The following is a 282,290-nucleotide window of genomic DNA, read 5'->3' as shown; positions in this document are numbered from 1 at the left end:
CACAAATCTGTAACATGGATCAAACCCTAGCTACCGCTTGCCTAGCCAATGCCCCGTGAGAATCCTGGGGGGAAAACCCCTATTCTGGCCAAAGCTGCAGAGTGAAGGGTGGGGAGAGAGTCTGAAGAACCATCTAAACTGCCTCTTGTCCCCAGGTCTTTGCATCTTAGTACATTGGTAGTTCTGACGCGACGCAGCTGTCTCAGGTCTTTCCACTGAGTTCTCTGGCCTTTGGATCAGGCCCCTTGTCTGTCCACAAACATAATCTGTGGTGTAATGAGTCTCCGCAGCCGAGCGTCGCCTCTCATCAGAGCCTAATAAAACATCATCATCAAAGGATGTTTTTATTGCCTCGTTAATGTTCCCCTACTTAACGCACGGGAGGCAGCACTGCCATTTTGACTGTGTTCAGTCTGCCAATTCGCCCTGTGGAACAAAGGGAAATTGGAATTAAGAGGAGAGGGCGGAATGGCTGTCTGGGTTATTCGCCACTGGGATGCTAAGGAGGGGAGTCAGTCTGAGCACATGCTGACTCAGCCCCCCAAAACAGCCTCCATTGGTTCCCCTCTTGTCTTTCATGCTGCAGCCTCAGATGCTTTCAAATGAGGATCATACCAGGCTGTGACGCTTTGGGGTTCAACCAGACCAGGAAGGCGTTGCCTTTCAGCTCTGGGTGTCCGAAATACTATTCTGCTGGATTCCACTGCCCAGTTACTGTTTGCAGGAAGACCCCAGCACCTTCTGGTCCTGAATTTTCCCCAAACCATCTGCCCTGTGGTGTCCAGCCTTCTCGCTGGAAACTGTCAGAGGGTATTCAGTTTGCTGCTCCCTTAAAGAGACGGTACCCACCCAGCACTTCTTAACTTAACTGGGGTTAACAAACACTCTATTTTAATCAAAGCACCGAACTGGTTTATAGTAAAAGTAAAACAAAGTGATTAAATGACAAGGGATAAGTTTAAGTGATAAGTGGAATAAAGATAGAAAGGGTGATACGCCAACAAAGCTAACGTTATGCTTCTACGACTAAAACCTGATTCAATAAACTCTGGAGTCTCTTGTTCAAAGACGTGTTTCTCACCGAGTCTCTTTTCCAGCATGGCTGATCAGGCTCTCTGGCCAAGACCCTTCACTGATCTCAAAGTGCTTGGTTCCTTTGTCTCTTCAGGTAAAGGAGCCAGAATGCCTTTTTCTCTCTCCTTATATCTTCCCAAAGTTCATTGACCCTCCTTCAAGAGGTGGGAAGCTTCCTGGGGTGCGGTCTCCGTCCCCTGCTGTCATCTTTCCCAGTTGCTCTCCTGAGGGCTTTGTTTACCTGGCACGTAAATGTGCTTTTCTTTGTCTTTGGTCACATCTGGCTTAATTTACATCGGAGCCACGTTCAAGCAGGCTGAACCACCTTCCATTGTCTGGAACAAGCGTGTCTTAGGCACTGCATACCAAATATATTTCAAGAAGATATTTCCAGCACCTATCTATAAATTCACACTGGGTGTTCTTACAGTCATATGGGCTTAATCCAGGCACTCTCAGAGCTGTGTAAAGCAGGACACAGTAACACCACTGAAATCAACAATATGCCCCCTCATTTGAGGGTTTAAGTTATAGGGAGTTAAGTGGTGCATAGGCCTGGTGCTAGCTCTCTGCCCAGGAATGAATTTCACCCTCTAAGGAGTATCAGAGGGGTAACTGTGTTAGTCTGGATCTGTAAAAGCAGCAAAGAGTCCTGTGGCACCTTATAGACTAACAGATGTATTGGAGCATGAGCTTTCATGGGTGAATACCCACTTCGTCAGATGCATGTCTCTAAGAGGTGAGCACATATTTACTGCACAAGTACAAGCTGGCTATACTATCAACAAGCTAACGTACATAAGGTGTGTATTATCAATTGATCTTATTACACACAGAAACAATGTTAAAAGAACATTATTAAGGTTGCAGAATCAAGCACTTAGAAAATGCCAGATTTCAGGTTGTCTTTGTATTTTAGTCTGGCCATTATGGTATAGTCTTTACTTACACGATGACATAGTATTTTTTTTAATTTTCAATGCTATTTTTTCCATTGGAAATGCCTTAATTCTGGCATTTCCTAACTTTTGAATGTATATTTTTGTGGGTGTAACACATACACACACATTTTGCTGAGGTTTTATCATTATCAATATTACAACTCCATCTAAAAAGCCTTTTTTTGCTTTAGTTAAAAACAAAACTCTTGGGCTAAAGAATACTTTGCCAAGAAGCTCTAAACAAACCCACTTCTAGTTCTTTTCTCCCCATCTTTTTTGTTTGTATCTAATGAGTCATTAGATTAGCACCTTTTGAAATTACAAGGAGAAGACAAAAAGCCCTATTACCAGAAAAAAATCCTCCTGCAGCTGATTTCTGGCAGCAAGTGACATAAAGTTTTGCTGTGTTCAGAAAGTCGGAGCTTTAGCTTTTCAATGTAACTGTTTTTAAAAAAACATTTAGTGTAGCTTCAAAATCTCCTCTCACACATTCAGTTAGCTTTGTAGTTGGTGGGTTAGTATGTGCAAGTAACTAAGATGAAAAGGGTCAGCCACGTGTTTCAATATCTGAGACACACCTGTGCCCCCTCATATGTCACGCACCCATCCCACGGTGCACACGCACTCATCCCATGTCACCCTCCCAACTGATACACACACGCTCCCACAATCTTGCACTCACACACCTAATCGACGTGTGCATACATGTTGATAGTTCACACACCCCATCCACACACATACTCCTTTACCACACTGCACTCACATTGCATGTATCCCAAGCGTGTACACACACACACATTCACACACAGCCTCACATCTCCAAACCAACATGCAAAACTAGGTACAGAGTCTGCTGCAAAATGTCAGTGATAGCCGCTAATTATGCCAAGCTGGGTGCAATCATGAATGGTGAATGAACTAGTCTGATGAGAACGGGGTAGAATCTGGGAGGGACCAGTAGGTGTCAGGTGAAAGGGAAAAGGCTCATCAGATTCCACTCCACTCCAACAGCAGCAAAACCACTCTCTGTCTCTCCCTCTCTCTGTGGCTCTGGTTCCAAAACACGCTGAGGTTATTTTTATCGTCTGCCTCTTTCTCTGGTGCTGTGCAGCTTCTGAGACGACACCGCAGAGCAATCCCCAGCAAGAAATGCTGCATCCTTTCACTTTCCTTGTAAGTACATGGGTTTTTTTTTCCAAGTCGGATTTGCTTTGAATGTTTCAGCAGGGTTTAGTCTGATGCTCAGCATGGGATCTTTCCAACAAAGCAGGAGGGAAAGAGATAGAGGATATGTGTTTCAGAATACTTAGCACTTTGCATCTTCAAAGCACTACTTATTAACTAACTAATCCCCATAATGGCCCCAGGAGGCGACTTCCATTCCCAAGCAGCTGACACCACTGCACTGTGGCCAATTCTTGCAATAGTTGCTGTTTTTCTTGAAGCCGCAGCTCCTGGAGCCATGTGATTATGACAGACTCTCAGCTTTTATTTTTTAAAATAAATTACTTTCTGACTCTTGTGGGTAGAGAGGAAAGCTTGAAAACATGAGACCTTGTCCAGTCGCAGATCCTGATCCTTGCAGAGCCGCTGCAGTAAGGGGAACTTCACGGTGGCATTGATGCTCTTTCTTCCTCACTGAGATCTGCCCGATCTCTACCCCCAGGGAAGGGAACAATCCAGCCTTATAGTAGCAATGGGGTTTAAAGGAGTGTGACTATCTCATTAAGAAGCCACCGTTTCTGCTTGCTAATGTGCCTCCACCTGCCTCCACCTCCCTGAGCAGTTGTATCTGGATTGAGTGCCCATGTGACTATGTCAAGGGTGTGACTTGTTACTAAAGTTGTTATCCCAGGGCAACCCTGATGTGGATGCAGTTACATTGGAATAAAGATGCCTGCTAGCAGGATAGCTTATCCTCATTCCCTCACAAGAATCTATACTGGTATAGGCACATTGAAACTGGTATAACTGAACCCATGCTGCGGGGAGGGTTGTATTGCTTTAATTGCATTGGAATAGACTGGAGAATACACCATTGGGAACAGCCTGATCTACCTGGAGGACAATTGGTTTTTCCCATCTCTGCCTGCTAGGATGCTCTGACGTGAAGCTGGCCTGGGCACATGCTTCTGCTTGCAGAACAGGTAGCTTATAAAGTGCTTTGAAACAGGGAGGCATAGCGAGGAGGCCAAAAAGGTGTGAAGGGAAGTCTGGGGAGGTGAGGAAGAGTCAGGGTGGCCCATTGAATTGGAGGCAGGTTGACCTTGAGGCTGTGGCACTGCACTGGGAATTTGAAGATTGCAGGGGTCAGTTCCTGACTCTCTCTGGGTGGAATTGGAGAGTAATAATGATTGTAGGTCTACGCCATCTGCTTCCCCTAAGCCCCTGCTTCCCCTAACTCCTGTGCACAACAAACATAGTGAATGTCAGGATTCATTTATTTATTTATTCATTTGCCTCCATCTATTAAATTCTGTGTTCGACAAATTTGTGTACCTCCTGACTTTGATGGGTTGAAAACCCAAACCCAGATCTGTTCCCAGCACCATGAAAGGGCTCATAAACTGAGTCTAAAACTTACTTCCTCAGGACACATTGACGATAATACAGTGATAAGTAACAGTCATAATGGACTTGTCAAGAATATATTATGTCAAACCAACCTCGTAGCTTTCTTCGACAGGGTAATGAGCCTTGTGGATAGAGGGGAAGTGGGAGATGTAGTATATCTTGACTTTAGTGGGCTTTTGATACTGTCTCACATGACCTTCTCATAAACAAATTAGGGAAATATAGCCTAAATTGTACCTAGCCTGTTGAGTTAAATTTGTTACCTAAAGCAACCTTCCACGTGGTAGGGGAGCCGCCGTTCAGAGATACAGACACCGCTGGCCTCTTAGTCTTAGTGATGGGTAACAAAATGCCCTTCTGCATCTCCTTGTATTACCCAAAGTTCATTGTCTTTGTCTCAAGAGTCAGGCTGACCCTCTGGGGCTCAGACTTTGGGGTGTCCTCTCGTGGGCTGATGGCATGTTGTTTCCTCATCCTCCTGGTAACTGGTGTTTACCTCAGATGCAAACGAACTGCCCATTGTCTCTGGCTTACCCTGCTTAATTTACATTCAGGACACAGGCAAATCATCATTCCTTTGTCTAGGATAAACTTGTTTACCAACTCTGCCTCCAAAACATATTTTAGGAACATATTTCCAGTATACATACAGAACTCTTTATGCACCATCTGTATGTACATCATGCAATGATATAGATGACTGGTATGTCACCAGCTTTCATTTGCTACTTCACACTCAACACTCTTTACAGACAAATATGATGACAGCAATGTGTTAGGTGTAGTGAGTGTTTCAGACTTGGTATGAGGTACTATACAGTGGGCCCTCTGCCAATTGATAGTGCAGGGCTGTGAGGGTCACAACGTCTCTGTCCTCCTTTTATCTACCTATCTAGGTTCTTATTTTTCATCCTTCACCATGGAATCCAAGCCCCACCCAAAAGTGCAGAGTGTGCGCATAAAGAGAGATTGCTCTCTCTCGGGGAATATTCGCCAAATGTTGAGCTCACTGATGTCAAAGGCAAAAGTCACATGGACGTTAGTGGCACAAGATTTGAAATCTTATGCAAAGTTTTGCAAAAAAAAAACCCCAAGCAAATAAAAAATCCTTCTCTCTGGAAAATTCCAGCTCTTTTGCTTTTTGTAACAAGAGGAAAGCCACTTTTGTCCTGAGCCTTGGAACGTTTTCAAAGCTCACATCAATTCAGACCCCCTGGTCTTCGTTGCTGTTTTGTTTTGCTCTCCTTTAACAAGTCACTCTTCACAAACCGAATGGTTCCAGACGCATTGTCCATGTGAAATGGCTTTTGTAAATTGTTCTTCCAGTTACACAGTTGGAGTGTCAATTCATTATTTAAATAGCCAGAACATTGAATATCCCCCAGGTATAGCTTTGTACACATTTTAGCTGAAATAAGACTATTCAAGAATAATAGAGCTAATAAACATTGCATCAAAGCCAAAAATTACCCTTCAATTGTTTTATGAGTTATTTATATTAGCAGGAATGTTCCTGTACTGGTGAATGACAGTTCTGGCCTTTCAACTCTTTGCCATCAGTTTCATTAGTATCTCATTACATTACACATAAGTACAGTGTAAGTCTTACCAGGTGTTGTCAGCTGATCTGGCAAAGGTTTGTTTTAAAGATCAAATTGATGGAAAAATTGAACACTGGAGTTAATCAGTGTGTCAGCTGTCAGCCTGCCACTCAAATCTGCTTTCCATTCCAGCTGTTTTTTTTCTGAGGCTGAACTGCTCCTAAACGAAGAGTGGCAGGTGCTCAGGGAAACTGAACTTACAATGACACTGAATGTTATCTGCCAAGGATGGGTAGAGACTGCTAACCTGGAACTTTATAATAGCACGAGATACAGCTCTGAAGGGTAGTGTGATTTTCTGCAGCAAGGCACACGATCGTCTGAGCTGGGAAGAAGATTATGACCTACACACACACACACACACACACACACACACACGTGTGCTTCAGGCACAAGGCACCACAAATGGAAAGATGCACTTTTGAAGACCATGTTCTGCAGAGACTTTTAATAAAGTGGAAAATTGGATGGAAAGACTTTCACCTGGACTGTTGATAGACTCTGAAAAGTGCAGAATGCAAAGGATTATCCATGGGCTACAAAGAGTCACATCTGCTGATGAAAAACATGAGCCTTTGAGGAGTTGGCATTTCAGCATGTAACGTTCAGTCTCAGAAGGGGTGTGTTTGCTCAATGACTGACGCTTTCACTGCAGGAAGAGCCTGTAACGCTGCTGCATGTCCAGTCCTGAACGTTCATTGATCCTGCTCTGCCATCTAATGGAACCGTTCCACTCGTTCGCAGTGGGCCTTAGGCTGGCAGAGCCATGGAATGTGCATGGGGTAAGTGGAGGCAGGGACCTTGCTACAGGTTCTTTCTGGGGAGCCTCCTCGTGGCTTTACATGCAGCTCTGTAAAAGGGTTCGCTGATCACCGCTGGCGTGCCTCCTGGTGACTCGTGTGCGGATAAGCTCACCGCTGCTTGGACGCCCCTTCCTGCGGTCGCTCACCCTCTTGTATCATCTCACCCTCCGGGACTTAAGGTAGATGCTTTCTTTGTGACTCGGTCCTCTGGACAGGTCCGATTAGCTCTCCCCTTCCAGTGTCTCTGGACAAGCTGTCCCTCTGCCATTCCCGGCTCTATGTCCAAGGCTGTACCACACCACAGCGGCTGCTGGGGGAACCCAGGCCTGCCCACCACTCCAGTTTCCAGCCCAGGGGCCCCATGCTCAGATGCTCTGCAACTGTGGTCTACTTATTCCCAGTCCTGGTTGCTACTTCCCTGGGCTCTGGCCTAGTTCCTCCTCCTAACCTCTGGCACCTTTGAGTTTACCACCCGTCCGAGCTTCCTCTGCTCCCCGTGGCTACTTCCCCCTTTGGCGTCTTACCAGCCCCAACACACCTACACCCTGTCAGGGGGTGACTGCAGACTGTTTTCCCTCACAGCCCCCTTCTGTTCTCAGAGGCTTAGCTTGATAGAAGCTCTACCATTTCCTGCCCAGGGGAACTTCACCCTTCATTAAGCCTTACGGAGCCCTCCGGGTGTAGCCTATGCAGTTAATTGGCCCATATCCCTACCGTAACCCCCGTCAGGACTGTTGGTGTGGGTTGAACACCCCATCACAAGCTCCCAAAGGGGGAAATATGAGCGAACAGATTGCAAGACCTTTACTGGGCTGAGGCTTAGTGCAGAATGGGCAAAAGACATTCCACTTGTGACTGTTCTCACAGTACCCCGAAAAGGACTCTCTGACCTCCCCAGAAAAGGATCTGCATCACCTCCAACCCTGTTATGCATTTGCTCATGACCTTGGGTCACTGCAGAAATGCAAACCAGCCATATGCTGGGGATGGAGTGCACCCTAACAACACCTACGTAGCCCAGCCTGAAAAGAAAACAGCCAGAGCTTTGCCCTGAACCTGCAAAACGGGATGCACCAGGATCCTGGCTCTTCCTAGAGAGCCCCATGGTGTTCATCTCCCCACCTTCTGCTCCCAGTCTGCAGATCGCCTGGCAGAGATTCCGAAACGAAGAAGAGAAACTGCTAGCTCAGAAGTTCAGTGTCTCCCTGGGAAAGACTAATATTGGACTCAGAGAATTTCCACCAACTCTCATTAGATTCAAGCTACATGCTGGATTTCCCTGCAGTCTCATGCCACACACCCACCTCAGAGAGTGGAGAGTGATTTATGGCGTCCTCAGTAATGCAGTTAGCGGTTCCGTTCCGCCAGTCTCACTAATACCAGTTTTATGTGGAGATATTGGTTGTGATGTTCAAAGTCAATGAGGGGACTCAGCCTCACAGCTCTCACAGTCAGTTCCTTCTGCAGGTAGCTAAATGGTAGCAGAACAGGGCAGCATAACTTCAGTCCTTCCTAGCACTGCCAGTCTGAGATTTCACCCCACTCCTGTGGGGTGGGGAAGTATCATTATTCCCTCTCAACCAATGGGGAAACCCAGGCACATATCCTGGTTCCCAGTTCGCTGCTCTAAGCTCTGGAGAAGCCTTCATCCTGGACATCATTGAAAATTCAATCGCCATGTGAAGTCTCAGCTGACTATGACGGATGATCGCACATATATGGGCTATATTAGTATCTTTCCATCGAATGAACCAACCGCCATAAAACTGTTCCCTTCTCTTTATCCCTTAAGCCAGGGACTGCTGGTTGAACATATGTACTGTATATGCCATCCACATTCAGGGAAATTGAGAGGTGATAAACACACACACATATATACATACAAACATTTTTATTTATTACCCTCAGTCATTCATCTCTTCCCTGAAATACTCTGAATCTGGTAGATAATTCAATATAACTTGTAGCTACGGGCTCTGGCCTTGTTTGGACTAGGGGTATGTGCCATGTATATGTTCCATTAATTTTAACGGGAAGATGCATAACTGAGTCCCCTGTTCTGCTTGGAAAATCTCAACCACTGGGTTTTATTACTATTTATTAGTTGTCTTACGGTAGCATCTAGGAGTCCTGGACCAAGACCCCATTGTATTAGGTGCTGTATAAACACAGAACAAAAAGAGAGCCCAATCTAAACATACTATATTAGCACACAGGGACCTCGGTTAAGGATCAGAGCCCTTTGTGCTAGACACTGTACAATCAAATAGTAAAAACGACCATCCCTACCTCAGGGAGTTCCGTGAGTTTTTCTTAACTGAGTCCCCATTCCAGTAATTATTAAAAGAAATTCAATCTCTTAGTATTAAAAGTTCTGATATGATATATACAACCATAATTCTGCTGCTATAATCCATAGTTGTGAAAAAAATACCAAGGAGAAAGGCTAATAGATTATTTACATCTTGCATTCCCTTTCCACATCAGAGAATTATGTGATGAAAGCCACAGAATAATGTATGCATAAGGTACAAAGCAAACCCATGGCACTCTGCTCCTCCTGCTAACTTCAGTCATTTGCATGGTGTTCAAGGTAATGCAGGCTTTTCTCCTTCCAGCCAGCCTGACGTAATCATGACTAATTGGATCTCAAATGATTTCAAATAGCAGAAATCAGATTTTGATTAAACTCAGCAAACTTGTTTCATTAAATATGGTTCATTTGAAATGCATGCCTTTAAGGAAATAGGGATTAACTATTACTTATGCCTGCTGCTTGAGGACTCACCTTGTAGCAGATCTGTTTTCTGGCCTCAGCTGTAGAGGAAGTTTGTTTCCAATACTGAGTTGCTACAGCCCTGGCCGCAAGTTGGACCAAGTGGGTTGTAATAAGAGTGAAGTTCACTCCAGCGCACTGAGCCTATTCACTACTTAGGTCCTGCTTTGGAGCCTTATGTGGAACTTATCTGAGCCCTCTGCAAAGTGGTTTATTTCAACCAGTGAGATAGTTTAGCTAGTTTCCCAAGGGGACCCAGCCCTTGGGATTTTTAAAAGTTGAATGGACAGAGAAGTAGAAGCTGTGCGCTGGGAACAATCGTTGATTGGCAAACTCATGGGCTAGATCGGTTCATCTATTGTCCTTGTCTGCACGGACAATACCAAATGGCCTGGCATATTTTTAGGAACATCACAGTCAAGGGAGCTACCCATTGCTCCTTTAACTCCCTGTGCAGGAGAGCCGGAATCTCCCTCCCTGTTCTTGCCTATTCCAGTTCCTTTGAACAGCTTGAGTCACGCAGGAGATGGAGCCCTGCTCGGTTTTCTGGGCAGTTTTTCCTGAAGAGCAGCTAGGCAGGGAAGAGTGTCTTGCTGGGAGCCGGGGGAGTTAATGAAGCTGCAGGCTGTGATCACTTTCAGGAAGTGTCTATATCTACCTGTGCTTCCACAGAGAATGTCCCCATGGAAATGACGTCCTGTAGTAGCTGTGATTACTGTACTTACACCTGCCACAGAACTGCCTGTCGTTGGCTCCCTAGCACATGCACCTAAAGGCCATGCCTGTCTCTTTCTCTCTGGAAATCCTGCCCACAAGGCAGGGGCAGGAGGATGTATCAGGGAGAGACTTTCTTCTTTCTAATGGGATTGTTGTTCCCCTGTCATGGTGATCGGGCTGACAGCACCACTGCTGCTTCTCCGGGTCTCCTGGAGAGCCCCCGCAGTTGCTAGGCCTCAGGCCTTTACCTCTCCTGGGGGAGAGTTCAATAATCTGCCCACTCTCAGCCCAGGGCCTGGATTCCAGCCTCCTAATACCAATCATGGCTACTTCAGCAGGTCCAGCTGGGTTTGGGCCACAGCTCCCTGGGAATGGTGACTAGTGGTTAGCGCCCAGGGCCCACACAGCCCTCTCAAACAGTGCTGTTTAACAGTAACGGCAGGAACAGCGTTCAGAGGCAGGGCTTTAAAAAAGCACAAGAAGAGGTCTATCCCACTGGGATCCTTCCTAGCCCATTAGCTGCTCCTGAGCTATATGTGTAAGCCCTGCTTAGAGACAGCCTGCCTGCCTGCAGACAACTCACTTGCTATCTTTTATTCATGAGACGATAAGTTTGATTGATAAGGTAATGGGGCTGATGTAATATACTTAGACGGCTGCACTGTGCAGTGTTGTTGTAGCTGTGCTGGTCCCAGGGGATTACAAAGACAAGGTGGGGGTAATATCTTTCATTGGGTCAACTTCTCTTGGTGAGAGAGGCAAGCTTTTGAGCCTACACAGAGCTCGTCTTCAGACTTTTGTAAGGGGCTTGACTTGCGCAACGTTTTGATCAGAAAACTAGCACAATGTACAGTTTCCCTGGCACATATTAAATGGACTAAAAGCTGACGAACTGATGGATCTCTAATGTAATTGTAAATGGGAAAGCATCCTTGAGCAGGTGTGTTAAGAGTGAGGTCCTGCAGGGATCGGTCCTTGGTCCTACGCTATTTCATGGTTTTTTTTAATGACCTTGAGGAGAACATAAAATCATCCCTGATAAAGTTTTCAGATGATACAAAAGTTGGGGGAGAGGTAAGTACTGTAAAGGACAGGTCAGAGTGAGCCCAGGAAACTGGTGCAAGCGAACAATATGCATTTTAATACAGCTAACTGTACGCGTCTACATCTAGGAACAAAGACTGCAGGCCATACTTACGTGTTGTGGGACTCTAGCCTGGGAAACAGAGACTCTGGAAAAGATTTTGTTGTAGTGGTGGATAAACAGGTGAACATGAGCTCCCAGGGCAAGGTGTGGCCAAAAGAGCTAATGTCATCACTGGATGCATAAAGAAAGGAATCTCAAGTAAGAGCAGAGAGGTTATTTTATCTCTGTATTTGGCACTGGTGCAACCGCTGCTGGAATCCCGTGTCCAGTTCTGGTGCCTGCAATTCAAGAAGGATGTTAATAAATTGGAGAGGGTTCACAGAAGAGCCACAATTAGAAAACATGAATTCTAGCGAGAGACTCAAGGAGCTCGATCTATTTGGTTGAACAAAAAGAAGGTTATACACTTGATCCCAGTCTATAAGTATCTACGCAGGGAACAAATATTTAATAATAGGCTCTTCAATCTATCAGAGAAAGGAGGAACACGATCTAATGGCTGGAAATTGAAGTTAGACAAATTCAGACTGGAAATAGGGTATAAATGTAATTAACCACTGGAACAGTTTACCAAGGGCTGTGGTGGATTCTCCATCACTGAGTATGTTTAAATCAAGATGGGATGTTTTTCTAAAAGCTCAACTCTAGGGATTATTGTGGGGAAGTTCTGTGGCCTGTGTTTTAGAGGAGGTCAGACTAGCTACTACCTCTCTTTCAGTCTGTGTGTCTTTCAGTCTTAGGCCTTGCTGACCCCTTCCCTCCTGCCTTTCTGCCGGGCCACCTTTTAACCATCCAGGGTCTCTTGATCTGTAGGGTCTCGGCCTTGCAAAACAGCTCCTGTTACCTTTGTGGAAGTAACATCTCCTCTTACTAGTCCCACTGTCCTCTTAGCTGCTTTGAAGGTGTGTTCCCGAGGTTGTCTTATCTCTTAGTCCTTGATTCCTTTCCTGCTGGGCCAGGCTCTGGTCTGACTTACCCCTTTGAATTCAAGTAGGCATCAGTACAAAATTGAGCAGGGAAACAGAATCTCACACAGTATAAGAATGTTACAGATATCCCCCAGGTTGTCATCCCCTCTCGAAAACAACCACCACCAAATTAATGAGGATGCCCTTATGGGCGCAGCCCATCATGGTGGCTGGAGCATGTGTGTTGCCTTTCAAGAATGACAGAGTTACACAAAAAGTTTGAAATTCAAGACATTGAGTTTGCAATCACCAGACAAGGCACCACTGGAGGTGTTGGACTGAGCTTAAAACAAAAGGATGTTCTTGTGGTTAAAGGGCTAGATTAGTGCTCAAGAGATCGAGCCTCAATTCTTGGCTCTGCCACTAACTTCTTATGTGACCTTTGGCAAGTCACTTAGGGTGTGTCGACGCTGCACTCTAAGCCAGACTTAGATTTGAGCCCAACCCCCCTTTCCATCTACCCACAAATCAGTCTGACTCAGGTCAGCAAAGCACTCAGGACCTGGATCCTAGGACCCTGCTGAGGGTGGAGGGGTGGGACAGAGCCCAAGTCCTGCTGTGAGTCCGGTCCAAGCCCTTCCATTTTGCAGTGTGGACACAGCTCAAGCCTCAGACCTGAGTCAGGTCAGCGCAGTGCAGTACGGACACAATAGCATGGCTGTGAGACCTGGGTCCAGCAATTGTAAACCCAGCTTTGTAATGCAGTGTGGACACTGAGGTGTGGACTTGGAGTCCACACGCCTGGGTCCCATAGACATGGGTTTACAGTGCAGTGCAGACCCCCAAGGATCAAATTTTCCACGTGCCTATGTGAAGTGTTGCTAATTTTTTCTCTGCCTTTTTCTGCCTACTCCCCTTTTGCACAAAGCAGAAATGGAAATAACATCAGAATCTCATCACAAAGGAGGCATTTAATGACAAGCCATTAAAGACTTAATTATACTTAAAATCTAATTACAAACGTGTAGCCCAACTTTGGTCTATTTGCAAGGCTCTGTTATCCAGGGCCGGTGCAACCATTTAGGTGACCTAGGCAGTCGCCTAGGATGCTAGGATTTGGGGGGCAGCATTTTCTTCGTCAGCAACCGCGACGGCCGGATCTTCGGTTGCCCCGGTCGCCACTGGCATTTAGGCGGAGGGAGCTGGGGCAGGGGAGCGCAGGGAGGGCCACCTGCAGCAAGTAAGGGGGTGGGGGTGGCATGCAGGGGAACTCCCCACCCCAGCTCACCCCTGCCCCACCTCCTCCCCGAGCACGCCATGGCTGCTTCACTTCTCCCACCTCCCAGGCTTGCAGCGCCAATCAGCTTAGGTGCCGCAAGCCTGGGAGACGGGAGAAGTGAAGCAGCGACAGCGTGCTCGGGGTGGTGGGGAGGGTGGGGTGCTGCCGCGGGGGGAGGCGCCTCAGGGTGGGGGCTTGGGGATGGGGGAGGGTGCAAGGTGGAAGTTTCATCTAGGGTACAAAACATCCTTGCACCGGCCCTGCTGTTATCCCACTCTTCCTCATGAAATGAATGACTCTGTTTGGAAATATGCCAATTTAGCATTGCTGGAATTGGGAAGGAAATAACAGTCCACTCTTCTAATACTGCAAACTGTGCTATTTATGCTGGAGCGGCAATGGACAGTGGCACAGCAGTAACCCTTCCGGGGACAAGCGAGCGGTGTGTGTTATTGTGCATACCCTAGCTTGGCAGTGTGCATAATGGGAATAGATGTTTATGGCGGCTCATGGTGATAGAGAGTCAAGATGGAGACTGAAGATGGATGGGGGATTTTTTGCCGAAGGCTCTTACAATCCTCAGGAGTGCTGGAGTTACCAAAGAAATCATGGGGGGGGGGTGGAGGTGAATGTTTCTCATTGTTAGTCTAGAGCAATGTTGCTAACAGTTCTGTCCCTACTGTGATGTCTTCCAACGCAACAGGGGTCATTTCAGTGTGGACACAGAGGGTACTGGTGATAATGAACAGTAGAGCTTTTTGCTACATAGTGGTTTGAATGTGGATCAGATTTTAAGGCTGATACCATCTGGCAGCTGCTCAGGACTTGGGGTGGGTGGGTCAGTGAATATGGCTGCATGAGAATATCCTTTTTTCCTGTGATCTCAAACCATTTCTCACAGGCTGATCACCCCTTTTTATAGACAGGGAAACTGAGGCACCCAGTAGGGAAGCAACTTGCTCAAGGTCACACAGTGGCTGAGCACCCAGGAGTCCTGAGCCCTCTTCACTGCACCACATTGTCTCCTCTGAAATTACACCTTAGCAAGCAGCCCCCCTTTTTTTTGGCAGCTCCTAGCAGGGAGAGGTCAGGGATTGAACCAGACCATGGAGACTGAACTCTGTCTTCACTTCCAGAGATGCCCCCCTGCACTCTGGGACAGAAGGACTGTGCAGCATGCACAAGAAACGTGCACTGTCTCTGCAGTCGAGGCTCTGGGGCTGATGATCTGGTACCCTTCATTTGTATCAAGAGACAGTGAAAGGAACATCAAGTTGCAAAGAGGAAAAAGCCAGGGACATGAAGAGCCTCCTCCATCTAAACAAGTTTGTCTATGCAGGGCCTGCAGTTAGCAGGGAATCACGTGGAATGGCTCTTGCCCTGCGTCACAGCTAAAAGCTGAACCGTGCATGGTTTTGGGACTCTGCAGGTGCTAGAGAAGAAGGCAGTGTCCCAGCCAGCCATGTGACTCCCCACCAGGTCAAAACTTTCATTTTGGCTGAGAAGTTGGATTAGCAGTGCGGGGCCTGCAAAAATTGCTGCTTTTCTGTTTCTGGAGGGAAACACAGAAAATGCTCTTTAATATGAATGAGGTGGCTTCGGAATGAGCAGGGCTGTCAGGCAGGATCGGGATCTGTGTTTTATGGTGTATCCCTATAACAGGCTGAACCAACCTGGATCTGGATAACCTGGACTTTGGGGAAGTCAAGACCTGGATCCAGATTGAAGCTGTTGGGTCAGACCCACCTCCGCATCAGTCCTTTCCCTTTCTAAATAAATACCCACCTGCCTCCACACACTACACCTGGTGTGGGTGAATTTGTGAGCGAACGATTCACATCACATACTTCAGCCAAGTCTCTCTTGTCTCCTTCACAATCCATTTATTATCTGAATAGCCTGAAAGTTTCCAACTGGCAGAGTTCAGTTGTTCTTCCTTCAATAGAATCAAGTGAATTCTTATCCCTGGAGGCTGTTTCTCTGCCCCTGTTACCTGCTTGTGTTGCGGGATGAACACTTTATTTCTACATCTTTAACAATAGCAAGAGGAGAAGGAAGGGGATGACCCTGTCTGCCCAAGTTAAGTCTTTGGTACAGCATCTTCTAGTGCCAGCAATAATAGCAAAGGCCGATGGTGCAGTGACACTGGACTTCACTCGGCTGGATCACGGAGCAGGAAACATGGGCTCAGGGCCTTAAAACTGTCACTAAATGAGGCTGGTTTGACGCTGCTTCAATTTTCATTCTTAAACACTGCAAAAAATAAGTCCCTGATTCCTAAAAGTTTACCAACCCTAGGCTGTGTCTATTCCTCCGGGTAGGCCTGTTGAGAGAACTTTGGGGCCTGGGTACATCATGTTCATGGGTGCCCCACCTCCTCCCATTGCACCTCATTTCACCCCCGTTACAGATGTTTGCTGGGGGGAAACCTGAGCTCAGGACTGTGGTACAATTGTCACCCCCCCTTGCCCCTTCTCTTGTCAACCCTGCCTTCAGAATTATGAACTACTTGTATTATTATTATTTGATTGTTATCAGTTGATTTACGGTGGCTCCTGGAGGCTCCTCCTGCCAAGGTCAGGACTCCACTGTGCTAGGCACCATGCACACACATAGTTTGACCCAGTCCCTGCGTCAAAGAGCTTCCGATCAACACACACAAAACAGACAAAGGGAGGTTTATCATCACCCACATTGTAGAGGTAAGGAACTGAGGCATGAAAAGACGAAGTGACTTGGCCAAGGTGACTCAGGATGTCTGTGGCAGAGCAGGGAACTGAATCCAGCTCTGCTGTCCCAGACCAGTGCCTGAACTACAAGAGCATCTGTCCTCGTCTTTCTATGACTGTAAGCGCTTTGCCTATCTCTGTTTGCAATGCCTTGCCCAGTGGGGCCCTGATCAGCACTTCCAGGCATCACTGTAATGCAAACAGTAACAGCTGTGAAGGGGAACCTGGTATTCCCATTTGCTACATTCAGATGCAAACTAGATATAACTCAGTTTAATGTCTGAGCCTGAACTGCTATCAGATTGGTAGACGCAAGGGACTCGAGTCATGTTTTACTCCTTGGTTATTAGGTAAATGCTGATTTTAAATGGTTAGTTTATGTTGCACTGATGAGAGAGAACAGCTCTAATGATCTTGTTCTGACTCAGCAAGGTCTCTGCCAGACATGGCAGCATTTTCCTGTTTCTGGGCCCAGTCCTGTGCACGCTGCATACGTGGCACTGAGATGGCCAGGTTAGTGGGAGTTCTTAGTATATCAGGTTCTCATTCTTTTTATGAACCAGAATCAAAAAAGAAAAGAAGAGCCAAAAATTATATGAGGGCTGGAGAAAAATTACAGTGAGAGTCACAGAGTGCTTCATCTGTTTAGCTTATAAAAAAGGTCAGGAGGTGAGTTGATTATAATGCTTAAGTAACTTGATAGTGAAAAATACCAGGTACTGATGGGGGTCTTTGATATAAAACTGAAAGGCCTACCATGAACTAATGGCTGGAAGTTCAAGCCTGACAAATTTCAATGTTTAGCAGAGAAGGTGCCTACTCTGAATGTATAAATGGTTATCTCGGTGATCCAAACGCCCCACAAATCTTTTGAGGTTTTCTGTCACCGGGGATTGCAATTTAGAGCAATTTCACAAACACTTAAATCTCCATATCTGTAATGCATCTTCATGGGAGATTTCCAGGCTGGAGAAATATGTCAGGTTAAAGGCACAAATCCTTTTACCTTTCAGTTGATTTTCTCTTTAAATCATTTTTTTTCATCAAGCGATGATACTTCTCCAAATTCTTTGGGCCCTGTTCTGTAGCCAAGGCTCAGACCAATCTCTGGCTGAAGCCATCAGAGTTTTGCTTGAGACAGGGCAGAGGAACTGGGTTCTTTACTCCATCCCAGCTCATGGTCTGCTCCTATTGGAGCCCTACAATGCTGAGTGTACGCCCCACCTTGAGCACTTTATATGTGTGATGTGTACCGCTCCCTGGGCCTGATCTGGAAAAAAAAAACACCCAACATTTCGACAGAAAACTTTCAACCAGCCCTATCAGCCATCTCAGTGCCAGTCCCAAAGTGACCCAGGAGAGGCCTCATTAAAGGAAGTACAGAATAGAATCTGATATGGTTTCCCCTCTGAAAATTAATGCTTCCAATATGTATTTAAAAGCAGGGAATGGTGGGTAAATCAGTCAGAAGCAAGTCCCAGGCTCCAGGGGACACCAATGCAAAAGATGTTTCACTAACAAGCAAAGGAAAACATGTGCAGCAAATAACTCTGGAACCTGAGAAAAAGCACTCAACAAGCACTTTTTGTTATGTGTAAATGCCCTTGTTTGCTTCAAGTCTGCCCCCGTGAGGGACCTGCCCTTTGAAAAGCAATTCCTTAGGAAAACAGCAGGGCCCCTTGTTTCATGGGTGCAAATTGGGATGAAAGCATCTAATTTAATAGTTCTATACTGTAGCAATTCCTTGCTGATGCCCTGAAATCCCTTTTCTTTTCTCACCCAGTTGGCATTGACTGTTCTGCAAATCTATTAATGCTGGAGCAGAAGAAAGGCTCCTCTCTCCGAGGGATGTTGTGTTTATGAAATTCACTGGGTATATTAAGAAACCATCAAGACAGAAAGGTAACTTTCCAGTACTGGAGCGCCCCCAGAATACGGTGAGGTCTCTGCTTCAGCGCAAGGTGCTTGGTAATGAGCCGATGTGAGCGGCAAGAAGGGAAAATAAACATGAGAGGAGGGGAAAAAGCCACTTTGTAAATTTTACTAAAAACATAAATATTCCAGGGTGAGATTTTCACTAGCCCTAACACAGTCCTGTGCACTGGAGAAAGGGGAAAGAACCCCCAATGCATGGATGCATTCAGGCTGCTTCCGTCACCTCTCGGGTGAACATCAGGGGCTGTATGTCAGGGACGGATGGGTAGGAGGGGGAACCCTGGCACCGATGCATGAGGGGCACTGGGGAGGAGCATTGTAGCAAACTACTCCTTGCACAGCTGAGCCAGGGAGTTCTGGAGGAACTGTGCCTCGGAGGGGTTTCTGCGCCTGTATGTCATCCCTCACTGACAGCTGGGCCTGAAGATACAGCCTAGCCCCAAACTCACAAACTGACTGCAAGTGGGAAGGGCTTGTTTTCAAGGAAACATGCCAAGGGGTTGTTCCTACAGTGAACACAGCTCCCATGGGGAGGGGGGAACCCCTGCCTTTGATTTGGCTGGATTGCTTGGGGCTCTTGAATTTGGTCAACTCGGTCTTCTCCAAGAACCCTTTGCCTGGGCTCACACTTGGCCATTGCTGATGGGTCATGCTGGTTACTTCCCTGAACTTGGAGCCGCTAAGACTGGTATCAGAGTTGGTGACAAAGTGTCCGGCACAACTATGGTGCTGCTGACTTATTGAATTCCCCCAACCCCCTGAGTCCAGCACGGCACTAGAAGGCATGGGGGCTCTGGGCATTACAATGTTTCTGTATTTATCTCCCCAAGGAAGGGCCCAGTATTACTGACCATCGCATGGTCCCACCCACTCACTGAACTTCTTCCCACTAGGTTAGAAGGATACATATGGGCTGGTATAAATCGGTGAAGTCAGGGGTGTTACGCCAATTTAAACCAACTGTGGGTCTGGCCCAGAATATGTGGGATGGGGAGTGAACCATCTCTTCTATCAGTCCTAAGCTCCCTGCTGTTTGCAGATGAACCAGCTTTGAGCAGGTATCCCCCAGATATATTATGAGTTGCCAGGTAAGCATCCTCCTTGTCCTTGTTCAGCTTGATACGTATCATCACGACCAGATCCCAGAATGGCTAACTTCTTCAGGACTGTGAATAACATATCCAGCCCTGACTTAGTGGAAGTCAGGTGATACCCTAGCACGGAGGGCCAGGCTGGCACCAGAACTAATGCTGCTAAGAATTGTATTGTGGTGGGAAGAAGGAGTCTATTATAATTGTGGCTCTGATGGGCTTTTTTAATTTTCCAACTAACTGAACCCAATCAAATAGAGCTGTCTTTCGAGAGCCACTCTGCCTATAAAAAGCTTGAAGAGCCATTGAGAGACTATTTGACCTCTCTCATTTTTCAAGCAATGGATCGTTTCCTGCTCAGAGAGCCTCTGCAAGCTGTTTCTGCACCGTGGGCACATATCAGAAGCAATTTATTGGGAGCGAGTCATTACTCTGTAAATTAGGCTTCCCTAATCCCTTTAAACGTGACCTTGTGAAATGGAAGGATTATCCGTCTGTGCAGCCAGCATTTCAAGGACTTGCTTAATGACTGCAAACAAACACTGGAGGATGTGCAAACAGCTCCTCCCTGCTGGAAGCTGAGTGCAGAGCCGGAAGACAGTCTTTCTTAAGCGGGTCTGGGTGGAGCGTTTAGCGCATGTCCTGTAGGAATGGCCTTAGCCAGAGCTGGGGTTGTGGGCCTCTGACTGCTCCTCCTGGAGACCATTGGGGAGCTCCAGAGAGTGCAAAACATGGTGGGAGGGGTCTGTGGGAGCTCACTGCACCTGTGCTCTGTGAACGTCAATGGGTTTCCCAGGTTCAATTCCAGGTGATGGTTTGAATCTATAAGGCCTTACATGGTCTGGGACCTGGCTGCCTTAGGGGCCATCTGTCTTTTTGCCCATCACAACAGGTAAGATGACCTGAAGTGCCCCCAGGTGGCACCTTTTGGGGACCAAGCTCCAAGGCGCATCACTGAATGCGGAGCTCACTCCTTCCAGCAGTCCAACTCCAGCCGGACATACCGAGCCCAAACCAGCGATGGACTTTGGTCGGTGAAAGTGCTCCTCCTTCACAAGCTAGTACAGGGCACTCATTGTGTGGGGCACTTTTCCCTCCTCCCTCTCCCCCCTTCAGCAGTAAGCTTCTAGGAGTTACTCCTTCTTAGCGTGTTCTGAGTTGGAAAAACAAGCGCTGAAATGATTCTGGGTGCATTTGATCCTCATCCTAACTTGGCTCATTTTAGAAGATAACCCCAGTGGGCTCACCCAGCTCAGCCTGGCACACGGCAGTCCTGCTGGCTTCTTTCTGCTCTGCCCAGCTGTAAAGACTCTGGCTTTGGATGGGAGTGGTGGATGATCTTAGTAGTGCATGAAGCACAATGGATGACAGCCCATTCTTCCTGTTAACTCCCTAAGTTCCATTTTCACCGCCCCTATCCATGTCCACACTTGCCTTCTGAATAGTGTCTGCTTAGCTCACTGGCTACTCCAGGAAGAAAGACCCACCCAGTGTGTCTTGTATCTCCCTGGGATTTCCAGTTTCTAATGCATGGCCCACGGTGTGGGAGTAGAGTGAAAGTTCCCTAAAGTTGAGTTTTCTTTTAAGTACAACTTTGCTTGATAATTGCCTTTCATAGGTATGTAATTACAGCATGTACATTTATTTACATAAGTAGGGGCTATAATTACATTCTAATTAAACTGTGTAATTAGGTAATTAGGATATGTAAATATGTGGATTAAAATAAAAAAACAGTGTACAAAACTCCTTCGGGAAGCAAATGGCTTCCCCAGGCAGCAAAGGGTGTTGTCCGAGTTCTTGGCGTTGGCCTGTGTTTTCATGGCCCTTTGCTGGAAGGAAAGAGCCCATCCGGAGTGTATGGCAGAGATGCTGATGCTACAGAATTCAGAGTGCAGTCTGAACTGCACAGGGAAGAAACACTCCCGAGAACCAAGTCAGCTCAGCAGCCTCTGAGCTCAGTTGTTCTGCCAAGATACAACGGGCAAGCGTATCCGATGATTCCTGGAAACACCCTGTGCCTTTCTGAGTGAGAAGCTGCAAACCTGGACAATGAGAGCCTGATGGGGAAGGTTGCAAAGTTAGCTGTGTAGAAGAGGTGCAAGTTCTCGATGAGTGCAGGAGGGAATTTTATCAGGGGTTGAGTAGGATCTAACAAGAACCCAAAGCCCCAGCTGTTTTCCCAGGTGGGTGTCTTGCTGGCAGAACGTTGATTCCAAATAGATTTTGTGCCCTGGAGACCTGAGGACCTGCTAAGGATTTGCCTGTAGCAAAGTGCACATACCAAAAGGCTCTGCAAATGTAATGGTTCTTGTTGTTTGATCTACCAGCTGTGCACCAATCCTCCTCTCTCCTCCACCCATCAGATTGTGGCTCCAGCGCTGTAATCTGAGAGCTGATTATCAGAGCTGAGAGCCATCTCCGGGATTCCAAGAGCAGGAGTCTGGCCTGAGGGCAAGAGCCCTCTTGCTGTTGATGCTGCTTGGAAGCATGTTGATTTTTCCACTCCTGGCACAGCTGCTAAAGCCCTGAAGGAATAACAGCACTGGGGTGGATTCCTAAACAACATGCTTCTTCCTTCTGGCGGTGATGGTCCTCTCTGGGTGCTACCCACTTGGCTGTACGTTTGTGAAGCCACGTCTGACAGGCCTGTCACGACATTTCCTCATCTCTAGGTGAACCATTCCAAGGGCACACCAAGCCCTTGCCCATACCAAAGTTTGGCCCAAAGTTGCCAACTATTTAGAAAATGCCCATGTCACTTTTTATCAGAGCTGTATTGGAATCCTTTGTTTGCCAGAAGCCCGATTTTCCCAGCCAATGAAAAATGGCAAGTGGAAGTTGATTTTGAGAGATTTTTTTTTTGAGTGATAGATATGGTGAGAAATGTAGAAAAACGTCAGAAAATGGGTCTGGCTGTAAAATCTGTGACATGAAACCAACTTTAAAAATGGATTGTACCAGCCCTTGTAATAGCCGAGGGAGGGGATGAGAGAGCAGAGGAGGAGGCAAATCCTGAGCTGGTGCAAACTGGCGTAGCTCCATGGAAGTGCTATTGGGACACCACAACATTTATTTGGGGGGCAGGAAATGTACCAGTCGAAAAGAAAGAAAGCAAAGAAACTCCGGAGCGTTGAGCTGTGCTAACGAAGGAAATGAATCTCCCTACCGTGATGTAGCACTTGGGCTGTAAATAGGTTAGAGCCCTGGAGAATTCCCAAGGGGAATCTACTCGATGGAATAACGTGAAAGAGATGGCTTCCACTTTCTTCCATATTCCCCTTTGCCACTGAAAAGGAGATGGGTAGATGTGGCTGCTTTATCTCTACACACCCAGGCTGAGCGGCAAGGCGGAAGAAATACACTTTCTAGATAACAAGAAGTAAGAAATCCAAGCAGCCAAGGCAGGGTCAGGGAGGCTGCATCTGAAGATTGATTTTCTACCAAAAATAAATAGACTCAACTAAAGTTTCATGTCTGCTTGTGGCCCTGAGGGCGCTCAGAAATCCTGCAGCGGCGACAGTGCTGGGACTTGCCAGTGCCCAGTGGAAGATAGAGGAAAAAAGAGCATAAAATCATATTCACCTCTCAGGACGGCAGTATCTCCAGTGATGTTTGACCTAGAGTCAGGCTCGGGGGTCCCTCTGCCCCAAGCTTGGCAGCGCGCCGCCCTCGAGCGCTGCGCGTCCCCGTCCGTCGCGCGTCCCTCTCGGTTGAGCTCCTGCCCCATGCCTGCATGGCTGCATGCAGTCGACGACGAGCCGGGGCGGCTGCGCCTGCCAGGCGCCGGCCGGAGCTCCGCAGCCGCAATGCCCCGAAAGAGAGGCCGCGGCGCGCCTGCTTAGCGCTGGTGTCTAGAGCCGCCCCTGCCTAGAGTGCAATGTATCCTGTTTAACAGAGACTGGTTAAATACATTTCCTTAAAAAAAAAAAGAATCCCTAAATGCTGCAGGAACAAAACACTTTTCTCTGAGCTAAGAGTAGGTATGGTTCAGGTTTGAAGCGACAGGTGGAATTTCTGATCACCCCCAAACACCCAGCCTAGTCCCATTCATCTTTAGAGTTTGTCTTCACGTGGCCTCGCTTACTCCCACGAGCCAAGCTGCCCCAGTGAAACCTCGGCTGTATTCAGGGTTGGCAATAGGGCAGCAGAATTTGAACTGGAGCAGAAACCGAGGCGAATTGCACTTCTGCAAATCATGTCCAGGCTACAGTTTTCCTCTGGGGCAGTTACAGACCTAGCTTCCACACCAGACAGAGTTAACTGGGCCTGATCCAATGCCCATTAAAAACACTGTGAGTCTTTGTATTGACTTCAGCCGGTTTTGGATCAAGCACACTCTGAATAGTATAAACCACAGGGTAGTTTTCTAATGCATTTGTATAGTTCATTGCTAGACTATACATGCTAGAGAAGGTGTCCATCCGCATGGAAGAGCCAAGGATTTGAGTTCACTTCCATGTAGCCTGGGAAAATCTCCTATCCCCATGGATAAAGTATAATTTCAAGCCATGCCATGTTTATTATATATATATAAATATAGGAAGTTTTAACCAGTTACAAATCCTTGCCATGTAAATATCAGAAACAAACAACCATTACAACAGTTTGCTCTTATTTAGAGAGACATTATACAGGAATATAGCCGTGAGATCTTTCTACCTAACAGGGTGTTGCCATTTTAGAGTGTGAGCATCTTTCCACCACCTATACTGAAGCCAGGTCAGTTTTGGGAAGGTACCAGTTTCCAGGGCACTATTCCAAAGTGGGTAGCAAAATAAAATGTCCAGCTGCTGTATTCCTGCCTAGAGGAGGCTGCATTTCAGGAGTAGGCGAAAAGATGCATTGGATGAATGCTTGGAAAACCTTTGGAAGCCTTAGAGGAAAAAACTGAGTGCAAGAGTGTTTGTTTGTGTTTTCTAACTGCATGTCTACATGTAAGTTGTGGAGACATGCTGTGAAATGCAGTCCTGCCTGTGGGCATCCTGTGTCTCTATCTGCAATGGACACAGTGCTCACATCTTCCCTAGTTCCACCAGGTTTTCTCACTCTTTCCTTGTCCTTGTGATTTAACACATCCACATTCAGGTCCCAATTCAGCAAAGCCCTTACACACGTGCGTAGACCCACTGGGACAGTGGGACTACCCACATGGTTAACATTCAGCATGTTCTTAAATGCTTTGCTGGACTGAGAGAGTCTTTCCTTTGAATTCATTGGACTTGGGCTCAAGCACTTTGGAATTATTTTGCCACACAGCAGGAGAGGTATGAACTTGGAAACTTTATATATGTTTGGGGATTACAATATTCATTATATATGCAGTTCATTTGGTGGGTAATTAAATGCAATAATGGGCTTTAATTTCCATCTGTAATGACTTCCTGGGAGCTGCAGAGACTGAGATAGATGATGTAATTTTATAGGAAAGATTTTTCCCACCCCTGTCCTCCACGGCTTTTAAGCAAGTTGCAGGGGAAATGAATAAAAATGAAGTCAGTTTCAATATTTCTGCACCATGAGTCACATCTTCAAGTTCTCACCCAAGGCTGAAAGGAGAGGGGTAAGGACATCAAAGAGAAAACAAGAGGAGATGCAGTTAAAGTCAATTTGGGTCAGAAAGAAATGCTCTCTCTGACAGAGATGGATCAAGTCCCTTTAGACGTGCAATTGCACAAACATTTGTCATGTGCAGTAGCACACACATGAAGTTCTTCTAAATAACATGCTGTGAAGGGGAGCTCCCTGCTCTGCCTCTACCATAAACATCCGCAAGGTAGGACTTAAGTGGTGCATGGGCTGTGCACTGGCCTCTGAAGACAGGTCAATTTCACTCAATGAGTCCTTCTTCTTCTCAGTCAAATCCTTCCTTAAAGCCCCCCTTCTTTCACAGGACCTTCTGCAGCGATCCACTCGCTGACAGCACTTCCACGCCTGAGCCCGGGGTGTGGCATTTGTTTGAGTGAGACGGCAAGAGGGCCTGTGAATCCCATCAACATCTAGGACTATCAACCGCTAAGCCTTTTGGAGCCGGGCCCTCGCCTTTGTATGTGTTCTCTGAATAGAACAAGGAACTGTCTCTAAGATCCTGATTGAAAGCCCACTGAATTAACTGGAAAGGTCCCTGGCGAGCATTGGAATGAGCCCCAAAGTGCTAAGAACACCGGTGGGACCCTGTAATCAAATGATACGGCTGCCAAATGCTTCCCCCGCTGCAGAGCAGGAGCTGCGCACAGGTTCTTCAGTAAGGAGAGCGAAACAGCAAACGGCAGCGCTCAGAGACGTTTCACTTAGAGGTGAGAGGTGGGTGGAATCTGTTCTGGAGGGAGTTGTGTATTCCAGGCAGATAGAAGTTGGTCTTTGTCGACTTGGCCAGCCTGCCACAAATCAGCATTTATATTCAGCGGATGCCATCTTCATTAAGCATGTTTATGTCTCCAATTAGACCTGCTGTAGAGGTGAGTGATTTCTGAAGAAAATTAGGAACGGCGTCTGTTTAATAATGGAAACAATTTAGCAAATAATAAAAAAAAAAACACCCCAGGATGATGCTTCCCCAACTAAGCCCCTAGGAAATAAAACAGTGCCAGGGAGGAGAGGAGCAGGGCCAGAGGTTCTGAAAAGCATCTGCTGGAGCTGCAGGCTCTGATAGAGCTCATTTAAATCCTCCCACCCCTGCCTTTCCAATGCTTAGCCAGGGGTTCCCGCTAGAGAGAGCATAGTTGCTCATGGAGCGGAGGGGTTGAGAGCCAGGAGGACAGGGAGGGGGTTTGTTGATTGGTTTTTGCTGCTGTTTAGGTTGCAGAGAAAGAGAGCGAGAGCTCCCTGCCCTGGGTGGGCAAGCCGGCTGCAATGAGAGCTTCTGGGGCTTTACTCTTTCCCTGTTCGCGTGTGAGTTTGTCTGTCTGTTTGTTCACTACTCAGCTCTTTCTGGCCTTGCCCTCTCAGTGCGGTTTGCTGGTTTCCATCGATATGTGTGCTCCACAGGTGGGGACTCTATGGTCTGATAAGAAATGGCACGAGCTTGTAATGCACTGAAGCTAGATCCGCTGTGGCCTGCTGAATGAAATGGCCATGACCCTGCTAAATTTGCCTCCACGGGAGCGTCTATTGCCAGCTCTCGGCTCCCATCTGTGACATCACAACCTGCTGCTGAGAAGTGATGATGGCATAATATTCAGGGGATTATCACTTCAGGGGTAGGAAATGAGCAGGAGCAGATGAGACGTGTAAGGAGCAAAGCTCCATTTGTGAGGAGGATGGTCCTGCTAGTGATAAAAGGCAGAGGTAAGAGAGAGACACAAATCCAAAGGTTTCCTATGGCCTCAGCAGCCCCCCAGGAGTTTCCCATCAGGACTCATTGCTGCCTTTAGCGGAATAAGAGATCATGTCACTAGCGGCTGCTTTGATGATGTTAATCGGTACGGAAGCTGAAGCCAACAGCCACGCTCAGTGATGTGCCTTATGCTTGGCATGTGTCTTTGGGCTAATCGCTGTCCATGCAGAAAGTGCACCCATTAAAGGCCTCCAAAGACAGCAACAGACAGGAGGGCTGGGGGTGCTTGGCTGGGCCATTGCTTTAATGCAAGAGCTGTTAGCATGCAAAAACTGCCATCCACTGCATCCATCCGCCAAGTGTGCATTCCTCTGCTTCCCAGGCAGGAGAGGATTCCCACGCGGCTGAGCATGGGAAAAGGCTCACGTGTGGGGCTCCTTTCGAATACTCCGACAGCCCCTCTAATACAGGCTGATGGTTTCAAGAGCAGCAAAACAAACACGTCTCTCTGCAAGCTACCCTGGGGCAAAAACAGCTCAGAAAGGAACAAGAAAGTCCTCCCAGGAGCTCAGAGCACCACAATGGCCTTGCTCCGTCAGGAGTGGCGACGCAAAGCCCTGCAGCACCGGGTGCGGAGAATCAGCGTCTCATTTTCATGTCCATCAATGGAGACTCTTAAGGGTCAGGCCCCAGGGGACCTGAGTGCAGATTCCTAGTACAACCACTTTTTGCTCCCTGGCAGCACAGGAGAGGTGGTGCTGGTCCTGGAAGGGAGGGGTGGGGGTTAGCAGGCAGAAATCACTGCAAAATGGGACTTAAGGGGTGAAAAATAACATCAGTCACTGCGTTCTCAAAGCACTGCAAATCCTTCCCAGACCCCAAAAATCATTATCAGGCCTGCTTCACAGAAGGGGAAACTGAGGCAGAGAGCAGAAGGGACTTTCCCAGGGACTGTGCTCACCCAGAATTAGAACTCTGGAGTCTGGACTCCTAGCCCCTTCTGAGGAGCGTGCAGGGCACCTCGCTCCATGTGAGCATCCCAGCCCAACCCTCAGTGCCTCGTACGTGACCCAGAATCCTATGTCCCCAGGGGGGAGAAAGGCTCGTGCTTGGACATGGACAGCTGCTGTGTGTGTGTGTGTGTGTGTGATAGTGTTGTTGCAGGCTGTTGGTTCTAGAATCCAGGCTGTGCCACTGGGGGATTCAATGCACTCAGACCAGGGGAGGCAGTTGTTTTATTTACAGTAACATCCAGAGGAAATACTAGCTCGTATTTTTGAGAATTAAATGGAGGGATGCCCAATGAACTCGATTTCTCAGCCCCCAAGCTCTAATGGACACCCCCCCCCCGCCTTCTACCAGGTCAGGTGTGAGGAAAGACTGAGGATGGGGTGGAAGGAGACTTACTCTTTGGTGCCTGCTCTCCAGCCCCATCAGTCCAGCGCCTTCCACCAGCACTAAAACTCAGGTTAAAGGAGGGAGGGACAAAGCAGAGGAAATCCTTTCCCAGTCAGAGCACTGCAAAGAGGGCCACCTTGATGTCTTGCCTCTGCAGTCATGAAATAGTAACACTTCGCAGCTATATGGACCTTTCCATCCATAGGCTCCACAAAGGCTGGACAGGCAGTAGAATGCCCATTTTATAGACTGGAATGCTGAGGCACAGATGGACTCACCCAAAGTCCCACAGTGAGTCAGCAGCAGAGATGAGGGTAGACTCCATCTCTCCTGACTGCTGGCCCTCAGCCCCGGCCACTGGACCATGCTGCAACTGAGACTTTATACCAATGTATACAGGGTAAAGTGTCTGTCTGCTTGCATTGCTCCTCTGCCACCGTCTCCTCCCAGCCTTCCCCACCACACCTGCCGTGCTCATTGTCCCTCATCTCTCACACACACAGCTTCATCCCCCAGCATACGGAATTACTCCTTCGGTGTCAGTTTATAGGGCACAGCCCTAAGTCCCCATTTCATGTCCGTTTTCAGAAGCAAACCAGCCGCCACATCAGCTATGTGTAAAAAATGCACTTGCAAGGGAATTCCCTTGGGCAAAGCAGTAAAGTTCAGGGAAGATTTGCTCCTTGAGTTCTCCAAAGGTCACCAACCCTCAACAGGTAATATGCTCCAGAGACCCACCCCCTGCTCAGACAAACCCATAGCAGCTGTAAGATCTGGTCAGTAAACAGTGCGCTGACCCCATCTGGCTCCAAGAGTTTAAGGATATGTTGCAGCTTCCTACCCTGGAGCTTTTCAATAAATGATCAGCTGCTGGGATGTCTGACTGGCAGCAGCATGGCTCTTGACTGCAGCTAGAACTGGAAAGCTGTGAAATGGCCGGGTTTTGCTGCCAGCTGTGAACACAAGGCTGATCTAAAGAATCAGATGGTGACATGAGCTGGACTCAGGGAAGAGGTTCCTGTTCTGTTCCAGTAGAGTGACCTAGACTCATGTTCAGCCTGAGCAGAGGCCGTTAGGAATAACGTGACGATAGGGCAGATAACCTCATCGATGGATGGATGGATGGATAGGTAATAACAGGAATTGGGAAGAATACCTCACTGGACTTTTGCCAGTTTACACCAGCAGATTTGGCCTTTTAGGTCTTAGCTATTAAAGTACCCAGCCCACTTGGTTGACCTTGGCACCCAACTGATAGAGCGTGCTGATGCATGTAGCACTCAACAGCAACCACGTCATGACTGAGAAAGTCCTCTGGGTCCTAGATATGTAGAGCATTGGGTTCCTGGGTTTCCCCCCAGTCTAACACTGCCGCCAACAGGCAGTATTTTATTATTCGGGGTTGTGGGTTGGGCCATGTTATCAGTAATAATACCAAGCTCTTCGAGCACTTTTCATCAGTAGATGTCACAACGCTCCCCAATCTTTTATCCTCTTAGTACCCCTTGAAGTGATTGAAACACTTTTTGAGCAATAGAAGAAGCAAGAGGTCCGGCTCAAGTGCACCTGTTTTTGTGTTTCTCTGGGTCACAGTGCCCTGGGATGTCATTTCTCTCTCTCGTTTATGCGCACACAGAATCGGACAATCCGACATACCCTGGCACATGTCACTCATGCACTCACAGACTCCATATGTTGTTTAGTTTTCTGCGTGGTTTAAGGCTTGAATTTGACCCTGGCCATGCCTCGAAGAGCATTTAATAGAGGCATCAGCAGTAAAGGCAACTACCCTCCCATCTGTCTGAAACACAGCAGATTTCTCTTCCAGGAGATATTGATTGCAGTTATGTCAGCTGTGAAACCTGGACCAGGGAGAGTTGTCTAAGGCACTATCTGATCTTCCCTCACATGTGTGTCTATAAAGGCATCTGAACTGTCACACTAAACAGATCCACATTCTTCCCCTCCACACACGTTCCTACACTTCCATTTCTCTTCACTCATTTTGCTAACACCAGGAAGCAGGGCTGCTGGAACAATTTTTATAGTGGAGGTGCTGAGAGCCATTGAACTAAGCAGTAAACTCTGTATATAATGGAAACCACTTCAAATCAGGGGGTGCTACAGCACCCCCTGTCCCTCTAGTTCCAGCCCCTTTGCCTGGAAGTTGCTTTATCTTCAGTAAAGGAGACCAATAAAACTCACATTTAGATAGCTATCCCTTGGTCAGGTGTGATCTATATATACACAGAGATTCCTTGGTCATGTGTGATCTATATAGCTCACATGCCAACCCAGAGGGCATTTTCTTTAATTTATACCATCCCAACAAGGTCATATCCCAGGATCATTTAATGTGGCACACTTCCCAGGACTCTATTTCTCAAGCTATGTGTTGTTGCTTCCCCTCCGGCCTCATTTTCAAGGACCTACAGTAGCTAGAATTTAACATAAGTTCCCGTGAGTCTGCTTTCGGTTAATAGTACAAGTCTTGAACGTCAATAAGTCAGCTGGGCTTTGTTAGACTGAAGAAGCTAATTTAAAGGGGTGTGTCCAGCCCTAGCGAATGTAGCGCTCCTGGCTGCTTGTGCTCCTTAAAGATCTCATCGTGTCCTCTTTGAAGGAGTTTAGGTGTTTTTAACCTAAGTGCCCTGGCCAGATTCCAACCATCTTCTGCCTTCCTGAAACTCCCCACTGCAGATTCAGCAGAAGGAACTAAAATCACACGGAGAGTGATTCTGCTCCCCAGTCATCTGCTCCCCACAACAGGCACATTCTTGTCTTCCATTAAGAGTTCAGATTTCATGGAACTGGAAGAAACATCCATCTCTGACGCCAAGTGGACTGGACCAAACGGGGTCATTTTGTATGGCTTCAGACTTTCCCAACGTCCTGAATTTCCCAAACACCTGAGGATTTATTTTTTGAGGGGTGTGGCACCCACCAGAATGGTTCCCTTCTAAATGAAAGGTATCTCCCATTTTAAAGTGGGGTGAAGGATGGGGAGGGGTTGGCTTGATTAATTTCTCCTGTCTTTGGTTTACCTAATAACAGTACAAAAAATAGAGCTGTTTCTTAGAATAGTAACTTCGGACAAGGTACCGAGGACAGATCCTGATTGCTGAAGGCATCACTCTTTTACACCAGTTAAGAATATGGTCCTACAGTAAATAAAAAGAAGACATGTCATCTCTGGTGAATGTCAGGAACAAAACACACACTGACTATCAACTGGAATGCTTCAGATCGCCACATGGATTCTCAGCCATGCACGCTGACAGGAAAAGAACATGGTCATCTCACCCTCCTCCCCCAGTGATGTGTGTTACCTGAGGATCAAAGCCAGTGCAGGATGTAGAGCAGTTTGAAGGCTCAGCATCTTTGTACCCGACTACGACATGGTCTGATTGCAAGGGCCAGTGACTCTGGTTTAGCATGGAGGCAAAGGAGCCCGAGATTCCCTGGTGCAACTTCAGAAAAATAAAAGAAGCGAAGAGAGCAAAAGAATAAGAAAACAAACCATCTTTCTGGTCAGGGCTCATCCCAAAGGCTAAAACACGCTTGTCATCATTAAGTTCTAAAATGCCACATTCTCAATTCAAGCTCTAACTGCCAGTGACACGAAGCAATGAGCTGTAGCAATTAAAATCCAGTTAATTGGCAAAAGAGCTTTATCTTAATGACTCCAAAGAGTATAATCTGTCACATGAGGAAAGGATCTTAGCCAGTCCCAGTCTGGAAATGTCAAACACAATTGAGGTAACTCTCAGTGTCAATCGCATCCCAGGGATCCCGTGACAGACCAAGTCTGCACGTGGCTTATCCCTACCTTGGCTCTGAATGTCCTGCAAGTGCACAAGAAAAGGCCGTGGGCAGATTCCTGCTTCTGCTGGGGTTTTGTGCTGAATTCCAGTAATTCCACGTCCTCTCCTGGCCCCTGATCCAGGAAGCACAGAGGAGCAGAATATGAGAAAATTAAAAAAAAGGTAATGAAATTGTCTGAGCATTAATCAGTGCACGTTTTGTTCCAGCTTTTCAAAGAGCTCAGCTCCCGTTTAGGCCCCTAAATGTAGCTCTCATGGTTCCCAAGAGGAGCTGAGGGTGGCAGACGCTTTTGAAAATCTGGCCCTTTGAGTCTGGGGTGAAGGTTTGCCTGGGGTGTTAACTGTGCTGCCCCTTTCTTATGGAACCTTCTTAATGCTTGCTGTGTGGTAGCGCCAGCTTCTGGCTACTATGGTTTGCAAAGACAGGGGCACTCAGGCTTCTCTAACTTTCTGTTCGTTCTCCAGAACAGGGGGGGAGAAGCGCAGACGATCTCTTTGGCACGGGCAGAATTGCCTCTGCAGTCTCTTTCATTTTGTTCTATGAGGTGCCAGCTGCTCTTGAAATAAAGGATTGCAGCAGGTTATGAAGATTGCTTTTCTCCTCAATCTCCGTAGAGAGAAACGTGTTTCCCTGAAATTGTCTCCACTCACCTTCATGAAGCAAATTGCCTCAGGAAAGACTCTAGAATGAGGGCGGGGCAGAGTCCTGTGCTGCTTGAACCTCTGTACTGCAGATTGAAACAGGGAGCGTGCGACTCAGGAACCTAAGGCAGAGGGCATGGAGGGTGCATGGAGTTTTACAGGGATCCCCTTGGGTTGGATAGATGCACAATAGTTCATTAAAGGGTGTCATATGAGGTGTCTACTGAGAGCTAGTAGCCCACTGGTCATTATAATCATTGCAAAATGTGTGTACGGGTAATATTTCAGGAGTTATAGCTCTATAGTGAAAATTATGTTCTTACTGTAGAGGGGTTAAGCCAGGTCACCAGGAGGTGACAAAATGTTCTTTTCAGACAGGCGGTAGCAGGTGCTTCTCTCCACATCTGGTGATGTGTGTCTTGCGATGGGTGCCTATTTGCATGCCAAGCCAGACACCAAGCATCAGACTGTGAACTCAACTCAACAAGAGAGAAAACCTACAGGAAAAAACCATCCGTGGGGCGGTGTCCTGCTTCTGGCTAAATTTAAAGGATTAGTCTGCTATATCAGGTAATGCCAGGAAACACGCAGCACCCTACATCTTCGAGACAAGCATGTTTTGTCTCGTGAAAAAGGGCTCAGAGCCTGCCTGCTGGAAAGCACTGGTGAGCAATATTTTATTAAACAGGAGAGTATTTAATTAATTAAGTCCAGGGTCTAGAATGCAGGTTATGATTTTGTTTTATATGTATCCATTTGCTTCCAATACTCCTCCTTGCTAGCACTCAAATCGCTAGACTTTGTTAAATGAACTTTTACTTGTTGTCACTATAACCTTATGTGATGGGGCAGCCCCGCCCTGCACTAGCCTCAGCAGCATCAGACCAGTAGCTGACAGCAGAAGTCCTGCCCCGGCCGTACTGGGCATGCTCCAAGTGCTCTGAGAGTATAAAAGGAGGGAACTCAGCTCAGTCTGGGCTGGCAGCCGCAGGGGAAGGATCTAACTGGGAAGCTCCTGCAGAGGACCAGCCGCCACCCTGGAAGTTGCCGGGAACTGAAGCTTCTCCGGGCCGGCACGAAGCCCTATTATGGGAGGAGCCCAAGGAGGCAACAGACTCGGAGACCCGCGGAGAACCCAGGTACTCGTGGGAGACCCCAACTCTCAATCCGGTAGGAAGCAACCCGGGTGGGGGGGAGGTGTGTGTGTGTGACGGACTGGTACTTGGCCCCCGGTAAGCCTCAGTGTGTTTCGGTAGGACCCCCCGCTGAGCCAGTGGCAAGATCCTACGCCGCGGTTAGGACCGTGGGCCAGGGCCCGGTGGAGTGGGAGAGACACTGGCCCTTAGGCCTCACTGCCCTGCAACCAGGGGTAGGTTAAAATAAACAAAAGGAAGTATTTCTTCACACAACGCACAACCTGTGGAACTCCTTGCCAGAGGATGTTGTGAAGGCCAAGATGCTAACAGGGTTCAAAAAAGAACTACGTAAGTTCATGGAGGATAGATCCATCAATTGCTATTTGCCAGGATGGGCAGGGATGGTGTCCCAAGCCTCTGTTTGCCAGAAGCTGGGAATGGGTGACAGGGAATGGATCACTTGATGATGACCTGTTCTGTTCACTCCCATTGGCCACTGTCAGAAGACAGGATACTGGGCTAAATGGACCATTGATCTGACCCAGTATGGCAGTTCGTTTTCTTGTGTTTTATTATATTTATTTTTATTTAAGTTTTTTTCCCACTTGCTGAGGGGGAGAAGTCCCATGCTTGACCTCAGTAGGATTATTGCATGTAAATCAAGAGTAATATGCCCCCAAGCATATGGCGTCTTGGCACATCCAGGTGACTGGGGTCTTTTAACGGGGTGGAGCTGCATTTCTGAAACACGAAATAAGTTGGCCACCATCTTTTGAACCTCCAGCCCTGGGTGATTAATAGTGTTAATGCTTATGGCCTTGCTGAGGGTTTACAATGGAAACAGAGTCACTGTAGCACACTGCAGTTTTAACAGCACCACTTGAGTCACTTAAATCTAGACTGGGAAACATTCTAGGTAGCAATTCTCCATGCTACTTGGGACCTAATGTATATTTCCCATCTGTAATATTTCAGAACAAATGGTGCTGAATTCCTCTGTGTAAACTTCAATCATAAAGCACTTCCCAGTAATGGCTGTTTGTAATATGCAGCTGCCAGCAGATTCAGTAAGTACAGTGCAAATTCCTTGACTAAAGGCACCTCTCCCTCTGTGATTACGGGTTCACATCGGGCCGAGTTCTGCTCCCACTGACAGCGTGGAGACAGGGCAGAGTTTCACGCCTTCAAAGGATCGCACCTCCCGTGGTGAAAACGGCTTCTGATTGGCGAAGATGTTTGATGAAGTGTCTTCTGCTCTGCACCTGATGTCTGGAACGGTTAGTGATGAGTAGGGCAGGGCAGGGGTGGAAACTGACAAAGCAGTGGGTCAGAGCATCCTCGGGGTGATTCAGAGAATGGAACCTCCCTGTCCCCAGGATTGCTTGTCTGAGAAGAGATGTATGTGCTTTTCAAGTGAGCCTTATGTGGAGATGGGGCTTTCAGCTTTCTGATCCACAGGATACCATTGGAATACTTCCTAAGGGATCTTTGATGCACCTTTTGTCTTTGCTTTCATGTCTGTTCATTCAGGAGATGCATTCAAGGGACTTCTGCGGTTGCCTCAAATGGAGGAAATAGTCTCTTCAAATAAAGACTTCCCCCAATCTCAGAAGGCAGGAGGATCCTGCCGGCTCAACACTAGGAAATTATTTCCAACTGACATTAGAAGTACGTCAGAACTCATTTGGAACTAGGGAGGAAACACAGCCTGTGGTATAAATAGCCAGGAAACTCTCACATTCCTTGCACTGCCCCTTTGCATTTCTCAGTGTAACATACTTACGCAGTGTCTGACTGGGCCACTTGGAGGATAGCAGCCTACTACTGATGCCAGGAAATGGAGTTACTCCTTTCGTTTAAGCATTAGAGATCTGTGCTTTGGTGCTGAAAGCGTCAGATTTAAACTCTGCTGTTTGCCTCTGTGGAAGGAACTAATCTCTAATTAGACCAAATTAACCAGAATGTGTTTTCCTTTACATTTCAGCCCTGAGAACTGAAGGAAACTTTGCTTCTTCCAGTCAAGTTGCATAAAAGTTGGTTGCTCCTTTTTGTCCAAGGGATCAGTCCTAGGGAAGTGAATGTAAACCAAAGCCAACAAAACAGAGTGACCAATAATACACCTCCCACCTCCCATTTGGTGCATTTCAACAACAACAACAACAACACAGCAGCATTTCTGAAGCTGAAAGTCCATGGGAATAAGGTGAGAGGAGAGGCAGGGGTGGAAGCAGAGAAGTTACGGCCTTGGGGGAAAGTGCAATGTTACTGTTGTGAAAGTGTGGAGACGTTTAAAATGTTACTCAATCCCCCCTCCCCGACCTGGGCCTCTCTTGTAACATCTCTGGGCAGATGCTGGTACACGTTCCCAGCGACGGATGCCATGCAGCGAGACCCATCCACCACCAAAGGGCCTCATGGAACGTTCACAAGCCCAGCAGGGGGAGAGTCGGGGACCTTTGCCATAAATTCCCTTCTCAAATGTGAGCCTCCACGGGCACGTCCACACTGCAGCTGGGGGCGAGTCCCATGCTAGGGGGCTCGAGCTAGCATGCTGAAAAGAGCAGTGTGGACAGTGCGGCTCGGGCATCAGCCCGGGCTTTCAAGCTCATCTGACTCCCGAGGTCTGAGCTCCGGTGGCTAGCGCAAGTCCCTGCTGGAGCCACAATATCCACACGGCTATTTTTAGCCCCACTAGCATGCCTCTGCCTACCCAGGATGGGAGCTCGCCTCCAGCTGCAGTGTAGACACACCCCAAGAGATGCCAGGAGTGAACAGGGAGTGGGAAAGGGCTGGGATTGGACAAACTATCCTGGAGTCTGGTGCAGTTTTGCTGGAAGTTTTCTCACTCTTCTCCTCCTCCAACATTTTTCCCTGGAGAGAGGATTTCAGACTCTGGGGGTGCATCCTTAGCTGCTCAACGGGCCCGACCCAAAACCTATTGGAGGCAATGCAAAGATTCCTGTCAGTTTCAACGGGCCTCAGATCTGGCCCCAAATTCATTCCCGGCAGCATTCATCTAACTCCGAGAGGGTTTCTGCTGCACAGGCAGAGCCTTTGCCCTCCGTGCAGAGAGCAGTGGCTCCTGGTTGAGGGCACCGGCTTATTCAGTGTGTGAATAACAGGGCACTTGAATTCTCAACCCCCAGCCCAGCACAGCTTCAGTTTTAGCTCAGATAAGAAAAAGGTTCCTTCTTTAGCTTCCACGGGATTTTTCCCCCATTAAATCAGAAAAACCAAAGCAGGTAAAATACACATATGTATCTAGTCCCAGCAGCAGCTCTCAGCACCAGGTGAAGAAGTCAGATAAGGGAAGTGTCTGATGTGCTTTTGTAAGTGCTCCTCTGGGTTTTTGCATAGTCCCTAAGTCAGCTAATAGGAGTGATAGCCACTCACCGGGTGCAGTATCGTCCCAGCAGCAGAGTGGGAATCTCTGAAAAGAAAGATGCCAGGGAAGAACGAGGATGCTTGTCTGCTTGCCCTCGTTCCGTACTGCCTGAGGAGACACGTGAGTTGGGCACTGCTCCTGGGAAATCCAGCGCTAATTCCCAGCTCTGGTCCCTATCCCTGTGGACTGGTAAAACCTACAGAAGGCGGCATGCTCAGTCCCTGGGGCAAAGGAGTTCTGTGCCAGGGTCTGTCTCCACTGCAGAGTTAACCCAGGTTTTTATGCAGGTTTTAACCTGAGCTTCCTACCATCCACACAGAAGAATCTCTGGCCTGGGTCTGGAGGTGCCTGAAGCCCAGGCTAGCTGACCTGGCTGGGGAGATGGGTTAGATCCCGACCCCCGCTTTAACTCGAGCTAGAACGTACCCACTTTCCAGTGAAAGCACAGGTAAAATCTCTCAGATGCTGATAGTCCTCCATTACCTTCCCATGATTTCCCCCGAAGAACAAACACCTTCTCCTGCAATTGAGAGGGAAAGAATCCTAGAGCATCTCAGCACAAAGAACCAGGGGATATGCCCACAGACGCATGGGCAAGTGCAGAAACAGTGAGGACACACACACGCGGGTATGGCTAACCCAGGTGCTCAGACCCGGGTGCCAATTACCTGGGTCAACTGTGCAGTGTAGACAGACCCTAAGCAGCAACCATCCCGGCTGTTGGTTCCACATTAACAGGCTTTGAATTCCTGCCCAGGTTTCAAACATCAAGACAGTGACGGCCATGGAGAGCCTCAAGGGAATGGGTGAAAGCTCTGAATCACCAGCAAGGATCTGGAGATCTCCACACATTCTCAGCACACAGGACTGGTAAGTGATATAGTGTGCACACAGCACGCCTCCCGCACTCACCCTAGGGAACTGGTCTGGTGGCAAAAGTTGCAAGATGCTCAGCTGTTCCATCAGCTTGGCATTTCACTCTCCTGGATCCTATGCTTAAAGAATCAATCTTATTTTTCACCCCTCCTCTCGCACGCCGGGTACCAGGCAGCAGAACCCTGACTGAACATCACCGATTCTTCAAATTCAACAGCCAAACAGATAGTATCCACACAGCATTGTCATTGCTGGCAGAAGCACTGTGTGCTGGGCTCTCAGGGCACAATCCTAATACCGGTGGGGCTCACTAGTGTTTGGATTTTGGATTTCTTCACCAAAAAAATCCTTGGATGAGCTGTGCTGAGTTCTGCGCGTCCAGGTTTGAGTGCCCCTGGGCCGGTTTAGAGGGTTTTGGGGGAATCCATTCATAACATGGTGGCTTTGCTCTGAGATTTCCTTGGGCTCATTCATGCAAATGCTACTCAAATCAAAGCTGAAAGAAACCAAGCTTTGAGCAGAGAACCCTGTGAACTGTAACTGCTGAATTTCCCCCCGTGCGAACATCGACCACGTGCTCTCCCAGCTGACTGTCCCTTCTGTTTTCTCCCTCCTACTAAGCTAATTGCCTTGGGAATTCTGGATCAGGAGACTGAATGCTATTCTATCCCAGAGAGAATGAATCCTGCATTGTTTGATGCTGACTCCTTTGCTTTTTGTTTAGATCTTCTGTTTTCTGGGCTCCTCCTGGCCCACTGGAGCATCTGAGCTCTTAGCATGTGTGTCTCCCTGAGCAGGGATCTCTGGGCTTACGTGGGTTTTGCATTACTACATTTGTCTGGGCTCACTACCGTCATGTGCAGGAATCCAAACATTGGATCTGCCTCAGAGCCTGAAGCAGCAGCTAAGATTTTGCTTTTCAAAAGGCAAACTCACTTTGAGGATGAATAGCAACTGGCATCTTGGCTTGGATGAGATCTGAGGCTTTGAATCGGACAAGCATTGCGGAGGGTTTGTAAGATTAATTAAACTGAAATCCTGCACAGTTCCCTCCTGGGGCTGTCCAGCTGTGACAGGCTGAATGAAAGCACTCAGGACACTACAAGGGGGATTTAAAATGTCTTGTAAACATATGCAGCAAAATTCTTCATCACAAGAGGGAGAGACTTGAAAACCAGCCTGATGAATCCCCAAGCCGTGAGGCTGACTTTCTAAGGGCTTGTTCTTGTGGGGCAGCATGTGTGCAGCTCACCTCACTGGGTGAAACCCCAAAAGAAGAACTTGGCTGCTGCATCAAAAAGAACTCCAGGAGCGTACAGCAGCACACGGACTGACCCTGGCTCCACACCAACATTTAAACAGGGAGGCGACATCAGTCAAGTTTCAGAGTAGCAGCCGTGTTAGTCTGTATCCTCAAAAAAAAAAAAAAAAAAACAGGAGTACTTGTGGCACCTTAAAGACTAACAAATTTATTTTAGCATGAGCTTTCGTGAGCTGCAGCTCACTTCTTCGGATGCATAGAATGGAACACACAGACAGGGGATATTTATACATACAGAGAACATGAAAAGGTGGAAGTATGCATACCAACAGGCAGAGTCTAATCAATTGAGATGAGCTATCATTAGCAGGAGGAAAAAAACTTTTTGAAGTGATAATTAAGATGGCCCATAGAAGGTGTGAGGAGAACTTAACATAGGGAAATAGATTCAATTGGTGTAATGACCCAACCATTCCCAGTCTTTGTTTAGGCCACAGTTAATAGTATCTAGTTTGCATATTAATTCAAGTTCAGCAGTTTCTCTTTGGAGTCTGTTTTTGAAGTTTTTTTGTTGCAAAATTGCCACCTTCAAGTCTGTCACTGAGTGGTTAGAGAGGTTGAAGTGTTCTCCCACTGGTTTTTGAATGTTATGATTCCTGATGTCAGATTTGTGTCCATTTATTCTTTTGCGTAGAGACTGTCCGGTTTGGCCAATGTACATGGCAGAGGGGCATTGCTGGCACATGATGGCATATATCACGTTGGTAGATGTGCAGGTGTATGAGCCCCTGATGGCGTGTCTGATGTGATTAGGTCCTATGATGGTGTCACTTGAATGGATATGTGGACAGAGCTGGCATCGGGCTTTGTTGCAAGGATAGGTTCCTGGGTTAGTGTTTATGTTGTATGGTGTGCGGTTGCTGGTGACACAGTGCAGTGGACGGCACCCAGGTAAATGTCCTGGCATAGTGCAGAGCAGTGTGGGAGAACAGTTGGAGGACTTCCAAGCTAGTGCAAAGTATAGATGCTCCCACACTAACATTGGTCTGCAGTAATGCAATCCTCAGTTAATTTAATCCACTTTCAAAGTGTATTAGAAACTACATATTAACAGGCCGTTTAATATGCTTAAAGAGTTTCATCCTGTGGATGCAGGTCATTTTAATTCACACTCCACCACAATACAAATGTTCAATAATAATAACAATAAGGGCTGACCAACTGGCATCCTTTCATCTGCGAGAGACAGTGGGAATTGCAGCCTATGATGTAGATGGTTTGCAATGTCTCATGTGACTGAATAGTCCAATCTGAAATTTGTGTGATCTTTGGCAGTTATTGTAAATGTCTGTATCTTGGTTGGGAGCAGCTTGCTTCCAACGGGCTCTTTTCTCTTTAAGCTATAGGAGCCAGCTTCTGTCATGGACTTTGATGCCCTGATGGAGACGATGGTGCCACTTGTTACGATCACTTGCCAAGATTTCTGGTTGGGCCATCTGGGTAGGTTTGAAGACAGGTGCATGCCCAAGGACAGGCTATATGGGGAGGTAACAGAGGGAACAAGAATAACAGGACATCCCAAGCTTTGCTATAAAAACACATGCAAGCAAGATATGAAGGAATGTGGAATTGATCCTGACCGATGGGAAATCTTGGAAGGGTTGATCAAATACCCAGGAAACATACTCTGCAAAAACTACGGGAGCACAACACAATGTGGAGCTGAAAACAAGGTCGATGTCCAGTCACTGAAGTTCTGTGCAGAGATTAGATTTTGGCATCTCTACTGCCTGGCTTGAAGGAGTGACACATTAGGGTAGGAGTTCTTCAGAATTATCCACTGCCCACTCCCTCCCTTAAAGGAAGAGACATTTTGCCTGGGAGATTCCCCCATGTCCAAACCACAGGTCCCAGCCATTTCAATCCCAGCCCCAGCTACCGTTTGGTGAAGTGGGTCCTCTGGCTCAGCAGCCTGCTTGCTTGCCCTGGAACCCCTTCTCCTTTGCAGCAATGCATTGCCAATCTCCAGCCTTTACATTGTCCACCACTAGCTCACACACTGAGGAGGTGACATGCCCACATCAGGCTGTAAGATTTGCAGGGCAGGGAATGCATCCAACCATCTGTTCTGCAAGGCTCATTGTGGGGGCCGACTGTACATAGCAAATACCATGAATCGCCTTCTCCCCTGCTAAATGGAGGGTTCAAGACCATGAGGATTTGCTGGATCAGGGGAAGAGCAGATTTTGGAGCAGACGCTGGTTCAAATGTGGTCCAGTTTGGAAATGCCCAGAAGCTTGTGTGAAATGAGCTGGGAGACCAGCGTATCACAGGCAGGAGCACACATGCCAAAGAGCATGGTCACGTCTGCCAGTAAATAACCCCTTTGTGATTAGACTTAGCAGACCCGGTTGATTAATAGGCAGAAGTATTTGTTCCTGTTTTATTTGCAAATATGGTGCAAAATTAACTAAGTACCTTATTTGACAAACCATGGGCCAGACCCCTAGAGGGTGTAAATGGACATAAATTGATTGGCTTTGATGAAGCTGTGCAGCTTTACATATTCCACCTGCCCTGCTTGTGACTTTCAAAAGCGAGAGATTGTTTTGTTCCCAAGAGAATAAGTTAGAAATATGATTGTATTGTACAGAATCCAGGAAGCAGTTTCCTAAATGAAAATGACTAAGAAAACATTGTATCCTTCATAACTGCAGCTGTCGTTCAGTATTGATGTAATACGCGAAGGAATATTTCAGCATCGGGATTGATGTTTGCAGTCTCCTGCTGTTTGTTTCTGTCCTGCATTTGTATTTTGTAATAGCTACATAAAAAAATGGAGTGGAGCTGGTCAAAAATAGGTAAATGCCATGACAGTCCCCTCCTCCCCCTTCTTTTTTTATCAGAATTATTAATCTACAAAACGGTTGACCAGCTCTGTCTGTGTCACTAACATTTTATTGAAGGTAAACAGCATTGTAGACTGTACCCTTTATTTTCCTACATAAGTACAAAGAGAGAACTCAGCAGCTACAAAAGATAATGGAACAGAACAGGATCGAGGCAGTTTAGGCTCTGAGTAGGCTTTGCAGAATTCATTTCTTTTACATTTATAATTGTGATGGATAAGCTCAATGTTTATTTTGAAGCCTTTGTTCTCTGTTTTTCTCAATTAAATTTTTCACAATTGTGGGAAATTTGGAGCGGGAGGTCGGACAATAGGGGCTCAAACAATAGTTATTTCATGACAGTAAATGCTGACATTCAAAAAGTTAAAGCTTTGTCGTTGTTAAAACATAAATTGTCACCATCCTGGGTCAAAATGTACAAAGTAACTATCCTTAAATCAAACCGTAATAAGTTCTCAATCAGCATTTTTCTTACTTTGCCTAACTGTAAATTCTGATTATTATCGATGGAAATAGTTTTTCATCGGGTTGTGTGTGTACAGTGAAATTGACATTTATTGACAAAAATCTAATCCTTGCGAGCCTAGTTATGGCTTACATTCATTATTCGTCCCATCTTCCTAAAATTATAGCAATGATCTGTGTTTGTTAGTTTTCCAGTAAATTGTTCCATCTCTCTTCATTCTTATATTCTGGGCAGCAGCATTTCTGTAGAGGTGTTTGTTTTTTGCACCAAAATGGAGCAACATGTTTATTGGCCGCAGTCACAAAACTTTAATCCTCAGCAAATCCAGGGATTTCCCTAGCCCCAGAGCCGTGGGAATTTGGGGCTATATGGCTGAATTAATTCTTGCCTCAATTTTCTACCCGCAGACCACTGGGGACTGTTCCGCTTGGGACAGCCCCAGAAAACAGTGATTCCCCAATCGTTTTCCGAGTAGACTGGAAAAGGAGATGGTGAATCCAGCAAAGAAGCGGCTGACTCAGCACCCACCAGCTGCAGTCCTGTACATCTGAGAGCCCCACTCACAGCTCCCTGGTCCTTCAGCACCATCTGCTGTCTGGGAATGGGAGTCAGAAAATGAGACACCTGTACTGTTGTTAATCCAGCACGGAGCCTGAGGCAGCCAAGGGTCTGCCTGGAGATGGGGTTGGCCATAAAGCAGAGGGGAAAGGACAATTTGAAGGGAAGGGACTCAGTGATGCTACAAGGGAAAACATCTGGCAGCAAAGTGAAGGAGAAACTCTGGCTGTGAGGGATGGCGGGGAGAAGTGGAATGAGCAGATAGGGGGAGGGAGACAGGAGATGAGAGAGGTGAGGCAGAGACGGCACGGATGTGCAGGAAGATCGGTGAGGCTGCATGGGGTGAATCCCGAGAGAGCCATTGAAATCAAGGGCTCATAGGTTTAGATGCATGTGGAAAGGGAGAGGAAACTCCCCAGTAATTTGCTCCCAGGCTGGGCAATATGGACACAGCAGGGACGTGCCACTGACATCCCCACAATGTTTGTGTAACTCACTGTTGTGGGTGTGTCACGGGTCCCCCTCTGCCCTATCCACAATGGACAGGAGTCTGCTGCAAGTGCAAGCTTGGGGACTCGGTCCTTTAGCACATTCTGGAGCACGGCCCAGCGAGGTGAAGCCCCACCACTAACTGAATGCCAGGCCCAACTCCTCAGCCAGCCTCCCACGCTCACAGCCCAGAGTGAAATAAAAGCACCTGCTCTGGTCCCCATCCCCCTCTTGGGCGAGCCTCTCTCCTCCTGCCATCCCCGTGGGCCTGCGCTGCTGTGGGTAGGTCTAGCTGAAGAGTGAGGGGGTGGGAGGGTGGAGACGTTTGGCTGTAGCACTGCACAGGTCTGGGGGTAGGTGGTATGTTGCCAATACGCTGTCCAGCGAGGCAATCAGTCCAGCAGAGCAAACTCATCTCTTGTGAGCAGGGCAAAGCTCCAGCTTTGGAAACCAGAAGCAAACATGGCTTTCAATCGGCAAACCCCAAAGCCGCTGACTGCCTGGTGTGGACAAACAAGTCGCCCAGCCCCATGGTGTTGCCTGTACCTGAGGAAGTCCTCGTTCAACTGCCATCTGTTACACTAAGGGCACCCTGAGGGCTGCCCGTTCTCACTGGCCTTGCACAAGGCAGGAGTGTGAATGCAACATTCCCCCAACAGCGTGTCACTCCCAGGAGCCCCAGAGGGCTCAGCCTGCTGTCTCAGGGGCTTTTGATCTACCCACTGCTCCATTCAGCACTATGACCAGCCAAGTGACCCAGTCCCAAATATCCTCACCCATGGCCAGCCCTCTCCTGGAACATTCAGAGGTGTCATAAGGGCCTTGAAAGAGACAAATGCCTAGTTGCTTTAACTGGAGTGAATAATCACTTCAAGAGCAGCACAACACTGGGCTCATTTAGAATACAAGTAACACAAGTGTATTTAACCAGAAGCAGAGAACTTTGAACTGAGTGCAGGTACCAGGGATAAAGTCAGAAATGGTCACAAAGAAATAAAAGTGAAAAACGCGCTAGTGACTAAGACTTCCCTTCAACCAAGACTGTGGTTTTGTTATGTTTCTTACATCTTTTTCTGGCAAGATGGGTGACCGCCCCGCTGGTCAGGATCTCCCCCAAAGTGCTCAGCTCCTTTGTCTGAAAGATGACTTGGGGTGCTTTACACCCCTCTTTTATAGTTCACTGAACTCTACAAATGGATCCTTTTCCAAGTCTAGTGCCCCAGCTGTGAGGACAAGTGCCCTGGAGTCAGATGGAGAAGACTCCTTGCTGGTGCCTTCTTAGTGGTAGGACCTGGCTTCCACTTTTTGCAAAGGGGATCCCTGCAGCTCTGCTGCTCAGATACTGGGTCCCTGGCTCCAGCACCTCTGTTTCTCACCAGCGTTCCTGGAACAGGGCCAAAAGAGCTTGGCGCCTGTTGGATACTGTTGGGAGCGACGCAACTGGCAAACGTTTACAGAGACACAGGACAAGATCCAGCTGGAATACAGCATTTAGGGCCATGAGGTTAGAGAGGTAACACAAACCCTACATGTGTGTGCATGCTGGCAGCACCACCTGCCCGCCTTACCCCAAATGCCCAGGATTGACCTTTCCCCCTGCCCTGCCCCGGTACAGCGGGATATTGTCTCAGTCTGTTTACACCTCAGGGCTTTGACTCCAGTCCAGCCTCCTGTTTTCAGGCCCCTCTTGGCTGGCAGTAGTTAATAGTTAATGGTCCGGTTGATGGTCTTCCATGGTCTCTCCAAGGTAACTCCCGTTCTTGCTAGACCAGTCAGGCCAACCCAGACACGTGACTCTCACCCAGTCACTGCCTCACTTATTCTCTGCCCCAGGAAAGAAAGCAAGCCCTTCACCCCCACTGGGTAGCAATCCCGAAGGGAGTCGGGCAGCTGAGGCATACGTACGTTTCATAAAAAATAATGCTGAGATTTCCTGCATTCTCCACAGAAAGTCTTAACCCTTCCCTGCTTCTTGCACCCAAAGGCCCCAGCCTAGGTCCAATGAGTCAGTCCATTGCCACAGTGGGAAGTAACTTATATCCTCGAATCTCCCACTTTCGGAGCTGGCGCTCATTGCTCCGCTTCCTTCCAGTGGCTGTGTCTGCAGAGAGGAGAAAGACTGGCTGATTCCTGGTGCTGACTCCTCCTGGCAGAGTGATCCATGCGTAGGGTAGAGGGGGAAGGGGAACATGCTATGGATAAAAGACTTTCATCCTCTGGGGATATTAACCAGGCACCTTTCACCAGCATGGAATTAACATGGGAAATCAAAACAGAAATGAAAGGGTGGCACCTGCCATTCTGACCTTTATTCTTTTCACTCTGCATCCAAAAGGCCAGGGGGACACGCGGGGAACTGAGGGTCGGGCTCACGTTCCTGGAGAATTACCCGGCCCTCTGTTTGCTTTAAGCCGGCTGTGTTACAGACAAGTGCACAGGTGTAACAGGAAGGCAGGTTTTAGGGCTGAGTGATGAGTGCTGAGTAACTGTCACCTGGCCGGCAAATAATGCACATAATGCCTGTGAAAGTTACCTTTAAATGTCAAAGCCCCCCAGCTCGCAAGGGCTTGCTGAGACGTGGGGAGGCTCAGGAGCAACCTGCTGCCAAACTGCAGCTCTTTGCTGGTTTCCTGGTCCTCAGCCCCCACAGCTCTGTCGACACCCCTCAATCCGCTGAAGTTTCTCAGCACCGCAGCCCAATAATACAGTTCAGTCCTGCAGCACCCACCTCTGCCAGTTCAGCTCAGTCCTGACCTGCATCAATGAAACATACCTTTGCCTCTTTTCTCTGCACTCTACTACCCTGGGCTTGTAAGTATGGGCCATTAATACACGGCTCAGGTGCAGAGAGTAGCCACCGGCCTCATGCACATGAGAGCTGCACTAATGGCCCAACAGTACATGCCTTTTTGTCTGCTCTGGCTTAATTATCTCAATGGGCTCTTCATTTTGTGCTGTAGCCCAAGGTGTGATTAGCAAGGTGGGTAAAATGCACCACTCTCCATGCTATAAAAATTCAATCCAGTCTGACTTGCAACCAGGAAGCTTCGGGGACAGGAGTGACTTGCAATGAGCCTCTCCATGCCCTCTCGGCAGGAATGACACAGGCAGCCAGTGAGCTATCTCAGCCACGGATCTGTGTGAGTGTATTGGGGGAACGGGGGTCCCAAGGATCTTACCACAGTACCCCAGTCCTGTCTGTGGACTCAGAGACCATGATGGTAGGAAGGAAGATGGTGCAAAGGGAGAGAAAACCCTCGGGTCGGCACAAAGGATCCTGCTGGCAATCAGAACCATTTCCACAGCAAATAGCCTCAGTCGTTTCCACCCCCTGAGCCAGGCAGGTTCAAGGAAACCCAGGGCCCCTCCGAGGCCCAGGAGGGGCTGGCTGACTTTGAGGGAAGAAAGAGACAATGGAAATGGCCTTGTAGCATATGACAGCTCTGCACCAGGGACAGGACAGCTATGCACCAGGGACACGCGATATCACGCTCCGTGGCTGCTGTGAAACCTGCCCGAGACACGGCTCCAGATGCAACGTGTTAACCTCGGCAGCACTCCTGGAGATTTAGCCAACGAACTGACTGGAGCAAAAACTGTGGGGAGTTGTTGCCATAGGAGTCAGGTAAGAGGATCCCATCTTCCTAAATGATGGATGAACTGAACCTTACGGGGCTCGGAGAGGCTGCAGCTGATCTTACTCTCTTGCAGTATTTATCACCTGGAATATTATGGCTGCACTGCAGAGAAGTCTTGTCCAAACAGAATCGAAATGAACCAGAGGGCTGAGATCTGAAACCTTTCAACAAAGGCTAATACCGCTCTGTCACTCTCCACCCTCAATCCAGCGGAGTGACAGAGTTTCCCGGTGGGGCGCCTGGGAGAGTGGCATGCTTTTTTGGGCACGGGCAGGAGGGCGGGGCGTTGCTAGGTGACTGCCCCCTCATCTATTACAGGCACCAATTAGCAGATTGTAGGGAGGTGGGCAAACCAGTCTGGCAGCCTCCTGACTTCTTTGGGAAAACAACAGCTCTATTCACTGTGACACCATAGCTGCTGGCTTTGTTTCCAACCCACCCATGCATGCGTGTGTGGTGTGAAACCCAGGCTATTTAACGGGAGGCCCGGGTGCTGCGCCTCTGTCAGAGAGCAGCCGCTGGCCCCATGGAGCAGTGATGGTGAATTAGCTGCATGCTCTCCCCCCGAGTGCTGCTGTCATGGTAAGGATCTTTCGCCTCCTGTACGACCACGCGCTGTCTGGTGGTGCACGGCCTGGAGCTAAGTGGTCTCAGAGCACCTGCAGTTTGATATGGGAGTGGTGAGCGCTGTGGGTTCCTTTCATGCACTAGACCAGAGGTTCTCAACCTCTTTCTTTCTGAGCCCCCACTCTCAACGTGCTATAAAAACTCCACGGGCCACCTGTGCCACCACAACTGTTTTTCTCCAGGTCCAGTAGATTAAAAGCCAGGGCTGGCGTTAGGGGGTCGCCAGCAGGGCAATTGCCTGGGCCCCCATGCCACAGGGAGCCCCACAAAGCTACGTTTCTCCAGCTTTGGCTTCAGCCCCATGCAGCAGGATTCAGACTTCAGTCCCGTGCGGTGCGGGTTGGGCTTTCTTCCTGGGGCCCCAGCGCCTCTTATGCCAGCTCTGGTTTATTTTGACAGACCCCCTGAATCCGGCTTGTGGCCCCCACAGGAGGCCTTGGACACCTGGTTGAGAACCTCTGCGCTAGAGGATCTAATACGCTCGAACATTTGCATCCCACCGTCCCAGCGAATGGGAGGGAGGAATTGTGGGTTGGAAACTAGTGAAGAGCCTGTGACTGAAGGAGGAAACGGAAAGCTAATAACTGAACGTTCAGCCCGCATCAGATTTGTGTGTGTGCGCGCGCACGGGCAGAAAGTGCCCCACTCGGATTGCTGAATAAAATACCTTGTTTTCTTTCTTAGCGCTTCTTACAGAGCTTTGAGGGGCCTGTCGCACCGCTCCTAGAGGGCAGCCTTGGGCTCTCCAGCACGGCAGTTGGTGGAGAACATTTCATGAAAACATTTTTTAAGCAAAATGAGCATTTTCATGGAAACACTTTGTTTTGATCAAAATCTGTTTTTGAAGAAAACCTAGTTTGTTTTCAGTGCTCAGGGCAGGGTAGTTGTTTTGTTTTCCCATTTTCCTCCCCAAGGGGTTAATGTAGTTTCATTTAAAAAACAAACAAACAAACAAACCTGAAAACATTGGATGAACATTTTTTAAACAAAATGAAAATGTTTTGTTGCTTTTGAATTTCCCCCGAGAGAGTCCCCCTGTGAATTGACCAGCTGTACCCAGCCCACACAGGGCTGCCAGGGGAGTGCTCTGTTCTCCCACCCTGCCCCCTAGGACCTAGGATCCCACCCCCCATATCTCAGGCTTCCACTGAGAAGAAAGGGAATGCCTGTTCCCAAACTGCTCTGGCTTTGTGCCTCTCCCCCGGGGCTGAGCTGGGACCGGATCCCGACTCTTGAGCCAGGGGTCCATCTTCTCAGTTCAGAGCCCCACAGTGGAACTCCCTCTCTGAGCTTGCCCACTAGGATCCCCTCTCTAAGGGGTATTGTGAGGTTTTCATTGACCACTGGACAGTTGGACACTGGTGCCTGCAGGATAGGGACGTTGCAGTTGGCTGGACGGAGGCAGAGAGTGCACTGGCTATTTATCTATCTAGCCAAGTGGATTTTCAGATCTGGGCCCAGCATGAGTGACTGGGCCATGAACCACCTCCACCAGTGCATTTGGACCATTCCCCTGATTCCTTCCCTGTGGCCCCAGATTTGTACAGATCTTTGTTTCTTTCCCTCTAGAGTCTTGGATCAGTTGCCCAGTTCCCCATTGACCTTCATAGCCCTCGGGATGCTGGCCAAGACAACGGAGCCAAGAGGAGAAGTGGGAAGGATACAGACCTCAGCAGGACAGGGTGAGCTATTCATGGGGGTGGGGCAGCTGGGGCAGCATGAGGCGTAAGGGGTTTCTCTGCTTCGCCTGGCACCCACAGGATCCAGATCAAGCCAGGACTGGCGACCCCACAACACCTGCTCACATCAAGGTAGCTGCATTGACCTTGCCTAGGAGATGAGCTGTCAGAGACTGGGGGTCCTCATGTGGGAATCCCACACTGAGGGGAATCGCTGGCAACTGTCCCTCGTGCTCACTCCAGAACAGGCGCTTTCTTTGCCATTTCTAATCCTAACCCTCACCTCCCTTTGGAAAGAAAAATACCCTCTCCCCACCTCCCCGAACCTGAAAAATCTGTCCACTCCTCCCCCACTCCAGCAACCCCGAGTGTCCAGGGCCTAGAGAGCCCTGCATGGAGGGTGCTGGAGTAGCTGTGCAGGTTGTTACCGTCGCCTGCCCCTGGAGAAGGTCACTGGGAATTGCCCCTTGTCGGAGGTGTCCAGCCAGCCAGTCTACTCTGCATTGCTAAATGCAGCCAAGTGGGACGGCTCTCCAGTGCGCCTGAAGCACCATGTCACCACATCTTGTGCTCATGTAAATGACTCAGAGCCTCCCTTGTGATCTGTAGATACTGCAGATGTTGCCTCTCCAGAGACACAGCCAGCTATTAGTAAAGTAGGTAGGTTGCCTGGTCCCGCTAGCCTGGCTTCTTTAATTGAAAGGAGCCTGCTGCTCCTGTGCCTTTGACTGTGTTTTCTGGCCAGATGGAAGATGTACAGGGGAAGGTTCCCTCCTTAGTTCTCATGTTTGCACCTTGGGCAGGGGCGGCTCCAGGCACCAGCACGCCAAGCGCGTGGCAAGCCATGGGGGGCGCTCTGCCGGTCGCCGCGAGGGCAGCAGGCAGGTTGTGTTCAGCGGAATGCCTGCGGAGGGTCCGCTGGTCCCGCGGCTTCGGTAGACCTCCTGCAGGCAAGCCGCTGAAGGCAGCCTGCCTGCCGTGTTTGGAGCGGAAAAATACCTAGAGCCGCCCCTGACTCTGGGGAGTCTTGTTAGGGACTGAGACCCAGTGCCCCCTCCTGGGCACTAACCTTGGTGCATGGCGGACTCCTGGGCTTATCCTCACAGGAAGAGAAGAGAGTTTGTGGTGAGCTAGGGAGTTTACAAGGGGCAAGATGGGGCCTGTTGTCAGTAGCTACCGGTGTGGTGCTCTGCTCTTGCTCGATGATGATAAGAGTTGGCTGTGTGTGTGTTCCCTCTGTATGCTGCCCCGGCTCTGTGCAGATAGCTGACACAGCAGACCCCGAGAGAACCCCCAAAGACCACAGACTCTACTAAGGTACAAAGGAACCCGAGCCAGGTTTATTGTCAAACAAAGCACAGTAATAGTTCCCTATAGACTCTACAGGACATACTACGAATATGTGCCCCCTGGCAATGGACACAGCTCAGTCTTTGGCGGACTTTCCACTGCCCCCTAGGCTGGACATAGATGCGCACTCCAGGACCTATTTTTATACAGTTACAGGACAGATTACTCATCCCTCCTGACATATTGAGGTACAGCCCCTTGACTCATTAGGGGCTGTCTCCCCTTTGATCATGTTGTTCCAGAGAAGTAGATCTTTCCATCATGCTGTCCTGTCTTTAAGATGCACCTGCCTGTTCCTTGTTATGTCTGTGGAGTGTCCTGATGTCTTCTCGGCACAAGTTCCTCTTCTTGCTACTTCTGTGAGCGGGGCCTGCCTCTGGCTCACAGCCCTGCTTTTGCTTAGCAATGCCTGGAAGTACTTTGGTTCAGGCTTCAGGCCTCAGACTAGGCCTCTGACACAAGAGTTTATGTTTCAGGGCCTCGTCTTACTACAGGGCCCAGACTGTGCCACAGAGGAGAAAACAATAAGACCCACAACTTGTTCAGTATCTAACCTCTCTCCCCTTCTCTCTGTTTTTTTAAAGATTCTTCCAACACGTCCCTGGAAAACCTCTGCCCCATCAAGAAATGCCTCCTGCTGCTTGGGGCAATTGGGCTGCTGGCAGGGGCGGCCGTCGGGATGTGGCTTCTAGGTCTGTATCTCCTGGGGGATTCCTCACCTCTCTCAAAACCGGCCTTAGACCAGTGGCTGAAATGGAGAGCAGGGCTTTGGGGTCATGCAAGTGATGGAGCGAATTGTCACCAGGGTCCCAGGACCACAGACACCAGGCGTGGGAAAGCCTAGCTGCAAAGCCCAGGAAGCGAGAGTACCGGAGGCAGCACAGAGCAGCAGGCACTGGAATGGGTTCTAGTCCTGGTCTGCCATGATGTGCTGCGTGACCCTGGGCAAGTTCCTTCCCCTCTCGGAGCCTGTTTCCCCTCTCACCCTGCGTCTGTCGTGTCTGTTTCAATGTAAGCTCTTCGGGGCAGGGACCATCTCTCGCTGTGCGTTTGTACAGCACCGTGCACAGTGGGGGTCTGATCCAAGTGCTACTGTAGTGCAAATAATAGATCAGCCTCATAATAACTGGAATCTCTCTGTTGACTTCAGCTAAGGGTATATCACCCCCTCGGGGCCAGTGCAGGGTCGTGTGTTCTGGGGCCTTGTCTAGACTGTTCAATCACATCTCAGTCCTCTGTGCTTCCTCCTGAAGTGAAATTCCTGACAGCGCCCCTGTCGGACCAGGATCCCAGCCCCCTGCAGGACATGGACTCGATCCCGACCTGCACAGACGCCGGGGAAGATGAGCCCGTCATCACCACGGCTCCCAGGAGAGGTTTGAGATCTTTACTCCCCAGGCCCCTTCTCGCCTCGCAGCCAGGATCCCTGTGGAGAGGATGTGTCACCTAGTGCCTTCAGCTGGACCTTTCACTCACAGTGATCTGTGGAAACCCCCTGGAATCCATCCTGACCTAAGAGCAAGGAGATTTCCTCTCCTCAAGGTCAAAGGCAAAGCAAAGAATGATGCTGTCTCTGTGCCTTTGCACAGAGACAGCATCTCTGTGCAAAGGCACAGACCAGAAAGTTCCCCCACGTTCTGTTTTTCTCCTTCAGTTTTGCAGTAAAAAGCCTCTTCCCTCCCTGGAGGATGTTTGCAGTCTCTGGGGCTGTGGCATCACAGTAGCAACTTGACAGCTGAGCCCAGTGGTTAAAGGGGAGCGAAGCAGGAGGCGGAGGAGCAGTGTGGGGGTGGGGTGGGGGGAAGTGCTGTTTACCCAAGCCAGGGAGAGGAGGGGGAGCTCTGTCTCTGTTCTGAGCAGAGGAGCAGGGAGCTGGACTGCTCCTTACTGACCCCCTGATTCTGACCCCCCCTAAAGTGGGGGCTGAGCAGATTGTGAGCTGTGGTTCAAATTCAGCAGCGACGCCAACGATGGTGTAAATGACTTTCCCACACCTCCTGCTGTCTGGGGCTCAGCGTTAGCCCTCCGCACCCATCTCCTGAGGTCGCCACAGATCACAGTGTGTCTGGGCCCCATGCGGCTGGGGGGGTTCCCCTCTTGCAAGCACAGGCGAGGTGACAACAACCTCTTACGCGCCGGGTGTTCAGCGCAGGGGCACCAGTGCTCCAAACATGTCTCACTTCCTGTTCTCCACTGGTTTCCCCTTTTCCGACCCTCACACCCACTGTGTTAATCCCACGGGAAGCTAGCCCTTGGGATGGGGCGTCTCACAAAGTCACCACTGTACAGCAATGGAGTTTGAATCAAGTCCCTGAGATACTAATTGCTTGTTGAATGCAGGAGACTGTGTGGTTCATTGGACAGGGTGTAGGACAGGCAGCAGGTTCCACGCTTGCCTCTACCACGATCGCTCTGTGACACCAAGCTGGGCCTGCCTCTGCAATGGGGATAGTGTTAATGGTGCTATTTAAAGTGCTTAGGGATCTGTGACTGGGAAGTGCTATGTGAGCAGTAAGTGTCTCGGATTCAGCCTCTAACTAATTTTGCAGCTTTTCTTTCACTCAAACACGCCCTGCTCAGCTTCTGCCTTTAAACCCAGTCCCCAAAGTTCTTTGTTTTTGTGACACTGGAGTGATTCTGAAGCAAAGGGGAAGCTTGCTAGAGCCCTCTGCACAGCACTACCCAGAATGCTTTGCCAGTACCCAGCAGTGCCACCCCCTGAGCCCAGGGACCACATGGAAAGGTCCAGGAGTGGTTTTCAATAGCCCCAAAGGTTTTCTGGGGCACTCTGCAGGGCCAGATTTGGGGGTGGGCTCATCCCTCCTTAGTCACTGGGACTTTACTGTGTTTAGCTTTGGCCTTTGCAAAGAGCTGGTCGCAAGGAAACTTGCAGGATGTTTTTAATAAAATGGTTTTAGTATCTTTCAGAATAAACACGGGAAACTTCTTGTTGGAAGTGCAGGTGGAAGGCAGGCCCGGCTGGCTCCTGGCATGTCACGAGCGGTGGAATCTCTCCCTGGGGACTCTGATCTGTAGGCAGCTGGGATACCTCCAGTAAGTGATGCTCCTCTCAGCATAGACCTAGTCGGCCAGTCTCAGGTACAGGTCTTTGATTTGCCATTTTGCTGAAGATATTGCAGAAGTAATGTGATCAGAGCACAGGACTGGGGGCCAGGGACCGTAGAGTTACTGATAGTTATTTGGGGCCTAGATTCAGCTGAGAATGGGGTCCCATTGTGCTAGTCCCATTTCTCACCCTTTTTCTATTTTGCCGTTGGAAAAGGGAGGAAACCCCCAAATCAAACCATTTGGGGGTTGGAATTTTCACTGCAAATTTAAATTTTTTCACCTGATATATTGTTTTAAATGAAAAAATGTCCTGTGGGGAAAAAAACAATCTGCATTTTTTGACTCACGCTAGATGTCCTGTAGCTTGTGTTTATTTCCTGAAACTTTCATAGCAGCTTCCCAAGCTCACAGAATCATGGACTGTGGGATTATCTTTCCATCGGCTTCCCTGGAAGTTGGGTTAAGCCCTTATATCATCCCTGTCTATGGAGTCACTCCCAGATATCATGTCACTGTTCTCCTCTCCACGGCTGTTCTGTGGCTGTGCATTTCCTCTGAACATCACCATAGAGATGAGGAGGATGGTTTTCTGGCATAAATGAGAAGCAGGACTCCTGGGTTCTAACTGTACCTCCTCTACTCCCTTGTGACCTCTATTCTCTGTGCCTCATTTCCCCCATCTTTCAAACAAGGATCATAATAGTCACCTGTTTCCCAGGTGAGGATGAACTGGTTCATGTTTGGAGCGTGTTTTGAGATCCTCACTTGGAAGGTGTCAGCGAAGGACACGGTATTGTTACTTTCTCCTGTTGTACTCACACGCCGTCGACATTGCAAGGCTAGCAAAGGGATGGTAGCATCTGAAAAGATACTTTAGTGATGCAAGCAAACCTATTTCCTGATTTTGGGGTTAGAGTGTAAAGTAAGGGCTGGGGGATGTTCATTTGCAGTATTATTATTTAGCCACTAGATGTCCCTGTGTGCTGTACAGTTCCAGACAGGGCATTGCCCCTGGTAAATGAGAGAGACAAAACTGGAACTCAAGTAGTGTGCGTGGAAGCCTGTTTTTGTGTGTCTGTAGTTGGTAGCCCTCCTGGTTAAGCTCTGTGATTCCATGAAACGTGGCAGGGTAAAGGTTTAGTCCTCCCAGTGGGTGATGGCTATTATATTTAACCCTTTCGTCTCTTGTGAGCAGTGGCCAGAATTAGCATGTATAAACTACAGTACAATGGTTCTATGCAGAAGAGAGGAAGGAAGTGACCATAAGAACGCTGTCATGTGGGTGAGCTCTCAGATCGCTCTCTGTGTTTAGGTGATGACATTTGCTGTTGCTTCTGCAGACTCGCCCATCACAAAGGAGTGAACCTGACAGATGTCAAGGTGAACGATACGCAAGGGTTTGTTCAGATTGTGCCCAACCAGAAGAGCAGCATTGAAGACGTGTGGCAGGTCAGGTGGGTGACAGAGCTGGGGAGAGCAGGACCGGCATTGGGGGGACTGAACAGAAGGTCCCTTCACTGTTATATTGTCTGAGAAAAAGTCCCCATGTTTCTGGAGGTGACTGCCAGGCTCTGCAGGGCTGGCATTGACTCTGATCAGCAAATACGGAGGGAGGGAGAATATCTGAGCTGGCAACTAAATGATGCCAAATGGGAACACACATAGCACAACGACTGCACGGGCAGGAGCCACAACTGCCAGGAGGGTCACGGTGTTCGGTGCTTTGGTCATTCCATAAAATAGGACCTAAGCCAGCTTGATGCTTACACAGTGGGGATGCCTTCACAGCACTCTGCACGTGTGGGCATATCCGAGCTAGCTTCGATCTAGCTAGTGCGAGTACCTATAGCAGCAAAGCTTTGGCGGCACGGACTTCAGCACAGCTTAGCCACCAGAATAATGACCCTGGGACCCAGACAGTCTGTGTTTCACGGCTAATGGTACCTGAGCTGGGCACTGGGGTATGTCTACACATGCTGTAGTCACATCTCTGATTGCAGAGCAGAGATCCCCTCAGTGCCAACAGGGTAGCTGACTTCCCGACCTTCAGGCAGGCCCGCTAGCCCTCTTAGAACAACTCTGCTTTGCTGCTGCAGCAACACAACCTGGGTCATTGCACACGTGAGCTTTCTGCCCTGCACCAGCTCGTGTTTGCAAAGTGCTGGGAAGGAGAAAAGCCTTTGGTGGGCGCGATGATAATTCCTATCAGAATCCACTTTCTGGGCATCCTGGGTGCATCTGGCCGGTCGCCATTCCTAGGGGAGCTGCCATAGAACCCCGTGATGGGCCATCTCTGTGTTTCCTGGCTGCAGAGTTCTGGGAGAGCTTTATTTCAAACCCTGATTTTATTCTTGTGCAGGAGCAGCTGTGCTTCAGGGCGAATTGTGGCTCTGAAGTGCTCCGGTAAGTGCTTTCCCCTGTCCTCATATTGCACTGGGGTCTCTTGCATTCTCGGTGCTATTACAGACCCTCTGTTCATTAGCACAAGCCCCAGGTCGGCTAGACACCGAGCGCCCTGCGCTCAGCATGGCCCTGGTGTTCGTTTGCAAAGCCTGTGTCGTTCTTCACCCATCCAGCAGCCCCAGTGTTGGGTGGTCTGCGAGCAGCAGCGTTACTCAGCGAGGCAGCACAGCCCTCTTGAGCGACCCTGCAGTAACAAGGCAGCACAAACCAGCTGGTCTGGGTGGGAGGAAGATTTAGCTTCCCAGCCGGCTGAGTGGCAAGAAAAAAAGGGTGGTTTCCAAGTCCCCGGAGCAGCCCCTTTGTCCGTGTGATTTCATAGCTGGGGTTTGCTTGCAGCGGCAGCAGTGACATGACTGTCAGCTCCCCAATCCCTCCTGTCCATATGGCACAGCTACTGTGTAATTAACAGCACATGCAATCAGTGCCCCCATCCCCCCGCAGTATCTACACCCTAATGGTCTCAGCAGCCCCTTCTTGTCAGGGAAGGCAGCTGTGGCCCAGAACTCCCCTGAGGCCAGCTGGCGGGGCAAGCGGCAAGCCCAGAGAAGGCCCAGGTGGAGAGGTGGGAGTCCTGCATCCCTCGCTGTTCTCTCTTGCTCCCTCTCCACTCTGGTTCAGTGGGGCTGGCTGGGGGAGGAGACTTGGTTTAGGTGACTGGGTGGGCAGACAGAGGTCCTGGAACTAGCTCGGAGTACACAAAAGGGGTTAGAGAGGGTTTCTCTCTCTTATTTCACATGGGGAACAGCACAGATGGCAAAAGAAAGGGAGAAAGCTGGGGCCACCCTGAATCCCTGATGTCCTGTGGGGGGTGAGCCAGGGACTTGGGCAGAGCAGGGGCTCACAGCCCGGAGGCAGGAGCACGCCTGGGGAATGACTCCTGTCAGCTGCTTCCCTCTCTGCTGCCTGCTTTCCCTTTCTTTCCTCCCATTTCCTGCCTCTTTGTTCTCCTGCTCGGCTCCCCCAGGCTTGGTGCTCAAAGACCTTCCCTCTCTCCCTTCGTCCCCAAGGCAAAGCTCCGCAGCTCCTGGAGGGGACAGGTTTCTCGGACACCCTTTGCTGCCCATCCCTCCCTCACTCTTAGGTGGTGTTTGACGGCACCGGGTTCACGTTACTCCCCTTTGCAGAGTGCGGCCTGCGCTCCAGGGCAGCCCGGATCGTGGGGGGAAGAGACGCCCCGTTGGGACGCTGGCCGTGGCAGGTCAGCCTGTACCTCAACTCCAGACACGTGTGTGGAGGCTCCGTGGTGGCGCACGACTGGATCGTCACGGCCGCTCACTGCGTGCACAAGTGAGTCTGGGAACGGCACAGCCGGAGGCCTAGTGCCGAGCCCGGCTGTTCCCCCAGCAGGGGAGGGACTGGGGAATTGGCCGCCCCAGAAATACTGCAGCCCTAGAGGAACAGGTGGGCCATGTCTCTGCTCAGTTACAGGCGGCCTCAGGTCTCCAGCTGGCTGGTCTTTGCCGGGATTATCGCCCACGTGTCAGTCCCACAGCAGGCCGGGGCAGCGGTGGAGAAAATCATCTACCACCCCCGCTATGACGACAGGAGTCACGACTATGACATCGCACTGATGAAACTCACAGCGCCCTTGAACTTCTCCGGTGAGACCCTTCTCTTCAGCCATCTCCCCCTTGGAGGGGGCGGGGGATCCCCCCAGAGCAGCCCCAGGGCTTTCATTCACAAGGGAGCCACCCACCAACGGTCCCATTCCCACGCCCGTGGCCTGTGTCAATCCCAGGGGCAGTGCCAGTAGGGGGGTTGGTCCAGCTGTGATGGGAGGGGGCAGCAGAGAGAAAACACTCCCCAGGCAAGCCCCAGGGTCTCTCTGATGGCACATGGGACAGAACGCTCGCAAGACCTTGTCTCCCACGGATGCAGTGAAGTAAGTGGGCAGATTTTGTAAAGAGCTGGGATCTGGCTGTAAAGGTCACAGTGGGAGCCGAGCTCTTTGGAGAACCCGGCCCCTGGAGCCAGAAGGAGCAGAGCTGCAAGGGTGTTTCGCTTGCACGTCTCAGGACTAGATGACCCCTGCTCGCTCCAGGCTGGCTGCTCCTGGGAGCCGCTCTCGATTTGTTTGTGCCGTGCGCTGGGAGGGGCGCCCCAAGCCGGCGGTGCTCTAACACGTGGCTCTCTCCCCAGATGCCGTCCGTGCAGTGTGTTTACCGCTGTACCATCAGGATTTCCCCCACGGCACCCACTGCTGGATCTCCGGCTGGGGCTACACCAGACCTGAACACGGTGAGCAGCTCCAGCAGGCACGGAGAGCTCTCTGGTAGCTCCCTTTTAAAACAAAGACAAGTAAAGGCTGCATCTCACTGAGGGGATGTTTGAGTCTAGAGGAGAGTATTGAATTCTGATCTGCAAACCTACTGCAGTCCTCAGTCCCAGCCCGCAGCCCCTGCTGCTATTGCAGCCTGCGGCTCCTTGCACACCCATAGCTCTGCTGATACCCCCAATCCCCACTGTTATTCCAATGACCACTTCCTCAGTCCCAACACCCAGAGCCCTGGAGATAGAGGGTCTCTGTAATGCTCCATGTCCCGCTGTGCCTTGAGTGCAGACCCCAGCATCTAGCCACCAGGGCTGCAGGTTAAACTGTCTCTTGTTTGCTTTCCTCACATCCAGTTCCTGTTGCTGAGATGCTGAAGGAAGCTACTGTTCCCTTAATCAGCACGAAGAAATGCAACAGCTCCTGCATGTACTCTGGTGAGCTCACCCCCAGGATGCTGTGTGCCGGCTACCTGGACGGGAAAGTAGATGCCTGCCAGGTGAGAGCAGGGAGAAAACAACCCTTGTTGTTAATAGGCCGAGAGGGATTGAGTCCTTCCCCCCACTGAGGAGCAGTGTGATGCTGCTCACCGTGGCCTGGATCCCACACGGTGTCTGCCACGTACATGAAAATGGGGAAGAGGGTGGGAAACGTGGCTCCCCATCTAAATGAAGAGGGGTCCCCCCTCTAGCCCCTTACCGGAGAGGGCATGGCAGGAGCATGCTCAGGCCCCGTGCAGCACAAGGCGTGTGAAGGTCTTAGGGGCAGAGCAGGGGCACGTTGGGGGTGTGCTGGTGCCCTGTGCAGAACTAGTGAGAGGCGGTGGGTGTCAGGGCGGGGGCACTTCATCGGATGCATAGAATGGAGCATATAGTGAGGAGATATATATACATACAGAGAACATGAAATAGTGGGAGTTGCCCTATCAACTCTAAGAGGCTAATTAATTAAGATGAGCTATTATCAGCAGGAGAAAAAAAGTGGGGCAACTCCCACCTTCTCATGTTCTCTGCATGTGTATATGTCTCCTCACTATATGTTCCACTCTATGCATCCAGTGAAGTGGGCTGTAGCCCACAAAGGCTTATGCTAACCCTAACCCTACACTTACAAATTTGCAGCGCTGCAGCAGGGTGTGAAAACACATCCTCTCCAGCGCTGCAAATTGCGGCGCTGCAAAGCGCCAGTGTAGTCAAAGCCCCAGCGCTGGGAGCGCGGCTCCCAGCGCTGTACATTATTCCCCACAGGGAGGTGGAGTACGGACAGCGCTGGGAGAGCTCTCTCCCAGCGCTGGCGCTTTGACTACACTTAGCGCTTCAAAGCGCTGCCGCGGCAGCGCTTTGAAGTGCAAGTGTAGCCAAAGCCTTAGTCTCTAAGGTGCCATAAATTCTTTTTACAGCATTTGGCCCAGATTCACAAAGGTATTTTGCTGATTAACTCCCATTTATTCAAATGCCTTTGAAGAGCTGGTGCTGTGGATTGAAAATGGCCAGTAAAGTGCTTTGAGATCCTCTGACTGAGGGAGAGGAAAATCATGAGCACTGAAGCGATGTAACAGAGCTGGGGTTTAGCAATCTGCATGCCAAGGGGACGTACCGGCAGCAGGCAGCTCAGCTCTGCCCCTTCCTGCATTTCAGCCTCTCGCAAGGCTGACAGGGCCCACAGGGCAGGATCAGCCCTATGGTGCATAACCCACCTGCTAGCTTCACGGAAGCCCTGCCCCACCGTGACACTCGCTCTGTCTTGCAGGGAGACAGCGGGGGGCCGCTGGTTTGCCAAGATGAACTCACCTGGCGCCTAGTGGGTATCGTGAGCTGGGGCACGGGGTGTGCTGAACCCAACTACCCTGGGGTTTACACCAAGGTGGCTGAATTCCTGGACTGGATTTATCAGATCATCGAGGTAATGGGAGCAAATGGACAAAGGCCTGGGTGGACCTCCAAGGAGAGGCTAAAGCAGAGCAGGGTGTTGGCTCATGAGCTCTGTCATCCTGGCTACCACCAACCTGCCCCTTTGGTCACCGCTGTCCAATGGGTACATTCCTTCCTGATCCCCGTGACAATCTCTATAGAGGGATGGGAACGAAGGTGGGTTTAAAATACCCCTGCCATTCTAGATCTAGTGCAGCTCCTGGGAGAAAGTCACCAGCTCTGTCCTCTGCAGCAAGAGCCTTCCAGAGGCAGGAAATCAGAAACGCAAGCCGGCTCCCTCTGCTTTGGACGGCGCAGAGCTGAGAGGCACAGAGGCAGGGCAATCAGCAGCACAACATGCACCTAAATACAGAGGGATGGAAAAATACTCCAAAAGGCCTAGAGGGCCCTGCTCCCTGTGGGAAAGGTAGGTGAGACAGCTGGGATCTTGTAGGCACAAACACTCACCCGTGCATCCATACACCACAACCGGAGCACACCGGTGCTCCTCCAACCAGCTTGGGGTCTTCAGATCTCAGCCTGCCTCCCTCCCCCAGAAAGAGCAAAGGCATGGGAAGGAGAGGAACAAGGAACAGAAGCTACAGGGGACATTAGATTTAAGGAGAGACTCTGAGCTTAAAAAAAAAGTCTAAAGCCCCCATTAAGTTTCCGTAGATCAGTTGTAACTGACAGCAGGGCCTTGTGAAAGTTATTCTCTCACTCACCAGCTCATTGTTGGAAGTGTCTTTACTGTATGGGAGCAGAGGGAACACAAGTCAATTTCTTTTTTCCATAGTCTGTTTCTAGTCAATATCACGCCTGTGCTGCAACACCCTGAAGTGTTTGACTGCAAAACAAGGCAGGGGGAGGTTTTTTATTTTTAAAAAGAAAATTGCCATGAAAACAGCTCATTTCTCTGATTTGAATGAAAATATTTCTATTGATCTCAGGTTACACAGCGCTTCAGAGATGACCATCGACCTCCATTTACATTCTTTACCCAACCCCCTGCCCCAACGTAACAGGATTTTAGTCTTGCTTCCAAATTAGCAACAGTATTCACCCTTGTGATTTGAGAGACTCTCCCATCCCAGAGCATGGAACCGATACAGCGTTTTGTCTGTTCTTTAAACAGAGCCACTAGGAGCAAAGCAAGGGTCAGGCTTAAGGAGCAGAGCCATCCCCAGGGTGGACGTGCCAAGCAAAGAAGAGTCCAGGACAAATGTATCCCCACTCTGAAGCTCCGTCCCAGTTAATATGTAGTTACAGTGGATCGGCATGAACTGGAAAGTCGCAGGGAGCCGTCCAATCTGCCTGTTGCCAAGGCCTGTAAGAAGGCATCTCCAGCAGCCCTGGTGTGTTCTTTGGTGTAGTGCGAGGGGCAGCCTCTCTGCTTTTGCCTGTTGCAGCTGATCCATATTAAACAACTAGTGTTTGAGCAAAGCCTAACCTAGTTCTGCTGTAGTGCAATGGTTTGGCCCCATGCTTGGGCTGTGTGTACAGGTCTGTTGCATCTTACGCGCATTTAACATGTGCGATTTCTGCTTTACATGGTCGGCAAAAATAAAAAAAAAGAGAAAAATAATTTTAATACTGCAGCAAAGAGTCCTGTGGCACCTTATAGACTAACAGACATATTGGAGCATGAGCTTTCGTGGGTGAATACCTATTTCGTCAGATGCATGCATTTAATACTGTACCTGTAGTGTGGGCGATTCCACCAGCCATTCAACTCAATGTAATTTTGACTATACGTGGTAGTCGCTTTATGCGCTAACCGCAGAACGGAACCCCCGCATAAGATGAGATTCGCCTGTAATGGGGGTTCACATCCCCCCATGTGTCTGTGTTAGAAAGGACTTTGGATGGATGTCAAAAGTAATTGTGCTGTGTGTCCCCTGAGCGATGGGGGGGCTTCATCTCTCTTGCCTGTGGAAGTTGTGTAGATAAATCTCTACATTAAGCATCTTTACATAACTTTCATATGACTTTGTATTATGCCTCTATTTTCATACAACTTTGTATCAGATCCTTATATAGAAAACTTGGTATTGAGCCTTGGTATAATGTAAAAAAACTGTCTTTTTGCTAGGAATAGAATAAGATCTCTCCCCCTCTCCCCCACCTTAAATCAAATGCTCTGTTGAATGAACAAGGTGTGAATGAGCCAGGCGTGGAAGGCAGCATCTCCAGACAGCCGCAACTGTTGGAGAGGGGATGGAAGCCAGACCCAAGAACAATAAAACTTGTCAAGTGGGCTCACTCGAAGAGCAGACATACTGATGGCCTTGGGGTTAGACGCATGCGCCTTCTTTTGGAAACGCCCTCTTTGAACAGCATTGGGACAACACCCCGAAGGGAGCAGCACAAAGGACCAATGGACACAGAGACAGGTTTTGCATCTGGTACAGATCTGCAGGAGAGGGAAGCTGCTATAAATGTGAGGTGTCCTGCAGAGGACTCTGGGTCATGTCTTCTCAACATGGGAGCAGCAATCTTGATGGGTAGAAGCCCGGCTCCACCCCCCATCTAACTCACCTAGACAGTGAAGTTAAGGGGAGCAACTAATTGGTAACAACAACAAGATGGAGTGTGCTTGTGTGTGAGTGTGCGTATGTGAGTGCATGCATGTAATAGTGCATGACTATATTTATCAGATGACTATAATCCAGTGCTGATTGATCCATGTATTACCAATAAATGTGGTGCTTTGCCTTATCACCCCTGAAAAGATCTTGTGTGGTACTTTAAGTGCAACCATTGTTCCACTTTAATTAAATGCTGTTTTGGTCAACCCCTTCTTCTGGTCTCCTCGGTAGCCCAGTGGGTAGGCTCTGGGCTTAGCCTGGGGGGAGACTGGGGTTCAAATCTGCCCTGGAGCCTGTGCCCTCCACTTTCAGGAAGAGGGATGGGCTTGCTCTTGCCTGTTGAAGCTCTTCCACTTTAGTTAAATGTGCTCTGGGCGAGTCTCCTAGCAACTCTCACTCTCTAGTCCAGTGGTTAGGATACTCGCCTGGGTTGTGGGAAATCCTGGTTCAAATCCCCCAGCTGCCTCTTCAGCAGGGATTTGGACAGGGATTTCCTGCCTCCTAGGCGACTGTCCTTTGCGGTGGGCCATCCTTGTCCAAACCCCCTCTCTTTCTCAAGAGGCCATTGTCTTCTTGGGACCGAGAGGGGATTTGGACAGGGATCGCTCACCAGTGACTCTCCCCCAGGAGGTGGCAGCCCCCAGTTCACACCCCTCAAAAGAGCAGGGGAGTGCCCTGGGGTCTGCCACAACCTGGGCGTGTATCCTGATCACAGTGGACAAGAGAAAGAGGGGGTTTTACTGCTCAGCAGCAAAAGCCCCTTTAATTAAAAGAGCAAGAGGCCCTGTGACAGGCCTCTTGCTCAGCTAGGAGGAGTCTCCTCTCACCCACCAGAGGCCCTCCTGTCCCACACAGCGGGGCATTGAACCAGGGTCACCCACAATCCAAGCGAGCACCCTAACCCCCATACCATAGAGGGACTTGAAAGCTTCCTTTGCTCCGGTTAATATATAGTTAAAGTGGGACGCTTGAGCGGTAAGAGATTGAGATGCCTCTCCCATCTCAGGGGAGGGATTTGAACCAGCACCTTGTCAGTTCTGGGATAAGTGCCCAAGCCACAGGACTACAGAAGGAATCACACAGAGCCATTGGCCCAATTCTCATGTCATATTTACTGAATGTGGCCTACCTTCAACGGAAAGGACTGAGGGAGACCCCGCAGCCCACTAGCCAGGCACTTAGGCCATTGGGTTGAGAGGTAGGTAATCACCCTTCAAATCCCGTCTCAGCCAGCATAAAGGGGATTAGAACTGGCACCTGCCACTTCCTAAACAAAGGCATCCAAACCACCAGACCACAGAAGGACTCACAGTACAACAGTGGCCCAGTGACTGTTTAACTACCTATTGACATTGCCCCCCCTTCAATAGGAAACACTGAGGGAGCCAGCCCATTGGACTACCTCCTAGCCCAGCACTTAGAGCATTGACCTGCCAGGTAAGAGACCAAGGTTTGAATCCCGTCTCGGGCAGCATAAAGGGGATTTGAACCCCAGCATCCTACAGGCCAGCCACAACCCCAAACCACTAGACCACACAAGCTTGCTTGCCAGTGTTGCGACCCAATGAATATGTAATGAAAATGGAACAATTACAGCAGAAAAATTAGATGCAGATGACACCACCAGGCCCCAATAAGAACCCCTCTTAGTCCAGCAGCTGCACGTTCACTTTGGAGACAGCTGTTCAGGTCCCTTCTCAGCAAGCTGAGACAGGAGTTGAACCCGCATCATCCACATGCTGGGTAAGGACCCAAGCCACTGGACTACCAAGGGATTCATGGGGGAGAGCTCTTTCCCAACTGCTCTTTAATGGAAGTGGCCCAGCCTCAGGCTGCCACAAAGAGCAACCCAGCTCCTACTATCCCTTCCTGGGGCTCACACTTGCGACAATGCAGAGCCCTACTGAAATCCCGCCTCATCGGGCAGGGAGAAGGAAATTGAACCAGCGTCTTCCCCTCCCCGGTACCAAAGGATTCTTGCCAGCCACGGCCAGGAACCCCGCAGGTGACTAAACCGTTTCTTTTGAGCTTGTTCGGTACCTGCAAATACCCCACAAAACAGCTGAGGAGAGAGGGGGAAGGAGGCTGAGGCCTGTCATGTAACTTTCAGCCTAGTGGTGTTAGGGTCCTCCCCTGTGATTGTGGGAGGGGGCCCTGGTCTCATTTCAGCGTGGACGAGCCATGCCGAAGCGAGGAGGTGCCAGAGCTCTATAAAAGGTGTGAAGTGACTAAGGACGTGTTTAGTTACCCCTGCACATAGCACACAAGGCGGGTGACCCGAGGACACGAATACCAAACATGAAACCAAACCAAAGGCCGCACGGCTTCCCACAACGCACGGTCGGCCCGTGGAGCTCGTCGCCAGTTGACGGGGTGAAGGCCAAACTGTAAGCGGAGGGTGGAAACGAATGAGTGAGTTTGTGGAGAATAGCTCCACCAAAGCTATTAGCCAAGAGCGTCAGGGACGCAGCCTGGTGCTCCGGGCGTCCTGAGACCACAGGGCTGCCAGAGGGTGGGCGTAGCTCACCGGCTCATTGCCCTCTTCTGGTCATTGCCGTTGAAGCATCCGCCCCCGCGGGAAGAGTGGCGACCAGGCCGGAAGGCTCACTGGCTCGGCCCCAGTCTGGCCGTTCTTACGGGCGTCATTTCCCCCTGGCCTGCCGGGAAGGGATTTGAAAAGGCCTCACCTACCGCCCCGGGGAGTGCCCCAATCATGGGTCCTGGGCTGCTCAACGGTGCCTGTTGAAGCTGTTCTACTTGATTTAAATAGCACCGGGGTGGGGTCAGGTGAAACGCGAGGCTCCCTCTCTAATCCAGCGGTTGGGCTTCTCCTGGGGGCTGTGAGAGCTGCTGGTTCAAATCACCCTTTCTGCTACCCCTCGAAAGGGGTGTGCGGGAAGAGAAACCTGCTGCGGCAGCCCAGGTCTGTGTCCCGGTTGTACAGCTAGAGCGATGGAGGCGGTGCCCCTTGCATTAAAGAGCAACTGGGAAAGGTGTTTGTTATCAACCTCTCCGTAGTCCAGTGGCTTGGGGCTTTACCCGGCATGTGGGTGATGCAGGTTCAACTCCTTTCTCAGCTTGCTGAGAAAGGACTTGAAGAGCCGTTTCCTGCCTCCAAAGTGAACATGCAGTTGCTGAGCTAAGAGAGGTTCTCATTGAGGCCTGCTGGTGGCATCTCTGTTCAATTTTTCTGCTGTAATTGTTCTATTCTTCATTACATATTCATTGGGTCACAACTCTAGCAAGCAAGCTTGTGTGGCCTAGTGGTTTGGGGTTGTGGCTGCCCTGTGGGAAGCTGGGGTTCAAATCCCCTTTATGCTGCCTGTGATAGGATTCAAACCTTGGTCTCTTACCTGGCATTCAAACCTTGGTCTCTTACCTGGCAGGTCAATGCTCTAAGTGCTGGGCTAGGAGGTATTGCAATGGGCTGGCTCCCTCAGTGTATCCTATTGAAGGGGGGGGCCATGTCATTAGGTAATTAAACAGTCACTGGGGAGCTCTTGCAGCATGAGTCTCTCTGTGGTCCAGTGGTTTAGCTCCCTGCCTTGAGGAAGGGGGCGGTGGGGGTTCTAATCCCCTTTATGCTGGTTGAGCCGGGATTTGAAGAGTGATTGCCTACCTCTTAACCCAACGGCCTAAGTGCCTGGCTAGGAGGTAGTGGGCTGCGGGGTCTCCCTCAGTCCTTTCTGTTGAAGGTAGGCCACATTTAGTAAATATGACATGAGAACTGGCCAAATGGCTCTGTGTGCTTCCTGCCGTAGTCCTGTGGCTTGGGCACTTATCCCAGAAGTGACAAGGTGCCGGTTCAAATCCCTCCCCTGAAATGGGAAGGGAGTCTCAATCTCTTACCGCTCAAGCGTCCCACTTTAACTATATATTAACCGGGGCAAGGTAAGTTTTTGTGTCCCTCTATGGTACGGGGGTTTGGGTGCTCGCTTGGATTATGAGTCACCTGGGTTCTAAACCCGGCTCAGGAGAGCCTTTGATGAGTGAGAAGGAGATCTCTCATAAGTGAGCAAGAGGCCAGTGGCAGAGCAGGAGGGCCTCATAGAGAGAGGAAGATGAGCAGAGCAATAATAGGCCAGTAGGAGGACCTGGAGGAAGATGAGCAGAGCAATAATGTGGCAGGGCAGGAGGGCCTAGGGGGTGGGGTTAGAGAGAGGAAGCAGAGCAATAATAGGCTAGTGGCAGCGTAGGAGAGCCTGGGGAGAGAGAGAGAGGAAGATGAGCAGGGCAATAATAGGGCGGGTGGGGTGAGATAGGGAGACCCCCCCCAGGCAGAGCAAGAGGGGCCAGTGGCAGGGCAGGAGAGAGGGAGACCCCCAGGCAGAGAAGAGGTGAGAGGCAGGACAGGAGGGCCTGGGGGGGTGTGAGAGAGAGGGAGACCCCCCCCGGGCAGGGTGAGAGGCAGGACAGCCTGGGGGGGGAGGGAGTAGAGGGAGGTAGGTTGGGGGGGGTGGTGAGAGGAGAGAGAGATGTGCAGAGCAGCAAGAGGGCCTCCCTAATAGAGCCAAGTCAGCTCTATTAGGGAGGCCCTCTTGCTGCTCTGCACATCTCTCTCTCTCTCTCCTCTCACCACCCCCCCCAACCTACCACCCTCTACACCCTCCCCCCCAGGCGGGCCTGCCTAACCCCCTGCCCGGGGGGGGGCGCCCTCTCTCTCACACCCCCCCAGGCCCTCCTGTCCTGCCTCTCACCTCTTCTCTGCCTGGGGGTCTCCCTCTCTCCTGCCCTGCCCCTGGCCCCTCTTGCTCTGCCTGGGGGGGGGTCTCCCTATCTCACCCCACCCCCACCAGCCCTATTATTGCTCTGCTTCCTCTCTCTAACACCACCCCCTAGGCCCTCCTGCCCTGCCACATTATTGCTCTGCTCGTCTTCCTCCAGGTCCTCCTACTGGCCTATTATTGCCCTGCCACTGGCCTACTATTGCTTTGCTCGTCTTCCTCTCTCTCCACCAGGCCCTCCTGCTCTGCCACTGGCCTCTTGCTCACTTATGAGAGGTCTCCCTCTCACCCATCAAAGGCTCTCCTGAGCCGGGTTTAGAACCCAGGTGACTCACAATCCAAGCAAGCACCCAAACCCCCATACTATAGAGGGACACAAGAGCTTACCTTGCCCCGGTTAATATATAGTTAAAGTGGAACGCTTAAGCAGTAAGAGATTGAGACGCCCGCCCCAACCTACTTTGAAGGGATCTGAACCGGGGTCAGCCCCCAGTGCAAGCACGCACCCTAACCCCCGTACCATAGAGGGACACAAGAACTTACCTTGCCCCGGTTAATATATAGTTAAAGTGGAACGCTTGAGCAGTAAGAGATTGAGACACACACCCCATCCCGACCTACTCTGAAGGGATCTGAACCGGGGTCAGCCCCCAGTACAAGCACGCACCCGAACCCCCCTACCACAGAGGGACTTGAGAATTTACCTGACTCCGGTTAATATATAGTTAAAGTGGGACGCTTGAGCGGTAAGAGATTGAGACTCCCCTCCCATCTCAGGGGAGGGATTTGAACCAGCACCGTGTCACTTCTGGGATAAGTGCCCAAGCCACAGGACTACAGCAGGAATCACACTGAGCACCTCGGCCAGTTCTCATGTCATATTTACTGAATGTGGCCTACCTTCAACAGAAAGGACTGAGGGAGACCCCGCAGCCCACTACCTCCTAGCCAGGCACTTAGGCCGTTGGGTTAAGAGGTAGGCAATTACCCTTCAAATCCCAGCTCAGCCAGCATAAAGGGGATTGGAACCCCCACCAGCCCCCTTCTCAAGACAGGGAGCCAAACCACTGGACCACAGAGAGACTCATACTGCAAGAGCTGCCCCGTGACTGTTTAATTACCTAATGACATGCCCCCCCCTTTCAAAGGGATACACTGAGAGAGCCAGCCCATTGCAATACCTCCTAGCCCAGCACTTAGAGCATTTGTGCAGTGTGGCTGTGAGAGCACCGTCCGCCGCAGGGAAGATTTGTTGGGCTCCCGTGCGTGCAGCTGTGACAGGGATGAGTAGCAGCAGACTATCGAACAGGGCGGAGACTCTGGGTGGGAGCAGAAATGTTTCAACTATCTGCAAATTACTGAGACGATGTTTGTGAGTAAATATAGCTCGAAGGGGTGCTGCGTTAGGCATTCAATAGCCCATCGTTAGATGTAGGGGTTACGTTGACAGCACGTGGCTATCCTTTGGTATTCACACGACACGTTCATACAACATGCTCTACAGCCATTCCACTAAGCGTCATTACTGTTCTATAAGGAGTTCACATGGATTATTACTGAAATTATATTTGTACCGTGTGTGCTTTAGGCTTATGTCTCTGGCCGAGCAGACGATATCGTAAATATATGTTTTATAATTAGAGGGTGGGGATCTTGTCATCTGTATAACTTAATAAAAATAGCAGACAGAAAAAACTTATCAGATCAGTCTATTCTACAAATAATGACAAATATTTTGATGCAATACATGGTACAAACAAGCTCTTACTGTCGTGTGAGTATAGACTTGCTTTAACCAAAGGTAAAAGAGTACAGGAACTTGCATAAAGCTGATCGCCCGGGGCTAAATGTTTCCCAAACCTTCCAAAACGGTACGATTTGTGTTTAGAAGACTGACGGTTTTGGTCAAAATTAAACTACGCGTCTGAGTCACGGCCCTTCTTGTGATTTTCAGATGTTTTCAAATTTGGTGCCCGGTCCCATTTAAACATTGTATGACCTAGAAAAAATGTGCCGCTTCCGGAATCTACCGACACCACAGTTATGACCTCCACAAATGTGCTTAGCACGGTAGTGATGAAGTTTTTCTAGCTGATAAGTTACCCCGTATCGCCCGAAATGGGTCCGGGCTGGTAGACTACATGTCAGGAGCCAGAGTTTTACAGCACGGCGCTTCTCTGAGTAGTGGACGAAGTAGCACCGGCTAGTGCCAAGGAGTTACTCTCCTTTGCTTTTGGAGGCCAAGCTGCAATAAATTGCTACATTTATTGTATAGATGCTGAGCTGGGTGAAGTTTTTTCCCATTGGCCAGGCCTTTAGGAAGTGCTTTCATAAAGCTAAACTGATTAGGAAAAAGGGTTAAATCCAAATAAGAGTTTGAAACCTGATTTACTGTTGCTTTCCCAGGAAAAGGTCTATTGCACAGGAGTAAACACAAGGCTATTTAATTTTCGCAAGGGCCGCTGCTCTCCTCTCTGTGTTCTGGAACAAGGCTCGGATTAAACTCTTTACCTCAGTGGGGGAGAATTCAGCTGCGAGGGGCCCTTTGCCGTCCGCCCACCTGGAAGAGAGGAAAAGGCAATTGTTCGCCTGAGCTGTACAACTACACGTTAATACCGATATCTATTTCTACCACCGCTCTTCTGACCCCTTTAATGAAACCGGTGCAGTTCTCTGGATCTTGCTCTTCCCAACCAGTCCTTCGCTCCTGAATATTTCAACTCTGCTTAGTTTACAAGCACAGTTCTCGCCTGCATAACTTCCTCTCGCTCCAGTGATATGAAGTTTGGGTATTGTTACAGCTAATTCTACGGCAAGGAGCCACTGCCTGCTCCGACAGCTTCAAATGTATCTGATTACTGACCCGCTAACCACCTGTCCGCTATTAAAACAGTCATATTGATAAAGCGACCGATGGAACAGCAGGACCTGCTCTTGGGGGTTTTCACTACAGACAGGGCTCTCTCTGCTTTGCATCTAGCTCAGAATAAACGTACAGCCTGCTCTGCATGTATTTACTGGGTCCGACCAAGTCGGCATCTCTTGGGACTGCAAGGCCTGGGGTGGAACCAGAGCATTCCGAAATATCTCCACTTGTTCCGACAGCAGCTGTAAGCAGCTCACAGTGCAGGCTGTGACAGAGCTCTTTGAGACAGGGGAGAAGTTGATTTTTCTGTTTGCTCTCCACACGCTTTGGGCCTCTAAGCGAAGGCTGCCCAAGACAGCAGGTGATCCACACCCCTCCAAGGTGCTTGTAGCACAATTGTGGATGGGGACTGTCTGGTTCCAGACATCTACAGCCAGTGGGGCCCACATACTCAGAGGTATGTGGGCCCCACCCTCATGTAAAATTCATGCAAGTCTCCCATGCCAGTCTAAAGGAGCAAGCCATGGCATTTGAAAGTTCAAACTGGCCACACAGGAAAGTCTGACTCTTTGGTAAAACTGCAGTAAACAGCAAGTAGACACAGATAACATCACAAGTGATGGGCAGAGTGCAGAGGTGGCTGCAATGAGATACACAAGGCAGGCCTAAGATTACGCTGACTTATGAGAGAATAGAGAGAAAAATATTGGTCAGGTTTTACACTTTTCTGCCTTTGGGTATTGGGCAGTATTTTGTGGATAGTCACTTTCACTTCTCCCCTGTACAGTCCGTCATTTTCCCATTTGGGTTGGTCTTTCGCAAAGAAACAGGGAAAATGCACAAAAATCACAAAAAACAAAAAGGGGGGAATATTGGCAGGTGCAATATCCAAAAGTACTTTACATGCGTTTACTAAAACTAACTCGATTTCAAGCGGACAGGGTTCCTTCAACCGAGAACACTGCATTATCTAACCCCATGCATTTGTGAAAGCATTCCTGTGGGTATTAGAAGAAAGGAAAGACACCTACCGATCTACTATTTCTTGGAGACTGGCCTGCAGGATAATCATCAGCTCTTTGAACATCATCCATTTCTGCGCATAGACTGGAACCTCCTCCTGGTATTTCTTATTTTTGTTCTCTTCCAGTAATGGAGTGAACACCAGAGGTCCTTCTTCCAGCATGATCCTGCACAGGGAGTGCAATCTGTCAGCGTCCTCAGCAGAGATATCCTGGAATTGCACAAACGGGGAGCGCTATTCAAAGGAACAATTAAGCATTTTCTGGTGCTTAGAGCAGAAAGTGACATGAAAGGACCAGAAAGCTTTGTGAAGATAAATCAGTGATCTGAACCATACTTAACATACCATGGGAGACACTAGGTTTCTTCAGCTTCCTATCTGCCACTCTTCCTAGGCCAAAAGGATTTACTTATGAATGTGTGCATTTCAACAAGCTCTTGGCATCTGCTCAGCACAGTATCTGTGTCTGCTTCAAAGAGCACATATGTCTTAATGGAATGCCGAACATCTTGCTGAGAAGCAGGGAACATTATTATAAAGGCTTGAACATATTGGAGGGAAATCGCTCAGACTATGCCGGCCTAATAAATGTAAGCTTTATGTTTATTGGCAGACACAGCCGTAGCAATCTTCCCGTAAAGAAGTTCATACAAAGAAGAGATGCATTATCGGTCTAATTCTTTTCAGGTAGACTTGTGTACAGATCACAATTGGATCAGATGGGTAAACACATTTCAGACATTTGGTACGAAATGGTATTTCCTTTAAACAATTTAATATGCTCATTTTACTACTTGTCCCAGCATAACCTGCCAATCGCTTAACAGACAGAGAATAGGGAAATAAAGAGAGAAAGAGGTAAAAACAACCAGATTATTTAAGCAGAGCAAAATTGGGGATTGAGATCACGCACTCGTTTCAGTATGTGGTCCCTAGATAGGATGAAGAGAGATTCATGTATGGCCCCCGAGCACTGCAGCAGGGAGCTGGGGCTCTCAGGGTTTCCAGACTCCCTGCCACTCGAGCAGGACTACCAGGCCAGCTGGCTCCCCAGCCTGCATGGGTTGGGCAGCCTGGTGAGCCAACTGGCCTGGGAGTTTGGAAGCCCTGGGGTCCCCGAGCCAGCAGACCCTGGGCTACTCGGCAGTGGCTGATACGATTCATATCAGATTAACAGCTGCTATTCAGTAGTGGGCAGCAGTGAAACTGACATGATTTATGGCCATTTCTCTGAGCAGCTGCTGGAGATCCCAGAAGTATATTTCATTTTGGAATCCTTGTGTTTTTGATGTTTCTGAAACAAAAATTTTCAGATTCCCTGGTTTGCAGGAAATTTCGAAATGACTAAATCTGCTCTAAGCAAGACTCAGATAAACCACTCTGAAACTTTGCAAACACATTACAAACTCCATCATCCTACTACGCTTTGCCAAGTCCTAAGATGCACCACACACTCAATTCAACACTAAAAGGTGAAATCCAGCTACTCCACTAAAGTGAATAGGAGTTTTTCTGTTGGCTTCAATGGTGCCAGGATTTCACCTTGTTTGTGTGTGTGGTCTCAGTTGGTTCTGGATGATGGACGCTTGAAGTATTTCTGTTGCACTGGATCCTAGATATCAGTGAAAGTCAAGAGTGGCCCTGAAAGCTGGTTCTTGAAAGCTTATCTGTAGGGTAAACAAGTGCCTTATTTAGAACAACATTTGATCCTTGGTATGCAGAGCACATGCAATCCCCCTTACCTCCAGGGCAGTGATTCTATTAATTATCTCGCTGAGTGCTGTGTTCAGTAAGGTCCCCATAGCCTTGCAGTAGATGTTGACCGGAAGCACATCTTGCCATACTTTGCCAAGTCTCTTTAGCTGGTGCAGAACCTGGAAGATAACAACTCCATCTTATCCAGAATCATAAACAAAAATAGACAGTAAAGCTGATAAGGCAATTACACAGTTATAAACTAGCTTTCAAAGGCAGGAGAAGGCAATTTAAGGTATCATATTAAGAAAAAAACTAGTATTTTTAAGCTTGGATCTAGACGTGATTCCCCCCCCCCCAAAAAAAACCCCTCTTTTCCCTGAAAAATTTCAAACAAAAATGAAAAAAATAAAGTCGAAAATTTTACCAAAATCTTCTAATTTTTTGAGAAAGCAATTCAAATTTAAAAAAAAATCTTTCATGTTGAGTTGTCGTGAATAGAATCAAAATGGACATGTTTCAGATTTTATAAAAGGGAAAGAAAACATGGGGAAGAAAAAACCCAAATCAAAAAAAGGAAAAAAGTTATTTCAGTTTGACTGTGTTTGAATGCCAAGCATTATATCTGTGCTAAGAATTCATACTGCTACTAAAAGGGGAAAACCACACAGATACATTACACCAGGGTCTGTACAGCCCTTTGGTTGGTATCACTCACCTGCCTTGCTGCTTTGTTTGCTGCAGAATAGTTTTCCTCATTGTCCATATTGGAAAAATTCCTTGCGCTTGACAATCTCTCCAGCAGCTCTCCTTTTTGCACACGCATCTGGGCCAGAAAACACTCCATCCCTGGAGGAGCAAATGAGAGGAGGAAGAAGCCATTTATTCCACAGCCTTAGATGATGTCAGCATTAAATGTGATTTGCCTATTCTGAGACATTCAGCACTGGAATCATAAACCTGCCATAAAATTAGGATCAAGTTTTATAAGCCTAATACATTTGCCTTTTCCAGTTTCATAGAACAGCCACATAGTACCAATCTGCCAGGCACACACAGCCAGGGAAGAGGAAACTGCACCCGTAATCCACCCACCCACAGCATGTGAGATCTCACACACTTCTGATTCCTACAGTGCAAAATAAAATAAACAGCTTGAAAATCTGAGCAGCAGCATTAGCTATGGATTCCCTGCTTTTGTCAGATCAACACGTTGAAAGGTTTTTTTTTCCTGCATTTTGTTTCTTTCGCTTCTTACAACAATCTAGCAAATGCTCAGAACAGAGGACAACAGCTTCCAGAGTGTCCATGTGAGCTTGGGGTCTCACTGTACAAAAAACCATTCCTGGAACTGTGCACCATTATACAGAAAGGGACAATCAAGGCTACCTTGCCACCTTGTGAAGCGGCAGAGGGCTCTACCAGACAGAACAGCCTTCTCATCAAATGCAGGGGGTATAATATGTAATCTGAGAATAAGGATTCATACCACCAATAGCCAATCAAGAAGGCTGCTCTAATGAAGCCAGAGCAGAGCAGGAGACCACCCCTTGGCATTACCGGAATGGCCACAGACCAAATGTTAGGATTCTGCACTCTGGGAATTCCTCCCTTATACCTCAAATGCTACCTGAAAGTTGGCAAAGACATACTCTGGCACAGCAACTTCCCCGCTGACAGCATCAGGGAACTGAAAATGTAAACCTGGGTACGCAAACTCCCACTGAAATCAACAGGGCTAACAAATCACATTGGCTATTGATGTAGAATAAAGCACGGTGTGACCAATATTACTCTGTGTAATATTAATCATACTCAGCACTTCTGTGGCACCTTTCGCCTAATGCTCTCTAAAGCTCAATTAAGCCTCAGAGCTAGGCTCCCTCTCCCATTGAAGCATTGCCCCATTACACAGATAACAAAAAGGAGGGACAAAGAAGTTAAGTGACTTGCTGAGGGTCACACAGTGCCAGGATTCCTAATGCCCAGTCCACTGCTTTTACCACCAAGTCACATTTAAATGATAAATTGCTCAATTACAAATACTGGGATGAGATGCTAGTGAGTATGTTTCAGTTCCAAAGGTAAAATTACCAAGTCTCCTAAAGCCAGGTACCAGATCTACGAAAGTAGCTGCTCCATCATACAGTATGTTGGTAAGGCGGTATCGGAACTGATGCCCCAGGGTCAGCAAGTGGTGGGCAATGTACATACAGTTGTTGTGATGAATGGCAGCGAGCTGGGGCAGTTTCTGAAGGTTCTCTCTACCCAAGGAAGGAGGAGGAAGAGAAGGGAAGAAATAAAGAGACAATTTTTTAATCAGATCTGGGCCTCTAAAAATAAAATAAATATCCTGATATTGTTCTAGACTTCAGAAATGCTCCAGAGGTCAGACACTCAATAGGCAAGAGGCTACCTCCACTCTTAGATCAGTGCTGCTGCTAATGAATCAAAAGCAACATGCAGCACGGGAGATAGCAAGAATAAAAGCATGTGGCCTCTTGACTCTCACACACCATGGACATTACATGTTGAGAGGGTAGCACATCATCATCACCTCTGTAGGCCTGGTCTCGGCATAGTTACGGTGTTCGGGGGGGGGTGAAAAGTCCACACCCCTGAGCGGCGTAGTTAAGTCGCCCTAAGTCCTTATGTAGCCAGCACTAGGTTGAATTCTTCCATCACCCGAGCTACCGCCTCTCGAGGAGGTGGATTACCCAGGCCGACAGGGGAACCCCTCCCATCCGGTAGGCAGCGTCCACACTGAAGCACTGCAGTGGCACAGGTCTGCGGCTGTAGTGTTTTCAGTGTAGCCATGCCCACACTCTAGCCATGTCTAGATTCAAATGACCGTTAATGTGAAGACTTAGAAGCAGGAAAGCCATTTGATGGTAGCAGGAAGGTGAAATCAAGAGGGAGGTGACAAGAAACTCTCACCAGTGTCAAAAGGAGAAGAAAGCACGGGGCTGTGGCAGGGCCAACAGAGCTAAGGGTCCTCAAATCCAGCTGTAGCCTTGGATTTTAACCCTTTCCTACCACTGCTTCTCCCCAAGAGAAAGACACCAGCAGGTGGGAACAGGGAAGCACACCATGAAACAGTCTTACAAGCCACACTTGGGTTGAAAAGCTATGGGCAGCGATTCTATTAATGAAAAGCACTATATAAAAGCTATGTATTATTATTATATGAGGGGCTTTTAAAGAGATGGAGTGGTATTTTTCCCAAAGGAGAATGGAGTATCCCTCCACTAAACCAAAGACCACCCAGGACAAGCACAAGAGTGAGTAGAAGTATTATAAATAAATAGCTTGGCTCCCCGCCCAAAAAAGCAGGCCCCCGTGTAACACTCACACACTTACTTGTGGTAAATTGGCACGACGTCATAGAACAAATGGAAGATATTTCGCACCGAGTAAAAGAGCTGGATACAACTGCAAGGCAAATAAAGTTCATGTTAACCATCTTCCAGTTGGAACTAATGCATGCAGCAAGAGGCGCATTCTTAATCCAGTGCTGAGAGGAGAAAGAATTCAGTGGCTGTGTTTTGGACTCTGACGTCAAATATAACCAGCAGCGACTAAGGGATGATTTTCAGAAGTGCCTAAGTAACTTAGCAGCACAAGTTCCACTGGAAGCCAATTGGGCGTAGTCCTGGAAGTGTAATTCCCAGCTTGGAGAGACACATCTGGGCCGGCGCTGATCAAACTAGCATGCTACATATAGCAGTGCAGCCACAGCTGCACAGGTGACAGGATGGGCTCGCTGTTCCCATTTGAAACTCTCGTTATGTGCTTTGGCGACTTGCCTGGCCCACTGTGGCTACACTGCTCTTTTTAGCGCACTAACTCGATCAGAACTCAAGCGAGACTGCCTCCTTGCACTCGAAATCACATCCCAAGCTCCAGTGGACACACCCAGAGACACTTCTGAAAATCCCACCTGAGGCTGCAAAGAGGAGATGACTGAAATGCTTGGTCGAGGCAGATCTGGTAAACCCCTGGCCCTCACTAGCTCTGCCTTTCCACTTGGAGACCTAGCTGGACATTTCATTTCAAGAGCAGTCACCAAGAACTTTGGGGCTTGTCTCATTTCTCATTCATCATGGTGTCCTGCTGCACCCACAGTGCCTCTATGAACGTGCTAAGCTAAATCTCCAGTGAATGCCACTCTCTCCCCAATGCGCATTGCAAAGGGCACAAACACAGCTGAAAGCATTGCTCATTCTGGAGCTGCATACGGCCATTTGCCCTGTATTTTCTTCCTCAAGGGTAGGGGGAAAAGAACCTCCACTGTAATGGATAATGATCAGGGGATAGGGAATGTTGAGGGGCACACATTTTTGTGAATGGCAACTATTATTACTATCAAATACTTGTACTATGGTAGTGAACAGGAGCCCTCCATCATGGACCAATGTGCTAGGCAGTGTGCAATCTACCCGCAGAGCACAGGCTTTTAAAGGCCTGTTCTGAAAGCAAATACCGTCTGCAAGCCACAGGCAGCACCCTGGAAATCTTACCAAGGCTTCCTCCAAGCTGTCACATTGCGGCGGAGCAGCTGGCATTGCTTGCACTCCTGAGAGTTTTCCAATGCTACCCAAGGAAGACCTACAAGATGGAGGCCAGCTCCAGAATCACTGACCACATGTCAGGAACGAGACCCCTGAAATTCATCTTTAACCAGGGAGGCAGCATTTCCCTTCTCCCCCCTCCGCCCCGCCCACACACACTCTGTTGTAGCAGTATGGGGGCACTCTGTACGCAATCCTCCCTTCCCAACCAGAGCCATGGTCTCCAGTTATCGGGCCAGACAAACACAGCCTTGGACACTTGAAATCCCTGCCAAATGCACAACTCGGGTTCTTTGCTTTCACTCGGGTGATGATGTGGTAGGAAAATAGGCAGCTCACCCTCCCGGGCAATGACACCCTTACACCTCGTCTTGGCTGGGGAAAAAAGGGCTTTTCACCAATTGTCAGCTAACACACGGTAAGATTTTAGCATGGACAAGGCACCGGTTTTTATCCTGATCTGCTAACATGATTGAAAACTACAAACTGCCTTGTCTACACTAGCATTTTACCATGTGTCAATTACCATGTTAGCTAAATAGAGCCCATCTCAACATACCCTTAGAAGCCATCACCACTAGACGTTGCGCCACCAGGGCACTGCCAGGAAGGCTGCATGGCAGCTGTCACTGTTTGCTGGATTAATCTGGGGATTCAGTCTCCAACTGGCAAATCAGCAGCTTTCATTAACCATTTCACCTTGATTATTTTTAAGTGAAATACATTTTCTGCCCTTTCTAGTATTGGTGCCTGTAACCAGGTGTCCTGATACCGAGAGTGTCCCTTGGGCTCTACCCACCAATTCAGAGTTCTCACCACTGATCTGTGCTGGTTGTAGCCTCCAACAGGGTCTGATAAGCCAACTCCATCAATTTCTCCACAGACACACTGATGTGGCAGGTAGGCAGAGAGAATGTGTGCTGGCTCAGTTTGGTCTCATTCTCCAAATTTATCAGATCATTGTGCAGCATTTTGGAGGCTTTTTGCATTTTTAAATGATCGCCTGCCCCAGGGTCAGGCAGTTTTGGTATCGCTACCGAGGAATCAGGTGTGATCTAAGGAGGAAGCAAGAAGCACACATCACAACTTAGTTCCCAGAGAATGGAGACAGCATAAGGCAGTTTAACAGTGAATTACACAGACACCGAGCTGAGCATTCCATGGGACTCCACCGGAGCTACTCCGAGGGGCTCACAGATGTATATGGCATGATAACAGCTGAATGTGTGCTGCATAGTAGGCAACTCTCTCATTCTTAAGCACAATCATTCTAAAGGATCTTTTCTCTTTACATTTCTATTAGCTGTAATGATCCTAAGAAAAATGTGTAAAACCAGCTATCTCGTGCTGAGGAAGGCTTCATTCCATTATTTTAAAAATCATATTCAGCTTGTTAGTTAGAATATCAGCCCTACGGAAAATGCACTTGAGGGCTACCCAAAGCTTTAAGCAGCAACCACTTCCTGCAGAGGTCACACAAATAACAAAAACAAACCAATCCTCTATAAGAGCCAGACTCAGTGTTTTTAAGCTGTTCTCCTTCAATAGCTAGATGGTTTCTTACAAATACGCATTGCAAATGGCGATCTCTAGCACCTTTACAGTGTTGTGTATTTCTGAGGTCATCAACTTTCTGGCTGCCACGATCACGTCCTGGCATTTTTTGTTAGCAAAGTGGGAATTGACATTGCGGGCGTATTTCAGTAAGTCCGTGGCATCTCCTTTTAAAAACCCCATGTTCTTCAAGCGTTTTTCAAATTCCTCTGTGGATTTAATCACCTGAGAAGAGAGTTAAACACAAATCATTTCCACGCTATTATGGATTGTGAGTTATAATAATCAAGAAGCAGGATGAAAAGCAGCTAGACGTTCTCCAGCTCAACGGGAAGCACAGAGTGGATACAAAGGAAGTACAAGGGGTGGAAGAGCTTTGAATCTGGATCCAGTCAGCAATGATCCCAAACTGTAACCACCTGACAGCACTTCAGTGGCCCTTGTGAGATGTGTGTTTCAGTTGAGGGCCCATGAGCACGTGTCCAGAACAAAAATATTACAGTGGACACTAACTGTCCCTCTTGGTTGGCAATCTCAACCCCAGCGCCCAGGAGGGAATGAAACGGAAAAGAGAGGGGCTCCCTGTGGAAAAGTGGCCTGGGAGACGCTTTGCCGCTACTGGCTCTTCTGGGAAAAAGACTCCAGAGTCCAGCTGTCAGTCTGGCACCTTTCACCAGCACTAGGGCCCAGAACCTCAAAGGCTGATTTCCATAGGAGTTAGGCACTAAATACCATTTGGGAACTGGGACCAAGTTCTATTTTATTTATTTAGGTTTAAAATAATACAGACCCTTGCCCAGGGCTTTAAGAGCTGTAACACAATTAATCATACAGTAAACACAATTACATTAAGTCTCGGCAGCACTGAAATCAGTTGCACAGGAACTTGGCCAGTCAGCCAGCTACCGATCTTCCTCATCGTCTAGGAAAAATACCCTCGGCAGCGTGCCCTGCAAGTCACCAAATCTGGTCTAGTTTGGACCAAGGAGGGAGGAAGTCCCAGCCCTCACTGCCACCCTCTCTTCTTTATAACCAGAGTGTTTGTGCTGAGTGCAGCTTGTTTAGCAAAAGCAAGAGGTCTTAAGCTAGTTCGAGCTGCTCAGTGCTGCTATCGTCAACTGCATCTGACTGCTTTTTATGCTGGGATACAGACGAGAGCAAAATACGTAGTTAAAAACATTGCACCATTATTGGCACTGCAGGAATACGAGACACGGCTTAAGGCAGAGACTGACTTTGAAAGTTCCCATTGTAGCAGAGAATAAAGATCAGAGACAATTCCAGTTATTGCAGAATCTGCCTTTCCAGGCTTTACGGTGCATGGATTTTAAATGCTTTGAGTCCTACCTCGACGTACTGCTCTAGTTTGCTGCTGTTTGCTGGAATTGAGTACACCAGACATTCCTGAATGAGGCAGCCAGATACCTCCTCCCAGACCATGTCACCCAGCATCTCTGCCAATACCACTCTGGAGTCCTTCTCATTTTCCCCACACGCATCGAGAGACACATCTGGATTCAAAAGAAAGAACACGAATGGGTTGTGAAATATGCTCCAGGGGGCAAAGCCCTCGATCCCTTCCACAGCCCATTGTGAGCTCAGAACAGAAACTGTCGATGGATCCATTTCATCGGCTGTTCTCTGCTCTCGGGCCATGTACAGGAATTCCCTGCCTCCAGAGCCACTAACAGATTTTAAAGGTAGACTGAACCTGTGTCCCCAGTGAGTTTGCTCAGTGCCTGGAATGTGCCCCATTCACACTTTGTGAAGAGCTCCTCCACCGTGACTAGTCCTGTACAGGATTTCCCGCAGATTGTATCATGCATTCTAGCTTTTTAACTCCAGTTCCCCAGAGCTTCTCACAAAGCAATGATTTAGCAATACTGGTCATCTGAGAACAACTCTTTCTGCAGAGAAATGAAGCATTTCTTCGATGGCCTACACGCTAAATACTCTTTGTGCTTCATGTTCATGTTCAGGGTTTCTCCTGAGTGCTCAGAGTCACTGCACATGCTGTCACTCAAACCCCACTTTCTCATTTCAGTGCTGCTGGCTGCTCCCTCAAAGAGACCAGGAAATTAAACAAGGCTTCAAGAAGTGACTCCTCACTCAGGAATTCCCATCTTCCTGTAGCATCAATGCCCTCCCCATAAACCACACACTTGTCACGCACGGAACAAGGAGGTCAGACAGTCTGCAGAGCCACGGCGAGGAAGCACAACGGAGCTGGGAAGATTAAAGGGTCCCAAAGGAGAGGGAACCAAGTGCAGTTTTGCAGTGTTCAAAGCTGCCCACGCATTGCAAAGCCTCACTCAGCTACAGCAGCCCATCCCAGGGCACTGCCATAGCAGTATTACAGAGAGCAGCGGCTCCCTGGCGGAAACCAGTGCTGCTTTCCTGCTAAACATTCCAAGAGCTCTCCACAACAGCTAGATGAGCCAGCTGTGGAGAGCAGCATCTCACGCTAATTCTCAGGGAGCGAACTACCTACTCAACAAGTGTTTGTGAAGAACTTCAAGCACCAGCGTGATCTTGCCAAAAACCTCCATTGGGGATGGATGCTCGAGATTAGGCTCCGCAGACTCAAAGTGCAAGACGACGGTGTCAGGCTGCTCCTCCAGCAGGGGACGAAGAGAGGGATAAGAAATCAGTGGCTTGAGGATGTACTTCAGCAGTAATTGGCCTGACAAAGGAAGAGAAAGATGATCTTCAGCATCAGTATGCAGTCAAGTAGGCTGTTTGCTCCAGTAGTGCCCAAGAGGGACTCGCTATGAGCAGCACCTTGGTTTTAGGATTGCTCATATTTGGGATGAGGAACACTCCCCTGAGGTAGCTGTAAAATCAGGAGTGTTCTTGAGGCAGCGCCTTTGGTTTAAGCATGGGGACTCAGGCATAGAGCCTATGATTGTATAAATCAAATTATAAACTATTTACAAAACCAGCCAAGTGAAACTGTATGCCAGCAACTGGCAGAGCTTGCTAATTGCTTTACTAGAACCTGCGATTATAATCACCTGGAACAGCCTGAAATTAATGCCTGGCTCTGTGCCAGGGAGGGGACTACAACCAGAAAATAGTTGTAAACATGAGCCCATCGAGCCACAAAACCACAGATCAAAATGAAGTAATAAACCAACTTGACAGGGAGGGATAAATAATTCAGGGCAATTGCACATTAATAGGAGTCACGGGATTCCATTCTCACGTGCCAAGGGTATGCCTGGTCCTAGAGGATGGGGAAGGATGCTGCTATCTGCAGCCTTCATTTCAGCATGGGAGTCCCTGTGCACCTGCACTTCCACAACTCTGAGCAGCCCAAAGGGCTGTCACACTAGGGTAGCAGTACTACCACCACCACCAGCAGCAGCAGCGCTGGACAAGGAGACTGGCAAGGAGATGGGAGAGTGGGACAATACAAATGTGACAGAGGAAGAAAACAAAACATACATCCTACTTGAGAGAGTGACTCCTCAGAGAGGTGCTGCCTGCTGAAAGTCAACCCAGGCCTTGGGAAGAGGCCAGCGTGACAAGGGAAGAGTTGAATTATCTCACCAAGGGCTAAGGCCATCAACAAAATGTGGGTGGATGAGATTCTGTGGTCTGCATTGTGCACGAGGTCAGACTAGATGATCACAATGGTCCCATCTGACCTTAAAGTCTATGACTCTAAATGCCTCCCTCTTCCCACATTCTGTTCCATATTTTGCACTGACAACGGGACCCAGTCCCACACTGGCAGATTCTTGAAACAAATTCACCATCTAACAGCAGGTCTCTCTACAGCTCATTTTAATGGGACACAAAGGCCTGTCTTACCAAAAAGTTTAAGCCTGGTGTGCAGTTCTCCTAGCACAGCAAATGCCTGGAGCACAGAAGCAACAGGTGGTCCAGAGATCTGATCTTCCTTCAATGGCATGGTGCGTAAGTGCAACTCCGTCTGCATCACTGTCTCTGCACTGCTGATTTCTAAGAGAGAGCATAACCATCTCCATTACAATGTGAAGTGGGCTAGAGAGGAGCTGATGGATGGGCGCTAAAACAAACCATTAAGCTCTCCTTTCTTCACCTCATTTCCCTGACCATAAGCCAGGGAGATCTCAATGGTGGCTGGGATACAGTGTCACGCTCCTGGCCCCCCATCTAATGATCAGCCCTTGCCCGCCTTGGAAGTTGGTGGTGGAATCATTATCTCCTGAATGTCAGCATACTGCAAACTGCTTGCATTGGTCTTTTACACAGGTCTTGATGCAATTTCCCTATTTCAATTTCTGTGCAAATTTAAGATGTAAAGAACATTTTGGCCACAATTACTTTTCCTCCTCCGCTATAAACTCAACTGAGGCATGAGCTTGTTTTTTTAAATGAGGAGTTTCGGTGGTACAGAGGGTACTGAGATACATATATTTGGGCACCAGCTATGTGTCAGTTGCTTACATCTTCCTAAATATCTAAAGCAGCTTGGAAAAATTCTACTCATTGGAAGTCAAATATCATTAGTGTGTTCATAATCGTCATGATAAGAGTGGGTGAGTCTATTCTAATTCCTGAGCTGGTAAGATTTCATGATGAATTTTCAAGGCTGGGCTAAAGCAATCCCTGATTTCCTGACATGCTCAAGGAGCTACAGTTATATACAAGAAAATGAAACTGTCACTTCAAAGATCTAACTGATGAGACCTTCCTCAGAAAACCGAAATGGAAAAGTCCTTGTGCACCAGACATGCTGCACACTCACAGCTCGCTCCGTACAGAGACACTAACATGTGGGTATGGACAGGGTATTCTTACATCGCACAGAGGAAGCTGTAACACCCCACAGGGACTAAAGAATCAGTATCACTTCAGACATAGCTTCAATTACCAGCAGTTTTCCATTTCAATTACCTGTGCAACAATCTGGCAAACTAAGCCCAATTTCTATCATAAATAGGCCAGAGGAAACTCATCCTTTCTGTTTTATTCCTCAACAGAACTACACTTTTTCATTCAAAACAGCACTTCATTATTCCCTCGTTGCCTCCTCACCCTGGGACTAGAGCGGGCTCCAAGGAACAGGACAGAGGGGGTGTAACTTGCCAAACGAGTCTCTGCTGGGTGAGCATGTTCGTCTTGACGAAAGGTTTCAGAAGCCTCACCCAGGGAATGGGCCAAGTCAGTTTCTCAATAACGCACAACCTGGTATTATCCAAATTGGTTTCCTCAGGAGCAGATGAGCAACACATTAGCTATGGGGAAATCCTACAACCTCTCAGATTTTGCATCATGACTGAGAAAGGAGCTAGAGGCTGAGAACTCTCCGGGCTTCTCTGTCTCACTCACTAGGAAATACTGCTGTACGCGCCAGAAGAAACATTTCAAATACATTTTAAGAGCCACTGAATGTAGCAAGCTGCCTGGGATAGCTCCAAACCACCCCCACATGGTGTGAAATTCAAAGAGCGCTGCCTCCAGTCAATCCTGCTCACTTAGGAATATGCCATGGGCAGGAAGGGCTAGCTGAATCCATCCTAGCTCACCTATGTTAACTAACTTCTTAGCTCTGAAGAGCTTTTCAAGCCAGGATCATTTCTGTCACTGACCCAAACTAAGATGTTCAGCACCTTTTGACGGAGGAAGCTTCCACAAAACCATTTGCCGCCACTCTTCTCCCAGGTGATAGAGCATGTTCTGGGTCTGCACCGTCAGCTCCGTGCCTAGTGCCTTCAGAACCTTCAGCTCAAAGCCTTTGCGGGATTCTAGCATTTGCAAACTACTTCGTGCCTGGCAATAAGAGGAAGACAGTTATGCACAGAGCACGGGCACCAGGCATATTGATCCGATGGCATGCAAGTGCTAACATAAGGGAATCACGGGATATTTACTGATGATATTTATAAGAGATATAATTACATATACTTGAGAAGCTTGTTACTACCTTTTCCAGATGGCGAGCTGCTGCAACATACTTCTTTTCCAGTAATGCGGTGCTATAGTCTTTAATAGCCCTATCAAACTGAAAGAGTTCAATATAAGTTAAATAAAACAAATACAAGATACTACACTCAGGAAGGAATAATCAGTTGCACAAATACAAAATGGGATATTACTGCCAAGGAAGGAGTACTGCAGAAAGGGATCTGGGGGTTATAATGGATCAGAAACTAACTATGAGTCAACAGTGTAGCACAGTTGCAAATAAAAAGTGAACATCATTCTGGGATGTATTAGCAGGAGTGTTGTAAGCAAGACACGAGAAGTAATTCTTCCGCTCTACTCTGTGCTGATTAGGCCTCAACTGGAGTACTGTGTCCAGTTCAGGGCACTACACCTCAGGAAAGATGTGGACAATTTGGAGAAAACAACAAAAATAATTAAAGGTCAATAAAACATGATCAATGAGAAAAGATTGAAAAAAACCCAAAAACAACCTGGGTTTGGTTAGTCTGGAGAAGAGAAGGCTGAGGGGGGACAGGACAAGAAGCAATGGGCTTAAATTGCAGCAAGGCAGATTTAGGTTGGACATTAGGAAAAAGTTCCTAACTGTAAAGATAGTTAAGCACTGGAACAAATTACCTAGGAAGATTGTGGAATCTCTGTCATTGAAGTGTTCTTAAGAACAGCTTGGAGAAACACCTATCTGGGATGGTCTAAGATAATATTTGGTCCTGCCTCAATGCAGGGAACTGGATGAGATGACCTACTGAGGTCCCTTCCAGTCCTACATTTCTATGATTCTATAATCACAAACAACTAAGTTTCAGCTCTAAGATTACAGAGCTCTTTTTAAAAACATGATATGAATAGAGATAGAAGAGTCATGATCATTTATTCACGATGGAGACCCTGGAAGAGGTCAGTGGAAAAAAATACAGAAATATTTTGCAATCTGAAGCCATTTTCCCAGCCTCCTTCCTCACCTCTTGTAGCTGTTTCAGCACACTCAGAACTAACGAGTCTCGCTCCAGCTGCTGCTTCAATTCAGTAAATTCAGCAATGGCCACATTCAGATCTTGCTGGACCTAGAACAGCAGCACAGACATAAAGGCTTCAGCAGTTCATTTACAGTAACCAAATGCTATGAGAGCCATTTCTATTTCAAAAGTAACACCGACATGACAACACCAGCGTACTGCCTGAAACATACGTACCTCCCAAAGTTACAAACAACACCTAAGTTATATTACTGAAAGAAATTAGAAGGAAAAAAGGTTCTATTTCCTCAATGTATTTACCTAGTGCAATTGACAGAAATGTGTATATATTGTTTCTCTGTATGATCAGACTGTTTTAACCTCACCAGAAAGACCCTTTTAAACAGCAGAGGAGAAGAAAAACTTGTAAAAAAAAAATTTAAAGCACCATTGTATGGGAATTTTTGGAAAAAAGAAGAACATGGCGATATCAAATTGTAGATGTTTAAAAAAAAAAAAGATTCAAGTCAAAAGATTCCAGTCCCTTTAACAGTTCTCTACTTTTAAATGAGATAAATGTTAATTTGAACTTAGCCAAAAGTACAGTTTAACTACACATTTTAAAAGCTTCCCTAGGCATGCAAGATCAACAAATGTGTTTCCCTTCTTTTAAAAAAAATCCCCAAACTCTTAAATAAACAAACGAACAATCTCCTGCATTGTTTGTACCTTAAATATTGCAGCACTAGGAACCCAAAGCTGAAATTGACTACAGACAAGTGTAACTGATGTCACTGATTGTTATTGTATACGCTGAGAAACATAAATTAAATACACAGCAACAAATAAACAGAGACAAATAAAATGGATGTTTAAGATTCTTTCACTTTTAACATAGCATAACTGGGATCAGATGTAAAAGTTATTTTCACATTGTATGATTTTTGAGTTGATCATTCTCCTTTGCAAAGAAAAAATCCAGATGTATTATCCCGCCTGCATTAGAGCCTTTCTTAGATTTCAAAGCCAGAGTGGCAAGGCAGAGGACAGCTAAGAGAATTAGTCCAGGGGTATAGAAAGGACGACACACAAAAATATAAGCGGGCCACGGGAAGGACAGTCTTCCAATCAATATACAGAAAATCTGGGCTCAGTTCCCAGCTCTGCACAGAATCTCCGTGTGACCTTGGCCAAGTCATTTCACTTCTTTGTGCCTCAGTTTCCCCATCAGCAAAACAAGAATGATTACTCCCTATCTCAGTGCTTAGAGGCTTAGAAGATAAATGCATTAATATACACGAGGGGCTCTGAAACTCCTGTGATGAGCAGCACAGAAAACCATTCAGCTACATAATTATTGAATAAGCTACAGCCTGCCCTTTATTTATATCCCAGGTCTGCTACATCTTACATTGGTATGTTTCAGTCAAGGGCACTCTTTATAAGAGGTGGTGATTCATCCTGGAATCCTTAGCCAAGATCCTCCTCCCCTGCCTTCCTGTGCAGCATGCTCATGGCTGCACATCAGTGGAGTTTTACTGCTTTGGGATGATGCAGGATGAAAGCTGCTAGATACAGATAAAGTGAAACCGCTGCCGTGTCACCTCATTTTCGATCCTGGATTTCAGTAGGTCGATGTTGCCGGACAGACTGTCCACTTGTGACACCAAGTCCTCAGCGCTCTGCATGCTTGGGAGGAACTCGTTATACTTCTTGTTAATCATGTTGCAGACTTCGCCCTAGGTAGAAGGGATGAACTCAGGATCAGAAAAACCCATAGGGTTACATAAGAACATAAGAAAGGCCGTACCGGGTCAGACCAAAGGTCCATCTAGCCCAGTATCTGTCTACCGACAGTGGCCAATGCCAGGTGCCCCTGAGGGAGTGAACCTAACAGGCAATGATCAAGTGATCTCTCTCCTGCCATCCATCTCCATCCTCTGACGAACAGAGGCTAGGGACACCATTCTTACCCATCCTGGCTAATAGCCATTTATGGACTTAGCCACCATGGATTTATCCAGTCCCCTTTTAAACATTGTTATAGTCCTAGCCTTCACAACCTCCTCAGGTAAGGAGTTCCACAAGTTGACTGTGCGCTGCATGAAGAAGAACTTTCTTTTATTTGTTTTAAACCTGCTGCCTATTAATTTCATTTGGTGACCCCTAGTTCTTGTATTATGGGAATAAGTAAATAACTTTTCCTTATCCACTTTCTCAACATCACTCATGATTTTATATACCTCTATCATGTCCCCCCTTAGTCTTCTCTTTTCCAAACTGAAGAGTCCTAGCCTCTTTAATCTTTCCTCATATGGGACCCTCTCTAAACCCCTAATCATTTTAGTTGCTCTTTTCTGAACCTTTTCTAGTGCTAGAATATCTTTTTTGAGGTGAGGAGACCACATCTGCTAGAATATCTTTTTTGAGGTGAGGAGACCACATCTGTACACAGTATTCGAGATGTGGGCGTACCATGGATTTATATAAGGGCAATAATATATTCTCAGTCTTATTTTCTATCCCCTTTTTAATGATTCCTAACATCCTGTTTGCTTTTTTGACCGCCTCTGCACACTGCGTGGACATCTTCAGAGAACCATCCACGATAACTCCAAGATCTTTTTCCTGACTCGTTGTAGCTAAATTAGCCCCCATCATGTTGTATGTATAGTTGGGGTTATTTTTTCCAATGTGCATTACTTTACATTTATCCACATTACATTTCATTTGCCATTTTGTTGCCCAATCAGTTAGTTTTGTGAGATCTTTTTGAAGTTCTTCACAATCTGCTTTGGTCTTAACTATCTTGAGTAGTTTAGTATCATCTGCAAACTTTGCCACCTCACTGTTTACCCCTTTCTCCAGATCATTTATGAAAAAAATTGAAAAGGATTGGTCCTAGGACTGACCCTTGGGGAACACCACTAGTTACCCCTCTCCATTCTGAGAATTTACCATTAATTCCTACCCTTTGTTCCCTGTCCTTTAACCAGTTCTCAGTCCATGAAAGGACCTTTCCTTTTATCCCATGACAGCTTAATTTACGTAAGAGCCTTTGGTGAGGGACCTTGTCAAAGGCTTTCTGGAAATCTAAGTACACTATGTCCACCGGATCCCCCTTGTCCACATGTTTGTTGACCCCTTCAAAGAACTCTAATAGATTAGTAAGACACGATTTCCCTTTACAGAAACCATGTTGACTATTGCTCAAGAGTTTATGTCTGACAATTTTATTCTTTACTATTGTTTCAACTAATTTGCCCGGTACCGACGTTAGACTTACCGGTCTGTAATTGCCGGGATCACCCCTAGAGCCCTTTTTAAATATTGGCGTTACATTAGCTAACTTCCAGTCATTGGGTACCGAAGCCGATTTAAAGGACAGGTTACAAACCTTAGTTAATAGTTCCACAACTTCACATTTGAGTTCTTTCAGAACTCTTGGGTGAATGCCATCTGGTCCCGGTGACTTGTTAATGTTGAGTTTATCAATTAATTCCAAAACCTCCTCTAGTGATACTTCAATCTGTGACAGTTCCTCAGATTTGTCAACTACAAAAGCCAGATCAGGTTTGGGAATCTCCCTAACATCCTCAGCCTTGAAGACTGAAGCAAAGAATCCATTTAGTTTCTCCGCAATGACTTTATCATCTTTAAGCGCTCCTTTTGTATTTTCATCGTCAAGGGGCCCCACTGGTTGTTTAGCAGGCTTCCTGCTTCTGATGTACTTAAAAAACATTTTGTTATTACCTTTGGAGTTTTTGGCTAGCCGTTCTTCAAACTCCTCTTTGGCTTTTCTTATTACACTCTTGCACTTAAGTTGGCAGTGTTTGTGCTCCTTTCTATTTGCCTCACTAGGATTTGACTTCCACTTTTTAAAGCAAGTCTTTTTAACTCTCACTGCTTCTTTTACATGGTTGTTAAGCCCCGGTGGCTCTTTTTTTAGTTCTTTTACTGTTTTTCTTAATTTGGGGTATACATTGAAGTTGGGCCTCTATTATGGTGTCTTTAAAAAGGGCCCACGCAACTTGCAGGGATTTCACTTTGGGTTGCCAACTCTGAGTGAGGCTGTTCCAGGAGATATTTTTTTCCAACATGACGTAATGTCATTTTCTTAAAATATTCTATTAAAATCTCCCAGGTTTCTTTCAATAATCACCGGGAGATTGACGCCGATTCTGAGAGACTCCAGGCCAATCCTGGAGGGCTGGCAACTCTAAACATCCACAGAGAGAAACCCCAAGGCCGTGGCCACAGGGCCAAAGCCTCCCACCCCCAACACAGCCCTCTCTGCAACCCCACATCGTTGAGATGGGCAGTGTCACCACCACCATGCTCACACCCTGTCCCTTCCCTTCTCTGGAACCCTTCCCCCCCACCCCCACAGCCTTGATAACCCCCCTTAATTTACTCCCACAATCATCCCCTGCCCCCAGCACTCCATCTCCCCCGGTGTTCCCCTGTCCAGGATCCCCATAGGCAGCCCCCCTTCTCTCCTCCCCCCTTCCCAGCACCCCTGCTCTGCCCCTATCAACACACAAACACATACTGGGGTGCCCCCCATGCTCCAGTCCTTGGATCGCCCCTGCCACCCCCACCCAGCCCCCCTGGATTCTATGTCTGCCCCCTAGGTCCCTCCAACACCCAGACCCCTGGATCCCTGCTGCATCCTACCCCTGGATCCCCTCTCTGCCCCCACACCCAGCCCCTGGATTCCCACTTTGCCCCCAGAGCCTCCCACACCCAGCCCCCGGGATCCCCTCTGCCCCCACACCCAGCCCCCTGGATCCCCTCTGCCCCCACACCCAGCCCCCTGGATCCCCTCTGCCCCTGCACAACCCGCCCCCTGGATCCCCCCTCTGCCCCCACACCCAGCCCCCTGGATCCCCCTCTGCCCCCACAACCCGCCGCCCTGGATCCCCTCTGCCCCACACCCAGCCCCTGGATTCCCCTCTGCCCCCGGAGCCCCACACCCAGCCCCTGGATTCCCACTTTGCCCCCACACCCAGCCCCCTGGATCCCCTCTGCTCCCGGAGGCCCCCACACCCAGCCCCCTGGATTCCCACTGTGCCCCCACACCCAGCCCCGTGGATCCCCTCTGCCCCCACAACCCGCCCCCGTGAATCCCTCTGCCCCCACACCCAGCCCCTGGATTCCCGCTCTGCCCCCGGAGCCTCCCCACAACCAACTCCCTGGATCCCCTCTGCCCCCCCCGGATCCCCTCTGCCCCCATAGACCCGCCCCACCCCAGCCCCGATCACCCCCCGGGCCCCACCCTCAGCTCCTCCACGCGGCGGGAGAGCCGGGCGATCCGGGTGCCCAGATCCTCCTTCTCCAGCCGGCCCGAGTGCGCCAGCACCGCAGCCACCAGCGAGGGGGACGAGGCAGCCATGGGGACCCAGCGCCCGGCCACCTCCTCATCAGCGACCCGCCACCGCGCGGCACCACGGGAAAGCGAGTCCGCCCGCCCCTTGCTCCGGGACTCCAATTCCCACGAACGTGACTGAGGCGGCCCGGGCGGGACTACAACTCCCAGAGTGCACCACGCAGGGCGGGCCTACAAGCTGCGGCCTGGGACAAACCTATTTAGAACGTTTCGCTCTTTCCCCGCCATTCTATTGGTCCGCAGCCGCCGAGCGAGTGAACGAGCCTCCCCGTCTGATTGGTCCGCTGCCGCGGGGCGGGGAATATAAACCGGGCCCCCGGAACTGCTGCCTTTCGGCCGGGGGGAGCTGGGGGCTGGTGCTGGGCCGCGCCGCGAAGGCGGTAAGTGGGGCGGACGGGGCAGGGGCCCGGGCCGGGGGGGGCTCGGGGAAGGATCTGGAGGGGCTCGGGCCGGGGCGCGGGGCTGGTGCCGGGGCCCTCAGGCGGGGGAGCTGGGGCGGTGCTGGGGGCCGCGGGCCGGCTGTGGCTGGAGCGGCGGAGCGGTCCGGGGGCTGCGGGTAGCGGGGCTCGGGCGGGGGAACTGGAGGGGCTCGGGCAGAGGAGCTGGGGGGCAGGGGCGTTGGGCTGGTGCCATAGCGGTTAGCGGGGGCGGGGGCCGGGGGGCCCGGTGCATGGGTGCTGGTCGGGGGGGCTTGGCTGGTGGGGAAGCCGGGCGGGTGCCATATGGGGTCGGGGCTTCCTCCTGGTGCAGCGCCTACTGGGGAGGTGGCAGCTGCCAAGGGGAAAGGCCCCTTTGGAGGCTTCTGACAAGCTGCCTGTGAAGGGGGGAAGCGCTTTGCACCTGCCCTCACCTGCTCCAGAGGCTGGGCCCAGCCAGGCCTGCTCCTGCTTTGCCTCCGGGACACCCACACTCCCCTGTGCTCTTTGCAGTGACCTGGATGTTGGCTTCCTTTCCTCTGGCCCGGAGGGGATTGATTCTTCCAGGAGATCTGGTGGGGAAATGGATCTGACTTGCTGTGTGACCTTCCAGTAGGGTGACCACATGTCCTGATATTTGGTGCTTTTTCTTACATAGGCTTCTATTATCCCCTGCTCCATTGCAATTTTTCACACTGTCTCATCACCCTACTTTTCAGACAACCTTCACTTTCCTCCCAATTTCTCACTTTGTTAGAAAAAGCAAAAATCAGGGGAATAAATGGTTTTCAAGGGTCTTTGGTTTTCCAATAAAAGCTTCCACTTAATCACAAGTGTTGGATTTTTCTTTTTGGGAAGAGGGGGGTGGGACAGAAGCTTGTGGCAAAACTTCCAACCTGCCACAGTGTGGTGGTTCTCCGATTGCTTAGGAGGTTCAGAGTTGGAGGTTTTGGTGCTTGATTTAAAATCCCTCCCAGCTGTTTGGCCAGCCTCCCTGAGCACACTATCCCCCTGGTTCTCTAGCAAGGGTCAGGGAAGCCATGTTCTGAGACATCAAACTCTAGAGTAGTGATACTCAGACTGCAGCTTAGAAGCTGCAACTAGGTCTTTGTCTCCTGCAGCTCTCTGCAGCACCTATTAAAACAGTTAATTAACCACTCAGGATGCTCTAACTATATTTATTTGCACAAAGCCATTGATTGTGCTGTGAACTAGAAAAACTAAAGATTTCCCCTCACACTGTATAAATATGAATCTATAGTAAATAAAACAATGAACTCACACCACTGGGGCATGTTGGGGGTAATTGCTAATTTGGCTCCTGAATCACTGAGGTCTGAGTATTGCTGCTTGAGAGCTAAGCCTTTGAGGCTATTAGTGTACCCTAAAAGTGAAGGAAGCAGGTTTCTCCATGGGTAACCTTTACATGCTGATTGATCTCAGCCTCTCACAGGGAGAGCAGAGAATGGGCTATGAGCTGAGGGGACCCCAGAGAAGGAGTGGGGGAGACTTGTCAAGTAGTAATAGATTGAGCAAAGAACAGGGGCCTTCTACCCTACAAGGCCATCAGGAAAATAGGTGGCTGCTGGCTCCAGTAAATGGACCTTCCCAGTAGTCAGACTAGACTACACCTAATTAAGCATGAGGATGCAGGAGTTTGAAGCATTAGGATTGAACTACCTCTGTAGTAATAGAAGTCAGATCACTGCAACTATTGAAACAACTATAGAGTCATCTAACAAAGTGATCTCCTAGGATAACCACTACCTGTTCTCCCTCTCCCAGCAGGTCTGGTGTTCCTGATATAGCTAAAATTGCACTTCAGAGCAGAAACATTGTGGGGTTTTTCCCCATCATTGCCACAACAAACACCCCCAAGGTAGGTGTTTGGGTGCTGTATAAATGTGTACCCACTTTTTGGACTTCTGGGGGGGAAGCTGAGTCCTTTTCTTTTAAGTAGCTACGGCTGTATCATATTTCCTTTCTGTTTGCACAAAGCTGCCAACGTTTAAGGAAACTACACTCTAGCCTCTAACCTTGGCTGCGTGACCCATGCTCATCAACACCACTGCAGAGAAAGATGCCTGAAGTTGGCTCAGCTAGGATTCAGGAGGGCCAACTGCAAGAGGCCTGTATCTCAGTAATCCAAAACTATGATATCTTAGAGCCAAGGCCCCTGTGAACTGCCAGCACTGGCCTGATCCTCTCTGCAGAACTTACTAAAAGGGAGAATAGGCCCTGCACCCTTGTGGTAAAGGTAGAAATATAGTTAACATTCACCCTTCAGATTGACTTCTCTGGCACGTGAAGCAACACAGCATGTCTGCTGAAGAAAAGAGCATTATAACCAGCTGCTGTCCTCTGCTCACACGCAGAACAGGAGCTAATCCATCAACTAGTGTGAAATAATGTGATGACCATTCCCAGTTAATTTGTTCCTTGGTCTTCTCCTTACATAACTACAGTGGAGGTGCTTATAGTAAAAAATAGCTCTTCTAAGCCTGTGATTCTATACCTGGATGCAGAAAAGAGAAACTGCCTTCAAAAGTAGTGAGACTTAGCAAGTCTTTAACCTGCATTTTATCTGCTTCCCCCACACTTCTATCAATAAAGTAATAATATGCAGCTGGTGGGAGTGTAATTTTTCAGGTGGAGTGGGAGCTGAATGGGGGATTAGCTGAAGAGACACAGCTGACCACTGCCTAGACTCTGCACAGATTGTAGCTGTATCACAGACTGGCAATTCTTTTCCTGCAGACTTGAGTACAATCAAATACTAAAAACAGCTCAAAGGAAACCTGGGATGGGTGAGTGGTAAATGGGGTTTTTTTTGGCTGATGGAATAATATTTGAGCTAATCACAACAAGGAACATATGATTGAGATAATACCCTTGGCAATCTCTCATTTTATGAAATAGCAGCAAAGGAAACAAATTAACCCACTTTCCATGCTGTTATACAACTGCAGGGAACTCTCATGAGAAAAGCTGTCAGTTTCCCTCCTCTGCATTTCTGCTTTTGCAATGGATGCAGGAGAGGTATAGTGTTAATCTGGACAGCTGCCTGTGACCTTGCTGCATTTACCAGACTGAGTGTGCAGAGATGCCAAGTATCTCAGACAGTACAAGCAGTAGCCAGAAAGCCCAGCTGCTTTTCCTTCCCATACAGCTTGGAGGGGGAAGTCATCAGTCTTAATGCTGCAGTCAGCCATCTTTCTCACTTGCTTTGGTCATGTAAGATTTTATCAGCAGGTATCTTTGTCTCCCCCAAACGTTCATTAAATAACTGGTAGAAGATCATCTCCCATCCCTGTATTCTAGCATCATGATCACCCTCCGCTGAAGAACAGTCTACAGGCCTAGCTGCAAAGAAATAGTGAGGTTCTTGCAGACAAAGTTAGGCATCTGATGGCCTTCACTGTTGGCTTTATACATTTGGCCTGAACAGCCAGATTGTTACACAAGATGAAAACTATAACCTCCTTCCCACTGATAATATAAGATCAAGGACCTGCAGAGGCTGGTGGCAGATGGAAGGGGCAATACAGATACATTTGCTCCTTTTTCATTCCCTGGAGGGGGGAAATCCTGTTGCTATTAATAGATAGAGGGAAATGCTAGAAGATGCTTCCAATGGATTTTTTAGGTTGGGGTTGTGCACAGAGTTGATCACAAGCAAATTTGCAATGCTGGTGAAAGGTGTCAGATTGTCGTGCTGGAGCCTAACAGGTTCTGGTTATTCCCAGAATGCTGCACCATGCACAGCAGCTACAGAAGCGCTTCTCCTCTCCCCCACAATGCCCTGCGGGCATGCCCCATCCGTGCCCCAGCCTGCTCACCCCTAAGCATGGGAGTGAGGGATCAAAGGCCAGATCCTCCAAGCTATTTACACACCTAACTCCTGTTAATTTCAGTGGGAGTTAGGTGCCTAATATTTTGGAGGACCTGGGCTCAGATCTGAAACAATATCCAACTGGTAAAAGGCTCCCGTTCCCGTTCTCAGCCCCCTGCACCAGGCAGTGGCCCTGTAGACTGAGCAGGAACCCCCCGCATACGCAAACACTTAGATGCACAGTGCCTACACACACTCACAAAACGCTGCTGTCTGTGGGGTTCAGAGATTTTAATCACCTGCTGAGTTTTGTTTTTTGATGTCCTTATTACAAAAGACTTTGCAAAAATAATTCCACTTAGCTGCAGCTGGACCTGGAGACGTGGGATGTGTTGAGAGGTTAGTGACAGCGGTCAGAGGACGCAGGGAAGGAGGGGTGAGGGACACACTGAACAGAGAGAGTTATCCATATGGCACTGTCAGTAGGAGACACTTCCACGTGAGTGCCCGAGCTGCGTCTGGGGGCAGCACCAGCTCCGGGTACCTACAGTCCATGAAGGACATGGCGTGGGGGCAGGAGAAGGTGTGATACCAAAAGGGCTGCACAAACCCTAAAGTGCCTGATGTGGACATAATGGGAACCAGAGACTATGGAGAGGGGCTCCCTGCCCCCCTCCAAGCGGCGCTCCCTGGGGTGACTGAAGGTGGGATTGTTAATTCTTGTGTCATGTGACCCACACAACACAGTGGGGCTCTGTCGCTCTCTGCTACAGCCCTTGAGCTAGCAGAGCCGGTCATTTAGCACAGGCCGTAAGACCTAGAGGTCTCCAGTTGGATCCCTGCCGCTTATGACCTACCCCGGGGCAGCACCTTATACTCACAGGGAAAGTGACATTTCCTCCATATAACAGTCAATGGCTGATCAGCCTCCTGGCCCTGTGGCCCAAGCCCTTGTTCCACGTTTCCCTGGTCCCTTAACCCAGCCTGGAGTAGGGAGCTACAGGGGTCTCTAACCCCACCGCCTCCTCCATAGGAAGGCAGCATCAACTGCCTGTATTGGGGGGAGAGCACAATGGCTCCACCGCAGAGCTCACTGGGGAGGATGTCGATGCACGTTCAGGTTGGCCGGAAAGCAGCAGTGCACCTTTCCCCTTGCCTCTCCCCCTGCTTGCACCAGGGACTTCTCTGGATGCAAAGCAGCAGCACTCGTCCTTGGGGCAGACAAGTGACTGCACTGGGGTGTCTCCTGTCACTCTGTGTTGGGGAGGAGCTCAGACTCCGATCTGGTTCTGGAACTCGGCACTCGTTTCCTCCTCTGTGATGTTGGGGATGCCCAGCCTGGCCAGGGGTGCCTCAGTGGGACCCTCATCCTGCAGGACATCATTCAGCTCGGCTGAGAAGCAGGGATGCACCAGGAGGTCCCAGTACAAGTTCAGGGTGGACTGGTCCAATCATGGTGGCTGTGGCATCATAGTGGCAACTTGACAGCTGAGCCCAGTGGTTAAAGGGGTGCGAAGCAGGAGGCGGAGGAGCAGTGTGGGGGTGGGGTGGGGAGAAGTGCTGTTTACCCAAGCCAGGGAGAGGAGGGGGAGCTCTGTCTCTGTTCTGAGCAGAGGAGCAGGGAGCTGGACTGCTCCTTACTGACCCCCCCCAAAGTGGGGGCTGAGCAGATTGTGCGCTGTGGTTCAAATTCAGCAGTGATGCCAACAATGGTGTAAATGACTTTCCCGCGTCCCTTGTTAGTCACTGAGACTTTATTGTGTTTATCTTTGGCCTTTGCAAAGAGCTGGTCGCAAGGAAACTTGCAGAACTTTTTCATAAAATGGTTTTAGTATCTTTCAGAATAAACACGGGAAACTTCTTGTTGGACATGGAAGGCAGGCCCGGCTGGCTCCTGGCCTGTCACGAGCGGTGGAATCTCTCCCTGGGGACTCTGATCTGTAGGCAGCTGGGATACCTCCAGTAAGTGATGCTCCTCTCAGCATAGACCTAGTCGGCCAGTCTCAGGTACAGGTCTTTGATTTGCCATTTTGCTGAAGATATTGCAGAAGTCATGTGATCAGAGCACAGGACTGGGGGCCAGGGACCGTAGAGTTACTGATAGTTATTTGGGGCCTAGATTCAGCTGAGAATGGGGTCCCATTGTGCTAGTCCCATTTCTCACCCTTTTTCTATTTTGCCGTTGGAAAAGGGAGGAAACCCCCAAATCAACCATTTGGGGGTTGGAATTTTCACTGCAAATTAAAATTTTTTCACCTGATATATTGTTTTAAATGAAAAAATGTCCTGTGGGGGAAAAAAACAATCTGCATTTTTTGACTCACGCTAGATGTCCTGTAGCTTGGGTTTATTTCCCGAGACTTTCATAGCAGCTTCCCAAGCTCACAGAATCATGGACTGTGGGATTATCTTTCCATCGGCTTCCCTGGAAGTTGGGTTAAGCCCTTATATCATCCCTGTCTATGGAGTCACTCCCAGATATCATGTCACTGTTCTCCTCTCCACTGCTGTTCTGTGGCTGTGCGTTTCCCCTGAACATCACCATAGAGATGAGGAGGATGGTTTTCTGGCATAAATGAGAAGCAGGACTCCTGGGTTCTAACTGTACCTCCTCTACTCCCTTGTGACCTCTATTCTCTGTGCCTCATTTCCCCCATCTTTCAAACAAGGATCATAATAGTCACCTGTTTCCCAGGTGAGGATGAACTGGTTCATGTTTGGAGCGTGTTTTGAGATCCTCACTTGGAAGGTGTCAGCGAAGGACACGGTATGGTTAATTTCTCCTGTTGTACTCACACGCTGTCGACATTGCAAGGCTAGCAAAGGGATGGTAGCATCTGAAAAGATACTTTAGTGATGCAAACAAACCTATTTCCTGATTTTGGGGTTAGAGTGTAAAGTAAGGGCTGGGGGATGTTCATTTGCAGTATTATTATTTAGCCACTAGATGTCCCTGTGTGCTGTACAGTTCCAGACAGGGCATTGCCCCTGGTAAATGAGAGAGACAAAACTGGAACTCAAGTTGTGTGCGTGGAAGCCTGTTTTTGTGTGTATGTAGTTGGTAGCCCTCCTGGTTAAGCACTGTGATTCCATGAAACGTGGCAGGGTAAAGGTTTAGTCCTCCCAGTGGGTGATGGCTATTATATTTAACCCTTTCGTCTCTTGTGAGCGGTGGCCAGAATTAGCATGTATAAACTAGAGTACAATGGTTCTATGCAGAAGAGAGGAAGGAAGTGACCATAAGAACGCTGTCATGTGGGTGAGCTCTCAGATCGCTCTCTGTGTTTAGGTGATGACATTTGCTGTTGCTTCTGCAGACTCGCCCACCACAAAGGAGTGAACCTGACAGATGTCAAGGTGAACGATACGCAAGAGTTTGTTCAGATTGTGCCCAACCAGAAGAGCAGCATTGAAGACGTGTGGCAGGTCAGGTGGGTGACAGAGCTGGGGAGAGCAGGACCGGCATTGGGGGGCTGAACAGAAGGTCCCTTCACTGTTATATTGTCTGAGAAAAAGTCTCCATGTTTCTGGAGGTGACTGCCAGGCTCTGCAGGGCTGGCATTGACTCTGATCAGCAAATATGGAGGGAGGGAGAAAATGCGAACTGGCAACTAAGTGACGCCAAATGGGAACACAAATAGCACAGCGACTGCACGGGCAGGAGCCACAACTGCCGGGAGGGTCACGCTAAAATAGGACCTAAGCCAGCTTGATGCTTACACAGTGGGGATGTCTGCACTGCACTCTGCACGTGTGGGCATATTCGAGCTAGCTTCGATCTAGCTAGTGCGAGTACCTATAGCAGCAAAGCTTTGGCAGCACGGACTTCAGCACAGCTTAGCCACCAGAATAATGACCCTGGGACCCAGACAGTCTGTGTTTCACGGCTAATGGTACCTGAGCTGGGCACTGGGGTATGTCTACACATGCTGCAATCACACCTCTGATTGCAGAGCAGAGATCCCCTCAGTGTCAACAGGGTAGCTGACTTCCCGACCTTCAGGCAGGCCCGCTAGCCCTCTTAGAACACAACTCTGCTTTGCTGCCGCAGCAACACAACCAGGGTCATTGCACACGTGAGCTTTCTGCCCTGCACCAGCTCGTGTTTGCAAAGTGCTGGGAAGGAGAAAAGCCTTTGGTGGGTGCGATGATAATTCCTATCAGAATCCACTTTCTGGGCATCCTGGGTGCATCTGGCTGGTCGCCATTCCTAGGGGAGCTGCCATAGAACCCCGTGATGGGCCATCTCTGTGTTTCCTGGCTGCAGAGTTCTGGGAGAGCTTTATTTCAAACCCTGATTTTATTCTTGTGCAGGAGCAGCTGTGCTTCAGGGCGAATTGTGGCTCTGAAGTGTTCCGGTAAGTGCTTTCCCCTGTCCTCATATTGCACTGGGGTCTCTTGCATTCTCGGTGCTATTACAGACCCTCTGTTCATTAGCACAAGCCCCAGGTCGGCTAGACACCGACCGCCCTGCGCTCAGCATGGCCCTGGTGTTGGTTTGCAAAGCCTGTGTCGTTCTTCACCCATCCAGCAGCCCCAGTGTTGGGTGGTCTGCGAGCAGCAGCGTTACTCAGCGAGGCAGCACAGCCCTCTTGAGCGACCCTGCAGTAACAAGGCAGCACAAACCAGCTGGTCTGGGTGGGAGGAAGATTTAGCTTCCCAGCCGGCTGAGTGGCAAGAAAAAAAGGGTGGTTTCCAAGTCCCCGGAGCAGCCCCTTTGTCCGAGTGATTTCATAGCTGGGGTCTGCTTGCAGCGGCAGCAGTGACATGACCGTCAGCTCCCCAATCCCTCCTGTCCATATGGCACAGCTACTGGGTAATTAACAGCACATGCAATCAGTGCCCCCGTCCCCCCGCAGTATCTACACCCTAATGGTCTCAGCAGCCCCTTCTTGTCAGGGAAGGGAGCTGTGGCCCAGAACTCTCCCCCTGAGCCAGGGCTATGGCCGGGCAAGCGGCAAGCCCAGAGAAGGCCCAGGTGGAGAGGTGGGACTCCTGCATCCCTCGCTGTTCTCTCTTGCTCCCTCTCCACTCTGGTTTAGTGGTGCTGGCTGGGGGAGGAGACTTGGTTTAGGTGACCGGGTGGGCAGACAGAGGTCCTGGAACTAGCTCGGAGCACACAGAAGGGGTTAGAGAGGGTTTCTCTCTCTTATTTCACATGGGGAACAGCACAGGTGGCAAAAGAAAGGGAGAAAGCTGGGGCCACCCTGAATCCCTGACGTCTTATGGGGGTTGAACCAGGGACTTGGGCAGAGCAGGGGCTCACAGCCCGGAGGCAGGAGCACACCTGGGGAATGACTCCTGTCAGCTGCTTCCCTCTCTGCTGCCTGCTTTCCCTTTCTTTCCTCCCATTTCCTGCCTCTTTGTTCTCCTGCTCGTCTCCCCCAGGTTTCGTGCTCAAAGACCTTCCATGGTTTGGGGGCACCAGGTTCACGTTTCTCCTCATTTGCAGAGTGTGGCCTGCGCTCCAGGGCAGCCCGGATCGTGGGCGGAAGCGACGCCCTGTTGGGACGCTGGCCGTGTCAATCCCACAGCAGGCCGGGGCGGCGGTGGAGAAAATCATCTACCACCCCCGCTATGACGACAGGAGTCACGACTATGACATCGCACTGATGAAACTCAGAGCGCCCTTGAACTTCTCCGGTGAGACCCTTCTCCTCAGCCATCTCCCCCTTGGAGGGGGCGGGGGATCCCCCCAGAGCAGCCCGAGGGCTTTCATTCACAAGGGAGCCACCCACCAACGGTCCCATTCCCACGCCCGTGGCCTGTGTCAATCCCAGGGGCAGTGCCAGTAGGGGGGTTGGTCCAGCTGTGATGGGAGGGGGCAGCAGAGAGAAAACACTCCCCAGACAAGCCCCAGGGTCTCTCTGATGGCACATGGGACAGAACGCTCGCAAGACCTTGTCTCCCACGGATGCAGTGAAGTAAGTGGGCAGATTTTGTAAAGAGCTGGGATCTGGCTGTAAAGGTCACAGTGGGAGCCGAGCTCTTTGGACAATCCGGTCCCTGGAGCCAGAGGGAGCAGAGCTGCAAGGGTGTTTCGCTTGCACGTCTCAGGACTAGATGACCCCTGCTCGCTCCAGGCTGGCTGCTCCTGGGAGCCGCTCTCGATTTGTTTGTGCCGTGCGCTGGGAGGCGCCTGCCGGGCGGTGCTCTAACACGTGGCTCTCCCCAGATGCCGTCCGTGCAGTGTGTTTACCGCTGTACCATCAGGATTTCCCCCACGGCACCCACTGCTGGATCTCCGGCTGGGGCTACACCAGACCTGAACACGGTGAGCAGCTCCAGCAGGCACGGAGAGCTCTCTGGTAGCTCCCTTTTAAAACAAAGACAAGTAAAGGCTGCATCTCACTGGGGGGATGTTTGAGTCTAGAGGAGAGTATTGAATTCTGATCTGCAAACCTACTGCAGTCCTCAGTCCCAGCCCGCAGCCCCTGCTGCTATTGCAGCCTGCGGCTCCTTGCACACCCACCGCTCTGCTGATACCCCCAATCCCCACTGCTATTCCAATGACCACTTCCTCAGTCCCAACACCCAGAGCCCTGGAGATAGAGGGTCTCTGTAATGCTCCATGTCCCGCTGTGCCTTGAGTGCAGACCCCAGCATCTAGCCACCAGGGCTGCAGGTTAAACTGTCTCTTGTTTGCTTTCCTCACATCCAGTTCCTGTTGCTGAGATGCTGAAGGAAGCTATTGTTCCCTTAATCAGCACGAAGAAATGCAACAGCTCCTGCATGTACTCTGGTGAGCTCACCCCCAGGATGCTGTTAATAGGCCGAGAGGGATCCAGTCTTTCCCCCACACTGAGGAGCAGTGTGATGCTGCTCACCGTGGGCTGGATCCCACACTGTGTCTATCACGTACATGAAAATGGGGAAGAGGGTGGGAAACGTGGCTCCCCATCTAAATGAAGAGGGGTCCCCCTCTAGGCCCTTACCGGAGAGGGCGTGGCAGGAGCACGCTCGGGCCCCGGGCAGCACAAGGCGTGTGAAGGGTGAGGTGGGAGGATCTTAGGGCAGAGCAGGGGCACGTTGGGGGTGTGCTGTGCCCTGTGCAGAACTAGTGAGAGGCTGTGGGTGTCAGGGCGGGGGCATGACGGGGATTGATTAGACCCTTCGTCAAACCAGGGAGGGGGTGTCAGAGGTGGGGCTGGGGGCACGGCAGGGGTCTGCTTGGAGCTAATGCACAGGCCCCCTTCATCCTGGGGAACAGCAGGCCATTAGAATGTAGAAGTGCAGCCATCCCCATGGGTTAGGTTAATGCTCCCCCGCGGCACCAGCGTACAAGCTGCAGCGAGCTGCTTTTTCTCTTGAGCTCTGCTAGCTCAAGGGCTGTAGCAGATGGCACATGTCTAGCAGAGCGACAGAGCCCCACTGTGTAGTGTGGGTCACATGACACAAGAATTAACAATCCCACCTTCAGTCACCCCAGGGAGCGCCGCTTGGAGGGGGGCAGGGAGCCCCTCTCCATAGTCTCTGGTTCCCATTATGTCCACATCAGGCACTTTAGGGTTTGTGCAGCCCTTTTGGTATCACACCTTCTCCTGCCCCCATGCCATGTCCTTCATGGACTGTAGGTACCCGGAGCTGGTGCTGCCCCCAGACGCAGCTCGGGCACTCACGTGGAAGTGTCTCCTACTGACAGTGCCATATGGATAACTCTCTCTGTACGGTGTGTCCCTCACCCCTCCTTCCCTGCGTCCTCGGACCGCTGTCCCTAACCTCTCAACACATCCCACGTCTCCAGGTCGAGCTGCAGCTAAGTGGAATTATTTTTGGAAAGACTTTTGTAATGTAATTGAAAAACAAAATTCAGCAGGTGATTAAAATCTCTGAACCCCATAGACAGCAGCATTTTGTGGGTGTGTGTAGGCACTGTGCATCTAAGTGTTTGCGTATGACAGGGGGTTCCTGCTCAGTCTACAGGGCCACTGCCTGGTGCAGGGGGCTGAGAACAGGAACGGGAGCCTTTTACCAGTTGGATATGATGCTAGAATACAGGGATGGGAGATGATCTTCTACCAGTTATTTAATGAAAGTTTGGGGGAGACAAAGGTACCTGCTGATAAAATCTTACATGACCAAAGCAAGTGAGAAAGATGGCTGACTGCAGCATTAAGACTGATGACTTCCCCCTCCAAGCTGTGTGGGAAGGAAAAGCAGCTGGGCTTTCTGGCTACTGCTTGTACTGTCTGAGATACTTGGCATCTCTGCACACTCAGTCTGGTAAATGCAGCAGGGTCACAGGCAGCTGTCCAGATTAATGCTATACCTCTCCTGCATCCATTGCAAAAGCAGAAATGCAGAGGAGGGAAACTGACAACTGTTCTCATGAGAGTTCCCTGCAGTTGTATAACAAACAGCATGGAAAGTGGGTTAATCTGTTTCTTTTGCTGCTATTTCATAAAATGAGAGATTGCCAAGGGTATTATCTCAGTCATATGTTCCTTGTTGTGATTAGCTCAAATATTATTCCATCAACCAAAGAGAACCCCATTTACCACTCACCCATCCCAGGTTTCCTTTGAGCTGTTTTTAATATTTAATTGTAGTGAGGTCTGCAGGAAAAGAATTGCCAAGATTGTAGCTGTAAGTAGTGGTCAGCTGTGTCTCTTTAGCTAATCCCCCATTCTGTTCCCACTCCACCTGAAAAATACACTCCCACCAGCTGCATATTATTGCTTTACTGATAGAAGTGTGGGGGAGCAGATAAAATGCAGGTTAAAGACTTGCTAGGTCTCACTACTTTTGAAAGGCAGTTTATCAGCCCTTTTCTGCATCCAGGTATAGAATCACAGGCTTAGAAGGGCTAATTGTTACTACAAGCACCTCCACTGTAGTTAAGTAAGGAGAAGACCAAGGAACAAATTAACTGGGAATGGTCATCACATTATTTCACACTGGTTGATGAATTAGCTCCTGGTGTGTGTGTGAGCAGAGGACTACGGCAGCAGGTTATAATGCTCTTTTCCTCCACAGCTGTGTTGCTTCACCTCCCAGAGAGAGAGAAGTCAGTCTGAAGAAGGGGGAATGTTAGCTATATTTCTACCTTTACCATAAGGGTGCAGGGCCTATTCTCCCTTTCAGTAAGTTCTGCAGAGAGGATCAGGCCAGTGCTGGCAGTTCACATGGGCCTTGGCTCTAAGATGTCATAGTTTTGGATTACTGAGGTACAGGCCTCTTGCAGCTGGCCCTCCTGAATCCTAGCTGAGCCAACTTCAGGCATCTTTCTCTGCAGCTGTGTTAATAAGCATGGGGCAGCAGCCATTTGAGGTTAGAGGCTAGCAGTGTAGTTTCCTTAAATGCTGGTTGCTTTGTGCAAGCAGAGAGCACAGTACAGGCTTAGCCACTTACAAGAAAAATACTCAACTCTCCCCTAGAAAGTGGGTACATATTCATTTATACAGCACCCAAAGAGGGTGTCTCTCTGTTGCCAGAATGGTAAGGGGACAAACCCCCATGTTTCTGCTTTGAAAAGCATACATTTAATTTTAGCTATACCAGGAACACCAGAGCTGGGGGGAGAGGGAGAACAGCTAGTGGTTATCCTAGGAGATCACCTTGTTAGAGGGCCCTGCAGCTGTTTAGATATTTGCAGTAAAGCTGATTTCTATGACCAAACAGAGGTAGTTCAACTGTGAGGCTTCCAACTCCTGCAGCATCATATTTAATTAGTTGTAGTCCAGTTGGACTCTTTGGGAAAGTTGATTTATTGGAGCCAGTAGCCACCTATCATCCTGATGGCCTCTGCTCTTTCCTCAACCATCAATTTGACAAGTCCCTCCAGCTACAGCACTCCAGCCAGTCTCCCCCACCCCTTCTCTGGTGTCCTATCAGCCCATGGCTCAGTTCTCTGCTCTCCCTGTAGACAATGCCAAGTCTATGATCAACCAGCATGTAATGGTTACCTGTGGAGAATCCTGCACCTTTCAATTTTAGGGAACACCAATAGCCTCAACAGCTTAGCCTGCAAGCAGCAATACTCAGATCTCAGTGGTTAAGGAGCTAAATTAGTTACCCCAAGCATGCCCCAGTGGTGTGAATTCATCTTTTTGTGTACTAGAGGTTCATCTTTAAACAGTATGAGATGGGAAACCTTTAGTATTTATGTTTACAGCAACATCAATGGCTTTGTGCAAATAAATATAGGCAAAGCAGCCTGAGTGATTCAGTGTTTTAATAGGTGCCACAGAAGACAAATTAAAGCGCTACTTGCAGCTTTCAAGCTGCAGTCTGAGTAGATCTGCTCTAGAGTTTGAGGTCTCAACATGGCTTCCCTGACCCTTGCTGGAGAACCAGGGGGATAGTGTGCTCAGGGAGGTTGGTCAAACAGCTGGGAGGGATTTTAAATCAAGCTCCAACTCAGAACATCCTAAGGAATGGGAGAACCACCACAATATAGCTCATTGGAAGTTTTTCCTACAGGTTTCTCTCCCCCCATCTCCCAAAAAGAAAATTTCAACACTTGTGATTAAAATTAGAAGCTTTTATTTTAAAACCACAGATCTTTGAAAACCATGTATTGCCCTTATTCTTAAGAAATTGACAAGAAAGTAAAGTTTGTCTGAAAGGTAGGGTGATCAGACAGCAAGTGTGAAAAATTGGGAAAGGGTGGGGGATAATAGGAGCCTATGTAAGAAAAAGCACCAAATATTGAGACATCTGGTCACCCTACCAGAAGGTGTCACAGCAAGTCAGAACCATTTCCTAACAAGATTCCCCAGGAGAGCCAATCCCCTGCAGATTGCAAGAGCTGCTTGCAAGCTGCAGTCTGAGTATATCTGCTCTAGAGTTTAATCCCAGAACATGGCTTCCCTGACCCTTGCTGGAGAACCAGGGGCACAGTGTGCTCGCGGCAGCTGGCCAAGCAGCTGGGAGGGATTTAAAATCAAGCTCCAGAACCTCCTAAGCAATGGGAGAACCACCACACTGACAGGTTGGAAGTTTTGCTACAAGCTTCTGTCCCACCCCCATTTCCCCAAAAGAAAAATCCAACACTTGTGATTAAGTGGAAGCTTTTATTGGAAAACCAGAGACGCTTGAAAACCATTTATTCCCCTTGTTTTTGCTTTTTCTAAGAGAGTGAGAAATTGACAGGAAAATAGAGTTGGTCTCTAGAAGGTCACACAGTAAGTCAGATCCATTTCCCCACCAGCTCCCCCAGGAGAGCCAGTCCCCCCGGGCCAGAGGAAAGGAAGCCAACATCCAGGTCACTGCAAAGAGCACAGGGGAGTGTGGGTGTCCCGGAGGCAAAGCAGGAGCAGGCCTGGCTGGGCCCAGCCTCTGGAGCAGGTGAGGGCAGGTGCGAAGCGCTTCCCCCCCTTCACAGGCAGCTTTTCAGAAGCCTCCAAAGGCCCTTTCCCCTTGGCAGCTGCCACCTCCCCAGCAGGCCCCGGCCCGGCTCCCCCGCCCGCCCCACTTACCGCCTGCGCGGCCCGGCCCAGCGCCAGCCCCCAGCTCCCCCCGGCCGAAAGGCAGCAATTCCGGGGGCCCGGTTTATATTCCCCGCCCTGCGGCAGCGGACCAATCAGACGGGAGGCACGTTCACTTGCTCGGCGGTTGCGGACCAATAGAATAGCGGGGAAAGAGCGAAACGTTCTAAATAGGTTTGTCCCACGTCGCGGCTCGTAGGTCCGCCCTGCGTGGTGCACTCTGGGAGTTGTAGTCCCGCCCGGGCCTCCTCAGAAACGTTCGGGGGAATTGGAGTCCCGGAGCAAGGGGCGGGCGGGTGTCTGTTCGCTGGGTCCCCCACGCTGCCGGCTGCGGTGCTGGCGCGCTTGTGCCGGCTGGAGGAGCTGAAGGTGGGGCCGGGGTGGGTCCTTTATACTGCACCCAAAGGGGGTGTTTGTGTTGCCATAATGGTAGGGGACAAACCACCGAGTTTCTGCTCCGAGGCGCAGACAGTTTGCGCTACACCGGGCCCACCAGAGCTGGGGGGAGAGGGAGACCAGCCAGGGGTGATCCTAGGAGATCCCTTGGGTAGAGGGCTCTGCCGCCCTTTAGAGAGCTGCAGTAGAGCTGACTTCTACGACCAGACAGAGGTAGTTCAACGCTGAGGCTTCCCACTCCTGCAGCCTCATACTTAATTAGATGTAGTCCAGTCTGACTGCAAAGAGGTCCACTGACTGCTAGCAGGCCCAGGCTCCTTGCTCAACTCTTTGACAAGTCTCTCAAGCTACAGGGCTCTGGGGTCGCTATAGCCCCGGTCTTTGCTATCACATAAAGCTTTCCTGCATCCTTTACTGTTAGGGATACCTGTAACCTCAAAAGTTTAGCTTTAGAGTAGTAGGACTCAGACCTCCCTGGTTCGAAAGCCCAATTAGCAATCATAACCCCAAAATGCCACAGGCATGTGACAATTGTTTCATTTAGTACAGCTCCATATTTAAACTGATGTGAACAGCCTAAAAACTAAAGATTTCCTACATGAGCAACTTTGCACAAATTAATATAGAAAAAGCATTCTGATTGGTTAAGGATGGTTTTAATAGGTGCTGCAAAAGACAAATTTAAGAGCTACTTGCAGCTGCCAAGTTGCAGAGTATATCTGCTCTAGAGTTTGGTGTCTAAGAACATGGCTTCCCTGACCCTTGCCAGAGAACCAAGGGGCTAGTGTTCTTAGGGAGGCTGGTGAAGCAGCTGGGAAGAATGTTTAATCAAGCTCCAAAACCTCCAGCTCAGAAGCTATGGGAGAAGCCCCACACTGGCATAGGGTGGAAGTTTTGCTACAAGCTTCTGTCCCACCCCCATTTCCCCAGAAGAAAAATCCAACACTTGTGATTAACTAGAAGCTTTTATTGGAAAACCAAAGACCCTTGAAAACCATTTATTCCCCTTGTTTTTGCTTTTTTGAACAAAGTGAGAAATTGAAGGAAAGTAAAGTTGGTCTGGAAGGTCACACGGTAAGTCAGATCCATTTCCCCCCCAGGCCAGAGGAAAGGCAGCAAACATCGAGGTCACTGCAAAGAGCACAGGGGAGTGTGGGTGTCCCTGAGGCAAAGCAGGAGCAGACCTGGCTGGGCCTGGCCTCTGGAGCAGGTAAGGGCAGGTGCAAAGCGCTTCCCCCCCTTCACAGGCAGCTTTTCAGAAGCCTCCAAAAGGCCCTTTCCCCTTTGCAGCTGCCACCTCCCCAGCAGGCCCCGGTGCAGGAGCAAGCCCCGAACCCCCCCATATGGCACCAGCCCAACACCCTGGTGCAGGAGCTCCCCCAGCACCAGCGCCCCTGCCTGAGAGCTGCCCCCTCTCCCCCCTCCCTCCAGCACCAGCCCAGCCCCCCTGACCAAGAGCTCCCCTTCCCCGGCACCAGCCCCGCGCCCCTGCCCTAGAGACTCCCCCAGCACCAGCCCCGCTCCCCTGCCCTAGAGACTCCCCCTTCCCCAGCACCAGCCCAGCCCCTGCCCAAGAGCTGCCCTTCTCCCCCTTCCCTGGCACCAGCCCAGCGCCCCTGCCCGAGCGCTGCCCCTTCTCCCCTCCCTCCCCGCAACCCCGGGCCGCTCCCCCGTCCGCCCCACTTACCGCCTTCGCGGCGCGGACCAGCGCCAGCCCCTAGCTCCCCCCCTAGCCGAAAGGCAGCCTTTTCAGGGGTCCGGTTTATATTCCCCGCCCCGCGGCAGCGGACCAATCAGACGGGGGGCTCGTTCACTCGCTCGGCGGCTGCGGACCAATAGAATGGCGGGGAAAGAGCGAAACGTTCTAAATAGGTTTGTCCCACGTCGCGACTCGTAGGCCCGCCCTGCGTGGTGCACTGTGGGAGTTGTAGTCCCGCCCGGGCCTCCTCAGTCACGTTTGGGGGAATTGGAGTCCCGCAGAAGGGGGCGGGCGGACTCGCTTTCCCGTGGTGCCGCGCGGTGTCGGCCCGCTGATGAGGCGGCCGGGGGTGTGACCGGGCGCTGGGTCCGCGTGGCTGCCCCTGTAGCGAAGGACGCTGCTCCTCCTAGGACTGTGCTACCGGCAGCATGTTCCGGGACTTGTCCAGAGTTCGAAGCTGCTAGTGTATTAAACTGGTGCCTGATGTAGCAAATGTCTCCAGCGAGCAGTTTCTTGCACTAGAGCGTACGGGAAACGGCTGCGTGTAGAGATGTGCTCGCTGCAGCAGTCAGTGATACCTATAGAGTGCAAGAAACCGCTTCTGGGGAAAGATGCTACTTCCTTTGTACAACTCGAAAGCTGTTATATGTCAGTCATTAAAGATGTTGAAAAGAAACATATCCAGAACTGATCCCTGGAGAACCCCACTTGTTATGCCCATCTAGGTTTCATTTGCATCATTTGTTTATGAGAAGGTCATGGAAGACAGTATCAAAAGCCTTACTAAAGGCAAGATGGACATCATCTACTGCTGGGAGGCTCGTTACCCTGTTAAAGAAAGCTATCAGGTTGGTTTTACAGGTGAGACTGCTTGAAATACCTTTTTTTAAAGCAAAGTTTGACCTTCCACTGCTACAGGTAGCACAGTCCTACAGTGAGCATTTTCACACATGTATGAAACTGCAAAGTATAGGGATGTACTACCTGTAGCACTGCCATATGAGGAAGCTAAGTCCTACAGGCAGCAGTTTCTCACACCACTGGCATGTAAGACTGTTATCTGTAGGAATCAGCTACATCAGATGGGCTTTTTTATTTTCTTTTAAGCAAAAGTTGGACCTCTTGCTGCTGTGGGTAGCACCCTCCTACAGCTAGCATTTTCACACACATAAACCTGCAAACTATAGGGATGTGCTGCTACTTGTAGCACTGCAATGTGATGAAGCTAATTCCTCTGTAGAAATCAGCTACATCCCATAGCCTTTTTTAAGCAAACTTGCACTTGCTGCTGCTGCAGATAGTGAATTCTTAGCAGCTCTCAGAAACTGCTAACGGTAAGGGCCTTACCTGTGAGCCTTCTGAATAACAATTAGCTATTATTTTAACAGAAAGTGACATGGATTGGGTATGAGCTAAAGATGCGAGTCTTAACTCTGCTGACAAAACATGAAAATAACCTTTTCCTTTCATATGTTTCTGGATGGTACACAGCTGGAGTCAGCTCAGTTAGGGCCCACCTGGCCCTGATAAGGGGGCTGTGGGTCAAGAGCTGGAGAAGTACCTGAAGTTGAGCAGTGCTGGGGAAGGGCAAGGGGAACTCCAGCCTTTTAAACCCATGGTGCTACACAGTGGTGGGCCACTATTGAGAAAGTAGCCAGTGACCCGGCTCTGGGTCCCCACAGCTGCCCCCATCTCCCTCACTGTTGGCTGCAGTGCTGGCACACTCGGGCCAGCTGGAGGAGGACACCGAGGGCACCTGGATCTCCCAACTTTCCCACTGGGTGGAGGAGCAAAAGGTGGGGCCAGGAGTGTGTGGTGGGATCATTTATTCTGTACCCAAACAGGGTGTTTGTGCTGCCACAATGGTAGGGAACAAACCACAATGTTTCTGCACTGAAAAGCAGACATTTAATTTCAGGAACACCAGAGCTGGTAGGAGACAGAACAGTTACTGGGTATCATAGATCACTCTGGGAGAGGGCTCTGCCATCATTTAGATAGTTGCAGTAGATCTGATTTCTACAACCAAACAGACCTAGTTCAAGCCTGAGGCTTCCAACAGGAAGCCTTGTACTTAATTAGGTGTAGTCCAGTCTGACTCTTTAGAAAGGTCCATTTACTGGTAGCAGGCCTCTGCTCTTGGCTCAGCCTGGTACTACTCTTTGACAAGTCCCTCAAGCTACACTGCTCTGGGGTCCCCTCAGCCCATGGCTCAGTTCATTGCCATCCCTTAGAGAGGCTGAGGTCAACAAGCAAGTAAAAGTTACCTGTGGAGAACTCTGCATTCTTCACTTTTAGGGTATACCAATAGCCTCAAAAGTTTAGCTCTAGAGCAGCAATACTCAGACCTCAGTGGTACAGAAGCCAAATCAGCAACCATTAACCCAAACATGCCTCAGTCATGTGAATTCATTGTTTCTTTTACTATAGCTTCATATTTAAACAGTAGGACATGGGAAATCTTTAGTTTCTATGTTTCCAGCAACATCACTGAGTTTGTGCAAATGAATATAGGAAAAGCATCAGTGTTTTAACAGGTACTGCAAAGAGCTGCTTACAAGCTGCAGTCTGAGTATCACTGCTCTAGAGTTTGATCTCAGAACATGGCTTCCCTGGCCCTTGCTGGAGAACCAGGGGGATAGTGTGCTCAGGGAGGTTGGCCAAGCAGCTGGGAGAAATTTTAAATCAAGCTCCAAAACCTCAAACTCAGAACCTCATAAGCAACCAGAGAAGCCCCACACTATAGCAAGTTAGAAGTTTTGCTACAAGCTTCTGTCCCACCCCCATTTCCCCAAAAGAAAAATCCAACACTTGTGATTAAGTGGAAGCTTTTATTGGAAAACCAAAGACCCTTGAAAACCATTTATTCCCCTTGTCAATTTCTCACTTTGTTAGAAAAAGCAAAAACAGGAAAGTACAGTTGGTCTGGAAGGTCACACGGTAAGTCAGATCCATTTCCCCACCAGCTCCCCTGGGGGAGCCAATCCTCCCCGGGCCAGAGGAAAGGCAGCGAACATCCAGATCACTGCAAAGAGCACAGGGGAGTGTGGGTGTCCCGGAGGCAAAGCAGGAGCAGGCCTGGCTGGGCCCAGCCTCTGGAGCAGGTGAGGGCAGGTGCAAAGCGCTTCCCCCCCTTCACAGGCAGCTTTTCAGAAGCCTTCAAAGGCCCTTTCCCCATTTGCAGCTGCCACCTCCCCAGCCCGAGAGACTCTCCCTCCCCCCCCCGCCCCGGCACCAGCCCCGCGCCCCTGCCCCAGAGACTCTCCCCCCCCCCGCCCCGCCCCGGCACCAGCCCCGCGCCCCTGTCCTAGAGACTCTCCCCTCCCCCGCCCCGGCACCAGCCCCGCGCCCCTGCCCTAGAGACTCTCCCCTCCCCCGCCCCGCCCCGGCACCAGCCCCGCGCCCCTGCCCTAGAGACTCTCCCCCGCCCCGGCACCAGCCCCGCGCCCCTGCCCTAGAGACTCTCCCCCGCCCCGGCACCAGCCCCGCGCCCCTGCCCTAGAGACTCTCCCCGCCCCGGCACCAGCCCCGCGCCCCTACCTAGAGACTCTCCCGCCCCCGGCACCAGCCCCGCGCCCCTGCCCTAGAGACTCTCCCCGGCACCAGCCCCGCGCCCCTGCCCTAGAGACTCTCCCCCGGCACCAGCCCCGCCCCTGCCCTAGAGACTCTCCCCCCCGGCACCAGCCCCGCGCCCTGCCCTAGAGACTCTCCCCGGCACCAGCCCCGCGCCCCTGCCCTAGAGACTCTCCCCGGCACCAGCCCCGCGCCCCTGCCCTAGAGACTCTCCCCGCCCCCGGCACCAGCCCCGCGCCCCTGCCCTAGAGACTCTCCCCGCCCCCGGCACCAGCCCCGCCCCTGCCCTAGAGACTCTCCCCGCCCCGGCACCAGCCCGCGCCCCTGCCCTAGAGACTCTCCCCGGCACCAGCCCCGCGCCCCTGCCCTAGAGACTCTCCCCGGCACCAGCCCCGCGCCCCTGCCCTAGAGACTCTCCCCGGCACCAGCCCCGCGCCCCTGCCCTAGAGACTCTCCCCGGCACCAGCCCCGCGCCCCTGCCCTAGAGACTCTCCCCCGGCACCAGCCCCGCGCCCCAGCCCCGCCATCCTTCTCCCGAGCCCCCGCCCTGCAGCCCCCGGGCCGCTCCCGCCACAGCCGGCCCGCGGCTCCCCCGGCCCAGGCCCCTCCCCCGTCCGCCCCACTTACCGCCTTCGCGGCCCAGCGCCAGTCCCCGGCTCCCCCCGGCCGAGAGGCAGCAGTTCCCGGGCCCCGGTTTATATTCCCCGCCCCGCGGCAGCGGACCAATCAGACGGGGGGCTCGGTCACTCGCTCGGCGGCTGCGGACCAATAGAATGGCGGGGAAAGAGCAAAACGTTCTAAATAGGTTTTGTCCCACGTCGCGGCTCGTAGGCCCGCCCTGCGTGGTGCGCTCTGGGAGTTGTAGTCCCGCCCGGGCCTCGGTCCCGTTCGGGGGAGTGGGAGTCCCGGAGCAAGGGGCGGGCGGACTCGCTTTCCCAGCAGTGTGAGCTGCTCACCGGGGGCCGGATCCCACACGGTGTCTGACACGTGGCTCCCCATGTAAATGCAGGGGGCGCTCGGCTCTCCCCGGAGCGGGCCCGGCAGCAGCGCGCTCGGCCCGGGCAGCGCAAGGCGGGGGGGGCTTAGGGCAGAGCAGGGGCACGTTGCGGGGGTGCGGTGCCCTGTGCAGAGCTAGTGAGAGGCGGTGGGTGTCGGGGCGGGGATGGATCAGACCCTTCCTCGAGCCGGGGAGGGGGTGTCAGAGGCGGGGCTGGGGGCACGGCAGGGGTCTGCTTGGAGCTAACGCACAGGCCCCTTCGTCCTGGGGAACAGCAGGCCACTGGCATGTAGAAGGGCAGCCACCCCCTTGGGTTAGGTGAATGCTCCTTTCCACAGAGCGGGCAGCCGCCCCGCGGCACCAGCGGACAAGCTGCAGCGAGCTGCTTTTTCTTTCACTCGAAAGTTATAAATCCCACCTCCTTAGCAGCTAAAGGTTGCTAAAGATGGGCTACTGCATTACTGTTGATTACAGGCATTTAGCCCCATCTTCTGCACTGCCACTAGTCCCAGCTGGAGACGGGCACTGAATGGAGCAGACTGTTGGGGTGAAGCTATACAGCAGCTCCTTGGGGGGAGCTAGGCGCAGAGTCACAAACGGAGCGAGGCGCCTAACTCCTGTGGGTTTGGATTGGAGCTGGGAATCTGACTCCATTTGTTCACCTGGCCCTTCGAGAGCAGCATCTTTGGTCCGGTAGTTAGGGATGTATCAGGCCCCATAGCACAAAATTAGCCTCAGGCTGTTGGGTTTCATTCCTGCGTTGTGGTATTGCACCCCGGGGCCTCAGTGAAGCAGTGCAGAGGAAGAACCCTCCACGGGGCCCAGGACCCTTCTGCGAGCTGTCTGCAAATCCCAGCTTCTGCTCCTTGAGCACCTTCTAGCAGCATCTCCCCCGGGGAAGAAGGGGCCCCACCCAGCATGGTTCAGTTCTCCCCCTGCTGCAACACGGCTGCCCAAACAGGAGGGAGGAAGAGCCCCGGGGAAAGTCCTGTACAGCATTTGGCCCAGATTCACAAAGGTATTTTGCTGATTAACTCCCATTTATTCAAACGCCTTTGAAGAGCTGGTCCTGTGTCGTCGGGGTGCGTGGATTGAAAATGGCCAGTAAAGTGCTTTGAGATCCTGACTGAGGGAGAGGAAAATCATGAGCACTGAAGCGATGTAACAGAGCTGGGGTTTAGCAATCTGCATGCCAAGGGGACGTACCGGCAGCAGGCAGCTCAGCTGTGCCCCTTCCCGCATTTCAGCCTCTCGCAAGGCTGACAGGGCCCACAGGGCAGGAGCAGCCCTACGGTGCATAACCCACCTGCTAGCTTCACGGAAGCCCTGCCCCACCGTGACACTCGTCTGTCTTGCAGGGAGACAGCGGGGGGCCGCTGGTTTGCCAAGATGAACTCACCTGGCGCCTAGTGGGTATCGTGAGCTGGGGCACGGGGTGTGCTGAACCCAACTACCCTGGGGTTTACACCAAGGTGGCCGAATTCCTGGACTGGATTTATCAGATCATCGAGGTAATGGGAGCAAATGGACAAAGGCCTGGGTGGACCTCCAAGGAGAGGCTAGAGCAGAGCAGGGTGTTGGCTCATCAGCTCTGTCATCCTGGCTACCACCAACCTATATATTTATATTATATTATTTTAACCTGCCCCTTTGGTCACTGCTGGCCAATGGGTACATTCCTTCCTGATTCCCAGGACAATGTTTATAGGGGGATGGGAACGGAGGTGGGTTTAAAATACCCCTGCCATTCTAGATCTAGTACAGGTCCTGGGAGAAAGTTAACAGCTCTGTCCTCTGCAGCAAGAGCCTTCCAGAGGCAGGAAATCAGAAACGCAAGCCGGCTCCCTCTGCTTTGTACGGCGCAGAGCTGAGAGGCACAGAGGCAGGGCAATCAGCAGCACAACATGCACCTAAATACAGAGGGATGGAAAAATACTCCAAAAGGCCTAGAGGGCCCTGCTCCCTGTGGTAAAGGTAGGTGAGACAGCTGGGATCTTGCAGGCACAAACACTCACCCGTGCATCCATACACCACAGCCGGAGCACACCAGTGCTCCTCCAACCAGCTTGGGGTCTTCAGATCTCGGCCTTCCTCCGTCCCCCAGAAAGACAAAAGCACAGGAAGGAGAGGAACAAGGAACAGAAGCTACAGGGGACATTAGATTAAAGGGGAGACCCTGAGTTTACAAAAAATGCCTAAAACCCCCACTAAGTTTCCGTAGATCAGTTGTAACTGACAGCAGGGCCTTGTGAAAGTTATTCTCTCGCTCACCAGCTCATCGTTGGAAGTGTCTTTACTGTATGGGAGCAGAGGGAACACAAGTCAGTTTCTTTTTTCCATGGTCTGTTTCTAGTCAATATCAGGACTGTGCAGCAACACCCTGAAGTGTTTGACTGTAAGACAATGCAGGGGGAGGTTTTTTGTTTTTAAAAGAAAATTGCCAGGAAAACAGCTCATTTCTCCGATTCGAAAGAAAATATTTCTATTGATCTCATACGCTTAGAGGCCCAAAGCGTGTGGAGAGCAAACAGAAAAATCAACTTCTCCCCTGTATCAAAGAGCTCTGTCACAGCCTGCACTGTGAGCTGCTTACAGCTGCTGTCGGAACAAGTGGAGATATTTCGGAATGCTCTGGTTCCACCCCAGGCCTTGCAGTCCCAAGACTTGGTCGGACCCAGTAAATACATGCAGAGCAGGCTGTAAGTTTATTTTGAGCTAGATGCAAAGCAGAGAGAGCCCTGTCTGTAGTGAAAACCCCCAAAAGCAGGTCCTGCTGTTCCATCGGTCGCTTTATCAATATGACTGTTTTAATAGCGGACAGGTGGTTAGCGGGTCAGTAATCAGATACATTTGAAGCTGTCGGAGCAGGCAGTGGCTCCTTGCCGTAGAATTAGCTGTAACAATACCCAAACTTCATATCACTGGAGCGAGAGGAAGTTATGCAGGCGAGAACTGTGCTTGTAAACTAAGCAGAGTTGAAATGTTCAGGAGCGTAGGACTGGTCGGGAAGAGCAAGATCCAGAGAACTGCACCGGTTTCATTAAAGGGGTCAGAAGAGCGGTGGTAGAAATAGATATCGGTATTAACGTGTCGTTGTACAGCTCAGGCGAACAATTGCCTTTTCCTCTCTTCCAGGTGGGCGGACGGCAAAGGGCCCCTCGCAGCTGAATTCTCCCCCACTGAGGTAAAGAGTTTAATCCGAGCCTTGTTCCAGAACACAGAGAGGAGAGCAGCGGCCCTTGCGAAAATTAAATAGCCTTGTGTTTACTCCTGTGCAATAGACCTTTTCCTGGGAAAGCAACAGTAAATCAGGTTTCAAACTCTTATTTGGATTTAACCCTTTTTCCTAATCAGTTTAGCTTTATGAAAGCACTTCCTAAAGGCCTGGCCAATGGGAAAAAACTTCACCCAGCTCAGCATCTATACAATAAATGTAGCAATTTATTGCAGCTTGGCCTCCAAAAGCAAAGGAGAGTAACTCCTTGGCACTAGCCGGTGCTACTTCGTCCACTACCCAGAGAAGCGCCGTGCTGTAAAACTCTGGCTCCTGACATGTAGTCTACCAGCCCGGACCCATTTCGGGCGATACGGGGTAACTTATCAGCTAGAAAAACTTCATCGCTACCGTGCTAAGCACATTTGTGGAGGTCATAACTGTGGTGTCGGTAGATTCCGGAAGCGGCACATTTTTTCTAGGTCATACAATGTTTAAATGGGACCGGGCACCAAATTTGAAAACATCTGAAAATCACAAGAAGGGCCGTAACTCAGACGCGTAGTTTAATTTTGACCAAAACCGTCAGTCTTCTAAACACAAATCGTACCGTTTTGGAAGGTTTGGGAAACATTTAGCCCCGGGCGATCAGCTTTATGCAAGTTCCTGTACTCTTTTACCTTTGGTTAAAGCAAGTCTATACTCACACGACAGTCAGAGCTTGTTTGTACCATGTATTGCATCAAAATATTTGTCATTATTTGTAGAATAGACTGATCTGAGAAGTTTTTTCTGTCTGCTATTTTTATTAAGTTATACAGATGACAAGATCCCCACCCTCTAATTATAAAACATATATTTACGATATCGTCTGCTCGGCCAGAGACATAAGCCTAAAGCACACACGGTACAAATATAATTTCAGTAATAATCCATGTGAACTCCTTATAGAACAGTAATGACGCTTAGTGGAATGGCTGTAGAGCATGTTGTATGAAGGTGTCGTGTGAATACCAAAGGATAGCCACGTGCTGTCAATGTAACCCCTACATCTAATGATGGGCTATTGAATGCCTAACGCAGCACCCCTTCGAACAATATTTACTCACAAACATCGTCGCTGTAATTTGCAGATAGTTGAAACATTTCTGCTCCCACCCAGAGTCTCCGCCCTGTTCGATAGTCTGCTGCTACTCATCCCTGTCACAGCTGCACGCACGGGAGCCCAACAAATCTTCCCTGCGGCGGCCGGGGCTCTCACAGCCACACTGCACAAATGCTCTAAGTGCTGGGCTAGGAGGTATTGCAATGGGCTGGCTCCCTCAGTGTATCCTATTGAAGGGGGAGGGGGGCATGTCATTAGGTAATTAAGCAGTCACTGGGCAGCTCTTGCAGCATGAGTCTCTCTGTGGTCCAGTGGTTTGGCTCCCTGCCTTGAGAAGGGGGCCGGTGGGGGTTCCAATCCCCTTTATGCTGGCTGAGCCGGGATTTGAAGGGTGATTGCCTACCTCTTAACCCAACGGCCTAAGTGCCTGGCTAGGAGGTAGTGGGCTGCGCGGTCTCCCTCAGTCCTTTCTGTTGAAGGTAGGCCACATTCAGTAAATATGACATGAGAATTGGACCAGTTGCCTTGTGTGATTCCTGCTGTAGTCCTGTGGCTTGGGCACTTATTCTAGAAGTAACAAGGTGCAGGTTCAAATCCCTCTCCTGAAATGGGAGGGGAGTCTCAATCTCTTACCGCTCAAGCGTCCCACATTAACTATATATTAACCGGAGCCAGGTAAACTCTCAAGTCCCTCTGTGGTAAGGGGGTTAGGGTGTGCGCTTGCACTGGGGGCTGACCCCGGTTCAGATCCCTTCAAAGTAGGTTGGGGCGGGCGTCTCAATCTCTTACTGCTCAAGCGTTCCACTTTAACTATATATTAACCGGGGCAAGGTAAGCTCTTGTGTCCCTCTATGGTACGGGGGTTTGGGTGCTCGCTTGGATTGTGAGTCACCTGGGTTCTAAACCCGGCTCAGGAGAGCCTTTGATGAGTGAGAGGGAGACCTCTCCTAAGTGAGCAAGAGGCCAGTGACAGAGCAGGAGAACCTGGTGGTGAGAGAGAGAGGAAGTTGAGCAGAGGAATGATAGGCCAGTAGGAGGGCCGAGAGGAAGATGAGCAATAATGTGGCAGGGCAGGAAGACCTGGAGGAAGATGAGCAGAGCAATAATGTGGCAGGGCAGGAGGGCAGGGGCTAGAGAGAGGAAGCAGACCAATAATAGGTGAGTGGCAGGGCAATAATAGGGCAGGAGGGGGTAGAGAGAGGGAGACCTCCCCAGGCAGAGCAGGAGGTGAGAGGCAGGGCAGGAGGGGGAAGAGAGAGGGAGACAGGCCAGGCAGAGCAGGAGGTGAGAGGCAGGGCAGGAGGGGGTGGAGGGGATAGAGAGAGGGACACCCCCCCAGGCAGAGCAAGAGGTGAGAGGCAGGGCAGCCTGGGGGTGAGAGATAGGGGTAGAGGTAGGTAAGGGGTGGTGAGAGAGAGAGATAGAGATGTACAGAGCAGCAAGAGGGTCTCCCCCTAATAGAGCTGAGTTGGCTCTATGGGGGGAGGCCCTCTGGCTGCTCTGCACATCTCTCTCTCCCTCCTCTCACCACCCCTTACCTACCTCTACCCCCATCTCTCACCCCCAGGCTGCCCTGCCTCTCACCTCTTGCTCTGCCTGGGGGTCTCCTCTCTCTATCCCCTCCTGCCCTGCCTGGCCTGTCTCCCTCTCTCTACCCCCTCCTGCTCTGCCTGGCCTGTCTCCCTCTCTTTTCCCCCTCCTGCCCTGCCTCTCACCTCCTGCTCTGCCTGGCCTGTCTCCCTCTCTCTACCCCCTCCTGCCCTATTATTGCCCTGCCACTCACCTATTATTGGTCTGCTTCCTCTCTCTAGCCCCAGGCCCTCCTGCCCTGCCACATTATTGCTCATCTTCCTCTTGGCCCTCCTACTGGCCTATCATTCCTCTGCTCAACTTCCTCTCTCTCACCACCAGGCTCTCCTGCTCTGCCACTGGCCTCTTGCTCACTTAGGAGAGGTCTCCCTCTCACTCATCAAAGGCTCTCCTGAGCCGGGTTTAGAACCCAGGTGACTCACAATCCAAGCGAGCACCCAAACCCCCGTACCATAGAGGGACACAAGAGCTTACCTTGCCCCGGTTAATATATAGTTAAAGTGGAACGCTTGAGCAGTAAGAGATTGAGACGCGTGCCCCAACCTACTTTGAAGGGATCTGAACCGGGGTCAGCCCCCAGTGCAAGCGCACACCCTAACCCCCTTACCACAGAGGGACTTGAGAGTTTACCTGGCTCCGGTTAATATATAGTTAAAGTGGGACGCTTGAGCGGTAAGAGATTGAGACGCCCCTCCCATTTCAGGAGAGGGATTTGAACCAGCACTGTGTCACTTCTGGTGTAAGTGCTCAAGCCACAGGACTACGGCAGGAATCACATAGAGCAATTGGGCCAGTTCTCATGTCATATTTACTGAATGTGGCCTACCTTCAACAGAAAGGACTGAGAGAGACCCCGCAGCCCACTACCTCCTAGCCAGGCACTTAGGCCGTTGGGTTAAGAGGTAGGCAATCACCCTTCAAATCCCGGCTCAGCCAGCATAAGAGGGATTGGAACCCCCACCGGCGCCTTTCTCAAGACAGGGAGCCAAACCACTGGACCACAGAGAGACTCATGCTGGAAAAGCTGCCCAGTGACTGTTTAATTACCTAATGACATTGGCCCCCCCTTCAATAAGATACACTGAGAGAGCCAGCCCATTGCAATACCTCCTAGCCCAGCACTTAGAGCATTGACCTGCCAGGTAAGAGACCGAGGTTCGAATCCCGTCTCGGGCAGCATAAAGGGGATTTGAACTCCAGCCACCCACAGGCCAGCCACAACCCCAAACCACTAGACCACACAGGGATGCTTGTTTGTGCTTTGGCCAAATTAGTATGTAATGAAGAATAGCAAATGAATATGTAATGAAGAATAGAACAATTACGGCAGAAAAATTGAACAGAGATGCCACCAGCAGGCCTCAATGAAAACCTCTCTTAGCTCAGCAACTGCATGTTCACTTTGGAGGCAGGAAACGGCTCTTCAAGTCCCTTCTCAGCAAGCTGAGAAAGGAGTTGAACCTGCATCACCCACATGCCGGGTAAAGCCCCAAGCCACTGGACTACGGAGAGGTTGATAACAAGCACCTTTCCCAGTTGCTCTTTAATGCAAGGGGCACCGCCTCCATCGCTCTAGCTGTAGAACCAGACACAGACCTGGGCTGCCGCAGCAGGTTTCTCTTCCCGCACACCCCTTTCGAGGGGTAGCAGAAAGGGTGATTTGAACCAGCAGCTCTCACAGCCCCCAGGAGAAGCCCAACCGCTGGATTAGAGAGGGAGCCTCGCGTTTCACCTCACCTCACCCTGGTGCTATTTAAATCAAGTAGAACAGCTTCAACAGGCACCGTTGAGCAGCCCAGGACCCAGGACCCAGGATTGGGGCACTCCCCGGGGCGGTAGGTGAGGCCTTTTCAAATCCCTTCCCGGCAGGCCAGGGGGAAATGACGCCCGTAAGAACGGCCAGACTGGGGCCGAGCCAATGAGCCTTCCGGCCCGGTCGCCACTCTTCCCACGGGGGCGGATGCTTCAACGGCAATGACCAGAAGAGGGCAGTGAGCTACGCCCATCCTCTGGCAGCCCTGTGGTCTCAGGACACCCGGAGCACTGGGCTGTGTCCCTGACGCTCTTGGCTAATAGCTTTGGTGGAGCGATTCTCCACAAACTCACTCATTCGTTTCCACCCTCCGCTTACAGTTTGGCCTTCACCCCGTCAACTGGCGACGAGCTCCACGGGCCGACCGTGCGTTGTGGGAAGCCGTGCGGCCTTTGGTTTGGTTTCATGTTTGGTAGTCGTGTCCTCGGGTCACCGGCCTCGTGTGCTACGTGCAGGGGGTAACTAACACGTCCTTAGTCACTTCACACCTTTTATAGAGCTCTGGCACCTCCTCGCTTCGGCATGGCTCGTCCACGCTGAAATGAGACCAGGGCCCCCTCCCACAATCACAGGGGAGGACCCTAACACCACTAGGCTGAAAGTTACATGACAGGCCTCAGCCGCCTTCCCCCTCTCTCCTCAGCTGTTTTGTGGGGCATTCGCAGGTACCGAACAAGCTCAAAAGAAACGGTTTAGTCACCTGCGGGGTTCCTGGCCGTGGCTGGCAAGAATCCTTTGGTACCGGGGAGGGGAAGACGCTGGTTCAATTTCCTTCTCCCTGCCCGATGAGGCGGGATTTCAGTAGGGCTCTGCATTGTCGCAAGTGTGAGCCCCAGGAAGGGATAGTAGGAGCTGGGTTGCTCTTTGTGGCAGCCTGAGGCTGGGCCACTTCCATTAAAGAGCAGTTGGGAAAGAACTCGCCCCCATGAATCCCTCGGTAGTCCAGTGGCTTGGGTCCTTACCCAGCATGTGGATGATGCAGGTTCAACTCCTGTCTCAGCTTGCTGAGAAGGGACCTGAACAGCTGTCTCCAAAGTGAACATGCAACTGCTGGACTAAGAGGGGTTCTGATTGGGGCCTGGTGGTGGCATCTGTGTCCAATTTTTCTGCTGCAGTTGTTCCATTTTCATTACATATTCATTGGGTCGCAACACTGGCAAGCAAGCTTGTGTGGTCTAGCGGTTTGGGGTTGTGGCTAGCCTGTGGGAGGCTGGGGTTCAAATCCCCTTTATGCTGCCCGAGACGGGATTCAAACCTTGGTCTCTTACCTGGCAGGTCAATGCTCTAAGTGCTGGGCTAGAAGGTAGTCCAATGGGCTGACGCCCTCAGTCTTTCCTTTTGAAGGGAGGGGCAATGTCAATAGGTAGTTAAACAGTCACTGGGCCACTGCTACACTGTAAGTCTCTCTGTGGTCTGGTGGTTTGGATGCCTTTGTTTGGGAAGTGGCAGGTGCCAGTTCAAATCCCCTTTATGCTGGCTGAGACGGGATTTGAAGGGTGATTGCCTACCTCTCAACCCAATGGCCTAAGTGCCTGGCTAGTGGGCTGTGGGGTCTCCCTCAGTCCTTTCTGTTGAAGGTAGGCCACATTCAGTAAATATGACATGAGAATTGGGCCAATGGCTCTGTGTGATTCCTTCTGTAGTCCTGTGGTTTGGGCACTTATCCCAGAACTGACAAGGTGCTGGTTCGAATCCCTCCCCTGAGATGGGAGGGGCGTCTCAATCTCTTACCGCTCAAGCATCCCACTTTAACTATATATTAACCGGAGCAAGGGAAGCTCTCAAGTCCCTCTATAGTACGGGGGTTAGGGTGCTTGCTTGGATTGTGGGTGACCCTGGTTCAATGCCCTGCTGTGTGGGGCAGGAGGGCCTCTGGTGGGTGAGAGGAGACTCCTCCTAGCTGAGCAAGAGGCCTGTCACAGGGCCTCTTGCTCTTTTAATTAAAGGGGCTTTTGCTGCTGAGCAGTAAAACCCCCTCTCTCTCTCGTCCACTGTGATCAGGATACACGCCCAGGTTGTGGCAGACCCCAGGGCACTCCCCTGCTCTTTTGAGGGGTGTGAACTGGGGGCTGCCACCTCCTGGGGGAGAGTCACTGGTGAGCGATCCCTGTCCAAATCCCCTCTCCGTCCCAAGAAGACAATGGCCTCTTGAGAAAGAGAGGGGGTTCAGACAAGGATGGCCCACCGCAAAGGACAGTCGCCTAGGAGGCAGGAAATCCCTGTGCAAATCCCTGCTGAAGAGGCAGCTGGGGGATTTGAACCAGGATTTCCCACAACCCAGGCGAGTATCCTAACCACTGGACTAGAGAGAGAGAGAGAGTTGCCGGGAGCCTCGCCCAGAGCACATTTAACTAAAGTGGAAGAGCTTCAGCAGGCAAGAGGAAAGCACGCCCAGCCCTATTCCTGAAAGTGGAGGGCACAGGCACCAGGGCAGATTTGAACCCCTGTCTCCCAAAGACTAAGCTAAGAGCCTACCCACTGGGCTACCGAGGAGACCTGAGGAAGGGGTTGACCTAAACAGCATTTAATTACAGTGGAAAAATTTCCACCGGCAAGAAAGATGAAGCCCCACAGGGGACGTGCAGCAAGATTACAGCTGACATCCATCCAACGTCCATTTGAACACAGGCCGAGGGGAGTTCTGAACGCCCCTTACGCGCAGCCCAAGCATAGGGCTAATCATTGCACTAGAGCAGGAGGACTGTAGCAGCCTTTGCCCAAACACTAGTTGTTTAATATGGATCAGCTGTAACAGGCAAAAGCAGAGAGGCTGCCCCTCGCACTACACCAAAGAACACACCAGGGCTGCTGGAGATGCCTTCTTACAGGCCTTGGCAACAGGCAGATTGGACGGCTCCCTGCGTCTTTCCAGTTCATGCCGATCCACTGTAACTACATATTAACTGGGACAGAGCTTCAGAGTGGGGATACATTTGTCCTGGACTCTTCTTTACCTGACACGTCCACCCTGGGGATGGCTCTGCTCCTTAAGCCTGACCCTTGCTTTGCTCCCAGTGGCTCTGTTTAAAGAACAGACAAAACGCTGTATCGGATGGGAGAGTCTCTCAAATCACAAGGGTGAATACTGTTGCTAATTTGGAAGCAAGACTAAAATCCTGTTACGTTGGGGCCGGGGGTTGGGTAAAGAATGTAAATGGAGGTCGATGGTCATCTCTGAAGCTCTGTGTAACATGAGATCAATAGAAATATTTTCATTCAAATCAGACAAATGAGCTGTTTTCATCCTAGGAAGATTGTGGAATCTCTATCGGTGGAGTGTTTTTAAGAACAGCTTGGACAAACACCTTTCTGGGATGGTCTAGATAACACTGGGTCCTGCCTCAGTGCAGAGAACTGGATGAGATGACCTACTGAGGTCCCTTCCAGTCCTACATTTCTATGATTCTATAATCACACACAACTAAGCTTCAACTCTAAAATTACAGAGCGCTTTTTGAAAAACATGACATGAATAGAGATAGAAGAGTCATGATCATTTATTCACGATGGAGACCCAGGAAGAAGTCAGTGGAAAAAAAAATACAGAAACACTTTGTGATCTTAAGTCATTTTCCCAGCCTCCTTCCTCACCTCTTGCAGCTTTTTCGGCACACTGAGAACTAACGAGTCTCACTCCAGCTGCTGCTTCAATTCAGTAAATTCAGCAATAGCCACATTCAGATCTTGCTAGACCTAGAACAGCAGCACAGACAGCAAGGCTACAGCAGTTCATTTACAGTAACCAAAGGCTATGAGAGCCATTTCTATTTCAAAAGTAACACCGACATGACAACACCAGCGTGCTGCCTGAAACGTACGTACCTCCCAAAGTTACAAACAACACCTACGGTTATTATAACTGAAAGAAATTAGAAGGAATAGAGGTTCTATTTCCCCAATGTATTTACCCAATGCAGTAGACAGAAATTTATATATATTCACTTTCTCTGTATGGTCAGACTTTTTAACCTCACTAGAAAGTCCCTGTTAAACAGCAGAGGAGAAGAAAAACTCGTTAAAAAAAAAAGCATTATTGTATGGTAATTTTTGAAAAAAAATAGAACAGGGCGATATTAAATTGCAGATCTTTAAAAAAAAAATGATTCCAGTAAAAAAATTCCAGAGTCCCTTTAACAGTTTTCTAATTTTAAATTAGATAAATGTCAATTTGAAAAGTACAGTTTAACTACCGGTATACATTTTAAAAGCTTCCATAGGCATGCAAGATCAAGAGATGTTTCTCCCTTTTTTAAAAAAAGATCCCCAAACTGTTAAATAAACAAACGAACAATCTCCTGCATTGTTTGTTCCTTAAATACTGCAGCACTAGGAACCCAAAGCTGAAATTGACTACAGACAAGTGTAACTGATGTCACTGATTGTTATTGTATACACCGAGAAACATGAATACACAGCAACAAATAAACAGAGACAAGTAAAATGGATATTTAAGATTCTTTCACTTTTAACATAGCATAACTGGAATCAGATGTAAAAGGTATTTTCACAGTGTACGATTTTTGAGTTGATCATCCTCCTCTGCGAAGAAAAAATCCAGATGTAATATCTCACCTGCATTAGAGCCTTTCTAACTTACATTTCAAAGCCAGAGTGGCAAGGCAGAGAACAGCTAAAAGAATTAGTCCAGGGGTATAGAAAGGACGATGGGCACAAAAAATATAAGCGGGCCACAGGAAGGACAGTCTTCCAATCAATATACAGAAAATCTGGGCTCGGTTCCCAGCTCTGCACAGAATCTCCGTGTGACCTTGGCCAAGGTCATTCCACTGCTTTGTGCCTCAGTTTCCTCATCAGCAAAATAAGAATGATTCCTCCCTATCTGAATGCAGAGAGGCTTAGAAGATAAATGCATTAATATACACGAGAGGCTCTGAAACTACTGTGATGAGCAGCACAGAAAACCATTCAGCTACAGCCTGCCCTTTATTTATATCCCAGGTCTGCTACATCATACATTGGTATGTTTCAGTCAAGGGCACTCTTTATAAGAGGTGGTGATTCATCCTGGAATCCTTAGCCAAGATCCTCCTCCCCTGCCTTCCTGTGCAGCATGCTCATGGCTGCACGTCAGTGGGGTTGTACTGCTTTGGGATGATGCAGGATGAAAGCTGCTAGATACAGATAAAGTGAAACCGCTGCCGTGTCACCTCATTTTCGATCCTGGATTTCAGTAGGCCGATGTTGCCGGACAGACTGTCCACTTGTGACTCCAAGTCCTCAGCGCTCTGCATGCTTGGGAGGAATTCGTTATACTTCTTGTTAATCATGTTGCAGACTTTGCCCTAGGCAGAAAAACAAACACCCATAAGGTTGCCAACTCTGACTGAAGCTATTCCAGGAAGTTTCTTTCCCCAACATCTCATAATGTCATTTTCTTAAAATATCCTATTAAAATCTCCCAGGTTGCTTTCAATAATCAACAGGAGATTGATGCCGATTCTGGGAGACTCCAGGCCAATCCCTGAGGGTTGGCAACCCTAAAGACCCACAGAGAGAAACCCCAAGGCTGTGGCTACAGGGCCAAAGCCTCCCACCCCCATCGGAGCCCTCTCTGCAACCCCACATCAGTGAGATGGGCAGAATGATTTAGCAGTTAGCAGGACAAAGAAAGTAGCTCAAAGGGAACGTCCCACAGGCTAGGGTGGGAGCAGCACAGCTCCTCATCCACAGATCCCCCATCACTGACAGCCAGCAAACATTAGCAGGAATCACCGGTCCAAAGCACCCCACCATCCAGCTCCTCATGCACCGCCCCTCAGTTTCACCCACCACCACGCTCACATCCTGTCCCTTCCCTGGACCCCACCAAGGGCCTTTCTAACCCTCCTTAATTTACTCCCCAACTGCCCCCTCCCATGATCCCACAATCATCCCCTGCCCCCAGCACTCCCTCTCCCCCTGGAGTCCCCCTGTCCAGGGTCCCCATAGGCAGCCCCCGGCCGAGGTCCCCTTCTCTTCTCCCCCCTTCCCAGCACCCCTGCTCTGCCCCTGTCTGCAACACAAACACACACTGGGGTCCCCTCCATACTCCAGTCCCTGGATCCCCCCTCTGCCCCCCGGGTTCCCCCCACACCCAGCCCCCCTGGATTTCCCCCTTGTCCCCCAGATCCTCCCCCCCCCCAGCCCCGGGAACCCCCTCTGCCGCCCCCCCCCCCAGGATCCTCCTCCCCCGACCCCTGCATCCCGCCCACTGCCCCCCGGGCCCCTCCCACACCCAGCCCCGGGAACCCTCCTGCCCTCCCTCCCCCGACCCCTGCATCCCGCCCACTGCCCCCGGGCGCCTCCCACACCCAGTCCCCGGGAACCCCTCTGCCCCCAGGATCCTCCTCCCCCTCCCGACCCCTGCATCCCGCCCACTGCCCCCCGGGCGCCTCCCACACCCAGTCCCCCGGGACCCCCCCCTGCCCCCCGGGCGCCTCCCACACCCAGCCCCGCCGGTCACACCCCAGACCCACCCTCGGCTGCCCCACGCGGCGGGAGAGCCGGGCGATCCGGGTGCCCAGATCCTCCTCCTCCAGCCGGCCCGAGTGCGCCAGCACCGCAGCCACCAGCGAGGGGGACCCAGCGCGCGGCACCACGGGAAAGCGAGTCCGCCCGCCCCTCGCTCCGGGACTCCAACTCCCCCGAGCGTGACTGAGGTGGCCCGGGCGGGACTACAACTCCCGGAGTGCACCACACAGGCGGGCCTACGAGCAGCGGCGTGGGACAAGCCTATTCAGAACGTTTTGCTCTTTCCCCGCCATTCTATTGGCCCGCAGCCGCCGAGCGAGTGAACGAGCCTCCCCGTCTGATTGGTCCGCTGCCGCGGGGCGGGGAATATAAACCGGGCCCCCGGAATTGCTGCCTTTCGGCCAAGGACTAGTGCTGAAGCTGGGCCGCGCCGCGTTGGCCGTAAGTGGGGCGGACGGGGGAGCCGCGGGGGAGATGGGGCAGCGCTCGGGCAGGGGGGCTGGGCTGGTGCCGGGGGCGGGGGGGGGAGACGGGGCAGCTCTGGGGCAGGGGGGCTGGGCTGGTGCCGGGAAGGGGGAAGGGCAGCGGCAGGGGGCTGGGCTGGTGCTGGGGAAGGGGGAGAAGGGCAGCTCTTGGGCAGGGGCTGGGGGCAGGGGGCTGGGCTGGTGCTGGAGGGAGGGGGGAGAGGGGGCAGCTCTCAGGCAGGGGCGCTGGGCTGGTGCTGGGGGAGCTCCTGCACCAGGGTGTTGGGCTGGTGCCATATGGGGGGGTTCGGAGCTTGCTCCTCCCCTGGGGCCTGCTGGGGAGGTGGCAGCTGCCAATGGGGAAAGGCCCCTTTGGAGGCTTCTGAAAAGCTGCCTGTGAAGGGGGGGAAGCGCTTTGCACCTGCCCTTACCTGCTCCAGAGGCTGGGCCCAGCCAGGCCTGCTCCTGCTTTGCATCTGGGACACCCACTCACCTGTGCTCTTTGCAGTGACCTGGATGTTCGCTGCCTTTCCTCTGGCCTGGAGGGGATTGATTCTTCCAGGAGATCTGGTGGGGAAATGGATCTGACTTACCGTGTGACCTTCCTGACAAACTTTACTTTCCTGTCAATTTCTCACTTTGTTCAAAAAAGCAAAAACAAGGGGAATAAATGGTTTTAGGGGTCTTTGGTTTTTCAATAGAACCTTTCACTTAATCATGTGATGTTTTTCTTTAGGGGAGAGGGGTTGGGAAAGAAGCTTGTAGCAAAACTTCCAACCTGTGCCAGTGTGGGGCTTCTCCCATAGCTTCTGAGCTGGAGGTTTTGGAGCTTGATTAAACATTCTTCCCAGCTGCTTTGCCAGCCTTGCTAAGAACACTAGCCCCCTGGTTCTCTAGCAAGTGTCAGGGAAGCCATGTTCTGAGCCACCAAACTCGAGAGCAGATATACTCTGCAACTTGGAAGCAGCAAGTAGCTCTTAAATTTGTCTTTTGCAGCACTTGTTAAAACAGTGTTTAACCACTCAGAATGCTTTTCCTGTATGAATTTGGACAAAGCTGCTGATGTGAACAAACTAAAGATTTCCCACATCAATTTAAATATGAAGCTGGACTAAATGAACAATTATTTCACATGCCTGTGGCATTTTGGGGTTGATGGCCAATTGGGGAGGGGGGAGAAGGGGCAGCTCTTGGGCAGGGCTGTGGAGCTGGTGGTGGGGGGTGGGGCTCCCTCCTTTCCCAGGGCCTGCTGGGGAGGTGGCAGCTGCAAATGGGGAAGGGCCTTTTGGAGGCTTCTGAAAAGCTGCCTGTGAAGGGGAAGTGCTTTGCACCTGCCCTTACCTGCTCCAGAGGCTGGGCCCAGCCAGGCCTGCTCCTGCTTTGCATCTGGGACACCCACACTCTCCTGTGCTCTTTGCAGTGACCTGGATATTGGCTTCCTTTCCTCTGGCCTGGAGGGGATTGATTCTTCCAGGAGATCTGGTGGGGAAATGGATCTGACTTACTGTGTGACCTTCCTGACAAACTTTACTTTCCTGTCAATTTCTCACTTTGTTCAAAAAAGCAAAAACAAGGGGAATAAATGGTTTTCAAGGGTCTTTGGTTTTCCAATAAAAGCTTCTAGTTAATCACAAGTGTGTTGGATTTTTCTTTCTGGAGGGGGGGGGAGAAACTTGTAGCACAAGTTCCAACTTGTCACAGTGTGGTGGTTTTCCCAGTGCTTAGGAGAGGGGTAGGCAACCTATGGCATGCATGCCAAAGGTGGTGAGTGAGCTGATTTTCAGTGGCACTCACACTGCCTGGGTCCTGGCCATGGGTCAGAGGGTTCTGCATTTTAATTTTAAATTAACTTTCTTAAACATTTTAAAAACCTTATTTACTGGATATCTAACAATAGTTTAGTTAAATACTACAGACTTATTGAAAGAGACCTTTTAAAAACATTAAAATGTATTGGCATGTGAAACATTAAATCAGACTGAATAAATGAAGACTTAACACACAACTATTGAAAGGTTACTGCCCTGGCTTAGGAGTTTCTGAATTGGAGGTGGGGGAGCTTGATTTAAAATCCCTCCCAGCTGCTTGGCCAGTCTCCCTGAGCACACTATCCCCCTGGTTCTCCAGCAAGGGTCAGGGAAGTCATGTGCTGAGACATCAAACTCTAGAGCAGATCTACTCAGACTGCAGCTTGGAAGCTGCAAGTAGCTCTTTAATTTGTCTCCTACAGCTCGTTGCAGCACCTATTAAAACACTGATTTAGTTAACCACTCAGCATGCTTTTCCTGTATTAATGGGCACAGAGCCATTCATGTACTAAACATAGAAAAACTAAAGATCTCATCACATACTGTTGAATGATGGAGCTATAGTAAAATGAAACAATTACATTATGTAAATGAGGCATGTTTGGGGTATTTTCTAATTTAGCTTCTGAACCCCTAAGGCCTGAGAATTGCTGCTCTAGAGCTAAACTGTTGGGGCTACTGGTCTATGCTCAAAGTGAACAAGGCAGGTCCGCTTTACAGGCTGGTTGACATCAGCCTCTTTCAGAGCTATGTACCATGGGCTGAGGGGCCCCCAGAGCAGTGTCGCTGGAGGGGCTTTCCCAGGGGTAGTTCAGGGCTGAGCCTAGGCCTGCGCCCAGGGACTCAGCCCTCCACCAACGAGCCGGACTAGCTGACCCCGCGTTCCGCACGAGGCTGCCAGTAACTCGCTCTGCGCTGTGCTCGGAGTCAGCGCCGCTGCCGGTATCTAAACAGCGGCAGAGCCCTCGAGCAAAGCCAGGTCCGGGCCCATCCCCGAGCTGGTCTCCCGCTCCCGCCGGCTCCGGGGCGTCTCCTCCCTGCGGGAGAGTCACCTGGGGGCCGCTCCAGCGCATCCCAGCCGGTCCCGGCTCCAGCGGCGTCAGACGGTCGGCGCCCGAGGCCCGCGTGGCACCAGGCGGAGCCGCAGCTCACGGGAAGGGGCTGCGCCTCGGAGTAGGAACACGGGGCTTTGCTCCCCCGCGTTGCGGCAACACACACGCCCCGTTCGGGTGCAGTATAAGGGATCCAGCCCGGCCCCACCTTCAGCTCCTCCCGCCGGCACAAGCGCGCCAGCACCGCAGCCGGCAGCGAGGGGGGGACCCAGCGCGCGGCACCACGGGAAAGCGAGTCCGCCCGCCCCTTGCTCCGGGACTCCAATTCCCACGAACGTGACTGAGCAGGCCCGGGCGGGACTACAACTCCCAGTGTGCACTACGCAGGCGGGATTACGAGCCGCGACGTAGGACAAACCTATTCAGAACGTTTTGCTCTTTCCCCGCCATTCTATTGGTCCGCAGCCGCCGAGCGAGTGAACGAGCCTCCCCGTCTGATTGGTCCGCTGCCGCGGGGCGGGGAATATAAACCGGGCCCCCGGAAGCGCTGCCTTTCGGCCGGGGAGGAGCAGGGGGCTGGCGCTAGAGCTGGAGCTAGGCCGCGAAGGCGGTAAGTGGGGCGGACGGGGGAACCGCAGGGGAGAAGGAGCAGCTCTTGGGCAGGGGCGCTGGGCTGATGCCAGGGGAAGGGGGGGAGAAGGGGCAGCTCTCAGGCAGGGGCGCGGGGCTGGTGCTGGGGGAGCTCCTGCACCAGGGTGTTGGGCTGGTGCCATATGGGGGGGGTTCGGAGCTTGCTCCTGCACTGGGGCCTGCTGGGGAGGTGGCAGCTGCCAATGGGGAAAGGCCCCTTTGGAGTCTTCTGAAAAGCTGCCTGTGAAGGGGGGGGGGAGCGCTTCGCACCTGCCCTTACCTGCTCCAGAGGCTGGGCCCAGCCAGGCCTGCTCCTGCTTTGCATCCGGGACACCCACACTCCCCTGTGCTCTTTGCAGTGACCTGGATGTTGGCTTCCTTTCCTCTGGCCGGGAGGGGATTGATTCTTCCAGGAGATCTGGTGGGGAAATGGATCTGACTTACTGTGTGACCTTCCCGACAAACTTTACTTTCCTGTCAATTTCTCACTTTGTTCAAAAAAGCAAAAACAAGGGGAATAAATGGTTTTCAAGGGTCTTTGGTTTTCCAATAAAAGCTTCTAGTTAATCACAAGTGTGTTGAATTTTTCTTTTGGGAGAGGGGTGGTTGGGGGTGGGAGAGAAACTTGTAGCAAAAGTACCAACTTGTCACAGTGTGGTGGTTTTCCCAGTGCTTAGGAGAGGGGTAGGCAACCTATGGCATGCATGCCAAAGGTGGTGAGTGAGCTGATTTTCAGTGGCACTCACACTGCCTGGGTCCTGGCCATGGGTTGGAGGGTTCTGCATTTTAATTTTAAATTAACCTTCTTAAACATTTAAAAAAACCTTATTTACTTGACATCTAATAATAGTTTAGTTACATACTACAGACTTATTGAAAGACCTTTTAAACAGATTAAAATGTATTACTGGCATGTGAAACATTAAATCAGAGTGAATAAATGAAGATTTGGCACACAACTATTGAAAGGTTACTGCCCCTGGCTTAGGAGTTTCTGAATTGGAGGTTGTGGAGCTTGATTTAAAATCCCTCCCAGCTGCTTGGCCAGCCTCCCTGAGCACACTATGCCCCTGGTTCTCCGGCAAGGGTCAGGGAAGCCATGTTCTGAGACATCAAACTCTAGAGCAGATATACTCAGACTGCAGCTTGGAAGCTGCAAGTAGCTCTTTAATTTGTCTCCTACAGCTCTTTGCAACACCTATTAAAACACTGATTTAGTTAACCACTCAGCATGCTTTTCCTGTATTAATGGGCACAGAGCCATTCATGTACTAAACATAGAAAAACTAAGGTTTTCCCATCACATACTGTTGAATTAGGGAGCTATAGTAAAATGAAACAGTTAATTTAGGTAAATGAGGCATGTTTGGAGTAATTGCTAAATTAGGTTCTGAACCCTGAAGGCCTGAGAATTGCTGCTCTAGAGCTAAACGGTTGGGGCTACTGGTCTATGCTCAAAGTGAACAAGGCAGGTCCGCTTTACAGGCTGGTTGACATCAGCCTCTTTCAGAGCTATGTACCATGGGCTGAGGGGACCCCAGAGCAGTGTCGCTGGAGGGGCTTTCCCAGGGGTAGTTCAGGGCTGAGCCTAGGCCTGCGCCCAGGGACTCAGCCCTCCACCAACGAGCCGGACGGGCTGACCCCGCGTTCCGCACGAGGCTGCCAGTAACTCGCTCTGCGCTGTGCTCGGAGTCAGCGCCGCTGCCGGTATCTAAACAGCGGCAGAGCCCTCGAGCAAAGCCAGGTCCGGGCCCATCCCCGAGCTGGTCTCCCGCTCCCGCCGGCTCCGGGGCGTCTCCCCCCTGCGGGAGAGTCACCTGGGGGCAGAACACGGGCGGGGGGGGGCCGCTCCAGCGCGTCCCAGCCGGTCCCGGCTCCAGCGGCGTCAGGCGGTCGGCGCCCGAGGCCCGCGTGGCACCAGGCGGAGCCGCAGCTCACGGGAAGGGGCTGCGCCTCGGAGCAGGAACACGGGGCTTTGCTCCCCCGCGTTGCGGCAACACACACGCCCCGTTCGGGTGCAGTATAAGGGATCCAGCCCGGCCCCACCTTCAGCTCCTCCCGCCGGCACAAGCGCGCCAGCACCGCAGCCGGCAGCGAGGGGGGGACCCAGCGCGCGGCACCACGGGAAAGCGAGTCCGCCCGCCCCTTGCTCCGGGACTCCAATTCCCACGAACGTGACTGAGCAGGCCCGGGCGGGACTACAACTCCCAGAGCGCACCACGCAGGCGGGCTTACGAGCCGCGACGTGGGACAAACCTATTCAGAACGTTTTGCTCTTTCCCCGCCATTCTATTGGTCCGCAGCCGCCGAGCGAGTGAACGAGCCTCCCCGTCTGATTGGTCCGCTGCCGCGGGGCGGGGAATATAAACCGGGCCCCCGGAACTGCTGCCTTTCGGCCGGGGGGAGCCGGGGGCTGGCGCTGGGCCGCGCAGGCGGTAAGTGGGGCGGACGGGGGAGGGGCCCGGGCCGGGGGAGCCGCGCGCCGGCTGCAGCTGGAGCGGCCCGGGGGCTGCGGGGGGGGGGCTCGGGAGAAGGATCTGGAGGGGCTCGGGCAGGGGCGCGGGGGCGGCGGAGCGGCCCGGGGGCTGCGGGGCGGGGGCTCGGGAGAAGGATCTGGAGGGGCTCAAGCTGGGAGGGCAGCGCTCGGGCAGGGGCGCGGGGCTGGTACCATATGGGGGGAGTTCGGGGCTTGCTCCTGCACCGGGGCCTGCTGGGGAGGTGGCAGTTGCAAAGGGGAAAGGGCCTTTGGAGGCTTCTGACAAGCTGCCTGTGAAGGGGGGGAAGCGCTTTGCACCTGCCCTTACCTGCTCCAGAGGCTGGGCCCAGCCAGGCCTGCTCCTGCTTTGCCTCCGGGACACCCACACTCCCCTGTGCTCTTTGCAGTGACCTGGATGTTCGCTTCCTTTCCTCTGGCCGGGAGGGGATTGGATCTCGTGGAGAAATGGATCTGACTTACCGTGTGACCTTCCAGACCAGCTTTACTTTCCTGTCAATTTCTCACTTCGTTAGAAAAAGCAAAAACAAGGGGAATAAATGGTTTTTGGTTTTCCAATAAAAGCTTCTACTTAATCTCAAGTGTTGATTTTTTCTTTTGGGGAAATGGGGGTGGGAGAAGCTTGTAGCAAAACTTCCACCCTGTCTGTGTGGTGGTTCTCCCATTGCTTAGGAGGTTCTGGAGCTTGATTTTAAATTCCTCCCAGCTGCTTGGCCAGCCTCCCTGAGCACACTATGCCCCTGGTTCTCCAGCAAGGGTCAGGGAAGCCATGTTCTGGGATTAAACTCTAGAGCAGATATACTCAGACTGCAGCTTGCAAGCAGCTCTTTAATTTGTCTTCTGTGGCACCTATTAAAACACTGAATCACTCAAGATGCTTTTCCTATATTAGTTTGTACAAAGCCATTGATGTTGCAGTGAACATATACAAACAAAAGATTTCTCCTTTCATACTGTATGAATATGAATCTGTGGTACATGAAACAATGAATTTGCATCAATGGGGCATGTTTTGGGTAATTGCTAATTTGGCTCATCAACCACTGAGGTCTGGGTATTGCTGCTGGAGAGCTAAGCCTTTGAGGCTATGGGTGTTCCCTAAAAGTGAAGGATGCAGGATTCTCCACAGGTAACCTGTACATGCTGGCTGATCTCAGCCTCTCACAGGGAGAGCAGAAAATTGGCTATGAGCTGAGATGTGCCAGAGCAGTGGAGCTGGAGAGACTTGTCAAATAGTAGATAGTTGAGCATAGGCCTGCTGTCCTGCAAGGCCATCAGGAAGATAGGTGGCTGCTGGCTCCAGTAAATAGACTTTCTCTGTAGTCAGACTGGACTACACCTCATTCAGTATAAGGCTGCAGGAGTTGGAAGCCGCAGGGTTGAACTACCTCTGTGGTAGTAGAAATCAGCTCTACTGCAACTATTGAAAGAGCTGCAGAGCCCTCCTATGATAACCACTAGCTGTCCTCCCTCTCCCACCTGCTCTGATGTTCCTGATATAGCTAAAGTTAATGTCTGCTCTTCAGAGCAGAACCAAACATCCTGTAGAAATGAATGTGTACCCACCTTCTAGATTTCTGAGGGAGAGTTGAGTATTTTTCTTGTAAGTGGCTAAACCTGTACTGTGCTCTCTCCTTTCTGCTTGCACAAAGCCACCACCATTTAAGGAAACTACACTGCTAGCCTCTAACCTCAAATGGCTGCTGCCCCATGCTTATTAACACAGCTGCAGAGAAAGATGTCTGAAGTTGGCTCAGCTAGGATTCAGGAGGACAAGCTGCAGGAGGCCTGTACCTCAGTAATCCAAAACTATGACATCTTAGAGCCAAGGCCCATGTGCACTGCCAGCACTGGCCTGATGGTCTCTGCAGAGCTTACTGAAAGGGAGAATAGGCCCTGCATCCTTGTGGTAAAGGTAGAAATATAGCTAACAATCCCCCTTCTTCTGACTGATTTCTTTTGGGGAGATGAAGCAACACAGCTGTGGAGGAAAAGATTGCATTATAACCTGCTGTTGTCCTCATCTGCTCACACACACACACAACAGGAGCTAATCCATCAACCAGTGTGAAATAATGTGATGACCATTCCCAGTTAATTTGTTCCTTGGTCTTCTCCTTATATAACTAAAGTGGAGGTGTTGCTTGTAGTAATAATTAGCCCTTCTAAGCCTGTGATTCTATACCTGGATGCAGAAAAGGGCTGATAAACTGCCTTTCAAAAGTAGTGAGACCTAGCAAGTCTTTAACCTGCATTTTATCTGCTCCCCCACACTTCTGTCAGTAAAGCAATAATATGCAGCTGGTGGGAGTGTATTTTTCAGGTGGAGTGGGAGCTGAATGAGGGATTAGCTAAAGAGACACAGCTGACCACTGCCTAGACTATGCACAGATTGTAGCTGTATCACAGACTGGCAATTCTTTTCCTGCAGACTTCAGTACAATTAAATATTAAAAACAGCTCAAAGGAAACCTGGGATGGGTGAGTGGTAAATGGGGTTCTCTTTGGCTCATTGCATAATATTTGAGATAATCACAACAAGGAACATATGATTGAGATAATACCCTTGGCAATCTCTCATTTTATGAAATAGCAGCAAAGGAAACAGATTAACCCACTTTCCATGCTCTGTTATGCAACTGTAGGGAACTCTCATGAGAACAGCTGTCAGTTCCCTCCTCTGCATTTTTGCTTTTGCAATGGATGCAGGAGAGGTATAGCATTAATCTGGACAGCTGCCTGTGACCCTGCTGCATTTACCAGACTGAGTGTGCAGAGATGCCAAGTATCTCAGACAGTACAAGCAGTAGCCAGAAAGCCCAGCTGCTTTTCCTTCCCACACAGCTTGGAGGGGGAAGTCATCAGTCTTAATGCTGCAGTCAGCCATCTTTCTCACTTGCTTTGGTCATGTAAGATTTTATCAGCAGGTATCTTTATTGTCTCCCCTGACCTTTCATGAAATAACTGGTAGGAGATCATCTCCCATCCCTGTATTCTAGCACCATGATCACCCCCAGCTGAAGAACAGTCTACAGGCCCAACTGCAAAGAAATAGTGAGGTTCTTGCAGACAAAGTTAGGCATCTGATGGCCTTCACTGTTGGCTTTATACATTTGGCCTGAACAGCCAGATTGTTGTTAAACAAGATGAAAAATATAACTTCCTTCCCACTGATAATATAAGATCAAGGACCTGCAGAGGCAGGTAGCAGATGGAAGGGGCAATACAGATTAATTTGCTCCTTTTTAATTCAGTGGAGGGGGAAAATCCTGTTGCTATTAATAGATAGAGGGAAATGCTAGAAGATGCTTCCAATGGATCTTGGAGGTTGAGGTTGTGCACAGAGTTGATCACAAGCAAATTTGCAATGCTGGTGAAAGGTGTCAGATTGTCATGCTGGAGCCTAAGAGGTTCTGGTTATTCCCAGAATGCTGCACTATGCACAGCAGCTACAGAAGCGCTTCTCCTCTCCCCCACAATGCCCTGCGGGCATGCCCCATCCGTGCCCCAGCCTGCTCACCCCTAAGCATGGGAGTGAGGGATCAAGGGCCAGATCCTCCAAGCTATTTACACACCTAACTCCTGTTAATTTCAGTGGGAGTTAGGTGCCTAATACTTTGGAGGATCTGGGCTCAGATCTGAAACAATATCCAACTGGTAAAAGGCTCCCGTTCCCGTTCTCAGCCCCCTGCACCAGGCAGTGGCCCTGTAGACTGAGCAGAAACCCCCCGCATACGCAAACACATGCACCGTGCCTACACACACACACAAAACGCTGCTGTCTGTGGGGTTCAGAGATTTTAATCACCTGCTGAATTTTGTTTTCTGATGACCTTATTACAAAAGACTTTGCAAAAATAATTCCACTTAGCTGCAGCTGGACCTGGAGACGCGGGATGTGTTGAGAGGTTAGGGACAGCGGTCCGAGGACGCAGGGAAGGAGGAGTGAGGGACACACCGAACAGAGAGAGTTATCCATATGGCACTGTCAGTAGGAGACACTTCCACGTGAGTGCCCGAGCTGCGTCTGGGGGCAGCACCAGCTCCGGGTACAAACCCTAAGATGCCTGATGTGGACATAATGGGAACCAGAGACTATGGAGAGGGGCTCCCTGCCCCCCTCCAAGCGGCGCTCACTGGGGTGACTGAAGGTGGGATTGTTAATTCTTGTGTCATGTGACCCACACAACACAGCGGGGCTCTGTCACTCTCTGCTACAGCCCCTGAGCTAGCAGAGCTGGTTATTTAGCACAGTCCATAAGATCTAGAGGTCTCCAGTTGGATCCCTGCCACTTATGACCTACCCCGGGGCAGCACCTTATACTCACAGGGAAAGTGACATTTCCTCCACATAACAGTCAATGGCTGATCAGCCTCCTGGCCGTGTGGCCCAAGCCCTTGTTCCTACTCCAGCCTGGAGTAGGGAGCTACAGGGGTCTCTAACCCCACCGCCTCCTCCATAGGAAGGCAGCATCAACTGCCGTATTGGAGGGAGAACACAATGGCTCCACCGCAGAGCTCACTGGGGAGGACGTCGATGCTCGTTCAGGTTGGCCGGAGAGCAGCAGTGCACCTTTCCCCTTGCGTCTCCCCCCACTCGCACCAGGGACATGTCTGGATGCAAAGCAGCAGCACTCGTCCTTGGGGCAGACAAGTGACTGCACTGGGGTGTCTCCTGTCACTCTGTGTTGGGGAGGAGCTCAGACTCCGATCTGGTTCTGGAACTCGGCACTCGTTTCCTCCTCCGTGATGTTGGGGATGCCCAGCCTGGCCAGGGGTTCCTCAGTGGGACCCTCATCCTGCAGGACATCATTCAGCTCGGCTGAGAAGCAGGGATGCACCAGGTGGTCCCAGTACAAGCTCAGGGTGGACTGGTCCTGACATTCCATCTCCTTCAGTTCATACATCTCCTTGGCGCTGGCTGCTGGGGTCTGCACCTCAAATGTCTTCTCAAACCTGCTGTAGTCTACTCGAAAGGCTCCTTTCTCCAGGGTCATGCAGGGCTCGAACCGATATCCCCAAAGGATCTCGTCCTCTATGTAAGAGGTCCGGGCTTGACATGTCATTCCTACAGTGAGAAAAAAGAAGATGCAGTCAGGACTATTAATTGGGCAGGTTGTATTTTACAAAGGGATACAAAATGGATGTATAATCCCTCATGCTTCAGGGGCAGAAGACAACTGCTGACTAATGGGGTCAGGAGGTAACTTTGCCTGGGGACAGGTCATCCCATAGCTGCAGGGTTTCTTGCACCTTCCTCTGAGCCAGATGGTACTGGTGAGTGTTAGGATAAAGGACTAGGTTACACCCTGAGTCTGAACCACCTGGCAGTTCCCATGTGCTTGGTCAGCATCTGAAGGGTAAATCTCCTGTGCTGAATGGGTATTTGTGCAGTTACTGAGGCACGTGAAATGGATATTTAGGTTCAGACAAGCACAGCTGTGGGAGCCAGATAAATACCTGTGTTAGAAAGGAGCAGACAGTGCTAATCTGTGCACCAAAACCAGGACATTTAAACTAGACTGAACAATACACTGAAATATACAATAAGAAACCTGTGCTTGCTCCCAGGGCTATGGACTAAATGGAACCAAATCTGTCTGCAGTGTCTGTGATTCTAGGCCAGCAGGGCTCTCTTCTCAGCCCAAAGTTTGACCTGTCTAGGATTGCTGTCTGACTCACGTAGGCTGACAGTAGCTATTTAGTTTTCCATATACATGTTTGTCTCCCCAATGTTTCACCATGAAACTAGGCTAGAAAGAACTCTATCTGGAGGACAGACTGTAGGGAACAATCATGCACTGGTCCCTGGTCTGGACTAGATCAGTTACACACTGGGAGGGACTTTTGGGAATGCCTGATCAATACTGTGTCACCAGATTGCAAGGGGTGATTTCCTTGCCCCTGATAGAGGTAGCAAGGAACTAGTTCTGCAAATGGTTCTATTGTCCCTGCTAGAGAAGATTCATCCCTGGGCCTCAAAACAATACTTGTGAAGCACCAATATTTTTGCCTTTTAATGGGCCAGACTGCTTTATAAGGCAGCGGGTTTCCCCAAACTTTCCCTCTGGGGGAGGACACACCCAGGTCCTTCTACCGCCCCGTCCCAACACTGGATGGGAACTGGCAGCTCGTGTTTTTAAATCACCATTTTTCTGACTAGGAAAGCCCAAGAACTAAAGACCAGCAGAGGGAGCCCAAATCAGCTGGGAGCGATGAAGGATAGTACAGGGAGGGAGCAGGGTGGCAGAGTGAGACTGAGAAAGGGGTGTGCTCCATGAGAAGTGCGTGCATGTGTGTAGGTGGGAAGAGGTGGGAAGAGGTGGAGAACTGATCAACAACAACAAAAAGCAAGGGTTTTAAAAGGGATGGGGGGGAAATGAAGCTTAAACCATCAAAATGAAAATTTCATATCAAGCAGCTGGGCACCATCGCATCAAATCATCCATCCACACACCTGTAATTAACACAGTTCTGATGTCACCAATCCCAAGCATTAAAAAATCACAAGTCAGCTCCTTCTTCGCCCCCGCCCCCAAAAAAGAAAAAAGAATATGAGATGGGCTTAAAAATAATGAGATTTTTAAAAATAACCAATTTCTGGATTGTTCAAGTTGTCTTCTGGGTTTGGAATCTCTAGGGTGCACAATGTCAAGCTTTGCTCCACAACCGTGAGGGCTAAAAAATGGGTGTTTACACAAACAGAAGCTGAGATTCTCATGTCATCTCATGATTCCAGTCTGGGGTTTTAAGAATTGTCTTCCCACCCCTCCCCCCAAAAATCGTGAGCGTTGGCAACAACTGTAACAGTTCTTTCCAGTGAAGAAACACAGGTGGGGAAGTTGGTGGTCTTCATTGAATCATACTAGTCTCTGACACACACGTTAAGTTTTGGGGATATTTTCTCCCTCCAGTAGCTTCCTACCATTTTTAAGTGAATGTCATGCTAATGAAAAGGGCCAGACTGACCCCTCTGGGAATCCACAGCAGGCTTCCTCCACGTCAGCTCAACACGGGGCTACAGTCCCGAGTTGAAGGGACCCCTCGTTAAACGGGGAGAAGGGAGTTTAGTCTCCATGGCCCATTCAGTCCACAGCATTTTTGCTGAGACTGCCAGCAAGGAGGTCAATTAGTACCAGCTGCAGTGATGGTTTCTGAAATGTAGCTCTCTCCCCACTGATAAATGGACTGCGCCACCCTGGGTCACCTCATGGCCTCCCAGCAACCATTCGATGGCAATGACCTTTGGTCACTCACCTGTGCCCAATGCATGCCAGTGACCTCCAGGAGAAAGGTTCAGTCCTGGTCCCCTGAGCCATCTGGCTGACGAGCATGTTGTGGCTCATTCTTTGTCTGCCAATGTAGCATCCTGAAAAGACGCCACGGGTTGACTGGGCCATGGATTGTGAACTCCCTTCTCACCCCTAACAGTGCTTCCCTCCCAGTCAGGGCTGAGGGATGTTGCACCAGCAGCCAACTGGGAGCCAATACAGTAAGTGGGGCTCAGAGCAGGGTTACCTGACAGGCTGCTGAAAATGGCTCCAGCTGTACAGGTGGTAGCACAGAGGCAATTTTCTTGCTAACACTGTAGGATTTAGGGCTGCATGACATTTTTTGACCGAAATATTTTTTCCGTGGAAAAAACAGGTTGATTTGGTGAAACAAATGTTTTGTGGATTCGTTGCCAAATTGTTCATTCTGAAAATAACCCCCCCAAAAAACATTCAGGGAAAAAAATCAAAAAGTTTGGTTTTGACATTTTCAAAATGAAACATTTCCCAGTTTTTCAGTTAAAAGGAAATTTCAAAGCAACTTTTTGTTTTGAATTTATTTTTGTTTAAAAAAATTAAAACATTTAAAAATGCTCAAAATCAGACAGACATTTACTGGTGGGTCAAATGTTTGACCAGAAATGATTAAAAAAAAAAACTTTTTGAATCATTGAAAATTTGTTAAAGTTTAATTTTTGGTCTGACCTGAAATGATTTGTTTCAGCTTTTCAAAACTGTCAGTAAACCAAAGTATCTGGTTTTTGCCCAGCTCCACCTAGAAGGCGAATGGGCATTTCCTGCAGTACCACCTGCACCATCTCTCTTCAGGACAGGCTGTATCCCAGCTACGCTTTTCCCACTCTCCCGGGATGGTGCCAAGGCTCAGTGTAACATGTGGGATCCAAGTCCGCTCACTCGCCCTGTGTGGGCAGGAGAAGCCGTTGGCTGCCTGGGTGGTTGGTTTTGTTTGTCTTTCAAACAAACAAAATCCATGAGTCAGCTCAGTGTGTTAAGCAACTGTTTAGGGCAGGGGTAGGCAACCTATGGCATGGGTGCCGAAAGCGGCACGTGAGCTGATTTTCAGTGGCACTCACACTGCCCGGGTCCTGGCCATCGGTCCAGGGGGCTCTGCATTTTATTTAATTTTAAATGAAGATTCTTATACATTTTAAAAAACCTATTTACTCTACATACAACAGTAGTTTAGTTATATATTATAGACTTATAGAAAGAGACCTTCTAAGAACATTAAAATATATTACTGGCATGCGAAACCTTAAATTAGAGTGAATGAATGAAGACTTGGCACAGCACTTCTGAAAGGTTGCCGACCCCTGGTTTAGGGGAACGCAGGGATTGAGCTAACCAAGTTCATGTCATGCCGCATCCTACCTCACTGCAGCAGGGGGACAGACCATCTAGGCTGGTACCCCACACCCTCCACCTCAGAACAACAGATGAAGAGAGCAACGAGTGTGGGATCTAATCTATGGAACTAGGTCAGGTGACTGGGCCATTTAGTCTGATACGGCACCTCCTGCTGAAGCAGATCACACTGCCGGGCCCTCTAGCCCCCTGCCCCACCCGCTGTCTCTCTGCGCAAGACACCAACGTCCTGTTGCCCCAGATCAGAGAAACGGGTTAATAATACTTATCACCTCCCAGCTTTCCATCTTCAACACACTTACAGACCCCACCGACATCACCCCCCCAACCCAGCCTGTGAGGCAGGGAAGGCTCATTGTCCTGAGCAGGGAGCTGAGGAGGAGAGATTCAGAGACTTGCCTGAGGACACAGAGGGAGGGAGTATTAGAACTGAGTGTCCTGCCAGTGCTGCACCCTGACTCCTGTGGCAGCCATTACCTGATAGTTTGGGAAAGGAAGGAAACCCAATCACAGCGCTCCCAGGTCTAGTAATATGGAGCAGCCCCTGAGCTGGGGGAGGAGAACACCTTCCCAAGCCCACCTAGGGTCTGCGTACCCTCCTCAGAGCACCCACCTGTGGCTTCCACGATGCCCTCCAGGATCACAATGATCTCAAATTGCTCCCGCTTCAACGACTCTGCTGTCATTTCCCAGAAGGGGCTGTGGTCACTGATGACATGGCAGATGATCTGCGGCTCCACCAAGAAGAGCCGGTCCTCCCCTGTGTCATAGCCCAGGTTCAGCTCCGACTGCTCCAAGGGGATGAACTCCCCTTCCTTGGTTTGTCTGGATTTGATCAGTTTGGCCCTTATTTTCGCATCCACCATGTGGCTGTCCCGGAGGTCCCCGATGCGGAACATCAGGCAGAGTTTCTCATCCCGGTGGGAGACAACGCACTTCTTGCTGAATATTAAGGTCTGGGCGCGCTTCTTGGGCCTGGAGATCTTGACGAACATGCATCCCACCATGAGGGCATCTATCATGGACCCAACGATGGACTGGGCCATCAGCAAAATGACGCCCTCGGTGCAATCGGCTGTCACAATCCGGGAGCCATAACCAATGGTCCTTTGACTTTCCACGGAGAAAAGTAAGGCAGATATGAAATTGTCCACATTCTCGATGCAAGGCTTCCACTCCGGGTCTCCTATGTGGTTGATGTCGTCCCTTATCCAGGCATCGAAGAAGTAGATGATGCCAAAGACCACCCAGGTGATGATGTAGCACATCATGAAGACAAAGAGGAACCAGCGGTACTTGAGGTCCACAATGGTGGTGAAAATGTCCGACAGGAACCTCTTCTTTTCCTGGATGCGGCCCAGATTCACCTGGCACTTGCCCATTTTGGTCACATAGCGCTGCCGCTGCTGCTTGTTGGCGGAGCTGAACTGCCGATCGTCGTCGATGAGCTTGCAGCGGCGGTTCTGAGGTTTCTCTGAGGGGGTCACGGAGACAATGCTCCGGGTGGGTGTTTTTTTCCGTGCTGAGTTGGGGATGTTGGGCACACTGAGGGCATGCCGTGGGTACCACCGGGTGTTGATGTCCCGGAGTGAAGGCAGGGGATCATTGCGCAATGCCCGGCGGTACTTGGGCAGATCTTCGGTGTTGATGGAGACGCTGGGCCGGTGCTTCACAGGTACCACCGTGCCTGTGCTGGTCTGCTCCACCAGACTGAGCCTCCTCTGAAGGACTGATCTGTCATTGGGGATGTTTGAGCCACAGGAGTGGGGGACAAAGTTTGACATCAGGGCATTTTTCTTTTCAGTCGCAGGGTCTGTTTGCTGTTGGCTCTCTCCTGATAGGCCCATTGGGATGACCATCATTTCAGGCTGCAAGGGGAAAAGAACCAATCAAGAGAAATGCACCTGTTTTCCCTCTCATCCTTTGTCCGTCTGATCTATTTAAACTTTAATCTCTTCATGTGTATGGTACAGCACAATGGAGCCCTAATCACAGCTGGGCCACTAGGTGCTACCTTAACACACACAATTATTAATACTGACACCAGACTGAGTCCCCAGCCCTCCCCATGATAGAGTTAAATAAAAGCCTCATTTCTGTGATAAAGCCCTTTCCCAGCACAGTAGCAGCATCTGCGCTGGAACAACCAATGACTGAGGAGACTAGAGGGGTGGGAAGTAGGAAGCAAGAAGTAAAGAAGGAAGGAGGGAAAACTGCATTGCAGCTGCATCTTTAATACTTGTACCACACTTAGATACCTCTTAGCTGATTCTATCTATCTATCTATGTTCGGGGTAGCATACACCACATTAATGGGGATTATACATATGGTATTAATACAAATACATTAGATAGATGGATACATTAGACAGATTTAAGAGTTGGGAAGTTACGTTAGCTGAATCTATTATTCTCTCTCTACAGTTCTGTTCACCCATGATGTCAGGTATCCCACAGCACTTTGCAAAGCTGAAGTCAGTTTTGGCATTAGAAAATACAAAGCCTGTCAAGGCCAAGACACATGAATGGTATGTCCTAGCACGGGTTCGGAGTACCTCTGCACCCAACTGGTTTCGAATGCAGTATCCAAAGCAGAGATAAGAAAAGTGCAGAACAAAAGAACAAGTTAAGAAAGTGTTGCCACCTGGTGGATTGGATTTAGTGATGGGTAGAGAATGGTGTAACTTGAAAAATCATACTGTAGATACTACTAGCTGAAATACCTCTCTTTGAAGCACATCTTTTGCAAGACAAAAATTGCTTTCTGGAAGGAGGGTATGTCTGTCTCCTTGTCACACTGTACTGCTTTGTCTCTAGCCAAGAAATTTGGCTATTTTGGTCCCTTGAACATTTTAAAGAATGAACCACAAGTGTAATCAAACAATTGGCTCCACCTTTCAGTCAATACACCATGGTCCTAGCTGCAGCCGATATTATTTGTATAGCGCCCTTCAGCCAAAGGGCTTTGCAAACATATGTACCTATTTAGCATGGCTAAAATGCAGCCCCCCATTCGCTGTTTTCCAGCTGCCCAGCAGCACAGGACAGGAAGTGCAGAAGAAGAATCCTGGATCTATTTGGCACTGGGCTGGAGGTTGGGGGTAAAGCAAGCGAGGCAGAATGGAATCACCCATGACTGGAGCTAACACACCCCTCAGCTGTGTCAAGAACCTCTCAGCTAAAGGAGCTGGGGAGAACTTTGTCCCCAGCTGGGCTGTCCCATTATCTACCTTCCTAGCTACGGGGGTACAAGAGTGATCAGGACTCAGCAGGATTGTTGTGGGAGATGGGGTGGGGCGGGATTTCTTTGTCATTTGCATCAGGCTGGGCGGCATGTCAGATGGAGGTGCCCAGCCTCGCCGTGTCCTTTGATGATGGGAGCAGCCTCACCTTCTGAGGGAAGGCGCCGTATCTGCTGGTGTCCGTCGGGGGCCGGGGCAGGTAGGCAAGCATGTGCTTGGCGGTGGGAGTCTGCACAGGGGGGATGGAGTTCCTCCGGCTCCTCGGCTCCTCGTACTTCAGCCGGCAACCGCCCACGTTGTTGCGGACACAGAGCCCGTTGTCCTGCTGCAGCTCCATGCTGCTGCTGGCGATGGGCAGCACCATGGCTGATTGGGGGCTGGGGCACTACCCCAGGGCTTTGCACCGTCTCCGGTGGGGAATCCTGCCATGCGAGAACACAAAGAGGGGGGTTATTTTAACCAGCGCGTGGGCAAGTTCAGTACCAAAAGCCAGCTCACTGCCAATGGGGCTGGGGGCCTCATTCCAGACAGTAGCACATGTACCCCGTTCAGGTTCAGGGTAGAGGGGAGCCAGCCTGACTTGGTAGAGCTCAGGTGCTCACCTCTGAGCATGGCTTAGTGCTGCAGACACACCCCTGTCCTGCTGACCGGAGCTGGGTGCACTGAGGGGACATAACAAAGGCTGCCCTCGGTCCCTTGAGGCAGCCTGCTCTCAGACAGACAGATTCCAGAGAACTTGCAGAGGCTGCATAGTGTCTGAACCCAGCATTCCTGAGCTGGGGGGAAGTTCAGCTGATCTGTCGGTCTCTAGCTAGCTGCTTCTGTTGCCCTTGTCACTGCAATATCTAAGTGCCCCACAGATATCAATGAGTTTATCCCTGCAGCCCCCCTGCAAGAGAGGGAAGGATCATTATCCCCATTTTGCAGACGTGGAACTGAGGCCCTGAGAGAATAAGTGACTTGCCCAAGGTCACACAGGGAGTGTGTGGCAGAGCTGGGACACGAATCCATGTCTTCTGTGTCCCCGTCACTTGTTCCAATTGCTAGACCACAGTCTCTTGTCGCCTCCAACATGATCTGGAGATTGCTGAATATCTCCTGATAATCACTGCAAGAGACAGAAGCATGGAGACCCTGAGACCCCTTAGAGGGGCCTGATTTTCAGATGGTAGGCAGCCTTCACCCCTTTCTGAAAAACAGGCACAGAGAGGCTAAGTGACTTGCCCAAGGTCACCCAAGAAGGCTGTGGCAGGACAGGGATGGGAATCCAGGTCTCCAGGCAAATGCCCTAACCCCTTCCTCTCTAAGGGAAACAGTTGTAGCCAATTTCAGGGCTTGTCTAGCCTTAGTGCAAATTTCCCTATGTAACTATATTGCTGTAGCTGTACCAGTGCAAAACCCTAACGGAGACGCTTCACACGGAGCTTCAGCACATCCACACGGGAGGCTGGCACTGATTTAACTACAGCGGGGAACCCCCCTCCCAAGATAGACAAGGGGAGCAGCTCCTCAGTGACCAAGGAGCCCAAGTCCCATTTTCAAAAGAGACAGGAGCTTTGAAGCCTACGTCCAGTGACTTTCAGACAGACGCATGGTACATCTACCCAGCCAGTGCTCCAGTGGCACAGCTGCAGCTACATCCCCGGGGTGTAGATATGTACGACAGCCACGGGAGGGGGTTTCCCGTCACAGTAGTGAATCCACCCCCTTGCGAAGCAGCAGCGAGGTGGACAGAAGAGTTCTGCCATCGACCGAGCTGAGTCTACCGGGGGGATTGGTCGAGCTCATGCCGTTGCACAGGGCACGTGACATTTTTCACAGCCCTGAGCAACGTAGCGAGGTCGCCCCAAGTTTTAGGCTTCTAGGGGACGTCTACACTGCAAAAAACAGAACAACAAAATGCGACGGCACGTCTCAGAGCCCAGTTCAACTGACTTAGGCCCAGGCTCCAGCGCTAAAAATAGCAGTGCAGGCGTTCCCACTTGGGCTGGACCCCGGGATCTGAAAGCCAGCAAGGGCAGGAGGACTCAGAGCCCGAGCGGCAATGGCCACGTGGCTATGTTTAGCCCCCTAACACGAGCCCTGCAAGTCTGAGTCAGTTGACCCGGGCTCTGAAACTTCTTGCTGTGGGTCACTTTTTGCAGTGTCGACACAGGTGCCAAACTCTCTTTTGCCAATGGGATTTATGTGCCTCAATCCCTTAGATCCTTTTGAAAATGTTACCCTGGGCCTTAACCCAGCACCAGTCTTTGGGTCCAGTCTCTATGACTGGGGAGCCCTGACACGTCCCCCTCACCTTCCTCTGCACATGTGCTAAGGCTGCAGAGCTAAAGCACCCCAAAAGGCCTCAATGAAATTCACCAGTAGTTCACCCCTCATGCTGCCGCCCAGTATTAATAACACAGAGCATCTGTCCTGAACCCAGGGGCGGCTCTAGCAATTGCGCTGCCCCAAGCAGGGCGGCGCGCCGCGGGGGGGCGCTCTCGCGGTCGCCAGTCCCGCGGCTCCGGTGGACCTCCTGCAGACGTACCTGTGGAGGGTCTGCTGCTCCCGTGGAGCATCCGCAGGCATGCCTGCGGGAGGTCCACCCGAGCCGCGGGACCAGCGGACCCTCTGCAGGCACGTCTGCAGGAGGTCCACCGGAGCCGCCGGACGACTGGACTCTCCACAGGCATGCCTGCGGGAGGTCCACCCGAGCCGCGGGACCAGCGGACCCTCTGCAGGCACGTCTGCGGGAGGTCCACCGGAGCCGCCTGCCGCCCTCCCGGCGGCACGCCGCCCCAAGTGCGCGCTTGGCGCGCTGGGGTCTAGAGCCGGCCTTGCCTGAACCCTGAGGGAGTAAGCCAAGCCCCAGATGAACTACCAACTTTTCATTAGCACACAAGCAGCACCTTGCGCAAGATCCAGACACAATCGCGGGGGGAGACACAACACGGGGGTTGGAGGTGGATTAACAAAGCAAGACATAAATCCCCAGCAAATCAGTCCCCTGAGCTTGTCATTCTGCATGATTGCTTTGGTGGAGGAAAAACAAGGGACAGGCCATTCACTAATGACAGCCTCACTATTTGCCCAAAGCCATAGGTTAAAAAAAAGAAGGCTTTCATTGATAGATCTCTAAATCCTTTGCCAGCGTTAGTGACGTCAATGGAGCCACAGCGCTTTGTCTTGAGATCACATTTCACTCACTCCCAAAAGTTGTGTTTATTTTAACAGAGATTTTCATAGAAAGGGAAGCTGGACGCAGCCCAAACTGCTACTTAGAAATACAAAGAGCGCCAAGGAGAGCAAGACAAATGTCACAGCGGGCAGGTCACAATGACTTTGGCGCTTGTTTCTGGGTGAGAACGGCAGGGTTTGCTTACATTTCCTCCCACCTGGAAGCCTGCCATCTACAGAAGCGTGTTTGTTAGAACCAGTGGGTAGAATAGAACTATTTTCAATCCAAATCTACCTAACACAGGCGGTAGCAGAGTGGTTCTCAACCTCCTCTATCTGTCTATGGTTCACATACAGCACTAATTCCTGTGGCATTTGAGCACTTCACAGCCTTTCCTGTGTGAGGCACAGAGGTACCACACCCCTGCGAGGGAGAGAAATGTTTTTATCCCCATTTTAGCCATAGGAAACTGAGATACAGAAAAACTAAGTGACTCGCCATATTCAGTGGAGATCCCATCCATGATCAGGGCCTCTATTTGCTACCTTAGTACAAATTATAAAAGAACGATCGTTATTGCTATTAGTAATAAATACACTTAGCACTTAACAGGAACGCCACCATGGGCCCAGCAGAGCTCTCGCTACATGGTGTTTCCAAACATTTGCTAATTGTCAAGTGTATTGGTGTTTCAAGTCCCTCTCAATCCTCCCAGTTTCTGACATCCCCACTCCCCTCCTCACTGCCAGGTCTGCAGGATTAGGGGTAGGGCTGTGCGGGGAACTCTACTGGCAGCCCCCAAGCTGTGCCTGGCAAACATTCATAAAGGGCCAGGGCCCACCACCTCCCCAGGACCCACAAATCCCCCATTTTTAGCTCTTCAGGGCTCCAACCCATCAGCGGCGCTGCCAGGGAAGCCTCAGTTCAAAGGCACTGACGAACAGACATGAGAGTCTGGCCCCCAGGTGGCTCTGGGGATTTGCGTTTGGCTCTGAACCTTGTGTTGGGGATCCCCCCCGCTAGCAAAGTGTGTTAAGATAATGGATTTAAGGCCAAGCTGGGGCACAGAGTTTGGGGTGAGAGGCTGAGAAGTTTCAGTGCAATACCAGATGGCTAAGCCAATTATGTGACATAACAGCATTGCGCAAGCTATCAAAGCAGGAGGCGACTGCCTCCCTGGGTGCTTACTGCGTCTCCAGGAGCTGCTCTGGGGTCTGTGGGAGGCGGAGAGTGGGCAGAGTCTGGCAATGGGTCGTTTGATCCAGAGTTTGCCCTGCTTTGATTCTAGTCAGTAAACTAATTCACCTGATGTTTGTAGGCACAGGCCCCAAAGCAGAGCACTCCCATCCTGCAGTGATGGGCACTGACACGCAAACCACGCTAGACAGGGCTGCGTGCAGGTAAAACAGTGAGGAGCACGGCTTAATAAGCAAGGTCCTGATGTGAAAGACATGGCCAACAAATATCCCCGAGTCCTTTCGCTCTCACTGTTTGCCCATCTCTGAACATGGGTGGGAGGAAGTCTCTCAGGCTTTGGGATGGGTAGTTTACCTCAGAAATAATTATCGGCCTTAACTATTCCCCTCTTCCAGGCCGCAGTGGCCAGCTGAGAACAGACATGTGCAAGTGTGGCACACACATCACTTGGAAACGTGCCTCTCCTGCTTGGAAAGGTCACGCTCTAGGGGTCAGAGTGGCAACAGCCTGCACTGCCAAGGAGGTAATTTTCTTGTAGAAAATTCACTTTCTAGGGCTGTCAGAGAAGGCAGGGTGGCCTAGTGGACAGAGCACTGGACTGGGAGTCAGGACACCTCACCTCTAATCCTGCCACTGACTGACTGTATGATCTTGGACCAATCACTTCACCTCTCTGTGCCTCTGTTTCCCCTGCCTCCATTAGTCTATTTAGACAATAAGCTCTTTAGACCAGGGACTGTCCCTGGCAATCTGTTTTGTACAACACCTAGCTCATCAGTGCTGCTGTAACCCAAGGGCTTGTCTGGACGAACAGTCAGTGCGTGGCGAGCTGGGATGTCAATCTGCAGTGCACTGGCCTGTTGCATGCTAGCAGTTCACACGAACCCTGCCACCGCACACTAACAGTTCCCGCTTGAAAAGGGAGTAGCTCAATGCACACTAGGGGACTGTTAGTGCGTGGCAGCAGGCTCCACACAGACAGTGCACGGCAGGCTAGAGCACTTCACATCGACACCTAGCTTGTGGAGCACTAACTGTCATCCAGACAAGCCCCAAGCGATACTGCCCGTCCAGCTCTAACATGTAGCAGAGGATTACAGCTAACAGTGTTACCAGTTTTAAATTTCACTTGTGCACGCAACTAGGTCAATGACCTGTAGAACATAGTAGATGCTCTGAACTAGACAGACCTGTGTTGCCTCCCTTGAGGGAGTCCACCATGTCCCCAACAGAGCTCTGAGCACCAGGCCAAACCCAGTTTAGCCTCCCAGATACACCCCATTACTGAGGCCATGAAATACTGGTCGGTGTGGGTCTCCTGATTCACACTGATGTGTTACCTACCAGGGACTGAGCTCATTGAGCTCCTGGTCTCTACCCACCCAGAGAGCCAGAGGCCATCGTAACCCTTGGTCTCCATACTGGGCGGGAGGGGGCCCGGGGCAAGGTGATTTCCCTGCCTCTGATGGGATCACCCTCTCCCTGGCTGGATCACCCCTGCTGGGCAGGACTAAGCTGGAATGACCTAGAGTTTGCACTGCACGTCAGGGGGTTAATAAGAAATTCCCTAGTGGGAGAAGTGCCGATCTCACTACAATGGCAGTAGCCTGCTACGCTTCTTGGTCTCTAGACTCAAGGTATTTTCCCAGAGGAAGATATAAACATGTCCAGCAAAAAGAATCCTGACTATAAATCCCTGTGGTGAGAGGCACTGCTCCTCCTGTTTGAGTGGACTGGCCCCTGAGCTCCCTTCTGGAACACACTCCCCTCGGGGGACGGGGGCCTGTCCCAGGCTGACGGGGAATGCTTTGCGAGAGCCCTGGCCCAAACGCTGGCGGCAGGGAGCTGCGCCTGGCAGTGGAGGTTGCAAGTCAGGGGAGAGACTCGTTGGCATGGTAGCTTAGCCCCGTCTGGAGCAGAGGCTCCTACTCTGTCATGCCACATGGTGATACCAGTCCTGCCTGCCAGAGAACCAGCGAGCCCACAAGGAAATTCAAACCAAGCCAGAGGGCAGAGAACATGGAGGCCATAACTACCTGGCCCTCTAGGGCCTTACATGAGCCCATTTCCTTGTAGGGCCTGAGCTCCTTGCAATCATTCATGCATTCATCCTCCCAAGGCCCCTGCGAAGTAGGGCAGGGCTATTATCTGCATGGTTTGGATGGGGAACCGAGGCATGGAGAGCTAAGTGACTTGTCCAAGGTCCCACACGCAGTCTGTGGCAGAGCTCTGCAGCTCTCCTGAGAGTCACAAGCACAGGCGCTAAAGGCAGTGGGTTAAGAAAAGGCCAAAGGCAGCAAAAGGGCTGAGTGGGGATCAGGAGAAAATTCTATCTACACGGGAGGTTCATGTGGCGGGAATCTCCAAAGAGCAAAGCGGTGTGAGGGGAGAAACATCCCAGTTGGCAATGCCAGATGGGAAGGGACCCCTCACGGTGAGGGCACAGCATCTGCTCTCCCACCCTGCCAGCAGCCAGGCAGCACTGGTGAACAACTGACTTACCTACGGGCTGTTGTGTTCTCTGCTGTGGCAAAGGGAGACCTCAGCAGCACCCAGTGTCCTTGTTCCTATCACCCCAAGCCTGGGCAGACCCAGGCCCAGCTCCAAACAGCACCCGAGCCTCTGCACGTTTACCAGCTAGTGTTAAAGAACTGGGCTGGGTGGGGAGCGGCTTCCCCTCGGCCAAGCCCCTGGGAGCCTGGCTGTGCTAGCCCCATCTGGGACTTGGTCTTAGCCCCACTCACTGAATGAAGAAAGAGCTCGGCTCAGTTTCCCTGCCCCATCCGTCACTCCTGGCTGTAAAGTAACATTCACAAGATTCACCGTCCCCTGCTTACGCTTGAGAAGGCAAGTTGGAGTCCCAACACCCTCCCCCCACGTCTCCTTGCTGAGAATTGTCATCTCAGCGTTGTGCTTCAAATCCAAATGGCTGTAGGAGGGGGAAGAGAAACCCATCCCACTCGGCACCAATCAGCTTTGAGCTCTTCTCTTTCACAGTCAGCTCAGCTGTTTCAGGTTTAATCCCAGGAAGGCAGATATTACCAAATGCCAAGTTCCTGGAAATCCGCCCTGGAAAGTGAGGCAGCAAAACGCCAAGCCGTGCTCAGGTGGGAGAAGGGCTCAGCTGTACCCCCAACATTAGCTGGTTTCTCTATAGTGCCCCAAACAGTTACCATCATGATCAGCTTCAGTCACAAAGAGGGGAACTGGAACTGGACTTACAGCGTGAAAAGGCACAGAGCCCTTCTGCTCAGACTCACATACAGAGCAGCTGTGCGTCTGCCTGCTAGAATGTCCCCTCCAGCTCGTTGCCCTGTGGTTGTAGCCGGGTTGGTTCCAGGATCTCGGAGAGACAAGGTAGCTCATATCTTTTACTGGACCAACTTCTGTTAGTGAAAGAGACAAGCTTTCAAGCTGAGACAGAGCTGAAGGAGAGCTCCGTGTAGGCCTGAGTTACCAAGTGTTCAGGGACTCGCAAGCTTATTCATGGGGTCCCTGAAAGGAGACAGAGCCCCCAAGCTGCCTCCAAAGCCAAGGACACCAGCCTGTCTCCTCTCCACACGATTAGCCTGGCTCCTGGCTGCTAATGAAAGTCCTTCCCCACTGCTGCTTGGCTAGAGTGCTGTTGGGTTCTACAGACAGTAATTTAACGAGGCGTTCAAAACCAGAACATGGTCCATCTAGCTCTGTCTTGTCTCAACAGTGGCCAGTACCAGCAGACCCTGGGGAGAAATGTTTTCCTGTTCCCAGGTGCTGACTGTCTAAAGTAAATATCTAGCCCTCATTAAGATCTGGATATGTCACAATCATTAATATATCGCAACACCCTTCTGCGGTAGGGAAGTGCTATCACCCCCATTTTACAGATGGGAAACTGAGGCAGAGAGGGGCTAAGTGACTTGCCCAAGATCACCCAGGAAGTCTGTGGCAGGGCAGACAATTGAACCTGGATCTGTTGAGTCCCAGGCTAGCACCCTCCCAACTGGGCCATCTTTCCTCTAAGATGCTGATCAGTTTATGCCCTGAAGCATGAGGATTGATAGCCCTGTACATTTCTATCCCAGCTAGGGGCAGATTTACCTTGAGTTGCTATTTAAAATTCTCCCAAGGGTCAGTGTCATCCCACTGCTGGAAACCCAAGGTTGATAGGGAGCTGGGGTTCTTTTCCCTCCAGCCACGTTCTGTCATTCCAATGTGGATGAACTGGGCCCAAATATATATTTGGGGAAGGATTCTAGGCCACATATAACATGGGCCACGAGACACAAGATTTCAAACTTTGTAAGAAAGGAAGAAACTTGCCACATGAACTCAGTCTGTACTTCAAGCTGCTATTTAGGGAAGTGTCTGGGAATTGCACCTAGGTTCTAACTACTGCCACTAATACAGTCGCCCAATATCCACCTGTCCTGGCAGGACAGAAGCAGCAGGCTCTGTCCAGCCCTTGGTCTTGCCCACTATATACTAAACCAGGGGTAGGCAACCTGCGGCACACGAGCTGCTTTTCAGCGGCACTCACACTGCCCGGGTCCTGGCCACCACTCTGGGGGGCTCTGCATTTTAATTTAATTTTAAATGAAGCTTCTTAAACATTTTAAAAACCTTATTTACTTTACAGACAACAATAGTTTAGTTATAGATTATAGACTTATAGAAAGAGACCTTCTAAAAACGTTAAAATGTATGACCGGCATTAGAGTGAATGAATGAAGACTCGGCACAGCACTTCTGAACGGTTGCTGACCCCTGTACTAAACTAAGTGGTGAGTTACAAGTTGCTTGGGACCAAGCCAAGTTCACCAGCCTGCGGAGTATTGCCAGCCCCTGAGCTCCAAGAGCAATGCTGACTATGAGCTGGGTCCTATAGCCTCTACCTGGCAGAGAATCAGCTGGGATTACAGGGGAGGTGTCCCCGCACTGCACCCCACGGAAGCCAGGCACTCACTGGTCACTCAGACAGTCAAGGGACACGGTGCTGCAGGTGGAAATGGCCGGATGGGGGAATTTTTGGCTTTGTTCCTCAATGTGGTTTTGGGTTAGGGCAGTTTGGGCCCCGGATTGCAGGGGAGGGGTTCAGATAAATGACCCTGCCTCTGATCTCCCTCCAGGCAGCAGCCAGCTGCTGTTTAGTCTAGCTGCCCATCAGTTAGAGACAATCCACGTTCCCTCCGGCACTGCAGAGAGGCCAGACTGACTGACACTGGAGAGACTGGCATCTGACAAGCCTGCTGTGTAAGTGTCTCCCACGGTGATGCCTTCGGCTTAACAACATCCCTGCTGCACAGGGCCATGCAAACCGCTCTGTCTTCCCTAGCGGACCCCCTTCCATGCATCATCTTCCTCTGGCCGACACTTAGCGCCCCAAATGCTTTGTGCAGCTCCCTTCCCCAGACTCCCATTGCAGAACAGACTCATGTTACAGATCTGCTTGAGTTTTCCTAACAGAGGTTGGCTCAGTCATTCGTCCTGGCACCTTCTCATTGGGCCAAATCCCTCCAGACTGGTGTTAGCCAAGAGGACCACTACGGTAACCGTGCAATAGCAGCTCAGAGCCCACAGCCTGCAGCCTTCCTGGGAAGCAATGCACCTACCTCATCTTTCCAACTGAGTGCCCTGCCAGGGCAGGAACAGGGGAGCCCAAGGTGTGCAACCCCTCTCCTTCCAGCCGACTCTCCCACCGACCTTCCCGACGCAATCCGGAGCCTCGTCACTGGGCTGGGGCCAGCCTAGGGTTTGGAATCCCATCTGCCTCCATGCATCTTCCCATCAGTTCTGGATGCAAATCCTCTCACAGCGTGCAGGGTAAGGGAGCTCGGCGTCAGCTTCCAATCCCGTTCTGGGAGAAGAAGGTCACCCGTTAATCTGTCTCAATGACACACAGAATTACCTCAAGATGATTTAATCAGGAAGGCTTGGACATGGAGGAGGCATGCTGCCTGGGAGACGCTGGAGCCTGCAGGGTTAATCTCCCAGGGCTTCTGCTCCAGCGTGTGCAGCAGACAGAAGGGGACTTCCCCTTCCCCCGGCTTTGAGCAAAACATTAACTAACCCCCCACCCAAGGACCCGAGCCCTGCTCTTCCAGCAACACACTGACAGATAGTTCTGGCTAAAGCAGGTCTCCTCGGTTCTACTTCTGAGACATTAACAGTTATTTATTGTTTGTCCTGTGGTAGCACCTACTAGCCCCATTCCTGGACCAGGATCCCACCGTGCTAGGTGATGCACAAACCTTTGGAAAGAGTCTACCCCGCATTTCCCCATCTGTGAACTGTGGGATAACACCTACCCCCCCAGCAGGACTGCAGAGCTCGGCGCACGCCTACCTGTGAGGCTGGACGGTGCTAGAAAGGACTGGGACAAGGAGTGCTGGGGAAAGAACCATTCTTCGGTTTCTAATAGGGGATCAAACAGTGTCACAGCATGGCAGGTAGCCCCAGTCACCCACCCCTGAGAAGGGGAGATAGGCTCAGCCCCTTCCTACTCTGGGATTCCCCAACACAGCTCTTGCGTTCCCTGAAGGGAGCACCCAGAAGCCAGGATGGGCACCTCCGCCACCCGGAGGCGGACATGGTCCCTGCCCCAAAGAGCTCCCAGTTCAGTTAAAAACAAGACGCAGCAAGTGAATGTAACAAGCCGCAGTCAGAGGGGGTTTGCTGGGCAATGGCTGTGCCAGTACGTGGTGTAACCAAAGGCATAGCTAGGGCAGGGCCCTGGCCTGCTGGCCAAGGACTAGAAGGGATTCCCAGCTCTAAGAAGGAGTTCTGCAAGGGGGATTTTTCCCTGCTCTAACATTCATGATGCCCCCCATCAGGGACTATTCCCCCTCTGTCTTTGGGTGGGAGGGGTCAGCTGTTGCTAGGAAACACAACCCCTTGATTCCCCCCACAATGCCAGCTCTCATCAGGTTCATAAACAAAGAACTGACATTATGTGACTGTTTCATTCAGCCATGTGATTACATAGCATAGGCCTGTCCAGCGACTCTGCTAATGATTCAGATCTAACGCCACCATGTTGTGTTGTCTGGTACTGGTAACTAACAGCTTGCAGCCTATCAATACCGCCTCAGTGCAGCGTAAGCTACCGGGGCTGTTAAAAGCAGCCACATGCTACATTTAAACCTAGTTCCTTACAGAGAGAAGGTTAAAAATAGCACAGGTAGCATCCCGGTTATAAATAACTGCTTAGCCAGTGCCTTGAAGGGCTGGACGGTTATTAATACAGTACAGTTTAATCTCGCTTAGTAACTTGCAGGCAGAGTTCAGGTAAACGATGTCTGAAGACATCAAATTCATTCTTAATGTACAGGTCAGTTTGGAAAACAATACAATCCCCCGCCCCAGTTAATACCTTGCTGGTATGTTTAAACCTACCCTCCCAAACAACAGTACAGAGACCTGCATGCACTTTGGGATCATGGGGATGAAGGAGGCCATGGAAATAAACAACACAGTCCTGGGTAACATGTTTCCGAGTAAGTGACAATTCCAAGTGTTCTGCCTCAAGGGATTGGGCCTGGGATGTATCGGCTTGGATTCAATGTTCAGTATGTCAAATTCGTCCCAGGCCAGTAACGACTGGAAGTCGCCACTGCCGTCTGCTGGCTGCTCACATCCCAAACACCGAGGCATGGCTGGGATCCCCGAGGACAGAAGGGGCCAGGGAGACTGATCTCGCACCAGCGGGGTGCCTTCGGGTTAGGGATAGGTCACGTTAGCAAGGGGCAGGGGGAAGGAAGAGGGGGCGGGAGCTTGCCCTGCAGTTGCCTGTGCTGGAACTATCCCACGGTGCCGAGAGATTCAGTCTCCTGGCCTGCCCTCTTCCAGCAGCGCTGGAGCGACCCACGCTGTGATGTCAGTGGCAGAGAGTGACTCCCAGGTTGCTCTCAGATGTAGCCCGGTGACAACTTGGGGGTTGGCTTCCCCTTCGACAAGCCCTGACAAAGAGCAGCGGGAGCCTCTTGCAGAGATCAGGAGGAACTGCTCCCCCTGCGGTGCTCCCCCCACGCACACTCTGGGCCTTGGGACATTTGCTCTAACCAAACAGCTGCCAAGCCCAGGCCCCAGGGCCCTGTGCCAGAAGACAATGCAGAATTTCCTCCCCTCGGGATTAGAGAGATCCCAAGTCATACACCACAAATTGGGCACAGACCCAACGCTGACAGTGCAGCAAGGAGCTAAAGAAGGCCATGGGTGTGCAGTGCCTCCCCCGGGGGAACACCAGGCCAGGTCCCTTTTAGCCATCCCAGGTGAACGCTGAAGGTGCCTGTTGGAGGAGGGAGATTGTTGGGTTGGTTTCGTCACCCTGGCCAACAATTTCCCTCTTCTCCCCGGGTCCCAGGGCTGCCCCGAGCTCAGAATGCTGGGGGGGTTACATGCACTGTGGAGTGGGTGCACCTCAGTGACAAGTGAGGTGCCGTGGAACACGCATGGAGTATGAGACGCCTGCTTCTCTTCGTCTTTCTGCAAAAGCACAGCCCCAAGAGGCTGAGCCAGCCCGTCTCTGCAGGTATGGGCCGGTGAGAGAGACAAAGGGGGGCAAGGAGCCAAAATGTCAACGCTGCAAATGAAGTGACAGGCAGCAGGGACTGAAAAATGAAGAGAAACAGGCCTCTCATGCTCCATGCATGTTCAATGGCACCTTACACGTCACTGGGGTACGTGCACCGGGCCCGTCCCCTTTACCCCTCCCCGTGGCCGGGGGGAGACGCACCGGGAGCCGATCTCTCTGTCGACGTTCTTGTGAGCACAAGTGGAGTAGAAGACATCACCCAATGCATCAGTATGGAGGATTTGCTCATTGTTCTGGTGCCTTTGATCTGTCATGCAAGGAATACAAGAGACTTTGTGAATAGCCCCCATGGTGCCTCTGAGGATCCTGGCTGTGCCCAGAGCCCTTAGGAAAGACAGGCTGCAGGGGCTGGCGGCAGCACCTGCTCCCCCAGACACAGGATTGGAGCATTTTGCCATTAGTAGAGGTTGAGGTTGGGGAAGAGCCATAGCCTGCACAACCAGAGGGAAAGATCCCAGGAGACCCCAGTTAAGCAGCCCCCTCTCTGGGGTTTCAGGTTTGGTTTGTACAGTCAAAAGAACACCAATAAGCTAACCCCCACCACAGCCTCTGGTCACGTTCCCTGCACGGGGCGTAAATGCTTCAATAGCAAACACAGTGCACAAGCTTCAAGGCAGCAGCTCCTCCACCCCTTCCCCCAATCCTTTAGGCAGTTCTGATCTTCACTGAGCTCAGCTGCACTTAATGACATCCCAGCTGGGCAGCATCACTCTGGCCTGACTCTGAGAAGTCCTGCAGGGATTTTACTCCCCCCAAACATGTGGCACTGTGCTTGACCCCACCTGTGTGCCCATGAGCCGGGGAGGAATCTCTGCAAAGACCTGTACTCCCACTCCAATCCCAGCTGTGCCTAGTCTTTTGTTGTCCACAAGTTGAACCCTGACAGTGACGAAGGTTGAGCTTTCTTAAGGGGCTGAAGGGAGTTTGCCTCCCAAATCCAGCTGAAATTCACCAGGGGGTGAGTGCCTAACTCCTTGAGGCTTCTTTGAAACCCCCTTGCCAGAGCCATTTCCCCCACTTCCTGCATTGCTGATTGCAGTGGGTGGAGGAGCTGCATTCCTCTAAGACGGCCTGATCTGGCTGCCACTGACACCAATGGTAGTTTGGCTTTGGACTCCCATGGGAGCAGAGGGGATTCAGCGCCAGCTAGTGTTCAGGCTGGATGACTATGCACCGCCAGAAGTTGCTGCAGTTTATGGATTCCGGTCACACCTCATAAGCCAGGCAGAATGACAAGTACATGCCCCATAGCCATCTCCTCACCTCACTGCATCCAGCGCCGGAAGGCAGGAACTGCTTCTCAACACGCAGTGCCGCACGCTGGCCAAGAGCCAAGTCACAGCTCCACGTTTTCCTCCCACATTCAACAGCAGAATCTGGTAGGAGCAGGAAAGCAGCAGCGCTGACAACTGAGAACAAACAGAGAGAGACAGAAGAACGAAACCCTCCCAAGGAGGTTAGGAAACACAGCTTATTGACCCAAAAGAATGAAGCTAGCAACGGTTCAGACTAAACAAACACATCCTGAGGCCCACATTTTTTTAAAGTGCTCCATACTTTGCCAGAGAGGTTCAGTTGTCAGCCCAAGGGTTTGTTACTGCGGGGGTTCCCATGGCTCCAGCACAGGGATCTGGAACTTAAGGGCAGTGACTTTGATTGGGAAGGGTGCATCAGTCCCCACCGCCCCGTTGGCATGGCCCCTTCAAGCTGCTTGCACCAATGCCAAACTCACCTGACAGAGTTATGAAATAGCAGCCACCGGTACCAGCTGAAGGACAAGAGCACTTGGAGCCAGACTTTCAAAAAGAGCTCAGCTCCCATTTAGGCTCCTACGTAAGTGGCCAGATTGTCTGAGGAGCTCAGCGTACTGGGTGCTGAACTCTTCAGACGCTGGGCACTGCTGGGGACTGAGCGCCTTACAGAATCTGGCCCTAGTAGTGGTTGCTGAGCCCTTGAAAATCCAACGCAAAGCAGCAACTAAGCTAGCCAAATTCTCCCTTCAGAATTTCTGCAGCACAAAGGCCTGAGCCTGCAAGATGCTGCGTGCTTTTCAGCCCACAAAGGGCCCCCAACACCTCACAGAGGCAGGTCCTAAAAAGCAGCCCAATGGCTTCAGTGTGCCAAACACAACATGGGAGCCAGTCCTGGAGCTTCAATTCCACTGGCTAACTTCCAGTCACAAGTGGATTTTCAGTGCTAACTTCCCACCATCTACCCCTAAAAACAAAGGTACTGAAGGGGGAACCAGACGTGCAACACTGACACAACTTGTAAATCCAAACTACAGTACAGGATCTGGGACTAAATCCTTCAAGTGGAGTTGGAAGACCACAGTATCCCCAACACCCCCACAACAAGGAGGGAGACACAGTAATTTACCAGCCTTGGCCCTTAATATCCTTCTCAATAACAAAGGAGGCAGATGAGTGAGAGATTAGAGTCACTAATCCCCCAATAAAGACAGAATTCTAAAAGCTGGACACTGTGTTCCCTTTGTATGTCTGTGCACGGAGGGACAGATGGGGACTGAGTGCAAACAGAAACTTAAGCCCTTCCCTATGACGTAGTCCATCCTTTATTTTTTAAACAACAGGGTATTTTATTTCAGCAGCAAAACATGTCCTGTGTCCAGGAGTTCCTCAATTCTAATCCCATCGTTACCACCAACTCCCAAGATAGATTTGCACCAATCTGTGTCTCAGCTGCTCTGTCCCTTAAATGGGGATAAGAGCATGGACCGTCACTGGGTTGTCGAGAGGATCAATGCTTCCGGAGCATTTCCTGAGGATGTGGCGTGCCGTTAGGGTTTAAGTCCAAAGATGTGGTTGCCATTCACAGAACCTTCTGGGATCCCACTGAGAGAGAAGGGAAGGTTGGGGCTCCACAACACTGTGGTCTCCCCTTCTAGATTGCCCGACATTTGCTGCTACCGGAGGTATTTCAAAGGCAAAAAGCTGGCTCTTTGGGACCACATGCATAGGACATGGACAAGTGTTTCCGGTGGCAGGGCAGATTCTGCAGCCTCTGGAGGAAGAGTGGGGAAGGGTTCCACCATAGATGGTGGAGTTCCACCATCTCCTTGGACACAACATCAAGCCAGAAGCCGTTCACCAGCTGCGGGTAGGAAGAAGTTGGCCACCAGTGTGACAGATGTTTTGCCTTCAGTGGAAGCATTACGTAGTGACCATTGCTAACCAGTCATTTGTCAGGCTGGAGTCGTTGCTAAGTAGGGGAGGGTGGATGTGGTGGGACCAATGGGCCTGGCTCAATAATGGAGTAATGCAAACCAAACAAACAGATACATTTTTCTGATTGGGAGCCGGTTCCCATTCAGCTTAAATGATCTCAGACCAGGAGCTCCCTCCCTCTGGCGCTGCCTGGTTACAAAAACCATGACACCGGCGAGACAAAGAGATGAATTCAAACAGTTGTTTTCAAGTTTATGTACCAAAGGCAGTTTCCCTAGTGGTTAAAGCAGCAGGACTGGGAGTCGGGACTCCTGAATGTACAGCTGTCACTGACATGGGGTGGGACCTTGGGAAAGCGAGTTCGTTTCGTTCTGCCTTCATTCCCCCATCTGGGTAAGGCAGCTGGCTGTTCCTTTCAAGTTCTTGCATCATGCCCAGCACCCTGGCCTCAGATCCCAGAACATGCTCCCCACTAGGGCAGGTTAAAAGGTGTAATTCACCGGAGTTTGTAAATGGCCTCGAGCTTCAGTTGAACTGATCACTGTCATTACGCTTATTACGGAAGTGCTGCCGAGCCAGCAGCCTTTCCAACCCCCGCCTTGCGCAAACAGGTCACATTTCCAACTCTGCATGCCAAGCGAGCCCCATGAGACGCAGATGATGGGATTTCTTGTAAAGGCCTGCCCACAACTGATTTCTTGCTGTGGCACACCAAGCTCCTTTGATATTTATTTAATGATTGAATAAAGGCCAACCCTTTAAAAAGCCTCTGAGAATGGGATAAAGAGTCATTCACCAGGCTGGAGTCATTAACGGGGCGGCGCGGGGGTGGGGGGGGAAGAGAAGTATTTGGCTCAGGTATTCCACATCTTCTCTAGCTGTTCAAGGGTTCTTCTCAACACCCCATCCCAGTCGTTCTTGGAGCTACCATTTGTCCAGAGGTACTTTCTCTGCCAAGCCTCTCACTGCAGAGGCCTGGTGGGGGCAGGGTAGTCAGTCTTTTGCTAAACCCTCTTGCGTATGGAGTGGTGGCCAGTACAAAATGGGACTGGCTGCCCGTTGTAGTTAGGTTGACTTTAGCGCACTGTGACACAGTCTGCACAGACAGACAGACCTTCCTCTCTCCACCGAACCTTTTTTTAGGGACAACTCCTCTCAGAGGTGTTGCCTGAGACCAATCTGACTGCACCAGTTCCATTCTTCCTCTCTGCATTGCCGTCCTGCTCTCCACCTGGCACAGACCCCCTAACTCCTCTGCCTCCTTCTCTCCACATTCCCCTTCTTCCCCCTTCTCACATCTGCTCCCTCAGTTCTCTGTCCTGCTTCTTCCTTTACTCTGCTTCCCTCTCGCCTCCTTTTCATCAATGGTGAAATGCACTTGGGTTGCTCACTCCACCTGCCCTCACACCTGGCTTCTGGAGGAGTTGATTCACGGCAGGCTCAGCTGGATAGGTAGTACAGGTGGACAAGTCAACAGAGGGCCTTTTAAGTATTGCTCAGAGAACTGATTTTAACCTTAAAAAGCCTAGCCAGCCATGCCAGATGACCACCAAATGATTGGAGAGAAAACACAAGACCAGACTTGATCCGAGTACCGCAACGTCCATCCCTCAGGAGCTGAATGCACTGTGGACACCCACTTGCATGTTGGAATCTCAGCGGCAGTTATCAGGAAACCCTCCCAGCCTGTTAGCAGCAGCTGAATCTGCCTCAAAGTGCTGAGCTGGGCTGGGCTATGTTAGTGCGTTTTGGCTGGGCCCCACATTGCAGTAGTTGCAGGGACCCACAGCTGCTGTTTCCGTGTATGCTTACGGACTGTGGTAGTGGCTGATCATCTGATGCCCTACTGCACAGCACTGAATTGGCTGGACTGCTGGAAGGCACTCCAGCCAGAATTTTTTTTTTTTAATCCAGTAAAACCAACAAAAGATGAAAATAATTGTTGCCACACCCAGGAATTAGTGGTATAAGCTTGAATTTCCCCCACGCTACTCCTCTGAAAGCTAGAAACAAATAATAGCTCTCAGTCAACAGCCCGTCAACTGAAAGAGCATATTAATGGAAACCAAAGCTGTAGCACAGCTTCAAAAGAGTTAATACCAAAAGCTTCTGCTCAAACACCCAAATTCATCTTGACCGGCATACAGCTCACTCACACAGCATCAGCATGGCTTGGAGCTGTAACACGAAGGTTCACCTGGGAGGAATATTTCTCTCATTCTTTGGATGGGTCTCATCCTGCGTTGTGACTTTTGTGCCACTCTGGAAGAATCTCAACCTGGACTTGAATGAAATGGAGATCTGGACCATGGGGCTTTGGCAAGTCTGCGTAATGCAAGAGGAAGGCACTATGGAGTGTAAAAGCTATGAGTCTTTCTTGGCTCTGCCATTGGACCTCAGGGTGTCCAGGATTTTGATGTTCCTCTCTAATGGATCGGGACTTCTTGGATTCTTGATCTCCAGTTGTGGGCTGGACTGTTGCAAGGCCTGGGAAGAAAAAACAGCTCTAAAGAAACAACTAACGCTTTGTGGAGGAGTGATTTTTGGCATCTCAGGAATTATGACCCTCATTCCAGTTTCCTGGCTTGCCTATAACACTGTAAATGAATTCTGGGATGAAACTGTCCCAGAAATTGTACCTAGATGGGAATTCGGGGAAGCAATGTTCCTGGGCTGGTTTGCTGGATTTTTCCTTGTAGTAGGCGGGCTGCTCATCATCTGCTCAGCCTGTTTGAAAGGGACAGAAATGACAACGATGCCTTTAGCAGCTTGCCGTGAACCAACACAGGTGCAAGGTCCATTAGCAATGCGACACTGGAGCCAACATTCACATCCCAAAAACGCCGACCTGGTAATCTAAGACTTCCAGCACAGAATTCTGTACTGCTCCCTAGCTTTTCAGATTGTGAGAAGTTCCCATAATAATTTACAGGATGACTACCTACTTTTTTGTCCATAAGAAATTATTAAGTCCTGCTATTTGTTTTGTCTTCCTGTGTGTTGGTAAGTTTTAAAGAGCAAAAGCTTTTCCTGAGAAACTTGCAAACTGAGTCTGGAACTATAAAATCAGTGAGGTGAACACAGAAAACTAAATAGCACTTCATATTTCTAGCAATATTTTAAATGCAGCATGTTACTGATTATTCTTTGAGCATCTTTGGAAATTTCTGATAGGATAGTAACATCTGTACACAATTCTGAAGGTTATCGCTCCTTAACTGTCCATTGTAGGGAGACAAGGTGGGTGAGGAAATATCTATCTATACACAGGGATAAATTCCACCACATAAATTATTCAATTTGATGGCAACATGTTTCTGTGCTCTCAAAAAGTAACTGCATCTTGAACAGCATAAGAGGAGAAGATGGGGATGCAGGATTTTAGCTATAAAGAGCAACGCTGCAGTATTTTTATTCATCTAGCGAAATTTTCTTATAGAAAGTCAGTTTATACAAAAAAATGCATTTTCCACATCCATGAAAGGTGCAAAATCAGAGGCATATATTTACTAGTCAGTGAAATCACAAAAATATCAGACCCACAAACAGAATGTTATCCAATTTAATTCTTTTTTAGATCACTTGTGTATAACAATTAGAATGTAACTGTTCCTCTAAAGATCTCCTAAATTTTCATTTGGCTACCAAAAAAAAAAAAAGTTTGTATTCACTTACTGTTATTACTAATAAAGTTATATATAAGAAACCTGTTAAATACTCATTTTAGCCTGATCAGGAGTAAATCTGATGCTACAGTACTATTTAACAACTCTGTTTTGTTATTTTTATAACCTTTGCTTACAATGTCTGTGACAATGAGATCAAAGCAAGGAAGCCCCCATCCAAACCCAGAATTCGTTTGGGAATCAAAGAAGTTCACTTTTGGTTTAAAAAGTTTGGTTTTGCAATTTGCAGTTCGTTCCAGCAGAGATACCAATATGCAGAGAGCAAGGTTATTCGCAGAAATTTTTCTAGCCTGGCTGAACCCAGGACATTTTAGAAACTTTGCAGACAGGCCAAAAAATGAACTTTAGGGAGCCCAAGCTTCCTGAACAATCCACCCTCCGTCAGCCTTTCAAATCTCCCAATCGTTATTTGAAATGATGCACGTATTTCTTTCATGAATGGGAACTTTGCTTGGATGGATTATTCAGGATGTGGTCTCACAGCCTGACCCAAGTCAACAGAAGGTCTCCCCATATTCTCTAATAGGTTTGGATCAGGTCCCAAGTGCGTACATATTAGATCCTTAAAACTCATGTTAAAAAGAACTGAAAGGAACCCACCGAAAATTCGGAACGACATTCTTCTTCAGCCAATTCTGCTGCTCCCAGCTGTCCGTTAAGTATGCGTGAAAAAATGATTGTTGCTGCTGTTGCCTTCTCCTCCCAATAGCTTCCCCCTTTCCCTCCCGCTGCCCCACACCAAGTCAAAATCCCGTATTTTGTGGCAACACAGCTGGTTGCTGTGGAAATTAGTCGATGACAGACAGTTTAGGAACTGTAAAGAGCAGCAGACAAGAGTCCTGTTTCTGTAACAAGGATCAAGAGATGCAAAACGCAGGGGCCAGGAGGGCAACATTCTTGGCTGGGGGAATGTGCTTTTCAAAGATTTACACAAACTATTCGCTGCTTTCCAGGGGGCTGACAAACCCCCAAAGGCAAAAGAGACTCTCAGATGTGGGCTGTCACTGTCATCCGCACCCTGGGGAAATCAACATAGAGAGTGAGGGGGGAGAGAAGAGAATTGTGGTGACAGCCCAGATTTTTTAGCATCAGTGGGCTCCCTTTATGCGTTTGTGGCTTTAAGGCTTGATCCAATGACAATGAAAAGATTTCAATGGAATTCACTGGACACTGGATTGGGCTCTTCAAGCAGATTAGTGTTACAGTAAACAACTCCTTCAATTTCCTAATATTTGGTTTTTGCTGTGTGGGGGGTTGGAGGTCTGTTGTTCGTATATTTTTGGTAGTAGTTTAATGGGACAGGGAAATATCCCCATGACTGTACAAACAATGGCACTCTGTGCACATTAGGATTTCCCCCAATCACATCCTATTTGGTCGCAGCAAGACTGGCTTTCTACAGGGGTATGACTGGTATGGTTTTTGCACAGAGGGTTTTTTAAAATTACACACCCTCTACTAAACTCCCAACATAGCACAGTGGTGAACAACAAATATTGTTAGCAGGGTCATGGAGTAAAGACTTGATGAAAAATTACCTATATGGCAAAACAGATAGGCACTTCGGGGACAGGGAAGACAAAGAGTTAGGAATCTCTCAGAGCCCCATGCACCCCTCCTCCAACAAGCCAGACTTGAAACTACCAAAAACTGAGGTCTCCTGAGTGTTTTGGTACTAGATGATAACAGAGAGTAGCCAGTAACAAGAGAATCATCACCATCCCACCTTGCAAAAGCAAGCCATTTAGGACAATATGAAACACAAAAAAGGCCACAAAGTTGAAATATCAAAGGTCCTTGGCTCCACCATCATCCCTTAAAAAGATAACGGTATGTGACTATCTCTGCATAGTGGTAGGGTGGTTTCTTTAAGAGTGTTTTCAGTTCTGACTCTATGTTAACTGGGGAAAAAGAGGGTGAACCCCAACTCCAAAGTTAAATAACCAGGTGAGGGTGAAACAGGCAAAAGTGAGTCACCCTGTCATTGACAACTAGTCCTCACCTGTCTGCATTCAAAAGGAACTCCACTAAATTATTACTATTTTGCACTCTTAACCCAGCCCTATAAATATCTATATCTTCAATTTGCCCATCGAGTCCCCATCTGGAAGGTATTTTATTTTATTTTATTTTTACTGTTGGAATAAATCTGTGTTTTGCTAGGGAAATGCTAACAGAAGCTTAACTATAAAAAGGGTAATGGTTCTGCTATAATGCAGATTTATGTGAGCAACTGAATATGAAACTCAAACATTTCAGTCCCAAATGAATAAACGGTTTGTCTGCAGGAACTTACAGTGTTTCTCCCTCCTTTTTGCTAATTTAATCCAAGTGAATTACTCACTGCTGTGTGCTTGGAAATGGCTGTTTCCTGAAGGCATTCTGCATATACAGCCTATTGCAGAACAACTCGAAATAGAAAGGGGTTCAAAGTGGGGCTCTCTAAAGGAATTTCTCTTGGGTGGCCTGTCCTAACAAGGAGGCTTCAAGAGAAACCAGTTAGCATCAATAAGCAACCTGCGTGTTAAAGTCTCTGGAATATGTACAGCAGAGAACAGGTGGGTGAAAGAGCCTTAGGTGACCCAGTATTCAAGGTGGGTGAACTTCACCCAAAAGTAAGATACAAAAAGCTTCTCTACAGGTGGCTCCATTTGTCTAGACCTCAATTCTTGCTCGATGGGCTGATGTACGTCTGGACAAAGAGTACAACCACCAGGAAGGATCCGTCTCCTATTGAAATTTGTCTCCTACTGAAAAGCTAATCCAGAGCAAAAGGGAATGTGCAAATACACTTATACTATTTATCTTGAAGTAAAAAAAAAACCCCACAACACCTGGACACAAAATAAGTCAGGAGAAAACCTCAAAGCTACTCAAAAACTACAGCTAGCTCCACCCTTATTTAACTTACATTTAAGAAAACTCAAGAGACTCTGATACGCTAAAGATTCAGCTACACTATAACTTGTAATAATTTTTTAACACATCAAACAAGATTGAAAACTGTAGTGCAGACAAACAATAAATGTTTATGCTAGTTGTTTTTAAACCTAGGTTTGTTGCTAGCCATTTTTAACCCTAGGATAGAATGTGACTTGTACCATATTTTTTTCTTTATCTACACTACAATTTTCAGCATGTTAATATGCAATTACAAACTATAGTGTCGCCAAGTCTTTAGTGACAGATTTGTTAAATGTTGATGAATGATGGGTTGAAACAACAGTACAACCTTTGGCTAACAATAGAAACAGTACAAGACCATTTTTCTCTTACACACACACACACACACACACACACACACACACACACACACACACACACACACACACACACACACACACACACACACACACACACACACACACAAAACAAAGCATAGAAACCTCTCTGCCACTAGGTGTCATTCTTTCTTCATTGAGGAACTAGCACAGGTTTGGTAGGTCAGCCTCAAAGCTTTCTTGAAGTTCCGATCTTTGTAATTTAAGAAAGTTTAAAATGATCTCGTGGGCCAATGTTCTCATTTCTTCTGTTCATTCCAAGACACAGAAGTGTTTTAAAACTTGACAACAAAAATAAAACAGAGAGGGAGCAATTTCACTCTAAAATAAAACAAATGTTTTTATTGCACATTTATAAAACCTGCATAGTCCTATCAAATAGGAATTCTCTTCCCCATTCATTCAGAACATTTTGGTTTAAACAATTTTGTCTGTTCAAATAAAACACATACTGCCCTTAAAAAGTGTCCAACTGTGGTTCTCCCCCTCACTCCCCCAGTACATTTTTACAAAAAAAAAATAATACAAATATACATGCTTTTACGCTAACCTTAGTGTCCAATGCTCAGTTTTCTCATCAATAACCTTGATGGAGGAGGAAATATGTTCAGATCCGAGAGGGGAATTCCCTTTGGGATTTTTGTTTTCTTTAACCAGTTACTGATTATTAGCACAGTGATATTGTGTACACTTTCATTATTTGCTTTTGTCTGTCTCAAAACAAGAGCCCTTCATATTTGTTTGACTGTTAAAAAGACAAGAGGCAACTTAACTTCCTGTTTGACTTCACTCAACTAAAATATGCAGCTGCATACATGACTGACGGCCTGCCTGTCTTACTCACACAGTGTTCCATCAATCCCCGCTGTCTCTCAGTCTCCCGACTCAGACTCCTGCCAGCTGTACTTTGCCAAGATCTGGATTTATAAGCTCTTTCAGCTAAGAATTTAGAAATGTGTGGATGTGTTTGCCAGAACCAAGCTAATAAGTGTCACTGATTTGTCAATGAAGCATTCTCTTATGCGGCTGTTGTCACTGTCCCAAGTATCTTGCCTGAGGGACATTTTAGAAAGTGGCAAGAAACGGAGAGACAATGCATTTTTTGTTGTTGTGGAGATGAGAAGCAGCTGTTACTGCCAGCCATATATTGTGCCATCTTACAACAGTGGTTCCTGCCCTTCGCATTCTCACTGACAATTGTATCTTACGTGCAATACTGCTTTTCATTCCTTCGTGTCGACACCAAGAGCATGGTGGATCTGGATATGAATCGTCTTTATCTGCCTAGTCTCCTCCCTCTCCCATTCGAATGTTGTCTGACAGCAGGATACTACGGCAATAGGTGGGTTCCTATGTACCGCATCTAGGGCTGGAAAGTTGTAAGTTTATTTGACAATCACAGGTGCGGCCCCATGAATAGACTCCATCACGGCTGCGAAGCGGCTGCAGAGGTCATAGGGGGAGTTGGGCCGGATCTTCGGGGGTTCTTTTAGAATGATGACCTCTGCAGAGCAGTCCAGGAGCCTGGGGAGCAGTTCGCCCAGCTTCATTTGCAGGTTGGCTGTGGAGGTGGAGGAGGATGAAAGAGTCAAATGCACTGGAACAGGCAGTTACAAAAAAAGACCAATCGCAGCAGGTTTTAGCGTTGCAAAGAAAAACAGCTGCTATGCTTTTTAGATAATTATCTACCTCAGCCAAAAACTGCTCACCTCGAGCATATAGAGATGAGTATTGTTTTATGGAGGAGAGACAATGTCTGGCCTATTTAAGTCTTGTATCTTGTCTCTATCAGTAGCCAATACCATATGGTTCAAGGGAGAGGTGGGGGAACACACCAAACTCCTCCCCTCCCTCCCCACAACACACACAAACTATCGCACACTGTATCACAACCTAGGTGCTTGGCAAACCAGTGATGTGAAGTTACTAGGAGTATAACTGGTGTATGTTACCAGTGCCACTGCCAAACAGGCTTTCCTCAATCCAGGCCACTTTACATGGTCATCCCAAATGTGAGTCTCTAACCTTGCAATCTCAGATTTATGCACTACATCTAGTATAGGCCAGGCATTATTCATACCCTCCAAGTGCTGACCCAGTAAACTCCAACAACACACAACGAGTCAAATCTGTAATCATCCGATAATGCAAACCAAAAATAGACACCCCCTTCCCTGAGAGTGATGGGAATGTAGCCCCAACAGAAGAACAAGCAGAAAAGGGCACAGTCCTCTAATTGATTATGTACTGCATAACAAAATTAACCGGAACTGCCCACTACTGTACAAAAAATTCTGACCTCACTGTCCAGTCAATGGTGGAATGTAAACATTTCTCCTGTGGGAGGACTGTTCCTGTCACATCAGGTGTTAGCAGAAACTCTATGCCTATTTCAGCACTTGGCAGGCCAGCTCTCTAGCAGCTAATTAATTTGAGGAGTTCAAGACTTTCCAGGTGAATGTGCTTAAAACCATTCCCACAACACCCTTTTCGTCTTCTGACAGATGAAAAGTTAACTGACTTAACCTACTGCAGAGGCAATTTTACACGCAACATGCACAGAGGCTGGTGACGACAGACTTGGCCCATGCAACACAACGAGAGATGGAAACTGCCGAGTTCTGCTCCTTTCAAATCTCAAGTTTCACTATTTGGGATTCCATTACATGGAGCAGTTTATAACAAGGCCAAATTTGGGGAAGTCAAACTGCTAGCAAATTTCTCCAGCTTTCTACTTTGCAGCAGCATTTTGAGAACAAGCCTCCATATTTCTGCCTCACTTTCCTGTAGCAAGTTTACCCTCTGCTGGTTAAAATGAGCAGTGTTAAGAGTCTCAAGCCTGTCCTCTTACCCAGGCAGAGAGTCATGGCAGCTTAACTTCGGCACATGAACGGAAATGTAGAATAAACGCAGTTATCCAAAACTGAAAGTCAGACGCAGAATGACCAGCATCTCCTCACTACACTCTGGGTCTAATGGGCAATTCATTGCAAAGCCTCTTCAAAGCTTGACACAGCTAGCTTCCCCCATCCCTTCCTCAAACCCTTTGGCTACTGTATACGAATTTGTAGTTATGAAGCTGAACACAGTTAGAAAAAGTTCCTGTCAGCATGTCTCATTTCCAGCATGAAGTCAGAGTGTCTCACGTACCAACTACATGCTTAGAAGCACAAATGCACCCAGTCAGTTTAGAACCTTTTCTGTCTTATCTTACAGGTGAGCATTCATATACAAACCAACAAAATCTGCTAACGTTAGTGTGTCAGTGAAATCACACTGGCTGAAACTTAAGAACATAAGAATGGCCGTACCGGGTCAGACCAAAGGTCCATCTAGCCCAGTATCTGTCTACCGACAGTGGCCAATGCCAGGTGCCCCAGAGGGAGTGAACCTAACAGGCAATGATCAAGTGATCTCTCCTGCCATCCATCTCCATCCTCTGACGAACAGAGGCTAGGGACACCATTCTTACCCATTCTGGCTAATAGCCATTTATGGACTTAGCCACCATGAATTTATCCAGTTCCCTTTTAAACATTGTTATAGTCCTAGCCTTCACAACCTCCTCAGGTAAGGAGTTCCACAAGTTGACTGTGCGCTGCGTGAAGAAGAACTTCCTTTTATTTGTTTTAAATCTGCTGCCCATTAATTTCATTTGGTGACCCCTAGTTCTTGTATTATGGGAATAAGTAAATAACTTTTCCTTATCCACTTTCTCAACATCACTCATGATTTTATATACCTCTATCATAACCCCCCTTAGTCTCCTCTTTTCCAAGCTGAAGAGCCCTAGCCTCTTTAATCTTTCCTCGTATGGGACCCTCTCCAAACCCCTAATCATTTTAGTTGCCCTTTTCTGAACCTTTTCTAGTGCTAGAATATCTTTTTTGAGGTGAGGAGACCACATCTGTACACAGTATTCGAGATGTGGGCGTACCATGGATTTATATAAGGGCAATAATATATTCTCAGTCTTATTCTCTATCCCCTTTTTAATGATTCCTAACATCACTTTCTAGGTTAAAGTGCTGATCACAAAGAACAGATGAGACCAAGGTACCTATTTCACATATTTTAAAATCATTCACTTCTTATATTGCAATGGTCGGGGATCTATTTTCTGTAGTTGTAGGACAAACAACAATCAAATTGTCCCATAACACATTTCACTCTAAACATGAGCACATGTTTTCAGGCATAAGTCCAGTCACAAATGCCCTGATATGCTACATATACAGGGCAAATCCTAAGAATCCTAGGAAGGATTTTAAATAAGCAGTAAAGTCCTTTTCTAGTTTAGACCTATGGAACAGCCTGACCACTCAGAACACAGGATTTTAAGGGGAGCAAGCAAGTCAGCAATTCCCTACCATCCATGTCTTCTTGTCCCAGATAAGAGCACCAGCGGTTCCTCATGACCTCAATGGCAGCCAGGTCGTCCTTGGAGATGTCATTATTGATAATGAGGTGCATACAGGGGATGATCAGTTCATTCAGGATGTTAATGCCCTCCAACACATCCGCCTCCGCACTGCTTACAAACAAAGCCGCTGCCATGTCATTCAGCTTCTGTGGGAGAATCAGGGGTCAGACATTTGAAAAAGCCCTGACTTCAGAGCACGAACAGGCTACTGGGAAAGCTGCACATGACCCATGACTCTTCCACCTGATGGGAATGTATGGAACGCACATGGACTAATGGGAGCGGACGTGTGCACCAAGAGAATGTAATCTTTAGAACAGTGGTCCCCAAATTTTTGCAGTCACCCCACCACACACACACACACACACACACACACACACACACACACACACAAGCTGCGTCTGGAAGAGGGGCCGGCGCTGGGGCCGGGGCCATGGTCAGGAGCAGAGCCGCAGCTGGGGCCGCAGCCGAGATCGAGGCCACAGCTAGGGCCATGGAGCCACAGAAAGAGCTGCAGCTGGGGGCAGGGCTGGAATGGAGCTGGGGGCAGAGAGGGGCTGGGTGGCACTTTCTCCCCGCCCCTTCTGGGGACTGGCCCAGACTCTGCCACCACCCCCCACACACAGTTTGGGGACCACCGCCTTAGAAGGATTAGATCAGAGAGAACATATTGCTCCAGAATTAGCTCTAAAGTATACAAATAATTTTGGCTTTGAGACGCTAAGATTCAGATCCAGAAACACCAAATGGATTCCCTGAGATCCAAACTCCATTACTTCAGTGAATTTTGCTTCCTCGATTTTCATATTAGGGCTGGCACTTTGGAAGGGGTAGATGCCATGATAATAGGTGCCTTAGATATAATTATGCTGGCCTCAGCAGCCATAATGAAGCAGGAACTAAAAATAAGTCTCAGGCTGCTGCTGCTTATTCCTTTCCCAAGGAAAGCCACATTACCTAGTGCCCAGCAAAAGATTCACACTGGTTACAAAGGAAGAAGCAACGCTGGCTGCCCACAGGGAGGGAAGAGTAGATATTGCTCTTTGTGAAAAGCAAATGGCTGGCATCCACCCCCTCTCTGAAAGACTGTTTTAATGACAGGCTCTTGTACTGTGTCTGTAAGGAGGCGCATGATACACTGATACTCTTTGGGCAACCTGGAGTGAAGAGACAATGTGTAGATGTGAACTGAAATCGCTGAGCTAGAAGGAGTGAGTATTTAAGGCTGACCAGTCTACCACTGAGATTGTTCACTTTCAATTTAAGACTCAAAAGATACAAACCAAAAGGCATTTTCTTCTGTATAAAGCAATCAGTGATTCATCCACCCCTCTGTTGGGTCCTTTCATCAGCAGGGTGGTGTTACTTTGGTAGGCATACACCAGGTAGGTCAGTGCTTCCTGGTACCTTGGAGGAGGAGAAGGTGTTAATAGTCCATCACACCAGGTGCCACATATTCCAAAAGCTGCAGTCAAGCTGTCCACCCAGGCCAGATTCCCCACTTCTTCCCCAACAGAGACAAACTCTTCACCTTCTTAACGGTGTTATTTGCTCCCTTCTCTCTTTTTCCATTCATCAAACCTCTCAAGAGCAGCCCCCATACTAGGCAGGCTAGCCTTCCGTATGCCTCAGGGACGCTTTGGCATTCTGGTTTCAACCCCAATATTTAGACTCAGGTCTAGAATTCCTCTGGTTTCAATGGGAACTTGGAGATGAAAGACACTATTAGAAGTTTGGAGAACAGTATTTTTCTTTAGAGACTCCAGGGTTATATTTAGAGCTGGTCAAAAAACACATTTTCATCACAACTCACCAGTTCATCTAATTCTAAACGTTTGATGAGACTGTTCGATTTAAAGCAAGCGCGGATGGAGAACCCCCTGACCTGCCTGATTTCCTGCCAACGTACCCGCCTGCTGCACTACCTGAGAGTCGGGGACCCCAGGGTGTCCGTGGTGCCAGGGCAGCCTGCCGAGCAAGCTCTCCCAGAGCCAGGGCTTGAGAATTCCAACATTTTAGTTTACATTCCGAACTGGAACAAACCAAATTCTGAAATACTGAACTCCTCTGTGAAAAGGAATGATCTTTCTCCATACAGCTGTCTATACGGTATACTGCTTGCAGTATGGGGGAAAAAGCCCAGTTTTCAGTTCAAAGTTGCAGGGAGCGCTGTTTCTACGTAGGAGTCAACTTGTTTTCAAACACAATGAGAGTTTCATTTTCACCCAACTTTCCCAAGAGCCAAGTAAAGGCAGTTACTGCGCTAAATCCTGTCCAAGGACAAAGGGTGCTGCATGTCAGGAGCAAGGGGTACTAGCAGAGAAGCAGGTGCTTTTAGGTATCATCAGTTACCCCATAGCTTCATCCAAAATGTAAATATAATTAAATTAAACCTACTTTCTATTCTGGTAGAGTTCCAACCCTGTCAGCAGGTAAACAGACACCTTGCGAAATAAACTGTAGTCTTCATGCCATTTCTGTTTAGGGTAACAGGGAATATTACAGGTTAGTCAATACCATGCTTTCACGTGCATGTGCGTCTGGGACAAGTCCACTACCCCCAGCAAAACCTGGTATGCTAGTTCATTCAGCCTCTGACAGGGAGAGCTCTGACATGGGACATGAGCTCACTCAAGCTCAGGGCAAGTTCCCAGCATCCCCTTTGCTTCCCCATACAGCTCAAGAACACATTCACCAAGACAGATGAGTCTCTGGCAATGTTTAACTCCAAACTGGGAGCACCGAATGAGTCCTCTAGAACAAGTGTGAAAACACAAACAGCTGATGATCTGTTGGAGGGTGTGGGGGGAGAGGTTAGCTACATAGCTCCCATTCTGACCATATAGACTGACTGTTCCAGGAGCAAGTTAAAGATCCCATAGTACCTTTCAAAAGGGGTAGGGCTAAACTGAAACCCCTGTGTCCTGGTCAGAACTCCTCAGGAAACAGCTCCTAATGCTTCTGACTATAACACTGTTACCAATGGGTATGTAATAGTTGCTGTGTTTGTTTGCATACCCAGTGCACTGCCACTATCTTGCTCACTGCTTTGGGACACCTCCAGCACTAAGGCATTAGAGAAAAGGAAAAAGTTCTAGTCCCTTACCTTATACTCCTCCATATTCACATCATCAGGGCCGATCTCCTTCAGCTTAGCTCGTGCTACCTGCATAATGCTAATTGACCTGCTCAGTGCAACAGAGAGAGACATTAGAGAATGGCGAAGCTACAGAATCCCAAATCAGAAAGTCATGACATTGGATCCCCTGGCACAAACCTTTCATCGTAACTGAGGTTTCTATCTGCAAACTGCTCCAGGAGGGTCCGCTCCACTACCTGCTTGGGAGCAGTGTTCCGCAAGAAGTAGATGAGCACGTGTTGCAGCCGGGGGTCATTGTGAGGGGTTGGGGTCTCTTTGGCCAGCAGATACAATCTGGAGTACTCTTCACGGAATGCCTATCAAAGTCAAGCAAATTCTAAATGCCTATTCTTTATTATTGCTGCACATTGAATTTGAAACCTGCAGTGGGAAAGTTGATTACAAGGCTATAACTGTCCTGTAACTTAACAGGATTCAGTACTGAGATGTCTAACTGCTACGTACATTAGCTGGCAATTGCTTAAGGTATCTTCCATTAGTTTTAGGTCAGAAGGGACCATTAGATCGTCTAGTGCAGGGGTCCCCAACGTGGTGCCCGCGGGTGCCATGGCGCCTGCAGAGGCATCTAAATGCGCCTGCATCCTGGCCGGTGGTCGAGCATCCGCCGAAATGCCACCGAAATTCGGCGGCATTTCGACGGCCTGTGGATGACGCCCCTTGCCGCCGACAAGCGACATCATCCAGAGGCGTTGCCGCCAAAATGCCGATTTTGGCGGATGCTCGACCGCCATCACAGTCCTTCGTCTGGCGCCTGCCAGATGAAAAAGGTTGGGGACTACTGGTCTGGTGTGACCTCCTATATGTGATATGTCATTATATATCCTCTGGATAACCCTATGCTGAGCCCAGTAACTTCAGTTAAACTACAAGAGACTACACTGTTGTGTGCTACAGACAGAGAACAGGAGAGACTGAGGTGCCACCAATGCCCAAGGCCCCTCTGACGGCAGGGAACTGACTAGGTGAAATAGGCTCAGATGATACCAGCAGGCAAACCATGCCCCATTATGCAATGAAAAGCGAAAAATCCCCAAAGGTCCCTGCCAGGATGACTGGGGTCAGAAATGAAATTTCCCCCCAAATAAGGTGATCAGTATGACCCTGAGCACGTAAGCAAGACACACTAGCCAGGCTTCTTAGAGGATTTTCTATACCAAGTCAGAGCACAGATCCACCCAACCAATATACCATCTCCACTTTATAAAGATGGCTGAATCATATAGATCTATGCCTTAAGCGAAAACATCACCTTTAAAAAGAGAACCCAAGGGAGGTAGGCACTGGCTCCACTGACTTTCAGTGGAGTTGGGTGCCTAACTCCCTTAGGCATTTTTGAATATCCCAGTCCAAGTGCTCATTTTAAGGAACTCTTTAGAGACATCTCAAATGTTTGATAAAATGTGAGAGGAACAAGAATGCAGCTGGCAAAATGTTACTCTGAGCAATAATACATGATAGTCAGTAAACCAAAAGCCCCGTCTGATGTTCATTCTCAGTTGCAATTACAGAAAGTCACTGGTGTGATTTAGGACTACCAGAAGCCAGTAGGATCGTAGAATGAGTGAATTTTCCTAAGCCCTCTTTTTATTTAACTTCACTTGTTTGTTTCTTTACAATGTCTAGCCCAAACTAGCAACGACCCACTCTCTGTTCAGGAATATTTACCTTTTTCTAGTCTGTCTTCCCATTGCATAAGCTTAGGAGGACATATTTTACAGAAATTCCTACAGTAAGTGTGTACATTTATGGCCCAAATTTAATTACACACCACATATGGCCTGCTTATGATTAAAATTTAATTTGTATTTTCTGGTGATAATTATATTGGGCACTTATACAGTACCTTCCAGCCAAGGGCTCCCAAGTGCTTTTCAGACATAATTAAACCTCACAAGCTCCTGTGAGATAGGGATTGTAAGTATCATTTTTGCACTTGGGGAGAGAGAGAAGTGGAGTGATTTGGCTAAGGTCCCGCAGCAAGTCATGATCAGAGTTGAGTCAAGAACTCAGGTCTCTTAACTCTCAAAGTGTTGCTTTAAATAGAGTATGGCAAATGCACTTGCTTGACTTCACTCAAGGGATGCATTGACTAATGTGACTAAAGATAAAAACATGCATAGGTCTCCGCAGGATTTGGACTTTCTCTACCTTCCTAACATGTCCACCCACACCTCCCGTTTTCGTTAGATATAAACATTGTGGGGTTGTTCACTTAAATGGACAATATTAGGTCTAATCTGGCCCAAAATGCAGGCTTGGGAAGAGGGCAACAACAGACTTTCCCAAACCTAGGACTACTAGAAATATTTCTATATTATTTGCCTTAGATTCCAACGTTTGTGTGTGTGCATGCGTTTTAAACAAAAACATTGTGTGCAACGTAAACACTGCAGTCTTGTGCTCAACCATGAGAGGTGGAAGGCAAATCAGAGTTTTGAAAATCTTTCCGTTCTTGCTGTCTAGTGGGTTAGCTGTAACACAAGAAAGGATGCTTATAAAATGTAATGGGTTTAGCCTGACAATCTTTCTTTAATAGAGTCCTCTTAGTACAAGTAATGGAGAGGATAAACGGCAACGTGGAACAGAAAAAAAAACTTAGCTGAAGAGGAACTGCACAGGAAGAGAGAGAAGTGGCCAACTGACACCTGTAACATGTTGAAATAGCATGCATTTTACACTGAAGACGTCAGACTTGTGTGTTAAGAGATTTTTTTAAAAGGAAAATAAAAGGATACCTTAACAAGCCCTGCTTCAGCCCCATCCCGGTCAAATGTCTGACGGGCTTTAGCAATAGCCAGGATCACACCCTGCATGGCTGGGCTAAGCATCACCTACCACAAGAACAACAAAAAACCCACACACAAAAACAGAGAGGAATAGAAGAAAAGCTGTAGTGATACAAGAAAAGGGTACAAAAAAGGTAAAGTTTTAAAGAAAAGTTGTCCAGTTCTAAATGGAGATGGGACAACCCAGAGCTGCCATTTGACTACAAATTTAAGTTTATTGTCATTATGTGCAAGTCCACCTCTTGCATGCACTGCCCATGCTGCTATAGATGACTGAAACCTTCACCATGCCACCCCAACTACTCCTCCTGCACTCTCTTTCCCCACAAGTCATCAGTAAGTGAAAATACAGAGCACACGAAACATAACTGGGGAGAACCTTGCAAAACTACCATTTAACATGAGAGCAATGCCTGAGGCAGAGCATTCCATTGGACTACCATTACAACACAAGTGTATATTTAATGCAATCAGGTCACATCCAGCTCAATAGATGGAGCTATTGCATTAATAAAATCCTTGAGACAAAACATAAATGTTGGTTTATGCAAAGGACAATGCTAAACCCACACCAAACCCTAAAAATGCCCATGTAAAGTAATGGTCTGAACAAATGAATTCTCTTGCAGACAGATTTGTGTAGCTGATGTGCAACTATACTTAGAAAAAAGACTATGAACATTTTTAAGGTGTCTGATGTGGTATACTGAGCCTCATAATGGGGCTCTTTCAATTGCCAGCATCAGATACAGTATCTGTGATTGGAAAAGTCACATGGCATTGACTGTATGACATTGTCAGCTGACAATTATGATGATGATGTGAAAAGTAGAATCAAAGCCATTGACTACTGGGGGGGAAAAAAAAGTACAAAAACCTCCTTGTGAAGCCAGGTGCCCTAGAAACACTTTAGATGAGTGACAGGAAGGAAAGGAAGGAGAGGAAGAGGACTTAAAAAATGGGAGGAGGTCTATTGAGTAAGAAGATGAGTGTGTGCTTTTACAGAGTCACTTTTCAGACAACTTTTCAAATAGTTTTAAAAAGTAAATTGCTAAATGATTGGATCCAACCTCTCTTCTTACTACAGAGGGAAAAATATACTTGAACTACACAGTTTCGTGCCAAAACCACTACTCGCCACAAATTTTCAGAAAGCCCCAAAGCAACCCACAATTGCAAAGATTAATGACAGAAAAATAACTAGCTCCTGCACTGGGCTCTGTACCTCCTCATTATATCCATCTGCATCAGATCTAACCAGAATCTTCCCCACTCTGGGGATCTCCACTTCAGAGACCTGTGAGCTAGGCTGGGCAGCAGACTCTGTCCCTTTAGCATCTTGTAGCTGTTCTGACTGAACTGTAAGGGCTGTTTCTCTCAGCTGGGCCTTCGTTGGTTCTGCCTCCTTTGGCTGTGGCAGCAGAAAGAGGAGAAAGAGAATAAGAAACAAACAAAAAACCAAAACCAAAGAGGAAAGCAGAAAGGGATTGGGTTAAATGCAGCAGTGCTGCAGAATTATAAGCAAGTGAGAGAGAAAGAGGTTTATTTACACAGAGATTCAAAAACAGCGGGGTGCTTCAGGGGCCACGTTCCAGTGTTCTCACCTCATTCAGAGCAGCTTCTACACCATTCTTCTCATAGGCATCAGCTGTATTTGCAATGGCCTGGGCAGTCTGGTCCTTTGCAATCCTGGCATGTTCGGAGGACAGCGAGCGTATGCTGTGTTCACAGCCTGATGACTGGTCTGATTGGAAATTCAGAGAGATGTTAACATTCAGTAATGTCACCAGGAAAGTACAAATCCAAATGGAAGAGAGGAAAATAGTAAATAGGATGGCTGCATGGTCCTGTACCTTAGTATTTACCAGGCACAGAGACCAACGTCCTTCCCATGCAATTCCACTTTCTATAAACCTTGTCATTGGTTGCAGCCTCCTTTATTACGGAAGCACCAGCTCAGTTTTCCTCACACACAACTCAACTCTTGGGTAACATTCCAGAAAAGTCAACACTTCGAAGGACAGGTCATTCACTGTAAACTCCATTAAGGTGCATCTACACTAATGCTGCAAACAAGCTTCCCAGTCCAAGGAGACAGATTTGGGCTAGCACACTAAAAATAACAGTGTGGATGTTGCGGCTCGGGCGGCAGCTCAGGCTCTCAAGTTTACCTGACCCCCTGAGCTTGGGTGGCTAGCGCAAATCTCCGCCACAGCTGCAACATCTGCCCTGCAATTTTTAGTACACTAGCTCGCACTCCATTAGCATGAATCTGTCTACCTGGGCTGGAAGGTTTGCTCCCAGCTGCAGTGTAGACATACCCCAAAAGACCCGATGGATCAAAGCACTTCATCACACAAGTAGTCAAATTGAAGTCAATGGCACTACTTGTGTTTAAAGTTAAACATGTGCTTAAGTGCGCTGGCAGATTAGGGCCTAAGGTTTCTATACACAGCTCAACAGACCCTAAGCTCAAGGGTCAGTATCTCATACATCCTGCTGGTCACAATAATAATTTTGTGGCCTCAGAGGACAGAATTATGGACTACACATGGCAGAAAACCTTATTTGAGGAGAGATTTCTGTATCATTTGGCAAATGGTGATGCACAACCCCAGTTTTATATCACATTTGATTCTAGAGTTTGAAATTTAATCCCAAAGGAGACAAATTAACTATCTCCCAGCATTTTCAAGATGTTCTTCTTCACCTCCTGTCCTAAAACATGAAATGCTGCTGTGTACCATTAAACAGCATGACTGCACTTCAATGGCAATATTACACACAACCACATTTGTGAAGCTCAACAAGACTCACGCTATAAAGGATTGCTGTAATGAGTGGTCTCCCACTCAAGAGGTGAACGTCAACATTCTACAATAAACACACAAAATATTAATATAATTAAATAAAATTGAGATTAGATCATTGCCATGTGCTGAATGTAAAACAAGATATGATCAAACTTGATGGCATGTCTATAGCTATGCAGATATCAGCACAACTTTGCATGACAGAACATTAGCTTTTTCCTGCTGATATGATGGGAATTCAGCAACTGAGCTTAGTTGGTAGGTTCCCCCAAGCATTCAAAATTGTTATGAAAAGCTCAGATAATGGTGAAATTTATTACAGGGAAGTTATTGTAGAGACATGGAACGTGATCCGCAAACACACTGATCTTGTGTTACCTTGTCCTGATTCAGAAGTGAAATCCTGAGATTCAGAAGGAGTTGAAGGCTCTATCTGAGGGATCTTGCAGGACTGCTCCTGTTCCCATTCCTCCACCTCCTGTTCAAGCCTCCAGTTGTCCTCTTGTATGTAATTCTGGAGCTCTGGTGGCAGAAGTTCTACTTCTTTCTGAAACTGTCCAGTTTCTGCATCATCAGCATCATCTGGAGAAAAGCAAGATTTTTTGTTAGCAGTGAAACAACAGCAGCAAGATAATACTGCTGCAAACAAGGAATATCTAGAAACATTAAGGAAGACCGATCAAATGGATTGGAAAAATAAAGAAGGAAACGAATATTTTTTCCTGAAATTTGAATTCAAGATGCTCCATAAACAAGTATAAGAAGATGGTAGATGGTCAGCTCTTTGGGCAAGGGGCCGTCTTTTTGTTCTGTGTTTATACAGAACCTAGCACAATGGGGTCCTAGTCCAGGACCAGTGCTCCTATGCACTATGATAATCCAAACAATAACTAACCATAGAAAGGTACATTTCTGCATGGCGCGCTTGGGCCCAGTAAACCCTCTCGAAGTAACGGCCAGGGCTGAGAGAGGACATAGATTTCTCTTTACCAAAGGCTACCATAATGCTACAGATGTGGCTTAAAATGACAATAACCAGAAAACTTGGAGTTCAGCTTAAAACTCTACACTTCAACCACTACATGAAACTGAGAGGTAGGAAACTGCAAGGATTCCAGGTAGTGAGTGATTTTATACAGGTACTGAAATATCTAGGCATAATGGGACACTGGTATTTCAGCTGTATAGTACCGCTTAAGAAAAAATATAATTAGGAGTGTATCTAATACCGAATGATAATGCCCTATCCCAGATTCTTTCCTTTATAAAAATACTTAAAAGTACAAGGGTCTTTAAAAGCACTAAATGTATATGAAGTCTCATTAAAAGCACAGAATGGGTTCAGTTTAGAAACTGAAATGTCAGAGCACTAAGAAAACAAACAAGAACTTGTTTCAGCTTCTACATTCCCATTAACTAGATTCTGCAATGACTATTGCTGCATTGTTTGCTTCTATTATATCAAAATGAGCCATGTACGAAATTATTAGGCTCTTCTAGATGGCCAACAGCTGTACGATGCAAGTAGCTGCTTACACACTCATGCACTGTAAACACACAATTACAAGGATCAGTTATCATTAGTGATAATTCATCTCAGGCACAGAAGGGATGATACGCTGCATAAGCAACATGCACTAGGTGTGCTGTGTATATTATGCTACCATTATCTATCAGAAGCCAAAACAAAAAGCAGGGTGTAAATGGCCAGGACAAAGTAGGAAACATTCTGTTTGATCTTATAAATGATTTGCCGACTGCACACAGACACAATGACAGTGCTGGAATACAGGCAAACTGAAATACAAAGACAAATGCAGGACTGGACGTTTATATGGACAAGAAGAATAGTTACAGTTAATGCTAAGAAAAACCCTGAAGCATGAGGTTAAGAATCTCCAACAATTAGGGATTAGGACATCCTCAATTTAATGGGGACAGATTAGCCCACATATGCCTGCTGCAAGGTTTCTTTCACCTTCCTCTGAAGCACCTGGTCTGGCGACTGTCAGAAAGACAGGATACTAGGATAGATGGACAAGGGGGCTGACCCAGTATGGCAATTCCTATGAGCCTACATTAACAAAGCTATATGAAACAATTCTTAAGTATCATCCCAAAAGCGCTCACCTGGGCTATTGAATCAAGCACAGGACAGGGAGCATCTCATTTTTATCTCACTTCACATTTCCATTTTGCTTCCAACTCCCTCTTTGGCCATGGCCAAATTAAAACCCCTCTGTCACAGCTTCCCCATCCAGAGAGCAGGGATAACTCTTACTAGTGTCACAGCGGTGTTGAGCAGGTTAATGATCATTCAATGCTATGAAGGCAACACACACCACACAAGTGACTAAGTACTATCTGCAGCTTTGGTTCCAGTACCTGCAACGAAGTGGGACAGCTTATCATTGATGTACATCAGACAATAGGCACTGGCATTCCTCAGGCCTCCATATGAATCTCTCTCCACTTCTTCCCAGGATGATTCTGTCACAGAGATGTCATTGTATTTGAGCCAGCTCTTCCGGGGCTGGTCGTATATGTAGGCCCAGTAGTGACCGGCATTTGCTTGGCCCTCGTGAACCAGGACGGCATGCAAGCGATAAGGAACCTGAAAATTCACATGGACATGATTTCCAGACTTATCTTTAATGGATGAAGTAACTGAAAATCTATGAAGACATTCACAGCTGTCATATGCTTAAAATTTGTCCATTCGTACATTCGACTGCCTGATGTAAACAGATTCCCTTCTCCTTGATGAGCTCAGCTTAAAAACACTTCTATCCACTACCAGTGTGACCGTGACATCCTAAGCCTGACCACCCCACTGGTATCCAAACCTGTCAATCTAATTTCATGTTTCATGTGTGGCAGTCACCATATCTCATCTAAATTATTTAATGAGTTTCTTACTACTGAGGCTCTTTCTAAAATGTTTGTCAGAGACCTATGATTTGCCAGACACAAGTTCTTCTGGTTTCTATTGCTGGGGTGAAAGATAATTGGAACTTGGCATTCAAATCTGAAACAAAAATTCTCAAGCAATCAGCCTGGCTGCCTGTAACAGAGCCTTATGCCTGGCACACAGAAAGTATTTTCAGGACTAAAATTGGAGAAGCATCCCACAAGTCTTTGTTGTATACATTTTTAAAAATGCACTTACTACAGTGGCTTTGATTCTCTGAATACACTTCTGTAATTCCAAACTATATGATTACCTGCACTGCTATGTGATGACAGAACCTATTGCCAAGTACACTACCCAAAGACCCCCTTCTCACACCAGAGAGTATAGAATAGTTCAGGTTGATAACCAAAACCCATTTAAAAATAAAGCCCTCTCTGTAGAGTCTACTCAGGACAGTAGTTCCCCAGGTCCTTCCTGACCAAAGTATCTGAGTGACATGGATCAGAGGATACTTCATCACTCTCAGATCTTGGGAATCTGACAAGTATGAGGACACCTATCAATCCTCCTTGAACCCTCAGGTTCCAATAAATGATCTAAGCATCTTATATCTAAATCCCTATTATCTTTGGTCTTATAGGCTATAAGGTAGTCATCTGCACTAGGGAGTAACTGGAACCAGATTCAGAGGACAGGTGTGTAACTTTCAGATGCCTGTTCAGCCTATGCTTCCTGTTGTTTGATACAGAAACAAATGAACCCAAGAAGAGCCTAAGACTCTCAGTAACTGGCTGTTCAACACACACGTAAAGATTCAGAGACCTCATGCCATGGTGGATGCAAGAAGTTCTTCTGCAGATAGGCTCAGACTCAGAACCACATGACTGGCTCTTTCTCCAATAGATCAGAGACTTCTCAGGCAAAGACCTAGAAGGCCCTCTTGGTCTGACAAAGTCCCCTTCACCTTATGTGGGCCCAAGATCCAGGCTCATTCCTAGGCCAGTTCTTGCTGGAAAGCCTTTATTATTTGTTTGCAGTATTTACTGGCAATGCAGTTCCTGGCTGGTGGACAGATGGAACAATTGCCTATCTAAGGTGTCATACATTGCAAGGCATCCACAGTGAAGGTGACTTGATAGAAATATTAGGTCAAGGACAGAAGTAATGAAATCTGAACACTTTCCCCAGGCACAGAAAATGTAATTGTCAGAACAAGTCCAAACACAAAACAAGAAAAAGCTAATGACAATCCCCTTTTTAAAACTCTAATCCTAATACAGGGAGAGGACTAGATTCTGCATCCACTGAGGCTGAAACGCACAGAAATGAGACAGCTGGCAGTGGAGGAGTTTCTGGACTCTTGGTTCTAGAAAACTGGAAGAGAGCTCATTCCCACACTACCTCTTGCCCCATCCCCAACAGCTTTGAAACAGGTCCAGTCACCGAGTGGCAGGGCAAGAGATCTTGCATCAGGGATCTACTGAGGCAATGTCACGTAGGTAGGTAGAACTACAAAGTGCGATTCAGCAGAGAGAAGAATTCTGAGCCCTAAGCCAGGCCATCTTGCACCGAGAAATCAGCTCTCTATAACCGAGAACACAAAAAGGGGCTGACCTGTTACATAGGGAAAGGGCAGCAAAATAAAGGCTAGAGTTTACCTCAGATTTCATCAAGAAAGCTAAGGGGGAAAAAACACTATTTCTTGAAAATCCTTACATTTTTTAAAACAAAATTTTCCTGGGGAATTTTTGAAATATGCTAAAGCAGAAAAAGTAAACTGACCACCACCAACTTGGATTTCATGTTATACAATGGGCATTTTTCAACTGGTAAACATAGTAGGGCATGACTACCCTGCTCCCCTGCAGTGACACAGGGAGTTCATCCTTCAGGGTCTTTAACCAATCCAGGTATTTATGACTCTACAAAATTCATCTTAGCATGTGCAGGTGCCCAACTGCTAATGGGAGAAACTGACAGTGACATGTGTTTATCTAAGATTATATTAAATGCATTATGTTCAGTTTGTTTTTAGGTCCATGGATCCTATTATTCACCTACTAAGAACACCATTTTAAATAAGTTATTTCCCTCCTCAGAAAGGCATGTGTTTTGTTTCAAAGCGAACTTGGCAAAACATTTAGAAACACTCCCCACCCCGCACATACATGCATGCAACTTCTCCTAATATTAATGTGACCTATAGGCACACACCAGCAGCACTGTATCATTTTAATGAGCCCCTATATGAAAACCTAACAAAGCCACACTTCCTACCTGACGGAGGACAGGGTCACCATACATTTGACCAATGGATTGATTGATTCTGGTAATACAGTCCTTCAGATCTATTGAGAAGAACAACACCTATCATCAACTTTGTTTAGATAATGCCCCCTTCACTCCAAACACATGGGAGCACAGAGGTAATCAGAACACAGGCCCATGCCTGCCCTCAGATACAATCATGCAGTTACTACCACAGAAGTTAATAGAAAGTTGTGCATGCTTATCTTATGATAGACCAGGGCCCTGTGTGTATACTGGACATCACATTACATATAAGGATTATTTCTACACTCACTGCTGAAAAGCAGCCACCTCTGGGGTGGAGCATGGTTCAGGAGTTATCCAGTTGAAGCTACCAGAGGGAATTTAGCTTAGCAAAAGCCTGAAATGCACAATAAATACTTGGGGCCAACCTTGGATGTCCTGCTCAATCTCGCTCCTCCATCGCTGCAGGCATGTCCTAACTAGACTCATCTCCTCCTCAGTGACCACACGAGGAGCTGGACATTCAGGCATTTCTGTTGGTAAACAGGAGGGCTGGGGCGGCTTGCTCATTAATTCTTGCTGAGACGGAGGGTTTATCAGAGTGGATGCTGTACCATCAGTGTTCTCAGTACTTTCTGTTCCTAATACACTATGAAGCAAAAGCCACATATTGATGGACATATTATTCAGGCTGCTGTTTCCAGAGAGCATACTCAGTTCACATTGCTTTAAAAAAATATTCATGATCTGAACCAGCAAGTTTCCATCCCAGATGATGCCAGGCTTATACTTATTCACTAGTCAGGAAAGAGTTTGGTAGTCTATAAGCTTATTAAAGTGCAGTCACTTCTGAGAAGACCGGATCCCAAGACAAGAGGTGATGTAAAAGCTTGAGTTCTTACAGGGCTCCACAGTGAAGCACAGAGCCACAATCCACAGCACTGACAATTTCTTCCCATTTTACCAGAGAACTCATTTACTTGTTTGCTTAAATTTAGAGCGCAAGCCAACCATGCTGGGCAGATTTGTGATAATTCAATATTGCACTATTTTACTGGCTGATGAAACAAATCAAAAGATTACTACACTGTGCAGAGTTCACATAATTTATCTCAAGATTACTGCTTAAACCTAGCAGCTTGACTTTGTTTCTGGAGAGGAAAAAAAGCACAAACTGGATGCAGTGATAGCTGCACAGATTGGTAGCACCCTTCTGGGAGCAGGATACTCAAAAGCAGGGACTATCTGTGTTGGTGTTCATACCACAGATCCCCAAGGTCCTGAGTGCCTAGACAACTAAACCATACAACAACAGCTCCTGGAGCAATGATCCAGGACTCTGTAGCTCAAAAGGTGAAAGCTCTTTCTTTAGCCAACCAACTTTTTTCTTTCCTCACCTATTTTGCTGCAGAGGTTCATTCAGACCACAGCACTCAGCTGGGAACTGTGCAGGAGTCATCTGAGGGTCCTGAGCAGAGGGAACAACTAACGGTAGCTTTGTACTGGCAAATTCAAGAACATACTGCAGCATGTCAGGTAATGGGAAGCGGCTTGGGCCAGAGCCATATTTCATGTATCTAAAGAACAGAAGCAAGACAGCAGAGGTCTGTTAACTGAATCCTCACACAACTCATTTTACAGAGAGAGGAAAATAGTATGAGCAAGCCATATTTATTATAAAATATTAATGCCTAGTAGTTGCTGGTTATACTAATAACTAACTGTAGTGTTACTTAAATTAAGCTCTTGAACACAAATAGCTCATTTTCAATTTCATGCCTTGTTTAAAGAGAAAAACACCAACTCGAGGGGGAGGGAGTTGGCTGCTTACCTTTCCAATTTCTGCTGCAGAATTGCTATTTGCTTCCTCAACTTCCTGGTCTCCTCTCTCTTCCTTTGAATAATCTCTTTACTGCTGTACAAATACCTAAACAAATAGCAACCCCCCCAAAACAGTGACTGAGTGAGATTTGTATACCTCTAAGCTCTGCACTCTCTCTCATATGCATACATTTTAACATTTCCCTGCTCACAGACCCACCCACCCCTCTATTTCTCTAGTTAAAATAAAACAGAGCAAAGTATGAGGAATCAGTTTTGAAATACAACAACCTTGTAAAATCTCACCTGTCCATATAAATAATCTGGGGAAATTCTAGCTTGTTGTGAATCTTCTCTGGCTGCCCTAGTGACTGATTGAACTCGAACCGGGAGAGTTCAAAGGTTAACACCGGCGGGAGCTTTGTAAACCAGCGCTGTAACAAACAGAAATGCCCCAACGAGGGCACAGGTTTTGAGAGGACTGATGAATGGCACATTTTATATCAACAAGTAATTCTGCCCCCCAATAACTTTCTTCCCTTATACATACAAAGTGTGATCTAAATCAATATGAGTTGCTATTTAGAAAGCCTAATTTTACAAAATATAAGACTTCCGCTTCCATTTTAGACCTTCACCATACAAAACATAGTGAAATAATATCCAGAAAGTCAATATTTGATGCCCAGGGCACTCAGATTGATAGACTACCATCTAGTCAAGGAGCGAATTTAGAATAAGTTGGCAAATGCTACACTGAAACAATGTATGTAGGCCCACGGAGAGGGAGCGTTACTTCACAGTGCTGCTGGCACACAAAGAACATCAACAAATAGCAGCCCTTAACCAATTTCTGTGCACTCAACTCCTCTCTTGGTCTATTCGGAAACTGTTTAGCTTAAAAGGCACAGACGACAGACCAACTTCTCAGTATTTGGAGTGCTGCTCTAAGTGCCACATTGAAAAGGTTATTCGTAGTTGCATTTATACTTTCCCTGGCGCCCAGCTTTCAAGAATATTTCTAACATCCATTGCCAGCAGAATATTTCATGCATTCTAACGCAGTGCCAGACAGACAGTACCCTCCCCCTTTTGGGATCCGATAGTACACTAAAATCATACTGCTCAGAAAGATCCATATCAGAAATCCAGAACATAATGGTTCATCCGCGGAGTCAAAATGCACCAATAATATTGGCAGTGAGGGCCAATATTAACGTACACAGAGGGAAGCTGTCATTTATCATGACCCTTTTGAGAAAAGTCAACCAAACATCCTCAAACAACAACAGAAGGGAAATGTTTATACACCTGCTATCAAGGTAAAGACACAGATTTCTAGTTAATCCTGCTGCATATCAGACTTCAAAACACTCACCTAAGGTCTCAAAAGATAAAATGCACTTTATTTTCCATGTCCCCTATCATGAAGTCCTCTAGTCACGATATCCTGGGAAGTTAAATTAATGAGCACAGATTTTCCAATTACATCTCTTAAAATTAAAAGGGACAGTCCTTGACTTATGTCCTTGTTTGAGACACTTTCCCCTACTTTTTAGTTAACCATTTAAAGGAACTAAAAGCCATGGACCTCTCCTATCACCTGTTTAGCTCCATCTTGCTCACACTGCCTCAGATTTTGCACAATACCAATCCTACCAGAAGTCTGCTTCAACTGTGTCTGTGTGGCTCTAAAACAGGAGCAGCAATCACCAAAATCAGTCAGTTGATTCCAAAGGTAGATGGACCTTAAAACAAGCTCATCCTGAAGTCAAACCTTTTTTTCCTTTTTTAATTCAAGTCACTGCAATTCATCTTTCAGGCGCTCATCTAATGAGTGAAACTTCTTTCCCCCTCCCCCTTTCACCACCAACTTTTGTAAACATCTCTTTAGTGTTATCTTCCAGCACCTTTTTAACATGGCCTACAAGCTAATTTCCCTCAGTCTGCCTTCACATCACATGATTCCTTCCATCATTTTAGCTGACCTTCTCTGTAGTCTAATTTTCTCATTGCTTTTATCTATAAAGTGAGGCTGAATGCAATGAGTGTATCTTAACCTTTTACTTTGTTGCAAAGTTAAGCAGCTTATGATTGACTCATGATTTGAGTAATTTAAAAAAGGAAAAAAATTAGCAGCACAGGCAGAAGGTTAAGAGTTACAACAAGAGAGAAAAATGCACACTATAACAGGGAGAAAAAATACAAATTCCAAATGGCATACCATAGAGTTAAGCACTGTACTTTTACCCTCCGAAAATATGGAGGCAGTGGTTCTCCCCTACTCAGGTACAGGTAGGCTTCAATAGAAAGAGAGAGACTTTATCACACTTACACATCAGAAGCAGGCGCCTTTTTAAAAGGGTAAACTCCTGGAGTAAGTTACATTGGACAACAATGTCTTTACAAATAAACTAGGGCTTGGTGGCTTAGATATCAACTCACATTTAACATTAATGTACATTTAACAGACTGACCACAAAACGTTTTACATTTGGTGAAGAGGGAATGTTTACAGTCACCATTTTAAGTTACCAGGATACAATAGGACCTCCCTGCACTACACTGACTGCATCCTTTGGAGAAGAGCAAATAATACATGGAACCAACCTCTTGTCCATACTTCACTGATTGATCAGAAGGTAGTGGCTCAATCTCCCCTTCTATCATGGCCCCTTCCAAACATTCGTTCAAGTTCCGATAACCGTTTACCTGAAGGGGATACTGGCCAAAGGTCTCTATCTTAGAAAAGGTCTTGCCTGAATAAAGGGGAAGGAAAAATATATAAACCACCTTAAAACAACAACAAAATACTCTCTCCTCTCTAACTTATTTTAGCATATACAACTATATGTTTCCTACCAAAACAACAGTTTGTAACACTCCACGGGATCTTGCAACAAGTCACCCAAGATCTTTCATCAGGCAGGCAGGTTAGACATGTCATCACAGTAGAGAAATTAGGCCCCTATGTCTCTCTTCTCTAGAGGTGAGACCCTTTACAAATCTATGCTCATGACGGTGAGTATTTAATAGAGGATACTACCCTTTGAAGAACAGACTTTACACTATATTCACCAGCTCTCGGACAACTATATAAAGATAATCTTATCTGTACACCTATTGTACTAGCAAAGAACCGGACAGACAATCTCACCAAGAAACTGCAACAACACACAATGAAACAAATCATATCATAGATCTACACTACAGCAACAATCAAACCACTCAAAAAAAGAGTTAAATATAAAACCAAAAATCTCTAACTTACCCTCATGGACCCCTTCAGTCAAGAAAGTCCCATAGAAGAGTTGCACCATTGGGTTTTCTGATTTGTCTCGAGGGCTGCTGTTTTGTTAGACAGAAAAGGGAGCATATGGGTGAGTTACACTTGCCTTCACAAGAATACATATATATTAGAATTTTTATTTTGATGGCATCAGCAAAATATACCAACATTAATATAACTGGAGAAAAAGGTAGCAAAAATGGCCCAAAACCCAAGCTATGAGGGAATAGGTGGTGTGTGTTTAAACTAATAAATATTACATATGCTTTTTTTTTTTTTTTTTTTTTAGGCCACAAGGTATTAAAATTGACTTAAATTTAACAGCTAAACCTCGGCCTGGGGCTTTGTGCCTAAAAACAAACAAACCAAAAGAAGAGAAAGCCACCAATTTGTAGTAATACTGATAATTATACTCTACATTTTAAAAGTGCCTTTAGAAGGATCCCAAGATGCTTTTGTAAATATCATCATCCCTTTTATGTAGATAGGTAACACAGAGGTGGGAGTGACTTGCCTAGATCAGGTTACAGAGTAAGCCAGTGGCAGAATCAAGACTGCAACCCAGGAGTCCTGGATACTTGACCTCTATTCTAACCCATAATTGCTGGTTCTGGATAAGTTTGCACTCAGAACTCAAGTTATGCTTTTTTAACATACCAGTTTATCCTTACGGACAAAAAAATTACTCTTCTGCACTTAAAAAAATCATCAACAGTTATTTAAGTGTAAAAAGCAGCAGCTTTTCATACAGCATGACCCTGTACATGTCAAGACCTTTTATTATAATTGTAACTATCACACTACAGATTAATGCACTATTCAATATACATTTAGAGCACCGTCTGTAACAACTCTGAACAATACAATATGGGGTTTATTACCTGGTGAATAATCCTTGTTGAAGAGTTCCATAAAAACTTATGTACTCTGTAGGTCACAACTGCATTGAATAAACGCACCTACCTAGGCAAGAAATGCTGATGCAAACACAGAATGCTGAAAAGGGATTATCCTGACTGGTGCAGTGAAGAAATGGTTTCTTGGTTTGCCTAAAATATTAATTTAAACTCTAGCATCTATTAGCCAAATAGTCTAATTAAAAATCTATTTTTCTGGGCAGTAAGTAAAAACAACCCAAAACATAAAAACTCACTTTACATTCACAGACAGCTGGAATGCATCCTCTAGCCAATCCAGAAGCTTGTGTGTGACTTCGCTCACATCTTGCTAAAAGAGAGCCAGAAATTAGAGAGTGAAAGATTCTACCAAGAAGCAGGTTTTATTAAAATCTCACACTTTTTCAAATATACTCACAAAATGATTGTGGTATCTCTAACCATGTGAATGAGCTATACAAGTTGGTGTTATTACCACTATTCTAGGTCAAAGATGAACACTTTATCCAGCACTGTACTAAGTCAGAGGAAACTATCCTGGGGACATGGAGAAGAAGTCACGTTCCAAATCTGGTGGTCCCCAACAGCAACTCCGATAGCAGTGAAGGGACAAATTTCACATTGGCTATTTAACTGTCTTTTTGGTATGTATGTGCCTTTCCCTGTCATGTATCTTTAAGAGAGGGTTTTACACACACTGTCAGGTGAAACAGACAGGCAAGCATTTGGAATTATAGTAGCATTAAATGACACATGACTGTTTATATCTTTGCTAGGGCTGTTCTGGGGAAAGCCAAGAGGCATTGTATCCATTTTACCTGCTGTTCGTCAGCTGATTTAAATGCGCCTTTTAAAAGTTCCAGTGATGCAGTGGGGTCTACAAATTTACGATGTGTCCCCAGCATTAAAGCAAAGAGACACTGAAGTTCCTGCATGAATGCAATATTTCTCTTTTCCTAGAAAAGAAGAGAGCACAATAGTCTACTGCTCAACAAAAGTAGGAGACATACATGAAGAGGTAAATTAACAGGGCCAGCACAAGGAACGTTAATATAATGGACAGTCTCAGAAGAGACCAACTTGTGTTAGGAACCCCTATCTCCTTCCTCATGATGTAAGGAGCTTTCTTGAAAGCAGATCTGATCACGAGTCAAGTACATGGGAGAACTGAAGGATCTGCAATGGTTCCTCAAAGTGGGAAATCTGGGATCAGGAGAGGTGCCAGAAGTAATATGGCATCTAGAATAAGGCGGCCAAGCTGTACTCTAATATTCTGAAGTTCAGACTTGCGCTAGAGACCTGGGGTATTAAGGGGAGGTAGGGGGGAGACTGAGAGGAAACATGTCCTGAATTTCTGGAGTCACCAAAACAGATTAACAAGGCACAGATTTTCCACTCTCTCTGCAGTTCCTAGTTTTTGAGAAAAGTTATAGGAGAAACTTTCAACCATTTCTGTAATAACTCATTATCCTCAAGAGCAATTTCCCACCCTTGTCTACAAGCAGCAAGTCAGTTTTTATAGTCACCAATACAAACTGCCAGAATCCCCGGGAAGAGCCAGGCGTTTCCAGGAGAACTTACACTGCGACTTCGACAATTCTCAAGCATGCTTTGCGGGAGAGAATAACTAAGGACCAGCCTACGAAATTCCGGCAGCTGGAAGAGAGACTGAAAGGAAAAAAGGGTTAAGAGAGACTGTCCTGGCTGGTCAACTCAAGTCTGGACTTGGACCCATGTCATTCTTTGCAGACTGTATGTTTTCCTTACTCACCCCCAAATTCTTCAGTGACTTTCTCCTTAAGAAGTAAAACCTTTAACAGCTCTGCCTTTCCCCAAGACTCAATTCCCTCTCTCCCTCCCAACTAAATTTTTCAAGTAAATTAAGAGAAACCTTTTGGGAAAGAGTAAGGAGAGTTCTTCCCACTCCCGATACTTATCTGCTGATGTAAAAAGAGCCCGAAGAAGTAAGTGTGTTTGGTTCTTCTTTCTGCTGTCTCTTCTCATTTTACTAATCACTAATAATAATCGCTAATAATGCACCCTTATTAGTTCAGGCATCTAAGCCACTGTACTCCATTAACTGGAATCTGATACACCATATGCTGTGGAGCCAGCGTTCACTCCGGTAAAATTACATTACCATCACTTTACCAGTCTGGTTTTTGTCATTCAAGAAGTATTTTACCATTGCACCATGACACAGAACACACATTTGTAAATAATAATAAATACATGGATATATTTATATAGCCTTTTTTCTGTTTCTCACTTTTGCTCTGACTACTTGGCTGCTGTTTTTGAACAGGATCAGAGTAAAATATGCTGCCACACAAAGAAACTCACACTTTAGATCATTTTTGTTTAAAATGTGAAGTAGATACTGGGTGGGCCTGCACAATCTGCTCTCAAATCTTAGTTCTGTAATGGAAGTCTCCAAAAAAAACTGCATCCCAGGGTGAAGACACCCAGTTTTTCTTTTTATATTAATGTGAAGTTACTGAAAAGAATATGGGGAAATACAGAATAGCTAGCTGGCTCACTGTGACCTTGGAAAAGTCAACTAACCTCTCTGTGCCAACATTTGCCCACCTGCAAAAAGAGGACATTACTTCCATCATGGAGGTGCTGCAAAGCTTATTTAATTGCATGAAATGCCCATTTTGACCCTAAGATAGCAGGCATTACAAAAGGGTAAAGTATTACTGCTACCACTGCATTACCTGAATGACTGCACTAAACCAGCAGGTATTTCCAATGTTCTTCATGCCAACAGGCCAGTCATCCACTCTCCTCCAGTCATTCTGCTTGGGATTCTCTCCCCAGACTTCACACCGTTTCCTTTTGGAGCGATTTTTGTTTTCAGCAGCATTTGCTTTGTGGGCCCTGTCAGGGGACAAGTATGCAAACATCACATTGTAGGGAAGCATCACATGAGAGTCTTGACAGCCTTTTAAAAGGGACACAAACTCATTTTGGTATGTAAGCTTGGCTAGTCAAGTAACCACAACAGAACAAGACAAAAGGAATTACAGATCAGGGCCCCATTGTGCTGAAAGATACTCATAGCCATCCCACCTGCCTCACAGAGCTTCCATTCTTAAAGATGAGAGGTAGGTGGGTGAATCAAATAAGGCGTGGAGGGGCTGTGGGGGTGGAATGGGTAACAATACTACAAGCATTTTTTGTATAGACCTACATGTGAGATTTGTAGACAGAGCATATTCTGTTTGTTAGTAATGGAGATAAACTCAACAAATGCAACCCAGTTAAAAAGGGAAAAGGGAATGGCTGTTTAGTAACCTATGTAAAATGAAATTGATGCAGGAGGCCTCAGTACTGTTCTTAGTGGATAAGTGCCACAAAAGCCTCTACATTGGTCACATCGGTACAGGTGGCAGGGACAGGACTGGCCATGAAGATAACTAGCCTTCAGTGTGGTATTGTGGTACTGCCACAAAAGCAGTCTCTCCAAGTCAGATACAAAGTACCTTGGCGACAGTCCCCAGAGGGTGATAGTCCAAGCACCTTCCAACATCACTAATCTCTCTTTAGTTGAATGAATAACATTTGTTTTACAGTTGATAAGAACGCACTCTGCATAAAGCCCCAGGGGCCATGTAGAAGCAAAGAACAAAAAACAACATCTACATTCACTGACCTGTTAGCATCTCTTTGCACTCCTTGAACTTCCAGAGACTCCAGGAAGCTGAGAGCAATGACTGCCTGGAGGTCATCTTTGTTATCAGGAGTTAGATCAATCACATCTGGAAATTGAAGTGGAGTTATCAGTTTTGCACTAGAAGCAGTGAAACATTTGGGGGTGGGGGGGGAAGGCCAAGGACCAAATAACGTTAACACAATTTTGCTACATTAATGCAATTAAATCAAACTGCAGAAATATCACAACTTTCTGCTGAAAAATTAAATTAACTCCATGTTTCTTTAGTTTAAAAAACAAATACTCTACAATCTAGCAGTAAGCTGGAAAAAGGTGTGCACTGCACGGTGCTACTGAAAGACCAGGATTTCCTTACACCTTGATTAGGATATGGGAAGCGGATAAGAAGCAGTTTGGACTGGTCTAACAAAAGGAAACAAAGTGAAAGTCTTAATTAAAATTCTTAGTACCACAGAGTCACAGATTCCAAGGCCAGAAGGGACTATTGCAGTGATCTAGTCAGACCTCTTGTACACCACAGGACTTTCCCCCTCAAATAAATCTTAAATCATATATTTTAAAAAATATTCAATCTTGATTTAAAAATTGTTCATGTTGGAGAATCCATCACAATCCTTGGTAATAGTTCCAATGGTTAATGACCCTCACTAGTAAAAATGTAGGTCTTATTTCCAGTCTGAATTTGTCTAGCTTCAACTTCAGCCATTGAATCATGTTATACCTTTCTAAGATAGATTGAAGAACCTGTTATTAAACATTTGTCCCCCATGTAGGTACTTTTAGACTGTAATCAACCCCTTAACCTTCTCTTGTTAGGGTAAACAGATTGATCTGCTTGAGTCTATACCTCCAAGGTGTTTTCTCTAATCCTTTAATCATTCTTGTGGTTCTTCTCTGAACCCTCTCCAATTTATCAACATCCTTTCTTAACTATGGACACCAAAACTAGACACAGTTTTCCAAAAGCGGTCACACCAGTGCAAAATACAGAGGTAAAATAACCTCTTTACTCCTACTTGAGATTCCCGTTTGTACATCCAAGGACTCCTTTAGACCTATTGGCCACAGCGTCACATTGGAAGTTCATGTGCAGCTGATTATCCACCACAACCTCCAACTCTTTTTTAGACTCTCTGCTTCCCAGAACACCTCCCCATTCTGTACGTATGGCCTAAAATCTTTGTTCCAAGATGTATACATTTCAATTGGCTTTATCAAAACACATATTGTTTGCTTGCACTCAGTTTAGCAAGCAATCTAGATTGTTCTGTATTAGCAACCAGTCCTCTTCATTAATTATTACTCTCCCAGTGTTAGTTACTGAAATGGCTTTAAGAAGTAAAGCGGTTTAGTTTGTTAACATTTTGTGCAAAGACTTGGAATCAAATTCAAGTCAGACATTGTGTACCATTGGTCTCATACTGAGTCTTGTGAATGCTCAGCCAATTACAAGATCACTTTGTTTGCCACCTATTTGGGAATAAGAGAGCGAAGAAAGCAGCCGTTTTGAAACAGATGGGCCTTAAAAAGCAGAATAAAATGTAATTGACTGGCCCCCCAGCTACTCCTGAGTATGGTGCTTCTTATTTTATAAACCTGCTTAGTGCATAACAGGCAGCTCAATTAGGAAATGCATTGTTTGTGCAGCATATTTGTCTTTTACATGATTAAAGGAAATTCTTTCCAGGTACTTGTACGTTTAGATTTATATATCTATATAAGCTTCCTTATATTTTAGCTTATATTCATACTTGGGTGTTTTGTTTTGTTTTCAAAGCATGTAATTGCTTTTAAAAACAATTTCCAATTATTCAGACTCCTAGTTCACAGTAATCTGTCTGGAAAATGTCATCTGGCCTACTGTCTAGGTGCTCTAGCTGTCAGTAGCATTACTCAGCTGTGCAGTAACACGAAACAGATTTAGCTGCTGAGCAGCAAGAACCTGTTGAAATGTGGTGAAGTAAGCCCCTCCCAGAAGTTAAAAATACTTATTTGATCTGTTGATATGTGAAGCATGGCTCCCTGCCCCCGCCAGATACTATCTTTCCAACCATGCTTCTGGCAAAAAGCAGCTCTTGGCATTTATCTGTTTCCAGGAAAAGAGTGCAGTACGCTACCTTCTAAGGAAAAATCAGCAGTGATTTTACATCAATTAACATCAACAACACAGCTGTGCATGTGATAGCAATTGTGTAATATATAATGCAGATGGGGCACAGGCTATTTACCTTATGACATCAAAGCCTGTCTCCACCAGTTGCTCCAGCTAAAATTTTCAAAATCAGCTAAACCCTATTGACTTGCACAGGCACCACGACACTTAAGTCACTCAGGCGCTTTTGAAAATGTTACCCTTAGTGGCTGTGTATCTCACTGTTGCTCTAACATCAGTATCATTTTATAGTACAGACACACACACAGATACTTAGGACTACTATCCTGCTGGTACTTGGGGCTGGAGTAAGCTCAAAATGGTAAATGTGTGAGTGAATGAAGAACGACTTCTCTAGACAAAAGAGAAACTGGATAGCGAGGAAGTTCTGGTGACAAAAGAAGCTGGTTGTTCAGTGGGTGGGAACGATCAAAGAGTGGAACACAAGCTTCAAAGAAAGTGCTTAAAGACTAGGTTTAAATGCTCAAGAAAATACTAAATGAAGGAATTTGGTTTCCCCAGGCTGCTAACAGGTATTTGTAGAAAGAAGTACATGTCTTAACAACTATCCTCAGTTCTCTATGCTATGGTGTATGAGTGCTTTAGGGCTTTTCTACACTGGCAATTAACAGTGCTGTAACTTTCTCGCTCAGGGGGGTAGCGCAGCAAGTTTCAGCGCTGTAAGGTGCCAGTGTAAACAGTGCCCCAGCGCTGGGAGCTTCGCCCTTTGTGGAGGTGGGTTTTCTAGAGCGCTGGGAGAGCTTTAGCGTTGCCAGTTGTCAAAGTTAGACTCAGGACTCACAGTTTGTCAGACCACTCTGTTTTATTAGCACAGCGCTCTGCTAATAACACCCAGATAATGTGAGCACCATGCAAGACACAAACTATCTTATTTATACAGATAAAAGGGTGAGAACTTAACAAGATAACAAAGGAAGCAGAATCAGATAAGTTTACGATTACGGAGACAGCCCAAATATCCTAGGAAGAGTGCTCCTCGGAGGAACAAGCTCGACCACTATGCCATTATCAAGTTCCCTCTGACCACAGAGTCAGCCATGAAGAAGATAGAGGATAACAACACCCTGGTCTTCATAGTAGATGTCAAGGCCAACAAACATCAGATCAAGCAGGCTGTCAAGAAACTGTATGATATTGACGTGGCCAAGGTCAACACATTGATCCGGCCCGATGGTGAGAAGAAGGCTTACGTCCGTCTTGCTCCAGACTATGATGCATTGGATGTAGCCAACAAGATTGGAATAATCTAAAGGGCATCCACCAAGAGCTGGGCGGATGAGATAATAAACTTTGTACAACCAAAAAAAAAAAAAAAAAAAAAAGATAAGTTTACCTGGGCTAGGCATGCATATCTTATTTCCTTACTAACTATTACCCATCTTCTGTTAATGTTTCGCCATTAGCACCATTGTTTATGCCTAATGTTTCTTTTCCTGGCACCTGTATTTCAACATTTCTTATTTCTGCTTAAAGGTACATACAACATTTCTTTAATCCATTCTTATTTTTACAATATAATTCATTCTACTTTCACACAGTGTAGACTAGCCTTTAAGGTCACAAAAGGCTACCAAAGCAGGGGGAGTGATTAGAGAAGGTCATACGCTCCAGGAAGAGCTGTTAGTTCTTAGCAGACAACTGATTTTAAACATGAAAATCACTGCAGTTGGGCAAGTGGCATGCTGAGTACTGCTTATGGCACTATATTCCAGGCTTTAGTTATAGTTGAATACTAGAAACGGATGGAAAACATTAAGCTCCTTTTGGCTACCTGAGTTACAAGGCCCTCCCCAATGAGTGCTTCTTAGACCCACTCCTGGCCAAAGCCCTTCAGACACCAAACTGTTCTAATCCTGTACAATAAGCCCGTCTGTGTTTTATGTGCTGACCATAAGGTTCTAGTCTTCCAGTTGGGTGGCAGGACCTTACTTGGTAATTATTTTGTTTCCTTCTTATCCGTATGTTATCAGCAACCACTGTTTGCTGGTTCTACCATGCAACTCATGGGCATGGAAGATAGGGCGTTTTGCCAATCACTTAAGAGGTGTTTACTTGACCTGGGAAAAAATGTCAGCCAAGTGGAAGTACTCTCAGAAACTCTGGGCATTCAGAGCCTGATCCCAGAACCCTGAAGTACAAGAGAGCCACAGAATTAAAACCCAACTGAACACACAAGAGAGCACTCTTAATGAGAAATATCATCCGGTTGAAAATAAATAAGAAAATCATCTTATAAATGAGAATCAGATTAAAATAATTAGGGAGTGTCAAGGTAGGGCTGACAATTACTAAGCAAGCTGTTATTGCTAAAATTACACGACTGTGCCATACCCATATGTTATGTGAAAGAGTATGCTGTAAAGCAATGAGTGCACAAAGAAAAAAAAATATCCAAGAGTCTAGCACATGTCTGTGCAACACAAATAAACACTGTCTAACAAAGAGGTCCATAAAACTGAACCAATTTTCAGCAACATCAAATCCTGTTAAACCTATATGTTCCTTAACCACTTCACTTGACTGATATTGGTTCAAATAGCAAGGACACCCCGCCTCCTGAGCTGTACCTGGCCTATGCAACTTTTTACTTATTAATTAACCCAGAGTATGTATTAATACCTGGGGGAGCAAACAGCTGTGCATCTCTCTCTATCAGTGTTATAGAGGGCGAACAATTTATGAGTTTACCCTGTATAAGCTTTATACAGAGTAAAACGGATTTATTTGGGTTTAGACCCCATTGTGAGTTGGGCATCTGAGTGTTAAAGACAGGAACACTACTGTGAGCTGCTTTCAGGTAAACCTGCAGCTTTGGGGCAAGTAATTCAGACCCTGGGTCTGTGTTGGAGCAGACAGGTATGTCTGGCTCAGCAAGATGGGGTGCTGGAGTCCCAAGCTGGCAGGGACTTGGAAGTAGTCTTGGCACATCAGGTGGCAGCTCCCAAGGGGGGCTTCTGTGATCTAACCCGTCACAGGGCTTATATAGGGCACAAGTCTTGTGGTAGCCCAGCAGAATAAATTTCACCCCCAGCAATTTCTTATCAATGATAAACCCATATCACTTTCTGAGAAAGCGTGACCACGAATGCACATAATATTCCAGATAAGAATTAACCACCTACTGGTGGGTTGCTCTTTGCCCACAGCACTCCCTTCACAGTCAGATGGTTCCACAGCGACTGCTTCCTGGCCTGGCTCTTTAACACGCTCCTCAGTGAGGAAGTTGACTGCATCAGTTAGGTCACCATTTGCAGCCTGAGAGGGAAAAAAAAGGGGCAGGGGGGTGGAAATAGCTAAGTACCCATTATTCCAGATTCTTTTATATACATCTGAATGAAAATCAACACCATCCACATGAAAGAGAACACGCTGGCACCAAGTCAGCTTTCTCCAACCATGGGGAAAAGCTGACTGCCAAGAAGGAGTTAAAATTTTAAAGCTGAAAATTTTCTCAGATGATAAATAATTAGCATTCATTCTATACCCTTAAGTGTCATTCAGTCAACTCTGGTTCCCTTAAAAGTGATTAGAGCATTCACAGGCTCTAATATCAGCAAGGTACTTTAAAGTACATACTTAATTTTAAGCATGTGAGTAGTCCACTGAAATGAGACTATTTATGTGCTTAAAGTTAGGCACACGCTTAAGCATTTTACTCTACTGGGGCCTTATCAATGGGTGGGAGCACTGTGTCCTCAAGAAGTCATGAGTGTGGCCCTCTGCATTGCTTTATAATTGTAAGAATGTGTAAAGGAGCTACAAGAACCATATGTGAAACACAGATCATACAGCCCATATCACAAGAGAAAGAACTTAAAATAACACGGGTAGACAGACCTATTTAGTTTTAGGGAAAAAAAAGCAATGTTAAAATTTACAAACCAAAAGCTTTTTCCCCTCCCAAAACTCTGTAATCAATTAATTCCCTGAATTTAATTCAATATTTTACAACTCCCACTTGAAGAAACACTGAAGGGGACTTTGTTATTTGTTAGATTCCTTCTTTTTTAAAAAAAGTCTCCATGCACAGTCAGCAGCAACAGCCACCTCCTGGCTGACAGGCCTCAAGGCAACAGACTCCAGTGGTCCCAGAATAGACAATATTAGTGCTGTATTACCCTTCATTCCCTCCCAGGTTTCTGTTGCAATTTATAATGCACACTATGATTTATAGTAGGGATCTTTCCAGGAAAGTGTTTCTTCTTCTACCTAGGACCTCTCATGTGCCTCTTTATAGCAAATGCTGTTCTGCTCCCAGTTCTGGCAAAACGACCACAAGTCTGAAAGTACAAACCGCAAGTCTGTGGTGGTTGTTTCAGCTGTGGAGAATTGTGAAGACTGTTCAGCTGAAGGAAAACTTATTTTACCCCACATTTTTATTTATGGTTATGCTTCGGTACATACATGAAAAAGCCCACTTGAGCCAAATTTCAATGTTTCCAGGAAATGATTACAGCATCTCAGCATAATACTTGTACTTGCAGAACAGGTTCTTAAAGCCTACTGCTGGAAAAGTATGGGAACTGCTCCTGTTGTAGTTTGATTCAAAATTTAGAAGAATGGATATTAATCCAAAGAAGAGTTACTTCCTTCAAGCCATAACATCATACGCTGCATTCATGTATCCACCCACATAGGCCTTTCATGTCTTTAAAATAACAGAAATTAGACAGGGGATAACTTAATAGGTGACTTGGTCCATTCTCCTGTGTGGACAGAATAGCTCTCTGTAGCACATATTCTACTACTTTTGTCAAGTCCAGTTTTGAACATCTCAAGCAAGGCAGTATTCTAATCTCTGTATATTACAAATGCCAAACAAATATTTGGAGTTTAAATGCTATTTACAGAAAGCTCATATACAGGTTAAAGCTTGAACCAGCGCATGCAACAAGACAAAGTCAGCAGAGATTTCCTTTCAACAGAAAAACGATGACATTCACAGCATCTTCGCAAAGCATACTAACCTTCAGGGCTGCATGAAGGAACGAGGGATCCTGAATTCCTGTGATTTCTCCCAAGCGGTTTAAGAGCATTTGGCAATTCTGTGTTACAAAGGACAAGGAAAGTTCACGTAAGGAGGTGAATGAGAAAGACACCAAGCTTCTGCCGCGCGTGTCAGGGGCTTATGATTTTGACTAACACACTGACACAAGACCCAGCACTCTGAGATAATGACACTGTCAGACTTCAATCTGAATATGTTAGAATTCTTCCAGCGGGTTTACAGACTAACATTAATTTTTGTTTGTATTTAAAAGAGAACGTTAAAAGGCATATCTGAGAAGAAATGGTAAAAATGCCAATAGTTACACTGGGGGAGAGAGGCAGGGCATCAGTGCCTCATGTAAATCAATCCTCTCGAAGAGAAGCAGCATGTGCATTAGGACATATAAGGAGCCCAGGGAATGTGTGTGGGTTTGATGGAGGCCTATTTTAAGCCTAGTTGCACATGCCATTTGTGTGTGTCACTTCTCACTCACAATAAGGTGCCAGAGATATAGAGCACAGTGGGCCTGGAGAATCCTCTTCCCCTCCTCTCATTAGAAGCTCTGAAGTTTTGGTTAGCTAGCTGCTTGTTGAGTTACCACTCAAAAATCTTTCAATACAGAGACTACAACCAACCCTTGACCATGAAAAACATTATTTTAGGTTTCAAGTTCTCTCTCTTCTTTTTGTTGTTAAACATCAGGAGTAAATTATATCAGAAATACTGAAATTTCACATCTGTGACCCTATGCAGGGTTCCTCAGCGCTTTAATCTACATTCTCCTTATTTACTGTGTCTGAGGTTGCTATGGGGGATAAGGAGGCAGTCCAGACTGTGGAGTTGTCAATATGGGGGTGACATGCAGTTTCACAGATCTCTTTCACTGAGTCTGGATGGTGCAGCAGGTCTACTTTTCCAGTGCCTGGCCAAGACAGGGGCTGGAATGAGAATGAGATGGCTGAAGCTCAAACCGGATAAGACAGAGGGGATTCTCGCTGGTTGTGGAAGCAGCTCAAGAGCATGGTAGGGACAATGTATGCTCTTCTTCTTGTGGGAGATAGCCACTCTTTGTCAATTAAGTTTGCAACTGAGAGAAGCTCAAGGAGCAGTCAAAGGACCAGAAATCGCAGATGGCTTTGGTGGCCAGAAATCTTTTTTTCCAACCTGCATTTGTTGTAATAGATTCTCTCTGTTGAGAATCCTTGTCAGAGCAATCCAGGCCTTTCCAACCTCCACACTGAATTATTATGAAAGGCAGATGGGGCTGCCCTTGACCACTACAGCTGGTGCAAAATGTGGAAGCCAACCAGCTAAAAGTTATTAGCCTGAGGGAGTTCATGACATCAGTTTTCTACAGATCACACTGTGGTCCTATTCACTTCAGAATGAGTCAAACCATACTAGTCAGGAATGGTCAGCACTTGGTCTGTCGGATCTGAAAGCCTAGGGCAGGGGTAGGCAACCTGTGGCACGTGAGCTGATTTTCAGTGGCACTCACACTGCCCAGGTCCTGACCACCGATCTGGGGGCCTCTGCATTTTAATTTAATTTTAAATGAAGCTGCTTAAACATTTTTAAAACCTTATTTACTTTACATACAACAATAGTTTAGTTATATATTATAGACTTTCCAAAGAGACCTTCTAAAAATGTTAAAATGTATTACTAGCACATGAAACCTTAAATTAGAGTGAATAAATGAAGACTCGGCACAGCACTTCTGAAAGTTGCTGACCCCTGGCCTAGGGCTCCAACAACAGCCTGGTGAAAGATGCCTTTCAGCCTTACAGGTAGACAAAAGCTTTCACCTACTGCACAGAGGTAACTCCGAAGTCTATGTGGATCACTGGACAAAGAATTTGTGGTCAACGGAGTAAGACAAAAGGGTTATATTTTATCGGTAAATGTCAAACTTGAATTTCATCACACACACATAAACTGACAAAAAAAATATTTCCATAGATAATTATTGAAACTTACAGATAGAAAAAGAAAGAAAAATGCTGCTTGAGAATTTATTAGAGTTTGATCTCTGGATATTTACTTTGTATATTTTGACATACAACGTTGACAATGTGTGTTTTAATGGCTATAAAGCTTTAACTTCTGACTCTCAATATCTACTGTCACTAAATAATATTGTCTGGTGCCCCATAATTTCCTGCAACTGAAAATCTGAACAGATAAAAATGAAAAAATGTTTTAAAATAATCAATATTATCCATTAATATTTCCCTGAGTCTGGATGGTGAAAATAAATAAAATAAAAAATAAATTCAAAAAATAAAAACTGAATTCTACCAAGCCTAATGATAATTACCCACTGCACATCTGAAACCTAATACAGACACCTCCCGACTTACGCAATCGTTCCCTTCAGGAAAGCATTGCATAACTCAAATTTTGCATAAGTTGGAAACATATACCCGTATGTTACGTAAAAAATTCCACAATTTGAAAATCCCATTTCTGGCTTATGGAACTTTTTCCGTAAGTGTGAATTTCATAGAATCATAGAAGATTAGGGTTGGAAGGGACCTCAGAAAGTCATCTAGTCCAACCCCCTGCTCAAAGCAGGACCAATCCCCAGACAGATTTTTACCCCAGTTCCTTAAATGGCCCCAAGGATTGAACTCACATTTAGCAGGCCAATGCTCAAACCACTGAACTATCCCCCCCGCCCGTAATTTGCGTAAGTCAGATCTTGCATAACCCAGGGAGCGTCTGTAAATGCTTCATATAGACCTAGTTACTTTGTATTAAGTGCCAGTTCTGGCATAAACACTGACTCAAAGGACTGTCCTTTTGTAGCAATGGTCATCAGCTTTACTGTCTAAGCATCCCAGTACTATGAATAACTTTAGAGACAGCATTGAGCTAGAGGGGTCAATTGTCCATAAAGAGTCAGAGTTCTTCATTATTCTAGTCCGTGACAATTCTTCCTACATAAGAAACATTTCAGCAGCCTTCTAGCTCTAGCATTTGGTTTCAACTGGAATTAGAACCAGTGAGATACAGCTTTGTAATGCAGCAATCACGAGTGTAGGAAAGACATTAGCACCCAGAGAGAAATCCCCACCATCACTTCTGGCATATTTGATGCTAACGAGGCTCTTTAGAAGCCCACCCTCAGTCCTATCCAGAGAGTTTTGATTTCACTAACTTGTACTATTATTGATCCTAAATTTATTGCTCTGCAATTCCACTGTAAAATCCTTCCCATAGTCTGATAAGACTAACAGTAATTCTACAGATTCAGATCTAATTTGGGTCATGTTTTCCAAGGGGAATTAAGTCAGTCACCTTTGTTTCCAACCATCCTTCTAAAGTACAAACAGCATTCATTCAATTGTTGCTATTTCACTTAGAAACATTATAAAACAAACAGCAACATGGCTTTGGAGAAATGGGTGCACCATAGTGCTTGCCTCGAAGAGCTCACATTCTTTATCCTTTTCATAATCTACAATATATAAAAAGCGAAAACTACAAAAATAAAAAATTCTTGAGAATGCATTGAGTAAAAACCAATCTTACTGCCGCCCCAAAAGATACACAGTTAGGTTAATTCTTATAAAAACTCTCCCTACCCCCAAAGCTAATCCTGAGAAAAAAGAAACAGGAAATTCTTATGACTAGCAGGCAATAGAATGGAAAATTGCATGCTGATCTAATGCCAACATTCTGAGGATCAGGGTTTCAGTCCTTTCACAAAGGCAAACCAATTATATCATGTTTCTAATTTTGCTGCCACACCAAGTTGTATTCCTGTTGCTTAACTCCTCTTTGCGCTGCAGGGCATTTTTTTTTAGTCTGGAGGAAAACTCAACATAAACCTTTTATCTACATCTAACCCACATTAATAAAAAACACACAATAACTAAACACAAGCCAGGACAAGAAATGTTGTGTGCTCGACGAGGAACAATCTTACTGTGAAAGAGGGACTAAGCAACTAGAGTCAACAGGCAACTCTCTGTCTTAAGTGACCTTTATGGAAGTATCCCGAAGGCTTCTGGTGCAACTTTATCCAACCTTTAGTTAAAGACCATTTCCTACTCACCAATCAGTTTGTGTTGTTCCTCTGGGTCTCCACTAAGGCACATTTTATTGCACTAGCATGTCAGCCACAAGACTAGGATTCAGCAACTGAAGGTTTCCTCTATACAACATATTGAGAGGGTTTGCATTCACGGCAAACAATCACTGGCAAGTACCAACACATCTGTACTGGCATGTTTTAAGGGTTATATTTATTAAATGGTTTAAAAATCCCCACTCTGTTCTGACTGGTCTTTGTGTTGTGCCACATCGGAAACTGGACATTAGTAACTGAAACAATTCTAATATACGGCAGCACCACAAACGTGCCTGGCACGTTACAAGAAAGGGAATCCCTTCCCAGAAGAACTTACAATATACGTTAAGACTATAGCAACAGAATAGGATGATAAACAAGGGGCTGACAGAGGGGAAGATGATGGTGTAATCAACTAAGGGAGTCATGAGAGTCCTGGATTTGTTGTTTTAAAATTACTATGGAATATAAACTACCTGAAGAAATATGCTTTGAGGAGGGATTTAAAGCAGGGAAGGATAGAGACAGGATAGACAGGCTCCAAAAAGGGACTGTAGAAATAGCAGTCTGCGTGAAGGACAACGCAGCGGCCTGCATGGAAGCAGCACACAAGATAGGTGACCTTTACCAACTGCATTTTAACTTCACACTTATCATGCTTGGAAAATAGATATCAAGAAGATTAAAAACCTACAGAGGGATATTACCAACAATTCCAGCATTTGTGCAGTAAAACCTTTTGCAATCCAAACCTAGCTAGATTGAAGGATGAAAATAGTTGGCCATTGTTTCAATGTACATATGCAGACTCCGAGTATTGTACAATTTTGACATTAGAAATGCATAAATACTGCACAATTAGAAACACAAACAAAATCAATCGCCTGTTCCCACTGATTTCTCCTATGCAGAACCCACAAGAGCTTCGAAATACATCACGGCTTTAGAGTGGAGAGCAAAGGAACAGCCAAATTATCTCAAGAACGTAGGTTCCCTGAACATCTTGGATTCGGCTTAAGTCCCTGGCCGTTCAAACTTAAATGAGATTGAAAGTGAATCTATTCATGCTCTCTTCATGTTACGGATGTCTATGGACATACCACTTACATCCTCTCAGGCTATGGCTACACTTGCACTTCAAAGCGCTGCCGTGGCAGCGCTTTGAAGCGCTAAGTGTAGTCAAAGCGCCAGCGCTGGGAGTCCCAGCGCTGTCCGTACTCCACCTCCCTGTGGGGAATAATGTACAGCGCTGGGAGCCGCGCTCCCAGCACTGGGGCTTTGACCACACTGGCGCTTTGCAGCGCCGCAATTTGCAGCGCTGGAGAGGGTGTGTTTTCACACCCTGCTGCAGCGCTGCAAATTTGCAAGTGTAGCCAAGGCCTCAGAACAGTTTTAATTGGGTCCTCTAAAGGCAAGTAATGATGAGTCTTTGTACATGGCACAGAAGTTAAAGGGGGCTGTTTTAATAATGGCAAGAGGTAAAACGAATTACTGAGGGATTTATAGACAGAAATGGTGTCCACAGACTTCACAGATTCCAAGGCCAGAAGGGACCATTATGATCATCTACAGCTATATAACACAGGCCAGAGAACTTCCCCAAAATAATTCCTAGAGCAGATTTTAGAAAAATATCCAATCTTGAGTAAAAAATGGTCAGTGATGGAGAATCCACCACAGCCCTTGGTAAATTGTTCCAATGATAAATTACTCTCACCATTAAAAATGTACACTTTATTGCCAGTCTGAATTTCTCTAGCTTCACCTTGGATCATGTTTTGGATGGATTATCCATCTATTGAATCATGTTATACCTTTCTCTGTGAGACTGAGAAGCACATTATTAAATATTTGTTCCCCATGGAGATACATCCCCTAGTGTATTCCCAAACATTCTTCCCAGTTGGGCAGCGAGATAGAGGGGCAGAGTAGGTTTCAGAAAGTTATTTCTTGCAAATTATTTTATCCCTATGTACTAATCCACCAAAAAACATTTAAAGGTGGAGTCCCAAGAAAATTCTAAGTCATTCCAGTGATGTCTGGTGGTAGTTTGTTTGTTTGTTTTCTTTTGTTTTTGTTTGTTTAAATGTAGCACTTCAGTCACTAATGAAACAAGACACAAGTCATGCTGTCAACAGCAAAGGTGTACTTTAGAATCCAGAGAAATATTCACTGGGGTTAGCCTCCTTCACAGAGACAGAAATTCATACTTCCGTAGCTGTTCTTTTCAATGGCCTGCATGAATCAAGTGGGGGGTTCTCAATGGGATCCTAGTGTGCAGATGTTCTTTGTAGACACCTGCCCTGTTACTAATTGATCCCTCCAATGGCACTCTTGGCAGAAAGCATAGGGATTCAATGGGCCATGGAGCTCAAACTCTTTTCTTCACTTTAGACATCTCCCTCCAAGTCAGTGTTGAGGCACATTGGTAGTGGCAACATACAGAGATGAGGGAAGCTTGCATTGTCACTGCTTGTCCCGTACACCTTCCATAGAATAATTCAGTCTTCAGCACGGTCAACCAGCAACCTTACACTAAACTTACCTTCCCCCAGGATACTTTTACTGCTCCCACTTCAGGATTCAAGCATCGGTCTCTGTTCACCACAGGCCTGAGCCAAAGCCCACTGAAGTAAAAAGAAAACCTCTCACTGACAGAAGCTGGAAACACCCAGTCATTATGACATTTCGGGGTGCAACCCAAACCAGTGAGAGGCTGTCACTCCTGCCCTGCAACCTGGGGTGCCTCACAATGCTTTGCTGCCGTAGCTCCCAACCTGGGCTCCTCACAAACAGCATGCAGGTCACATCCTGAGTGTCTGTGTCCAGCCTCGGCCTTGGTCTGGCAACTCTGACCCAAACAGTCTGTCAGCAAACACCAAGCCACACTCTCACTTCCAGCAGTCTTGGCTACTACTTGCAGGGTGACCCCAACACACTCCCCGTCCTGGATTTCTCCCCCCAGAAAACGTGTTCTACACTGTCCAGCCCTCTGCTGGCATATTAGGTCTGTTGCCCCTCTAAGGGGATCAGTATACCACAGTCTGTGACCTTAAATGAAGCTACCCAAAACAATTCACAATCCTGCATTAATTTTAATTAAAGAAAAAAAGAAAAAACAAGTTTATTAAACTACAAGGAGTATAAGTATAAAGCACAAAAGTAAAAAATGGTTACAAGAGAAAAAGATAAAATGCTTCCTACTACTAAACTTAACAAGTTTGACTTGGTTCAAGGCAGGGCCGGCTCCAGGGGTTTTGCCACCCCAAGCAGCAAAAAAAAAAAAAAAAAAAAAAAAAGCCACGATTGTGATCTGCAGCAATTCAATGGGAGGTCCTTTGCTTCGAGCGGGAGCGAGGGACCTTCTGCCGAATTGCCGCCAAATAGCTGGACGTGCCACCCCTCTCTGGAGTGGCCGCCCCAAGCACCTGCTTGCTAAGCTGGTGCCTGGAGCCGGCCCTGGTTCAAGGTCAAGACCCTTACCATATTCTTCCAGCAACACTGCTGACCAAATTCGCAGGCCTGGATCTGTTCCCAAAGTCCAATGGCTGTTTGCCTTTTGGGTGAAAAGGTGAGAGATGGATAGGGAAAGATAATTTGGGGTGGTTTTGCCCCTCACTTTTACAGTTCAATCAACCTTTGAAAACTGAAGGTTACCTCTAGTTAAAGTTCATTCCTGCTGTGAGGATGAAGTCAAGAAACCTGGTGGTAAAAGAGGTTCCATTGTATTGTTTGCTAGGATTCTGATCTTTTTGTTCCTGCCCCCTTTCCTTGCCAAAGAATGACCAGTTGATAAATGACTGCCCATCAGCTTTGTCTTTTGTCTTTGAGAAACAGGTTTACCCACTCCCCAAACTTGTCTGCTAAACACACTTCAATCATGATTTTAGCTTACGTTCATAACTTTACATATAACATAGTCACATACATTTCACCATGATATTACTGACCAGGAGGTTATTAGTTTTCAAATGATACCTTACGAGGCATATTGTGAACAATGATTATTACAACCGTGTGTAGGATGTGAATACAGCGGTGCACTTGGGTACAGTCACTCCCAAGCAAGATCTTCAACAGACACATGAAGCTCTATAGTCATGGTGTTATGAAAGCTGTGTCCATTCCTTCTCAGATGCACAGGTGTGAGGAAGAAAATAAAGACATCAAAAGATTTCAGTCCAACCAGTCTAAAGGAACATTCACGCTTAGGTTTAAGGCACTTCCATCAAAAAGCTGAAGAAAACTTTATTAATATCTTTGATCGCTCAAATCTTAAAATTCTTCCCATTTAACACTAGCTAGCTAACATGAACGGTTTTAAAATCTCCTACAACATTAAGCCACAAATATATGGATGTTACTGCAGCAAAGATGGCAGAACATGACTCACGTTAGCATCTGTGCATACCTAGCAAATCATCCCTATATTATAGGAAACATCATCATTCCTCAAAGATGCTGCAAGTCTGCCAAAGAGATCTCTTGCCCTTCAAAAAATAAACTGATGACATCATGAACGGCCGAGAAAGTAAATGCCCCAACACGGTTAACGTCATGATACGCGTGTAAAGCAAAGAAGTCTGTAAAATGCACTAAACTGGTACATCCTGTGTAAGTGCCAAATATTGTATTAACCTTTTGATTTATTAACTGAAAAGATGAAACAGTCAAGCGCCTCGGCTGAACTTTTCTGGCCCGCCTCTCCTGGAGCCGGGGCGGAACACTTCGGAGTTTCAATTCCGGGACATAACAGAACCAGAGGGAGGAATTAGTGGGGCTCGTTAACCTTTTGTGGTGGGGACTGGTTTTGTCCTGGGACTGACTAACCTCCTCCCTCTTTGGTCCCATCACCCAGCAGGTCTCCGGGTTTGGTGGGAGGCGGCCCTGGGCGGGGGAATGACCATCTCCCCTGAAGCCCACCCCGGGGGTGAGGAGCCAAGGGCACCCCGGGGCGCTCACCCCTGCGGCCTCCCGGGGAGGGGGGCGAGCCCCAGGCAGCGGAGGACAAAGGGCATGAAGCAGCCAAGGCGGCGTGAAGGCGCCCGCGGGCGGCGCCCCCCCCGGACTCCCACCCGACCGCCTCCGGCTGCAGCCCCGCAGCGGGGTCTCTATTCCCAGCGCCCCCGCCCACGCCGCGGCTGGACTCCCAGCTAGGCCGTGGGGCTCGCGGGGGGGCCCCGCCGTGAGCAGGAGCCCAGCGCTCCCCTCCCCGGCCGCTCACCGTGCCCCGGCTCTCGGCGGCGCCCTCCGCGGCCTGCAGCTCCGCCGTCATCCCGGGCCCCGCTCGGCCGCCGCCGCCGCCCGACCCCAGCCAGCCCGGCCGCGGGAAACGCTGCGCGCGCCCGAGCCCGGCCGCGCGCCCGCCCGCTCGCTCGCTCCTCAGCCCGGCCGAGCACCGCGCCCCCCCCCTCCGGGCACGCGGCGCGCCCCCGCCGGGCACTGTCTTCGGGGAGCCCCGCCCCCGCTGGGCACAGCCCCCGAAACACGCTCCTGGCAGAGGGGAACGGCCCCACCCCATGGGCACAGCCCCCCCACCCACTCAGGTGGGCACAGCCCCACTCCCTGCTGGAAGGGAGTCAGTGATGACACAGTCCCCAGCCCCTGGCACAACCGTGGTGACCCCCACCCCCGTGAGCCATCACCTGGCACTGGCACCACACTTAGGGGGCCGCACTCCGAGCTTCCCGCAGCATCGTAAGGCCCTGGCACATCTCCCCCCAGCGTGCTGAGCCCTCGCCCCAAGCATCGCAAGGCTGCCACCCCACTTCCATCCCCACCCAGCGCCTCCAGGAACGTGGTACCCGCTCTCGTACCCCAGGCAGCTCACCGGGAGCTCAAATCCCTGTAATCCTGATGAAAAGCAAACACGCATCCAGGGGGCTGTACAGTTATCTATCGAGGGGAGTTACTGGCCCCCCTTCCTACGGTGTCTGAGCACCTCACAGCCCTTATGCAGTTGGGGAATGCTATTATCCCCACTTTACAGATAGGGAACTGAGGCACAGAGAGACTAAGTACTTACCTACCAGTCATTTTACTTACAGGTCATCTGTAGCAGATCAGGGATTTAACCCAGGTTGCCCCCTCCTAGGCTAGTGCTTTAACCAGGGGCCTCCCCCTCTTTCCTCAAACAGTATTCCCTTCCACAGCAACCCTCCTAAAAGGGGGGACCTGGCTGCATGCTCTGAGATTCTGGCTAGTTCAGACTGTCCAAACACCACTGCACTGCACTGTTACATCATTAGGTCACTTCAAACCATCACCTCGAAACCCCCTCCCCTGTTTGAGCTGATTAACTATCTTACTGGCTAGCCGAGCTCCAGTGCTTTAGATATTGCTTCTGGGCCAGATATTTATTTTTGAGTGTTGTAAATCTGAGCACTCATTACATTGCATTCGACAACGTGAGTATTCACCCATGAAAGCTTATGCTTAGCCCCTACACTAGGGCTCCCAGTTGCTACTGCAATACAAAGAATAATAGGAGGAGAATCAGCCCTGGAAACTCTCTGTGGTTGTTGATGTTTTAGAGTGGAGGACTAAACATGCTATTTATGGGACTGCAACTGTTGCGTGGTTGGGCTTTTGTCCTCTCATGTTCACAAAGTACAATTCTGAAGGCTTTGGTGAAACATGCCTTAGTCTGGTGCTGCCACCCCTTTCACAGGCAGGAAGATGACATTTTGTAACAAAATATTTTGAAAGCATCTAACCTTCCCAGAAATATTGTCATGAAGTTGTTTTGAAAATATGTCAGTGAAGACAGTGCTTGTTTGGCTGTAAACATCCCCCTGCCCTGTGGGAAACCCAAACACTGCAGCTTGGGCTTAGTATGGGAAAGCTAAGAAAGTGTCCAGAAAGAAACAGAAATGAAATTGAGTTGTTCTGTTCACTGGCCCAGCTCAGTGAAGTGAAAAACATGCCCACCTTAATGCAGGACAGTAAAGGAGAATGGTAAAATTCAGTGGGTTTTACTAATCTGATGCAGGGAGGAAGTGTATTTGGAAAAATATACAGATGGGGCTAAATCCTCTGCTAGGGGTGATGGCCTAGTGCACAAGAAGGGGTGCCAAACTGGCTATAATCCATCTGTGCACTCCTGATCTTGGGCTAGCTTTGTACCAGCCCAAACAGCAGTGTAAATTGGGGCAGCCAAGGGGGTGATCTGGCATTTGGGGTTAGTCTCGCCCACATTTCTCTGGACACACCCCCTGCAGCAGGAGGGATGTGGCAGAGAAACTGTGCACCAACCTGTAGGCAACACACTAACTTTAGGTTCCTCCATCTGGTTGTGATGCAAAGTGTCCTTTCATCAAGAAAAAAAATCCAGTCTGTGTTTTTTTAACCTGCCAGCGTTCCATGAAACTGCACAGCTCTGGCTGAAGTGTGTTCCTTACCTTGCCTTCCAAATGGCTGGAGCTGCTGCACTAGCTCTTAGCATTCATTATAGGCTAGTTTCTAGAGTAGTTCTCTCTTCCTAGAGACAGCTGTTGCTTGTGCCTTATGAAGCTGAGCTCCGTGTTCGGACAAAGGCCTTTCTGCAGGACTAAAAGCTGTCGACCTGCAGGTAGTTCTGACTGATTGGAAGGTTGGGTTGTCCCCTTTATCTTTTAGTGTCTGACTTTCACTAGACAACCAGTACTAGGAACACAGCAAGGGTGACTTTCCTTGCCCTTTAGTTCCAAGTGCCAAGCCTCTCAGAGCATTCATGAGCTGGTAATTCCACCAACCACGTGGAGAAAGCCTAGAACATTAATTACATAATAGTGTTACATGTCAGAGATGCATAGGTGTGTCACACCTGCTATGTACATTTCATTAACAGCAGGGTAATTCATTAGAAAAGTTACATCATTGACTACGCTAACTTGAGGCTGCTACAGTTTACTCTCGTCTAACTTTTGTGAATCTCATGCTGGTGAAGACATCAAATAAGTAACTCCAGAGAATAAAGTCCTCCATTTCTCCACAGGGCAGGTACAGCACAAGCACTGGCAGTGCAGACTCCTGCCATTCTGCATTCTGCCCTATGCCTCTCACCTGAACTGCAGGAGGGGTCCCCTCAAGAGTGAAAGGGGAATTAATGCTGCAGGACTTCTCTATTGGGATTGACAACAAAAGGGACAGTTGTATTGGTGCATGATACAGTTTGGACTGTTATCCAGTGGGGAATGGCCTGAGCCCAAGCTCTTTTCATACAGTCCACTAAGCAGCCACTCCTGGCAAAATTTGTGGCCACTACTTGAGCCCAGCCTTATCCAGGAGGTGCAGTAATAGCATCTGGCCAAGGGGATATGCCCAATCCCTCCGTACCCCAAAGAACACACCAACCTAATTTCAGGAAGAGAAGTAAAATAAATTAATAAACCCAGTAGAGAATCCAATAGCACTCACATAATAAGAGGAGACACATTTATAAAGAGTTTTCTTGTTCATCTTCTTATGAATCATTGTTGATTTTCTGTTACAAAAAAAGAAGCATGTTTAATGTAGTTGGTTTCCACAGCATGGGATCACCATTTCACCCTGCCTATCAAATTAAATCCTGACCTATCACATTTTTCCAGGGCTGATCATGACAACAACAGCAACAAAAAAAAGAGAGAAAAAAAGCCAAGTTTGTCACCAGGGCCACAAGGTGGCACTCTGACTATGCTGACTTCATAAAACAAACAGTTTAGCTGGTCTTCAGTTTAGGGCCTAGTCTACACTACAGCGTTAGGTGACGGTCAACATAAGCTGCCTTACATCAACCTAATTATGTCAGCGTATACCCTATGGCCTTGCTCCCACTGATGTAAGTGGCCTACTACACCGATCTAATAATGCCACCTCCACAAGATGCGTAGGTCTTATGTCGGTGTAGTTGACGCGATGCAGTGTCCCTGCAGATGTAACTTACATCTATTGTCTGTCATCCTGGAGCTGTGAAATTGACAAGAAAGCCGGCTCCCGGCTTCCCAGTCAGGCTGCTGCCCCATTTCCACTCCAAGTCAGGCTGCCACCCGGGCCGCTGGCTCAGGCTGCTGCCTGGGCTCTCTACTCCCCGCAGGGAGTCCTGCTGCACCCCAGGATCTTAGCTCCCCACTCCCAGCAAGGCCGCCGCCTGAGCTTTCTGCTCCCCATTGGGAGCATGGCAGTTGATTGGCCTCCAGGCATGGATCTCCCCCTGCCAGGAATAGGGGGCAGCCACACCAGGCTTCTTGGCTCCCTGCTGGGAGCAGGGCAGCCAACCGGACACCAAGCATGGATCTCCCCGCTGGGAGCCCAGCTGCCTCAGAGTTACAAACAGTCTCCATTCCTGGTGTGTTTGTAACTGTGAGGTTCTACGGTATTTAAGTGCATCCTTTGCAAACTGCTGCTTCCAACAGGCAATGCTCCAGCTACATCTGAGTGGAAAGTTCAAGCCTGAAGCTACTTAAGATGAAGCACTGCATGCTGGGAGAGGTTCTCCCCAGAGGTTGCTGTTACTTGTTAAAAATGTGGCTAGCTGCCACATGCTTCATCTTATGGAAATTAGGTGCAGGCCTCAGCTCCTGGGAAGTCACCGCCTTTCAGTGAAGTTTGGGAGCTCAGTGAAGTCAGGCTCGGTTGTTCAACTGTGTTAATTTCGGTTGCTCATATCACCTTTACCTGAAACAGGTGATGAGTAGCAGTTTATAAAACAGACATAGTTGAGGCTGCTCAGATTAAATAAGTAAGTCCAGACATACACGAAACCACTTCCTGGTGGTAAGATATAGTGAATAGCTGATTCTCTTTCCACAACGCAAAGGGCTATATTTTTAAAAGGTATTTAAACTCCCATTGAATTAGAGATCAATGTGTTTGTGTGTGTCCTGTCTGCATCTTTAGGTGCTTAAATAAATGCTTTAAAAAAATCTGACCCAAACATACTAAATAAAGCACATTCCAGAAGGAGCATCTCCTGTTGGTTACTTAGAGGACTTGCAGGTTCCAGAGAGCCACATCTCCACATAGACGTGTACAACACTGAGAAAGAAGGGGCAGGAGGAATAGGGGACTGATCTGGAGATATGGAATACCTTAGGAAGTCCAAACGCCTAAGAACAGGAAAAATGATCTTTCATAAGAGTATTAAAATACACTTACAATTACTGCCAGTGTGTCATCTTTTTCTGTGATTGCTTTCGTAAGCTAGAAGCAGAGCTGGTTTGAACATTTTTGACTAAATTTATTTTTGTTGAAATGTGCTGTTTTGTTCAAGTTGAAATGTTTTCACACACATGTGTCAATTTCAACTACGTTTTTGGTGGGACAGTTTCTGAGGTCCAAGGCTCTCTGCTCATTTCTAACCAGAGCAAGAGAGAGGAATTGAAAGCCTGTCCTTTTCGGCACACTTGCATTTCATGCAATCATTGGAAAGGTTCTGTTTTCATTCCAGTGCAAAGCATACAAGTTCTGAGACCTCAAAAAGTTATCCCGAACCAGAATTGTCATCCTCTGGCCGGCTATCTTGAGATCCGTGTCTTGAACAGCATGGAACACAAATGCGACATATAAAATATAAGATGATCTAGCTTACTATTTGGAAGGGAACAGCCCCTCAACCTCCCTGTGCCTCCCCCTCCCCCCCAGTCTTCGTCCCTGCCTGTCCAGATGTGCCACTCAGAAAAAATCTGGTACCCCTGAATTTGTACATCTGTCATAATTCCCATCAATTTCAGCACAACTGCCAAGGGAGTGAACAAAGGGAGCTGGCGATTAACTTCAAAGAACTTTGTTGGAGAGGAATAAAGATATTTAGGGCCTATTTTGTGAACTAATTGCATTTGCATATTTATGGGATTTACTGATATAGCAGTAATTAAAAACTATTTAGTAGTCTTAAAAGACACATAACTCAGTTGCTGTTTGCATAATAAACACATCCCTTATTATGTTTATTACGTTTGCATAATAAACTCTTCCGCAGCCTGTTAAGGCAGCCATCCATTTGGGAGGGGCCACAGCTACACCGCTGCCTTCCTAGTGAATTGAATGCAGCGGGCAACCGAGCACAGGAGATGAAAGGAAGCATTCCCAGCAGAGCTTACCCCGGACCCTTGGCAAGAATTCACCATGCAGTAGACAAGACGGCAGGTCCACGGCTCTTCACAGCTCTGGGATGGCAGCACAACCAACTCCTGGAGGAGGGAGATGTCTCATGTTGCCCCACAGTGACCCTATCAGTATGTCTACACTGCAATAAAAGACCTGTAGCATGATTGTGGCTGGCCTGGGCTAAAAATCAGTGTAGATGTACGGGGCTTGGTCTGGAGCCCAGGCTGTGGGACCCCATGAGGGATGGGTGGGTCCCAGAGCTCAGGCTCCAGGCCCAAGCCTAAGCCTGAGCAGCTACACTGCAATTTTTAGCCCCACAACCTCAGCCCCATGAGCCTGCTGCAGGTCTTTCAATGCAGTGTAGATGGAACTCTGTGCGTCTGGTGTTTCCCAAGTTCCCAGTGCTGGAGTGTGTAAGACAGTGACACTGTCTCCCCGTGAGGCAACACACTCAGTGTCTCTTGGGAAGCTCCCCAGCACCCCACCTCAGCTCCTCTGCAGATCTCTTCTGGCCTCTCTTGTCCCATCCTTCCAGGAACAGGAGTGCTTAGCCCTTGGGGGCGGGGTGGGATATATCTTACAGCTCTGCAGCCAGTCAGCTCAGGAGCGATGCTGACAGGCTTTGGAGAAAGCTGAGCCAGCTCCTCAAAGCAAGGGGAACAGGGTGACTTCATGGTGCAACCTGGAGGGCAAGAGAAGGAAAATGGGTCTGGAGTGTGTCAGAGAACAAAACCAAGTTGACAGAACTAATCTGAAGTAGTTTGGGTGTAGAAGAGGATGAACAATTTAACCTTACTGCTCTTGTGTCAACCAGCTGGTGACATCGAGTGAGTAAGGACACATACCCCAGCCTGTCCAGCCATCCAGGGAAGCGAAGAATAGGAAAGGAACCCAGGACAGCAGGCAGATCCCAGTGAATCCCATTCTTCTGCTCTATGACATATACCAAATTCCTCACATTTCTTACAGGCTCCTAGCACTGCATCCTTCCTCTCCTTTCAGCACAGTCTCAGGGCCACTGGCTCCTTTCTATGAAGTTCCAGTTGAAACCATTTTAGTGCTTAGAGAGGAGGCCCTTACAGACACCTACTCCAGTTTCCCCTGTCCTCAGCATGCAATAGTGACTCCATGTAATGCCCTCTCCAGGGAGTGGATCCCCTGCAGAATCTCTGAGAATACGTACAGAGTTGCTATTTTCCAAAGCTAAGCAGACCCTTTTCCTGAAGTTGTCTACCATAGGCAAAGCCTTTCCTTTTCCCCTCCTTAATCCAGCCAGAGAAATACAGAGAAAATTGAGCACAGGAGAATTATGTGGTGGGTGGGCAGATCTTCCTCCATCACAGCCAAGGTCAGTGGAGGAGAGAACTGTTCTGTAGTTAGGGAGGGTGGATTTAAAGAAGGAGTCCGGGAGAAGAACGTTCATAAAACACACATGCATCAATTTGATGACCAACAGAGACATCGACCGACTTAGAGAGAGGCTGTATGGAGGGAAGAGAACTGCAGATTCAAATGACTGCAGAGGTGGAAGGCCAGCTCACATGGTGTATTCCAGAAGGATGGACAGAGTGGGATTAGCACCCACTGAACTGCCTTAGTATCAATGTCACCAAAAAGCTACACATGCTCTAGCAGCAACGGTCTACCTGCTAAGAATAATAATGCCGGGGATCCCGAGGCTGACGGTACTTTAGTTAATGAAGGTTGTGATGGATTGTAAATCATTAACAATAGCCATCTGGTGACAGGCAGATGGTCAAGAGAACATCCTAAAGAAGGGCAGACAAGAGGCTTTCTACATATCTCTGTGCAGATCACAGCTTAGCCCTAGAATGAATATATATCTAGTGACACTGTGGAATAGAACAAAGAGAACCTGGACTTAAAAAGGTACTGTACTCTGATCAAAATGCCTGCACTTTTAAGTCAAACCTTGCCACTCTTACTCAGGGAAGTCCACCAAGCTGACTCAGGCTTCAGGGTTAAAAATAGTCGTGTAGAGGTTTGGGCTCAGGCTGGAGCGTAGGCTCAGATTCATCCCAACTCGCAGAGTCTCAGAGCCCAGGCTCCAGCCTGAGCCCAAACATTGACACTGCTATTTTACAGCTCAGCAGCCCAAGCCTGAGTCAGCTGGCCCAGGTCAGCTGCAGCCATACTGTGGGTCTTTTAATGGAGTGTAGACATACCCTGTGAAGGTTTCTGTGTACAGAAATATTGCACACATCCATTCATGCAGGTATATTCAATCCCTCATATACACCTGCTCTCACCTTTGCCTGGTGACAATCGGCATCCGAAACAGAGTGACTGGGAGCGGGACACACCAGAGGGGAGAGTTTGCAGATCAGTGATGATGCAATGAACCTGTGATTCTTTGGTGATCCTGAAGAAGAGGGGGAGTGGAGACAGAGGAAGAGGCTTGTGTGTCTGAACAGAGAGCAGTGGAACAGACATCTGTCCTGTCTGAGTGCGCCATCCTGGTAAATTATCAGACACTGGTGAACTCAGCTATCTCTTGGGGAGTCAGAAAGGAGGCCTTTCCCATTTCAGTTTTCAGAACAGAGAGGTAAATAGTGGTGTCCCCCAGGGGTCTGTACTGGGATCAATCTTATTCAACATACTCATAAACGATCTGAAAAAAGGGGTAAACAGCGAGGTGGCAAAATTTGCAGATGATACAAACTACTCAAGACAGTTAAGTCCCAGGCAGACTGCGAAGAGTTACAAAAGGATCTCTCAAAACTGAGTGACTGGGCAACAAAATGGCAGATGAAATTTAATGTTGATAAATGCAAAGTAATGCACATTGGAAAACATAATCCCAACTATACATATAAAGCGATGGGATCTAAATTAGTTGTTACCACTCAAGAAAGAGATCTTGGAGTCATTGTGGACAGTTCTCTGAAAACATACACTCAGTGTGCAGCACCAGTCAAAAAAGTGAACAGAATGTTGGACATCATTTAGAAAGGGATAGATAATAAGAAAAAATATCATAAAGCCTCTATATAAATCCATGGTATGCCCACATATTGAATACAGCATGCAGAGGTTGTCGCCCCATCTCAAAAAAAAGATATATTGGACTTGGAAAAGGTTCAGAAAAGGGCAACAAAAATTATGAGGGATATGGAACGACTGCCGTATGAGGAGAGATTAATAGGATTGGGACTTTTCAGTTGGGAAAGAGACGACTAAGGTGGGGATATGATAGAGGACTATACAATCATGACTGGTGGGGAGAAAGTCAATAAAGAGGTGTTATTTACTCCTTCTCATAACACAAGATCTAGGGGTCACCAAATGAAATTAATAGGCAGCAGGTTTAAAACAAACAAAAGGAAGTATTTCTTCACAAAATGCACAGTCAACCTGTCAGGGGCGGCTCCAGGCACGAGCATGCCAAGTGCGTGCCTGGGGTGGCAAGCCACGGGGGGCGCTCTGCCGGTCGCCGCGAGGGCAGCAGGCAGGTTGCCTTCGGCAGCGTGCCTGCGGAGGGTCCGCTGGTCCTGCGGCTTCAGCGGACCTCCCGCAGGCTGCCACCGAATCCTCGGGACCAGGGACCTCCCGCAGGCAAGCCGCCGAAGGCAACCTGCCTGCAGTGCTTGGGGCGGCAAAATACCTAGAGCCACCCCTGCAACCTGTGATACTCCTTGCCAGAGGATGTTGTGAAGGCCAAGACTGTAACAGGGATCAAAAAAGAACTAGATACATTCATGGAGGATAGATCCATCAATGGCTATTAGCCAGGATGGGCAGGGATGGTGTCCCTAGCCTCTGTTTGCCAGAAGCTGGGAATGGGTAACAGGGGATGGATCCCTTGATGATTCCCTGTTCTGTTCATTCCCTCTGGGGCACCTGGCATTGACCACTGTCGGTAGACAGGATACTGAGCTAGATGGACCTTTGGTCTGACCCAGTATGGCCATTCTTATGTTCTTACCTGTCAGAAGATGCCCTGACCCCCATTCACTCCTGGCTCTGGGGTAGCAGGGCATGTTACTAAACAAGAGGAAGGGTCAAGTGGTTGCTGGACTGATACATGCCTGGTTCCTAGAGAAAAAAAGAGCAGTTTAGAAAGAGGGCACATTCTGTCATTGCAGTGGTGGCCTATGGGGATACAAACCAGCACTGGAAACATACCTCCCACTATGCAGGGGAAACTCCACTGCCAGAACTAGGAGCTCTACTTCCATTTGGGTTGACACCATCATCAGAGACGCCGCAGCTGCTTGGACAGTGTGCTTTCCTTGATTTAACCAGCAGCAAAAACCCCAGCAATGGGCCCAAGCTGCAAAGTTAAAGGGGCATTTGGATCCAGGCCCATTTCTACCATAAACCTGGACAGAGAATAAGTGCATTCATGCTACTTAATCCCCTTTTTATTTGCAGATGACAATTCAGACGGGACCTGAACAGCCTTTGAAATAATCCTGCTGTCAGGGAGTGTCCCATTCCCCTTCTGAAATGTGCCAAATAAACCCCTACCCAAGCACTCCCATTAATCACAGTGTAATACATCTTTTAATTAAAGAGTCAGGAAAGACAAAAAGCAGACAGGATTCCCCCCCCCCCGACCCTGCACTGTTAGCGATTGTTCTTCATTAAACAATAGCAGGTTTCCATTATCCAGGGTAATTCAAGAGTGCAGTAACTATTGTCAAATGTTGAAGACGCCGCTGCACAAGTCTGATTTAAAGCAGCTATTTGGGCCTCAATTATTAATGGAATTAGCATGCTGTAAATCAGCGACAGGCACAGCCTCAGGTAAGAGCACTAAAGGAAATCATATTAGCATGGTATTTCCTCTCCTGGGGAGCAGCCTCGGATTCCATTATTCACTTAGCGCTAGAATGTCAATGAAATTAAAATGCTGCCTATAATCTGATTCCAGATCGGAAGGGGCTGGGGTATTTCTGAGCTAGCAGAGAGCCCAGAAACGTTCAGGTAACGCCTGCGTTCGCCTCGGCCCCTGTTGGATGTTTTAGAGAGAATGAAGGTCTAGTGGTGAACGGAGCCCGAGAGACTGACACTGTTAACCTTCACTTAAGAAAGCCTCTAATGGTGGGAGCGCTGGACAAAGCCAGATGATGAGATGGCAGCTGTTTTCATGTCCCTCTTCCTCCTTAATCTCTTCGTCTCAGGTAAGTTTATTTGCTAAAACCAATGCTGTAACCTATGCCTGCAAACACTGTGTTGATGTGTGTGTGTGTACAACACACACACACACACACACACACACACACACACGAGTATGTACTCCCTACCTATACAATTAGACTAGAATATATACTATAGGGGATCATCTTGTGTGAACCCTGACAGCATGCAATGAATAGGTGACCCGATGGTGCTGCTTCCTCTCTGGCTGGTCCAATTTTGTGATATAATTAAGATGAGCAAGATCTTTGCAAGCGTTCATCTGACTAGGAGCCTAGAAAATGTCAGTGCTTTCAAGGGGTAAGCTACCAAAGTCTCAGAGATCCTAGAGTGTGCTAGGACGTGCATGGTACAGATGCAGAGAAGTCTCTTGTGATGCATGTAGCAGCAACTGTCTACAGTATGTAACAGAGAAAAGACAGGGTCCAAAAATGTAGTGGGTCGGTACCTTATTTTCTATGTAAAGTTCATCACCAGTTTTTCAGGCTGGGAGGTTTGTATGGGTCTTGTCTGTTTTCCCTGAATTTTAACATCTCACTTTTAATGATATTCATTTCATTGAAAAGTCCCCATGTTTTTTTAACTATTTATCATCAGTTTCCCACAGGGTTGGACCAAGCCTTTGCACAAAGCAGCCGCTTCTTTTAGATCTCTTTGTAAATAAGACATGAGTTTCATTTTGGTTTTAATATTTCTTCTGACGGTTGAACGGGAGACTTTGCTAAGGTCAGGAATCCTGATTGTGCTGGAATCCCACCTCCGTGCAGGGCTGTAAATGGGACTCACTTCAGTTTCAGTCCATAATGTTTCCATAATTAGGGTTGGAATGCAGGCCAGTGGCATCACATTCATTCAGTGCCACAATGGCGACAGGTGGGCGCAGAGTCTTAGAACCTTGACTCAAAGCAGGCATCCTACAATTGATCATTTTTAGTGCTGTCATTAACTCCATCGAGTAGACCTTTCCCCATGGAACCTGCAGAGAGATTTTGCCTTCTGAGGTTGTGCAGGTTCCCTTTGAGTTTACAATTTATACACAGTGCATGTCTTATTAGAGAGAGAGAGAGGAGACAACTAATAACCGCCCCTCTGAGGATCTCAAGTCACTTTACCAACGCCTCATGAACTCAGACAACATAGCTATGAGCATAATATAGACAGGCAGATGGAGAGATACAAGGCAAGTATCATTAGCTCCATTTTACAATGGGGAAACTGAGGCCCAAAAGAGATTAAGTGACTTGCTCAAGGTCACACAGCGAAAGCATGACAGAAATTAAGCTCAAATCCAGGTGTCTCAATGCTCTATGAAGCCAGAAGATAGGTCCTTGCAGTGAGAGGCACTGGCCTGTAGGGTCGAGAAGAGGCAGCTTACGTTTCAGAATCTATTTACGGTCTGGAAGAATTCTACAGAAGCTGACTTTGCTGCCTCTGTGGCAGGGGAGGGGTTGACTCAGTTTCCTCCCTTCATGGCAGTGGCAGAGATCTACAGAAATTCCTTGCGTATCTGCATGTATCAGACTGTGCGGCTCACCAGTCGCACTAGAGTTTTCTTCCTTCTTGATTTTGTCATCAGGGATCACCTGAAAACGAGTGCAATCTGTATGGGCAGGGAGGGTGCTTTGGCGGCTGTTGTCAGAGTAGGTCTTGTATTTCACTAATTCTTCTGCTCCTTGTCTGTGCGGTATTTTTGTGTTGGTTTGAGGATTTGGCAGTATCCAGATGTTTCCAGGGGCTGATCATCGTGGTTGTGAAATTATGCAGCAAGACCTGTGGCATGCATTGTACTCACTAAATATGATGAACTTGTGCAGGGTTAATGAAGACGGGGACCGTAATTTCATGGAAATCACATCCCATTCAGACAGACATTAAGATCCACCTACTGTTGTGTGGTCCAGAGAAAGCTAACCTAAGACAGGGCAATGAAAAAGGTATGCGTGTGTGTCATTCCCCAAATTCATATGGAGAGCAAGCACTGCACGCTCACTCATTCCTGATGAGTTCAATTCTGCAAGCTGCTGAGGACTTTGGGCCAAACTTTAAGATATTTAGGCCCCCTACACCAATTGAAATTAATGGATGTTAGGCACATAAGCACCTTTAAAAATCTGCCCTTTTGGCCTGGAAATCAATGAGACTTAAGCATGTGATTTCCTTGATCAGGGCTGTGCACCTTGTAGGAATGTCCTGATCTGTATGAGAGAATTCAGCTGCCTTCCCACCCCATCAGAATCTATGCTACATCCTGCTGTACGCAGCATCACATTGGGATTAGCCTCTCCCAGAATATTGTGTGCAACTCCAAGCTGTGCTAAATTGATTTAAATGGAAGTTAGGAGCCTAAATACCTTGTGGATCTGGGCCAAAAAGCATGAGATACACACAGACAACACTGATTAACTGAAGTATCCACAGGTGGTGGTATGGAATAGAAAACAGGCTTATTTCCAGCCTGTTTCCATTCACATCCATTCCCCACTCGCCACCCAGAATGATATAAAGATGTTCCATTTCCAGGTGACCCTTCCTAATGATAATAAGCAGCGTGAATTATTACATTATATTACTACGCCCTGAGAAGTCACAGGGAAAACCCTTGTTGAGACATTTTTGATGGATTCTTTCTGTGTCTGTTGAGACAGTGCTGACCTGGGATGGGTCTAATGCTCATGTGAATGTCACATTAGCTCTCAGAGGATTAATTTAGTGTTAATTAATGGTCACTTACATTCCGAATCTGTCTCTGCCGTAATTAATCCTCCTCTGGCCAATTTGCTTTCATAACAAAAGTGCAATTATTTTGTAATTTATATATCTACAGAAACCCCCAATCTTCTTATTGGGTCTGTTTTCTGAAAGATTAAATGGGGCGGGGTGGGGGGAGGGGAGTCCTGAAGTTGCTTTCTCTGCTTCAAAATGGATAAAATCATAATTTTTCCCCACTTGCTGTGTAATTAGACTGTGGAACTCATTGCCTCATGATGTTATGGAAGCAAAGAATGAAGTAAAATTCAAAGAGAGATTAGACTATTTGGTGGATAACAAGAATATCCAGAGTTAGAATAATTTATACTAACAATAAAGCATATTGGATGGGAGATAAAATCTCATACTGCAGGGTTTGATCCAATCTCTAATTATTAGGGACAAGGATGGGACTTTCACAGAGGGCAGGTGATCACACATCTACCTAACCCTTACCTTCCTCTGAAGCATCTGGTGCTGGCCATTGTTGGAAACTGGAGGCTGGATGAGTCTGCTCTGGTCTGGCAATTTCTAAGCTCCCTCCCGAGGCTGGGCAGCTGATGACAGTATCTCCAGCTGGAAGAACTCAGCCCCTGGGGCTATCTTATTCTCTGGGCCTCTGTGCGAAGCAATATCAGCTCCTGGAGGGAATGCTCTGTTTCATGTCACTGTCCAGTGCCCCCTTGAGCAAGCATTGGGAAGAGCGTTGGTGAGGACTGCAAGGAGCTACGTCTAGTCTTCATCAGCTGGACAGAAGTAAAGACAAGCAATGGGAGATTGCACAGGAAGACCCCCACATTGAAATGGGCTGGACCAGATTCTTACCAGATGTCAATTGGCGAAGCCCTGTTGACTGCAATGGAGCTACACCAATTTAAACCTGCTGAGAATCTGGCCCACTGTATCCCAGAATGTATCAGTGAATGTCCTGGTTGCATTACAGGTTCTGCTGGCCAGGGGAGAAGGGATCCCAGTTCACAGTAGTTAATGTGTAATTTTATCTCCAGGGTCTAAATGCTGGCGCTGACTTAACCAAATAGTGGGGTCCCTCATCAGGCAGCTGTGCTCATTGCATGGGCATTCTAAAGCCCAGACCCAAAAGGAGATCCTTATGGCCAATATGCAACATCTCCACTTGCTGAGCCCAAAGGGAACATCCCTTCGACTGCACAACTAGGAACAGTACTGAAAGGGACTCAGGTGGGAGCTGTCCCCTCCTGACCTGAACCAGTAGGAGCTGCAGGGAGTTGGTCTCAGCTGGGAGACCTATCCCCTGGCTGAGCTGGCAGGAACCACGGTAAAGGGGGTCTCAGCTGGGATCTTACACGCTGCTCTTATTTAAATTACAGTTTCTGCTACGGGGAGGGCCCTCCCGGGGTGCTGAACAGGCAAGGCTGCTCCTGAGAGCATAGCTAGAGAACGAAATGCTCATTTGGCTTACAGCTCTGATGAGATCGAAGGTGACTATTCCACGACTCACGCCAGGGCACCTACAGCATAGTCTCTAGCATTTTGTTCTCAGTGACATTGATAAATCATAGAAATTGCCGCCTCTGGCGGCTAGTGACACCACATGCTTCATAAAGGAATGGGTATGAGCAGGCCTGGTGTGCGGGGAAAGGAGATCTCATTTACAGTTTCCTGCTGGATCTCTCGTACCTTCAGCAGCTCATCAAAACAGCCATCAAAAGCACTGAGTGCTCAGGCAACTGCATGCGCAGGACACTGCAGATTAGATTTCATTCACGCGCATTGGCAATTTACTTCAGCCCAATGAGTTGGTGAGGCTGTGCTCCCCAAGGTCTGGCAAAGCTCGTGAGCAAAATATCGTTTTGCATTTCAGAGGGAACACTCAGAAATGTGTCACTTCCAATTGCTGGTCTTCATTTCTCCTTTACCTCCCCCTGTATCGCTCAGAGAGCCATGGAGTCCTGTCGCAGGACACAAGCTGGATTTCCCCCCATTCCCAATGAATCAGCCCATACAAAAATAAACCCAGCCTCAGCAGCAACAAGCTAACAGCTTTTCCTCTTCTACCTGCTAGGTCTAATTACACAAATTCATTTGTTTTTCAGGAAGCTCAACCACAGATGCTCAACGGCCCAGAAATTCTACTTTGCATCGTCTGACCAGGCACCTTTTACTGAATTACAGCAAGGGAGTGAGACCTGTCAGAAACTGGTCAAAGGCCACTACCGTTTACCTTGACCTCTTTGTCCATGCAGTGCTGGATGTGGTAAACAGAATCTCAAGCTCATTTACAACCAGTGTCCTGCTGTTCATAATACAGTAGAATCTGTTAGTTGGAGACTGGAGTTGACTGGATGCCAGTGGCTGTGTGTGATGCTTTTCAGCAGAAGGAGCTGTCTGTTTATTGACAAACCACTTTGCTCCTGCTCCTTTTAAATAAGACTTTCTGGGATTTCAAAATGCTAGAAAGAAGTTTTTAAAGTGACCCAGTTGATTTAATTCAGGCTGAGAATAAGTCTAAATAATCCTTGACAATTCAGTTCAGTGAAGAAATATTTTTTAACAATAGGTTGTTTTGAAAAAGGTTGGACAGACAGACAGACTTTTGTAAATCTTCTATTTTGATCAGTTTCAATGAGAACAGCTTTGAGGGACTGAGGCCTAGGATTTACCAAACAGCCTAAAGGAGTCCAGCATCCAAGCCGAATGCGATTTGGGTGTAAACTTCCTTAAGCTACACTGAAAATCCCAGTTTTAAAGCTTCCCTTGCAGTTCTGGAAACCCACATTCAAACAGCTTTGTGCTAAGTTAAGAGAACCAGGAAGGGACATTTTAACCAAGAGCTCAGAGCAGACGGGCTACCATGTAATAAACATTGGCTTAAGGGCTTTTGGAGAAAATTTGGTGTGTTGGGGTATCAGAAAATGATGAACAGATACAGATGGGGGAGAGTTCAGAAACTTAAGACCGAGTTATAGGGAATTTGGAAAGAGGGGAAAAGAATGGATAGAATGAGCCCCAATGTGCTGTGTGTGTTACATATAAGTGCCCAGTGCCAGTGAGAGAGCAACAGATGCTCTATGCCTTTTCCGTTAAGAAACCTCTGCTGCCAGACCAGATCAGAGAATCCTAACGCTTGTCTGTTACCGGGATAGGATGTGAAAGTCACTGAATCACTTGCTTCCATTGGTATTTCAGGGTCTATTGATCTTATGAGTAGATATTCCCTGGGTACTATTAATACCATTGCAGGGATCAAACTCAATAGTCACAGCATATCACCCCCTGGTATTTCAGAAGCAGAGCACAGGGGGGAATAATTGCACCACGTTCCCTGTTATGGAACGCGTATGGGCTGGTTCATTGGGAATGGAGTTGTTACACAGGTTACAATTTCCTGCAATATTCCTGGAAGAAACTTAACTATAAGCAAAGTAAAATTGAGCAACCCAATGACACCGTCCATCCAGAATGAAACACAAGAAGTAAAAGAAACAACAAAAATAGCCAGTGTGATTTAAATTTGACTTATAGAATTCTTTCCTTTTTAACAAGCTAAAAATGTTGTTAATAGCACTGATTGGGGGAAATATTAGAATATGAATTTTAATTTTGGCAGTGTCTGTTTAAGCACAGTCAGAAGCTCTGTGCAATCAAACTGCCTCCTCAGACTACCTGAGCCACTTTGATATTCTGGAAGCTGCTGAAATGTGTTTGAGGAGCAGGCAAGTGTATTAACATAGGCAGAGTGTGGGCACAGTATTAATTATATGAAATATGCTACATGAATTAACAAATAACTACAAGCACTGTAATTACCTCTTATATTGCAGCTGTTTAATTCCTTGCTGGTGCTCTGAGATCGCATTTCAGGGGGACGTAAAGATCCAAACGTTGGGTGTAGATCAAGGGAATGAGGCACACTCATTTTCTAGATGTGTCTAGCACATCAGAATCTGCTTCCTCCTGCCTTGGACCTTCCATCATCCTTGTACAGGGAGAAAAGGGGAGAGAACAGAGTTGGAAAATGCCTTTTTTGTTACAGTACCTAAAAGGAAGAGGCTCTAACGGCAGCTCTAGTAGGGTTTTGCTTTTATCCATCTTAACTGTAATGAGTCCCTCGTTATCTTTTGTACACAGTAGGAAGTGGCGAATTATATAGCATGTAGGCAAAGCTTTCACTTTCTGAATTCATCATCTTCACTCCATTAGATGCCAGCTAGCGGGGTTTGAGTGAAGTGATTGCACCAGACCAGGAGGAGAGCAGTATATTTAATCAGGGTCTTCTCTACTTTTGTGGCTATAACAAATGCATGTTCAAAATATCGGTATTCATGGTATCAGATAAATCTAATCAGAGACTTGGCTCCAGAGACAATGTCATCAAGAAGCTGTAGGCTTTAAAGGGTTTGATGCAGTAGAGACTTCAGCAGGTGCACGTAGTAATAGACGAACTGTTCAGCAACCATTGTTTCGTGTGAAGAGCTCTCACCCCATCTTCATCACTGCCTCTGACTTCTATTGTGATCTTTTGCCTCCTGTTTCATGTACATAAAAGACTAGTCTTGTCTGAGAATATCAAGTTATTATGAGTACCTTGGGGAAATCTGATTAGGGAGATAGTCTAGTCAACGGAGAAGAGTTCCAATTTGTTTATATTGAGTTTCGTCAATTCCGAATCCCAGATACCTTTGTATTCCACTCCATTGACTAGAGCCTCCCAGACAGACGCTCAGGCATCTGTTTCTATAGTCTGCCGAACTGGAGACGATAAATAAGAATGTGTTGGAATTATCTGTATATTTGCTAACCACCAATTTAAATCTAAGTAGTCTCCCTCTGTTAGGAAGACTAATGAATTCCAATTCTCCAAAATATCCTTTGCTTTTAACAAGCAAGATGGAAGGTAGCTGAAAAAGAAAGAGGGAAGAGCTGTGAATAATACCACGAGAGAACCAATTATGCCAGCCAGCTGGCATTGAGAAACTTCTTGTTTCACTTGACAAAAAGATTCAAGTTTTAGCCTTCGATGTCTTTTTTCCTCCTCGCTCACCTTGGGCCCCTCTAACACTGGGATATCTGTCAGGGCCGAATGGAGAATCTAGCAGTAAGTGTAGGATAGCCATCAACAAACAGCTTTTTATGGTAAGAACAAAAGGAATAGACAAGGATGGTGGCACCATCGTGGCAGGCAGCGAAGGCATGCTCAAGAACCATAAGCATTAGCAGAGGTGATGGAAGGAGTGGACCCACAAAAGGATGGGGTTGTCCAGTTGCTCTCCCATTTTGTGGGCCTATGGTCCTGCAGTTGATCATTTTGATTTAAGATGTAATCAAAAAGGATTAATGAGGGTTGAAGGTGCTTTAAATGTTGCTCTCTGCAACAAAATCAATATCTTCAAGTCAAGTTAACTGTGGGAGCAAATCTCTCGTGCTGACTAACCATTAGCTGGGTCCCTCCCTTGTCCAAATCTGAAACTGGCCTGACATCTATCCTGCATAAGACTATTACTATGGGTCATAATAGGCAACTTTATCAGGTGAGCCAAACGGCAACCTGCTCCCCCTAGGCTAAGGTCATCTAACCTGGAATTCACCTTTTACAGATCACACATGTTCATAGGATCATAGATGTTCACTGCGTGGGGGAAAAAACCTGTTAGATCACTGAATTCATCCTTCCAACAGGCAGATTATAGTCCCTCAGGAGAGGACATATTGGATATTCAGCCCTGTAACAGGGTACTCACCACCCGCGCCCCCTGCGGTGGGGTGGTCCCGGTCCCCGTCTCCCCCGCCCTGCCCGGGGCGCTCGCAGGCTGGGTGACCCGCTCTTCTCCCTGCCCGGGCTCCCCCCCTGGACCGGTGCCTATCTATCTATGGGTCTCCCCTCCCAAACCCACGCTACTTATCCCCGCCTTGCCTCAGTAGTGGCTACTGTCAGTCATTGTCTAGCCCCACACCCTGGGGCAGACTGCAGTATCAGCCCACTCATCACAGGCAAAGGGGGTTTGGACCTGCTGCTTCGTCCTACCCCTAGGTTGCCCTCTGCAACCCCTCAATACCTATTGGCCCACTGCTAGGCCGCAGCCTGGGGCTTTCCTGGCTGGAGCTTCCCCAGCTCCTCAGCCTGTCCCCCAGCCCTGCTTCCCTCAGGTATCTAGCCTCAGTCTCTAAGCAGCCAGGCCCATCTCTCTCTGAACGCAGAGAGAGACTCTCTGGGCTCCTAGCTTCCCTGCCTCCTTATAAGCCCCAGGGCTTCAGTTTGGGGCGTGGCCTCCAGCTGCAGCCACTTTCCCACTCAGCCCAGCTCTGTCAGGCCACTTTTAACCCCTTAAAACCCCGGAGCAGGGTCCACCCTGCTACAAGCCCTTACAAAGGAACTTAGCCAAATGGCCAAACAAAAGGTTTAAATGATTTTTTTCTTTGGTATGCATGAACGAAGTCCTGTCTCAGATGCTGATGCAGGCCTCCCCCTAGAAACATCATAGAAACAGGTCATCCATATTTTGTGCAAAGGTGTCTGAATAGGGCTGACTCATTTCTTCTCAATGCAACTTTTTGTGCGACGATCCAAGGATTCTGGAAAGCATGTTGCAGTTTCTTTTTCATCTCCAATGATTTCCTAAACCACTTTTTCCAGAGAAATGAGCTTAATCCACTTTCAAGATGGCATGGATATACAAATTCCAGGCTCCGAGTCCGCAGCAAACCCAAAGCATTCCTGCTATTCTCTCTCATTCCATCAAGATGGGAGTCACACTTCATTAACAACTAGTGTCTTTCTTCCATCTCTTTTGGGAGAAATTTGATCTCCTGTATTCCAAAGGAGTCTTCTTTCTTCAACTTGTGCTTTTGCTCCATCCCAAGATACCAGTAATTTGAGAAAACCTTTTGCCTCAAGAATTAATAAGGCCTTGATCCTACAAACAATTATCTATGTGCCCAACTTGAAGCGTTCGAGTAATGAAGCAGCGCTGCTCACATTCCTAAACTTAAGCATGTATTTAGGTGTCTCTGCATTCTACCACAGTACAAATAATAGAACCAGAGAGGAAAAATAAAATATGCTGAATCATTACAAAGGCACCTAGCTTGAGGTCACACTTCTGTTTTATGAGCAGGAAAATCCATACACACAAAGATTTAACACAAATGGCTGCATGTAGCAGCTGAGACAACTGCCTTTGAAAAATTATGAATATCCTGATTACAAATACAAGCTCAGCCTCATATTTTTAGCCCTGGATTTGCTGAGAATATGGTATTATACTTAGCAGCCTGATTAATGTCACGGTAACTAATTAGGGTGCAAGAGAGAGAGAGACTGATGTTTCATTTAGAGTGTCAAGTACAGCCAAATACTATTTTATCAAAGATAATTTACTGTAGTGAGGATTGCACAGACGCAGATGAACAACAAATGGGAGCCGCAGGCTGGCATGAAGTGAGGTGATGGCCAAACAAACCTCAGGATCCTTCTCTATGGCTTGGTTTTATCAGAGAGAAATGTAAAGGGATGCAATCAAATTGAAATCTAGTCAGTTTAAAAAAAAATGAGCTGAAAGTCTTCCATAAGCTCCCCCTGGCAGGCCTGGTGATTTTACAGTCACAATTTCTGTTGTTTCTTTAGCTCTTCACACAACAAAAATAATATGAAGGAATCGCAAGAGCACAACTGAGTCCAAAAGAAAGGTGTTTACCAAATATACACAGGGCTGGTTTCAATGGCTTCTAAAACACAGAACACACTGAGCACCACTGGAGGGCTCACAAGCTATTTAAAGAGTTATTATCCTATTCCTACACACCATATTTTCCTATTTCATAAATGTTCTTCTATCCCATTTTACTGCATGGAAGCCTCATGCAAAGCACCGGAGAAGCTCACTAGCTCAGGTCCCATTCTTGCCAACAGCTGTTACTAGACACATCGCTTACAACAGCGAGAAATCCTGGAAAAGCCAATGGGACTGTCCCTGTCGCAGATATTACATCTGGGAGCAGGTGATTTGCAGGATCTACCTGATTATAGACAGGACATTTTTAAAATTGATGATATACAAAGAGTGGGAGAGATTTTCAAAAGCACCTAATGGATTACGGCACAAAACCCCAATGCCTTCCAATGGGCAAAATGTACAAAAACATCACACTAAAGAAATAAGGAATAATACTTATCTAATTTCTTTCATCTAGAGCAACCTTAGATGTTATGTGTAACACCAATGGGTACAGCAGAGCCTACCCTGTCTGAGAGCAGCATGATTTTTAAGTTGTCATGTCTCTTTATGATCTGTTGAGTCAGTTAAACTTTTAATTTGTTAAACATTTAATTTTGTTTCCACCCTCTACAGGATACACAGAATCAAAAGCTAACAACAAGCATTTGGTTTCAGCAGGTAAATGAATATTTTCTTCCCTAACTACATGTGATGCTGAAGCAGAGAGAGAACCAATTGCTTTGTAGCATTTATTATACATTACTGTAGGTTGTTTGCTTTCTGACTCAGTTAATATTGTAATGATCAGTGCAGAGTGCACCTCCACCAATAGATAGTGCTGTATCTTAGTGCTAAATGTCATCTTGTTATTGTACCCATCTGGGTGGGTTTAAGGGAAAGAAGTTTGGAGTCTTGCAGGTGTGTGTTGGAGTTGATACTTTTAGTGTCCCTGTAACAACTTTGAATTCTGAAAAAACTGAAAAAAATCATTCATAATGAATAATGCGATAGGTTTAGCCTCTTCCTTTTGTGGAATATCTGACTGTGATCTTCTCAAAATGTATTCCTTTGATATCATTTGATAACATCTTGGGGGATATCTTCCAGGGGCCAGGGCACATTCACCTGCAGTGGGTTCTATCTCCTACACCGACTCCCTTCTTTCCTTCCCATGTGGAATTGAAAAAAAAAAATCAGTCAGGTGTTTTAAACGAGTTCTCCACCATCCTCAAAAGCATCAGATAGGGTAGATGAACCAAACATACACATGTAGTGCTGTTCAAAATATTTCAAAATGTCAGTTAAAAAAATGCCAAGTTCAAATTTTGACACACACACACACACACACACACACGAAAAAAGAAGTCCTTTTCACATTTCAACCCACTCTGGACACAGGCAAGTCTCAGAGATTGCAGACTCTGAGAAATGCATTTTCTGAGCCAGCCTGGCCAGGGTGAATGAGATGGGGATGGTGGAGCTGAAGAGGAGTGCCTGCATCAGCACCGATTGTACAGACTCCTGGTGACAGGTAAAGCCACTGTGTTCTGCTGAGAATATCCATTTTACACACATAAAAATCTATCCTGCAGGAAGCAGAGTAGGACTCACTGCTACCTGAGCCGCTCTTTCTTGGCCATTAGCACAGGGGATCAAGCGATTATCACATTCCCAATGCAGGGATATTTTCTGTACCTACCATCCCCTAAATCGTGAAGTCAATGGTTCAAACTCACTGTGGCACCTCGATTAATCGGCCCTGCCAAGTCACAATATGGGAAACCACCTGGGCAGTCACACTCTCCATTCCCTCCCACAGATGTGGAAGGATGAGTTTCTCACCTGGAATTCCAGCCTCTATGATGGGATCAGGGAGATTTCCCTGCCACTCAGCACTCTCTGGTCTCCAGATATCGTCATCAACGAATTGTGAGTTTGAACCGGGTCAGAGTTTTACTGCACGCCAGTAGGTTGGGGTGGGTTCAGGGTTTCTTGTTGGCTGATCAGTGCAAGCTCTGCCTCTGCCCACAGCAAGAACAAAAGGCTCCATCTGGGGGAGGAAGAAAAAAAATCTTTGTTTCTAATGGCTCTGGACTAGCTGTTTAAAGACTTTTCAGGGGATGGATTAACAGTCTGAGTTGCAGGTGAGAGACACTTAGCTTCTGTGGAGCAAGAGATTCCAAACACACCAGGGTCAGCTTGGTGCTTCATCCTTCTGAGCCTTGTAAATTGAGTGCCACAGGCACACTCTGTCTGATATTTAACCTGGTCCCCATAACTGTACTGCCTGGGCACCTCACCATCTTAATGGCTTCATCCTCGCAGTACCTGTGGGAGAGAGGCAGGGCGCTGCTTTTATGTCCATTCTACAGATGGAAAACTGAGGGGTAGAGAAACTTCCGTAGGTCACACAGGGTGAGCAGGGAATTGAACCTAGGCTCTACTAAGGCCCAGGCTAATGCCCTGGCCGCTGGACCACCCTTACACCTATAGTGTCACATGAGAGCTTGGAATCCTGAGCTTCTGCCACTCTGCTTGGACATTAAAAAAAAAAACCTCACTGCCTGTATCCTGTGCAATGAACTAGTTGGGTCTCTTTCCCCCACCCTCCCTGTGCAACAACCCCTCCTGTTCTGTACAGCGTGGACATCAGCAGGTCCCCCGATCTCCCCTACGTTTATGTGAATGCTGCTGGGATGATCAAGAACTACAAGCCCATGCAGGTGGTGTCCGCGTGCAGTTTGGAGGCATACGCCTTTCCCTTCGACACCCAGAACTGCAGCTTGACCTTCAGCAGCATCCTGCACACAGGTGAGCATGCCAGGACTCAGCCGGGGAGTGTGAAGAGGAACATGACTAGCATGTGTTGCAGGACCTAGCTCGGGGCTGCCCAGGGTAGGTGCCCCACTGAGTGCTCCCTTTGGACCGCGGTGCTGGTCTGGTGCCAGCATCAATGCCAGGCATTTCCTAAGTCAGCAGGCGAGCTCTATAGCAGCAAGGTAGCCAGTTCCATCTCACGCTGGACTTTGTAAGCCTGACTCTGCCTTTACACTGGCTCCCCTAGAGATCACCCAGGCTGAAAAGTGACCAACTGCATCTACAATGGCCACAATCAAGATCCCACAGCATGGAGAGATGGAAAAGCCAATCGAGGGATATGGGAACGGGTCTCCTAGGGCTCCAGTCAGTACAGGCAGTGTCCATACTGCATAAAGGAGCAGTTCAGTCCCTGAGCTGATGGGACTCGTGCCATTTCCAGGGGCCATAGAGAAGGCCAGTGACGCTCCTTTCCCAGCCCTGTGGCCACTGGCAGCTCGTGGAAGAAATGGGGTGAGACCATCCCACGTTCACAGGACTCCCTTCCCCTGAGTCACAGCCCTTTGTTTGTGTCCTTCTCAGTGGAGGATGTGGACCTCGCCTTCTGGAGAAGCCGGGAGGACATTAAGAACAACAAGATGTTGTTTCTGGATGATGGTGAGTGGGAGCTGCTCTCCGTGCCCTCACATCCCCGGGTCCTGCACATGGAGACCGGACGCTTCGCCCAGATTCAGTTTAACGTAGGTATCAGCTATTTCTCCTTTGCTTCTAATGCGTGGACATCTTTCCATTTGGCACCTTCCACTTTCCCTCCTTGTCTTCTCTTCCGCTCAGTGAGTTGTGCTGGGATTCAGAGTCTTTGAATCCATCACGAGCACATGGGCTCTGCTGTGCTTCACGTTCTCACTAACACACGACATGCTGCAATTCCCGGCTATCGATGGGTTGTGATCCACTGGCAAGTGGACAGCTGCAACATGGAGGACAAGCCAAGATGAGGGTGTTAGCAAGGGAGAAAGCAGGTCATTCTGTAAAATTCCCCGGTACCAGCACTGGGGATGAGGTAGACAAGAGGGGCACAACCAGCTGGATGCTGGGAACATCCCTGGTTGGATCCCACATGGTCCAACGCAAGAGGCAGGGCTCTTGGAGATCAACCTCCAAACAGGGGCGGCTCTAGAAAGTAGGCTGCCCCAAGCAGCGCATAGCGCTGCGCCGCCCTTCCCCGGTCCCGCGGCGGGTCCCCTCTTCCTGCGGCTCCGGTTGAGCTCCTGCCGGCATGCCCGGGACCAGCGGACCTGCCGCAGTCATGCCTGCGGGAGCTCAACCGGAGCCGCGGGCAGACGGGACCCGCCGCAGTCATGCTCCGGTGGACCTGCCGCAGGCATGCCGGCGGGAGCTCAACCGGAGCCAAATGCCGCCCCCCCGGGAAACGGCCACCCCAAGCGCCTGCTTGGCGCGCTGGGGTCTAGAGCCGCCCCTGCCTCCAAAGCAAGTCAGCATTCACATTCGCCCAGGCTCCCCGTCCGTCGGGCAGGGCAGGGAGAACTCCCAGACAGAAAAGTAACAGATGCAGCCTGAAAAGAGGAGCTCAGACCTGGTCCTCGAACACTCCAGCGAAGAAAAAGTGAAATTTAGACCAATGTTGAGGTATGGTAGCTCTGAGCTAGCACCTGATCCCGGTACAGCGATGGCTACCATACAGTGACCTACTGCCAGGATCCCCAGCCAAGGGGCATAGGTCTGAGTGGAACCAAGAATATAGTCCAAGTTCACATGCTTTTGAACAGACCGCAAAATCTTTTTATTTACTTATTATCATCATCGTTATTGTGGGGTGAAAAATGTTCCGGACCTTGACTATACCATGACCAACAAATTTGGACCTTGACAAAGAATAACGGCCTACCCCGGTCTAGAGGGTCAAAGCTAGAAGCAGCACTCTGTACCACGTCACGCCACAGGGGCTGGGCAGAGTCGAGGTCAATGAACCATACTGGCCCAGGGCCAACAGGTCAGCCAAAGTAGAGTTGGCAGGTTAGGAGCAGAACAGAGGGGACCAGGAACCAAGACCAGGAGTGGGGCCGGAGGCAGGGCTGGAGTCAGGAACTAGGTGCAAGGCATGGTATCAGGACTGCACAGACAGACTCCAGGTGATTCCCCTGTCTCTTAAATAGCAAGCCTGAGCCAGTCAGGGCACTCCGTAGACTCCTCCAGCCAAGACCTCCGTGGGTGGGACAGCCGGGGTGCTTGAACCTGTAGAGCGCATAGGCTGCTGTTCCCTCCTTTGCCAGAGCTGTTGAGTGGCCATGTGGACACAGCAGCCGCCCAGGAGCCAGCAGACCCTGTTTCCAGGCCTGCGGATCGTCACGCCTATACACACGGCCTTAGGGCTCCAGATGCTAAGGTGGTAACTGTGTAGTACACGGATAGAGCGGCCAGTGGGGACACTGAACAGGGCTGCTGCAGGTGCTCTGCCCTAGACACCCCTCTGTCACACCAGCATGGACACCTGCATCGCTCATGAAATCGACTGGCAGCTGTACCTACGTTCCAAGAGCAGCACTGAGGAGACAGCCTGTGGCTCCCGTCTCCTCGCTGGAGCAGGCTGGAGGGGAAGCAGCTAATTTGTCCACACCGCTTGCTGGAGGACGAAAATGTGTTTTTGTTTTGATGAGCTTCTTGACTAAGAGTTAAACACCTCATTGATTTTAAAGATAGCGGCCTGCGAACATTATTAATGCCAGAGCAAATAATGAAGAGCATTTAAAGGGAAAAACACAAAGAGAAGCAACTGCAGGGTGGGCTGCGGATCTGGCACTCAGGTGAAACACACCCCCATTGGGTGGAAGCAGCAAACGCAACACTCAGGGTTTCGAGAACCCCAAGGCCTCTCAGAAACTCATCAGACCCCCCTGGGCCCCAGGCACCAGGCTGGACAGCTCCCCAACTGCTGCCCCGCCCTCCCCAGTTTCCCAGCAGGTCCCCCTTGCTCAGCACCACAAGCTCAGCCTCTCTCCCTGCCTTTCATACACCAGGGGGAATGCAGAGGCAAAGCAGGAACCTGGTGGTTAATCAGACCTCACACAAGGATCCTACTAACAGTGACTGAGTTTAGGGCGAAGGTTTGGTCTGGGGGGTATTTTATCTGACTTCAGTGGAGTCACTTGCAATTTACCCAAGTGTCTCCGAGAGAAGAATCAGGCCCAGTATGGCTGACCTTAATGCACTCACAGAACTCCCTTACCCGACTGTTCAGTGCCTTGGAAGAACTGCTCACCAGTCAGGGGACGCCCCAGACTGTCCTCGTGACTAGGAAACTGACAGTTTTTCTTGTAAAAAAATTATTTTTTGACAGAAAGTGGCTTTTTTCAAACTTTAGAAAACATGGAACATTTCAACTATTAAAATCTTCCAGGTTTTCATAAAACCCAACCATGTTCAGGAACAAGATTTCAGTTTTTTTAATCCAAATCCCAAAGCATTTCAGTTTCTGGTTCCAAGTTTTTTTTTGTTGAAAAACTGAAAATGTTCCAGGGGGAATTTAACATTTTTTATATATTTACATTCCTGCAAAAAATCATTAGCATCTTCCCTCCGGTGCCTCTGGTACTGTACCTGGAGCCGTGGGGGAGCAGGCAGTAGCCTTGAGCAGCTGTAGCCTCTCTGGTGGCTCAGACTCTCTCACTGGTGCTGAGACCCAGGAGTGTGGCTTGCTCCGTGGAAATCCAGCGCCTGTCCTGGCAGAGTGAATGTTACATTGAGTTAGTGCTGAGCCATCTGTTCTTAAGTTACCCAATTACTTGCATATCCCCTCTGCGTAAGCAGTCCCCACCACAGCAGCCCTCTTTCCTGCCCCTGTACCTACAGTACAGACTCACTGCTGCCTTGTTCGGTCCCAGCAAACCCATCACCTTGGCCCTTGCCCCAGGGATGTGCCGGGCATGTCGCAAGGCTCAGGCAATGTTTGGAAGCCAGGGCTGCTTTCAGCAGGGGGACCCCACGTGAAGACAATTGTCATGGCAAGGATGTCAGTTCTGAGCCTGGGACCCATTCCAGCAGCCACAGCAGGAAACATTCCTCTGAGCCTGGGCTAGAGCAGAAACACACTGGGGTCCTGGACAGCAGGAAAATATGTGGACTACAATGACACTGAGATTCAGGGGTATGTCCTGGGAATCTGGGGATTGAGGGGCAGCAGTGCACTGACAGGTAGGGGTACCTCCCATCCCCCCAAGAGCAGGAGAAGGGAGTTGTGCCCAGAGTCACTCACACAGGAGTCCACTGGGCATTGACCCTGGGCACTGAGTAGGTCTCATCAAATCCGCCCTGCGCTACCTGACCAGCTTTCCAGCCAGAGTCACCTTTGACTCCTTACCGCCCTGGTAGCCCAGGTGAGAGGAGAACATTGCAACCTTCCCGTCTGCAAGAGAAATCACAGAGCTGCGGGGAGAGAATGTAGCAAACTTAGCGGCAAACCTGTGTCTGGGTGTCAAACTCCGTCTGTGCCATAAAGACAGTCATGCAAAATTAAGTGCTGGTGGGGTCTGCTATCAAGGAGACAATTCATGCCTAACCTTGGGTAATATTCCATCTCCAATGTGCGGCTGCTGTACATGCTCGGAATGAGATTGATCTCCTTCATTAACATCAATGGGCTGCAAATACCTTTGTGTACTTATTATTACCTGGCTTTAATGGATAATGAAATTGTGGCATAATATTGCTAACACCTGAAGGGTGTCTAATGGAGAACACAACTGAAACTAAAGTGCTTTCCTCCCTTTGCTGGAGCATTTAAAGGCATCAACTCCTTAGCCTATTAGAGAGGATGGGATTTGGCTGGTGTAAGATCTGCAGAGAGTGACTCCCAGCTGAGGCCAGCTCAGCGTGGGTCCCACCCACCTAGCCAGAAGGAGGTAACCCCAGCTGACTCCTGGGGCTCAGTGAGAAGTACTGGGGTTTATGTACCACCCGGCTCCTGCTCTGAGCCTTGGCTCAGGTAGCACACAGGATGCAGCCACAGCACGTCCCACATCTGGCTGGGGGCTCCACTGACTAGCTAAGCCTGCCCTGGTGTCTGGCTACCAGACCCAGGGCAGTGAGCTTGGTAGAAGTCTGTTGTATTATGCTGTGGGTGAACCTGTGTGCAGGACCCCAGCCAATTACAGTCGCTTCTCTCATGGAACTCATGCAAGTGTCCCCCTTCTCCTTCACCCTGCCGGAAAAGGGTGAGATCCAGACTGTGACCTCCACATGGCAACATGAGCCACTGCGCCAATGCTTTGCTCTTCAAGAGCACCACAGTGAGGAGCCTGGTACGACTGGCCAGAGAGAGACATCCGAGATGCAATGAGATCAGTACTGCTCAACACACTCAGACGCAGAGGGGGGAATGGGCTACCTAGGCTTAATTTCTTCCCTCATGATGTTCATTCTGACACTCTGAGTGGAACCGAGTCTCACTAAAAACTGTTCTCTGCCTTGCAACAGTTTTTTAATGGGAATCGTTTTCTCATGACATGCTTTGACACCCGGGGGTTTTGATTTAAAAGTTTCAGGTTCCTTCCGATCCATTTTGGCAATGGTCAGACTTAAACCAAACCCAACAAGTTGGGGTCTATCCGCAATGCAGATAGATTTGGAAAAGTTCACTGGACCCAGAACTTATCACTCCACCACCTAGAAACCTCATGAAGGACCCAGTCACAAACCCATGAACCGGAGTCTCAAAAACGTCATGCCCAGTGAGAGAGAGCAAAACATTTGGCTTCAAGTTTTCGGTAAAAGTTTGCAGGGCCCTAAAAACTGTTGCATGAACTACAACTGATTGTGTTCTCCCCATTTGAAGCCCAAACTAGGTGAATTGTCATGGCTACAGGTTTTGCAGCAGGAAGGTTTGCACAGCTGCCCCCATGATGAATGGTAGGGAGGCGGTAGGTGGGTTTGTCTCATTACTTGGATCACAAAGACGGCAAAAGCAGCCATTCTTGGTGTTTGGGGATGTCTGCTTCTGTCTGAATCTGCAAAGCCCAGAGGCAAAGGGATCATGTGGAGAGAAATAGGAATAAGAGTTCCCCAAACTCTTGCCAACCTCAAAAGCATTCCAGGTTTGTGGGGAGAAAATTCAAGCTGGTTGTGAATTCACAGAAGTTTTGGCCACATCTATCTTTGGCCAATGTAACAATCCCTCGCTCCTGGCCCACCCTGCACCACTTAGGTGAGTGGCACGGAGGAGCCCCCACATCTCTCAGTGCTCTTACGCAACAGGTCTCTGCATCTTAAAAGATGCTAAAAATCACAAGCCCCATTGTTTTTAGGTCACACTTAGAATTGGCGCTGACTTCTCTTCTCCACCCCAGGTTGTTATCCGAAGACGCCCCCTGCTCTATGTGGTCAGTCTGCTGATCCCCAGCCTGTTCCTGATGGTCATTGACCTGGCCAGCTTCTACCTGCCACCCAACTGTGGCACCAGGATAACCTTCAAGACCAGCGTGCTGGTTGGCTATACTGTCTTCAAAGTCAACATGTCAGACAAGCTGCCGGGCACTGCGGTCAGCACTCCCCTCATTGGTGAGCTGGGTTTGGCCAGTGCATCTTGGATGGGCTGGGCTGTTATGGTAGGGACTCTATTCTAAGGGAGCATGTAAATCTGCAAACACTAGAGGTCAGAGATGGTGAAGACTCATGAGTTTATTCTATCCAGCCCAGATTCATTCTCCAGACTAGCGTTAAAATGGGCAGACTAGGGCAGTAATGGGACATCTGCCTTGGTCTAATCTAAAATTCCATGGTCTAATCATTCTCACTGCAGGGAAATGTTGACGGACATTCACCCAGCTCTTCCCTGCTGACTAGGTGTCTTACTCTGACCAGATGGGGCCTCCCTTGGGTGCCAGTACTATTCTTCTTCTTTAAAGCACTTGTTGCTAACCCTGATTTGACGTGTGCATCCTCCGGCAAACAAATCTCTGGGAAAAGAACTACAGTGCTGCTGACACCCTGTGTGCACTGCAAACCCTCCCGGCATCACCCAAACACTCATCCTGCATGGCTCAGCTAGGCGCTCAGCAGCATGGTTGTGTCAGATTTTCAGCCCAGAGTGGACTGGATTTGTATTTCTCAACCACTGTGCTAGCTGAAACCAGGTTTACGGAGGGTAGTAATTTTTTTTAAGCCAGTAAGAGGGTTTGAAAATGGTTTGAAAACACTTCAAAGCCCCAGTGTGGGCAGAGCCTTAGGATATGTCTGCACTGTAATCGGGAGCTGCAATTGCAACACGTGTAGACGTACCTAAGCTAGCTTTCACCTAGCTGTGAAGTTGTGGCAGCACAGGCTAGCCCCACAACCCAGGACCCTAGGGACATGCTTGAGTGGCTAGCCCATGTTGCCACCATGGTTTCCTGACGGTTGCTACTCAAGTTAGCTTTGCCCTAGCTAGATCAAACCTAGCTTGGGTATGTCTACATGCTCTGCAGTCACACCCCATGACAGCAGTGTAGACACACCCTTCCAGACTATTTCAGCCATTGCAGTTTGGTGTCCTGGTTGCCTGCCCCACTCAGTAACGTTCCTTTCTCCTCCCTCATTGCCTCAGGGGTGTTCTTCACGGTTTGCATGGCCTTCTTGGTTCTCAGCCTGTCCAAGTCTATCCTGCTAGTAAAGTTCCTTCATCTGGGGGAAGACCCTGTACGGGAAAGGCTCTTCTCTGGCTGCTGCGTGGGCAGTGCCTTAGACAGAGGCGGCCCCGGGGAGAGACCCCAGGCTCCCAGGCTGCAAGCAGCTGGTGACATTGCAGGTACATGCAAGGCTGGGTTTTTGGCGCACTCTGTGCGCACACAGCCCCCTGAACTGCTGCCTCGCTCAACATGATTTGCTGTCATTGCAGGTCCCTTGTTGCATGGGAAAGAGGAGGAAGGGAAAGGAGAGGGGCCTTGGAAAGTGACGAGCGCCCGGAAGGCCCCAGTGGAGAAGATCCTGGCAGAGCTCCTCCTGATCAGCTCCCAGCTCCGTGCACTAGACTGGGCCAGCAGACTAGAAGTCAACTGGCTCACGCTGTCCTACAGGCTGGATAGGCTGCTGTTCTGGGTGTACGTCCTGACCCTGGGGGCGTATGCAGTCACACTCTGCTCCCTGTGGGTGGTCTGGAGCGCCCAGTAATGGTAGCGGGGGCATGGCAAAGTGAACATCAGAGACGCAGATACATTCAATGCTGGTGGGGACTGGCTGGGCTCACAGGGGCAGGGAATGGGCTACTGAGTGTCCGTCTCTTGGGCTCCATATCCAGGTCAGAGGGGCGAGCTGGCTCCCTGGGGGATGGGAGGACAAGACCTTCCCCCTGTAGGGCATCATTTCCAATCTAGAGCAGGGCCTAAAATCTTTACCCTCTGCCAATGATCACGTGGCCCATCGGGACCGAACCCCCTCACCTTCTAGCTCATACTCCAGGAGGCCTTCCCGGCTCTGTGGATCTGTGGAGCGCTTGGTCTCCAGGATCTTCTCTCTGGCACCTTCCCTCCAGAACTAAATTCATGCAGAAACAAAAAACAGAAACCCCCCAAAGAGCCTTTACCTGCAGCTGTCTCTCGCCGCTCGTTACCGCCGGGCTAGTGCTTAGCTCCAATTGCCCATGAAATGCTTCCACTGCTATTAAGGAAATGAAGAACATCAGACAGGTTTTGAACCATCCTCACCCAGCCCCTTCCACCAGTGGGAACAACCTCTCTGTCTTGACCTCCCCTAATTTCAACTGGGAGGCGTTTCCCCAGAAAGTGCGTTCACAGACGCCTGTGGAGTTTTCTCTGCTCCCAGCAGCTGGCGGAGGCATTCCAGCTTCGCAATCCAGCGAGAGGGGCAGGTGAGGTGCACCCGGGGTCCATTCCCACCCATGCCTAGAACTGCAGGTACCTCCCAGTCCTTTCTGCCCCACGGGACCTCGGCTTGCTAACCCTTGGCATCTATGGAAACATCACCCCCTAGTGGTAAGTCCTGCCTTTGACAGGGCCAAGCAGCATCACCAACGGCCCGCAGCTCCCAGGCACAGATTTGGCAAAACACATCGAGACATGCTTAGTACTAAGTACATGCTCAAGTCCATCCATAGTCAGCCAAGTCCTTAAGCACGTGCATTGTTGCCATCAGTCGTCAGAGCAAGGGGAACTGGGAGTCCAGACTCCTGTGTTCTATTCCCAGTTCTACCATTGAGTGTTCTCAGGCAAGTCACTTAAAATCTCTCTGTTGCATGATTTATTGCTCTGTTAGATGGAGCCCACAAGCTACCTGCTCCCAAGGAGCGAGCTGCAAGACTGGGGAGCATTCACAATGCAGCTGGAACTCAAATACACTTTTTTCCCTTTGTAGGTACACATCTAAAGTGAGTGTCTTCTGCTCTCCAGGCAAAGTGCTTGACTGTAACAATGGCGGCCAAATGCTAGCAAAATATCCTGTTTGGGATGAGGAGGTGACCTGAGCATTCTCTTCCATCTGTGATTCTCATTGGCTTTATTCATCTCTCCGAGGGAGTGTGATTGTGACAAGTGTAATGGGTCCAAATTCATAGCAGCAGCATTTTGAAAATAAGATTTTATTAGAGCAATAAGAAAACTGCCCCATGTTGTGCTCCTAGCCTTATAATATGCATTACACAGAGCGCTGCTTTTTAAAAAAAAACAACAGTAACACACTTATAACTGTCCCCTCCAGGCAGCCAAGAACTTTGTGCTGCTGCTAATTAATCAATGAAATATAGTGGAATGGTGAAAAAGTCCCATCTTCCCTCCCAGGGCGATGCTGGTTATTTATTTCCCCTGTTTATTTTTATTATAAGGCTAGGAGCTCCCCAGCGGCTCCACCCCAACTCTTCCCAGAACCCAACGCACAACCAGTCTGCCCTGTTGCTGGCCTCTGATGCTGAGTTACTGTCTCAATGTACAGTACCAATGCAGAGAGTAAAGCATTTCATCCAGTACAAACAAGACTCTGGCTGGCTCGTAATAAGCCATTCCTCCACGGCATTAGTTCAGTGTCTGCTTTTCCTCCTTTGACCCAGGCAGGTCCATTTCAACTAGTGGGAAGATCTCACCTGTCTACATCCCCATTCAGTGCTTGTGGGTAAAGAGCTTCAAATGCTAACAAATGACATTGCAAAAGCTGTTACATTTAAAGTGGAGTTTTCCCCACTTCTGTAAATATCACCATGCCAGGAGCCGGCGTGGCAATCATTTATCAGAGAGCTATTCCAAGGAGATTAAACAGAATTCAGTGTGGAGGAGACACCCTCTTATGCCAAAGCATAGATCGTGATTGTCTAAACTGAGAAATGCAAACTGTGGGAACTTGCACCATTGCTGACTGTCACTTTCCCAGACAGCTTCTCAGCACTGCATTATCAGGGTAGCAGCTAACCATTCATTTGTTTAGAAACAACTGTTCTAGTTGGTTAGTTCATGGAAATATTTTCATTTCTTAGTACATTAAACATAAAAAGTCTTCTTATTAAATTTTGGGGCCCAATTTGAAATTGATTTTGAACTTTTAGCCTCAGAAGCACCATTCAGAACAGACATTATGAGCAGGAAAAATCCCTGGGATCTGGAAAGATCCCACCCTTAATGAAACACAACGTTCTTTTGCCCCTAGGGTTTTACTTGGTGCCGTCTCCAAGCCCACCAATTCCCATCTCTTGGTCCTCGGACCTGTACAGATGCTTCAGCCATTTCTCACTGGTACCCCCAGCATCTAAAGGGTTTCAGATACTTGTGGTGTGCCCATCTCTCTCCACTGAACTCAAGGAGACTTCTCACAGGGTAAGACCCTCTTGAACCTGATTAGGATATCAAAATCCAGCCCTTACTGATGAGCCTCTGTGTCTACACTGCAGCTGGGAGCACGCCTCCCCGCATGGGTACAGGGACACCCAGCAAAGACAGCAGTGCACTCTCTTATCGATCATGCTTCCAGTTGTGAGACTGGGATTTTGGGGCAGCCCATTCTGCACTGGGTGGGGGTAGTGGCACACTGACTGGGGGTGAGGGTCCCTGGCTGGTCCAGCTGAGCGATGAGCCTGGTAAGTTGGTACAGCTGCTTTAAAAGATAGGAAACTGCTAACTATTCTCTTGGTTGCACTGTTCTCCTTTACAATGGGCCGAGACAAAGCTTCTGAAGCCAGCGGCAGTGCCTTTCCCCACCAGGTTCACAGTTGCTTTGCCCCTTTGTAGCAGACTGTCTGCCATGGTGCGGCAGGCAGGTTCTCGTCCTGGTTCTCTCACACCCGCAGTCCGGCAGAAAGAGATCCCGTTGATTAGACTAGGGGTCGACAACCTTTCAGAAGTGCTGTGCCGAGTCTTCATTTATTCACTCTGATTTAAGGTTTCATGTGCCAGTAATACATGTTAACGTTTTTAGAAGGTCTCTTTCTATAAGTCTATAATATGTAACTAAACTATTGTTGTATGTAAAGTAAATTAGGTTTTAAAAATGTTTAAGAAGCTTCATTTAAAATTAAATTAAATTAAAATGCAGAGCCCCCTGGACTGGAGGCCAGGACCTGGGCAGTGTGAGTGCCACTGAAAATCAGCTTGTGTGCCGCCTTCGGCACGCGTGTCATAGGTTGCCTACCCCTGGATTAGACTCTGTGATGGAAGAGGCGCCTAACAAGCCAGACCTGGGGGGCTGGATGGCTCAGGCACCCAGTGATGGGAGACAGTGCATTGTATCTTCAGATACCTGTCTAGATTCAGCCCTCCCTGGTACAGACCAAAGCTCATTCTTTACGATTGGTGGCTGATGTAAAATGAGTCTGATGGTCCCCTAAGCAGTGGAGAAGGTTCCCAAGTTACCAGCTGGCACCAACTGAGGCCCAGCCCTCACTTGCAAAGTTGCAGTCTCAGTAGAGGAATCAAGGACTGAGTTGCCATGAACACTGACCCGCCCTCTTGCAGGCGGCATTGCAAGAGAGAGCATGGTTTGCTCTGGATCCCACAGGCACAGAAGCCACGTGTAATCCGACAGAACGGAGCCTGATTCTTCACATTGCTTTGGTTTGTGCACATGAATACAGCCCTGTGGCTTTCCCATCACAGAGTACATGACTGAAGCCATGTAAGCCACCCATCTGCGAGTCCACCTCTATTTATGGTGAGTTATTTACCTAAGGAGACATTTATGTGGTCATAATTAGTAAGACAATGCAGCACCGAGGCGTTTATGATAGCCTGGTTCTTAGCACAGAGCAAAACCATCAGTATCTGAAATGACCCATGACAGAGATTTGATTAGTGAAATGTGTAACTGAGCTCCCAGCTCAGCCTCACACTGAAAATCAGCTTCCAGCCTCCGCAGATCAGATCAGGGAGGTGATGTACTTAAGTTTGTGCTTCATTTGGCAGGGCCATAACGCTGATTTAGTTGGGGGTTGGTCCTGCTTTGAGCAGGGGGTGGGACTAGATGACCTCCTGAGGTCCCTTCCAACCCTGATCTTCTATGAATCACAGCAAAGTCTTACTCAGGGGCTGCGTGGGCCACACCGAGCCTGTGGGCGCTGCATCCCAAAACACAGGTGCAGTAAGTAATACAACCACACAGAGGAACAGCAGCAAGGGAAGGAGAGGTTAAGACGCAGGGAAGCAAGGGGACAGGAGGTGCTTCTGGCTGAGATTTCAACAGAGGAGACCGAGGCGCATAGGGAGAGCTTTCCAGATGCCGGGAGGTACCGAGAAGGTTCTCGCACTTGGCCGAGCGCACCTTTGTTCTCCACTAGGGCTGGATTGGATAAGAGGCCGTCTGCCTGCTGCTGCCCCAGCTGCTGAGCGTGGGCCCTTCACCCGAGGGAGAGAGGCGTGTGTGCTTCAGAGGTGGGATCCCAGGGCAGGCCCCCCGGCAAGTGAAGAATCGGCGCCAAGACGACCCAAGGGAGCAGCATCAAGAGGACACAGGCAGGCTTGTGCCAGCCTAGTTCCTAGTACCTGGAGGGAGCCTGCTAGATCGCCGGGGTCACCCTCGGCAGCTCCAGCAACCCGTGCAGGCAGCACGGAACTTTGACTCTGCACGCAGCCTAGGGTTTATTTCCAGTCTCGGAGCATCAAATCACAGCAGACGTGCAGTCCTGAGGAGTCTGAGGTTCCCTAGCAGGCGGCGGGGCCAGACAGGCTTTGCAATAATGTTTTATTGATTTTGAGGCCTCGAACACGCTCTGAAATGGGAGTCCTGGCAACCTTGAGACAGGCTCCTTCTCTGCTCCCGCTGCTCAGGGCAAGTGGTGGCTCTGCCCGGTTGCCCACTGCCCTGGTCTGTGCTTGGCGAGTGCTGAAGGGGTGCTCAGGGAGAACTCCATTGCCAGGGTGCGATGTTTGGCTAGGATCTTCAGTCCCATAATCCCCCCCCCAGAGGGACCATTGGGCCCACCCATCCCTCATTAATGTTGGCCAAGTGCCAACAATGTGCTCGATGCTGTACAAGGCAGACGGCCTCTGCCCCAAGGAGCTCACACATGGCACTGCCAGTAGTGGCAGGATTCAGGAGCTGGGTCGTAGGGGCTTGGGAGCTGCAGTCCCAGGAAACACAGCGGTGAGGTGGAGGGATACACATGCATCCAGAGCTCTCGTAAGGAGCAATTACAGCAGAGGAGAAACTTTCAATGCAGTGTGCTCATCACTAGGACAACCCAGGGGGTCAGTGGACCCCAGAGACAGGCCCAAGGTAGCCAGGGCTCCAGCCTGGTGTTCAGATCCTCTGAAAACATCTACCCTGCACACTAAGCCTGGGCACTGACACAGGTTTCAGCTCGAGCCCCTTGCCCTGCCTTTCCATCCACACACATAACCTGCCTTAGGTCAGCAGGCACTCAGGACCAGGGGCCTAGGACCCGGCGTCCAGGTCCTGCAGAGACTCGGGTCCATTTTGCAGTGTGGACACAGCTCAAGCTGCAGACCTGAGTCAGAGTCAGCACAGTGCAGTATGGATGTATTATTCCGGCTGTGGGACCCGGGTCCAGCCTTTGGAAACCCAGCTTTGCGATGCAGTGTGGACATGCAAGCACGTGCTTGGAAACACTGAGTCCACGGAGCTGGGCGTAGCATGCCATGTAGACGCACCCAGAGCTGTATGTTCAGATCAGCATCATTGTCCAGATGCAGCTCAACGCAGGCCAAGGTAGTGCCCTCACTTCTCCTGCTTTGGGACACGCTCCCCACCCCAGGCTTCACGCTCAACTGGCTGGATTCAGGCTGGCAAATGAAGCGTGGTTTAATGAATGAATAATATGAGCAGATACAGGGCATCAGGTGGTGGAGTCAAGGCTTGGTTGGCATCTGTCAATCACTATCAATGCAAGTAATGAGCCATCAATACCACCCTTCCTCCCCTGCAACAGCTTAGCCAGGAAAGCTGCAAGTGCAGCTGGAAGGCTGAGAAACCGACATGCTGGCAGCCCAGAGAGAAAGCAAAAACCCGAGAGTCAAGGTTCCTTCATGTCCTACTCCCCCTGCACATCCGCTATGGGCAGCTGCCGGCATTTGCCAGGCAGGGTCGTTTTCCTCCATGCCACATCGGAGATGTATCACGAGCCCGTTGGTTGAGAGCAGCCGCAGCCAGTGCTCCTGAGGGGGCAGCATTGACCAGCATGTTGAACTATGGATCCCCCAGGCTTGGAGTGTGGGGTGTGTTTGGCTGGGAGGGGTCAAACTGCCTCACCCCATTCCCTCTTCTCAGAAGCAGAGCAAATGACAGGGTGGGCCAGGAACTCCAGAGTCAGAGCCACCTGCCACTGCAGAGTAAATCATTACCAGGAGAAATTTGAACAGACGTTCAGTCCCTGGCTAGGCCACCTGCCCCAGCCAGAAGGAGTCACTGCAGGATCTGCAAAGCCCCTGCTTCGTGCTTCTCCTCAGCCCCAGGCAGGACCCAATGGCTTCTCCTCCATTTCACTGGATTCTGGGGTTTATCCAACCTCCTGGTTAAAGCAGAGCTCACAGAATGCAAATCCTCCTGGGGATTCCCTGACGCCTACTTGGTTCCGAACAGCTCTGCTTGAAGCTTCCTTCTTGTGGTAGATGCTGCTCAGCTGGTGGCTTCCCCCTGATCCGTGGGCAAACACTGCCTGTCACCAGTGCTCCCCTCCACATGCAGCGTCACCGGAGACAGGTGCCTACGTGCGACCATCCTAAAGGGGCTCCAAGCAGGCTGGGGCAGGGTAGCACGTTGCCACCACAGCAGCTTCAGCCCACAGTCTGAGCTCAGCTCCTGTTGTCTGGTATTGATTGGCTAAAACAGCCCCAAGCACCTAGATGAGTCCAAGGCCATTTGTGTGTCTGCAGGAGCACTGGAGCCCTGAAATTTCCCCTGCCCTGTGGGAACGCCAGCCAGCTCCCTAAGCTAAATTAAAGGCTTAACAGCGCAGCAGATCCTCCCCTGCCCGATATCCTTCAAAAACCTATTAGCTTTTATGGGGAGCTGTCTCCATATAAACAAGAAATGGCTCCGTGCTCTGCAATTTACAAACTACTGCTAGACCATGGGCTCATTTTTAAACTTCCCCATTCCCCTGTCCTTCCTCAAGCCCCTTGCCTCCGGCTCTCCATCTCCTGCAGAGTCCCACCTTCTGGGAAGCAGAGAGGCTGCTTGATTCCCTTTTCAGGGCTGCTGCCCTTTTAAACTATGACCCAAGCAATGTTACTGCCTTGGTGGTCAAAATCCCTCTTGGCTGTGGCTAGACTGTATTCAAGATAGAGCTAGCAACAGGCTAGGTAGAGTGTAATGCAAAGGGTTACTGTACAGGTACCTGAGGAGTGTGGGGCTGAATGGGGTCTTCAGCAGGCACCCTATAAATAGGGAGCACTGAGGGGATCAGAGGGTAAAACTATATGGATGCTGGCTCTGCCACTCAGGAAATACGGAGTTTACTTCTCTGGCCTGCAGTCACTGTTACACAGAGTCTCTGTTTATTTTCTCTCGGGCCTTACCATGGAGCTATGGTCAGAAGAGTGACTATGTACAAAGGCCTCTTATTCTGCAGACAACTCTCTGCATAGCCAGAGCCTGCTGCCACAGCTAAGGCCTGTGTTTCGTTTCACTGCTGGCTGTAGGGCTGGTACTGCTAGGGAAGAGCAGGCTAAATTCTGTTCCATCCCCACTTGCAGGGAGCGAGGCACCAGTGGTTCCACCCACTGCAATTCCACAGGTTACAGAGGCAAACTTGGCCCCTGGGCTCTTTATCCCTGGTGGGGATACCCAAGCCTGTTTTGCTTTAATCCCAGCTGGACTGTGCATGGCTGCAGGTGGGAGTTTCCCTTGGAAATTTGATCAAGATGTTATTGTGAGATAAATACAGAACTGCAGGGTGCCCTTTCCTGGTCAATTTTCAGAGCAGATCCTCACTTTAAAGTTTAAACTGATCTTGCTGGACAAATATTAGGCCTGTTTTTGCATTTCTGTAGCTCCTTCAAATGCTTTATGGGCCTTGCAAAGTGCCTTGCAAGCCATTGATTCATCCTCAGCTCGTTAATGTGAGCTGCAGTACCAGAGGCAAGTAATTAATCCTATTGTACACATGGGGAAACTGAGGCACAGACAGGGGCTGTAACTTGCCCAAGGTCACTGAGCAAGTCTGTGGAGCAGGCTGGGAATGGAGCCAAGGCATGACTATCTATCCACTGCTCTAACTATTCCATCATACTCCTCCCCCATATGAGACAAAACAATGAAAACATGAGGCAGTTGGGAGGCTTATAACATTGAGGTGCATTGGCAGAGCTTTGTCAGAGCTTTGTCAGACTGGCATAGCAGGGGTGGGGCATAGGTCAGGACAGAGGTACATCAGCAGAGCAGGGAATGACCGCTGTACAGCCATTGCCTGCTCTGTACCAGACTTTACCTCGATCGCCCTTTAGAGCAACCCTTTTACAAGAATCAAATTCACCCAAAAATTTGGAAAGAGGAAAAAAAGTTATAAGAAAACAGTGGAAGAAATGTGAGGATGCTAGCAAATTTAACAAGTGCTTCAGCTGTTCTTCAGGTACTCTCCAAAGGGGACTAATAATTGGAGCCATTCCACACAGAAGCTCAAGGACGGTCATTTCTGAGATTATATGCAAAAGTAAACAACATGCTATGTTCCATCGCTGAGAGCTGTGGGGGCCCGAGGAGAGATTTTAATTCCAAGTGAATTCCATATTTTATGGCGGCTGGGGGCTCTAAAACAAATGTGAGGGGAGGAAAACTAAAGACAATCAAGATCATGACCTGCCTCAGTCAGAAATCTTGAGCCTGATCCTCACACTGAAAAGCTGACAAGAAAAAAAACCTCTGCAGCATTGGGAGAAAGAAAACCTGAAACAGCCTCAAAACAGTGGATGGGAGAAGAGAGGATGCTTCCATTAATTCCACTAGGAGCTAATCATACAGATTTAACCTACCCAGGGGAAGCACCCAGCACACCCTGCTGAGAGGCTCTCCACAAAGTCCTTAGACAGAGACTTGATCAGGTTTCTCTACAGCTCCAAGGCAACCATACAAAAGCCCAGATTGGATCATCCATGCATTAATGACAAGCTGTCTGAGGTCAGGGAGAGAGTCTTCAGTTCAATGACTGATGCTTCCCTTGTAAACAAACATTTATTTACTTGCAAACTGGATGGAAAAGTTGCCTTTGCCACATTTGAGGCAATTTCTTGCTTTGCTTAAGTCTGAGAACAAAAGTGTATTCAGCATGGATATACTGTTGCAACCACTACTCCAGTTCACATATGAATTTGTTTAATTTCTCTGGATACAGGATAACCCAGGAGACTAGGAACCACTATAGATAACTGCTTCTGAATGCTGAATATAGCTTGGAGTGTGATTTCTCTCACTTACTAGTGTGTCTAATAAAAGTTAGCAATACTTAAAAGGAAATCCAAGTAGTTCTTCACTAGATCTGAGTTGGGAGTTTTCTGACAAAATGTTTTTCCATTGGAAAAATCTTCAAAACAGATGCTTCCCAGTTTTGAAGAATCTCTAAATTTAGGGGGTAGGGGGAGGGGAAATTGAGCTTGAAGTTGAAAATTTGGGAATAGCCTAAAGTCCTGCTTCAACACTTCCAAAACGAGCAGTTTGAAATGACTTTTCATTTAGAAATTTTATTTAATTTATACTAAAAAAAGGTTAATTTTTTTAAAGGTCATAATTGAAACAAAACATTTTGATTGACCTGATCTGCATATTTGTGGTTCATGAAAATTTTCAAGGTGTCAACTTTTTGTCCTGATTCAGGACAGGTGTTTTCCGCCCCCCCCCCCAAAAAAAACTCAGTTTCTCATGGGATGTGAAAACTGTTTCCTGCCCTGCTATTTACTACTCAACGCCATCATTTTGAATCATTGTGAATTTCCACCACTGTGGCTCAGGCTAACCTATCCCTGGTCTGGATAACCTACCAAGGTTAACATTTTCAGAAGTCCCATTTTCCAAAACAACTTTGGCACTTAGAGCTTTGGGAAGTTTTACTCTGTCTGTGATGCATCCAGAGCAGGTCTAGCTAGGTACCACTCAGGCTTAGTTACAGAGCTAACTGTGATGGAAAGCAGCTCTTCTTCTCGCGGCTCTGAAAGTCTCTGGATGCCAAGTGCTTCGATTCCTAGAAAAGCAATTACCATGCAGCAGATTACAGAGCTAATAAAATCCCATTACACCATTTCGGAAAGTAAATCTGATCTGGATGCTGCCAATTTATATCAGACGTCCCAGGAAAACACATCCATTACAGTGGGCGTCCTGTAACAGCCCCAAATGTACAGTCTCTATGTGCGTGTAACACGAGGCTATAATATATAACACTAATTAGACATCCGATAACAGAAGGGCTGATAGAAACTACATTAAAATTTCTTTAAAGATGAAGAGATAAACCCCAAGGGAGAAAATGCAGAGTTAATTATGCTGCTACCGTAGCTCTAGTGCAGCTTCCCCTCATGCCAGGCCTAGCACCACAATCACCCTTTGTGCCCAGGCCTGACGCCACCTTCTCCCTGATTCTCAGGTCCTTAGTGGGCCTCCGCCCCTAGGCTGCCCTGGCTGTCCTTGCTCTTGGCCACTACAGCCCTGCCTGACGTTGCGACCAATGTGCAAGCAAGGAAAATGACTCAGGTGCAGGAACAGACTTTCCCCTCCTCTCCAGTTTACATGCCATAAACGGTCACAAGATGAGCCCCATGGCCTTGGGATCTGCTAATGCTTCTGAGCAAGAATCCGGGCTTTAGGCTTTATTAACCTTTGGGATAGTTACTGCCATGACAACCCCACTGAGTTCGGGAATGAGGCAGATGTGAGGATGACAGGAGCAGAATTCAGTGTGCAAGGTGCCAGGGTGGATGACCCTCTCCTCATCTCCAGAGTGGGCCAATGTCAGGATCAGTGGTGCATTGCCTACACACCAACCATCTCCTGCCAGCCTCAAGAGGCAAGGAGGCAGACCGTCCACATGGCCTATGTATTCCTCAGCCTCTGAAGAAGCTGGCAACAATGGGACCCAATTAGTGCCAGCTGAGATGGGTGCTGGATGCATCGCCCCCTCCCCTCATCCCCCTCACCAGACCGGTCACTGTGCGCCATTCCCAAATGAGGCCATCTTGCAGTAGCTACACCCAGGTGTTAGCAATGCCCATCCTCCAATCCAGCTGTGCGTACCACATGGGTTCACCTTCAGCAAGGCAGCATCCGCAGCGTGGGGCATGGTCCCTGGCTCTGCTACAGCAGTGCTGCTCGTGCTTTTTATTATCCAGATTCAATAACAGCAAACAGCTCCAAGCTGTCTGCACTCCCCAGGAGGGGACTTGCAGTCCTCTAACAGAGCCGAGAAATCAAATTAGCCCTGGCTTTGCACTCTCTTTCCCTGACACAACTCCTGGCAGCCGAGGGGGAGTTCATCAGGGCCCCGCACTAATTCTTATCTTGTTTAAGTGACTCCACGCTGCCATCTGATGCAATTTGCACCGTGCTGCAGCCAAGGGCTTCAATTCCTGCCTATCTGTTTTGCCATCAGTTCCATTAATAGGAAATTTCTTCAGGGAAAGCTTGACTGCTGTGCCGTCTGCGAGCAAAAAACAAAAACAAAACAAAAACCCAACCCTGGTGATAACTATCATTGCAGGGTCCCGGACTGCTCCCTTCAGTTAAATCATCACAGAGGAGCCCAGTTCTTTAATGCTCACCTAGGAGTCCACCTACCAGCATGGCCCTTAATTGAAAAAACTTTATCAACACCAAAAAACGCACAAGAGCGTTAAAAGGGACATAGTCTTTCACTAAACAATTAACAGACATTCCCATTGTTATTTATCTGCGCCTCAGTTTTAATACTGATTATTTCAGCTGCAGCTATGTCTAGAGGCCCCACCTGCAGTGCAGCTGCCGACCCTTGCAATTTTCCTGCAAGCCTCATGATATTTGGGGCTTCTCAAAGTTCCAGCCCCTAGGGTCCTCTTTTGGAGGAGAAGGTCAGCTTTCTTTTCAAATAGTTTCTATCCCTCATGCTTAAGAAAAAAATTTCACCTCATAGTGAAAAAAATAAACCCTAAAAAGTAAAAAACAAAAAGAAGAAAACAAACATTTTTGGCCAAAAAAATCATGAGATTTTTCAATCTTATGATTTTTGAGGCCTGACTCATGATTTTGGATGCTTCGGGTTGGCAAGTCCATGACTGTGGTTCCTGGGTGTAAAATAAAGACCCAGAGAGAACACTAGCTGTACTTAACAAATGGAATACTTGACTAGCTGCCATAGCTCCCCTAAGCTAGCCTATAAACACAATCAAACTATCCTAGGAACATTCAAGTGATCGTTTTGCTCTTCAAATTTTGTTTGCCTCTGGGGAATTAACTGCATGGCACCCTTCAGAGTTCGTTTGTTTGGTGCATATTATTTATTTGCCATTTGGCTTTGTGAAGGGAATTTTTTTAACAAACATATCCAGTTTCGTTGATCATTACATGCCACACTGCAGGTTGTGACATCACACATCAACTCTCGTGCTTTGCTGTTCGGAAGCGGTGGTTCAGCTTTGTTCTGTTGTGCAAACGGCTCAGAAACCCACAAGTCATGTGGGAGAAGCAGCTGAACAGAAAGCTCTCAGTGCGAAGTGGTGGCCAAAAAAGGGCTAACATGATACCACGCATTAGCCCTTTTGGATACTGCATCGCACTGAGCGCTTATGTTCCCCTTCGATGCATAAACAGGAGAATCTCAACAAGTAGAAGAGAGGTTATTTTACCTGTATATTTCATAGTGGTGCAACCGCTGCTGGAGTCCTGTGTCCAGTTCTGGTATCCACAATTTAAGAAGGATGTTGATAAATTGGAGAGAGGTCAAAGAAAAGCCACCATTAGAAAACTTGCTTTATAGTGACAGACTCAAGGAGCTCAGTCTATTTAGCTCAACAAAGAGAAGGTTAAAGGGTAACTTGATGACAGTCTACAAGTATCTACTTGGGGAACAACTATTTAAGAAGCGCTCTTCAATCTAGCTTAGAAAGGTAGAACATGATCCATTGGCTGGAAGTTGAAGCTAGACCAATTTGGACTGGAAATAAGGTGTAGATTTTTAACGGTCATAGTTTAGCAATAGTTATGGTGGATTCTCCATCAATCACTGGAAATGGTTAAATCAGGACGGGATGTTTTCTTAAAAGCTCAGCTCTAGGAATTATTTTGAGCAAGTCCTAAGGCCCATGTTACACGGGAGGTCAGACTAGATGATCCCAGTGGTCCCTTCTGGCCTTAGAATCTAAGAATAAACCTCTGAGTTACATAAGAGCAGGGAAATAGAGGCAGACGGGTATTAAGAGCAATGGACAGGATGGGGGAGATGTTTTCAGCTTTAGTTTGAAATGCAACAAAGGGCCTGATTGTGTCCTCACTTACACCAGTGTAAATCAGGAGTAAGTCACACCACTGAAGTCACTGGAGTTATACAGGTGCCAAGCCCAAGGATTTTAATGAGTCCTTAAACCTGTATGAATTTGTTTTACTCGAAAACTTCCTCTTTTCTCTAAAGGAAAAATTAAATTTAAAAAGTAATCAGAAAGTTGTAATATTCTAGACACTCGCCCAACCATACACATGTCTACACTTTCTTCCATATATGCCTGAATAGAGACATCCAAATTCATTGTGGGCTAAGCAGACCAAACTCCACAGCAATCAAGTCAGCTGCATCAATTTAGCCAGGTAAACTGAACAGACAGTGTGAAATCAACCCTTAGTGACCACACATCAGTTGCCTAGAGGTGGCTCCTTATTTGAAGGCTGATCAAAACTGGGTGGGTAACCTTTAAAGTAGCTGTGCTCTCGTATTGGCCATGTGATCATTGTGTGGCTGTAATATATACGTTACAGCAGTTTAATACATCTTGCTGCAGGAAACCTCACTCTCTTTTCATTCAACACACTAGCAGAGAGATAGTTAACATTATTCATCCCCATTAAATTCCAATCTCAAATCGGAGGGTTTTGTCTTCAGCAAAGATGAGACATTTAAAACAAATTATAGAAAACCCATCACCATCAATTCTATCTGAAACGGCTTTTAGCCAGGTCTCAGGTAACAAATTGCCTCCCTGGTTAACCTCATGCAGACATGCCAGTGCCCTCCCTGACTGGGGAGAGACTAAGAGGCACTGTGCATTTGTCCTGTGTGACATCAGTCCGGGTGGGTAGGTTCTGTTTTTATCCTCCCAGTCTGAAATTTGAGGCAGCAGAGGAGTCTGATTCCAAGATTAATTAGGCATTTTCAAAAACCTGACCTTTGTGGGGAAAGCGAGCAAAGGGTGTACCTGCTGCCCTGATTAGGTTCCTGTTAATCGGCAGAGGGAAGGATAGAAGGGGGAGCCGGGGGGAGTAGAAAAGGCGAGCCAGCGGAGGAGAACCAGAAAACTCAGTCCTACGTGTGGAATCATTGTGAAGAGGAACTAAGAAAGACTGCGACCCTCTGGATCAGAGCCATGACACCCTCTGCTCTTTGGGCATTTCTTGCTCTGCTGCTGTTCACTTTTATGTTTCAAAGTGAAGGTAAGGAAACTTATGGGAAAGTTGCGGGACGGGGAAGGGGTTCTTGTAGGTGTTGAGAGACGGGTAGAAGTATTTTAATACAAACCTGGTGACTTCATTTGGCATATTTCATGCACAGGATTTTTTTTTTTAAATGGACACCCATGGTATCACAAACACTCTGTACAGCCTGACTAAGGGGAAAACCCACAACAGGTTATGGAAAGTGTTCTGGGATTTTGCATGTTCAAAAGAGTGTCAGAAATGCAGGTCAAGCTCTGGAGTAGAGAAATAAGCTCTAGCCTTTGTGACAGGCTAACCGAGTATTTTAGTACTGCTCAATTTTAGACTCAATCATAAAAGGCTGCAGAGTTGAAAAGTTTAAGCTTGTTTAGTCAGAAAGGATTAAAAATAAAAAGAGAGAGAGAGCGCGCGAGAGAGAACATAGTGATTTATATATCAATTTGGAACCTGTTGCCCAAACACTTGAGCTTGGTAAATAGATTTCCCCACTAACGCTTTGTTTTTCAAAATGCAGGACTAAATATTTTTGGATGACAATTAACAGAACAGATGATGGGTTTGTTTTCCATGCTCCTACTTCCAAGCAGTGCAGACTCTCTCATAACTGTCCGTTATTAATTAGGAATAATTTTTTATTGTTTTTGCACTTTCCTGAGCAAGGGAAGCAATATTCTGGTACCAATGCAGCTGTAAGGATTCAAAGCAAGGGTATGTCTGGGATTTCCTTTGAAGGCAGGTTGGAAACGGTCTTTCATTTCTGGCCCCCAAAACTTTTGCAATAGTTTATCATTAGAGTGAGGATGCAAAAAAGAGGAAAGGAAGGAATTGCTGACATGAGTAAACAATGATAAAAGCAGGGAGGAAAGGGCCAGATCCTCAGCTGGTGTAAATCAGTGTAGCTCCATAGAAGTAGGTGGCCCACGCTGATTTATACCAGCTGAGTTTCTGGTCCAAATCTATTTAATGGGGGTTGGGGAGAGACAGACAAAATGGAAAAGCAAAAATGGCAAGATCAGCTAGGAAGCCACTGCCCTGGAATCAAAATCACCAGGAATCTTCAAGTCACAGCTTGTGGGCACCTATTGGAAGCAGTCTAGCAAGGTCAGCGTCCCACACAGATAGCAGAGGATGCACTAGACAGCTTAATGGTGGCCCCTTCCAGCCCTAATCACTTTATGTTTCACTAATGGGTAGCTCCACTAAAAGCTACTGTCATATCATCTAACCCCCGGCCCCGCTGGCAACCAACATTGTTCATGGTGTTCCTCGCTTTGAAAGTTTGGGAAGCTGCAGCCAGCTCCCTAAGGCACCCGTTCCCCACTGGCATATGCAGGGACCATAGAGTGTTTGAGTAAACTAACTTCAATCAACCAGCAAGAATTTCACACCAACTTTTATGCCTTTTTGCACTCACCAAAAAAAAAAAAACATGCACAAAACGCGGTTCCTGTACAGTGGACCTGCCTCCCCTATGCTCGGAGTCCCCCCTTCCATGTCAGGCAATGCTATTTTCAGTTACATTCCATAGATAATACAGATCCCAGCCTCATCTTAGTGCCAAGTCTAGTTTTAAAATCTGGCTTGAAAATGACGAATAAGCTTTGAGCACTTACCCTCCATCTTCAGTGTGCAGCCCAGCCCATTAGAGATGAGGAGTTGGGCTGTTTTCCCTCCATTCTCTTCTTCTGAGCTCCACTCTCCTTATGTCTGTTACCCAAGCAGTCCTGGTTACCCAAGGAAACACAGAGTTTTAGAAACAACTTCAGCAGAAAGCTTGAGGGAAAAAAAATCACATCAATGGAGCCTGCTTTATACACACCCCAGAGCATTTGCAATGCCTTGTTGTTCATTCTGGGAGTTTGCACCTTCCCCTAAAGCATTTGGAGGCAAGACACATCTGACAATTTCTGTTTTCTCATCCTACAATGAGACAAGCTACTGAAAACTGAATTTTCTCTCAGGATCACAGTGGTAGGACTACCAACATGTGCCAATGAACAATGCAGATCTTCTAGGAAAACTCACCATCTAATAAGCCTGAGTGGGTCTCATTTCTACACACAGGAGACCTATGCATGAAGTCACAATAGAAAACACCTGGAAGGAAAAAAGCTGCTTCTTTGTTTCGAGATTGATGCGAAAAAGTGAGATTTTTCCCACGATACCTAGGCAATGGAGGAAAAAGAAGTGTCCCAGCAATCAGACCTTGGTGTTTCTTTAGAAATCTAATGAACCTGCAAAGGTGCAAGTTTAAGGCTCTTATTCCCGCAGAAAGATTGTGGTTGATTAGTTTTGATTTGATGTGAGTAATTCTGCAACAAAGATCTGTGGTCCAAAACTCTAGTCTAATGAAAAAGGGGGCTGACAAAGGGTTCGCCTCTTCAAAGATGCTACCTGAGGCCAATGCACCACTAACTGAAGGCTTAAGCAGGATGTAAGTAGTGCATAGGGTGTGGGCTGACTTTTCAGCACTGGAGTCACTGTCACCGTAAATGAGAAGTTAGCCCCCAGCCACCTTTACTGGTTCTGTCTCCTAGGGCTTCTGTGTGATCTCTGCATCCTGGCTTCCCTCCCCCTCTGCTGCTCCGGGCAGCTGCCACTGGGAGCTGTCCAGCAACAAGGCTGCTGAAGAGCTGGGCTGGCATCATGTGTTTTCATACCAAAATTGCCTGCAAGAGGTAAAGGCCCAAAGGCGAAACTCCTGATGGCTGGAACTTCCCAGCTTGGCAGGGCTGATCACTCTGGGTATGTCTACACTGCAGCCTGGAACATGCCTCCCAGGCCAAGTAGTCAGACAAGCGCTAGCTCTGCCCAAGCTAAACCTAGCAATGCAGACGTTGCAGCCATCCAAATCCAAGCAGGCCCAGCCTCTTGGGTCTGAGCTTCAATGGCCAGCCCAAGGTGCAGTCCAGGCCACACTGCTATTTTAGCACACCAGCTCTGCTAGCAAGCCTGGGAGGCTCACTCCCAGCTGCAGTGTAGACACACCCTCTGGGACCAGCCAATGTGTGGTGATTTAACACTACAGCAAGTCAGGAATTTGACAAATGGCCTTTTTTTTTTTAATATGAAAAAGCCAAGTTATCTAAACCAAAAGTGTTAGTGAAAACTCCCGATGTGAAATAGAAAGCTTTGAACTTGTCAAAGTATTTTGTTTTGACATTTTTGCAACAAAAAAATTTCAATTCTCTGGGTCAAAACAACTTTTCATTTCCAAATTTAAGCAAATTAGATTGGGAAAAAGTTGAAATAACGAAAAACAATTCAAAAATCAAAGTGTTTCAGAATGATTGCTGTTAAACTCCTTGACTCACCTCAACATTTGAGGGAGAAGGAGGTTGATTTGGGATTTTGATTTTTCACCCCCATTCAGGATGAAAGAAAAAAAAATCAAATTCTGAACTATCATCAGGATGGGAAATCATTTCCCACACAGTTTTTTTTCCTTTCTCTTACACACACACACCCACCCCTGGCAAGACTAGGTTACCTACTGAGGTGTCTGAATTCTACCTAATTCTTTCTTCTTCTGAGCTTACCCAGAGCTACCATGAAGAACTGCTCTGTGGAGCTCGAAAGCTGGTCTCTTTCACCACAGAAGTTGGCCCAATAAAAGAGATTGCCTCACCCACCTTGTCTATATCCTGAGACCAACAAGGCTACAACAACCCTGCAAATGCAGTTTGGCAGCGCAAGCCCCAAAAGCAAACCTTTGTGAGCCAACTAAGATCGGCTGCACCATTAAGGGCCACTTGGAAGAGAATGCGACAGAGTCTACAGCACAACTACCCAACAGCCTGTTTTCCTTCGGCAGCTCTCCTTTGTTTTCCTCACCCCCATCACATCCTCTTTGGTCTTCTATGGACCTGGCTGGGGCTCGCAAGCCCAGCTAACTTGGCGGCATTATAGCTCCTATGTAAAGCTTTTTTGTTTTTTTAAAGAAAGATGAAAGGCCCCTTCGTAGGCAGCTTTCCCCAAGTTCCTGCAGATCTATTCCAATTAGCTCCTTTTATTACATGTGAATTGTGCTCTGGTGTTAGACAGTCATGTCTGCAGGCTGAGCTGCAAACTGGGTTCTGTGGCTTTGACTTGACGTGCACTTCACAAGTTGCCTTGCAAACAGGAGCACTGCGTGGGGGCAATCACAGCATTAATGCAGAGAGCTTGCAGGACTGTTAGAAGCCTGACTTTCAAGATACCAACACGTCTAAGTATTAACAAAGTGAGCACAACTCTGTTGAAAGGTTCCAAACTGATGGCGCGGGTAAGTGGGAACTTGATCCCCTATCTCCAGGACAGGTACAGCACAGGCAGTGGCAGAATAACCTTTTCTCACACTCCCTATCCCTCACCAGTTACCCTTGCTGCATTTGGGGTGGGAGAAAGGAAGCAAGGATTATTGTCCCCATTTTACAGATAGAAAACAGACACAAATTAAGTGATTTGCCTGCATCACACAGGGATTCTGTGGTGGGGGGGAGAACTTGAAGCCAGATTTCCGGAATTCCCAGACCAGCGCTTTAACCACAACACCGTCCTTGCTCGTCAACTTTCTGCTGCAATATTTGAAAAAGCTTTCCCTTGGCAGGAACAAACCAACCAAGCCACGCTTCCTTAAACACAGCCTTCTGTTGCAGGCCAGTGCCTGGAAATTCACTCTCTCTCTCTATCCCTGCCCCCGCCCCATTGCCAGACTCTTCCTGGGGGTTTGATGGGAATGTTGCGACTGATTGGTGTGAAGACTCCATCCAGGGAGCAGTGTTCATTACTACCCTGCTAAGGCATGAAATCACAGCTATCACAACTTGTGATGGGCCCCTCATTCATTTTTTAATCACACCAGCTCTGCTAACACTTACTAGGCAGAGAGAGCTACAATCCACAGCCCCTTTCCTTTTGTCAGTTCAACACAGAAGGAGAGGAGGAGCCCAGCTAGCATGTTTGCTGAGCAGTAATGAAAGCCAGGATGCTGTGTGGAAATGGCTTGCAGAAAATCTAGGCTCCTAGGGTTTTATGAGGCACCACTGGAGTCAAATGCAAGGCTCCCATTGACTTCAGTGGTGCCAGAGCAAGACCTTAAACCACTCCCACATCACAGCTGATTATGGGGGCAGCCAAGGAGGGAGAAACTGGCCAAGCAGTGGATATTTGACCAATATCCAAGCAAACCAGCTGCTCTGCTTTTGCTTTCCAAGAAAAAGTCTGGCTGCAAAAACTTTGGCCAAGACCACTTGGAAGCTTTCACAATGTATGAAACTTTCAGAACTTGATCCAAAGTCAATTAAAGTCCATGCTAAGACTACCATTGACTTCAATGGGCTTTAGATCAGGCCTTCAGTTACATAAATACTCTTTTTTTAATCAGTTAAAAAGGTAAATGAATTAAACATCTTGGTTTCTCTTAACTTCAGCCTCTTCCCCCCTACTCCTGCCCCCTCCACTTCCCTGGGATAATTTTATTTAAAAAAAAAATACTGAGGGAAATTTTAAATATTCCCCGGATGGGAATAGTCTCACCTCTGCCCATTGATCCTTGTCCATGCTGAACCTGGAGATGACAGATCTGGAAGCCAAAGGTCCTTCACACGTCACCTTGCATCCAGCTCCCACAGAGAGCCCAGGGAGAAGGGCTTGGAGCTATCCACGCACTGAGCTAGCAGGCTGGCTTTATGGAAAGAAGATGTACATTAACCATGCGGTCAGTCTTGCTGTAAATCCTGGTAACATAGGCAGCCACCTCCCGAGTGCCCCCTTGTGACCAGAGGTCCCTCTAAGACACCCGGCCTCTGTTTCCCCCTCTTCAGAGCCCTGGAGAAACTCACAGTCCACAGGCCGTTCAAACCATCCCCACAAGGGGGCCTATTTATTTAGTCTTCTGGTACACAATGGACCTCCAGGCCCCAACCCCATTTCAGTGTCTCTCTCCTGATCCAAAACCCCACAGAGCCTTTCAGAAAACCAGAACACAAACTCAGTCTTCATCCCAGTTTCAGCTGGGCACACCTCCACCACCCTAAGCAACTGTCTTTCTGCTCCCAGCACCTCCTGCCTGGAGTTTGTTCTTCTCCACAGTCATTTCCACTTGGGCTATTGCAGTCTTTTCCCTGCTTGGACAGGGTCTCTCCCAGGCCTACCTGCCTGGAGAGCACTCACTCTGCCCTGCTTCTGAGCTTTTCTCCTGCGGACACAGAGCCCGGCAGGAGCTTTCTTACACCCTGCAGCATCTGCAGACATAGCTTCCCCTTCACTGCAACTTCCTGCTCCTTTTGTACTGGAATCACCTGATTCCTCTCAGGTGGGGCTGATCCTATAATCAGGGTTGGCTTTGCTCCAGGCTCTGCAGCCCATGAGGCAGGCCACCCTGTTACACCAGCAATATGCTTTTTGAATGGAAGAAAGCTCAAACCCCTTTGAGTATGTGTGAGGCAGAGAGATGTGCCTGCAGTACCTTGAGCAGCTGGGGGCCAGGCTGTAAGCTGCACGAGTTCAGATTAGTGGAGCTCCCCATCCCACAGCCAGACTGCATTGCAGGGTCTCAAGCCCAGGCCATGTGCCGCGGAGGAGGCAGTTCCACATGGTGAGACAATAAAGTGCTTCTCCGTTCTCTAGTCGACAGGAGCCGCACCGAGCCAGTCCTGGGTGGGAGTCACTCCCGACCTGAGATGACCAGGCAGGCGCTGCACTGAGCTGGTCTTGGCTGGAAGCTACTTCAGCCAGACTGAGCCATGATTTGCTGGGAGTCTGCTTCCCACGAGCCAAGTCGCTTTGCATAGATTGTGCAGCAGCAGAGAGAGGGAGGGAGGGAATGGGGAAGGTGATGCACTGAGCGGGTTCATGCCCAGAAATGAGTCCAGGGAAATGTGATTTTTTTCCCCCCCTTAGCTGCTCGGAAAGGGAACAGGACTTTGAACTCTGCCAAGCCAGCCCTGCTCCAGCTGTCTGACTACCTGCTGACTCATTACAGAAAGGGTGTCCGGCCAGTTCAGGACTGGAGAAGGACAACCAACGTAGCCATTGATGTCATGGTATATGCCATTCTCAGCGTGGTAAGTCCTCTGCTTTGCCACGGAGCCCAGCAGGCCTAACATCTCTGGGGCTGAGGAGTGGGGGTAGGTACCTCTGAGCCTAGGGAGGGTTCATATGTCACTAAGTTTTTCCACATCCAGGATGAAGTGAGGAGAGACATCCTGTTTAGGTAAACTAGGGCAAATCACTTGGAGCCATGTCTTCAAGTGCTCAGAAACCATTTAGGCACCTAATTAAGGGTGAGATTTCCAAAGTGCTCAGCACCCAACATGCTGAGATGATTTGGAAACCTGGCTCTGTGTATAATTTAATAATATTCAATGCACCGTCCCAGAAAGGCTTGACCACAGACTAGGCTGAGTTGCTACAAGAAGCCATCCACCCCCCGCCCTTACTCCTAACTGAAAGAAGTTTGCTTTAAAATGTGCTGGATCAGTGACTGTATCTGAAGGCTCCTCTGCCAACAGAGCAGTTAGAGGACAGTCAGGCCTTCTGGTGCGGAAAGCTGAAGAACTTAAGAAGGTCCATCAGTGTCCCAAAGGAGCTGCAATCAGAGGAACCTTTGCTTGTTATTTTGCCGTCTCCTCACCTTCTCCTCTTGTGTTCTTGCCAATTGAGCCCCACTGACATCTGGAACCTGCTGATCATTTGTATCCAAACCCTTCCTGATAACTCTGGGCCCTCTGCATTAACAACAGCTGATGTCAATATCAGTAACCCCTGAGCTGTAAAATGCCCTTTGCCAATTTCACTTTTGCTTTTTATTTCCAACAGGATGAAAAAAATCAGGTGCTGACAACCTACATCTGGTACAGGCAGGTGAGTAGCGGGAATACTCCCAGCTTTAGGAAGCTCTGAAGCAATGGTTTTCTCTTCCATTCTCCTTTGGTAGGACTTTCCCAGGTCCTTTCCACAGTTAGTAGCTTTTATCTCTGCAGCAGCAGCACCCACAGAACATGGCAATTTCTCAGGACGCTGGCCTGGTGCTGGCCTGGGGGGGACTTTTTATTGGAGATTGTCAACACCTCTGTGAAGGGAGGCATGTTGCCTGCTTCGCCGAAGGAAACTCAGGCACGTCTGCTGCTCAAGCAGCCGTCACTTGACAAGGACAATCTGGCCAGCTACCGACTTGTATTCCAACTTCCATTTTCCGCATGGGGAGGAGGGAGGTTACTCCAACTCCCACGGCTCCGGGATAGAAGGAGAGCAGTGGGACATTGAAATCAGTGGGGAATCTCCCTTGGCATCCACATGAGAGTTCTCACTTTCTTTTCACCCAGAGCTCCCCGAGCACACCATCCTTTTCTCTTTGGCGATGCATTTGCCTGGATGAGAGAGCCCTATGAGCTCCTGCTAGTTATCAGCTAACCTAATTCATCCCAAAATGAGCAATGCAGCCAAATGAATAGCTGGGACACGGATATGTCTCCAGAAGATTAAAACTGTGCACAGACTTGCTCCAAGACCAAGATGACATCCCCTTATGCAGTGTGTAGCCAACACGTAAAACCCAGCACCCTCTGGAAAGCAGAGAGACCGGTGGTTGAGAGTGTGTGCACATGGATGATAATGTCCTAGCTTAGCGCAGCGAGGTCAAAACCATCAGAGGATAACAAGTAGCATGTGGGGCACAGAGCTATAGGATTAGAGGGGAAGGGTGAATGCTTTAAGCTTTGTACAGTTGGGCAAGTACAGTAATTGGGAAGACAGACTTTGCTTTGTATCTAATATTCTGCCAGAGGTGGGGAACCGGCCTGGAATTGATCCTGCTGCCTAAGTCCCCTCTTATCTCACTTCTGCAGCACTGGATCGACGAGTTTCTCAGGTGGAATCCAGAGGACTTTGATAACATCACGCAGATGTCCCTCCCCACCCAGAGCATCTGGGTACCAGACATCCTCATCAATGAGTTGTAAGTGCAGCAAAGTTCTCGGGCAACAGCCCTTGGGGCCTGGAGATTTAACTCTCTCCCTCCTCCCCCGCAAGTTCACATCCCACTTTGTATTCCCAGCACTGCTGCTGGCGTGCACAGAGCTGGCAATATCCCCGCGTACCGTACACTGCAGATGGGAATAGCTCAGGAGTTGGGACATTTCCAATGCTGGCTGACTATAAATGTTCATAATTACCCTTGCTGCATTTGGGGTGGAATTCAGATATTCAGAGGAAGGTTTTGTACAGGAAACACAATGCAGGGGCAGCTGCAGAACTGCCAACCCTTCCTCGGGAAAGAAATCTATTGTTCTTAACCATTTCTATTCTGCTAGGATTTCAGGAGCTTCCATGATCTCAGGCACTTGCCACCCTTTAAAAACTTTACAGCTTTGCTATGTGCAGTGTGATAACTTCAGTGAGGCGTTCCCGGTACTAATCAGAGGGAGTGTGTCCATACAGAGAGTCCTACGGTAATGCTAACAAGATGCAACGGTGTAGGCCTGTGTGCAAGCTCACCAGCCAGGGAAGTTTAAGAAAAAAGAAAAAGCCCCAGTTAAAGTCATTTTCTTCAAGGCTTACTGTGTTTCCAAACACATGACACAAAACCAGAACAAATCAACCCCCAACTATCAGCTCACCAGCCCCTCCGAGGCCTTTCCAACCCCAGCCAGCTGGGAGGACCCAGGACACAGCTTTTCTCTAGGATATTCTAGGAAGTGGCACCACTTCCTTCCTTCCTTCCATAACCATGGGACAGACACAAACCCAGTAACCCCATACACGTCAGAGAGCCTGGTCACCAAAGGTAACCATTGTACAGGTCTGTCCTTTGAACGTTAAGGAGTCCGCCATAGTTTACTGTGTTTCCTAGAAGTATTTGTATTAGAGCCCCAGCTGAGATCGAGGCCCCGCAGTGCTGGGTGCTGTACGTACAGGTAGTAACAGAAAGCCCTGCCCTGCAGAGCTAACAGTCGAAATAGACCAGTCACCTATTGAGAGAGGCATCGGCACTATAGCTTGGCTGAGTGGGGGTGATGCTGGTAACGGAAGATGGGGGATGACCGGTTGCGGGAGGGGTTAAGGTGGGAAAGAAGAGATGGGTCCACAGAGCTGGAGTGTCAATAAACCTGCAGGTTTCTTTGGGGAAAGGATAGGATGGGCTGCTTGGCTCCTTGGATAGATTCCTGGGCAGGACTCAACTGGCAGCACAGGCTCTAAACAGAGACCTCTGCATGGCTTCAGGCTGCTGTACAGCCCAAGCTTTGCTGACTTCAGACTGCCCAGTACCCTGCCAGGAACCCGAGGGTCACATCTAGCAGGTATCACAGCTGCTACCATTCCTAACAGAGACACTCCCAGCTGTCCTGGCTAGCTGGGCTCAAGGTGCTCCCAGCCACTGCAGTTCACCGGCATTTCACCGTGGTAGAAAAGAGCCACAGGGCTCCACCTTGTGTGTTTGGTTTTGTTTTGTTTTGACGGGGACGTTTCCATTCTTTGTGCCTTTCAGTGTGGACGTGGGCAAGTCCCCGGACATCCCATACGTCTACGTCCGCCACCACGGGGAGGTCCAGAACCTCAAGCCGATCCAGGTGGTAACTGCCTGCAGCCTGGACATCTACAACTTCCCCTTCGACGTGCAGAACTGCTCGCTCACCTTCACCAGCTGGCTGCACAACAGTATGTGACGGGTGGCACTGCCTTCCCCGCTGCACCCTGCCCTCCAGGTGCCTGGGAAGGGAGGGATCAGGCCAGCTAAGAAAGCCTCCAGCTGTGTGGGGAGTCAATATGACCTGGTCTGGGACTCCATAGTGCTCAGCCACTTGGCGGGTCTGTTTCAATCCCAGTGGACATTGCAAAAGGCATAAAATGGCCCTCTTACCAGCAGGGAGAGCAAGGAGTGAGCTGGCTGGGGTCCCTGGGTCAGCGCTAGGGCTCATTGGCACAGGCAGCCTGGGGTTAGCTTGTATTGCTGTTGCCTCCAGCCCATGGGCACCCAAGAGCGGGGTAAGAGCTAGCGGGGTGGAAGGTGGCATGGAGCAATCAGAGTCTCTGGGAGCACGCTGGCTCAGTGCAGGCTATGCCTCACCCCCTAAACAGCCCTAGTAAAGAGGGAACACATGTAGGCCAATCCGTCCTTGAGAACAACGAGAGAAGAGGAATGTGGCCTGGAAGGGAGGAGTGTGAAGCTACCAGATCTCATAGGGTGGCTGTGGGCATGGAGCACACCAGCAATTTTGGGGGACGATGCCCCTTCCCCTCAGGCCCCCAGCCCTGATGCCCACCTCTCTTCCGCCCCACAGTCCGCGACATCAACATCTCGCTGTGGCGGCAGCCAGAGCTGGTGAAATTTGACAAGAGCGTCTTCATGAACCAGGGAGAGTGGGAGCTTCTCTACGTACTCAGCCAGTTCCGGGAGTTCAGCGTGGAGGGAAGCGACAGCTACGCCGAGATGAAGTTCTATGTAAGGCCCCTCCCCTGGTCGGGCGTGGAGTGGGGGAGGGGAGAACAGAGTGAGCGTGGGGTGGGGATGGGAAGCACCAAGATGCAGACGGCAAATGGTGCCATTTTCTTTCTACTTGTGCAATTGATCTCCTGGCTCTAAAGTGTGCAGAGGGGTTGTTAAGCAAACCCCACAGTATGTGCCGAGCTGCATACTATGGTGGGGATAGCAAGGACTGTTGCAACACAAGGTGCAGCACATCACCCATGCAAGGGGACAGGGCTCCCAGCCTAGGTCCACTCCAGTGCAGCTCACACTAATGGGAGGCAAATGAGGTCACTCAGCATGGCTCCTACCTGATGGCTGGCTCCCCACAGCAAACGAGGAGGGCAGCCGCAGAGAGGAACACGTCAAGGCTGATTCTGTATGTGCCTGAGGAGCACAGCAGCCACTCAGCCAGGTGGGCTCCTCCTGACAGGGATCTCTGCACACTCCCCCACCCACTCTTGTGCTGGCAGGTGGTCATCCGGAGACGCCCCCTCTTCTACGCCGTCAGCCTGCTGCTCCCCAGCGTCTTCCTGATGGTCATGGACATCGTGGGGTTCTACCTGCCTCCCGACAGCGGGGAGAGGGTCTCCTTCAAGATCACCCTCCTGCTGGGCTACTCCGTCTTCCTGATCATCGTGTCCGACACGCTGCCCGCCACTGCCATTGGGACCCCACTGATAGGTACGATAGCGCCCGTCACCGTGGTTACCTAGGTGCGCACACATCCCCGGTTGAAATCCAGCATTGGTCTCCCTCACGGAGTCGAGCCAAGAAGGAGCTGGGTGATGATAGTGTGGGGTAGATGAACTATATGGCCGGAGGAGCTGGTAGGACAGTGCACTGGACAGAAGTGTTGGGGGTGAGTGCTGTGGTTTGGGCATGAGGACCATTAGCAGAGCTGTGGGAGGGAGAAGACCAGAACTAGGATAGCAAGAGATGGGGGCTGTGGGTCAGGGTTGAGGTGTCCTGGCAGAGCTGTGTGGGGTTAGGGACACCAAGGCTGAAGTAGCAAGGTCTACTGAGGGTCAGAATTACAGGGCATCTGCACAGCTCCAGATGCACTCAAGGACTGGAGCAACAAGAGTGGTGCATCAGGACTGAGGGGCATTGTCAGAGCCGGGTGTGGGGCGACTAGGGCAGGAATAGCCAGGATGCTGGTTGGGTCAGGGTGGAAGTGATACGCTGAGCTGCCAGGGGTCCTGGTTCGGCTGGAGCAGGAGTGGGTACAACATGTGAGGAAGACCTAATGTCATTGAAAGACGTGGGTACAGAGAGTTCACCCAGGCCTGGCCTGTGCCATGCCTAGCTCTAGCTGAGAGACTGACCATGGACCATTGCTGCCTTCCCCCGGCAGGTGTCTATTTTGTTGTGTGCATGGCCTTGCTGGTCATCAGCCTGACCGAGACCATCCTGATCGTGCGCCTGGTCCACAAGCAGGACCTGCAGCCTCACGTCCCCGACTGGGTCAAGCACCTGGTGCTGGAACGAGCCACCATCCTGCTCTGCATCCGTGACAGGAAGAAATTCTACCCCAGCAGGACACAGAGTTCAGACATCAGCCGGCACCTGGAGAACAATGACAGCACAGGTACGAGCTGTGGCACTGGGAAAGGGGGGAAGGGCTGCAGGCAGCTGGCACCCTGGCTGCACTTTACTCCCACCACCAAGGGGGAACAAGCTGCATAGGGTTAAAAAGAACTCAGGGCTCACCTGGTGGAGCTGGACCATGGTGCAGCACAGCAAAACATCTGAACCTGCATGATGGGGTCAGTGTTGAGCCCAAATCCTCTCGGGGCTTAAGCCCCAAAACATGAGAGGGGCACCCCACTGCTCTCAGCGGGACCCCAGGGAACAGCTCTGCCCAGGAAGTCCATGGGGCACATGAAGGAGCAATGGAGCAGGATCCCCTTTGGGCCACACAGCTCGTGGACATTGGCCCTATTGCACAGGCTTACAAAGGCACGCCGGCATCGTCACTCCGTGCTGGCCCCGGGGCAAGTGTGCCAGAGCACGACCCCTCTTTGGAGCTCAAGTCCCTTGGCCTAGCACTTAGAGAAAAGGGACACACTGGATTTAACACCCCCCACCCGCCCCCAGAGGCTGTTTGGTCTGGGCCAGACACTGGGGAGGGGGGCTCAGAACCCCACCTCTGGGGTGGTATAATGCCCAGCACAGCCAAGCTCAACAGTGCAGGGCTGGGTCCTCTTAGAGGCTGCTCCTCTCTGTCTTGCTCCTGCAGCCAAGCTGAACCACTATGGCTGTGAGAACCTCCGTGAGTACGAGAGGGTGGCAGGCGCAAGGCCATTGCCGGCACCGCCGGCACAAGGGGAGAGCTCCTCAGTGGTGGCCAGCATCCTGCAGGAAATCTCTGCCATCCGCCAGTTCTTGGAGAAGCGCGACGAGTTCCGCGACATCGCCCGCGAGTGGCTCCAGGTGGGCTATGTGCTGGACGTGCTGCTCTTCCGGGTGTACCTGGTGGCTGTGCTGGCCTATAGCATCACGCTGGGCACCCTCTGGTCCGTCTGGCAGTATGCATGAGCCGTGCTGGCCTGTGCAGGCAAGAGTGACAGAGTGCTCCGCTGCCACGCTTTAAAGGGGTCATTCCCAGCTCCATGGACTCCCCTGTATATTCTAACCACAGAGATCCAGGGCCTAACAGTTCTTCAGCAGCACTGGTGTACCATAGGTTGGGCTCCAAACACCATGGCTGAGAGATGGTTAGAGAGGGATGAACAAGATTTAATTAAATCTGAGTCAACACTAAGCTTAGCCTAACCCCCTCTCCGGCCTCCAATTAACTCCCTTCCCACTCGCATGCCGCACACCTGCTCCCCCAGTCCAGTTCCAGCTCCTCTCTCATTTCCATCAGGATGCAGAGAGCAATGTCCCACCACACAGGCTGGCCTCCCTGTGCATCCCGCCACAGCAGAAGCAGGAGAATATCACGGGAGCCTGAATATGCACAGTTCCCAGGCTCTCACACCACTGAGCTGACCAGAGCCCTTGGAGGGTGACTCAATCCCAGTCCAGACCCAAACAGGGGTGAGGGGGAAGGTTCACACCCATCCATTTATTTATGGGGGGGTAGCTCTCAGCCACTTGACCCCAGCCTGTCCATGCCACTTCAGTGCCTTGCTGGCTCTGAGGGGTGCTTTCCTGACATCTATGGCAATCCATGTGCTTTTTCAGCCCCTTATACCTCTTATCCCAGCTCTTACCATACATTTTAGCAAGCAGGATTTTCTTGTTTGAGTATTTCTTTCAGGCTACGGTGCAGCAAGTAAGTCTCTGTGAAGGTTCAATAGCTGCATGCTGCCAGGAACAGCTGGTAATTTGATGGCATGGCTCTTTTGTAAATAGCATCCCACGTAGTCTAAGTGCTGTGTATGGTGTGTTGTTACCAGTTTCAATGGTCTTACCCAAGAGATCTCAGAAAACTAAATAATAAACTGGATGTTTCAGTCACTAAATTGAAGAGGACAGAGTGTGACTTCATGTAATGGCACGTGGGCGTTGGATAAATCCACTCGGCAAGGTGACCCCAGGAAAGCATGGGAGGATATTTGGAAAATGTCTCCAGCAAGGGCACTCAGCACTGGCCTAACCCTGCTCCCATGGGAGCAGAGAGAGTCCAATGCTGAACACGTTCGCACATCCTGTCCTACATGACTGGCACTGGAGTAAAGTGTGTGCCAGGAGAGTTCAGCACCAGGGACAGAGCCCACAGGAGAAGAGCACGGATTGAAGGCTGGGTGTGGCGGGGAGGAAGGAAGGGCTGTTTAAATGCTTCTCAACTTTGCTGAGGAGACTCTTGCTCCTTCCCTTTAAGCCAAATTAAGGCAGCAGCCCACTGACATGGCGCTGATTGTGTCAGGCTCACACACTGCTGGGCACAGGGATGGGGAGCAGGGACCAATTTTTCATGCACCTAGCCCAGAGGCCTCCTGGTCTAGGACTGGGGTGCCTCAGTGTGACCACAATCTGAATAAGCCCTTGGGCTGGCTGTGGAGGTGCTGGCCATGGGGAGACCACTTGAACGTCACTACTTCCATCTGCTCTGTGCTCCTTGGTCAGCTTATCCCATCAGCTCTCTTTGCCCATTGATTCTGTTGTAGGGCATGAAATCCACATAGCGATGTGCACAGGTGGACGCTGAAGGCCAGGAGTTCAAAGCCACATGGACTGGGGTCAATACTGTGCTGTCACTTCCACCATTCCTGCCCCTCTGCCACCTGGCACGTTGCCCAGTGCTGCCTAATAGCATTGGCACAGCAGAGCCCCAAGTGCACACTTCACACATGTAACCCATGCCACCACAGTGTCACCCCCTCTCCCACCCTCACTAGGGGGATCCTTGGGCTTTATACTAAAGCCTGCATGGCACATGGCCCTGGAGCTCCTACCCCACAAGCACAGACAGTGAAATGACCTGCTTTGGCCACGAAGGAGAGAAGAGCAGAGGTTGGGCGAGATCAGGACCAAGCTGGAGGACACAATACTTAATTCTCATGGATCCAGAAACACTGAGCCTCCTGCAGCCACAGGTCACTTCTGTAGTCCCTGGAGACAGGGCTTTCTATCTACGTGTTGTCTCACAAGGCTGATTCAGAGAGATCTGCCTTCTGCAGCCATAAGGGGTGAGGCTGTGTGGTAGGATGGGGAGTGAGGTGGAGGGGACTAGAAATTCCAGAGGTGACCAAACGGAGGCAAAGCTGGGGCCAATGCAGGAAGAAATGGAGCAAGGTGGGAACAGGGAGCATAGGACCTGCCTCCCATTGTCCCATCCTAGTGCTCTGCATTGTTCACTGACTCCACCTAGCATCTATTATTGCCTGCATAGCTAGCCCAGTTCCTTCCCCTCACTCCGTTCACTTCAGCTGCAGCCCTGTGGGTGCTCTCACTAACTCCATCAGCACAGAATAAAGCACCTGGGCCTGTTTCTGACCCTCTCTTGCCTGCCATTTCATCAGAACCAGCTGCTCACCAGGCTTTGCATGTTCCTTTCCCCTGCCTACCTGTATTGCATGCTTGGCCGACAAAACCCCTTCAGACTCCCACTCTGCTGTAGGGTAGCTGGAAAGCACTAATAGAGTGATGACAGGCTCAGCTTAACAAATCAGAGGGCTGACAGGATCACTCTCCACCTCCTCCGGGGCCAAGGTGCAATGCTGCCCTGGGTTGCGGAGGTAATTCCACTGTGTGCAGCACCAAGGGAGGGAGCTCTGCCAAGACTCCAAAAGACATGAGTCACTAGGGCCCACTCAGATCCATGCACACACTTCTGGGCACGGGGGCAGTAGAAGGAACAAGAATGAATGAGGTCGGGGCCTTTCAGGGTCTGTCAAACTTCCCAGAGTTCCAGGAAGACTGTTGCCATTTGCCCTTGACACAGGGATGTATCAGCTAGGCCCTATGAAGCCTCATACACGGCTCACTCTGCTGGCCACATACCTGAGCCCCCAGAACCATGGCTATCCCCAAAAAGGCTGGAGATGAAAGGAAATGCCTGCTCTTGTTTCCAGAAGCACACTCTAGTTTGTCCTAGCGTTCTAGGCTGAGGAGAATGTGACAAGTATGGCAATTTCCTGCCATATCCTTGGGAGACCTTATTGAAATCCAAGTAAGTATCTTTGGGGTCCATTGTATTAAATGAATGGTTTACGTATTATTGTGGGCCGGGATCCTATGTAACCTCTTAAGGGGGCAGATGTGATAGATGCAAGACCTGGCAGCTCAAAAGGACTATTCTGAACAATGGTCCAGACAAGAACAGAACAGTGTGAAGCAGTTTTCCTCGGGCATCTCTAGGTGGAGGTGAATGCAAATTCCCCAGCCTTTCGAAGCTACGCCCTGGGGAGTGGGCCACTGTCTGCTGATCACCTGATACATGAGTAGCTCCATATGCCTCCGACATTCTTCACCTTGGGCACAAAGCAGAAATCAGAAAGGCAAAGAGTCCTCAGGCAATTGAGCTCCCAGTGCTGCCTGATGCTGTCAGTGCTTCAGGGTCATAGCCGCTGAACACTGCTTGTGGAGAAAGCGCAGTGCTCCTGAAGACACATAGCTCACAACTCTGAGCCATTGTCCGCCAGCCCGGGGGGACCCCTTTTCTAACTAAGACAAGGCCACGGGCCAGATCCTCCTGCCCCCTATCCGTTCCCTTTCTTCCTCACCTGAGCCTGCCACCTTATCCCCCATCCAGTCTCCAGGTCCTCAGAGGTCTCCCCCACGTGCGCATGTAGCTCACTCTGAAGCATCGTGGTCCGTAGGCAGCAGCTGTTCCAGGGGAGCCATGAGAAGCTGCAGTGAGCTGGTCTCAGCTGGGTGTCATCTCCATTTGTGGGATGGCTGCTGGCCTGGCTCCATAGTTTAGGTCACTGAGCACATGGCCTCCTGAAGCCTTCACCTGCAAGAAAACTCAGCCATGAGTGACAGCTGGGGACCGGGGCAGAATGGGTTCTTGGCAGCATGACCTGTGTTAATGTGCTGATGGTCGGTAAGTGGCTGGCTATTGATGAGGTGTCCAGCTAAAGAGTTAGTAAGACACTAAATCAGCCCATTGATCCTGGTGAGATCGATGGTGCTACAGACCTGATCACTGCAACGGGCAATTAACATCCTCTGGAATGAGCTGCCTTCATGTAACATCAAACGCTTCAATGGACAAATCCAATCGGCCCACTGAACCGGGCCCTCCCACCGCAGGGACTACACATCTGCACGGTCTACGTGGATACCCAGAGCGGACATGCGGACCCTGCTCTAGCTCCTTGATGTACAAGGAGACCCCAATCTCCCCCCACAGCTGGGTCTCCCATGGCACTGGGTTGAGTTGGGACTCCAGGGGCTGCATTTGCTACCCTGGGAGAGGAATTTTTATAGATGAACTAGAATAATAGAAATTTTAATCTCCTTCCCCAGCCCCCATTAATTCCTGTTTACTCGGGCACTCACCTCTCCCACTAACCTCCCGCAAACCATGTAAAATGGGAGCAGGGACACATTCCACCCTTCTGGCTCCAGCTTCCTCTCCTCTGTGCAGCAGAGAATTGCCACCTGAGCGAGTGCTTTGGGGACTGGGCAGGAGTCGCCTGGGACTCACCTCACTGGAACATCCCCAGGTGCTGCCTGTCCAGCAAAGCCCACGGCTGTGGGGGACCCTGGAAAGAACCCAAGGAACCATCCTCTAGCCAGTCCCACAATGCTCAGGTTGGATCTTGCGGGGCAGGAATGTTTGGGAGGAGGAGGGGAAGCATGTTTCACCTGCTGCCTTCCAATGCTAAGACCAGCTCTGTGCCAAGCCCCTTGATTGCTCTACGAGAGTAACCCCAAATAATCTTTACTGTGCTTACGCAGACAGCATGTATCCCACTTCGGGGCATCTGGGGCAAGGGATGGAGGGAGTCCAAACCACCCATTATAGGTGCATGTCCATGCAACCAGACAATACAGCTGCAACAAGGAAAGCCAACGACCCCACTGAAGTCAGATGGTGGATGAGCAGATGTCTCCTGGACAGGCTTTAGGCCCCATCCCCACCGCCACCCAAGGCAGCTTACAGGTCTCTGGGGAGCTGCCCCTGTCATGTGGGCTTGGGCTGGGAGGAGAATGCTCACCCACCTTTTAGTAGACACGGGGGTAAAAGAAAGAAAGAAAATGGTGGGAATCATGTCAGTTCTGCTTGGTCTCAGGGCCCCTGGAAGGTGCTAATCCCACTGCAGAGGGCTGACAAATCAGAGCCAGGCCATGCACCTCTCACCCACACCAAGGCCTCTGATACAAGCCCTGCGCACACCTACTCAGGAGGAAGCTGCTGTCCATGCTCAGCTCAAGCTCTCAAAGAACCAAGGCTCAGCCAGAATCCATCCCTGCCCCTCGTGTATCACACGGGAGGGCCATGCCAGGAGCCCGTAGCCATGTGCTACCACCATTCCTGCGTGGGACAAGTCGGCCGAACAAACAGAGGGGCAGGAATCCACCCTTCTTCAGACTGGAGCCAAGGAGCAATGATATCGCTAGCAGGATTACAGCTGCAAAGTGTAATCCATCTTGGTAATCGCTTACTTAGGGAAGGATCTGCTTAGCTGTATGGTGTGGCCAGGTTCACAATCCGAGAGTCTCCGTGCTGGCCTGTGCTCAGAGCGCCTCATCTCCAGACCCAGCAGGCAGGTGTCCATCCTCCTGACTGGCACCAGCTGCCCCCTCGCTGGTAGCCTCAGCAGAAAGGGCAATGGCTGAGTGAGCCACGGAGACTGAACGCCCCTTTGAAGCTAGCACAGGCAGGTGCACTTGTCCCAGCGGGGCTCAAGCTAGCAGGACGTTGCTACACCTGATCTGAGCTTGGTGCCTGGCCCGAGTCTCCACTAGTGCAGCAACAGCCACACTGCTATCTTGAGTCTGCGTCTACCCAGCCGGGTGCCTCGTTCCCAGCTGCAGTGTAGACAAATCCACTGAGGCCAGGGAACAAGGACAGGCAGCTTGGGCTGGACCCTGTGGCCCAACTGCCTGATTCTCACGCTGGTCTCTGAGCGAAGCAGCCTGCCTCCTCTGCTCGTGGGAACCCACACCAAACCCCAGCCTGTGCTCTCCACCTCCAGGGGATTCCCGCTCATTCCAACCACCGGGCTGGGAACTGGCAGGGGGCAGAGAAAGGAGGCAGGCAGAGTATGTGAGGGCACTTGTCAGGGCAAAAGGTGCTGCAAAAGGAGGGGTAAGGAGTTGAGATGGTTCTGTGGGCTCCTGGGGCCCACAGCCCATGCTAGGAGTCCCAGGCTTTCAAGATGGGTCAACAGTGGTGATGGTACCAAGGTGTTTGGAGCTGATCCCAACCATGGCAACCCCTGAGCACAGTGACATTAGGCTCTGCCTTGCCGCTTAAGCAGCAAGCATCCTGTGCGTTTGTTCCCAAGTAGCACTCCCAGAGACACTCACCAACGAGCCCCGTGTGGC

At 48.6% G+C, this 282,290-nt stretch overlaps 10 protein-coding genes and 3 long non-coding RNA genes across 25 annotated transcripts; 9 read left to right on the top strand and 4 right to left on the bottom strand.

The window, feature by feature from the left end:
* The first annotated feature begins 26,778 nt into the window (after window positions 1-26,778).
* Window positions 26,779-38,106, top strand: LOC120375865. Of its 2 annotated transcripts, XR_005586849.1 has the most exons (4): window positions 33,506-33,854; window positions 34,827-34,918; window positions 35,836-36,054; window positions 37,994-38,106. It is a non-coding gene; the product is annotated as an uncharacterized LOC120375865 (long non-coding RNA). The 2 variants fall into 2 exon arrangements; XR_005586850.1 differs by lacking the exons at window positions 33,506-33,854; window positions 34,827-34,918 and adding an exon at window positions 26,779-26,862.
* An 11,579-nt stretch (window positions 38,107-49,685) lies between these two features.
* On the top strand, window positions 49,686-61,177 carry TMPRSS5 (transmembrane serine protease 5). Its single transcript, XM_039496356.1, has 12 exons — window positions 49,686-49,742; window positions 51,674-51,781; window positions 52,343-52,465; window positions 54,052-54,143; window positions 55,499-55,612; window positions 56,518-56,561; window positions 57,746-57,908; window positions 58,044-58,222; window positions 58,761-58,859; window positions 59,247-59,389; window positions 60,640-60,792; window positions 61,007-61,177. Exons 3-12 carry the CDS (start codon window positions 52,433-52,435, stop codon window positions 61,010-61,012), a joined length of 1,026 nt encoding a protein of 341 aa, XP_039352290.1. The 5' UTR covers window positions 49,686-49,742; window positions 51,674-51,781; window positions 52,343-52,432; the 3' UTR covers window positions 61,013-61,177.
* An 8,627-nt stretch (window positions 61,178-69,804) lies between these two features.
* ZW10 (zw10 kinetochore protein) lies at window positions 69,805-92,197 on the bottom strand. 3 transcript variants are annotated; one of them, XM_039496354.1, is made up of 16 exons: window positions 90,875-91,072; window positions 88,317-88,451; window positions 86,719-86,820; window positions 85,737-85,814; window positions 85,402-85,582; window positions 83,639-83,788; window positions 82,314-82,505; window positions 81,170-81,333; window positions 79,865-80,047; window positions 79,085-79,323; window positions 77,058-77,129; window positions 75,792-75,961; window positions 74,416-74,546; window positions 73,745-73,876; window positions 72,010-72,212; window positions 69,805-70,672 (listed from the first exon to the last, which is right to left on the bottom strand). In XM_039496354.1, the coding sequence occupies exons 2-16, from the start codon at window positions 88,434-88,436 to the stop codon at window positions 70,552-70,554; spliced, it is 2,238 nt and encodes a 745-aa protein (XP_039352288.1). In that variant the 5' UTR covers window positions 88,437-88,451; window positions 90,875-91,072; the 3' UTR covers window positions 69,805-70,551. The 3 variants fall into 3 exon arrangements, with proteins under 3 accessions (XP_039352288.1, XP_039352289.1, XP_039352287.1); XM_039496355.1 differs by lacking the exon at window positions 90,875-91,072 and adding an exon at window positions 90,466-90,484; XM_039496353.1 differs by lacking the exon at window positions 90,875-91,072 and adding an exon at window positions 91,991-92,197 and having other exon boundaries at window positions 70,552-70,672; window positions 85,423-85,582.
* A 275-nt stretch (window positions 92,198-92,472) lies between these two features.
* On the top strand, window positions 92,473-101,962 carry LOC120375901 (transmembrane protease serine 5-like). The gene is made up of 5 exons (XM_039496920.1): window positions 92,473-92,481; window positions 98,192-98,311; window positions 99,667-99,780; window positions 100,664-100,707; window positions 101,802-101,962. Exons 2-5 carry the CDS (start codon window positions 98,220-98,222, stop codon window positions 101,960-101,962), a joined length of 411 nt encoding a protein of 136 aa, XP_039352854.1. The 5' UTR covers window positions 92,473-92,481; window positions 98,192-98,219.
* An 8,642-nt stretch (window positions 101,963-110,604) lies between these two features.
* Window positions 110,605-118,447, top strand: LOC120375620 (trypsin-like). Its single transcript, XM_039496357.1, has 4 exons — window positions 110,605-110,734; window positions 112,840-112,977; window positions 115,802-115,954; window positions 117,579-118,447. Exons 1-4 carry the CDS (start codon window positions 110,621-110,623, stop codon window positions 117,609-117,611), a joined length of 438 nt encoding a protein of 145 aa, XP_039352291.1. The 5' UTR covers window positions 110,605-110,620; the 3' UTR covers window positions 117,612-118,447.
* Window positions 118,448-129,017: 10,570 nt separating this feature from the next.
* Window positions 129,018-130,251, top strand: LOC120375876. The gene is made up of 2 exons (XR_005586855.1): window positions 129,018-129,077; window positions 129,609-130,251. It is a non-coding gene; the product is annotated as an uncharacterized LOC120375876 (long non-coding RNA).
* Window positions 130,252-138,874: 8,623 nt separating this feature from the next.
* Window positions 138,875-161,898, bottom strand: LOC120375782 (G protein-activated inward rectifier potassium channel 4-like). 4 transcript variants are annotated; one of them, XM_039496714.1, is made up of 7 exons: window positions 161,176-161,898; window positions 160,054-160,159; window positions 156,932-157,176; window positions 154,563-154,726; window positions 147,132-147,405; window positions 144,355-145,609; window positions 138,875-140,152 (listed from the first exon to the last, which is right to left on the bottom strand). In XM_039496714.1, the coding sequence occupies exons 5-7, from the start codon at window positions 147,345-147,347 to the stop codon at window positions 139,785-139,787; spliced, it is 1,839 nt and encodes a 612-aa protein (XP_039352648.1). In that variant the 5' UTR covers window positions 147,348-147,405; window positions 154,563-154,726; window positions 156,932-157,176; window positions 160,054-160,159; window positions 161,176-161,898; the 3' UTR covers window positions 138,875-139,784. The 4 variants fall into 4 exon arrangements, with proteins under 4 accessions (XP_039352648.1, XP_039352647.1, XP_039352649.1 ...); XM_039496716.1 differs by lacking the exon at window positions 154,563-154,726 and adding an exon at window positions 142,342-142,453 and having other exon boundaries at window positions 139,903-140,152; XM_039496713.1 differs by lacking the exon at window positions 154,563-154,726.
* Window positions 161,899-164,945: 3,047 nt separating this feature from the next.
* Window positions 164,946-165,960, top strand: CLDN25 (claudin 25). The gene has a single exon (XM_039496717.1). The coding sequence runs from the start codon at window positions 165,268-165,270 to the stop codon at window positions 165,958-165,960; it is 693 nt and encodes a 230-aa protein (XP_039352651.1). The 5' UTR covers window positions 164,946-165,267.
* A 4,445-nt stretch (window positions 165,961-170,405) lies between these two features.
* USP28 (ubiquitin specific peptidase 28) lies at window positions 170,406-214,679 on the bottom strand. Of its 7 annotated transcripts, none has more exons than XM_039496426.1 (26): window positions 214,002-214,310; window positions 205,263-205,340; window positions 203,418-203,550; window positions 198,102-198,207; window positions 197,164-197,326; window positions 196,025-196,111; window positions 195,262-195,399; window positions 194,701-194,774; window positions 193,530-193,606; window positions 192,869-193,017; window positions 190,565-190,692; window positions 190,269-190,364; window positions 189,835-190,014; window positions 188,866-189,086; window positions 188,441-188,511; window positions 185,635-185,863; window positions 183,628-183,831; window positions 182,041-182,180; window positions 181,662-181,847; window positions 180,386-180,481; window positions 177,768-177,946; window positions 177,597-177,675; window positions 176,888-176,967; window positions 175,774-175,897; window positions 174,438-174,636; window positions 170,406-171,628 (listed from the first exon to the last, which is right to left on the bottom strand). In XM_039496426.1, exons 1-26 carry the CDS (start codon window positions 214,212-214,214, stop codon window positions 171,453-171,455), a joined length of 3,606 nt encoding a protein of 1,201 aa, XP_039352360.1. In that variant the 5' UTR covers window positions 214,215-214,310; the 3' UTR covers window positions 170,406-171,452. The 7 variants fall into 7 exon arrangements, with proteins under 7 accessions (XP_039352360.1, XP_039352363.1, XP_039352361.1 ...); XM_039496429.1 differs by lacking the exon at window positions 214,002-214,310 and adding an exon at window positions 211,909-211,997 and having other exon boundaries at window positions 170,407-171,628; XM_039496427.1 differs by lacking the exon at window positions 214,002-214,310 and adding an exon at window positions 214,588-214,679 and having other exon boundaries at window positions 170,408-171,628.
* On the top strand, window positions 200,594-201,617 carry LOC120375663 (60S ribosomal protein L23a-like). The gene is made up of 2 exons (XM_039496459.1): window positions 200,594-200,604; window positions 201,209-201,617. The coding sequence occupies exons 1-2, from the start codon at window positions 200,594-200,596 to the stop codon at window positions 201,543-201,545; spliced, it is 348 nt and encodes a 115-aa protein (XP_039352393.1). The 3' UTR covers window positions 201,546-201,617.
* Window positions 214,680-225,528: 10,849 nt separating the features above from the next.
* HTR3B (5-hydroxytryptamine receptor 3B) lies at window positions 225,529-247,012 on the top strand. Its single transcript, XM_039496919.1, has 9 exons — window positions 225,529-225,577; window positions 230,417-230,577; window positions 236,669-236,713; window positions 237,855-237,964; window positions 238,677-238,846; window positions 239,435-239,592; window positions 245,215-245,425; window positions 246,450-246,650; window positions 246,741-247,012. Exons 1-9 carry the CDS (start codon window positions 225,529-225,531, stop codon window positions 247,010-247,012), a joined length of 1,377 nt encoding a protein of 458 aa, XP_039352853.1.
* Window positions 247,013-257,142: 10,130 nt separating this feature from the next.
* On the bottom strand, window positions 257,143-268,111 carry LOC120375675. The gene is made up of 5 exons (XR_005586680.1): window positions 267,935-268,111; window positions 267,410-267,557; window positions 263,506-263,616; window positions 260,095-260,143; window positions 257,143-257,462 (listed from the first exon to the last, which is right to left on the bottom strand). It is a non-coding gene; the product is annotated as an uncharacterized LOC120375675 (long non-coding RNA).
* A 158-nt stretch (window positions 268,112-268,269) lies between these two features.
* Window positions 268,270-275,879, top strand: HTR3A (5-hydroxytryptamine receptor 3A). Its single transcript, XM_039496917.1, has 9 exons — window positions 268,270-268,306; window positions 268,775-268,938; window positions 269,693-269,737; window positions 270,721-270,830; window positions 272,361-272,530; window positions 273,154-273,314; window positions 273,812-274,022; window positions 274,696-274,929; window positions 275,581-275,879. Exons 1-9 carry the CDS (start codon window positions 268,270-268,272, stop codon window positions 275,877-275,879), a joined length of 1,431 nt encoding a protein of 476 aa, XP_039352851.1.
* The last annotated feature ends 6,411 nt before the right edge of the window (window positions 275,880-282,290 follow it).

Source organism: Mauremys reevesii, linkage group 12 (assembly GCF_016161935.1).
Source record: "Mauremys reevesii isolate NIE-2019 linkage group 12, ASM1616193v1, whole genome shotgun sequence".
NCBI classification, from domain to species: Eukaryota; Metazoa; Chordata; order Testudines; family Geoemydidae; genus Mauremys; species Mauremys reevesii.
Note: the sequence above shows the minus strand (reverse complement) of the source record. Positions and strands in the feature narration are given on the sequence as shown.

What these genes read in the sequence shown, in the direction of transcription:
- USP28 (XM_039496426.1), bottom strand. Translation starts at nt 214,214, where the DNA reads ATGGGACCAAAGAGGGAGGAGGTTAGTCAGTCCCAGGACAAAACCAGT. An exon ending in GATTGAGCAGGACATCCAAG is followed by an intron (nt 188,512 to 188,865) that starts GTTGGCCCCAAG and finishes TCTTCTCAATAG; the next exon opens with ATCTGAAGGACTGTATTACC. An exon ending in GAACTCTACCAGAATAGAAA is followed by an intron (nt 175,898 to 176,887) that starts GTAGGTTTAATT and finishes TCCTCCTCCAAG; the next exon opens with GTACCAGGAAGCACTGACCT.
- TMPRSS5 (XM_039496356.1), top strand. Translation starts at nt 52,433, where the DNA reads ATGAGCCCGTCATCACCACGGCTCCCAGGAGAG. An exon ending in TGTGGCTCTGAAGTGCTCCG is followed by an intron (nt 56,562 to 57,745) that starts GTAAGTGCTTTC and finishes TCCCCTTTGCAG; the next exon opens with AGTGCGGCCTGCGCTCCAGG. An exon ending in GGAAAGTAGATGCCTGCCAG is followed by an intron (nt 59,390 to 60,639) that starts GTGAGAGCAGGG and finishes TCTGTCTTGCAG; the next exon opens with GGAGACAGCGGGGGGCCGCT.
- LOC120375901 (XM_039496920.1), top strand. Translation starts at nt 98,220, where the DNA reads ATGGAAGGCAGGCCCGGCTGGCTCCTGGCCTGTCACGAGCGGTGGAAT. An exon ending in AGGCAGCTGGGATACCTCCA is followed by an intron (nt 98,312 to 99,666) that starts GTAAGTGATGCT and finishes TTGCTTCTGCAG; the next exon opens with ACTCGCCCACCACAAAGGAG. An exon ending in GAAGACGTGTGGCAGGTCAG is followed by an intron (nt 99,781 to 100,663) that starts GTGGGTGACAGA and finishes ATTCTTGTGCAG; the next exon opens with GAGCAGCTGTGCTTCAGGGC.
- LOC120375782 (XM_039496714.1), bottom strand. Translation starts at nt 147,347, where the DNA reads ATGGTGCTGCCCATCGCCAGCAGCAGCATGGAGCTGCAGCAGGACAAC. An exon ending in ACGGCGCCTTCCCTCAGAAG is followed by an intron (nt 145,610 to 147,131) that starts GTGAGGCTGCTC and finishes TTCCCCTTGCAG; the next exon opens with CCTGAAATGATGGTCATCCC. An exon ending in GGGCATCGTGGAAGCCACAG is followed by an intron (nt 140,153 to 144,354) that starts GTGGGTGCTCTG and finishes TTCTCACTGTAG; the next exon opens with GAATGACATGTCAAGCCCGG.
- CLDN25 (XM_039496717.1), top strand. Translation starts at nt 165,268, where the DNA reads ATGGCTTGGAGCTGTAACACGAAGGTTCACCTGGGAGGAATATTTCTC.
- HTR3B (XM_039496919.1), top strand. Translation starts at nt 225,529, where the DNA reads ATGGCAGCTGTTTTCATGTCCCTCTTCCTCCTTAATCTCTTCGTCTCA. An exon ending in CAGCAGCATCCTGCACACAG is followed by an intron (nt 238,847 to 239,434) that starts GTGAGCATGCCA and finishes TGTCCTTCTCAG; the next exon opens with TGGAGGATGTGGACCTCGCC. An exon ending in AGCAGCTGGTGACATTGCAG is followed by an intron (nt 246,651 to 246,740) that starts GTACATGCAAGG and finishes CTGTCATTGCAG; the next exon opens with GTCCCTTGTTGCATGGGAAA.
- LOC120375620 (XM_039496357.1), top strand. Translation starts at nt 110,621, where the DNA reads ATGAGAAGGTCATGGAAGACAGTATCAAAAGCCTTACTAAAGGCAAGA. An exon ending in CTATCAGGTTGGTTTTACAG is followed by an intron (nt 110,735 to 112,839) that starts GTGAGACTGCTT and finishes TTTCCCCACCAG; the next exon opens with CTCCCCTGGGGGAGCCAATC. An exon ending in GGGCCCAGCCTCTGGAGCAG is followed by an intron (nt 112,978 to 115,801) that starts GTGAGGGCAGGT and finishes TCTGTCTTGCAG; the next exon opens with GGAGACAGCGGGGGGCCGCT.
- HTR3A (XM_039496917.1), top strand. Translation starts at nt 268,270, where the DNA reads ATGCTTTTTGAATGGAAGAAAGCTCAAACCCCTTTGA. An exon ending in ACGCCGAGATGAAGTTCTAT is followed by an intron (nt 273,315 to 273,811) that starts GTAAGGCCCCTC and finishes TTGTGCTGGCAG; the next exon opens with GTGGTCATCCGGAGACGCCC. An exon ending in GGAGAACAATGACAGCACAG is followed by an intron (nt 274,930 to 275,580) that starts GTACGAGCTGTG and finishes TTGCTCCTGCAG; the next exon opens with CCAAGCTGAACCACTATGGC.
- ZW10 (XM_039496353.1), bottom strand. Translation starts at nt 92,107, where the DNA reads ATGGCTGCCTCGTCCCCCTCGCTGGTGGCTGCGGTGCTGGCGCACTCG. An exon ending in GCCGCGTGGAGGAGCTGAGG is followed by an intron (nt 88,452 to 91,990) that starts GTGGGGCCCGGG and finishes CCTTCTACCTAG; the next exon opens with GGCGAAGTCTGCAACATGAT. An exon ending in CACCAGGCTTAAACTTTTTG is followed by an intron (nt 82,506 to 83,638) that starts GTAAGACAGGCC and finishes TTCCTTTGTCAG; the next exon opens with GCCAATTACTGCTGAAGTAC.